The 285114-nt window shown below is 44.8% G+C and overlaps 11 protein-coding genes, 1 long non-coding RNA gene and 1 pseudogene across 34 annotated transcripts; 8 read left to right on the top strand and 5 right to left on the bottom strand.

Annotated features, from left to right (window-relative positions):
• Window positions 1–26123: 26123 nt before the first annotated feature.
• Ccl4 (C-C motif chemokine ligand 4) lies at window positions 26124–27959 on the bottom strand. The gene is made up of 3 exons (NM_053858.2): window positions 27809–27959; window positions 27178–27292; window positions 26124–26499 (listed from the first exon to the last, which is right to left on the bottom strand). Exons 1-3 carry the CDS (start codon window positions 27882–27884, stop codon window positions 26412–26414), a joined length of 279 nt encoding a protein of 92 aa, NP_446310.2. The 5' UTR covers window positions 27885–27959; the 3' UTR covers window positions 26124–26411.
• Window positions 27960–41406: 13447 nt separating this feature from the next.
• Ccl3 (C-C motif chemokine ligand 3) lies at window positions 41407–42957 on the top strand. Its single transcript, NM_013025.2, is given in 3 exon segments — window positions 41407–41551; window positions 42100–42211; window positions 42461–42957. Coding segments are annotated over 3 exon segments (279 nt in total). The 5' UTR covers window positions 41407–41475; the 3' UTR covers window positions 42552–42957.
• Window positions 42958–108487: 65530 nt separating this feature from the next.
• Ccl6 (C-C motif chemokine ligand 6) lies at window positions 108488–114164 on the top strand. Its single transcript, NM_001004202.3, has 4 exons — window positions 108488–108611; window positions 112259–112306; window positions 112605–112713; window positions 113056–114164. Exons 1-4 carry the CDS (start codon window positions 108536–108538, stop codon window positions 113168–113170), a joined length of 348 nt encoding a protein of 115 aa, NP_001004202.1. The 5' UTR covers window positions 108488–108535; the 3' UTR covers window positions 113171–114164.
• A 1795-nt stretch (window positions 114165–115959) lies between these two features.
• On the top strand, window positions 115960–116445 carry Rpl30-ps12 (ribosomal protein L30, pseudogene 12; annotated as a pseudogene).
• Window positions 116446–122979: 6534 nt separating this feature from the next.
• Ccl9 (C-C motif chemokine ligand 9) lies at window positions 122980–127867 on the top strand. Its single transcript, NM_001012357.1, has 4 exons — window positions 122980–123163; window positions 125994–126050; window positions 126480–126588; window positions 126929–127867. The coding sequence occupies exons 1-4, from the start codon at window positions 123088–123090 to the stop codon at window positions 127038–127040; spliced, it is 354 nt and encodes a 117-aa protein (NP_001012357.1). The 5' UTR covers window positions 122980–123087; the 3' UTR covers window positions 127041–127867.
• A 39107-nt stretch (window positions 127868–166974) lies between these two features.
• On the top strand, window positions 166975–171529 carry Ccl5 (C-C motif chemokine ligand 5). The gene is made up of 3 exons (NM_031116.4): window positions 166975–167110; window positions 168212–168323; window positions 171194–171529. Exons 1-3 carry the CDS (start codon window positions 167032–167034, stop codon window positions 171279–171281), a joined length of 279 nt encoding a protein of 92 aa, NP_112378.2. The 5' UTR covers window positions 166975–167031; the 3' UTR covers window positions 171282–171529.
• Window positions 171530–175510: 3981 nt separating this feature from the next.
• Window positions 175511–185981, top strand: Heatr9 (HEAT repeat containing 9). 5 transcript variants are annotated; one of them, NM_001430254.1, is given in 15 exon segments: window positions 175534–175705; window positions 176929–176978; window positions 178191–178375; window positions 178642–178753; window positions 178966–179022; window positions 179228–179284; window positions 179862–179919; window positions 180216–180346; window positions 181353–181493; window positions 182200–182289; window positions 182368–182487; window positions 183617–183690; window positions 184074–184125; window positions 184451–184537; window positions 184779–185981. In NM_001430254.1, coding segments are annotated over 15 exon segments (1659 nt in total). In that variant the 5' UTR covers window positions 175534–175617; the 3' UTR covers window positions 185136–185981.
• A 3414-nt stretch (window positions 185982–189395) lies between these two features.
• Taf15 (TATA-box binding protein associated factor 15) lies at window positions 189396–221426 on the bottom strand. 4 transcript variants are annotated; one of them, NM_001105824.2, is made up of 16 exons: window positions 221306–221426; window positions 214070–214109; window positions 211138–211189; window positions 210948–211032; window positions 210763–210865; window positions 209420–209610; window positions 208024–208144; window positions 198783–198817; window positions 198154–198186; window positions 196919–197028; window positions 194790–194919; window positions 193398–193490; window positions 191788–191869; window positions 191593–191681; window positions 190965–191472; window positions 189396–189720 (listed from the first exon to the last, which is right to left on the bottom strand). In NM_001105824.2, the coding sequence occupies exons 1-16, from the start codon at window positions 221310–221312 to the stop codon at window positions 189681–189683; spliced, it is 1719 nt and encodes a 572-aa protein (NP_001099294.2). In that variant the 5' UTR covers window positions 221313–221426; the 3' UTR covers window positions 189396–189680. The 4 variants fall into 4 exon arrangements, with proteins under 4 accessions (NP_001099294.2, XP_087426733.1, XP_087426732.1 ...); XM_087570607.1 differs by having other exon boundaries at window positions 189397–189720; window positions 220822–221400; XM_087570606.1 differs by having other exon boundaries at window positions 189397–189720; window positions 208123–208144; window positions 221306–221400.
• Window positions 221427–229478: 8052 nt separating this feature from the next.
• Window positions 229479–253210, top strand: Mmp28 (matrix metallopeptidase 28). Its single transcript, NM_001079888.2, has 8 exons — window positions 229479–229727; window positions 240825–240904; window positions 240992–241179; window positions 245603–245827; window positions 248093–248338; window positions 248753–248902; window positions 249204–249371; window positions 250191–253210. Exons 1-8 carry the CDS (start codon window positions 229617–229619, stop codon window positions 250598–250600), a joined length of 1578 nt encoding a protein of 525 aa, NP_001073357.1. The 5' UTR covers window positions 229479–229616; the 3' UTR covers window positions 250601–253210.
• On the bottom strand, window positions 241614–248208 carry LOC120095158 (uncharacterized). 3 transcript variants are annotated; one of them, XR_015631886.1, is made up of 7 exons: window positions 247960–248208; window positions 247460–247555; window positions 246720–246779; window positions 245775–245965; window positions 243224–243365; window positions 243071–243122; window positions 242221–242803 (listed from the first exon to the last, which is right to left on the bottom strand). It is a non-coding gene; the product is annotated as an uncharacterized LOC120095158 (long non-coding RNA). The 3 variants fall into 3 exon arrangements; XR_015631887.1 differs by lacking the exon at window positions 246720–246779 and having other exon boundaries at window positions 247960–248204; XR_015631888.1 differs by lacking the exons at window positions 246720–246779; window positions 247460–247555 and having other exon boundaries at window positions 241614–242803; window positions 247960–248201.
• On the bottom strand, window positions 251866–255416 carry Pgbdf (plakoglobin binding and degradation factor). The gene is made up of 3 exons (NM_001430278.1): window positions 255355–255416; window positions 252528–252843; window positions 251866–252448 (listed from the first exon to the last, which is right to left on the bottom strand). The coding sequence occupies exons 1-3, from the start codon at window positions 255365–255367 to the stop codon at window positions 252202–252204; spliced, it is 576 nt and encodes a 191-aa protein (NP_001417207.1). The 5' UTR covers window positions 255368–255416; the 3' UTR covers window positions 251866–252201.
• Window positions 255417–264437: 9021 nt separating this feature from the next.
• Gas2l2 (growth arrest-specific 2 like 2) lies at window positions 264438–271861 on the top strand. 4 transcript variants are annotated; one of them, XR_015630387.1, is made up of 6 exons: window positions 264438–265272; window positions 266114–266355; window positions 267164–267271; window positions 268257–268277; window positions 268915–269167; window positions 269842–271191. XR_015630387.1 is itself a non-coding variant. In XM_087570605.1 (6 exons), the coding sequence occupies exons 1-5, from the start codon at window positions 264888–264890 to the stop codon at window positions 268936–268938; spliced, it is 780 nt and encodes a 259-aa protein (XP_087426731.1). In that variant the 5' UTR covers window positions 264438–264887; the 3' UTR covers window positions 268939–268973; window positions 269842–271191. The 4 variants fall into 4 exon arrangements, 3 of the variants coding, with proteins under 3 accessions (XP_087426731.1, XP_087426730.1, NP_001099293.2); XM_087570605.1 differs by having other exon boundaries at window positions 268915–268973; XM_087570604.1 differs by having other exon boundaries at window positions 268257–268353; window positions 268915–268973.
• A 354-nt stretch (window positions 271862–272215) lies between these two features.
• On the bottom strand, window positions 272216–284497 carry Rasl10b (RAS-like, family 10, member B). Of its 11 annotated transcripts, none has more exons than XR_015630619.1 (6): window positions 284356–284497; window positions 280823–281179; window positions 280230–280325; window positions 276904–276982; window positions 275287–275411; window positions 272216–274677 (listed from the first exon to the last, which is right to left on the bottom strand). XR_015630619.1 is itself a non-coding variant. In XM_087572105.1 (5 exons), the coding sequence occupies exons 2-5, from the start codon at window positions 281036–281038 to the stop codon at window positions 274407–274409; spliced, it is 708 nt and encodes a 235-aa protein (XP_087428231.1). In that variant the 5' UTR covers window positions 281039–281179; window positions 284356–284497; the 3' UTR covers window positions 272216–274406. The 11 variants fall into 11 exon arrangements, 9 of the variants coding, with proteins under 9 accessions (XP_087428231.1, XP_087428236.1, XP_087428234.1 ...); XR_015630618.1 differs by lacking the exon at window positions 284356–284497 and adding an exon at window positions 283842–284040; XM_087572105.1 differs by lacking the exon at window positions 276904–276982.
• Between the last annotated feature and the right edge of the window lie 617 nt (window positions 284498–285114).

Here is a 285114-nt window from a genome sequence, read left to right as displayed (position 1 = left end):
AACAGATCTTTCACTTGCTTGATTAAATTCACACCAAGATATTTTATATTATTTGGGACTATTGTGAAGGGTGTCATTTCCTTAATTTCTTTCTCAGCCTGTTTATCCTTTGAGTAGAGGAAGGCTACTGATTTGTTTGAATTAATTTTATATCCTGACACTTTGCTGAAGATGTTTTTCAGGTTAAGTAGTTCTCTGGTGGAACTTTTGGGGTCACTCAAGTACACTATCATATCATCTGCAAATAGTGATATTTTGATTTCTTCCCTTACAATTTGTATCCCTTTGACCTCCTTTCACTGTCTGATTGCTCTGGCTAGGACTTCGAGTACTATATTGAATAAGTAGGTAGAGAGTGGGCAGCCTTGTTTAGTCCCTGATTTTAGTGGGATTGCTTCAAGTTTCTCTCCATTTAGTTTGATGTTAGCTACTGGTTTGCTGTCTATTGCTTTTACTATGTTTAGATATGGGCCTTGAATTCCTGATCTGTAAGTCAGGTCTTTATACAGAAGGCTGCATTTGTGAGAGCAGTGGAGGGATGTGTGTTCTAGGAGAACATGCACTGTCCTTTGTCCCTGAGCAGTCTGACTCTTGCTCTGCAGACTGTACACTCTCAGAGACAGAGCTGTAGCTGGACAGACTAAGAGCTGTGGGAATGTCCCAGACACCATGTGGCTGGCCCTGCAGTGACTTTTCCTTCTCAGGGTTTGAAGTTTTTTCTTTTTTTTTTTTCTTTTTTATTAACTTGAGTATTTCTTATTTACATTTCGAATGTTATTCCCTTTCCCGGTTTCCTGGCAAACATCCCCCTAGCCCCTCCCCCTCCCCTTCTTTATGGGTGTTCCCCTCCCCATCCTCCCCCAATTGCCACTCTCCCACCAACAATCACGTTCACTGGGGGTTAGCAGGACCAAGGGCTTCCCCTTCCACTGGTGATCTTACTAGGATATTCATTGCTACCTATGAGGTCAGAGTCCAGGGTCAATCCATGTATAGTCTTTAGGTAGGGGCTTAGTCCCTGGAAGCTCTGGTTGCTTGGCATTGCCCACAGGAACAGTTGAAGACCTGTAGATAGGAAAAACTACATGCCCGAAAGCAGAACACTTTGTCCCCATAACTGGCTGAAAGAAAACAGGAAAACAGGTCTACAGCACTGCTGACACACAGGCTTATAGGACAGTCTAGCCACTGTCAGAAATAGCAGAACAAAGTAACACTAGAGATAATCTGATGGCGAGAGCCAAGCTCAGGAACCCAAGCAACAGAAACCAAGATTACATGGCATCATCGGAGCCCAATTCTCCCACCAAAGCAAACACAGAATATCCAAACACACCAGAAAAGCAAGATCTAGATTCAAAATCATATTTGATCATGATGCTGGAGGACTTCAAGAAAGACATGAAGAACTCCCTTAGAGAAATGCAGGAAAACATAAATAAACAAATAGAGGCCTACAGAGAGGAATCACAAAAATCCCTGAAAGAATTCCAGGAAAACACAATCAAACAATTGAAGGAATTAAAAATGGAAATAGAAGCAATCAAGAAAGAACACATGAAAACAACCTCGGATATAGAAAACCAAAGGAAGAGACAAGGAGCCATAGATATAAGCATCAACAACAGAATACAAGAGATAGAAGAGAGAATCTCAGGAGCAGAAGATTCCATAGAAATCATCGACTGAACAGTCAAAGATAATATAAAGCAGAAAAAGCTACTGGTCCAAAACATACAGGAAATCCAGGACTCAATGAGAAGATCAAACCTAAGGATATTAGGTATAGAAGAGAGTGAAGACTCCCAGCTCAAAGGACCAGTAAATATCTTCAACAAAATCATAGAAGAAAACTTCCCTAACCTAAAGAAAGAGATACTCATAAGCATACAAGAAGCCTACAGAACTCCAAATAGATTGGACCAGAAAAGAAACTCCTTCCATCTCATAATAGTCAAAACACCAAATGCACAAAATAAAGAAAGACTATTAAAAGCAGTAAGGGAAAAATGTCAAGTAACATATAAAGGCAGACCTATCAGAATCACACCAGACTTTTCCCCAGAGACTATGAAAGCCAGAAGATCCTGGACAAATGTCATACAGACCCTAAGAGAAAACAAATGGCAGCCCAGGTTACTGTATCCTGCAAAACTCTCAATTAACATAGATGGAGAAACCAAGATATTCCATGACAAAACCAAATTTACACAATATCTTTCTATAAATCCAGTGCTACAAAGGATAATAAATGGTAAAGCCCAACATAAGGAGGCAAGCTACACCCTAGAAAAAGCAAGAAACTAATTGTCTTGGCAACAAAACATAGAGAAGAAAAGCACACAAACATAACCTCACATCCAAATATGAATATAACAGGAAGCAATAATCACTATTCCTTAATATCTCTCAACATCAGTGGTCTCAGCTCTGAGTTTGATTATTTCCTTCCTTCTACTCCTCTTGGGTGTATTTGCTTCTTTTTGCTCTAGAGCTTTTACGTGTGCTGTCAAGCTGGTGACATATGCTCTCTCCTGTTTCTTTCTGCAGGCACTCAGAGCTATGAGTTTTCCTCTTAGCACAGCTTTCATTGTGTCCCATAAGTTTGGGTATGTTGTACCTTCATTTTCATTAAATTCTAAGAAGTCTTTAATTTCTTTCTTTATTTCTTCCTTGACCAGGTTATCGTTGAGTAGAGCATTGTTCAACTTCCACGTATATGTGGGCCTTCTTCCCTTATTGTTATTGAAGACCAGCTTTAGGCCGTGGTGGTCTGATAGCACGCATGGGATTATTTCTATCTTTCTGTACCTGTTGAGGCCCGTTTTTTGACCAATTATATGGTCAATTTTGGAGAAAGTACCATGAGGTGGTGAGAAGAAGGTATATCCTTTTGTTTTAGGATAGAATGTTCTATAAATATCTGTTAAGTCCATTTGGTTCCTGACTTCTCTTAGTCTGTCTATGTCTCTGTTTAATTTCTGTTTCCATGATCTGTCCATTGTTGAGAGTGGGGTGTTGAAATCTCCTACTATTATTGTGTGAGGTGCAATGTGTGTTTTGAGCTTTAGTAAGGTTTCTTTTATGTATGTAGGTGCCCTTGTATTTGGGGCATAGATATTTAGGATTGAGAGTTCATCTTGGTGGATTTTTCCTTTGATGAATATGAAGTGTCCTTCCTTATCTTTTTTGATGACTTTTAATTGAAAATTGATTTTATTTGATATTAGAATGGCTACTCCAGCTTGCTTCTTCTGACCATTTGCTTGGAAAGTTGTTTTCCAGCCTTTCACTCTGAGGTAGTGTCTGTCTTTGTCTCTGAGGTGTGTTTCCTGTAGGCAGCAGAATGCAGGGTCCTCATTGCGTATCGAGTTTGTTAATCTATGTCTTTTTATTGGGGAGTTGAGACCATTGATGTTGAGAGATATTAAGGAATAGTGATTATTGCTTCCTGTTATATTCATATTTGGATGTGAGGTTATGTTTGTGTGCTTTTCTTCTCTATGTTTTGTTGCCAAGACAATTAGTTTCTTGCTTTTTCTAGGGTGTAGCTTGCCTCCTTATGTTGGTCTTTACCATTTATTATCCTTTGTAGCGCTGGATTTGTAGAAAGATATTGTGTAAATTTGGTTTTGTCATGGAATATCTTGGTTTCTCCATCTATGTTAATTGAGAGTTTTGCAGGATACAGTAACCTGGGCTGCCATTTGTTTTCTCTTAGGGTCTGTATGACATTTGTCCAGGATCTTCTGGCTTTCATAGTCTCTGGGGAAAAGTCTGGTGTGATTCTGATAGGTCTGCTTTTATATGTTACTTGACATTTTTCCCTTACTGCTTTTAATAGTCTTTCTTTATTTTGTGCATTTGGTGTTTTGACTATTATGAGATGGAAGGAGTTTCTTTTCTGGTCCAATCTATTTGGAGTTCTGTAGGCTTCTTGTATGCTTATGAGTATCTCTTTCTTTAGGTTAGGGAAGTTTTCTTCTATGATTTTATTGAAGATATTTACTGGTCCTTTGAGCTGGGAGTCTTCACTCTCTTCTATACCTAATATCCTTAGGTTTGATCTTCTCATTGAGTCCTGGATTTCCTGTATGTTTTGGACCAGTAGCTTTTTCTGCTTTACATTATCTTTGACAGTTGTGTCGATGATTTCTATGGAATCTTCTGCTCCTGAGATTCTCTCTCCTATCTCTTGTATTCTGTTGGTGATTCTTGTGTCTATGGCTCCTTGTCTCTTCCTTTGGTTTTCTATATCCGGGGTTGTTTCCATGTGTTCTTTCTTGATTGCTTCTATTTCCATTTTTAATTCCTTCAATTGTTTGATTGTGTTTTCCTGGAATTCTTTCAGGGATTTTTGTGATTCCTCTCTTTAGGCCTCTATTTGTTTATTTATGTTTTCCTGCATTTCTCTAAGGGAGTTCTTCATGTCTTTCTTGAAGTCCTCCAGCATCATGATCAAATATGATTTTGAATCTAGATCTTGCTTTTCTGGTGTGTTTGGATATTCAGTGTTTACTTTGGTGGGAGAACTGTGCTCCGATGATGCCATGTAGTCTTGGTTTCTGTTGCTTGGGTTCCTGCGCTTGCCTCTCGCCATCAGATTATCTCTAGTGTTACTTTGTTCTGCTATTTCTGACAGTAGCTAGACTGTCTTATAAGCCTGTGTGACAGGAGTGTTGTAGACCTGTTTTCCTGTTTTCTTTCAGCCAGTTATGGGAACAGAGTGTTCTGCTTTCAGGCATGTAGTTTTTCCTATCTACAGGTCTTCAGCTGTTCCTGTGGGCCTGTGTCCTGAGTTCACCAGGCAGGTCTCTTGGAGCAGAAAAGTTGGTCTTACCTGTGGTCCTGAGGCTCAAGTTTGCTCGTGGGGTGTTGCTTATGAGCTCTCCGCGGGGGCAGCAACCAGGAGGACCTGCGCCGCCCTTTCCGGGAGCCCCCGTGCACCAGAGTCCCATATGGCATTTGTTGTTTTCCTCTGGAGTCAGAGATGTGGGCAGAGTGTAGTCTCTTCTTGTTTCCCAGGCGTGTCTGCCTCTCTGAAGGTTTAACTCTCCCTCCCACGGGAATTGGGTGCGGAGAACTGTTTATCCAGTCGGTCCCTTCAGGTTCCAGCGGTGTCTCAGACTCAGGGGACCTGCTGTTCCTGTGCCCTTATCTACGGGAACCCAGAGGCCGTATACAGTTTCCTCTTGGGCCAGGGATGTGGGCAGGGGTGGGCAGTGTTGGTGGTCTCTTCTGCTCTGCAGTCTCAGGAGTGCCCACCTGTCCGGGCAGTGAGCTCTCTCTCCCATGGGGTTTGGGAGCAATGAGCTGGAGGCAGGGAGCGCGAGATTGGGACTCCCTGGATTTCCCTTTTATTTTTAGGATTACCCTGGGCTTGGGGAAGGGGCACTTTTGATTTTAAAGTTTCCCCTTACCTCTTTCTTCTGAAGCTGTTTGTTGTAGGCATCTCCTACTGTCTTCTGGTTTGGTGGGGGCTGCCATTAGGATCTTTGCCAAGTCTTGAATCTCTTCCTTCTGTTCTTTTATCTGCTTCTCTTCTGCAGTCTCTCTTCTATTAAATACTCTCTCTGTCACTATCACTAAGTTCCTTAGAGTCCTTTCTCCAAACCTCTCAATCCTCTGGAGCTTTTTATTAATATCTGGTTCTCATTAATAAAGCCTTCTAAGTGACTTCTGCCTTTTGTTTCTGTTGATTTGGTGTCTATGGTACTGTATTGTTAAAATGCCTCCATGGCCCTCTCTATAAAGCACTTTTACTGTCTAATATCATACATCCTGACATTCTGACCAAGTTTGTGAGCCATCTTGTGGCCACCATGAGACCTGCCATCAGATCCTGTCAGTAGACCAAGAGGTTCCTCTTAGATTCAAAGGTTTTAAAATCCCAATCTGGGTCAGTTAAGGGGGAGCAAATATCATTAGTTGTTTGGTTACTGGTGGACTCCCCTGTGGGGCCAGCAACCAGCCTTCTGGCCTCTTCTGTGATGAAGAGAACCTGTAGAATATGATTAATGTTGCCTGTCCATGTTAATACATCCATCAAAGTCAAAGTTACTTCATCAAATTCACACATCACAGTTACCATTCAGAGTCAAATTGTCAAAGTTATCGCATCAAAGTCACCTCAGTAAAGTCATCTAGGAACAAGAAACACAATCATAACATATAAAAACACAAATAAAACTTTTCTCTAAATCAGGCAGAAACAGTAAACATCCAGAAAATAGCACTCATGAAGAAGACCTCTCTATGACACCCTAAACACAAGTCCATCCTTTTCTACCAGGGAAAAATGAAAAAACCTGAGAGTGGTGACACACACAAGAAAAGAACCAGATTGGTGGGTGTCTCCGAGCTCCCCTAAGCTCACACCCACCCCAGACTGAGACTCATGATTTCTCCTGGTTCTGCTGTAGCCTCAGCTCCCAGATATGTCTATCCCTAAATGTAACCGGCCTTGGGTAAAAGATCAAGTCCTTGCTCCCAGACCAATGGACATGAATGCCTCAGTTCCCTAAGCCATGCCCTCACAAACAAAGGTTCCGAATGTCTCCTGGCCTCACCATTGGCTCAGCTCTCAGACATGTATGTCCTAATAGCAAATCAATCAAGGAACAAAGTCAAATCCTTGTGGCCAGAAAGAGGTGGTACCATTCAGAATCAGGAACCAGAGAAATGGACAACCAGAAACAAAAACCAACCCAAAACAGAAAAAACATACAGCAGACAGTAACAAGAACCAATTAGAAGGGATTGCTCCCACATAGATATCAGTTAGTACTACACAGATGTTTCTCAGACCTGGAAAATTTACCATGGCAACATAAGTCATTTATCTTTTACGCAAGTTTTCATTCTACACTGTAAACCTCACAGAAAGTTTCTAACATTCAAGCAAATTAGTTGCCACAGAAATCACAAGCTCTTGCACCACTCCACAAGTACTCCCCTGCTCAGAGCACATAGAAAACTTCTGACACTCAGAAAGATTCCTCAGCAGGGCTCAAACCTAGAAGAATGACCATGACAACACATGCCACCAGTTTGCACACAAATAAGTCATCTCAGCACGGCTGGTAGAATGCTCAGACAAATTTGCCCTGAGACAGGCAAGAAGCATGAAATTTACAACAGTGTTACAGACATAAAAACACAAATACTTGGGCTAGTTTGGCTGGCTTCAAGACCCTCCAGATCAGTCCTGCGTGTCATGGGGAACTTCCTGGCCAAGCCCCAAAATGTAGTGCCAGGGAAATGTTAGTAATCAAAAGAAAAACAAAAGAAAAACAAACAAACAAAAACAAAAAACAAAAAAATCAAGCCAACCAGACAGGAGCCAATTTGAGACAACTCACATCAGGGTCTTCAACTCAAAGGTGTCAGATGCCTCTGGAGCTGGAAGTATAGGGAGTTCTGAGCCACCTGATACAGATGCTTGGCACTGAGCTGAGGTTCTCTGGAATATTATTATGTCCTACAAATCACTGAGCCAGTTTCTGAGTCTTTTAAATCATGCTAAGAAGAACCCACACACCAAAAGTCCTGTCTGTGTTTCTTCAGTTAGATATCCAGAGCTGCAGGATGTTGTATTGTCATAGAATGGGGAATCCTGAGTTCTTCCTGTTCTTAGTATCCACCCTGTAACTGCAGCTCTAGCCTGCCTGCTCAGTTCTTTTTATTTGTTCAGAGAGTGGCCATAGAAACTGCCCCTATGTCCAAAACATTGTCTATGATACAGATGTGGAAGATGGAGATGAATTATTGGGAGGACCTTGTCTTCCATCCACTGGGATCCTGAGGTCTCAGTGTTCAGGGAGTCTAAAGGAATAGCTCTGCTAATTAAGAGCCAAAATTATGCACAACCCCCCATGTCTTCAACAAAAAGAATCTAAAGTATAGTTTATTTGGGGACATAACAACATTACAAAGCTGTCTTTTTAATTATAGATCTTCTTCTTCTTCTAAAGGTGCAATTCTAGAGCTAGGCAGTAGTCAAGCATGGGCTTTGTGGATTGAGAAGTCTTCTGGCATTGTCCATCAATCATGTTTATAAAGAGCAGGTCCATCTTCCACAGGGCTGTCAGCCATCTACAGTACAGATTTGATCATGACATTTACTCTGCTTAGAAACCTCTCTTTGTTCAGCCCTCACCCTCTGATGGTTAGCTCATTGCTGACTAAATGTAAGCTGCCTGTAGTGTCCCTCACCCAGACAAGAGGACTGTGTGCAATCAATAGCCATCTCCTAAGGAAGGCAGACATGTTTCCCACCATCTGATCCTGCCTTACTTGTCTTCGGGACTTTGTGTGTCCTACCTTAAGCTTCTCCTAGTTGATGGCAGCTGTGACATCTTCCTGGCCAAAGCTAGTCACCCCTGTTAGAACTTACTAGACACTGGTGCAGATCTCATGCTGAACTACAGGCTGTTTCTGTAGTCTAGTTACATTGACCACTGAATCTCCACTCTACCACATGCCTGCCTGGTGTATAAGGTATTCAATAAATCAATGCTCTCATTAACTTCATTCTCTTATCATTCCTGGGAACTTGTGTATTTCTGAGAGAATCAAACCTCTTTGGCTGAGTAGGAGAAGGATGAGATGACCAAGGCTACGGCCATACAACCCTAAATCATCCTGAGTTGTGGTCCCTTTAGTCATGGTAAGATTGTTTTTACACAGTAGAGGGCTATGGATCCTATATCACAATGTCCTGCTGCCATGCTCATGGACTCACTCAATGAACCTTTAAGCCCCTAATGAATCGTTTCTTCTGTAAGTTTCCTTAGACATGGTCTTATCACAGCAATAGAAAAGCAAAACCAGGAGTATACTAACTTTAAAGTGATGTGGACTAGGAACTACACACATGGCAATATGTCTGAAGGTGCAGCACTTCATTTCGTTGGGGCATGATTCATCTCCTGAGCATCATAAAACACTGTGTTGAACACTTTCTGGAGTATCTCTGGGACATGCTCCAGGTTTTTCAAATGCTAAAATATTCAAAGCTGTTTATGGAATATGAAGACATCAGAAAGACAAGAGTGAAAATTGAAGCTAGAGGTCTGAAGGTTCATCACCTGCAGGAGACTAGCTTATGCTCTATCCTTCTTTGTACCTCCGGGTCCTTCCCTTAGCTTCACCAGCTCCAGTCTTACTCTCAAGCTCAACTGTTGATTCTGGCCCTTGGGAGTGTGCTCTTCCCCTCTCTAGCCTGTACACTCTAAGTAGAATCTTCCACTAGCACAGCCTTTTCTATGCACCTTAGAACGTGCCGTGAAATCTGTAACAAGAGCCACACTCTCTCATCCCACCAGACTTATAGTTCATCTCTGAGCAAGTGCTCCCATAAGTTCCAAATGCAAGGCACATCTCCAAACTAGGGAGCTGCCCTGACCTCTAAGCCAGCTTCTCTCAGACTCCTTTCCAGTCTCTGTCTCTGAGAAAGTTAAGGAGTACAATGTGATCACTCTTATAGGTCAAAGTGAGTGAAGTTGATCCCAGTAGTTGGCACATGGTATACCCCTATACTTGCTCATTCCCATGTCCTAGTGGTTTTCCGGTCCTCTCCCCTTTCAGCTTGGATCCCCCAACATACTTTTGGGAGAAGACAGAGCACAGGCCATTGTCATCCCTGTTTTGATGAAAGCCACCAGAACTACGATGATGGCTGTCTTCATGTTGGCTCTGGCTGGGCTGAATTCACAAAACCATTTATACCTACAGTAAAGCTAGAAGCTGGGTGTGGGACAAGGCTGTCAATGGGGAATTCTCTCTCTCTCTCTCTCTCTCTCTCTCTCTCTCTCTCTCTCTCTCTCTCTCTCTCTCTTTAAATGTGTAAATATACAGACAGGGCTTTCAAGAAAATGCCTGACAGTCCACTGCCTCCTTTATCTGTTCCATAACTGACTGCTCTCTAATTGTTGTATGGTAGATTCAAATTATAATCATGAAAGAATCACAAACACATTTAACAACTGAGTTACTTGCTACATTACAGCTTGGCCCTAGAATGAATGATGTGCAAAGGAAATCTTCATTTATGTATACAGGCTCAGCGTGTCTGGGTGAAAGCTGACACAGAGACACTCAGTGAAGTGTATCAGGGCCTTTCTGTGTCTTCCTGGACATCTACATCTATATGAATATGTCCTGCTTTTTGGGAGAGGTTTCTACAGAGGTCCTTTGGAGCTCTATAGAAGGAATTCCTGAACAACTGTTTAATCTCTGCCTCTCTTCCATGCAGATGTAAGAAATAAAGTCATTCCTAGAGGAGACAGATACTCAAAGACTTCAAAGTGGCTAGGGCCAGTTAAAAGTCAAGAGGCAGGCTCCCGGTTGATGATGGGTGGTTGCCTTTGACCAATGCTCTCCTTTCTTTTAAAGATTTATTTATTTATTTTATTTATATCAGTACATTGCAGCTGTCTTCAGTCACACCAGAAGAGGACATCAGTGCCCATTACAGATAGTTGTGAGCCAGCATGTGGTTGCTAGGAATTGAACTCAGGACCTCTGGAAGAGCAGACAGTGCTCCTAACTGCTGAGCCATCCCTCCAGCACTAACCAATGCTTTCCTGTAAGTCAGGTCTTCATACAGAAGACTGCATATACAAGTCCTGGGGTAAAGGGAGCCTTAGAATATGCAGTGTTTCTTGTCCCCACAAGAGCCTGCCTCTTTTTTATACTTACTATAGATTGAGAGAGAGAGAGAGAGAGAGAGAGAGAGAGAGAGAGAAAGAGAGAGAGAGAGAGAGAGAGAGAGAGAGAGAGAGAGAGAGAGAGAGCTGTAGTTGGAGAGCTGGGGAAATGGCTCAGATGTAGTGTCGCTTGCTTTGGAAGTATCGTCTCCCTATATGGCTCCTCTATCAGAATTTTTTTGGTCCCACACATTGTTCCATGTGTTTCTAGTCCTTCAGATTTAGGAAACATTTCTTAGTGTTTATAACTTATAATGCACAATAAAAATGATGATGAAGACAGTTTATTTTGGACCCAGACACGTGAGGACGTTGTCACCACACTATAGATCTTCCTCTTCCCAGGATGCAATTCTAGGAGAAGGGAGTAGCCACACATGGGTCTGTGGATCCAGAAGAAATCCTGTGGGGCTGGAAATCAGTCATGCTTATAAAATTGAATCCAACTGCCACATGGCTCTAAGTCATCTGCTATAGACAGTTGATCATGATACATTCTCAGCTTAACAACCTTTAGTTGTTCAGTTTTTCTCTCTACTTGGCAGCTCATTGCTGACTGGATGTGCATTTACCTTCGAATCTGTCACGCAAACACCACGGAAATATGGAACAAGCAATTCCCCAACTCCCAAGGAGGGCCTAGACTTGTCCTATTAACTGTTTCTTACTCCCTTGTCTGGTTGACTAAGTGTGTCCTAAGTTAAGCTTCTGAGTGTTGAACTCTGCTCTGACTTCTTCCATGACAAAGGTAGTCACCACTGTTAGAACTTGCTAGAAACTAGTGCAGAGCTCATGTGACACACAGACTGTTTCTACAGTCTAGTTCCATTGATGTTTGAATCTCCATTGTTACACAAACCTACCTGACATATGAGATCTTCAATAAATGAATATTCCCATTAACTTCATTCCCCCTCCTAATAACATGTGTTTTATTGAGTCAAATACTTTTTCTGAGGGGGAGAAGAGTGTAATATTCAAGTTTATTACTCTGGAGATCTCAGTTGTGGTGGCCTGTGTCACTTTTTCACTCTGAAACTGTCTTTGCAGTCTAGAGGACACAGATCACATAACCTGGTGTCCTTCTTCCATTGTCTTCCATTTCCTTTCTGTTGCAAACCTCCAGCCTCTTGTGTGCAGCCAGTGAACACAGCAATATGGGACTGTCCAAAGAATGTCCCCTGGAAACTGACTAGGTCCCTTCCACATACACTGATGAATGTTGTAGTGTGGATGATAATTGCCCTTCTAGGCTTATATATTAGAATGATCTGTTCAGTTTTTGTAACATTGTGGAAATACATTGGGAAGTATGGATTTATTGGAGGAATTGTATCACAGGGGACAGGCTAGAAGCTTTCAGAGGCCCATATTTGTTCCAGTTATCTCACTCTCTTCCTCAGGATTGCTTCTCAAGATGCAAGCCTGCGGGCAAGGTTTCAGTGCCATGCCTACCTGCCTGTTGCCATGCTCCCCACCACAAGGGTCATGGATTCACTCTCTGAACCTTTGAGCCCCCACTAAACTTTATCTATCACTTGCCTTGGTCATTGTGTCCTATTACAATAATAGAAAAGTACAAGACAGTAATATACTCACTTTTAAAACAGGAGGCATGCATATATAACCCCGCCTACTAGGACAGCACTTCTTCATTTTGGGGCACGATTCATCTTCTGAGCACACTAATGCCAGCTGACATTGGTGACATCGTGGGACAAGCTCCAGGTTTTACTATTTCTGAAATATACAGTGGTGTTTATACAGCCTGAAGCAGTCAAAAAAACAAGGTTGAGAATAGATGCTAGAGATCTGAAGGCCCATCACCTGCAGGAGACCAGCTTACTCTATATCCTCCTTTGCACCCCAGGGCTCTTCCCTCTGCCTCACCAGCTCCAGTCTTGCTCTGAAGCCTGAATATTGATTTTATCTCTCCACAAACTATAAGCTCTCATTAGAAAAGAAGTTCCCCCAACACGGCCCCTTCGTTGTACCTTAGAACATGCCATAAAATCTCTAATGATAGCCACACTCTCTCATCCTACCAGACCCATGATTCTTCTTTGAACAAGTGCCTAAGAATCCCATATACAATTTACATGTCCAAACGAGGTCAGGTGTCCTCATATACATCACAGCTTTTATCACATGCATCTCTATCTCTATCTCTCTCTCTCTCTCTCTCTCTCTCTCTCTCTCTCTCACACACACACACACACACACACACTCCATCTCTATCTCTATCTCTATATCTTTATCTCTCTGTCTCTCTTTGTCTATCATCTATCTATCTATCTATCTATCTATCTATCTATCTATCTATCATCTATTTATCTCTCCTTTTCTCTTAAGAGGATAAGATATGCACAGTGATCACTCACTCCTATAGGACAAAGACAATGAGTTTAACCCAAGCAGTTGTCTCATGGGTTTCCTCTCTGGTACCTCAGTCCAAGCTTGTACTGGGATTTGAGGCTTCTCTGATTTCAGCATTGGTCCCCTTAACATACTCACTTTTAGAAGAAAACAGAGCGTAGGCCATATTCATGTTCGTGGTGATCAAAGCCATCAGAAGCAAGATTGTGGCTGTCTTCATGTTGGCTCTGGCTGGACTGAACACACAAAATTATTTATAGCCTCAGTACTGGTAGAAGTATGGGTGTGGCAGGAAGCAGTCAATGGGGAAATCTATGAAGACAAGAGCTTTCCAGATAGTGTCTGCCCATCACCTGGATCCTTTTTATGTTATGTAACTTTTTTCTATTCTTTGACATATGCAAAGGATTACCATGAAAGAGTTACAAACACATTTCAGTACTGTGTGACTTATTCCACCACGTCTTGGTCCTTGTATGAATGATGACTAAAGAAAATATTTACTTGGAATCTCCAAGCTGTAAAGAGTAGGCTGTGATGGTGGAAGTTACTTCCACAGGGCTGTCAGCCATCTACAGTACAGATTTGATCATGACATTTACTCTGCTTAGAAACCTCTCTTTGTTCAGCCCTCACTCTCTGATGGCTAGCTCATTGCTGATTGGATGTGGACATCTTGTAGTGTCACTTATCCAGACACAACAGCTGCCATGGGCAATCAGTTCCCATCTCCTAAGGAAGGTGAACTTTTCTCCCACTATCTGCCTCCCTTGTCATCTGGACTTTGTGTGTTCTAACTTAAGCTTTCTCAAGATGATTGCAGCTGTGACATCTTCCCGGGCAATGCTAGCTATTCACCCCTGTTAGAAGTTACTAGAAACTGGTGCAGAGCTCATGCTAACACTCAGGCTGTTTCTTTTTTTTTTTTTTAATTTAGAGAATACTTTATTAGTTTTTGTAATCAAACCCACGTAGATAAGACCTTACCTATTTAATACAGTGTGTTACCCCTGTACAAATGGAAAAAACTTAAGTTCAACATTTCTAGAACAATATGGCTGTTAATTTCTGTACAGTGCCAACTCAACACAGTAAACGGGGATACTTTTTTCGAAAGTTGACAGCACAGGTAAAGTTTCAAAAAATTCAAATTATATATCTGTATATATATATTTATATTTATATAAAAAGACCAATAATAGCAGTGTGTCATGCATCAACAGCAGCAACAGCTTTTCCAGGTTCTGCAGTCATCTGAACAAAACTGTAGAGACATCCAGCACACTCCATTAAAAAAAAAAAAAGTAAAAAAACAAAACCCGAGAAAACAGCACAGTTCTGTTACTCTTGTGGTACCTGGCACCATTTTTTTTTAAATTAGCTTCTCAATCATCATCTGGAAAGAAAACATTCTGAGCAACATCATTAAAAACAGCTCTGATAAAGCACGGTCACTACTACGTATCATAAAGCAGGTACAAGCTATTTTACATCCACAGAGGTATGATACAGTACTGTCCTACATCTATAATACTAGAGGATACAATTTAAAAGGCATTATTTGAGACTTGATTCTACTTTTCCAGCAGAGGGCCCAAAGGATGGTGTGACACAGCTTTGTAAAGAAACATACTCTAGACAGGATTTCCTTTCACTAGTGGCACAGTTCTAAGGATTCATTCTCTCCATGAATGTCAGCTAAAACCGTTATTAAAAAAATGAAATATCCCTAGAACAAAACCGTATAACCACCGGATTCACATGAAGATGACCTAGTGGAGACAAGCTGGACCTCACCTTACCAACAAGCTATCAATTCTGTTATGTTTAAACAGTGAGACCTCCAAGGAAGGAGATGCCAAGTAGTGCTTCAAAGCTTCGGACCACAATCAAACACAGCATCCTTTTCAACAGAAGCAGAAGCTCATCTGAATATGCTCATGGATGCTGACATCAACATTTAATCATCTCCTCACTCATCCAGGAAGAGGGGGAGATCAGTTACTACTGTACTTTATTGTGTTCAACCAAATCACCATGTTACAAAAATAGCAAGCTGCCATAATAAAAAATAAGGCTCCTCTATCCAGCACCAGATAGCATCATTTTACTTTCAAGCCTAGAAATTGCACACTTGTATATAAACCAATCGAAGATGAGGATTGAGAGTTCATCTTGGTGGATTTTTCCTTTGATGAATATGAAGTGTCCTTCCTTATCTTTTTTGATGACTTTTAATTGAAAATTGATTTTATTTGATATTAGAATGGCTACTCCAGCTTGCTTCTTCCGACCATTTGCTTGGAAAGTTGTTTTCCAGCCTTTCACTCTGAGGTAGTGTCTGTCTTTGTCTCTGAGGTGTGTTTCCTGTAGGCAGCAGAATGCAGGGTCCTCGTTGCGTATCCAGTTTGTTAATCTATGTCTTTTTATTGGGGACTTGAGGCCATTGATGTTGAGAGATATTAAGGAATAGTGATTATTGCTTCCTGTTATATTCATATTTGGATGTGAGGTTATGTTTGTGTGCTTTCATTCTCTTTGTTTTGTTGCCAAGACGATTAGTTTCTTGCTTCTTCTAGGGTATAGCTTGCCTCCTTATGTTGGGCTTTACCCTTTATTATCCTTTGTAGTGCTGGATTTGTAGAAAGATATTGTGTAAATTTGGTTTTGTCATGGAATATCTTGGTTTCTCCATCTATGTTAATTGAGAGTTTTGCAGGATACAGTAACCTGGGCTGGCATTTGTGTTCTCTTAGGGTCTGTATGACATCTGTCCAGGATCTTCTGGCCTTCATAGTTTCTGGCGAAAAGTCTGGTGTGATTCTGATAGGTCTGCCTTTATATGTTACTTGACCTTTTTCCCTTACTGCTTTTAATATTCTTTCTTTATTTTGTGTGTTTGGTGTTTTGACAATTATGTGACGGGAGGTGTTTCTTTTCTGGTCCAATCTATTTGGAGTTCTGTAGGCTTCTTGTATGCCTATGGGTATCTCTTTTTTTAGGTTAGGGAAGTTTTCTTCTATGATTTTGTTGAAGATATTTACTGGTCCTTTGAGCTGGGAGTCTTCACTCTCTTCTATACCTATTATCCTTAGGTTTGATCTTCTCATTGAGTCCTGGATTTCCTGTATGTTTTGGACCAGTAGCTTTTTCCGCTTTACATTATCTTTGACAGTTGAGTCAATGATTTCTATGGAATCTTCTGCTCCCGAGATTCTCTCTTCCATCTCTTGTATTCTGTTGGTGAAGCTTGTATCTACAGCTCCTTGTCTTTTCTTTTGATTTTCTATGTCCAGGGTTGTTTCCATGTGTTCTTTCTTGATTGCTTCTATTTCCATTTTTAATTCCTTCAACTGTTTGATTGTGTTTTCCTGGAATTCTTTCAGGGATTTTTGCGATTCCTCTCTGTAGGCTTCTACTTGTTCTCTAAGGGAGTTCTTTATGTCTTTCTTGAAGTCCTCCAGCATCATGATCAAATATGATTTTGAAACTAGATCTTGCTTTTCTGGTGTGTTTGGATATTCCGTGTTTGCTTTGGTGGGAGAATTGAGCTCCGATGATGCCATGTAGTCTTGGTTTCTGTTGCTTGGGTTCCTGCGCTTGCCTCTCGCCATCAGATTATCTCTAGTGTTACTTTGTTCTGCTATTTCTGACCGTGGCTGGACTGTCCTATAAGCCTGTGTGTCAGGAGTGCTGTAGACCTGTTTTCCTGTTTTCTTTCAGCCAGTTATGGGGACAGAGTGTTCTGCTTTCGGGCGTATAGTTTTTCCTCTCTACAGGTCTTCAGCTGTTCCTGTGGGCCTGTGTCTTGAGTTCACCAGGCAGGTTTCTTGCAGGGGAAAAGTTGGTCCTACCTGTGGTTCCAAGGCTCAAGTTTGCTCGTGGGGTACTGCCTAAGTCCTCTCTGAGGCGGCAGCAACCGGGAAGATCTGCGCCGTTCTTTCCGGGAGCCTCCGTGCACCAGGGTTCCAGATGACGTTTGGTGTTTTCCTCTGGCGTCTGGATGTGCACAGAGTGCAGTCTCTTCTGGTTTCCCAGGCGTGTCTGCCTCTCTGAAGGTTTAGCTCTCCCTCCCACGGGATTTGGGTGCAGAGAACTGTTTATCTGGTCTGTTTCCTTCAGGTTCCGGCGGTGTCTCAGGCGCAGGGATCCTGCCGCTCCTGGGCCCTCCCCTACGGGAACCCAGAGGCCTTATACAGTTGCCTCTTGGGCCAGGGATGTGGGCAGGGGTGGGCAGTGTTGATGGTCTCCTCCGCTCTGCAGCCTCAGGAGTGCCCACCTGATCAGGCGGTGAGGTCTCTCTCCCATGGGGTTTGGGAGCAGAGAGTCAGGCTGTTTCTTTAGTCTAGTTACATTGACCTTTGAATGTTCTTTCTTTTGCCTGCCTGCCCAACTTATAAGACATTCAATAAATGAATTTTCCCACTAACTTCATTGTCTTCACCCTCCCAAAAAGATGTGTTATCCTGGGAGAGTCAAACTTCTTTGGCTGAGGAGAAGAGTGAGATGTCCAAGGTCATGGTCCTATGGTCCTAAGTCATCCTGATTTGTGTTCCTTTTAATCGTGGTGAAATTGATTTTACACAGTAGAGGGAGGGCTACGCATCCTGTACCACAATGTCTTGTTGCCACACTCCCCAACATGATGGTCGTGGATGCGCTCACTGAACCTGTAGGTTCCCTCGGTGATGGTATTATCGCAACAACAGAAAAGCAAAACAGGCAGTATACTCACTTTAAAGTGAAGTGGACTCAGGATATGTGCACATGCAAATATGTCTGATGGTGCAGCACTTCATTTCCTTGGGGCGTGACTCATCTCCTGAACACTGTACTTTCAAACACTTCCTGGGGGCTGTTTGGAACACACTCCAGGTTTTTCTAATGCTGAAATATACAAGGATGTTTATGGAGCCTGAAGACGTCAGAGAGACAAGGTTGAGAATTGATGCTAGAGATCTGAAGGCCCATCACCTGCAGGAGACCAGCTTACTCTATATCCTCCTTTGCACCCCAGGGCTCTTCCCTCTGCCTCACTCGCTCCAGTCTTGCTTTCAAGTCTGCCTGTTGATTCTGGCCCTTGGGAGAGTGTTCTCCCCTTCTGCAGCCTATACAGTCTCAATAGAAAGAACCTTCCACCATCACGGCTCCTTCTTTACAACTTGAAGATGCCATAAAATCTCTAATGACAGTCACACCTCTCTCATCAAATCAGACCAACAGTTCATCTCTGAGCAAACGCTCCCATAAATCCCATATGCAAGACGCATCTCTAAACTAGGGGAGCTACCCTGATCTGTTATCACAGTTTCTGTCAGACACAGTTTCTGTCAAAGAGGCCTATAAATGCTTTGATTCAAGCAGTGTGCACATGGCTTTCCCCTATGCTAGCTCACACCCAGGTCCTACTAGGATTTGAGCTCTCTCTGCTTTCACCTTGGTCTCCTTAACACACTTACTTTTGAGATTAGATGGAGCCCAGGCCATATTCATCTTCATGTCAATCAAAGCTTCCAAAACTGAGACTGTGGCTTTCTTCATGTTGTCTCTGGCTGGGCTGAACTCACAAAGTCATTTATACCCTCCATAAATCTAGAAGTATGGGTGTAGGCGGAATCAGTCAATGGGGAAATCAATAAAATTAAGAGCTTTCCACAACGTGCATGTTTATAATCTGATTCCTTCGTTTGTTTGTTTCCTATCTGACTTCTCCCTAATTGACTTTTGTTGAATCCAGATGATAACAATGAAAGTGTCAAGAATGCAGTTTTCCATTGTGTTATTTGTTACATCACAGCTTGTCCCTTGTATGAATGAAGAGCAATGGAATTATTTCTTTCTGTATAGCTTAGTGTCTCAGAGTGAGCTGAAGCAGAGGCCTAGTGAGAAGTGTCAGGGACCGTCTGGGTTTCCTGGACATCTAGTTACATAAGGATGTAGCATGATTATGGGAGAGATTGTAGTTGTGTCCTATGGACCTCTAGAGATGAGAACCCTAAACATTGTAGAATCTGGGCCACTTTTATGTGCAGAGGGAGGCAATGAAGTCACTCCCGGAAGAGATGGATGGATACTCAAACTTCAAACTGGATAGGATCAGTTAAAAGTAAAGAGGCAGCCTCCCTGGTGCTAGGTGGTTGTCTTTGACCAAAGTTTTCTGTAAGCCAGGTCTTTGTACAGAAGGCTGCATATGTGAGCAGTGTTGAGGGGATGGGAGCTATAGGAGAACATGCAGTGTTCAACATGCAATGTCCTTTGTCCCCAAGCAGCGACCCTGTCTCTTTTGCTATTCTTACAGTAGACTCTCAGAGATAAAGTTGTAACTGCAGTCCAAGAGCAGTGAGAATGTCCTAGACATCATGTATCTAGATTTGCAGTGCTGGGATTCCAGGATTTTACTACTACCACTTTGCTTAGTGTAATGGAAGCAACTGGCTAGACAGTTCTGCTTTCCTTGGGAACCCTAGCCAAGCACATATTGCTTTATTCCCAACTAAATTGCTAAGTTTAACTCTCAGATCACATAATACACAACACACTGTAAATACATCTCCCTTTCTATATACACATATGTAAATAAATGCTTGTCTTATGAAAATAGCTGTAATATGTTCTGGCTGCAAAAAGATTCAAGAGGTTCCACAAGTCCAGAGAAGCAGAGAAACAGAGAAATATAAGTAGAATCTAGATTGATGAGTTAACTAACCAGGGTGTAGGGGAGAAGTTGGAAAAACTGGTGGCTCCAAGTGAGGCCTCCTCATGTCACCTGCTTGAAAGCTAAGCTGTAGAGTTGTTGAGTTTAACTGTAGAAGCAAAGAGCTGAACCAGGCCTGGATGAAGGACAAATAGATGGCAGGTCCAGATGGGTCAACAAGATGGGACACAGATGACAGTAGAGTTACCTTTATCCATAGAAGATACCGACACCAATCTGGAACTCCTTGGAGAGTCATCCGTTTTTGTCCTGTTGATCCTCGACACATATAACTAAGAGGTAAGATGAGAAGTTAGTTGTGGGGCCTTCACAGTGCCTTTTAGAGATTCCAAGTGATGAGTCATGCCATTTCCTTGGTCTGATGTTTCCAGTAGGCTTTCAGCCTGGCTTTTTTTGATACAATGCACGTCCATGTGCCCCATATAGTCTCATTTCACCCAAATAAATGTATAGCATGCCCCATTTCCTACACCTAAGAGTGAGTTGTTTGTTCACATGTGTGGTATAGACGGTATTAGACAGGTGCCACCATTCACACGCCCACCCAGGTTCAGAGTCATTCCTCATTCTAAAAATGGAATGAAAAGCTGCTTTTAGGAAAATAGAGTCACTCAGGGCAACCCAGTTTGTTGTACCAATCTGAGAACCAATCGTCTTACACAATATGGAGAATTTAGGATTGATCAACCAGCCTGTTCTCAAGACCTTCTGAAGAATCGGTTGTTTGTTGGGTAGCTGGTAAGAGCCTTTTATCTTACTCTTAGTATAGCCTTTGGTTATTGTTTTTTATCACTGGTAGATGGTGGCTTGTTTAACCCTTTCCTCGTCCCTCATGGTCATAGCTGGGACCATGCTTGTTCAAAAGGGCTTTGAGTGGGACAAGAGGGACAGAGCTCCAACATGACCTAGGAAGACATTGTGAAATACCTGGCACAGCATCAGGGCGAATACCCAGTGGCTCAAAGTGCCGAGATGCACCTAACAAGATGCCAGCAGAGGCAGAGTGTATGTGGGAGGCACAGGAGAAGGAAGGGAAGAAAGTAGGGCATCCGATTGTTCGCAACAGGAGAAAAGCACCAGGAGGATATTGTGCTTAACTCATCGGTCAAAGGAAAATTTCTACTGCCTGAAGAAGTGGAGATTGGGGAGCTGTGTTCAACTATGCAAGGAATGTTCCAGTTTCATGTATCCCCGCTGGGGAATAGAGGATGCACAAGCATCTCATGAAGCAGGCCAGTCTTGTGATGTTTACCAAGGTTGTTTCTAGCAACTCCTATTTAGGAAACTAAATAAAGAGAAGAAAGGGTTCTCAAAACTTATGTGTGAATTAAATTTTCTCACAGAGGCTTGTGGGAAGCTTCCTGCACTTCAGGAGGATACATGTGAGGAAGCAAAGCCAAGACCTGGGTGAGTGCTCGTTTCTTGTTGCTTATGTTGTCCTAGTTCCTGACATTTTCTGAAGGCTGACAAATGTCTGATTGCACTCCCAAGAGAGACAGTTGTCACTCTCCAGGAGGGAATGACATGCATGGGGGGATGGAGCTAGGAGGAACACTTAATTTTGGTGGGATATATTTTAATTCCTTTTGGGTTTTATATAATGTCAATTATTACCAATTATTTCCCAAGCTCTCTTTCAAGATCTATGAATAAATAAAGATGTTTTGAGACAAGTACAAGGGAAGGTAATCTACAACAACCACCCCAGCACCACAGAAAGTTCTTAGTGGACTGCTTTACAGGGGAAAGGTAAAAGACAGCCTTCTTTATGCAAGCACATGAAATGTATACTTCATCAGAACCACAGATAAAACATAATAGATTCTGGAAAGAAACACATGCCCAACACAGTAACTCAGCTAACCCTCAAAATTAACATGGGAGAAGGAAAAGAAATAGCAATAAGTCAGCAAAACAAAACATCATCTAGTATATCTATACGAAATGGAAAATCCCATTCTATAATTAACACTAAATGGCCTCAACTTGACACTAAAAAGATACAATTTTATGTGATCTCCAACAAACACATTTATTAAAAACTATGAAAACATACCAAAACTGACTATCAAAGGATGGAAATCAAAGTATCAAGCAAATAGAAAGCATCATAAGCAGCTTGCTTTTATCAAAGTAAACATCAAACCAAAACTAATTAGAAGAGATTTTTTTATAAAGGACACTCCACATTATTTAAAAGGATAATTCATCAAGGATGTATAACATCCATAAATTCAATGAAATATATTTTGGGGTCTTGAATTTCATAAAACGCACAGTAGACGACATATTGGGACACATAAGTCCTGACACAATAATGGTGGGGACTTCAGTATTCCGGTCTAAGAGAGGTATTCTGAGCTAAAACGATGAAAATCCAGAGCTAAAATACTCTGAGAGACCTGGAATGTATGTGATTTCTTTCACTCAGCAGAAATGGAATACAATTTTTCTTAGTAGCACATGGAAACTTTTCTAACATCGATTGCATCTCAAGAAAGAAGTTAAGTCTTAACAGCAACAAAATTGAGATAAATCTTTGTTTCCTATTAGGCAGGCCATGATGCAATAAAATAGAAATCAACAATAAGAGAAACTACAGAAACCATAAAAATATTTGAAGACTAAATAATACATTTTTAAATGAACAGTGAGTGGGTTATCGAAGACATCAGAGAAGAAAGGAAAATTTTCTAGAGACAAAAATGAAATCATATTCACTCAGAACTTAGACAAGAAACATGTTATAAAAGAATAATGGTAGGAGAAGAAGAAGTTAAACCATCCTATTTGCAATTGTCCAGAGTCTACTAGAAAGCTCCTTGGATCCAAAAGCCACAATAAAGTTGCAGGATGTGTGTGTGTGTGTGTGTGTGTGTGTGTGTGTGTGTGTGTGTGTGCATATGTGCATGTACACACACACACACACACACACAGAGGCAAGAAAGGATGTGGAGAGAAAGGAATCTTTATTCACTGTTGGTGGGGTTGTAAATTTCTGTTACAAACTAACAGAAATCAGTTTGAGATTTCTTAAAAAAATAAATAAATACAGAACTACCGTATGACCCAGATACCTTACCCCTGGGCATATATACCAGAGAATTCCATACCATACTATACGATAGGGATACCTGAACGCCTATGCTTATTGGAAAGAGAATGTGGGAGGAAGGCTCTGAAGGGAGGAGAGCAGTACTGGCTGGCACTCAGATGTTGCTCTGGAAGTCATAAGAAACTTCCCTTGCTCTGCCTCCTGCAAAACCAGAAGCCTGAAGAAAGTCCATGTGGAATGCTAAGCAAGTAGATAAGCTTTCTCATAGTAGACTAACAAAGGAGGGAGATCCCTGAGATTTTTCTGATGTAAGAGGTGGATTCTCACAGGGAAGGCTCCATGAAGTCCTTTGTTGTTCCTGGGTGAAGCGGTCCCGCCTCTGTGGAACTGAACTGTGTATACCTCCAGTTTACCCAGGGCAGGGCTGTAATGGGACCCCATGGGACAAGAACTAATAATTATGAAGGAGGAGATCCCAATTCCAGCCCTAACCTTGCTCTCTCAAGAACAATGCAGACACGAACAGGCCCTATCTACTCTAGGCCTCATCTGATAAATGAGATGATGGATCGATTCTTCTCCACCTAAGAATTCAAGATTTCCAGATGCCACAGGATTCTTAGAGCTGCAATTTCTGAGGCTCGTGCACCTTTGGGGGAAAACAGCCCTCATCTTCAACTGTTGAAACAGAGCCTTGTCTTGGGATACCCTCTCTGAGTCCACCTCTGTGAAGTATATTCATGATTCATTTATGGTGTCTGGTACCTGTGGAGGCCTGAAGAGAAAAAGGCATTGGAATTCACCAAAACAGATATTAGAGATGGCCATGGACTGCCATGTGCATTCTGGAAATCAAATCCATCTCCCCTACAAGAGCAGCAAACCTTCATTGCACAGTCATCTCCCCAACCTTTGACCCATGGGGCTCCCTTGCCATCCTCAGAGGCAGCAGCATGCCATTTTCTTCAGATATCACATTGCTGCATTCTTTTCTGTCATTCCAATTTTCTTTTGCCTCCGTTTCAGGATGCACAGCTCCATTCAGGGCCTGAGTAATCAAGGATAAACTCTTTATTCCAGGACCCTTAATTTAATCCTATCTGCCAAGTCCCATTTTCCACGTCTGGTGGTTTGAATACACTTGGCCCAGGGCAATGGCACTCTTAGGAGGTGTAACCTTGTTGGAGGAAGCGTGTCATTGTGGGAGGTGGGCTTTGAAACCCTCCTCCTAGCCATGTGGAAGCCAATCTTTTCCTGTTCGCCTTTGTAACAAGATGTAGAATTCTGAGTTCCTCCAGCGCCATGTCTGTCTGGATGCTTCCATGCTCCCCACCTTGATGATAATGGACTGAACCTCTGAACCTGTAAGCCAGATCAATTAAATGTTTCTTACAAAAGATGCCTTGGTCATGGTGTCTCTTCATAGCAATGAAACCCTAAGACACCATGTGTGGTGACAATGATTGGTTCTGGGAATTATGATGTGGTCACATCGGGAAGCCATTGTTCAGGGCTCTGTACCTTGCCTCAGTTCCAAGGACCATCCATTTCTCTCCAGTTCCATCCATTCAGAATGGAGTTTTCTATCTCTGAATCTATACTATAGATTTCCCGCTACCCTGGCTTCCCTGACCACCACTCTCAGGAAGGTGTCATGCACCAGAACCTTCCGTGATGAGAGGTAGGTTCTGCATGGGTTCTACACTAGTACTTTTTAATGAGGTAGCCATCAGCTCATGAGCATGGTGTGATGGACAAGCTGAATATAATTTTTGTTGCATTTTATTGAAATTTAAGTAGACACCTAGCCAGTGGCTAATGTATCAGACATCTCAGATACAGACAGAGGAAGCCAGAAGTCAAAAGTTGTTTGCTGCCATCCTGTCAGATCTGCTTTAGATCTGTTTCTAAGGAGTAGCTGATACTGGAGGGAGCTGTGCTTGTTGGTTCAGAGAAGAAGGTTTGGTTTCACTTTTCTACAAAAGACAAGGCTTGGCTTCCAAGGCCATCTTCTCCTTGTCTATATGACTCAGGGAGTCCTCCCTTTGGGAACCATACAAGTGTTTCACCAGGAAAGAAGCCCAGTACAGGGTACTGACCTGTGCGTTGGCATTGGCTGCAGTGCTGCTTCATAACACAATGAGTGGCCTTTGCCAAGTATTTTCCAGCTGTTAGCCTCTGTTTCTACAAAGCAAGAGTTAGACCATACAGCCTAAGGGTTCCTTTCCCAGCTTCAATACACTTCAAGTCTATGAAGCATCCATCAGACCTACCATTCATTCAATTCTACTGTTCTCTCTGACCTAGGTAAAGTAAGTTATGACTGGGAATTATTAAGTAGTTATGGTGTAAGCCATTGATATTTTAGAGCCAAACAGGACACTCTGGCTTCTGTCATCCATTTGCTGTATGGTTTAGATTGGTGACCCATGACTAATATGAACTTCGGAAAACTTTGTCCCCTTTCTGGCTGCACCACACCCCCTCCCCTCCACATTGTACTGTATCCCCTATTCACAGCCCCGCCCCCACCCAGAATGTTGGCCTGATAAACCTTAGGATCAACTTTGTCACTCTGGACTACTCTTTCACAAATGCTTCCCAAGCAGATCTATAAGCCTCAGAAAATCCCTTCTCACTGTGTCTCTGTCTCTTCATTTGTAAAACTGTGGGCACTGGTACCCACCTCATACAGAAGAGCTAGGGGAAAGACTAATGGAGCTGAAGGGAATTGCAACCCCATAGGAAGAACAATATCAACTAACCAGACCACCCAGAGCTCCCAGAGACTAAATCACAACCAAAAAGTATACATGGAGGGATCCATGGCTCCAGATACATATGTAGCAGAGGATGGCCCTATGTGGCATCAGTGGGAGGGGAGACCCTTGGTCCTGTGGAGGCTTGATGCTCCAGCATGGGGGGATGCTAGAGTGGTGTGGTGAGAATGGGTGAGTGGATAGAGGAGTACACTCATCGAGGCAAAGGGGAGGGGAGAGAAGAGGATGAGATAGGTGGGTTGTGGAGGGGTTACCAAGAAGGGGATATCACTTGAAATGTAAACAAATAAAATGATTGTTAAAAAAATAAAATAAGATAACATTCTCATTAGAAGTATGGCCAGAAGTTTTTTGAGAGCACAAAGCCAGGAGCACTTGTTAAGGTCTCAGCCTTTACTCAGTCTCGCTGCCTTTGCAAACTGTGGTTTATACCTAATAGCACCAGGTGGTTCCAACCCAAATGAGAATCAAGATAAAAATCACAACTATATCTTAAAGAAAGATTTATTACGAAATTGCATGAAATCAATTACACAGCCATATCCACAATAGCAGAGAAGCACAATGGTGGACCATCTCCATGGGAGACACATATCCCATAACTAAACATAAATAATGGAAATAATACCAAACAAAATAACAAAGTCTACACACAGGTTTAAATTAAGAAGGACAGGAAATCTGAATGTAAGGAGCAAGGTACTTCTCAATGAGAAGTGTCAGGGCTGAGGAGGCCTTTCCAGAAGTGGCTCTTCCTGTCTTGAGTCTGGAGCTGCTCAGTTCAACTCCAAGTCATTCACATACTCATTGACCCAGGGCTCGCTGGGGTCGGCACAGATTTGCCTGCCTTTTTTGGTCAGAAATCTGTAGAAGAAAAAGAGGATGGATGAGAACCCCATGGGACCTTAGAGGGCATCTACCACTGTCCCTTGCCTCAAGACATATGTCTATGCCTTTGAAATCAAGGCATAGAGACAAACAAATTTAAACCAGAGAGAAAGCTGATTCAATATCTGACTCCCAGCCCACCATTCTCCTCTATTAGCTGTTAGGACTAGTGACTGTCTGATAGACTCTATATCTGATAGCAGACTTGGGAATCTTGTTCTGCTTGATCACTGTATGGGTAGCCCCGGTAGATCATCCTTCCTGCGTGACCCTACATTAGACTCCCTGAAACTCTAACCCATGGCATAGCTGCAGCCTCAGGGGTTCCCTATATTAGAAAACAATGGGTTTGTTAATATGACTATGTCTCCCAATTTTTCAAATGGCCTTTCTACATGTTTTTCTAACATAGTTTAAGCAATCTATTTATATAATATGCATTGTCTTCTGTTTCTAGTGTCGTAGCCTGTGGTAACTTCCTCCCGAAAAGCCATCCTCACATGTTACTGACCATCCAGGAACTACCAGAACCTCCTGACCTCACTGTTTTTCACCAGAGCTTCAACCCTTAGAACAGAACCCTGTCAGTTATATAGCATTTTCACCTGAACCTGGCCAGTTTCCTGTCATTCCCTCACCCCAGTATGTACTTACACCACAGCTGGCTGGGAGCAAAGGCTGCTGGTCTCATAGTAATCCATCACAAAGTTCCGATGAATCTTCCGGGAGGTGTAAGAGAAGCAGCAGGAAGTGGGAGGGTCAGAGCCTACTGGAAGGAAAAGTAAGGCTAAGGTCAAAACTGTGCCAGGCACTGTTCCTTATAAGATCTTCGTTAAGCATTCCTATGGACTACTAGACCCCAAAACATGGTCCCTTGAATCCATGGCCATCCATTCAGAATGAGACTTCTACTCTAACAAGATAGTTCTCAAAGAAGAAGGGGGGGGGCGAATCTAGAAGATTAAAATTGGAACAAAACTCAGAACACTTCTCAATTGCTTCATATTAAAGGTGGGGAAATCAAGGCATAAAGACAAGCAAGTTTAAACAAGAGAGAAAGCTGATTCAATATCTGACTTCCAGCCCACCATTTCCCTCTATTGGCTGCTAATTCTTAAGGAGTTTAAGGATTAATGACTGTCTGATAGACTCCATATTTAACAACAGACTTGAGAATCTTCCAAGCTCCCTTTTGTTCCCCTGTCCAAACCCCACTTATTGGGCTGACCCCAACTGGAAGACTGGACTCAGTAGGGACTGGAAGCAGCTGGAAGAGTTGACTTACTTGGTGCTGACAGCACTGAATCGCAGAAGGCGGCCACAAGCAGGAGGAGAGAGAAGGCAGACACGTAGAGCTTCATGGTGTTGCTCGGGGAGAGGTTTGCACAGAGCTGGAACTGCAGGGCCCAGAGGCTTCAGAAGCTGGCTGAGTGTTGTGCTGATCTGAGTTGGGAACCCCTCTTTATAGGGACTCTGGGGCCTAAGACATGGGTTTGGGTTGCAGGAAGGAAAACGGAATCTCATGAGTAAAGATGATGTCATGGCATCAAGAAAGAAACTGAAGTTGGCCGAAAGTGAGGAGTTCCTGACAGACTGCCTTCCCCCAGCAGTGACATCATGGAAGAGACAGGGGGGAGATGTAGGGGAGAAGTGGGGTGCATGCTGGAGGGGGAAGTGGTACACCAAAGATAGTGACTGAGGTGGGGAAGGGGGGTTGTGAACCCGAGAGGAAGGATGCAATGTTTACACCTGCTAGCAAAGGCTTGTGGGTAAGAATTCACTGCATTTGGTGGCCGGCACCTCCAGGCAGTGAAGCCTTCACATCAATCTTTCCAGGGTGGCTGTGATTTCCAGAACAAATATAGAGTGTGACCACAAGAGAGAAGACACTGTTCACACACTCTCCAGACTCTCCCTCACACAAAAATGCCATCTGATCAACATCATTCAGAAGAGTTGGTTTGGTCTATTTAGAACGAGGAAGGGATAGACAAAAAATAGAGATTTCAGGACATTATATTGGAATGATAAGAAAAATAGAGAAAGAAACTAAGTTTGGAAGACCCAGTGAATGTTCTAGTGTAAGTAAGGATTGATACCTCGTGATAGTGTTTGCTGCAGACAGAACGTGTAGTCAACCTCAGCATATGGGTGTTTTCTAGCCAGTCCTTAGGAAATGCCTCATGTTCCTAGCTGCTGGGGGCCTGTGTAGAAGATGCAGTCTACCAAGGCTGGGGGTTTTGGGGGAGAGTCAAACTCAAAGTAAGGCAAACGAGGAGAATTGGATGGTGGACCCAAGGTCTCACTCACCTTTAGCTCATTTACTCTGACTCATCTACTTGCCCTAGACCTCACACTACAACATGCTCTTCTCAGAAACAGAAATAGGGAGCGGGGCCTCCTCAGTGCTCCCAAGTTAAAAGCTGGAGGGACAGAGCAGCACCCTGGGGTTCTTCACAGTCACTTAACAGAGCACAAGTTTGTCCTACCTCACTGGTCCTCTTGGACTTCTCCCAACATACAGACTTCACCCATCCCTCTGCTGTGCCTTCTGTCCTCAGCCTCATCGCCCAGGCCTTGTGCTCTGTGTTCCCTGCTGCACACAAGCTAGTCTTTCTGATGAGCCTCCTGGATTGGTGCAGCACCATGCTCATACATCAAGAATTTATCTTGTGCTCTTGGGTCCTCCTGGTCTTCATTTCCCATGGCATTTCAGTTCAGCCCAACTTCCTGTTCATCAGAGCAGAGACAGTGGAATAAAGCCTCAGCATTCCCTCAAGGAGATCTTAGCCTATTGGTGGCTTGGATGGTGATAGAAATGACTGTCCCATGAGGTGGAATAAGGTGACACATAAGAGATAGCAACAAGGCATCAGGGAGTCTGAGGATGAAGATTCTCCCTCATGAGTAGGTAGAAAGCTTCAAATAAGGTTGAAAATAACCAGGCTAAGGAGGAGCCTCTGCCTACATTAGCCTGTGTCTTTATCACCTTTTGATGAAGGGCTGCGGAGCCACTTGCTCTGGGGCACTGAGGATGGTAGATGTGAATGGATGTTGATCTGGGGGGGACGGGGAAGGAGTCTTATTGTAAAGAGCATCCATCCTCAGAGACGGTGAAGACTGTTCTAGAAGGTTAGAATTGGAGTGAATCTCAGACCATATCACATTGCCTTCGTATTACAGATGGAAAAACTGGAGCACGGAGAGGACCCTCTTAAACCTGTAGTGTGGGGCGGGGCCCATCAGCAGACTGACTTTAAGCTGGTCCTTTCTTCCGGTGGTTATTTACTCTCAGAAAGTGGGAACTCGAGTATTAGGACGGTCTACAGGGTACCAGAAGGTAGTAGATCCTTGGGAGAGATTAAAGATCTGTGGAGAGGTGTCCTTGTGGACAGCCTGGCCTCTCCCTGGAACAGTGTGAGAGTTAGGACTGTTAGGCGATCACTGAGTGTTGGGGGCCAAGAGTGAGCACATGCTTAGAACTAGGGTGTTAGTAGAGGGCAAAAGCTGAGATGGGGAAGCCAAGGTAGCTGAGACACAGAGCCATCTTGCTACGACAATGAACCAAGAAGCAGTATTGCCGGGGCAGTATCTCAGTCGCTTTGGGGAAAATGGGAGCAGACACTGAATTGTGGATGGAAGAGACAAGTAGATGGTTATGCAGAGTGAAGGTTCAAAATGGTGTCTGTAGCAGAGGACGCCAGCTAAAGCGACTGCCAGACTCTGGCCAGCAGACTGTAGTCACCAGTCACAGCCTGTTCCTCGGCTCTCCCGGGTAGAGGGCAGTGACTTCAGAGCATGTTAAAGTCCTGAGCGAAGCACCCAGACTCGCCAGTATCTGGAAACTTCCAGCATTTCTTACAAAGCCTCTTTCTTTGGTCGATGCTTGTACATGTATGTGTTTCTGCATGTGTACATGTATGTGTTTCTACATGTGTACATGTATGTGTTTCTGCCCTCTTTCCAGTCACCTGAGAGGAGGGGTAAGGGGAGAGAAGAGACACGGCAGGGTCGGGGAGGGGATGTCACAGGGCTAGGAGGAATTAAAGGTAGATAGGATTCATGTATACATGTGTCCAATTGTCGAAGAGTAAATAAGAGAAAAATCTGAGGTCTGAACTTTTAAAAGAAAATTACATTGGTTTGTTTTCCTTCTATCAAAAATATCTGAAGTTGCTGTAAAAATTTTAGAAACTATAGGAAGGCATGAATCTTCAGATCCTTAAGATTTAGGACAACTTAGAAGTCTCTGTCATTATGTGACAAGTTTAAGCTGTTAGTACTTGACATTTTTTCTCGAATCAGCCTGCATTTGCATTGCTAGTTAATATCTATCTATAAGGGGTGTTAAGGACTTAGTCATTCACTGAGACACACATTCAGGAATCTATAATATTCCACTGCCTAGAAGTACTAAGACTTGTATTTAAGGATTCTACTACTTAGGTAGCTCCATCCATTTGACTGTTTTGAACTTTTCTCTAAATTGAGCACTAAGACCTGAAGGTGATGATCTAGGCAGAGAGTGGACAAAAGTCAAAAGACCTGTGCTTTTATAAGTAAGATGCATTTATTGTGTCCTGTTTCACAGTAGGGCAACTAAAGACAACGATAATGGGCTGTGTATTTCAACAGAGCTAGAAGAAAAGATCCTGCATGCTTTCACCACCAAGAAATTACTCGATAGATAGACAGACCCTGATTTGAACATCAGTTATACACACTGAAATATTGCATGGTGACTGTAAACATGTAAAATCTGTGTTTCAATGTTAAATTATTTCTAATTTAAAAGACTGGAGACTTAGAAAAATGTAAATGATAGTAATTGTGGTTAGCACTTAACACAGCACTGAGATTAGCACTTAACACAGCACTTCGCACGAGCCAGTGATAGCCTGATTACTAATGCATTTCATCTTCTCTGTGGTAGGAATCATTCCTCGGAAGTAGGAATCATTGTTAGTCCCTGTTAGGCACGAAAGTGCTAAGCACAGAGAGCTGAATAAACAACAGAAAGACACATAGCTGATACATCACAGATTGGGAAATGAAACCAAGGGAGCCTGGCCCTAGGATTAGTTCATCAGAAAAGGAAACTCACTTAATTATAAACTCCTGCCAAAAGCTTAACGGCCACATTTTGTCAGTATACCGCAGTTCTCGGTTCAAGTGATTTTGAGCAATAGAATCCATGAACTTCTCTCTTTTTTTTTCCTCTTTTTTCTTTGGTCTTAGAAAGTGTGGTAATTTTAGTAGTAGTTTTCAGAGAGATGTGGGGGGAGCGGCAAATGGACATGTGTAAAGTGAAAGCAGAAGGGAGACAGTAGGGGAAGGTTGGGGACAGCAGGGAACAGGAGGGGAGCACAGGGAACAGGAATCAAGAAAAAAATAATCTACATTTTAAAGTGCCCTCCAGTATCCAAAAATACCGCACACCCTCCGGTAACCAATATTTAGCCACAGTTTAATCTTTACATAAAAATGACAAAATTATGTGATTGTTTTCATCTTTAGTAAGGGCTGGAGGTGAGATGCCTCAGTGATTAAGAGCACTGGCTGCTCTTCCAGAGGCCAAGGGTTCAATTCCCAGCACCCACATGGCAGCTCACAACTGTATAGGATCCAATTGCCTCTTCTGGTGTGAAGACAGGCATGCGAACAAACCACTCATATACACAATATAAATAAATATATAAATCTCTTTAAAAATAGTAAAATTTTATGTATACCAAAAACCAGACATTTTCTTTATTTGTCCTAAATATGGATGCCCATGGTATTTCACACTGCCCTATGCTTTGCAGAAAAGAGATGCTTTGCCCTGCCAAACTGGTGTTCATCTCAGACAGCTGCTACAATTCACAGAGGCATGGTCAGCAAGTCTGAAGAACAGGGTTCAAATCCAGGTAGGCAGGCAGAGGTCAGGTCACAGGGAAGTTTCCATGTCACTGGAAACAATAAGTGGAGTTGAGAAACACCCGAGGAAGAGGAGACTGGGGCTTTAGAGAGATCTCTTTGGCAAAGCTGGAAGGAAACCTTGCTTCTTATTTGCTGCATATGGCCCTGCTGAGTAGCCAGAGGGCCGACCTCAGCAGCGTTCATGGGTCATGAGCAACTGCAGAGCCCCTGTCTCTTTTTTTTTTTTAAAGATAAGTTATTTGACTTGCTTTTATTTTATTTTATATTGTTCTGTTTTGTTTCTAAAAGACGTTTTTATTTTTAATTGTGTGTGTGTGTGTGTGTGTGTGTGTGTGTGTGTGTGTGTGTGTGTGCTCGTAAAAGCCAGAGGCATCTGATACCTCTGGAACTAAAGTACATACAAGTGGTTGTGAGCTGCCCAGCATGGGTGCTGAGCATGGGTCTTCTGCAAAAGCCCTTTCTTAATGCTAAGTCATCTCTCCAGCAACTGCACTCCACCCTCCCACACCTCCACATGTTCCCACCACTGCCCACTCCCCCTGTCACGGCACCTCAGTTTTAATTTCCAGTACAGACTAGTGTCGGTGACTGAATTGATGTAGGAAGTTGTGGGAGTAGAGAGTGTGACTTCCTGCTTTCTGGTGTGGAAGCTTGAAAGTTTTCATGAGATAGATGATCCAGGATTCAGAGGGTAGATGGAGTCCATTATCGAGATATATAATATACAACCTGATCGACCATGGATGATCACATGCACACACACACACACACACACACACACACACACACACACACACATACACACACACCAGAGGAAATGGTGAGAACGCAGGCAGGAAATGAAAGGCTCACTGCAAGAGGAAGGGAGGGATGGCATCATTGAGTCCTTGTCTCCTGGATATGAGAAAGGGGCTTGTCTCCAGGATGCTGTTTCTGCCTTTGAGTGATGAGATCTGGCCTACTGCAACCTATAGAAGGCCAGAAGTAGACCTAACAAGAATGTTATCATCAGTTAGCCCACTCATGGGGCTGCTGATGTCAAACAAGAGCTGAGACTGGTACCCAGGGAAGTAGATCCTTGGTGGGAAGACTAAAAAGAAACCAATAGGCAGGGCCGGATGGTGGGAAGCGTTGGGGAGTGAGAGGAGGTGAGTGGGGCAGTCAGAGGCAATGACAAGGAAGATAAGTTGCCCCACCAGAATTCCCTGGATCCACAATGGGATACTCTCCTGGACTGTGGTGAGGCCTTGAGAAGGCTGGAGCGAACTAGAAATCTAGGACATAGATTAAGGCCCTCCACACCGAGGTTGTTCACTACGTTACTTTCTGTCCTGACTACCTAACTGATCTTGGTGTTTCCCCTGAAGATGAAGATCTTGCCTCTATGGTCTTCTTGCAATCCTTCTCCTCCCGCTAGTATTTCAGCTCTATGATGTGTTTTAATGCATACGATGTCTTTCTCAAATCATGATTTGTTCACTTGCCTCACTACATGCCAGGCCTTGTTGGAGATGCAGTGGAAAATAGCACGGATGGTGAAGTGTATTGCTAACCAGGTCTGTGTGTGACCCAAGCAAGCTGCTTTTCCTGGAAACATCCATCCGGCACCTCGAACATTTCTGACATCTTCTAACTCAACCCTTCCATGACCCATTCGATGTGTGTGTTAAGCACGTACTATGCTTATAAGCAAGTCATCTTTCCAACCGAGTGAAAATGGTGAAGGGCCATTTCCTGGTTTGGGGACTGATGCAGAAAGTCTTAAACTTCTATGGACACCAAGGATCTCATATCTCATCAATTACCTTCATTTAAAAGAATGAAATTCCACAAATTAGAGACTAGATCGGGAGACTCACCATGTTAGAGTCATCCTGTGTTAGGATTTGGTTATCTAGATGCCACCAACTAGGCGTGAGCTGAATTTGGTTAAAACAGACCAGACATCATTTAAATTTTAAAACAACACTTTACATAGATGAATGGAGACCCACTGCAGTGAAGGTCATAATTCTGGAAGTAGGAAGTATCCATTGCCAAGATAAGTGATGATACAGCAGTTTTCATTTCCCCTTCTACCTTCTCCAGCTCTTAGAATCCAGCCCTCAGAAACTGAATCATAGGTATAAAGGTGGCTTCCTAAGAAGTGAGATTGTGATGTAGGAAGGGGTTGGTGACTGGGAGACAGAAGCAGTAGATAGATAAAATGACACATGGTCTAATAAATTCCTGTTGAGATTGGGTACATTCTAGGTATTGTGGGATGACGGTGTATGGTTTTGCTTCTGTGACAGGGTCTCAAGTACCCAAGGCTAGCCTCAAATCCCTTATGTAGCTCAGGATGACCTTGAACTCCTGATTCTCCTGCCTCCATCTTGAGAGCACTGAGATTACAGACATGTCCCAACACTGGTTTTCCTGAGATGTAGTTTCCGACGAAACAAGTGATTGTGACACCTTTCTTTAGAATTGGTAGCAGATGGAAGGAAACATGGCTGCCCCAGTCCTGATGAAACCAACATCACCCTTGCCCTTGCCATTGCTTTGTGTCTCTTGCTACCAGCGTTAGCCATCATCAGGAGCAATGGAAACCGAGCCTGTATGCTTCAAAGTCTATAAGAGCTAGAGAACTGGGACACATGCTTCTAGAAGCAACAGTTCACATGGCGGTGTGAATAGGGGAAATTTCACAAGGCCCTGCCCCTAGATGAAAAGCTATAGAGAAGCATTGGCTGCTGAGAGAGGGGCAGTATGTTTTCTTTAGGGATGAACTCCCAATAGGCTATCCAAATTCAGGTGATCAGCTCTAAAGACAAGCATGAAAGAACAATGCTAAATAGACTGAATAGGTTGTAAATAATACACACACACACACACACACACACACACACACACACACACACATATATATATATATGTGTGTGTGTGTGTGTGTCAGAAACAATTGTAGATGAAGAAGCCATGAATTTGAGAGGGGGGTTGGGGGCATGGGAGAAGTTGGGGAGGTGGAGTAGTGAAAAGGATGTAGCTCAGTAAGTGGGGGCCAGCAGAGTGTCAGTCCCCATGAGGCAAGAAGAAAATCTGGTTCAGCAGGACTCAATAGCCCAAGTTGGTTTGAACCTCTAGAGTCTGACACTGGTCAGTCTATTTTACACATATTTAAGTGCAGCACAGTTTAAAGAAGAAGTTTCCTGGTCTAGCACAAACCCCAATTACGTTGAAACTCTTCTCAAAGCACACATCACTTCGTTCATGAACATGAGTTCGAGAGATAGGCTACATGTGTTACCTTAAGGGGTTAGGGGAGGATCTGGTGTGGTCTTGGTCATGCAGACAGTGTAGAGATTATTTGGGCTCTTTGCCACTTCTGGTCCTGGTGGTGGGAGCTTGGGGAAGCCCCTGGCCATACAGATGACACAAAGGTTGCCTAGACAATTAGCCACTTCCGGTCCTGCTTGTGGGAGCTTCCTATGGCCTTACAGATAGCACAGATCACCAGATATTAACTACCTCTAGTCACAGCCTTCTGGGTGGAAAAAAAGGTTATACATCTCTCCTACTGAAGAGACAGCCACTTGTATTTAACATTCCTGGTTTCTCAGAGCTTATCTGTGAGTACAAGGGCATCAGTGCTCCCAACAACAGTACTAGTGTATGAAAGTATCAAAAACCTAAGTTTAAAAAAATGCTACTGCATAACAATAAGAAATGTTTAAGGACACAAAAGAGAAAAGTATTTTAAGCATTAAACTTAGCCTCTAGTTAATAGTAATTAATTTCCACTCCTTTTTAGATGATTTTTTGGGGGGTTTTCAAGCAGGGTTTCTCTTTCTGTATATAGCCATGGTTATCCTGGAACTCTCTCTGTAGACCAGGTTGGCCTCACAGATTCACTTGCCTCTGCCTTCCCTGGAGCTAAGATTGAAGGCACGTGTCACCACCACCCAGTAAGATTTCTTTTTTTAAGATTTATTCATTTTTATTGGATGCATATGAGTATTTTGTCTGAGTGCATGTATATACATTGTGTGAGTGGCTTGTGCCCAAGAAAGTCGGAAAAGGGTATCGGATCGCCCGGAAGTGCAGTTACAGGTGGTTGTAACTATCATGTGAGTGTCAGCCGCGAGGCCCAGGACGCCTTAAAAAACAGCCAGTCTTCTTAACTTCTGAGTCATCTCTCAAGTTCCCGCTATTATGATAAATCTTGATACAAAATCTCAGAATCAGGGAAGTTCAATCTTAGCAAGTCTTTGATGTTACAAGCAGCACCTCAAATTGTTCTGGTAGTCTTTCATTTTTGGAGACAATGAGATATATCTCATTTCAAAATGCAAAATGCCTTAGCTAGCTTTCTTAGCAGGCAACATCATTTGCTACACATATACTGAGAAACTGAGAAACCTAAGGAGAGGTATGGAGACGTAAGTTTAGGCAAAAAAAAAACCAAATCAGGTCCCAAGGTGAGACATATCCAGGCAGCTGCAACTGCTGGGATTTACGGTCCTATGGCATTCTTTTCTGCCTAAAGGAGATAGCATTTCCTAGCAACCCTCCCTTTCCTGCATACTTTTCCCTCAGAAGATAGCAACACCTCCACGTAAACCGGAAGGGCGCTCATCACTCTTAGCAGCTATTAATTGATGGCCAGATATTCTCCAGATGACCAGGCCCGAGCCATTAGTGGTCTTAGTGCCGAAAATGGGCCAATCACTTCAAAAGTCAACTTGCCCATAAAACTCTTGTGCAATCATGTGATGCCAAGAAACCCCTGCTTGTGGTTTTCTTCGTTTTAGAACCCCTTCCCCTAGAAATCGTGATTGCTCACTTAACCTGCTGCATCATGGAAGGTTTACATCCTGAGTTCTAATAAACCTTGAGTTTATTAGAGCTTGAGTTGAGTCCTGGTGGCTTTTAGGGTTTCCCGACCTGGGCATAACAATACCTGACTACCTGACTTCAGTTCCTGAAGAGAGGAAACTGGTGAATGTTGTCCTCTGACCTTCACATGCATGCTATGTCTCAAGGCACACTCATGTGCACATGAACACATGTGTGCATGCACAACATGCAATGTAGTAATGATAATCATAATAAAAATTGAAAAATGAAAAAAATCATGACTCCGTAGACACTTGGAAGGGACAGCCTACCCAAGTGTGTCCTTGGTTTGCTGATGTCTGAAGCCCTTTTCTTGGATCTAACCTGTGAATGACTACTCCTGGGGAGATTTTAAAGCCTCTTTGGTTCAGCCCACCTCAACTTAGCTTTACCATAACTGTTCCCCAAAATTCTGTCATTCCATTGAACCCACAAAGTTATACCCTACCACTCTGTTCAATATATTGAGATATTGTGTGATCCTTTTTAACCCTTTTGAGATTATTATATAATTACATACATTTCCCTTTCCTTTTCTTTCCTTTACACTCTCTTAAACTCATGACCATTTTTCCTTTGTCATTACATATATATGCACGTGTGCATTGTGTGTGTGTGTGTGTGTGTGTGTGAGAGAGAGAGAGAGAGAGAGAGAGAGAGAGAGAGAGAAACAGAGACAGAGACAGAGACATTTAGTATTGGATAACCACTTGATGACCTCTTCAGCTCTCTTCCCTGAGGATGACTATTCCCCATGTCCCATTCCCAGCATTCCTTGGCTGCCAGTAGTTCTTTGTGTAGGTTGAGCTCCTCCTTCACTTTAGTTTCTGTGTTGGTTTTGTCCTTGTTCAGGTCATGCTCAGGCAGCCATGTTGCTGGTACTCTACTGGTGTAGCTTCTCTGGTATTTCTAGGAGGCAGCATCACAGCAGACTTCCTGTTTCCCCAGCTATTATAATCATTCTGTCCCCTCTTACCCAATGGTTCCTGAGTCCTGGGTGCAGTAATTATGTGGCTCCTCAACTCTGCAGTTAGATGAGTTGTGGATTTCTGTAATGTCTTTACTGAAAGAAGGTTCCTTGATGTTGTGCTTTAAGACCCTATCAAATTGCAGCCCTTCTACGAAGCCCTGAATCCCTCTGGAGAAGGTTATGCATCCCTCCTTCCTCTGATCTTTTCCTCCCATAGCACTTCCTGCCAAGTTCTATGGTCCCTAGTCACTTACTTCATTTATCCCTGCTAGAATATGGGATCTACAGATAAAAGCTTTAAAAAAAGAAAAAGAAGAAAGAAAGAAGAGAAGAGGAAAGGAAAGGAAAGGAAAAGAAAGGAAAGGAAAGAGAAGGGAAAGAAAGGGAAGGGAAGGGAAGGAAAGGGAAGGAAAGGAAAGGAAAGGAAAGGAAAGGAAAGGAAAGGAAAGGAAAGGAAAGGAAAGGACAGGAAAGGAAAGGATTCAACCATTTGTCAAAGCAAAGTATCAAGCAGTTGGGTAAAAAGAGTCTATCTACCAAAATCTTTTTTCAAGGGCTAGAAAGATGGTTCAGTGCTTGCTCTGAAAGCATGAGGCCCAGAGTCCAGATCCCCAGTGCCTGCCTAAATGCCAGTGGTCATGGTAGTCTGCTGCATGATTAAACACATTAGCAACAGGGTCCGAGTCATTGACAGTGCATCAGTATCCCATCAAGGAAGGAAAGAAAGGCACTTCCCCACTTGGTCATTGAACCAAGATTGAGTCCAGACCTGATTTCTCCACTTCATGCTCCCTGTGTCCTCTGTCCTGTCTTTGACATAAAACTGAATCTGTCTTTCTGAAGATCTGTCTCCATATCTGTATCTGTGTATGACTCTGTCTGTCTGTCCATCCGTCTGCCTGCCTGTCTGTGTCTGTGTGCCTCTGTCCCTTGTATGACTATTCTGTGACTAATTGTCAGTTGTATGACTGTCCCTAACACAGGTGTTGCTCTGTATTTACTGAAAACACACAGCACAGAAAACATCACCTGGGGAAGGAAAGGGACACATTATAGGAATCTTTAACAAGATTGGATTTAGTCACTGGCTCCAACTGGTGCCAACTGACCTGGACAACAAATTGTACTACAAGCCATCACTGCCTATCAGCCAATATCCATAAATTGGTGTTCATTTTAGAAGGGTGTTTTCAACCTCAGTATTTTCTACTTTCAGCAAATGGTACACATGCATTGTTCTGGTCCAGGGGTGTGCAAGAGTACATAATCTAAGACTGTAGCAATGCTTTCGCTTACATTGTAAACATTGATGACATGAGAAACCCAAGGCAAATACTGTTGGTTGTTACATTATTCTCTTAAAGGCAGGTTAAATAAGTAGGCTGGAGCTTTTAAAAAAAAAAAAGCAGGCTGAGTTGACAGTAGGATAGCAGTCTTAAGTCCTAAGTGATCTCAAGGTATATTATTAGTTCTGAATGTGAGATCCAGCAAAAGTTCCAGTCTCTTAGAATGGACGGGACATTTTTTCAATCATAATATTGTCTTACCACAGCCTGCTTGTTAACTCTTGTCTTGAAGGGCAAAGATTGGGGATAATATGACAGAGCGGCCATGTTCGTGAGCTCTGCATTTGATTAAGAGAACCCTGATACAATAAGTAACATGGAATATCGATGGAGGATGATTCCTGACATCAGTCTTGGGCCTCTACATACGCAAGCATTCGCATACACACAGACCACACGCGCGCGCGCACACACACACACACACACACACACACACACACGCATGCACACTCACAAGCACCTTCTTTCAGACATGATGCCACATGCTTATAATTCTAGCACTCCAGAGCCTGAGGCAGAAGGATCATAATTTTGGCTACCTAGTGAGACTTTGCCTCAGAAATTAAAAACATTAAAGGTAAAACATTTGATAACTGTTTACTTTTAAATGGTGATATTGAAAATGCTTTAAACTAAGTGAGTTCCTGAGTATGTGAGTGAACAGGAAGATAATATCTCACCAAATAAAAGAAGAAAATCTCAAAATATCAGAAAATTAATCACTCACAGGCCCATTACACAAGGTATTAATAATTCTTTAAAGCTTTTATTTTTAGTGATTTTTTAAAAACATAATCTAGTATTATTTATTTATAATGCCTGGGTTTGGTGAAAAAAAACTGTATATTTCCAAATATTTGTAGAATTCTTTACTTTGTAAAACTTGTACAATGTTTCTCAATGTCTTTATCACCAATGTTATGAATATATTTATGTCATTTTATTAATTTTAAGAGCTTCATAAATAAGCAGTCCAATGTATGTACTATATAATTTAATCTATAATTCTTTCATTAGTGAAAAGTTAAGTTTCTTTAGTTCTGAGTAATAATGACTCCGTACCAGCTGTCTCAATTTAAAGATGGCTTTAAATTTGGGTTGTTTCCACAAAACTCTTTTCTAGAAAGGCTTTTTCTAGCTTAATGGGCATAACTATATTTAGGCTTCTCACATATCAACACCCACACTGAAGTATTTTTATGATCCACAACTAATGTTCAACCTAGTGGCCTAGTCATTTCGTGGCTGATGATAGGACAGATGTCTTAAATGTGACTTCATGTTCCCATGGCTGGAGCTGGGTGGCTTTAACTCAGCCCCTCCTGGTGGTGGTAGAAGAGGTTGTTGTACCACCATCCACAGCTATTCTTCCATGTGGTCAGAAAAGCTGAAAAACAACAAGAGTTTCTATCCCATGGCAAGGAACGGGGTTGGAGTGTTTATTCACAGAAGGGTTCTCATGAGAAGGGATCAGCTAAGAATAGCCCTGGGTTGACATTGTCCTACCCCACCTCTCGCTCATAAGAGAAACTACTTCCTCACAAGAAGTAAGAACAGGTCACGAGTGGAGAGTTGTATCTCAGAGATGCTATTCTTGGATATCCTGAGCCCCTGTGGTTATCCGGGGACCCTGGGTTGTGTAATGTTCAACATGACACCATTGCTGTACTTAAAATTTTCCCTACACAGCCCCAGATTCCATTTCCTCATCGGCCAGGGCTACCTATAAGAGAAGCAGCATATGGCTTCAGACACCAGAAGGACACAAGAGGCAGCGAGTACCAGTCCCTTCTCTGCTCTGCTGACAAGCGCACCCTCTGTTACCTGCTCAGCACCATGAAGGTCTCCACCGCTGCCCTTGCTGTTCTTCTCTGCACCATGGCGCTCTGGAACGAAGTCTTCTCAGCGCCATGTGAGTCCACGCTGCTACAGGAGGTGTCCCATTCTCTGATCTAAGGCAGACCACAGCAGTCTTTTCTGTGGCTTCAGAGTTTACAAGAGAAAAGAAACTGGTCTTTCTCTTTGAGACTTTTATTTTCCTTTCTATGGGGTAGAAAGCTCTAACCTTTCGTAGGTACCCAGAACTTGAAATCACAGTGAGGTTAGTGCTGCCGTGTACTTACCAGTCAGTCCTAGGATTCCTACGGAAGTCTGCCTCTGGGATGCCTTATGTGATACCCTGGTGTCCTTTTTGCTGACTGGTATTAGGGAAAGCTGTGGGAATGACACAGGGCAGAAAACAGAGGAAGAGAAAGTCCACAGTGAAGATCCAGAGAGAACAGAGGACAGAAACAAAGATGGACATGGGGATATTTCTGGTCCCAAATGCCCAAATGCCTTCAGAGCCTCAGCCTTCCAACTCCCACCCCAAGAAGGCAGCCTTCCTCGACTCTTAAGTTGTAGTAGCTGTCCTGTCCTGCTCAAGGATGACTAGAATTTGTTCTGTCCCTTCCCCTGCAGATGGAGCTGACACCCCGACTGCCTGCTGCTTCTCCTATGGACGGCAAATTCCACGAAAATTCATTGCTGACTATTTTGAGACCAGCAGCCTTTGCTCCCAGCCGGGTGTCATGTAAGTTCTGTTCTCCTTCTTTCCTGATAACATTTCCTGTGGAACATTGTAAGAGAGGGTTTCTCAGTCACAGGGGCAGGGGTTGGGGGTTGGTATGTCACAAAAAGGGAAGCACAGGACGATCTAAAGGGGCCAGTGAGAGAGGCTCTGGAGAGCGACGATGAGGACGGGTGGGGTGGGGAAACAATAGAGGACATCAGACTCTCCCGTAGGATGTTTTAATTCTTTGACTCTCGTCTCTCCGTATAGTTTCCTGACCAAGAGAAACCGGCAGATCTGCGCTGACCCCAAAGAGACCTGGGTCCAAGAATACATCACTGAGCTGGAACTAAATGCCTGAGATTAGAGGCAGCAAGGAACCCCCAAACCTCCGTGGGCCCCGTGTAGAGCAGGGGCTTGAGCCCCAGAACATTCCTGCCACCTGCAAATCTCCCCCTCCTATAAGCTGTTTGCTGCCAAGTAGCCACATCCAGGGACTCTTCACTTGAATTTTTATTTAATTTAATCCTATTGATTTAATACTATTTAATTTTTTAATTTATTTTATTGTCACATTTGTGTTTGTAGCTATTTATTCTGAAAGACCTCAGGGCACATTCCTCAGCCCTCCTCCCCCCTCCCAGTTGCTCACACTGTGTTTGGTGACAATTATTCTAGGTAGACGTGATGACAAAGTCATGAACTGACAAATGTACAATGGATGCTTTGTCTATACCAGAGAAATAATAAATATGCTCTTTAACAAGTGACTGGTGTTGAGTTTTATTTTATTTTTCTGGAAAGTCAGAATTATTGGTTGAGAGGAATAACAGCAAAGACTAGGAAGCTGGTAAAATGGAAGCTGGGAGTGTGGTGGGAAGGGGTGGGGAGGTGAGAATGGGGAGACTTCCACGGAGTAACTCCACTTCATGCTGGAAGTGTGGATCTGGAACCCTAAAATGGTGGCTATTTTGCGAATCAACTCATAATGAGCCTTCTCTAGAAAAAGTCACCATTTAAATAGTTATCCCATTCAATGGAGTATTAGAATACCATAAATCAAACCTGTTTAGGAACGGTTTTGAAGATTATTCTAAACTCGGTATTGTTTTTATGCCTTGCCCATTTGATATTGGGTTTTGTTTTTGTTTTGAGATACAGTCTCACTATGTGGCCTTGTCTGGCCTGAAACTCAGAAGTCTGTGTGCCCTTGCCTCCTGAATGCTGAGATTAAAGGAGTATGCCACCATGCCATACATCCTCAGAAAGCTTATGCATCAAAGGATTGATCCCTCATGGATTATATGAAGTCATACTTTAATGGGTTTGGGAATTGGATAGGATTTCTGTGGTAGAAACATAGAAGAGAGACCTACTTTTTGTTTGCCACTAGCAAGCAGAGCAGCTTTTCTCCACATGCTTCTGCCATGATAAGGCCTCACCATGTGGGTGAAAGTGCCCTGGCTGATTTCAGAGACCATGAGCCAAAATAAACCTTTCTTCCTTTGAGTTGAGTTTCTCTGCCTAAACTGGAGGAGACTTCAGTCAACTTGCCAAAATGGCCACGGCTGTCATGGCCACTGTGGAAACTCCTGCTTAAACTCTGAGTGTCATTATGTAGGTGTCTTTGTTTTAGTCACCACTGTTTCAGATGCCCTAAGAGAGTTCCAGAAGTATCAGTTTGCCTCTAGTAAACCAATAGCTTCAGATGGCACACAGCCAGAGAGCCATGAAGCCAGCACAGCAGTCTGATGCACACACGGTCCAGCAAAGTTGAGCCGGATGCTGTCTTTGCCATTGTGCTGTCTTTTGTCTTGGGTTTCTAATCTCTATGTGTTGCATGTATGGGGGACTTTTTACATTATGACTCGTTTATGTCTTTCCCCCAGAGAATTTCTTCTACTCTCAAAGGAGTTAACTTATTATCTGGCCCTACTTGGGACTCTTCCTTGCCTGCCATAGAGATTGTGAAAAGCACAAAAAGTTGGACAGGCCCAGAGTTCCTTTGGCACACCTGCCCTTAAGCAAACTCAGAAATAATAGATTTGGCAACTGATCAGTTTACAGGCTTCCTCCTAAATGTATTCTACTGGACATTGTTCCCAGAAAATAAAACCTTAATAACAAAGATAGTTTGCCTAAAGCAAACTTTGATGATATATATGATATAAATATAGTATATAAAAGAAATATAAGAGTTTGTCAATCATATGGAGACTGAATCACATTAAGGTACAGTGAGGTCTTTTAACTAAACAGCAGAACGTGAATGAATAGAACAAGTCTGCAGCCTGGGAGAGCTTTGAAACTTAAGGCTAACTCACAAATTGTACTTCAACAACTGTGCAGGTTCAAGGCTTGGGAACTCTCCTAGACTGACTCAGATATTTTTCAATCCGTTTAATGTTTTACTTTCCTGAAGAATACAGTGTTATATGTCATAAATGTTTATGTAGTCTAAAATGATTTGAAATTGATAATACCTATTCTCTCTGTACTTATAATGAAGGGTCCTTTTTTAAAAATCTCATTTTGTCTCCACTCAGAAACTAGGTCATAAACCATTTGCTAACCATCCTAAGTGTAAGGTAATTTGCTTCCACAGACAATTTGCCTGTCTGGGTGTCTCTGAGGCTAGAAGCTGCAGTCTCTGGTTTAGCACCTCACAGTAAAACAGCCAGAGGTTAGGTAAAACAGCTTTTTTTCTATCCTCAGCAGGAATTGCCTAGCTCTAAGTTGAACCCAAGTTGAAGAAAAGGGGAGGGAGACCTGTCTTTGCTCTTTGTTCTCAGCACTTGTACTTTCAGAGCGTATGATCACATGGTAAAAAGTTCACTATGCGTTTACACATACATTCAGGCCATAAGTTGAATAAGAGGTTTATAATAGGGCATGTCTACATGCATATCCACTAGGAGTAATTATCTAGCTAAACATTCATCATTTGTTACTAGTTTACAGGTTCGTAGAGAGTTAAAAACCATAACTAAGTTGTTCTTGCCATTTTGTATAGATAAACCCAGTCAATATTTTATCTCCTGTCCTTGCACCTGTGGTATATATGTTTAGCTTCTTCTTTATGACCTTCAATTAATGTTTTTGATTACTCCTTGGAATATACTCTAGGTTTTAGAAGTCTGTTTTCTCAGAATCAATTAAGCAGTTCTGTTATATAAAAGGAGCTTGAATATCTTTATCTGGGTCGCCATCCCGAAGCAATGGTAACCCTAGGATGCTGTTTTTTTTCTGCAGAATAAACCCTCTTTGTTCTTGCATACTACTTGGGTCTGGGGTCTTCCTTCAGTGATTTTCAAACCCTAACAGTAACACTTGTCCAGGAACAAAATGACGTGATTTGTATTTCTTTTGAAATCATATGCTTGTCACTTTTATGGAATCTGCATGAACAAAGAAACATCCTGGTTGCTAATCAGTCAGAGATGCAAGATTCACCCACCCATGGTTTCTAACTCATTATTCCCCTCCCCCTGTTCCTTATCTCCTTGGCTAGGACCAATCTGAATGCTGGGGCTGAAGCACCAGGAACACTGCCTACAGCTATTCTGGATGCCTCTGATCATCTTTAAGATGTCCTCAGTACAAAGGAGGAGAAGCAAATGTTCATGACAGTCAGAGTGGACAGGCTCAGTACAACTCTACAAGGTGGGTAGTGGGGTGCAGTGGGGAGATTAAGTGATTAGCAGACAGGAGACTATCCACCTGTGTGGCTGGCTAAACAAACAGCCCTTTTCATGCTTTCTTTAGGTCAGTCTGTCCATTTGACCCAGAAGACAAGAAATTTTTTTCTGTGGAATAGGAACATTGGCAAAATGACTCACTCACCTTGTCATAGGCAATATGAGACATTTAAGTCTCTGGGTATCTTCTGTTTGCCCATAGTATAGGCCAAGCCCTAGCATCAGGCAACACAATAGAGCATTGTTTCTCAGTGGTTATCATACAACAATCCAGGCAGTCTTGTCACCGTGCCCATATATTTTCAGAGACCTGGGGGTGGGGTGAGAGGAGTCACTGTTAGGCTTTGAGAGACTCCATCTGTTATAATAAACTTAAACATTTAACATTACATTTAGAAGATTTCTGATAAGATTGAGAGCCAGTATCTTTTAAGTATATCTGAGTTAAACAACCTGTGTTTGTTTAATTATTTGTGGTAGAATGTATATAGTAAATAAGAAAGTTTATTGTAATTTAATGACAGTAGCAAAAATAAGGCTAAATGTATATGTAAGGCATTGATCTTTAACCTTTTTACTGTTGTAAATCTTTAAATTAATATTAAAATTATTATTTATCAGGGCAGAAAGGAATGAAAACCTTATCTTAATTGCAAACTATCTTTGGAGACCTTAAGTCAGGCTGTTCTAAAGGCAGTGAAATGGAGACCACTCATAACAGTGGGTAGTCATGGCACTGTCCTTAACCAAGTTGGTGCTGAAGCTACAGCCAGTCATGTGACCACCCTTAGCTAAGATGACTCTGAAGCAATAGCATAGGAGAACCTTATCTGCCCACAACAAAGATGGCAGACAGTCATAAGACTGCCCTGAACCAAGATGGCATTGAAGCTATAACTCCACCTGGAGGAATGTGTTATACCTTAGAATGCAGTGGTAGAAGTATGCTATATATCTTAGGGTGAAATAGTAGAAGTATGGCAGAGACAAACATAGATGAATCTAAGCGGCACAGTGTGAGGGGCACTCAGCACAGTTTGGTGGTGGGCAGCAGTTGCAGTATGAGGGGTGGGGTTGGAGAATGAGTAAACCTAGCCTATTTCCTGGCCCACGCCATGGAGCAGCAGTGTGAGGGCCTGTGGGCAGGCAAGCAGTGGGGTGAGAAGACAAGCACCTAGGTAGGGGTGAGAGCAACTCTGTCTGTCAGCAACTCTGCAGTGAGCTGAGGCTTGCCATTGCTGCAGCAGCTGCCCCAGAGTCAAGAGGATGGGGAACTCGGAGCAGAAGGCAAAGAAATAAAGCTGCGAGAGAATGGGTGGGGTGGGGGAAACCTACACAGAAATCTTTCCATTTTCTGGATCACTAAGGGGCCATTTAAGAGTTATTGTTTTGTGGATAATGGGGCCAAAATTAGCTTTTGAATTCGACTGGGAGGCATCCCAGTAGGGAGCCTGGGAGTAGTGGTAAAGACCTTCCCTTCTGGGTGACAGTAGAATTATTAATCTTACCACTTGTAGTGTTCTGAGGATAAATTAATAACAAGAATGAAGGAGTTATTAATCATACCACAGCATCCTGTGGATAAATTAATAACTAGAATGAAATGAGCAGCCAGGCTAGATTTACTAGATTGTCTTACAGTAATCTAGTGACTGAGCTGTGGGACCAGCACCCGAGCTGTGGGGTGCAGAGCCCAAGGGAGAACAGGTCTACATAGGCCCAACCTAGGATTTTTTTTCAACAGCACACGAGAAAGAAGCCTGGGAGGAAAACATCTTGAGGAGAGAGGGGGTGAGAGGGAGAGAGAGAGCTCACCCACCCAAGGTTAGAGGTTCAAAACAAGACTAAATTGGGTGGAGAGTTTTAGATTTTAGTGATCCAATGGCTGGAAAGTCCATGTGTGATGGCAAGTAAATATGAACTCCTGAAACCTAAAAGTTTGTAAATCCAAGTCACAGAGCCAATGTTGTGTTTCACAAAAAGAAAGAGCTAAGATATTTTGATATAAGCATGGTTTGGTGAGGTAGGAGAGGTGCTTTGGTGAGCCAATGCTGAGGCATCCCTTCCCCCTGAGGTATCAGCCATACGATGAGTATAGTGTAGAATAGGGTTTATTTAGGGAATGGGAAGGGGAGTTGAGAAGGGAGTAAAGGCAGAGAAAGACAGATAGACAGACAGAGAAGAGAAAAGAGAGGAGAGAAGAGGAGAGGAGAGGAGAGGAGAGGAGAGGCAGGCCAGAAACACATGGAGAGGAGTGGGAGGGTATGGGGAGAGAGGGAGAAAGGAATCAGGGAAAGAAGAGAGTCAGAGAGAGAAGGGGCAGAGAGAGTAAGAGAGAGAAGAGGGGTCAAACAGCCCCTTTTACAGTAATCTAGGCCTACCTGGCTGTTGCCAGGTAACTGTTAGGTATTACATAGAAGGGGAGAGAGCGTAGAAGGAATGCTAATGGTGAGCCCCCATAGGCCCAGGTCAGTTGGCACTGTAGGTCTTCTTGTGGTGTGTTTGACCCCTCCCAGATCCCTCAATCTTTCTCCCCACTCTCCCACAAGTCTTCCCTCAACTAGGGTAGTGGAGGAGGAGTGTGTGAGGGTGGGATTGGGAGTCATGGGAGGAGGGGGGCTTGCAATCGAGATGTAAAGTGAATGAATGAATAAATAAATAAACACACTTTTTATAGAGTAAAAAGTTTAACAACAAAACCCACTTAATGGCCTTTTTCTATCCAGGCCATTCTGTGCTCAGCCAGGTCATATTTTGGTAGAGTGTTCTTTGTTTCTCAAGGTGTTAGCTGTTTTAAGGAGGAAGCCAATCCAACCTAAATCAGAAGCTTGAGCTAATGGACCTCAACTGTCAGGTACAGAGTGGGTCATGGCCCAGGTCCCAGATACAGCTGCCCAACTAGAAGCACATCTCCCTCAGATGTGTTTCCAGAAAGACTGCCAGTCCCTACCACAGTTCCATGAGTCCTTCTCTTGTTTGTGCTCAGGGAAGAGTGTGTTGTTGTTGTTGTTGTTGTTGTTGTTGTTGTTGTTGTTTTGTTGTTGTTGAGGGAAAAAACCCTTTACATTCTTTTAAATTTGACTTCCTAACCAATTACTGGTGGTGGGTTTTGCTATTCTCTTAGGTTAATCAAGGTACCTATGTCTACATAATTGCATATTAATTTAAAGTTGCAGAAGGACAAGGAAGGCTAATATCCCAAAGGAAATACAGGCTTCTGTATTTGGGGAGGGATGTAGCATAGACTGAGGTGTGGGCTATTGTTGATTTTCTTTGGAGGCATATGAAGGGCATTCATAGTTTGTATTTGATGTGTTTTTCTTCCCCCTTGCTCTGTAGATTAGAAAAGTTCAGGCACCGGGGGGCCCTTTATCTTGGAGGTGTTGACTTGTGTACTTCCTGTTGCCCCATAAAGGACTATCTTCCAAATCTGACACTAAATAGACATTACTACTCTTTACTGTGTTGACGGAACCACCAGAAAAATGGAACTACACACCCACTCTGGAACCCATGCAGAGGGCAGAGCCGGTGTGTCACCAGCACCACCCAACTCCAGTAGCAGTCAGTGGGGCTTGGGGGAAGGGAGAGAACTTAAAACAATGAGTCACTGGTAAAGAGTGCCCATATTGAGGAACACAGGGGATCCTTTAGAAGTGAACACACAAATGGGACCCACCATCAGCTTTGGAGTCCCCTTTTCTAGGAACAGCATAAAAATAAAAAAGATCATGTAGGTCTTGCTTAAAATGAGCCAATTTGCATTTCGGGCTTTTCAAATGTATTTAATAATGTAAACATTTCTCATGTCATTACACCGTTTGTAAAGACTAAGAAATGTTTCTACATGCTAGGTGATTTAAGTTACACCCGATTTTAAACTGATGTAAATGTACTGGAGATCAAACACGCGTGTGCAGATGACCTCCCACACCCCACCCCCGCACTGGGGAGGAATTGGATTTTTCTGGGTAGGAAATAAATCCTTAGGTACAGAATTCATTGTTCAAAGGCTAAGAACATTTTCAGATTAGTTAGGCTTAGCCAGTTATGCTCAGCTCCCATAGCTGATAGGCCTTAATGGCATTTGACTAGTGTACTTTGGCTCCTGAAGACTCTCTCAGGAAGGATCAGGGTCTGAAAGGCTGGCTGTGCTCCTCACTCAGCCCTTTGCTGGTTCTGCTCTAATCCTCCAAGGAGGATTCTGGCGGCTGAGTGCCCAGGCCCCAACTCATGCCCTCACTCTGAGGCCCTGGGTGAAATCATCTGGGTTATGCTGTCCAAGAGTTGTGGTAGCTTTGTTTATTCACACCTGTGTGGCTAGAACGGCTGTGGAATAGGACAGAAGCATCTGCTCTGTAGGGGAAACCATGACGAGTGAGAAGGAGCCCTCGAAGTGTGATTCTAGGATGACACTGCCATTTCACCAACTCATACTGTGGAAACCACTTCCCTGTAAACAACCCGAGCTGAGAGAGCACCTGACCTATTCTTGCGGGTATGCAGAGCCCCGTGGTTACCCAAGACCCCTCTTGCATGTACCAGTCAACAGGACACAGCTGTGCTAAAATACTTCCTCTCCAATTACCCACCCCCCTCCGTCAGTTTCTCACAGCCCAGAGTCTACATACTAAGAGACCAAGATGTAGCTTGGCCTCACAAAGGATACTGGCAAGTGAGTGCCCTGTCCCACCTCATTCTGCCCACACTCTGAGACCCTCGCTCTTCTCCTCCCTCACCCCCATCTCTGTACCTGGACCTGCTCATGCGAGTCTCTCTTCTATCCAATCATGGTTCTATTCTCTAGCTTTTGTCAGGCGACATCACCAAATACTGCAGACAAAAGTAACCACGTGAAACAACTTCACAAGGGATTTTCAATATGCCTTAGGCTTTGGTGTGTGTGGTGGGGGGGGAGTTCCTTAGCTTCTTGTCTTTATATAGCTCAGAAGAAGGGTTGAGTCTTCTATTTGGGAAACGGGGGAACTGAAGATGTTTCATCCAGAGGTAGAATCCTACCACACTTGCTTCCCAGTGGCCATCCGAGTACTGAAGTTCCCTCAGTCTGTGTCACAGGTGATCCGAAGGGTTGGTCTCTTAGACTGACTGGAGTTCCTCAGTAGAGCTGAAACAAGAGACAGACTATTCACTTAGTGGCATTTCCTGCAGGGGGAGGTAGTGGCCAACGGTAAAGTAGAAGAGGAAATGGAAGGGGCAGGATGACTGAAGAGCAATCTCCAACTGCTTTCCAGTTCTCCCCAGGAGTAAGGACCCTTGGGCAGCACTCTCTCCCTCTACTTTCTTCTGATCGTCTCATTGGTTTAAAAAAATATGGAGGTGATTCACTTGTATCTATGAAAACTCCCTTGGGCTCAGCCTGAGCCTTCCCTCAGAATTGGCCCAGACCTCAAACATCTGTGGCCTTTTCTGTGAACAAACCCCCCTTCCCTCAGCTGGCCCCTACATGTCAGCAGGTGATTGTTATGAAAGAAAGAGGTGGTGTCAGGTAAAAATGGCTTTCCTGTCCATCTCTGGAAGAGGCAGGAAATGTAAACTCATCAGGAATGGATAGGAGACTCTGAAAAGGCCCACAGGGTGGCTGGGGGCACTCTTGGGGAGTCCTGACCTTTGAAAAAGCACAGGAAGGCCAGGCCAGAAGTCCTGTCATGTCCTGGGAGCAGCAGGGAATCATGGAGGAGCTGCCTCTGGCAGAGGAAGAGGAAGCTGACTTATGAGACCACCAGCACCACCACTGTCGCTATGGAAAGATCTAGGGACAGCAGGTTAAGGAGGCAGCCCTGAGAATTAGAGTGACCCTGAGCTTAGCTTCCCAAGTCAGATGGGGTGCAGAGAAGGATAAACCCAGAAATTCTTTGCCTATTCCCCAATCTACAAAGCTACGAAGTCAAAACTGATAGGTCTGTGCCAACTCTCCCTGGCACATGTGTCAACTGAGTACAACATAGAAAGAAATTCCTATTAATCTTAGAGAGAACAAAAAAAACAGTTACATCTATGGGCAGATTAGGAAACAGAGACCCAAGGATGGGCTTCTTACCAAAAAAGTACACTCAGGATACTTAATAATATTTATTTATTTAGTCAAATCAGTTAAAAAATTTACCAGTACATATTAATTGTACATAACTATGAACTTTTCAGGGACATTTTGTTTTGTTTTGTTTTGTTGTTGTTGTTGTTGTTGTTGTTGTTGTTTTTTCCATGTGGAAAGGTTTAATGAGAGAAGAGAAGAAGAGGAGAGGAATAGATGCTGGCCATGAGCACATGGAGGGAAGTGGGGAGGAGAATGGGGAGAGAAGAGACAAAAGGGAAGAGGGCAAGAGAGCAGAGGAGAGAAGAGAGGACATTTTTTATCTATGAAATATATTTTGACTATATGCATTCCTCTATAACCTTCCCTTCCCTGATAGTGACCCATCTACTTTCATTTCAGCTTTTTTCCTCCCAGTATGTTCTACATAAGAGAAAATAAAAGGCACTTGTTTTCCCCAGGATGGCTCTTTTCACTTAACGTGATCTCCAGTTCCATCCATTTTCCCACAAATGGTGTGACTTTGTTCTTTATGGAAGATTAATATTCTATTATATAGCCTCTGCCTCTGCCTCTGTCCGTCTCTGTCTCTGTCTCTCTCTGTCTCTCTCTCTCTCTCTCTCTCTCTCTCTCTGTCTCTCTCTCTCTCTCTCTCTCTCCTTTCTTCTGTTTTTTAAGACAGAGTTTCTGTGTAGTCCTGACTGTCTTAGAACTCGCCTTGTATACCAGGCTGACTTTGAAGTCAGAAATCTCCCTATCTCTGCCTCTTGAGTGCTGGGATTATTAAAGGTGTGCCCCACCACACCTGGCTAACTTATTATTACTATCATCATCGTCGTCGTCATCGTCATCGTCATTCATTAGCCTGTTGATGGACACATTGGCTAATTCCAAAACTTGGATTTTATGACTAGTGTCAACAATAAACCTGGGCTTATGGCTATCTCTACTGTATGTTGACTTTAATATCAATACTTTGGGCATATACCAAAAGCAATACAGCTAAATCATGCGGTAGCTTGTTTTTGTTTTTGAAGAGTCCCTATGTTGATTTCCATCATGGCTACACTCTACATTTCTGCCAACACTGGACAGGGTTCCTCGGCCTCTAGCTCCTGCATTTGTTGTTTTAGCCGTTCTGGCTGGGCTGAGCTAGAATCTCCATGTGGTCTTATTTTGTGGTTCACTGACAGCTACGGATTGAACATCTCTTCATGTATATGTTTGCCACTTGTGCTTGTTTTAAGAAGTGCCTCTTCCGTTTATTGGCCGGTTTACTGGTTGACTTACTTGAGGGTTTCATGTGTTAACTATTTTTACTTCCTTATTTATTCTAGATATTAATCTTTGTGACATGAAACAGCAGAGAGCAAAATACTCAGTCCATCCAGCCAGCTGCCGCTACAGCTGAGCAGCCCAGTTGCCGCAACAAACAAAAGATAACGTTATCAGCATCACTTAGCCGAAGCAATTGGGGAAACGCTCTGAGGAAGTTATACTGACGTTCCAAGTCCAGAGTTCTGGGCAGAGCAGGACCTTCTCTCTGGGATGAGCCTTTTTCTCTCAGTAGGTTTTTTGTTTTTTTTTTTTTTTTACATTATGGATTAAACAATAGTAATCCTGGTTAGAAACAGTTTACTTCTCAGCTGCTCTCAATGACACAATGTTTTTAATCTTGAGCTGCTTTGCTGTTCTCTCTCTTTCTGTTAGAGCATGAGGTAGGGTCAGCCCAGCCTCAGCCTAAAGGTCTTGAAGAACACTTGACATAACCATGCTTGGCTGTGACAGAGGAGGAGGCAACCCTGCCTCCAGGCCAGCTTCTCAATGAGCTTAAACAATACACAATTTGCTAATATATGAAGTGCATTACAAAGGGTTTCCTGTAGTCTAGACTAACCTGAAACTTACTATATAGTTTAGATCAGCCTTGAACTCCCAGTCTTCCAGTCTCCCCTCCCTAGGTGAACCATAGTTATGCACCACTATGCCTGGTTTTGTCTAACTGATTTTCCTAAAGCATTTCTTTGTGTTCTTAGCTGCTTGCTGAAGAGATTCCTGTAACTGTCTATTCTACCCCTCCCCTAGTCACAGAGTGGTTAACACCTACACTGTATGTAGGTGAGTAATTGGCCTTTTCTGTAAGACCTTGTTCCAAAGCTGTCAACCAACAAATATTTATAGTGTGTCCTTTACCATCTCCTCCTCAGATGTGTGAGGCAATAGCCCATTCTCTGAATGATCCACTCCTAAGACTGGTGACTCTGCGAAGTCAGCATCACTGGTAGGAAAAATGGTGGTGAGGAAAGAAAAAGGAACAGGAAACTCTGAAGGAAGAGTCACCAACAGGAAATGGCCAGAGTGCCTCTGGCTTCAGATTTCTGAAACAGATGAGACATCATTTTATGAAGCAGTGATTATCTTATAAAATATTATACACCTAGTATATGATGTTTCTGTGCTAAAGTCAATCTTTTTAAAAAGTTAAACTTATGTGTATGGGTGCTCTGTCTACATGTATGTGCACATATGTATAGTCCCCATGTGCATGCCTGGTACCTGTAGAGGCCAGAAGAATCAAACTCAAACCTCTGTAAGGGCGGGCTATCAGTGCTCTTTACTGAGCCATCTCTCCAGCCATGACAAGCTCAGTCTTCATCGTCATGAATTTATGTTTGTTTGTTTGTTTTGCCCTAAGTCCAGCTTCGTAAGAATACTGCAGCTTTGCTGACTGGTACATGCCTGTGAAGGTAGGAGTGTACTCATATTTAAGACTAGCTTGGATTATCTAGCAAGACCTTCTCTCAAAAAACAAAACAAAACAAAACAAAAAACAAAAAACAAAAAGCAAAAAACAAAAAACAAACAAACCAAAAACCAACCCAATTCATTCCATTCTTTAAATTCTAACAACTCTACGAAGGCAAAGTACAGAGTTGATGGAAAGGTAAGTGAGAAACTGAGACACATAAGTGGAGGCCTGGAAACATAAGTTTAGACAAAGAATCAGGTCCCAAGGTGAGATAGATGTGGTCAGCTGCGGCGCTGGAAACTGGGTCCCATGACATTCTTTTCTGCACTAAAAGAGATAGCGTTTCCTAGCAACCCTCCCTTTCCTGCATACTTTTCCCTCAGAAGACAGCAACACCTCCCTGTAAACCTGAGGGGTGCTCAGAAGGGCACTCTTCCGTGGCAGCTATTAATTGACCGACAGAGCTTTAGTGGCTTTGGCATCTAAAATGGGCCAATCACTTCAAAACCCAACCTGCCCAGAAACCTCTTACCCAATCATGTGATGCCAAGACTTAGAAGCCCAAGCTCGCGGTTTTTTGTTTAAGAACCCCTTCCCCAGACCTCGTGGTTGCTCTCCCAACCTGCTGCGACAAGGAAGGATTTCTTTGTCCTGAACTGTCCCGGGCTTGAGCTTATGCTGAGTAAACCCTCATGTAAATTACATGGGAGTCGAGTCCTGGTGGTCTTTGGGGTCTGGCGATCTGGGCATAAGTGCTGGCTAAGAAGTTAGTCCATGATCTAGGATTATGTAGTTAATAACATGACTACCACGTTCTGCTTATGTTGTTTGATTGGGACTTAGAGAATCACATAAATGTTCATTTAAAATACTAAATTTTAAACAGTAAAATTCCTTAGGTTTGGATCTAGGATTTTTTTTTATTTCCCTAAGTGCACAATATTATTTTCCTAGAATCCAAGTTCCACAGAAATCAATGGTTTACATTAAAAACAAGAAATTGGCCAATGTGTGGGTTACTCAGCTTTCCGTTACTGTGACAAAATACACAAGATAGTCAAGTCTTTTTTTTTTTTTGAGGGGATGGGGGTGGGTTCGAGACAGGGTTTCTCTGGCTATCCTGGAGTTCTCTCTGTGTAAACCAGGCTGACCTCCAACTCAGAGATCCTGCTGCCTCTGCTTCCCACGTGCTGTGCCACCACACCCACCTAAAACAATCAAGGAGGAAAGTTTTGCTTAGATTCATTGAGAGATTTCATTTCATGAGTTTTTGGTGCCATCCCTTTGGATCTGTGGCAGCTTGATACTTCATGGTGGGAACACATAATCAAAAAAATATATACTAACTGTTCATTTTATGTCCTCGGGAAGCAAGACAGAGACTGAGACTACAATCCCCGAGGGTATGATGTCAGTGGCCAAACTCCTCTCTACTAGGCACCACTTCCTAAAGTCCATCTCCTCCCCACAGGACACCAGGCTGGTGAGCAAGCCTTTAATACATGGGTATTTGGGGGAAACTCACTCGAACTATAGCAACAACTATAGCAATATGCAACAAGACTGCTTTTGTTGCAGCCAAGTTTTCTACGAGACCAATCACCCAGATCAGGGCTCACCAACTCTAATACCCAGAAGAAGTCCAGCATAGCATCTGTTTTGTGTGTAAAGCTTTGTTGACACAGGGTCATGTCCACTCATTCATTGCTATTTTTGACTGCTTCTTCACTCCTAAGGTAGAGACGAATAGCTGCAACAGAGACTGCATGGAATGCAAAGCTAAACACATTTACCAGAGAAGTTTAAGGGTGCATGGCCTATATTGTGGTTTTTAAGTTCAAGTAAATTAGGCAGAGCCAAGATCCTTTTTTTTTTTATATAAAATGCAAGAAGTGGAGCTGGAGAGATGGTTCAGTGGTTAAGAGCACCGACTGCTCTTCCAGAGGTCCTGAGTTCACCTTTTAGCAACCACATGATGGCTCACAACCATCTGTAGTGGGATCTGATGCCCTCTTCTGGCGTGTCTGAAGACAGCTACAGTGCACTCATATACATAAAATAAATAAATGATTCTTTTTTTTTAAAGTACAAGAAGGGAAAATTCAAGAATATTTCACAAAGCATTCATCTGTAGCAAGAATACTAAACTGGCATCCTGCAGTAATGAGGATAAAATCGGAGTAAGTGATTCTACTAGTATTTGGGTTCCCTGTGGTTGTCTCTTTCCTTGGGTAGCTTTTTAATGAGTAAACAGAAGCTACTCAGAACTGCAGGAGGCTGGGGCAGGACTGCTGAGTGACTTCCCAGAGACACACAAAACTAACATCTGCTAATTTCTGATACCATAAAAAGACCGAAGAATAACTCCTGGTGCTGTGTTAGTTACTTTTCTCATTGCTGTGAGAAAATGCTTGACAAAAGCAAGACGGGGGGGGGGGGGTGGGGGTTCATCTCGGCTTACAGTTTGAGGAGACACAATCCACCTCAGTAAGAAAGACATAGTGGCCAAGTGGGAGGTGAGTGATCACACGGCAGCTGTAGTCCAGAAGCAGAGACTGATACTGGTTCTCAGTTAAGCTTCTCTTTCCGGTGCAGTGCAGAATCCCCAACCATGAATGGTCACTCACATGGGAGGGGGATGAGGGAATCTCCCTGTTTCCAGTAACCTAGTGCCTCTCACATGGGTGCGGGGAAGGCAAGATCTTCCCTCTTCCCGTAACCTAAAGTAGGTAACAATCTGTGTCAACCACCATACAAATTCCTCTTGAAAGGCAGAATGAGTTTGTTGGGGGTTACTTATAAAGCAGTATAAGATCCCAAACGGCAGGATTTCCCTGAAATCACCAACCACCCTACCTACCAAGAAGGGCTATGACTGCAGCAGGATCTGTGCAGGCCTGGGTTCAGCGCTTTTAGCCAGGGTTAAAGCACAGCACTAGGCACAGGCAAAGCCAGACCCCAGTGGTTACGTGTCTCAGCATGAAGTCCTTGCTCTTACAAGGACTTTGCTGGTCTTAGCAAACACCATCTGGCTGCAGATAGCTTGGTTTGCTTCAGTCTAGTCAATAGGACAGCTGCAGGGAAGCCTGTTGAAGATGAAGTTTACTCTGGCTAATATTTAGAGGCTGGGGGGTTGTATCACTACAAGGAAACGCATATGACTAACTGTAGCCAAGCACCAAAGTGAAAGCCTAAGGGAAATGCTTCACTTCAGGACCGAGAGAGTTAAATCAGTGTGCCTTCAAGCCTTTCCCCTTGCAATGTCTACAGATGCAAACAGAGGCATCCTGAATGCCCTGGTCACCACTTGGAGAAGAGCTGCTTTGACTTGTGACTCATGAAAAGCACAGTGCTTGGACCCCTGGTATCAGCTTTGCCTGGGTGCTCACTAGAAACACAGAATCTTAAGCCAACCTATAGACTCAGGGGCTTCTGGGAAAATCCTGGAAATCTGCTGAAACAAGCCCTAGAGGGGATTCTCATGCAGATGAATTTTGAAAAGGAACAACATTGTGTACATAGGTCCTGTGATGTGTGTGTGTGTGTGTGTGTGTGTGTGTGTGACAAACATCTGCTGGGTTTTAACTTTATTTTTTAAGATTTACTTATTTATTTCATGTATGTGAGTATACTATTGTTGTCTTCAGACACAACAGAAGAGGGCATCGGATCTCATTACAGATGGCTGTGGTTGCTGGGATTTGAACTCAGGACCTCTGGAAGAACAGTCTGTGCTCTTAACCTCTGAGCCATCTCTCCAGCCCCCATACTTATCCTTAAAAAGTATTCATTCTGTATTTTCTTTCTTTTTTTTTTAGGAAACTTTTAAAGAATGTTTTAACATTTTAATTTACAAATATAAAGATTTTACAGTAAGTCAGACATTGTGTTCTGTGCATCTATTTAAGCTTATGATCAAACAAAATTTTCCCATCTCTCCTCCCCACCCACCCCTTCCCGCCTCCTCGCACTGACAATCCCCCACACCGGGGGTTCCAGCCTTGGCAGGACCAAGGGCTTCTCCTCCCATTGGTGCCCAACAAGGCCATCCTCTTGTCACCTAAGACTCACCACAGAGATAACCATGGAAAACATTCTCCCAGAAAACAAAGAGGTGAAAACAGAGGATGTAGTCAAGTTTCTAAGCCAGCTGCCAGCAGAGAATCCTCACTAGCTATCAGCAGGTTTGCTAGGCTGGCACTCATGGGCCAAGTATGAACACAGACCCCAGCACCTGACAGGCTCTCAGCAAATGTCAGCTGTCATTCAGTAATGGTTTGTGTATGAAGATGAGCTTAGGGGCACACATAGAATGCACTACTTTTACCAGTGGGCATTTCCCTAGAGCAGTGCTTCTCAACTTTCCTAATGGCTACCCTTTAATACAGTTCCTCATGTAGTGGTGACACCCCCAGCCATAAAATTATTTTTGTTACTACTTCATAACTATAATTTTGCTACTGTTATTAATCATAATGTAAATATCCATGTTTTCTGATGGCCTTAGGCAACCCTCAAAGGGGTCACAACCCGTAGGTTGAAAACTGCTGCCCTAGACCATATTAAGTATAAAATTGATTTTATAATCAATTATTTACAAAATACAATAATTTATAAGATACTAGTGGCAGTTTCAACTTCCCAGGAAGCCATCCCTGGGAAACATCCAGTATACTAGTGAAGTGCCCTGCCCATCCCTGTGGCTTCGGCCTCTCCTCTTGTGTCCCTGTCCTCTTGCAGTGTCCCTGTCAATCTGCGATTTTGACGCTTCCTGACACTTTATTGTGATGTCTTCAGTGTGCTAAATGCAACATAAGCCAAGCTATCCAGTAAGTACTTGATACATGTGATTCGGTTTCTCCCTCATCAATTCATAGAGGGTATTGGAGAAGAGCTGGGGTGGGGGAAGAGGAAGAGGAAGTCATGAGATAGCCACAATGCCTAACACCATTTAAAAAAATAAAAATACAGTGCAAAACCAAAATGGAATACATAAGCAAGATTTAAGTTAAAGAGAAACTCAGAATATGGCTGAGTTTTAGGGTGGGACCACAGAAGAGACAGCCTTAAGCAGAGACAAGCATTTCCTCCTCATTCAGCCCACAGATGTTACACTTCCGTACTACATCCAGAACCTCCAAGAGTTCAGTCCAAGGCCAGTGATGAATTGCTGGACCCAGTACTAGCTGGGGTCAGCTCAGACCTGCCAGCTTCTCTTGACCTGGAAGCTGCAGGAAATGGTGGAATGGTGGAACCTTGAGGACATCCCCAGGAGGCTCCTGTGACCCTGCATTCTTCTCTCCCTATATATATATCAGGGCCTGACCTTATGTACCCCCAAATTTTCTCCAATCTTAAGGCTCAAGTATCTACTTTAAGAGTCTATGAGGTCTTTGAAAAGCCAGCTTCGTAACAATACTCCCTGCCTTCACAGTGCCCAGGGATTGTGCAGGCCCTAGACCAAGTCTGAGCACCTAGGACTATAGAGAACCAGGTATTTGGAGCCTCTCTCAGCCCTACCAGCTTCCTGGCCACGTGATAACCATTCACAGCCTCTACGGGATCTTCCATGAGATCATTAAGAAGCAACAGGTAGTTGGACTATCTGCAGCAGGGTTGTCTCTGTGAGAGACATAATGGCAGTGCCTAAGGAGCTGTGCAGAAGATAAGTCAGGGTAGCCACTCTGTTCCCTGGCCCTGAGGAACAGGCAGAAGTACATGCAGAGGGCACTCACAGAGGACAAAGGAAAATGGCACATGTTTCCCCAGACATTTTTGCTAGATTTCTGTGTTTTCATTTCTTTGGGCGTTTCTTGGCTTTGATTTTTGAGACTCTACATCTCTCTACAGGGAATTTAATTTTCTGATCAAATTACTTCCACTTCTGCTTGAGAAATGCCATCAGGGACCCATCAGAAGTCAAGCTCTACCACACTGCTAGAACCTAGTAGGACCTACTATTTGTCAATGGTCTACTTCTTGTCAAAATCTGTTAGGCCTCCCTTTTCCCATCCAGAAACTAGGACTCTGTTCCTCCCAGAATAGAATATAATTACTAAAACCTTTCTTGAAGGGGAATCCTCTGGGAAGTAAACTAGAAGTCCCTGTGGAGTTCCCTATTTAGAGGGTGTCAGGCACATACTTCAGCACTGTGGTCCCAGCTGTACAGAGAAATGAAGGACAGACTCACAGGAGGCAAAGGAGTTGTAAGAAAAACGGGTTTCAGTAAAGAAGATACTCCTTAGATCTAAGACAGAGCTGCTCTTCAGAGGTACTCTAGGGCTTTGGAAGATGAAACACCAGGGAGACAGAGAAGGGACTTTTAACCATGTTACTGGTACCCACATTGAATGCACCAAGAGAGCCTTGAATCAACACAAGGTACAGACAGTGCTTGCTCACTGTGGAAATGGTTTCCACAGTGTGAGGAGGTGTGATGTTTTGTTACTGGGTAGCTAATGACTTCTCAGAACAGATCTGCATACCAAGCACTCTTCTCACAGAGCTGAGGCTTCTGTTAACCCCAGTTATCCCAACAGTACCATGTGTCATGGAGGCTGATGCCATGGAGTCTTGAAAAGCACAGCTCAAGCTAAGACCATGCCTTGCATGGAGATAGCAGAATTAGAGAAACCAGAGCTGCAGGAGAAGCAATATTGAGGGTGGCAAAGGGCATGGTATGTCGTGTCTGTTATCCTAGCACTTGGGACACTGAAGCAGGAGGATTGCCATGGCCAGCATGTGCTACCTAGTGAGTCTGAGGCCAGTCTGATATATGAGTATGTACATGTGCATGTATATATTGTGTATATGTATGATATATATGTGCATATGTATTGTATATATGTATACAGAGGGATTTTTCTCAAAAGATCTGTGTCCCAAATCTAATGCATATTCATAATTATAATCCAGTGTCAAAACTCTCATAAAAACTGTGACTGTTTTGATGAGTTAAACAACTATTCAAAAGCTGAGCTCATCACTTTTGTCATGTTTTAAGGTAGAGTCTTGCTCTGTAGCTCAGGCTAGCCTTAAAGTCGTTCTAACATGAAGTCCTCCTGGCTCTGCCTCTACAATGCTGGGATTAAGGTCCGAGTTCATTGTTCTCATCTCGTCTTCAGTCTGCACATCAATCTCTGATGTCCACTTTACTGGTTCATGAGGTTTTTTTCGTAGAAGCATTCAAGCTATGTGATGTCACAATCCTTCACATCCAGGGTGTGGTCGAAACGTTACTTATTCTGCCCACGCCACAATGCACCACTCGCATTACTCTCTGTGGGCAGAGAGGTGCTAGCCCAGCGTGGGTCAGAGTTTGGCTCTGTGGAAGGAAGTGTTCATCAGTAGATCCCACCTCTTCTCACCGCCAACAACATTTCCATGTAGTCAGCGTCAACAAGTGAGCAACTGAGCTAACTTTTCCTGTACAACCTCAGTCCATGATCCGAACCATACTGCAGATGTGCACTAAGTCATTTCCTCCAGTCATTCCTATCCCTTAGTTCCTCCTGGTCAATAGTTGACTAGGGAACAAGGCTGAAACCCCAGAATGGTGCAGGCAGAATTGAGCCCCCTACCTTGACTTTGCCCAGAACCCTCTGCTGGCCTGACTCCATGAAGGTCTCTACAGCTCTATTTTTTTGTTGTTATTGACAACCTCCTTACTACAGCCCTCAGCTGTACATTTACTTAAAACAGCTTCCTACTTGTTCTCTTAGAAACTTAGGTTTAAACTCCCCTTTCCCTTTTGTGCTGTGGACTTTTTGATAAACTTTGACCATTTTCCTTCCCATTTGCTACATCAGATCCCCTGGAGCTGGAATTAGAGAGGACGTGAGTCACCATGTCCATGCTGGGAATGGAAGCGAAGCAAGTGTTCTTAACCGCTCAGCCATCTCTCCAATGGCTTGATGTCAAAGTATTTTTTTAAGAAGTTCTTAGGGCAAAAGGGAAAAAATATTAGACAGAATGCTAGACCCACAGAAGGGTAATGAAGAGAAACAAAAATGATAAATATTTGGAAAAATAGGAAACAATGTGTTAACATCTTCCTCCTCCTCCTCCTCCTCCTCCTCTTTTTCTTCTTCCTTCTCCTACTCCTTCTCTTTCTCTTTTGGGACACAGCTTCAAGTGGCCCATATACTTTAAGTTCCATATATAGCTAAGGACAACCTTGAACCTCTGATCTTCCATCCTTTATCTCCAGTGTGAAGGGCTTACAGGTGTGTATCTCCATGACCAGTTTTGCCGGGTGCTGGGGATTGAACTCTGGGCTTCCTAGATACTAGGCAAGCACTTCACCAACTCAGCTACATTCTGGCCTTTTACTATGGTTAGATAACTTACTCCATAATAATATCAATCACTTAAGCAAAAGTAAATAGTTGTGAGACAAATGATGCTTAAAGAAGGGAAAGTGTACACAATGAAAGTGCAAACACAGCCTGGGGAACCAGTTGGTGAGTGTGCTAAGATGCTCACACCATTTATACAGTCCTGTAAGGTTGTGAAATAAGAGAAAAGGGGTAGTGAAAGATATCTGATTAACAAAACAAAAAAAAAAGAGGAAAGGAGAATAAGAACTATTTTAAGACATAAATATTTATGCTTCTCAAAATAATCATGATAAATACAAAAAACCAGAGCCTATCTGATGTCAGTTGCAAACACCATATAATTTTCAGATTTTTAAAAATCACTAGAAAGTTAGGCATCACAATATCGATACTGGTAAGCAGTGATCTTCCTTCTCCTCTTCCTCCTCCCCCTCCTCTTCTTTCTTAACAACTCTACGTAAAGGCTGGAGATAGCTCACACAGAATAATTGGCTAGGTGGCCTTAGGACCCAAGTTCAGATCCCCAGCACTAACTTTAAAAGCTGGACATGTTGTGCATGTCTCAGACCCTAGAGCTAGGGAATAGAAGTCAGGGCAGAGAGTGGGAAAGGGGACACAGATGGGGACTGGAGATAGGCATATCCAGAGGGCAAGAGCTATCCTGAGCTAACCAGCCTGGCTGAAAAGGTGAGCTTGGTTCAGTGACAGCAACAAGGCTGAAAGCGATAGATGACACCCAAGGTCTCTAGCTGCTTTTAAATGAATGAATGACAGCCAAAACGCTTGTTTTGTCCTAAGGAGAAAGTCCCCAAAGCCTACCGTTTAACTGAGAATACCGATGCTTTTTACTCATTACTGAATTCCCAATGGTCTCAGAATGAAGGCAGATACTGTGGCTTCGAGTAACCATGTATGAGAATTCGATAAGCTCAAATTGAAGACTTGTTTAATTGCATCTTTACTTAACATGTACAAACTTTTTTTCTTGTCATTAGCCACTGAACAGTACAGCACCAAGATTGTTCATCTACCATTTACATGGTATTAGGTATGATAAATAATGGAAACTTTATTACACAGGAGGAAAGTTGAGTACAGTGATTCACACTGGTAATTCACACCAGTACTTAGGAAACTAAGCCAAAGGATGGAGAGTTCAAGGCCAGCCTGAGCTACATTGCAAGACTCTATTCAAAAAGACAAAAAGTAAACATTGTGAGTACCCAAGGGGATATGCGTAGGTTATATGCAAATTCTGTGCCATTTTGTATAAGAAACTTGAGGTTCCCCAGACTCGTGTCTATCAGGGTCCTGGGACTGGTTCCCAGCACACTCTGATGAGTAACTGTGTACAAGCAAGTGGATTAATCAGTGAATGAAGATTTCCCATCGAAAGGTAAATGAGAACCAGGAAGAGAGTTTGATCTCCATTTTTCCTGTGTTCTTTCTGGGCACAGTATAAGTTGTAAAGAGCATAATACTCACAACTGAGAACAAAAGGTGGTGACAAAGGTGGTGTTTCGGCCACTGGTGCAGATAGAGCCATTTTTCAGTAGTTGAGACAACGCATGGTAAACAGTGCCAAACTCTGTGCACTCTTGGAAGGCAGGCAGGACATGGAGTACCGATGGCATGTTAAGCAGCAGGAAGGAATCAGCTTCCGAAGGGCGAGAATTAGACTACCATCCCTATTAGGAAACCCCTTTGTATCTTTGATAAAATCCAATGTCTCTTCATGATAAAAGTCCTGGAGAAACTGGGCATACAAGAGACATTTCTGAGTATAATAAAGGTGATTCCCAGCAAACCCACAGCCAACATCAACTTAAACAGAGAGGAACTCAAAGCAATCCCAGTAAAATCAGGAACAAGACAAGGATGTCCACTGTCTCCATACATAGTCACACATAGTATTTGAAGTGAAAACCTGTCACAAACCCTTCCATCTGCAATGATGACCTGCCTGCATGACATGCGGTATAATAGTGCCACACATGTTATGGGCGTAACCAACTGCCATCTGATTGGATCTAAGGACCACCCCATGAGATGAACCCCATGCCCAACGCTGTTGGGGTGGCCCAGAATCTAAGGCTAGATAGGTCATGGACCCAGGGAAAAGTCAAATACTATTATTCTGCTAAAGGAACTTAGCGATAAAATGACATCTAATGACATTCTGCTTTAACCATAGATCACCGTCTTGCTAAGCCATCATCAGAGAAGCTTCCTCCTGCACTAGACGGGAACAAAGAGAGGGGCCTTCAACTGGACAATGTGCAGAGAGTAAGAGACCTTTGAACGCTCAGTGCTAACTAAGATGTCTGCATCAAATTCCTCCCTTTGGGGTTCAGGGAATTATAGGAGGAAGTAGGAAGAGGGTAAGAGCCAAAGGAGATAGATGATAGCAAGGACTTGGTGTTTTCCAGACCCAACAGGACAGACACACATAGGAACTCAACAGGAATTGTGGTAGCATGCATAAGACCTGCACAGGTTCAAGCAAGAGTCCCAGCGCCCAGACTGGGAATTGTGTGCATTTCTCCTTCTAGTTTCTTTGTTCCTTATCCGTCTTTGTCTCTTTTACTTACCTGTTTTCTTAAGAGAGACAGAAGGTGTTGAGTTAAAAGGTGGAGGTGGATCTAGGAGGAGACGAGGGAGGGGAAACTATGATCAGAATATATTGTATGAAAATAATTTTCATAAAAGAATAAAAATTTTAAAAAGAAACCCCTTTGCTGGTACTCCCATGGCACTGGTGGAGGAAGCAGTTGTACACTGAACTGTGGACACTCTATGAGGGATGCTGCCTTCTCTAGAACCTTCCACACTCCCAGCTGGTGATGTCCAGGGGCACAGAGGGTCAGACAGATGAGATGATGAGGGAGGACCTTTGTAGGGATGATCCTTGCATTCTCAGGTAAATAAGTAAGATGTGGAGATAAGAAGATGTAGGGGTGTGGGCCCAGCAACAGGCACGTGTGTAGCGAAACAAGAGAGACCCTTTATAAGTAGACCACGATTACCTAATCCAAACACAAGAGCACCTCAGAAGAAGACGAAAAGGCCCTGAGTGTGTTGAAAGGTCATCACCATAATTATCACTTATCAAAAAGCTCTGTGTGGCTGGGTTTTTTATTTTCCTGGTACCAACAATGTACTAGAAATTCATGTTGATCCTCTTCTAAACACTGTCTCTATTCATCAGAACAACTCAGTACAGTAGATATTATTTGGTGCATTTCACAGGTATGAAAAACAAGATCAAGGAAAGATAATATCCTTACCCAGGCTTACCCAGTCATGAGCATTTGAAGCGTGAGAGTGAACGGAACATTATGGTATCAATTTCACCCTTACTATGGACTCTTGACCTTGAGCAAATATTTATAATACCATGCCTTGGTTTGTTTTGTGGATTAAGTGAGTCAGTGCTTGGCAACTCTTAGAACACAAAAAACAGCTTGTTTTCATTTCCCTTCATGTATGAAGAGTGTTTAGGTGGAGACAACTCTGTGTGTGTGTGTGTGTGTGTGTGTGTGTGTGTGTGTGTGTGTGTGTGTGTGTGTGTGTTTTTAGGATTAGCAAGAAGAGTGATCTCTTGCTGCCGTGTTTAATGGTTTTTATAGTTCAGGTGTTATAATTATCTTAAATATTTCTCCCAGAGGAATCTCATTCAGCTTGATAGTAGCTGAAGACGTTAGTAGTCAACCCCCACCCCCATCCTTTATTCTCAACAAGGGAATTCTCAAGTTGCTTATTTTCCAAAACACCCTCTACCTCATATCCACGCATCTGCTCTATCACTGATGTCTCTAGTCCAGCCAGCATCACCTCTCTCATCTGCACCCAGCCACAGCTTCCAACTACATGAGGATCTCTCTCCAGTTCTTTGTCTGGAGAGTAATCCTAGATGTAAACACTTCCATTGCATGCCATGGCTTCTAAGATTGAAGCAAATTATCTAATCTGCTCTCTAATGTCTAATGCACTGTGACCTTTGCCTTTCTCTCCGACTCCGCTACCCCATTCTCCCAATTCTCCAAGCAACCCAAATTTAGTTCCCACAAATTCACCAGCTTTCTCATCTGATCCTCTGATTTTTAATTTTTTTCCTTTCTTTTTTTTTTTTTTTATTAACTTGAGTATTTCTTATATACATTTCAAGTGTTATTCCCTTTCCTGGTATCCGGGCAAACATCCCCCTCCCCACTCCCCTTCCTTATGGGTGTTCCCCTCCCAACCCTCCCCCCATTGCCGCCCTCCCCCCAACAATCACGATCACTGGGGGTTCAGTCTTAGCAGGACCCAGGGCTTCCCCCTACACTGGTGATCTTACTAGGATATTCATTGCTACCTATGAGGTCAGAGTCCAGGGTCAGTCCATGTATAGTCTTTAGGTAGTGGCTTAGTCCCTGGAAGCTCTGGTTGCTTGACATTGTTGTACTTTTGGGGTCTCGAGCCCCTTCAAGCTCTTCCAGTTCTTTCTCTGATTCCTTCAACAGGGGTCCTATTCTCAGTTCAGTGGTTTGCTGCAGGCATTCGCCTCTGTATTTACTGTATTCTGGCTGTGTCTCTCAGGAGAGATCTACATCCGGCTCCTGTCGGTCTGCACTTCTTTGCTTCATCCATCTTGTCTAATTGGGTGGCTGTATATGTATGGGCCAGCTGTGGGGCAGGCTCTGAATGGGTGTTCCTTCAGTCTCTGTTTTAATCTTTGCCTCTCCCTTCCCTGCCAAGGGTATTCTTTTTCCTCATTTAAAGAAGGAGTGAAGCATTCACTTTTTGAACATCCGTCTTGAGTTTCATTTGTTCTAGGGATCTAGGGTAATTCAAGCCTTTGGGCTAATAGCCACTTATCAATGAGTGCATACCATGTATGTCTTTCTGTGATTGGGTTAGCTCACTCAGGATGATATTTTCCAGTTCCAACCATTTGCCTACGAATTTCATAAACTCGTTGTTTTTGATAGCTGAGTAATATTCCATTGTGTAGATGTACCACATTTTCTGTATCCATTCCTCTGTTGAAGGGCATCTAGGTTCTTTCCAGCTTCTGGCTATTATAAATAAGGCTGCGATGAACATAGTGGAGCACGTGTCTCTTTTATATGTTGAGGCATCTTTTGGGTATATGCCCAAGAGAGGTATAGCTGGATCCTCAGGCAGTTCAATGTCCAATTTTCTGAGGAACCTCCAGACTGATTTCCAGAATGGTTTTACCAGTCTGCAATCCCACCAACAATGGAGGAGTGTTCCTCTTTCTCCACATCCTCGCCAGCATCTGCTGTCACCTGAGTTTTTGTTCTTAGCCATTCTCACTGGTGTGAGGTGAAATCTCAGGGTTGTTTTGATTTGCATTTCCCTTATGACTAAAGATGTTGAACATTTCTTTAGGTGTTTCTCAGCCATTCGGCATTCCTCAGCTGTGAATTCTTTGTTTAGCTCTGAACCCCATTTTTTAATAGGGTTATTTGTTTCCCTGCGGTCTAACTTCTTGAGTTCTTTGTATATTTTGGATATAAGGCCTCTATCTGTTGTAGGATTGGTAAAGATCTTTTCCCAATCTGTTGGTTGCCGTTTTGTCCTAACCACAGTGTCCTTTGCCTTACAGAAGCTTTGCAGTTTTATGAGATCCCATTTGTCGATTCTTGATCTTAGAGCATAAGCCATTGGTGTTTTGTTCAGGAAATTTTTTCCAGTGCCTATGTGTTCCAGATGCTTCCCTAGTTTTTCTTCTATTAGTTTGAGTGTGTCTGGTTTGATATGGAGGTCCTTGATCCACTTGGACTTAAGCTTTGTACAGGGTGATAAGCATGGATCGATCTGCATTCTTCTACATGTGGCCCTCCAGTTGAACCAGCACCATTTGCTGAAAATGCTATCTTTTTTCCATTGGATGGTTTTGGCTCCTTTGTCAAAAATCAAGTGACCGTAGGTGTGTGGGTTCATTTCTGGGTCTTCAATTCTATTCCATTGGTCTATCTGTCTGTCTCTCTACCAATACCATGCAGTTTTTATCACTATTGCTCTGTAATACTGCTTGAGTTCAGGGATAGTGATTCCCCCTGAAGTCCTTTTATTGTTGAGGATAGCTTTAGCTATCCTGGGTTTTTTGTTATTCCAGATGAATTTGCAAATTGTTCTGTCTAACTCTTTGAAGAATTGGATTGGTATTTTGATGGGGATTGCATTGAATCTGTAGATTGCTTTTGGTAAAATGGCCATTTTTACTATATTAATCCTGCCAGTCCATGAGCATGGGAGATCTTTCCATCTTCTGAGGTCTTCTTCAATTTCTTTCCTCAGTGTCTTGAAGTTCTTATTGTACAGATCTTTTACTTGCTTGGTTAAAGTCACACCGAGGTACTTTATATTATTTGGGTCTATTATGAAGGGTGTTGTTTCCCTAATTTCTTTCTCGGCTTGTTTCTCTTTTGTATAGAGGAAGGCAACTGATTTATTTGAGTTAATTTTATACCCAGCCACTTTGCTGAAGTTGTTTATCAGGTTTAGTAGTTCTCTGGTGGAACGTTTGGGATCACTTAAATATACTATTATGTCATCTGCAAATAGTGATATTTTGACCTCTTCTTTTCCGATCTGTATCCCCTTGATCTCCTTTTGTTGTCTGATTGCTCTGGCTAGAACTTCAAGAACTATATTGAATAAGTAGGGAGAGAGGGGGCAGCCTTGTCTAGTCCCTGATTTTAGTGGGATTGCTTCAAGTTTCTCTCCATTTAGTTTAATGTTAGCAACTGGTTTGCTGTATATGGCTTTTACTATGTTTAGGTATGGGCCTTGAATTCCTATTCTTTCCAGGACTTTTATCATGAAGGGGTGTTGAATTTTGTCAAATGCTTTCTCAGCATCTAATGAAATGATCATGTGGTTTTGTTCTTTCAGTTTGTTTATATAATGGATCACGTTGATGGTTTTCCGTATATTAAACCATCCCTGCATGCCTGGGATGAAGCCTACTTGATCATGGTGGATGATTGTTTTGATGTGCTCTTGAATTCGGTTTGCTAGAATTTTATTGAGTATTTTTGCGTCGATATTCATAAGGGAAATTGGTCTGAAGTTCTCTTTCTTTGTTGTGTCTTTGTGTGGTTTAGGTATAAGAGTAATTGTGGCTTCGTAGAAGGAATTCGGTAGTGCTCCATCTGTTTCAATTTTGTGGAATAGTTTGGATAATATTGGTATGAGGTCTTCTATGAAGGTTTGATAGAATTCTGCACTAAACCCATCTGGACCTGGGCTCTTTTTGGTTGGGAGACCTTTAATGACTGCTTCTATTTCCTTAGGAGTTATGGGGTTGTTTAACTGGTTTATCTGTTCCTGATTTAACTTCGATACCTGGTATCTGTCTAGGAAATTGTCCATTTCCTGAAGATTTTCAAATTTTGTTGAATATAGGTTTTTATAGTAAGATCTGATGATTTTTTGAATTTCCTCTGAATCTGTAGTTATGTCTCCCTTTTCATTACTGATTTTGTTAATTTGGACGCACTCTCTGTGTCCTCTCGTTAGTCTGGCTAAGGGTTTATCTATCTTGTTGATTTTCTCAAAGAACCAACTTTTGGTTCTGTTGATTCTTTCTATGGTCCTTTTTGTTTCTACTTGGTTGATTTCAGCTCTGAGTTTGATTATTTCCTGCCTTCTACTCCTCCTGAGTGTATTTGCTTCTTTTTGTTCTAGAGCTTTTAGGTGTGCTGTCAAGCTGCTGACATATGCTCTTTCCTGTTTCTTTCTGCAGGCACTCAGCGCTATGAGTTTTCCTCTTAGCACAGCTTTCATTGTGTCTCATAAGTTTGGGTATGTTGTACCTTCATTTTCATTAAATTCTAAAAAGTTTTTAATTTCTTTCTTTATTTCTTCCTTGACCAGGTTATCATTGAGTAGAGCATTGTTCAATTTCCACGTATATGTGGGCATTCTTCCCTTATTGTTATTGAAGACCAGTTTTAGGCCGTGGTGGTCCGATAGCACGCATGGGATTATTTCTATCTTTCTGTACCTGTTGAGGCCCGTTTTTTGACCAATTATATGGTCAATTTTGGAGAAAGTACCATGAGGAGCTGAGAAGAAGGTATATCCTTTTGCTTTAGGATAGAATGTTCTATAAATATCCGTTAAGTCCATTTGGCTCATGACTTCTCTTAGTCTGTCTACATCTCTGTTTAATTTCTGTTTCCATGATCTGTCCATTGATGAGAGTGGGGTGTTGAAATCTCCCACTATTATTGTGTGAGGTGCAATGTGTGTTTTGAGCTTTAGTAAGGTTTCTTTTACGTATGTAGGTGCCCTTTTATTTGGGGCATAGATATTTAGGATTGAGAGTTCATCTTGGTGGATTTTTCCTTTGATGAATATGAAGTGTCCTTCCTTATCTTTTTTGATGACTTTTAGTTGGAAATTGATTTTATTTGATATTAGAATGGCTACTCCAGCTTGCTTCTTCTGACCATTTGCTTGGAAAGTTGTTTTCCAGCCTTTCACTCTGAGGTAGTGTCTGTCTTTGTCTCTGAGGTGTGTTTCCTGTAGGCAGCAGAATGCAGGGTCCTCGTTGCGTATCCAGTTTGTTAATCTATGTCTTTTTATTGGGGAGTTGAGGCCATTGATATTGAGAGATATTAAGGAATAGTGATTATTGCTTCCCTTTATATTCATATTTGGATGTGAGGTTATGTTTGTGTGCTTTCATTCTCTTTTTTTGTTGCCAAGACGATTAGTTTCTTGCTTCTTCTAGGGTATAGCTTGCCTCCTTATGTTGGGCTTTACCATTTATTATCCTTTGTAGTGCTGGATTTGTAGAAAGATATTGTGTAAATTTGGTTTTGTCATGGAATATCTTGGTTTCTCCATCTATGTTAATTGAGAGTTTTGCAGGATACAGTAACCTGGGCTGGCACTTGTGTTCTCTTAGGGTCTGTATGACATCAGTCCAGGATCTTCTGGCCTTCATAGTTTCTGGCGAGAAGTCTGGTGTGATTCTGATAGGTCTGCCTTTATATGTTACTTGACCTTTTTCCCTTACTGCTTTTAATATTCTTTCTTTATTTTGTGCGTTTGGTGTTTTGACAATTATGTGACGGGAGGTGTTTCTTTTCTGGTCCAATCTATTTGGAGTTCTGTAGGCTTCTTGTATGTCTATGGGTATCTCTTTTTTTAGGTTAGGGAAGTTTTCTTCTATGATTTTGTTGAAGATATTTACTGGTCCTTTGAGCTGGGAGTCTTCACTCTCTTCTATACCTATTATCCTTAGGTTTGATCTTCTCATTGAGTCCTGGATTTCCTGTATGTTTTGGACCAGTAGCTTTTTCCGCTTTACATTATCTTTGACAGTTGAGTCAATGATTTCTATGGAATCTTCTGCTCCTGAGATTCTCTCTTCCATCTCTTGTATTCTGTTGGTGAAGCTTGTATCTACAGCTCCTTGTCTCTTCTTTTGGTTTTCTATATCCAGGGTTGTTTCCATGTGTTCTTTCTTGATTGCTTCTATTTCCATTTTTAATTCCTTCAACTGTTTGATTGTGTTTTCCTGGAATTCTTTCAGGGATTTTTGTGTCTCCTCTCTATGGGCTTCTACTTGTTTATTTATGTTTTCCTGGAATTCTTTCAGGGATTTTTGCGATTCTTTCAGGCATTTTTGCGATTCCTCTCTGTAGGCTTCTACTTGTTCTCTAAGGGAGTTCTTCATGTCTTTCTTGAAGTCCTCCAGCATCATGATCAAATATGATTTTGAACATAGATCTTGCTTTTCTGGTGTGTTTGGATATTCCATGTTTGTTTTGATGGGAGAATTTGGCTCCGATGGTGCCATGTAGTCTTGGTTTCTGTTGCTTGGGTTCCTGCGCTTGCCTCTCGCCATCAGATTATCTCTAGTGTTACTTTGTTCTGCTATTTCTGACAGTGGCTAGACTGTCCTATATCCTGTGTGTCAGGAGTGCTGTAGACCTGTTTTCCTCTCTTTCAGTCAGTTATGGGGACAGAGTGTTCTGCTTTCGGGCGTGTAGTTTTTCCTCTCTACAGGTCTTCAGCTGTTCCTGTGGGCCTGTGTCTTGAGTTCACCAGGCAGCTTTCTTGCAGCAGAAAATTTGGTCTTACCTGTGGTCCCGAGGCTCAGGTTCGCTCGTGGGGTGCTGCCCACGGGCTCTCTGCAGCGGCAGCAACCAGGAAGACCTGTGCCGCCCCTTCCGGGAGCTTCAGTGCACCAGGGTTCTAGATGGTCTTTGGCTTTTTCCTCTGGCGTCCGAGATGTGTGTGCAGGGAGCAGTCTCTTCTGGTTTCCCAGGCTTGTCTGCCTCTCTGAAGGTTTAGCTCTCCCTCCCATGGGATTTGGGTGCAGAGAACTATTTATCCGGTCTGTTTCTTTCAGGTTCCGGCGGTGTCTCAGGCACAGGGGTCCTGCCGCTCCTGGGCCCTCCCCCACGGGAGCCCAGAGGCCTTATACAGTTTCCTCTTGGGCCAGGGATGTGGGCAGGGGTGAGCAGAGTTGGTGGTCTCTTCCGCTCTGCAGCCTCAGGAGTGCCCACCTGACCAGGCGGTTGGGTCTCTCTCTCACCGGGTCTGGGAGCAGAGAGCTCCTGATCCTCTGAATAAGCTATTTCCTGGTAAAGAGTAATCATTTCTGTCAGTTAACATAACAATTCACATATGGACATTTTTGAACATATTAAGATTGTTTTTAGGGGCTAGAGAGATGGCTCAGAGGTTAAGAGCACTGACTGCTCTTCCAGAGGTCCTGAGTTCAATTCCCAGCAACCACATGGTGGCTCACAACCATCTGTAATGAGAGCTGATGCCCTCTTCTGGTGTGTCTAAAGACGGCTACAGTGTATTCACATAAATAAAAATTCATTTAAAATGTTTTAAAAAGATTGTTTTTAAATTATGAGGTAAATAATATGCTGGCACAATTAGTTAAGAGGAGAATTTAGACCTAACTTTATACGTAGAAACCCACAGGAACCCACTAAAAATTACTATTACTAACATATGAATTCAGCGAGGTTACACGATTCAAGATCAATCTACAAAACCTGCAAAAATGGTGTTTCTATATAATACCAATGAACACTCCAACGTGAAACTGTTTCATTTGTAATAACATCAAAAAGAATAAAATATACATGCAAAACTTTAGGAAAAGAAATGTAGGAGGGAGAGTGAGAGAGGGTGACAGAGACAAGTTCAGAAAGCAGAGGTAAGAGGGTCTTGGGCCAGGCAGAGGGGAAACGGGACACGGGAAAGGATAACAGGAGAAGGAAGTGACCTAAACTGATTATGATGATGCATGTGTGAGGTGAAGTGGATTGCTGTATATGCTAATTCTAAAATTAACTGTAAAATGAAGTTCAAGATTTGTATACTGAAGACTAAAAAATCCTTCTAAAGAAATTAAAGAAAAGCTAAGTAAATATAAATAAGTAAATATATGGACTTGAGGACAATACTATTAAAATAGTGGTGTTCTAATTGTGCTACAAAAGCAACACAGTTATTATCAAATCCTAGCTTTTTTTTTCCCAGAAATTAACAGACTCAGCATAAAATTTGTGGGGCGCCAGACAGACCCAAGACTTTTTCTGAGGACAAACAAAGGTCCTTGCCCAGGAACAGACTTAGCAAGGCTGATTTGACACTGGAGCCAGTGCCTGGGAGGGATCAAAGTTACAGCTTCTGGGACCAGACTTCCCCCAACCCTGACTGTGGTTATCAGTCTTGGGCAGCTGTTTCTGAGGTACCTCTTGCTGTTTTTGCTGCCTAATGTCTGACTTAGCTCTTCCCCGTAAATAGTTTATAAGATGCTGAACTTCCTAGTAAACAAGTCATCAGTTTATGCAAGACCTGCTGGTTCCAGCTATTGCTTTCATGTTCTTTATTTCTCATTTTCTCTATTTCTCAATCCCTGGCCCCCACACTCAACACCTTCAGAGCCATTTGGGACCCTTATTCTTGCTGGTTCAGAACAAAATCCATACAGAAACAGGAAACCAAGAAGAAAAACAACAAAGTACCATAAAAAAGAAGAACAAAGCCAGAACACTCACCCTTCCTGATTTTGCAACTTACCACAAAGCTACAGGAATCAAGATGGTGTGGTGAGGGCATAAGGACCAAGATTTTAATCAATGGAACAGAATTAAGAGGAGCCCGGAAACCCTTACATTTATAGTACCTGGTCTTCTCTTTTCAAAGCAATATGCATATTTTAAACAAGTATGCAAGCCAGCCAGAGGTGTGGGGAAAGGAGGAGAGGCCTTTGAGCAGTCTTTGGTGGAACATTTGGATATTCATATGCAAAAACTAACTCAGTGGAGAATCCATACACTTGGTTTTTCTATTAATCAAGAAAGCTGAAATACGTTTGCACATAGTTGCAGAATTGTTCCCTCCAGACAAACCTTTCTACCTCACGGTGAGTTTCTACAATTCACAGGTTCCTAAAAGAATTCTAAGACAGTGGAAGGGACGAGTCTTCATAGAACAAGAAAAGACAAAGAGAAATCAGAGGACAGCCATTGGTCTTTTGAGGAAGGGTGGGGCTCAGTTCAAAGTCTTTCACTTTCTTTCTTTTTTTTTTTCTAACTGTCCTTTTGGAGGGCTCTCCCTACTCTGTCCCTAGCTTATTTCTACTCTGCAACTCTTAGCTTAAAGGCAGTTCCTAGGAGAGAGAGAGATGGGGGGGGGGGGGGATGACAGAGAGACAGAGAGACAGACAGAGAAACAGACAGAGACAGAGTGAAAGCAAGTGAGAGAGAGAGAGACAGAAAAACAGAGAGATAGAGATAGACAGAAGCAGACAGACAGATACAGAAAGAAACAGAAACAAACAGAGAAACAGAGAAACACAGAGAAATGGAGAAAGAGATCTTCCTTGCCCCAGAAATCCACATTAGGATTTTCTGTTATTCTCTTGTAACACATCCTGGGCTTTTCCTCCCAGCCACCCATCATAGATTCTTACCTGAGAGTCTTGTATAGCCATGTCTTAACCGCCTCACTGCCGTGAGAAATGTCTATCCATCTCATCCACCACTAGATTCCATTATTCTTGTTCTGGCCTCAATAACTATGTGTCAGTTTTAATCAACAATCTAATCCATTCACTAATCAATAACCCAATAGACAACTAATACTTCTTCAACACTAGATTCTGCATTGGAAGGAAAAATGAGTTTTATGTCTGGGTTTCATTTGTAAATTTTGCCTTAAAGTTTAATATCCAAGCAATAACTTGTATACTTTTCTCAAAGACTTCCCACTTGAGATGTTTTTATTTATTGTTAGCAAAGAAGAGAGTAAGATTGTTTCTAGTATTTTGACCAGCTCTTTTTCTGTAGGATTTAGATCTAGTTCTGTATATAAGAAAATTAAATAGCTATTGAAGCTGATATTTATTATTTTTTAAATTCATAGAAGCTTCACTACCCATAACCCCAAACTGAAAATAATGTCTTTCAATGAGTGAATATAGGCACTGTGATATTTATAAACAAACACATCTATAAACCAAAAGGAAAATTAGCGGTGAGAAGTATGAATCAGTCTGGCACGTTGGAAAGACGGATCAGGCATCCTGGACATCTTCTTGTGCTGACATGAACTTAAGGCTTGCAGAGAGGAAGAATTGGAGCAAGGGGTGAGAGCTGTGCCTAAGTCAGCAGTCTTAGGCAAACAGTGGTGGCTCAGGAAGTGTCACTCCTGCGTCACCCCAGGAGGCAGCTCTGTGCCCTGAGATGACCCTTCCTCTATTTCCATCATGAGATTGTTGCCCCACTGGGTACAACAGTCTTATCATGTGCTGCTGTGTCTGAGCCCACTGTTCCTGGAATTGTTTCAGGCAATGCCTTCTTTCCAGGGATCCAGCGAAGGATGTTGTAAACACCAACAATGAAATGATTTAGTCACACTTACCTGACCTCTTCAGTCTTAAGGCCGGTTGAGAAAGGATAGGTCTGTTCGGAGCTAACAACCTTATATCACTAGTGTGTAGACAGATACTCCTTAATTTATTACTAAAGTATTAATTTACAAATATAGTCATATAATTTAATTGTTATACAATTAATAATAATTGAATTATTAACACATCAGAATGCAAAATCTAGTGGGAATCTAATCTAAGGTTCTAGGACAGTAGAGCCAGATGCAAAATGGGACAGAGATTCCAAGATTTAGCCTGCTTTTAATTACCTAGCAGATAGCTGCAGGTCCAAGTGAAGAATCCAAGTTTTTCCCAGAAGAGCAGCCCTGACGTAAGCACTTAACAAGGATGCTCACAATGCTGAGTATTAGACTTAGTGATTCTATTACACTTAGTGATTATATAATACATAATAATATAATTAATTATAATAATACTTAAATGTATAGTGTGTAATATGTAAATATATAATATATGATACATATGATATGTGATACATATAACATAGTATATGGCATAATGTATGATATATACCATATTATATTATATATACAATATAATGTATGGTATATAATAAATAATATGTAGTGTATAAAATATAATTAATGTGTAATGTTTAATGTTTAATATGGACTCTATAATGTATAATATATAATAAATATATATTATTTCTAATTACCACAATTGCCCTATCAGAAGAGGGAAGGGAGGAAGAGAGAGAGAGAGAGAATCAATCACCTTTTCAGAAGTATGGAAACTCATTGGAAAGATTTACTAACCTTTATATAACCAAATGAATCAGTGATGTTAAGCCAGGGAGTTAACTTTACGGCCTCAGAATTGACACGTCATCTTCAACTCCCACCAAACCAGGCCACTGACAAGTTCCTTAACCCTCATGACTGTATGTTCCTCATCAAGCCTGCTAGAGTTTGAGGGAGCATGAAACACCACTACGTAGGAAATGTCTAACCAATGCAGGAAAAGCAAAACTCTACCTCTTCCTTCTGGGGATCCCAGCTGGCCTCGGAGTGCAGTGGGCACGAATACATTACTGGGAGGAGAGAGGTGTGTTTACTTAATGCATGTGCTCAGTGATGCAGGGATTGTGAGGAAATGAAGATCTGAGGAGGCCAATATGTCGTCAGTAACTTAGAGGCTGAGCCAGGCAAAGGATGGAAGTCACAAACTAATGAAGTAAAGGGTTGGCGTAGGCAGGTGGTTTGGAACGGAAAAGAGGCTCTGAAGATAAAGATTAAAATAACAAAGTGTGTGCAGAGGAGAGTATTTTTCACATGGGAATTTACCTGCTTTCGAGGACCAAAATGAAGGTCAGCATTTCTCTAAGTGCCTTTAATTCAAAATAATCTATATGCCAGGGCAACATAATTTCAGGTAACATATCCATAACTCCTTCATGACTTACAAAGCTTGACTGTCCCCTAAGAAGGGTGCTGTGCTTGGTTAAGTTTAAGAGGAGGCTGAAGCCGTGTGTGCAGAAAGGGCAGATTCGGAGGCTGCAGGTCAATTCTGGCTTTGCTGTTGTTTTGGCTTGGGTTTTATTTCATTTCTTTGGTTTTTTTGTTTTTGTTTTTGTTTTTGTTTTTTTTTTAGAAACCCATTTGTAATATGAAAGTAAGTCACCTCCAGTCATTTTGGGGGAGCAGGGTGGTATGTCTGAGTCCCTTGGGGGAATGGCTTAGCCTCCTTCTGCCTGCTTCCTCCCAACTATTTTTTTTCAAAAAGGACGTTACTAACTGCTGCTATACCTCTTAGACGGATTCCAGTTGGCTGATGCATCATTGTGGGATGACTCGTTTCACACTGAAACATGTTGGGATCTTTCTTTGGCTTTGCTCATCTTCAGGCTTACCTTTCCCCTCTCCAAAAGGAGAGCAAAGATACCCAGAATGACTAGGGTCAGCTTTCCTATGCCTCACTAACTCACCTTTGAGCCCACAGTCTAGAGACCAGGAAACTTCTTGCCACCTTTTGTTGAAACTGTCTTCATAGCAGAGTTAAGAGGATGAGCCATGATGTCTTGCTCACGGGGCAGGGGGAGCCTGGACAGGGCCATACTGTTTGGAAACCAAACTTCCTGAGATAGATGAATCCCCACTTTTCCTCAACAGCTCCTAGTGTACTGACTTCTGTTTGGCTCTGAAGCTTTGCTCTGGCGCTCTGTCTTCCCATTCTTGACTGTAGTCTTTGACTGCAGCATTAATCTACGGATATCTTATCTGAACATTGGAGAACCAGAGAACCATGAGAAAGCCGTATTGGACCTAATCAGGTCATTGGACTCCAGCAATTCAGACTGAAGCAGAGAACACTGGCATCTGAAGCCAGGAACAGCCAAGGGTTTCTGAAGTGACCCTACTGTGGGTTTGGAGTGGCCATGAACTAATACACAGCATGCTAGATGTTCATCATTCTGCTCTTTGCAGAAGTCTGAACCCAAACCTTGGACTCGTACTTCCGTATGTTTGCTTCTTGGGGTTCCTGTCTTCTCCACGGTTGCAAGTTTAACACTCCATGTGTGCTTTTCAGGGTATCTTTTAAACCCTGTCCTTTTCTAAAAACCCACCATCCACCTCCACCCACCTCAGCCTCCTGGGATACTTCTATCCATATTTACTTGGTCCCAATCCAGGTGTCTCCAGTCTACACGGGTACAGTTACCACCCTTCCCTCTTCCTGGGAAGGGAGGGAGCCAGGTCTTAAGTGTATAGATAATCAAGATGACCACAGATGGCCACTGGGACCTTAAACAACCTTAAATAGCCATAGCATGCAGCCTCATGGGAAAGGGCAGAGGAAGCCTCTGTAAGAAGGCCACAGCTTTCCTGAAGCCTGAAAGGTAAAGCCAGGCAGAGATCCAATAAAGGTGAAGGTCCTGGGGTTTACAGGATCCTGGGGTGCTCCTCAAATGACAAGAAGTCCAATGAGGCTTCAAAGTCAAGTGACGTCAGCCAAGGGCTATTGGCTGACTAGAGAAGGTCTGATGAAGGACCCAGAACATTTTTGCTTCAGGATGGAGAATGGGTTTGGGAGGAGTAAGAATAAAAGTAGGGAGAGCCATAGTCTAAGCAAAGGAAAGACGGCAGTAGCATGGCGGCAGTGAAAATGGACAGGACAACTGACTGCCCTCTTTAAGAGAACCAACTAGTTGATAGGTACAGGTGAACCGGAGAATGGAAGGTGTTGCTCACTTGACATCTGCCTCTTGTTACCTAATATGGCATCTTGTAAATCCTAACCTCAGAAGAAGTTAAACCAGCCCCAGTCCTGTACAACGTTCCTCTCTGTGTGCCCAGGATCCCCAGGGGCTGTGGACATTCTATAACAGGGACCTCCTCCCCTAAATCCTGCCCAGCTGCCAAAGAAAAAGTACAGACCATAAAATTCAGCCTCCAACCCCTTGGGTGCTTCTATCTGTGGCCTTGGGAAAAGCAGAAGCAATAATCTAGTCATGTCTTTTTTATTTATTTTTTTTTTATTAACTTGAGTATTTCTTATATACATTTCAAGTGTTATTCCCTTTCCCGGTTTCCGGACAAACATCACCCTCCCCCCTCCCCTTCCTTATGGGTGTTCCCCTCCCAAACCTCCCCCCATTGCCACCCTCCCCGCATAGTCTAGTTCACTGGGGGTTCAGTCTTAGCAGGACCCAGGGCTTCCCCTTCCACTGGTGCTCTTACTAGGATATTCATTGCTACCTATGGGGACAGAGTCCAGGGTCAGTCCATGTATAGTCTTTAGGTAGTGGCTTAGTCCCTGGAAGCTCTGGTTGCTTGACATTGTTGTACTTTTGGGGTCTCGAGCACCTTCAAGCTCTTCCAGTTCTTTCTCTGATTCCTTCAACGGGGGACCTATTCTCAGTTCAGTGGTTTGCTGCTGGCATTCGCCTCTGTATTTGCTATATTCTGGCTGTGTCTCTCAGGAGCGATCTACATCCGGCTCCTGTCGGTCTGCACTTCTTTGCTTCATCCATCTTGTCTAATTGGGTGGCTGTATATGTATGGGCCAGCTGTGGGGCAGGCTCTGAATGGGTGTTCCTTCAGTCTCTGTTTTAATCTTTGCCTCTCCCTTCCCTGCCAAGGGTATTCTTTTTCCTCATTTAAAGAAGGAGTGAAGCATTCACATTTTGATCATCCGTCTTGAGTTTCCTTTGTTCTAGGGATCTAGGGTAATTCAAGCATTTGGGCTAATAGCCACTTATCAATGAGTGCATACCATGTATGTCTTTCTGTGAGTGGGTTAGCTCACTCAGGATGATATTTTCCAGTTCCAACCATTTGCCTACGAATTTCATAAACTCGTTGTTTTTGATAGCTGAGTAATATTCCATTGTGTAGATGTACCACATTTTCTGTATCCATTCCTCTGTTGAAGGGCATCTGGGTTCTTTCCAGCTTCTGGCTATTATAAATAAGGCTGCGATGAACATAGTGGAGCACGTGTCTCTTTTATATGTTGAGGCATCTTTTGGGTATATGCCCAAGAGAGGTATGGCTGGATCCTCAGGCAGATCAATGTCCAATTTTCTGAGGAACCTCCAGACTGATTTCCAGAATGGTTTTACCAGTCTGCAATCCCACCAACAATGGAGGAGTGTTCCTCTTTCTCCACATCCTCGCCAGCATCTGCTGTCACCTGAGTTTTTGATCTTAGCCATTCTCACTGGTGTGAGGTGAAATCTCAGGGTTGTTTTGATTTGCATTTCCCTTATGACTAAAGATGTTGAACATTTCTTTAGGTGTTTCTCAGCCATTCGGCATTCCTCAGCTGTGAATTCTTTGTTTAGCTCTGAACCCCATTTTTTAATAGGGTTATTTGTTTCCCTGCAGTCTAACTTCTTGAGTTCTTTGTATATTTTGGATATAAGGCCTCTATCTGTTATAGGATTGGTAAAGATCTTTTCCCAATCTGTTGGTTGCCGTTTTGTCCTAACCACAGTGTCCTTTGCCTTACAGAAGCTTTGCAGTTTTATGAGATCCCATTTGTCGATTCTTGATCTTAGAGCATAAGCCATTGGTGTTTTGTTCAGGAAATTTTTTCCAGTGCCCATGTGTTCCAGATGCTTCCCTAGTTTTTCTTCTATTAGTTTGAGTGTGTCTGGTTTGATGTGGAGGTCCTTGATCCACTTGGACTTAAGCTTTGTACAGGGTGATAAGCATGGATCGATCTGCATTCTTCTACATGTGGCCCTCCAGTTGAACCAGCACCATTTGCTGAAAATGCTATCTTTTTTCCATTGGATGGTTTTGGCTCCTTTGTCAAAAATCAAGTGACCGTAGGTGTGTGGGTTCATTTCTGGGTCTTCAATTCTATTCCATTGGTCTATCTGTCTGTCTCTCTACCAATACCATGCAGTTTTTATCACTATTGCTCTGTAATACTGCTTGAGTTCAGGGATAGTGATTCCCCCTGAAGTCCTTTTATTGTTGAGGATAGCTTTAGCTATCCTGGGTTTTTTGTTATTCCAGATGAATTTGCAAATTGTTCTGTCTAACTCTTTGAAGAATTGGATTGGTATTTTGATGGGGATTGCATTGAATCTGTAGATTGCTTTTGGTAAAATGGCCATTTTTACTATATTAATCCTGCCAGTCCATGAGCATGGGAGATCTTTCCATCTTCTGAGGTCTTCTTCAATTTCTTTCCTCAGTGTCTTGAAGTTCTTATTGTACAGATCTTTTACTTGCTTGGTTAAAGTCACACCGAGGTACTTTATATTATTTGGGTCTATTATGAAGGGTGTTGTTTCCCTAATTTCTTTCTCGGCTTGTTTCTCTTTTGTATAGAGGAAGGCAACTGATTTATTTGAGTTAATTTTATACCCAGCCACTTTGCTGAAGTTGTTTATCAGGTTTAGTAGTTCTCTGGTGGAACGTTTGGGATCACTTAAATATACTATTATGTCATCTGCAAATAGTGATATTTTGACCTCTTCTTTTCCGATCTGTATCCCCTTGATCTCCTTTTGTTGTCTGATTGCTCTGGCTAGAACTTCAAGAACTATATTGAATAAGTAGGGAGAGAGGGGGCAGCCTTGTCTAGTCCCTGATTTTAGTGGGATTGCTTCAAGTTTCTCTCCATTTAGTTTAATGTTAGCAACTGGTTTGCTGTATATGGCTTTTACTATGTTTAGGTATGGGCCTTGAATTCCTATTCTTTCCAGGACTTTTATCATGAAGGGGTGTTGAATTTTGTCAAATGCTTTCTCAGCATCTAATGAAATGATCATGTGGTTTTGTTCTTTCAGTTTGTTTATATAATGGATCACGTTGATGGTTTTCCGTATATTAAACCATCCCTGCATGCCTGGGATGAAGCCTACTTGATCATGGTGGATGATTGTTTTGATGTGCTCTTGAATTCGGTTTGCTAGAATTTTATTGAGTATTTTTGCGTCGATATTCATAAGGGAAATTGGTCTGAAGTTCTCTTTCTTTGTTGTGTCTTTGTGTGGTTTAGGTATAAGAGTAATTGTGGCTTCGTAGAAGGAATTCGGTAGTGCTCCATCTGTTTCAATTTTGTGGAATAGTTTGGATAATATTGGTATGAGGTCTTCTATGAAGGTTTGATAGAATTCTGCACTAAACCCGTCTGGACCTGGGCTCTTTTTGGTTGGGAGACCTTTAATGACTGCTTCTATTTCCTTAGGAGTTATGGGGTTGTTTAACTGGTTTATCTGTTCCTGATTTAACTTCGATACCTGGTATCTGTCTAGGAAATTGTCCATTTCCTGAAGATTTTCAAGTTTTGTTGAATATAGGTTTTTATAGTAAGATCTGATGATTTTTTGGATTTCCTCTGAATCTGTAGTTATGTCTCCCTTTTCATTTCTGATTTTGTTAATTTGGACGCACTCTCTGTGTCCTCTCGTTAGTCTGGCTAAGGGTTTATCTATCTTGTTGATTTTCTCAAAGAACCAACTTTTGGTTCTGTTGATTCTTTCTATGGTCCTTTTTGTTTCTACTTGGTTGATTTCAGCTCTGAGTTTGATTATTTCTTGCCTTCTACTCCTCCTGGGTGTATTTGCTTCTTTTTGTTCTAGAGCTTTTAGGTGTGCTGTCAAGCTGCTGACATATGCTCTTTCCTGTTTCTTTCTGCAGGCACTCAGCGCTATGAGTTTTCCTCTTAGCACAGCTTTCATTGTGTCCCATAAGTTTGAGTATGTTGTACCTTCATTTTCATTAAATTCTAAAAAGTTTTTAATTTCTTTCTTTATTTCTTCCTTGACCAGGTTATCATTGAGTAGAGCATTGTTCAATTTCCACGTATGTGGGCATTCTTCCCTTATTGTTATTGAAGACCAGTTTTAGGCCGTGGTGGTCCGATAGCACGCATGGGATTATTTCTATCTTTCTGTACCTGTTGAGGCCCGTTTTTTGACCAATTATATGGTCAATTTTGGAGAAAGTACCATGAGGAGCTGAGAAGAAGGTATATCCTTTTGCTTTAGGATAGAATGTTCTATAAATATCCGTTAAGTCCATTTGGCTCATGACTTCTCTTAGTCTGTCTACATCTCTGTTTAATTTCTGTTTCCATGATCTGTCCATTGATGAGAGTGGGGTGTTGAAATCTCCCACTATTATTGTGTGAGGTGCAATGTGTGTTTTGAGCTTTAGTAAGGTTTCTTTTACATATGTAGGTGCCCTTGTATTTGGGGCATAGATATTTAGGATTGAGACTTCATCTTGGTGGATTTTTCCTTTGATGAATATGAAGTGTCCTTCCTTATCTTTTTTGATGACTTTTAGTTGAAAATTGATTTTATTTGATATTAGAATGGCTACTCCAGCTTGCTTCTTCTGACCATTTGCTTGGAAAATTGTTTTCCAGCCTTTCACTCTGAGGTAATGTCTGTCTTTGTCTCTGAGGTGTGTTTCCTGTAGGCAGCAGAATGCAGGGTCCTCGTTCCGTATCCAGTTTGTTAATCTATGTCTTTTTATTGGGGAGTTGAGGCCATTGATATTGAGAGATATTAAGGAATAGTGATTATTGCTTCCCGTTATATTCATATTTGGAAGTGAGGTTATGTTTGTGTGCTTTCATTCTCTTTGTTTTGTTGCCAAGACGATTAGTTTCTTGCTTCTAGGGTATAGCTTGCCTCCTTATGTTGGGCTTTACCCTTTATTATCCTTTGTAGTGCTGGACTTGTAGAAAGATATTGTGTAAATTTGGTTTTGTCATGGAATATCTTGGTTTCTCCATCTATGTTAATTGAGAGTTTTGCAGGATACAGTAACCTGGGCTGGCATTTGTGTTCTCTTAGGGTCTGTATGACATCTGTCCAGGATCTTCTGGCCTTCATAGTTTCTGGCGAAAAGTCTGGTGTGATTCTGATAGGTCTGCCTTTATATGTTACTTGACCTTTTTCCCTTACTGCTTTTAATATTCTTTCTTTATTTTGTGCGTTTGGTGTTTTGACAATTATGTGACGGGAGGTGTTTCTTTTCTGGTCCAATCTATTTGGAGTTCTGTAGGCTTCTTGTATGCCTATGGGTATCTCTTTTTTTAGGTTAGGGAAGTTTTCTTCTATGATTTTGTTGAAGATATTTACTGGTCCTTTGAGCTGGGAGTCTTCACTCTCTTCTATACCTATTATCCTTAGGTTTGATCTTCTCATTGAGTCCTGGATTTCCTGTATGTTTTGGACCAGTAGCTTTTTCCGCTTTACATTATCTTTGACAGTTGAGTCAATGATTTCTATGGAATCTTCTGCTCCCGAGATTCTCTCTTCCATCTCTTGAATTCTGTTGGTGAAGCTTGTATCTACAGCTCCTTGTCTTTTCTTTTGATTTTCTATGTCCAGGGTTGTTTCCATGTGTTCTTTCTTGATTGCTTCTATTTCCATTTTTAATTCCTTCAACTGTTTGATTGTGTTTTCCTGGAATTCTTTCAGGGATTTTTGCGATTCCTCTCTGTAGGCTTCTACTTGTTCTCTAAGGGAGTTCTTTATGTCTTTCTTGAAGTCCTCCAGCATCATGATCAAATATGATTTTGAAACTAGGTCTTGCTTTTCTGGTGTGTTTGGATATTCCGTGTTTGCTTTGGTGGGAGAATTGGGCTCCGATGATGCCATGTAGTCTTGGTTTCTGTTGCTTGGGTTCCTGTGCTTGCCTCTCGCCATCAGATTATCTCTAGTGTTACTTTGTTCTGCTATTTCTGACAGTGGCTAGACTGTCCTATAACCTGTGTGTCAGGAGTGCTGTAGACCTCTTTTCCTGTTTTCTTTCAGCCAGTTATGGGGACAGAGTGTTCTGCTTTCGGGCGTGTAGTTTTTCCTCTCTACAGGTCTTCAGCTGTTCCTGTGGGCCTGTGTCTTGAGTTCACCAGGCAGGTTTCTTGCAGGGGAAAAGTTGGTCCTACCTGTGGTTCCAAGGCTCAAGTTTGCTCGTGGGGTACTGCCTAAGTCCTCTCCGCTGTGGCAGCAACCGGGAAGATCTGCGCCGCTCTTTCCGGGAGCCTCCGTGCACCAGGGTTCCAGATGGCGTTTGGTGTTTTCCTCTGGCGCCTGGATGTGCACAGAGTGCAGTCTCTTCTGGTTTCCCAGGCGTGTCCGCCTCTCTGAAGGTTCAGCTCTCCCTCCCACGGGATTTGGGTGCAGAGAACTGTTTATCCGGTCTGTTTCCTTCAGGTTCCGGCAGTGTCTCAGGCGCAGGGGTCCTGCCGCTCCCGGGCCCTCCCCTACGGGAACCCAGAGGCCTTATACAGTTGCCTCTTGGGCCAGGGATGTGGGCAGGGGTGGGCAGTGTTGGTGGTCTCCTCCGCTCTGCAGCCTCAGGAGTGCCCACCTGATCAGGCCGTCTTTTTTAATTGTATCAGTTTATTTTATTTTTTTTTAATCGGGAGGGTGCTGATGTCAAAGGGTCAGGGAAGACAAATGCCAAAGCAAGGACAGGTTGGACGAACCAAGGACTCTGCTCTGCTCCTCTTTGGACTTCCGGGAGGCACAAATCCAAGAAGCTTGTTACAAATTTTGCAGGCAAAAGAAGGAACAGGAGAGAAAAGATTGGTAGAAAGTTGACAGGGATGACGCAGGCCTGGCTCTGCCTTAGACAAAGTACCCTGAGACCCTTAGAAGGGACACCTCTGACCAGCGCATGTCCAGAGTCATCCCTAGAGAAAGCTACCTCCCAGCCCATCTTTATACTTGTAGCAACAGTCTTGCGATGCTAGGAAGAGAGCCAGGTGACCGAAGACACATCTAGATCTTGTATGTGAATGTCTTGCTGACTCCTTAAGCAGGAAGAACCTTGAGAATAAATTATAGAGCTGGTGGAGTTTGGGTCTCCCACAATGTCTTTTATTTTTCTGAGGACTACTAATTTTTTTTGCTACTTCTCATGACTAAAACCCAAGGTAGACCCCATGATTTTTCTAGTTGCTCTCAACTAACACTGACCAGTTCTCACCATGTGCTACAATTTCTTGACTCAATACCTTTGCACACATGTTTTCTCTTCCTTGTATTTCCCTTTTCCTTGTTTTTCAACTTAGCTAAAATTGTCTATTTTGTATTATTAGGTGCTATTCTTTATATGAGCACATATTTGTTTACATGAACCATTTCACATTTGTTTCAGTGAGAAAAGGAATACTTTTTTAAAGATTCCAGATAATATACTTGGTCCTATACAGGATGACTAGCACATGTAAGCAAGCCTTCGGTGAATTATATAGAGCATGGATGGATGGATGGATGGATGGATGGATGGATGGATGGATGATGAAGGATGGATAGATGGATGGAGGGTGTGTGGATGGATGAATGATGGATGATGGATAGAAAATGGACTAGATCATGGGTGGACAGGAGAGAAATTCATTGTCATTCTAACAGGAAGATCTCATTGGGTTTTCCTTTTGCCTCAAATTCTTGCATGGTTTAGAATGGCACTGCTAGTAATTCACCTTTATTTAATTTTTTATTAATTAAATTACTTATTTTTTATTGTTTACATAATAAAAAGTTCATTATTTAAATAATAAAATGTAAATTTATTTAAATATTTTGTTTATGAATTTGTAGCAATGATTTTGATATTTAAACTTTTTGCATTTAATCATTTTGCATTTAATTATTATTGCTTATCTTGATTACCAAATTGGTTTAGCTGGTTCTGACTTACCCAGAGGGAGGACCTCATAATGACAAGTATTATTAAAACAATTGCTGCTGTATCAAGAACAAGATACGTTATCAGGACAATGACAGGCTTTAGAGAGAGGTAAATTTGTCTTTACCTGCTGGCCTCAGGGATTGATAAGGAGACAACAGGATCTAGGAACAGCAGGGAGTGTTGGGTACTTTCCGGGGGAGCAGGGTGTACAGACTTCTGAACACCTGTCAGGTGTACAAAGTGATAGGCAGGACGCTTTTAACTTGGGTGAAGCCTGCATAGAGAAGAGGGGAACTGGAACTAGTGAGAGGGAGGAAGACAGTAAAAGAGAGGAAGACTCTGAGTTGGGTGTGTCTGGGTCCTGGAGAGTAGGAAACAGTCCCGCTCAATAGAGACTCAGCCCAGGCAGTAGACAGCCAGGACTCTGTAAAGGACATGGGTATCTTAATGGAGTTCAACTTCTAATCTTCTCTAGCTCCTCAGCTCTATGATGCAAAGGGGCCAACACATAGATGCCTGAAATGGAAACTTCTAGTTTTTTTTTTTTTTTTTTGGAAAGTCAGTTATGCCACACGGTGTTTTGCTGGGGCACACCGGTGAAAGGATGTCTTGCTAAATCAGACACTCGAAAGAATGTTTTCCTGAAGCAGACACAAGTGAAAGGATGTTTTGCTCTAGCAAACATTCGAAAGGCCTCGAGATGAAGGAGTACAAATATGACCCCACAGACAGTGGGAGACGAGCACTGGTTTGCTTTGCTCCACCTGTCAGTCTTCCCTAACGACACACGTGTATTGACGACACACATGTATCGGTTCACCTTACATAGTATTGTTGAGCTCCTCTTGTGAACTGCCATTGAGAGAAACTCACCAAAGACCAGCTCGTGAGGTTCCTGTGGCTTCTTGCTTCTTCGGTGGCCTCGGGTCAGTTGGTGAGCCTTGCGGATTCTTCAGGATTGGACTGCAGCTCTTGTTTTGTGTTGGATGTTTGCTACAGGACAGAACTGCTGACAAAGAAGATTGAACTCACCCCCAAAGAACTTTGCTAAGCAGGTCCACTTCCCCCACATCTTAATAACTTTTCTCTTCCACCACCTCTAGCGGAAGAGGAGAGCTTAAAGGTTCATTAATGTAGGCTGCAAAAAAATGTATGCCTCCTCCATGGTGCCAGTTTCCATGACTACACGTTGATCTGAAGCAGGACCTGTGAAAAATGGAAGCATGGAGGCCCTTTTCAAAAATTATTAAGAATTTCAAGATGATGGTTAACAATAATGTGAAATGGCAGGACCTGTGTAGCTGCACAGGTCATGTGCACCAGTGTGCAACTCAAATTCCTGTGACGTCATCACAGCTGGAACCCCAGCTTAGGATGCAGCAAGGGGGAAACTGAGTTTCCTGCCTCTACCCCTTGCCTCTGTTGGACCTTGGGAATGGCCTTGCCCTGAATTTTACCCTACACACCTCACCTTTCTCTCTGCTCTTACTCAGGTTCCTGAATTCTGTTCTGTTCTGAGCTTTGCTCTGCCTTCCAACTGTCTAGATAGAATCCACGGAGGTCATGGGACTCCAGGCCTCAGAGTCAACTCAATATCAGAGCCTCGGAACTAACAGAAGAGTCAGAGCTCTGAGCAGGGCTTAGGGAAGAGTTCGGGAGTGGAGAATGGGGGCTCCTTGACTTTTAATATCATGTCATAAAGCCACCTTCAAAATATACTAAGGGGGAAAAGAGTTTATGGGTTCATACTCTGAGGACAACAGGGATTACATGGGGGTAGAGAGTTCAAGACAAGCACTCCACAGAACTCTAGGGTCTGCTTCATTTGTACATCTGTAGGTTGACCAAGACAGTTGCTGTCACCAAACCTCACTGTCTGAGGTGATGCCACTCTGTGTTTGTAACAATCAGAACAATTGCCCCCAAAGCATCTGCCACCTCAGAAAGTGGGTCTGGGCCACAGCAAAGAAGCAGCACTGTGACTGCCTGCAGACATTGGGAAAATAATTACTGCACGGGCAGAGTTTTCCTTGGAAAAAAGAACCACATCTCTCCAGAGTAAAGAGGGTATAAGAAGAAATAAACACATGTCCAACACTTCACAAAACAGCTCTTAAAGAGCTGTGATCAAAGAGAAACAAGCTGAGAAAGAAATTAGGGAAACGACACCCTTCATAATAGACCCAAATAACATAAAGTACCTCAGTGTGACTTTAACCAAGCAAGTAAAAGATCTGTACAATAAGAACTTCAAGACTCTGAAGAAAGAAATTGAAGAAGACCTCAGAAGATGGAAAGATCTCTCATGCTCATGGATTGGCAGGATTAATATAGTAAAAATGGCCATTTTACCAAAAGCGATCTACAGATTCAATGCAATCCCCATCAAAATACCAATCCATTTCTTCAGAGGGTTAGACAGAACAATTTGCAAATTCATCTGGAATAACAAAAAACCCAGGATAGCTAAAACTATCCTCAACAATAAAAGGACTTCAGGGGGAATCACTATCCCTGAACTCAAGCAGTATTACAGAGCAATAGTGATAAAAACTGCATGGTATTGGTACAGAAACAGACAGATAGACCAATGGAACAGAATTGAAGACCCAGAAATGAACCCACACACCTATGGGCACTTGATTTTTGACAAATGAGCCAAAACCATCCAATGGAAAAAAGATAGCATTTTCAGCAAATGGTGCTGGTTCAACTGGAGGGCAACATGTAGAAGAATGCAGATCAATCCATGCTTATCACCCTGTACAAAGCTTAAGTCCAAGTGGATCAAGGACCTCCACATCAAACCAGATACACTCAAACTAATAGAAGAAAAACTAGGGCAGCATCTCGAACACATGGGCACTGGAAAAAATTTCCTGAACAAAACACCAATGGCTTATACTCTAAGATCAAGAATCGACAAATGGGATCTCATAAAACTGCAAAGCTTCTGTAAGGCAAAGGACACTGTGGTTAGGACAAAATGGCAACCAACAGATTGGGAAAAGATCTTTACCAATCCTACAACAGATAGAGGCCTTATATCCAAAATATACAAAGAACTCAAGAAGTTAGACCGCTGGGAGACAAATAACCCTATTATAAAATGGGGCTCAGAGCTAAACAAAGAATTCACAGCTGAGGAATGCCGAATGGCTGAGAAACACCTAAAGAAATGTTCAACATCTTTAGTCATAAGGGAAATGCAAATCAAAACAACCCTGAGATTTCACCTCACACCAGTGAGAATGGCTAAGATCAAAAACTCAGGGGACAACAGATGCTGGCGAGGATGTGGAGAAAGAGGAACACTCCTCCATTGTTGGTGGGGTTGCATACTGGTACAACCATTCTGGAAATCAGTCTGGAGGTTCCTCAGAAATTTGGACATTGAACTGCCTGGGGATCCAGCTATGCCTCTCTTGGGCATATACCCAAAAGATGCCCCAACATATAAAAAAGACACGTGCTCCACTATGTTCATAGCAGCCTTATTTATAATAGCCAGAAGCTGGAAAGAACCCAGATGCCCTTCAACAGAGGAATGGATACAGAAAATGTGGTACATCTACACAATGGAATATTACTCAGCTATCAAAAACAATGCCTTTATGAAATTCATAGGCAAATGGTTGGAACTGGAAAATATCATCCTGAGTGAGCTAACCCAATCACAGAAAGACATACATGGTATGCACTCATTGATAAGTGGCTATTAGCCCAAATGCTTGAATTACCCTAGATGCCTAGAACAAATGAAACTCAAGACGGATGATCAAAATGTGAATGCTTCACTCCTTCTTTAAAAGGGGAACAAGAATACCCTTGGCAGGGAAGAGAGAGGCAAAGATTAAAACAGAGACAGAAGGAACACCCATTCAGAGCCTGCCCCACATGTGGCCCATACATATGCAGCCACCCAATTAGACAAGATGGATGAAGCAAAGAAGTGCAGGCCGACAGGAGCCGGATGTAGATCTCTCCTGAGAGACACAGCCAGAATACAGCAAATACAGAGGCGAATGCCAGCAGCAAACCAATGAACTGAGAACAGGACCCCCATTGAAGGAATCAGAGAAAGAACTGGAAGAGCTTGAAGGGGCTCGAGACCCCATGTGAACAACAATGCCAAGCAACCAGAGCTTCCAGGGACTAAGCCACTACCTAAAGACTATACATGGACTGACCCTGGACTCTGACCTCATAGGTAGCAGTGAATATCCTAGTAAGAGCACCAGTGGAAGGGGAAGCCCTGGGTCCTGCTAAGACTGAACCCCCAGTGAACATGATTGTTGGGGGGAGGGCGGCAATAGGGGGAGGATGGGGAGGGGAACACCCATAAAGAAGGGGAGGGGAAGGGGTTAGGAGGAATGTTGGCCCGGAAACCGGGAAAGGGAATAACACTCGAAATGTAAATAAGAATTACTCAAGTTAATAAAAAAAATAAGATAAAATAAAATTCAGCTATTCAATGGGGAAAAAGAGTTGCCATAGTCATGGTGCTTGTAAAAAAAAAAAAAAGAGCTGTGATCATGCTAAGTAGTGATTGCCTCCTAAATGTTTATAAATGGAGGTTCAAACACACACACACACACACACACACACACACACACACACACACACACCACACCACACACACCATACATATACCACATACAACACATGCACATACCTTACACCACACACACACACCACACACACCACACACACACACACACACACACACACACACACACACATGACATACACACACCACACACACATACACCATATACCACATATACCATACATATACCACATACAACACATGCACATACCTCACACCACACACACACACACATACACACCACACCACACACACCACACACCATACACACCCTACACACACACACACACCACACACACACACACCATACACACACACCACACACCACACACACACCACACACACACACACACACCACATGATATACACACACCACACACACACACACCACACCACACACACCATACATATACCACATACAACACATGCACATACCTCACACACACACACACCACACACCATACACACCCTACACACACACCACACACACACCATATACCACACACACCACACATATATCACATACACTCCATGCACATACCTCACACCATACACAAACACACACACACACACATACACACACACACACACACACACACACACACACACTCTACACACAGGTCATTTGGTCACAGAGGCTATCTAGCTCTGGAAGCAGAGGCTTCCTGCTTCCTCTTCATGTCTATTTGAACTGGAAGAAAGCATCCTTACTAACGGGTATGTGGTTCCCCCTATAGCAAGTTCTTAATGTAAAGCAGGAAGCAACTTCTTGAATGAAAAACTCCCTTTTGCCAACCTTCAGATAAGACAAATCCATCTTCCATGGCCACAAAAGATGATGATCAGTTCACTGTGGCTGGAAAACAAATCACCCTGAAGTCTGGTGGCTTAACACCAGTGAACATCTACTGTCCTTGGAATTCTGTGGATTCAGTGGCTAGTTCTCCCTGTCCGGGCCAGCTTAGCCATTAAAGGCCTTTGTCAGAGCCTTTTGGATTTGTTTTGCTTCTCTCTAAGGAAGGCCAGATTAACAGATAGCAAGAGAAACAGAAAGATGGCTTGGTTAGCTCCATGATTCATCTTCGTACTGAAGAAAGCTTTCCTTATGCCATAGTCAGCTCACTCACAATCATAAGCAGGGAAGAAATGGCACTGGATGATTTCTGTTCGCTAGGGTTTTCAGTAAGGACAAATGGGGAATGATGTGGCCCAAGGCTTCTCCTTACCAGCCACCCTATCTTCATAGGCCCTGGTCTCGTCTGTACAGGATCCAGGGCAAGAATCCAAAAGGAGGCTCCCATGTTCAATGAAACTAGCACATTATTTAAAAGCACAAAGGATTGCTTAATATCAAACATCCTGATTTATGAGTTTTGCTGCAGAAATTGGAATGCAGAAAAAAAGAGAATCGAGTGGAGAGCACGCCAGAGGGCAAGCCTCTAAAGTGCGAGGATAGATTGCATACCTGCCTTTTGGAGACTCGGGCATCTTCTTGGACAACCTTCCCATTCCAGGTTTTCAGCTCCTCCCTTCAGCCCAAAATATAGCAATGTGTTCTCACCACCCAGAAACCCTCCTGCCATCCATTAGGCGTTTCCTTTCATGGCCACGGTGCAAGAGATGTGGAAAAGTAGCTCCTTTTTCATCCCAGGAGTATATGTGTGAACACTAAGCCATGCTGTGACTGCCCTGAGTGCTAGGTTCTTTGTGCCCGCTGACATATTTGTTATGCATGGGCGGCAATTGGATATAAGAAGTTCCCCCCCAAAAGTTCATGTGTTGAAGCTTGGTCTCTAGCTACTGATGCACTGGGACAGGAGAGAAATAACCTTATCAGTCATTAAAGAATTCATAGATCAATGGCGATCAGGAGGATGGGCTTAAGTGGAAGGAGTGAGTCCTGAGGGCATGTCTTTGATATGGTTTGTTGATAGACAGATGTGAGAGGAGCTTTCCACCTGCTATCCACTATGAAGTGAGCAGCCCCCTCTGGGACACGCTCTAGCTCTGTCTCACCACAGACTCACAGGAATGAAGCCAGCTAAAGCCTATGAAACTGTGAGCCCAGGCAACTCCCCACCCCACCTTTAGGTTGCTTTTCTCAGAGACTTAGTTATAACATCTAGTGGTTTGTTTGTGATAGAAAGAGTGCCCTAAAGCATTGCTGGGACAGGGCTGAAACTGCAATCTCATGATATCTAACCACTGAGGGAGCGCCAAGAAAGGCATTGCTTATGGAGGCACTGAACGGAACATGAAAAAGAAACAGGAGGATCAACTTCAGTAGTGAGTCTGGACACCCCATGGCAATGGCCCCATGTAAAAGTAGACGGCAATGCTCTATTCTTATTAGGATTAGACAGAGTCATGGCATTGGCCGGGAACCATAAAATACAGGCATTTAAAAAGAACAAAGGACTAATTCTTCACTCTGTGAGGCTCTATCTGTTGGTAAGGAAGGGTTTTAAAACCAAGACTCTCATATGTGTCCACTGCACGGGGGTACAAAGCCTGTGTGCATGTGGTTCCTTTGTCATAGAGTGTGGTGATGGCGCAAGAGAGGAGAAGACTTTGTCTTAGGTCGGGACAACAATCTAAATGCAAAGGAACTTTTCTTGCCAAGATTTTTGACTTCACAGATGAAAGCATTGTTTAGGCAATAGTGTCACTATTTAATACAGATACTGCCTAATAGAAAGAGTTCTTCGTACGTCATCTCAGAGGATCCGGCGTGACTCACAGCCTACTCCACCCTTCACAGGCATCTTAGGGCTCTGTATAATCCCTGACTCATCCAAGGAGCCATGCCAACCTGAGTTGGCAACCCAAGGAACAGAAGCCTGTACCAGGAAGACCGAGTGCCAGCCAGCTCCTTTCCTTTACAGGGAGCTGTACTGGTGACAAGCATTCTGGGACTTAATGACAAGTCAGGGATACAGATATCCAATGTATGAGTCAACAAGAAAGGAATGAGTGGTGAAATTGAAAATAATAAAATAAAAAATAATTGTAAAATAAGAGCTAAAGAGATGGTTTGGCCCTTAAGAGCAGTTGTTGCTCTTGCAAGGGATCTGGGTTCCGTTCCCAGCACCCATTCACTGTCACACAAACATCTGTAACTCCCTAGGGGATCTAATGTCTTCTTCTGACCTCCACAAGCATCAGGTATACACAGCACACACACGCACACACACACACACACACACACACACACACACACACACACACACATCACTAATACACATAAAAAATCTATTTGTTTGTTGTTTTTCGAGACAGTATTTCTATGGGAAACAGCCAAAGAATTTTCTTTGTAGACCAGGCTGGCCTAGAATTCAGAGAGATCTGCCTGCCTCTGCCTTCAGAGTGCTGAGATTAAAGGCATGTGCCACCACTCCTGACTCATAAATAAAATTTTTTGAAAGAAAAATAATAGAAGAAAAACTCTAGACTGACTACAGGTCTGAGAAGGGAAGTGGGCTACTCAAGGTGGAGACATCTTCACTTGTGTGCTCTGACCCTTGCCCTATATTCCTATGCAATGTTCTAAGACTGTTTTCTGTGCAAGGTCACGTCATAGGATGTGGTAAGGGCCGTGTTGACAGGATATTTGGTATTTCTGTAAAGGCAGAAGTTGTGGGGTGTGCTAGGCAACATTATGAAACAATTGCAGTAAACAACTCACAGGAAAGATGTTCCTGCAGCATAGCTTCTAGGGTCTCAAAGACAAGCCGAGGTACAATTCCACCACCCAATAGAAACAAATGTGTTTCTATGGCTTACTTAGAAAACATGGGGAAGGGGTTACTGGCAGGAGTGTGGGGACCCCAAGAGAGCCACACTGGAAAGCCATCACCCAGCATGGATGACAGTTTTCCCACAATCCCACAGATGGATCTCCCTCTCTAGTCAACAGAGCTGCACACAAATGGTTGGAGCAGTATCTAGATACTCAGGTCCAATGGCCCTCCAGTCCACAGGCTCTATCATGATAAAGTCATGCAAGTAGGCATAGCTGATCTCACAAAGATGGCGGTAGTTAGGCTGGGAGGGTAGCACCTTGCCACATAGTGTTGGTAACTTAGTAATAATGCAAATTTCAGAGTGGGAGCTTGTAGTTGAGGATTCAGGACATGCTCTAAAGAAAGGCTGGCATACTATGTTATATCTCCAATCTCTAGCACACACAAGAGTGATGTAGATTAACCCTTCTCTTCCCAGTGGTCTATTTGCAGTTTTCTTGCTCATGGCATTAGACTCTACTGGATTAGTGTTCTTGGTTCCTGACCTGAATAGGAGGCAGTGGACAGACAAGGACACAATTTGGGTTCCCTGACCCTGGCAGAACTAATGCATCTAAGCTGATGGAGGCTTTGGGAAGGGTTAGACATAATTCAGATGGTAACACCCCAAAGGGAAACAGGATGGGTTGAAATCATGAATCACCTCCCATTGAGGCCAAGGCCAGTGCCTCAGTCATCAGTCTTCTTAGACTCCAATGACCCTCCTAGAGATGTCTTGCCTAAGTCTGTACTTTCTAACTCTTACTTCCTGTCCCAGGGCTTCTCCGAAACTGAGATATAGAACCTTCACAAACATACCCTACAGCCATGTGTGAATAAACCAGAAGTACGGAGAAATTAAGGTGGGGGCTCGGTTATCCTTCTCCATGAAACAGACTACCTGAAGCACAGCGGTGTTGAACAATGGCTTCTTCATGCTCATCCCTTTGGTGGGAAAGAAGTTCCCATGAGACACAGCAGGATGGACTTTGTCTCTGCTTCATGATTATTGGGTCCCTATTTAAGACAAATGACTGGCAACTGGATTCATCTAGACCAGTGCTGCCCAGTAAAAATGTAAGGCAAATCACACATGGAATTTTAAACTTTTATAGTAGTCTTATTGTTGCTGGTTTGGTTTGGTTTGGTTTGGTTTTGTTTCGTTTCGTTTAGACAAAGTCTCATGAATCCTGGACTGGGCTGGAACTTGCTGTATAGCAGAGGCTAGCCTTGAACTTTTGATCCTAACTCTACCTCCTGAGTGCTGGCATTACAGACACAGACCACCATGTCAGCTTTATGTGCTGCTGGATGACAAACCCAGGGCTTCCTACATGATAGGCAAGCATCCTACCAAATCATCAGCCACATCAGCTTTCTTGTTTTAAAAGTAAAAGGAAACAGATAAAATTTGTTTTAATAATATTGTATTTAATGTAATATATCCAAAATATTACCATTTCAGTATATGATCAAAGTACAAAATTATTAATTTTTTTTATTTTATGTGAGGTACTAAATCTTTGACATCTTCATGAATGTAGTTCATTCACGCTTTCAGGGAAATCTGATCTAGACGACACCATTCAAAGTGCTCAGTAGCCACATTAGGCTTATCATCGGAATGTCGGACCCACAGACCTAGAGTCTTCCTTACTCTTTTTTTTTTTTAATAAGGGCTGGGTTTTTTTTTGTTGTTGTTTGTTTGTTTGTTTGTTTTTTGGTTCTTTTTTTCGGAGCTGGGGACCGAACCCAGGGCCTTGCGCTTCCTAGGCAAGCGCTCTACCACTGAGCTAAATCCCCAATCCCCTTCCTTACTCTTAATTTTAGAACATAGGTTGAGATGACTTGAAGGCCATATTCATTTAGAACTACTGTCTACCAATCATGTGACTTATTCAAGCTAGGCAGCCTCCTTGCCTAGTAAGAATGCATCAAGATTGAGTGACAGAAGCTGATGTTCTAGGGCTTTCTATGAATGAGCCTCAGAGGCCATGTGACATACTCTGACCACTTAAACAGGTCATAAGTCTTCTCAATTTCAAGGGAAAAGACACAAACTCTATTGCCCAATAAGAGATATGACAAAGAATTTGTAGCCATGTGTAAACCTGAAAAAAAAATATTCTATTGGGCTGGAGAGATGACTCAGTGGTTAAGAGCACTGACTGCTCTTTCAGGGGTCCTGAGTTCAAATCCCAGCAACCACATGGTGACTCACAACCATCTGTAAAGAGATCTGATGCCCTCTTCTGGTGTGTCTGAAGACAGCTACAGTGTACCTTATATATTAAATAAATAAATCTTAAAATATATTTTAATTTATTTTTTCCATCTTTATTAAATTGGGTATTTCTTATTTACATTTCAAATGTTATTCCCTTTCCTGGTTTCTAGGCCAACATCCCCCTAGCCCTTCTCCCTCCCCTTCCATATGGGTGTTCCCCTCCCCATCCTCCCCCCATTACCATCCTCCCCACAAGAATCCAGTTCACTGGGGGGTCCAGCCTTGGCAGGACCAAGGGCTTCCCCTTCCACTGGTGCTCTTACTAGGCTATTCATTGCTACCTATGAGGTCAGAGTCCAGGGTCAGTCCATGTATAGTCTTTGGGAAGTGGCTTAGTCCCTGGAAGCTCTGGTTGGTTGCCATTTGTGTGTGTGTGTGTGTGTGTGTGTGTGTGTGTGTGTGTGTGTGTATGCATATATGAATGTAGGTGCCCATGGAGACCAGAGGCATCAGATTCCCTGGAGTTGGAGTCACAGGCAATTATGAACACCCCATACAGATGCTAGGAATCTAAGGAGACTTCCCACAAGACAGCAATGCTCTTTTCTCCTTCTCCCCAGTCCCTGGAGCTATTCTTTTAAAAGACCACATGAGCAAAACCCAGGTGATAAATGCTTTCCCTTCACTCTCCCAGGTGAAACTTCACAATCCTCTTTTTTTTTAAAGATTTATTTATTTATTATATATGAGTACACTGTAGCTATCTTCAGACACACCAGAAGAGGGTATCAGATCCCATTACAGATGGTTGTGAGCCACCATGTGGTTGCTGGGATTTGAACTCAGGATCTCTGGAAGAGCAGTCAGTGCTCTTAACCGCTGAGCCATCTCTCCAGCACCTCACAATCCTCTTTAAAAATCCAGTGAGGTGTGGTGCCCCATGAATATAATCCCAGCACTTGGGTGGCTGATATCCAGGAGGATAACAAGTTCAAGGCCAACCTGACACAAATCCCCCTAGCTGGTCCAGTCCTCCCTCCCTGCTCCCTAAAATACTTCCCATGTAAATTAAGTGCACCGAATAGTTATTGTACTCTGCTTTCAATGAAACCTAGAGTACAGAGAACTAGGAGTACCACAGTATGCCGTGTGGGAGAGGCAGGTGTTAAAGGCTTCAGAAGTAAAACCCATAGCATGTTAGGGAATGTTGAATATATATGGAAAATAGGTGACCGGGTAGGAGAACTGATATTTTAGATGGTTTGGTTAAGTAATGACTTACTAAAATAACGTTGAGACAAGCAATGCCTGAGGATATATTAGAGAAAACCAAGCGATGTATCCAGGGAAACCAGACTGGAGTCAGCCTGCATGTCCAGGACACAGCAAAGGCTGGGGAGAGTGACAGACAAGACAGGAACCACTAGGGACGTTAGCTTGTCCTAAGACCCGTGCTTTACAATGAAAGGGTTTTTTAATTATTTATTTATTTTTGTTTTGTGCACATGGGTGTTTTGACTGTGTGTATGTCTGTGTGAGGGTGTCACATCCCCTGGAACAGGACTTACAGACAGTTGTGAGCCGCCATGTTGGTGCTGGGAATTGAACCCGAGTCCTCTGAAAGAGCACCCTCTTAACTGCTGACCACTCTCTCCAGCCCTCCACAGTGATGGGGGCTTTGTTTTGTTTTGTGTGTAAAATCCACTGAAGGGTACTGAGTAGGATTCTTTTGATCCATGACTTTGACAGGATCGTCGTGGCCATACCGCTGATAATAAAGGAAGGAAAAGAGCTGGAGACAAGCTAGGGCGTTTTTGCAATAATCCTGATGACAGATAAGGGTGGCTTCTGCCAGGGAGAGGAAGAGGTAGTGCTGAGCAGTGTGACGTTATGATGCAATAAGAAATACTTACTTCAGGATATTTTTAGGGTATTAATCCACTATTCTCAGATTGTCAGCTCTCTGAGTTAGGCACCATTTTTAAAATATTTTTTTAAATTTATGTGTATGTATGTGGGGGGTGGTGTCTATGCCCATGCATGCAGTATCCATGGAGACCAGAAGAGGGAGTCAGAGCCCGTGGAACCTGGCAGGTGTGAACCACCCCATGTGGGTGCTGAGAACCAACTCCAGTCCTCAGCAAACCCAGCAGGTGATCTTAGCAGCTGGGTCTCCTCGTGAAGCCCATAAAGCACAGTTTTAAGGATTAAATTCCTGTCTCTACTCATTGGAATCTGTAAGTAACAGGAAGCAAGGCATTCTGGCATTCCAGTTAATCAGAAACAGGTTTTTCTTTCAAGAAGAAATAGACTTTCGATATGTTTTTAAGGGTTGTGTCAAAATGTGTTTATGAATCAGATGTGGAATATAAACAAATGGCGAAACTAAATATAATCACTATGGACAGCATGAGGAGAATCACACAGGCAGGCCGACAAATTAGTGAGTTTCCCCATAATGGGCTCCCTATGCATACTGGCTACTGGGAACTTGGAATCGGTCAAGTCATAAAGAAGTGAAAAGAACCACTCTGTTTAGAGGCCAAGTGAACCTCTGGAAAGGAGATCCTCCTTAAAATATTTTTTAAAGGTTTATTTATTTATTATGTATAAGTACACTGTAGCTGTCTTCAGATATACCAGAAGAGGTCATCGGATCCCATTACAGATGGTTGTAAGCCACCATGTGGTTGCTGGGATTTGAACTCAGGACCTCTGGAAGAGCAGTCAGTGCTCTTAACCACTGAGCCATCTCTCCAGCCCCTCCTTAAAGCATTTACTCTGCCTGTACCCGACCTGGTAGTTGAGGGACTCCAAACAGACTGTCGAGCCACCCTCTCAGAAGCTGTGGGAGTTGGGTCCAGAGTCTCAGCCTGAGTTCTCAAGTGTTGTTTCAGTCAGGAGGGGCTGCCCTTCTCGACTCTCATTAGGAAGAATTCCGGGAAGAGATGAAGCAGAGCAGGAGTTTATAAAGTAGAGGTTTTACAAAGTCAGTGGTATTTTATGAACTTTTTACTTCGTTTTGCTTTGTTTTGGCAATCTGTCTTATTGCTATTTTGCTTGGGTAGGTAGGGAGGTGGAGAGGAACTGGGAGGAACTGGAAGGGGGGGAACATGACCAAAAATATTGTATGGATATTTTTCAATAAAAAAAGTACGGAGAGAAAAAAGAAGTCTAACATTGATTTAAGCTCGGTTGTTAAAGGAAGATGGACATGCAGGGAAGGGATAGGACCACACTCAAGTGTGAGCGTGCACCTCTCCAGTGGGTCAGGCCTACGTGGCTTCAGTAGTGAGGCCTGGCTGTGGTGGCTTCTGAGGTTACCTATCAAAGCGTTGCTAAGGAACTCCTTTCCCACTAAATGGGATCGTGGCTCAGTTCCTGGGGCACATGGGGGTGGCATTACAGCCGATAAGGTAAAGCTGTGGGTCACAGGGGACGAAGGCACACTTTTATTGGAAATATCTCTATACAGAAGAAGTATTGCTTCTGTGTAAGCAGTCTTCCCAGCAAAGGTTAGCGGAGTTGAAATGTTTGCGTCTCTGCTGGCAAAAGTATCAACCATACTCCACAGTGAGGTACTCTCTCTTTTCCCTATCGCCTTAATTTTCCTTATCTATCCTGCCTCAGTTTCCTCTTGGGAGAATTTGAGCTTCTAAGCCTAAGGGTTGTTGACAAAGACCCATGCTCTTAATTTCTTCACTGCTAAACATCAGTGTGAACCCTGCCCATCAAGGGTTCAAAAGTCTCCGCTAGTCAGCGGCCAAGAGGGGCCGAGGTTAGCAGTGAAGGGTGCTCGGTGCTTTTCCAAAGGATGGAAGCTAGGCTCTCAGCACCCACAGGAGATGGCTCATAACCACCTTTAACTCCAGATCCAAGGGGCACAATGCTCTCTTTCCTGACCTCTGGGAGCTCCCACATGTACACACACACACACACACACACACACACACACACACACACACACACACAAATTTTCTTTAAAGTCTCAGTCACTGTGGTCTAAAGTGAAAGGGAGTACAAGAAGGACCTGGGCTTGCAGGTCTGGATTGCTTTTCTGTGGGAATCTGGAGAGAGGGTATTTATTACTGGGACATCGGGCTATCTAAACAGTATGCATTGTTATACCTGATCCTAAAGTTAACACTGAGAACAGCGGGGTCTTTGCATTATGAAGTCTGTAAACCATTTAAAACTTAAGGCAGAATATGACAGAAACAATTTGGGCATGTAAATCTTGGAGGACCGAGGACACATTGGCCCAGTTATCCGGTGCATATACACAGCCCTCTAATCGTGGCCAGAGAACAAAGCTTTGCTGGACTTTTCAGTCCTTCTTGGCTTGGGTGGGCCCATATCTAGACTGAAAGGGCACCAGCCAACGTCAGAAGACAGTTATATCCTTGACAGGGAAGCACGCAAGTGAAATCTGCTTGGAACCTTTTTCTTGGAATGCTCCAGTCTCTGTCCCAGGTTATGAAAAGGTGGTACTTTAGCTTAAACTCCTTGCTTCTTACAGAGAAAAAGCATAGATTCTTAGGGCACTTTTGGACTCTGGAATTTGAGGGGTTTTCCTCTCAACAACACAGATGAGTAGGACAATCAATGACTGTCTCTTGAGGGGCAGTGAGTCATGAAGTCTCTCAATGATTGTCAAGAGCACAAGGTTCTTGTTCTCCTGGGGGAATCTCACGAGCCATTTTTAGTAAGTTGGTCTCACTCCTCACTGAATGGCCTATTTCCTCTGCTTCTGTGTTTAAGGATTCAGGGTAGGAGGCTTCAGAACCCATGTGTGACCCCGAATTATTGTGTTGTTACAGTTTGTAAGCACCCCAGCTACCTTACAGAGTCATGTTGTTATCATCGTCGTCGTCGTCATCATCATCATCATCATCATCATCATCATCATCATCATCATGTGTGCATGTGTGCACTCCATGGCACATATGTGGAGGTCTGAAACATCTCTGTAGAGAAGGTCTTCTTCTTTCGCACGTGATCTTCAAGTTACACCTGGGTGGCTACTTGGGCCCTGACCTGCTACGTCACTTTGTCGGCCCTGCGTGGGACTCTTAGGAGTCAATGTTGGAGCTGACAATAACAGTGCCTGGGCTCTGGTGCATCTCCACCGTCTCTGGTTACTATGCAACGTCACAGTTTGCTTGGGGGTCCTGACTCATCGGTGGAGGAATACAACAAGGGCCCAGCATCGAAAAGAAAATTCACATTTTAAATTTTTTTAAAAAAAATTATGTGTGGGAAGAGAAGTGAGTGCAAGTGCCCCAGACTCCTGAGGAAGGTGTCCAACTTTTGAAACCAGAGTTACAGGCAATTGTGGGGAATCAAATTGAGGCCCACTATGGAGCCACCTCTCCGACTCCAGAAAAATGAATATTTTTATCTGCTAAGGGCCTGAGGCCCTTCAGTGATTGTCTGCAGTGGTTTAAAGAGGAATTCACTTTGGGCATTTTCAGAAGGTTCATCCTCTCTCTGGGAGTAGGAGATCCTCACGACAGTTGCTTGCTCAGCAGAGGGGCGGGAGGAGGGGAAGCCCTGGTGTTTTCTTAGACCCTTGCCAAAACCAGATCTCTTCCAGTGCTCAGGCTAACAACAGCTGTGGCAAGCATGGGCCCACTGGAGTCCTCTTGTCCTGCTGTTTCTCTGAGGGGCAGGTCCTTACTTGCCTGGGGAAATGTGCTGTTCCCCAGGGCTAAAGGCATCAACTGAACATGTTCCCATGACTATAACTGCTTCCCCTGGGCACTGTGAGCTGCAAAAAAAAGTTTTCTCTGTGGTCAAAAGCTTCAAATGACAATTTTAAAAGATGATTTGGGGTCCCATTGTCTGACTTCAGAGCAACTGACCAAATGTGACCCTGAATGTGACCTTTGAAGATTTTTTTTATTAAACGTTCTTCCCTTACAACTTACTTAAACTTACTTCCACATGTGCTTCCCCTTTCTGGTTTCGTGCACACTTCTAGCCATTTCGCTTTGGAGCAATCCTTTTATTTTAGGTCAAAGTTACCACCTAAACTCCTGTTCGTCTCTAAAGCATTTCCTTCTCCTTTGAGCTTCTTTACCAAACATGCATCTCTAAGCTATAACCTTCCAGACACTTGATTTTTTTTTCTTCTATCAGATTTAAGTTAATGAATTTGTTAGGAATCTCAATGCTACTGCCAGAGGTCCTTAGGAACTGCTTATGTCAAAAGGCACCAGTTTTTCGTTTGGGCCCAGAATGCAGCCCATGGCAAGACAAAGCTTTCCTTTTCTTCCCAGTATCTCACAGGCAAACATATTAACCACTGAAGGAAAACTGAAAGCACAAAGGGAATCCATTGTCCAAAGCCTTGGATTCCAGGAAGCGTAGCACGTAACAGACACTACTCCAGGTGAGAGCAACCGTCCATAAGCTAGGGCCGCACCCTGAAATGGGAACAATTATCCCCTGAGAGCCATCTGTCCCTCCAAGCAATAACGAGTTATTTTAACCACACTTGCAGGACCAGAAGAGAGGAAAATCAACAAGACCACACCTTGACTACCCAGATACAAATAACTTTGTGTCTGTTGTTTTTAAGCCCTTTCTACTTAAACCTAAAGTTCATGTCAGTTCCCAGATGAACATGAGGACATTGAACCTCTCTGTTAGTTCCCCTTTTCTGGCTTTCACCATTACTCATCCTTTTAGCTGGTGACTGGAGGACAACAATAGGTGAGGTTAAGCTGCTGCTGCTGCTGCCAAGGGCAGGACTCCTGTTCTCCAACTCTGGTCATACTAGGAGCTAAAAAGAATTTGAACAATCATTTTATCCTCCAAGACCATTTGGTGCCACGTAAGCAATCTAAAAACCTAGGTACACAGGATAGCTGTCCATAAAAAATAGACCAAAGGTTCCATAGCTTTCATTTATGTGTGTCATCTGTTAGGCCGCGGTGACGTCGGGATGTTGATGTGACTATTTCCTCCACGACACTAAACAATCCCTAGTCTAAAATGTGCACCTCAAAAGCAGCAGCCCCTCAATAATAAAAAATACAGAGTGCACCCGGCAGGGCTCATGTAGGCAGTGGTAGGGACTAAAATACGAAGCTTGTGCAGAACTTACTTAATTTTTCTTTCCTTTTCCTGTTCTGAATGCTGAGCCAGAGGGAGAGATAGCGCCTTTAAAGATAAATTTTCCTAAAATGTTATTTTGAGGCATATTCCTCCACTTCTTAACTTACACTGAGACTAAGCTATATTCCTTCTTTCTGTTTGCTCCTGTAAAAGGAAATGTCCTGGGATATCACACTGAGTTTCCAACCTGGACCAGACCCTAGTGCCCTGTCTCACAGTCATTAATGGACGACGGTGCAGGTGAATAATTTCTTCCCAGGTTTCCCTGGAGATCTTCTCTGGATATATAACTGTGTCTCAGTGCAAGTTTAGAGAGATGGCCTACACCCAAGGTGTGGGGTTTTAACCTCCTCCTGAGATGAGAAACATGGAGTCTAAATTTTGCTTATTGGCACATTGGCAAGCTCTAGATGCCTCAGAGCATCCTCTGGTGAGACTCTGGAATTAAAAAGGATCTGCACCTCCAGGAGAAGAAAGCTTTGGCTGTAAAAGCAAGCCAGCAAGCTCGCACGGGGGAAGAGAGCACAGAGTTCCCTGCACCTGAGGGGACAAGTCTCAAAACAAGCAGGCAAAAAAGGAACAGTTGGGAGAACCAATAGGAAGATGTTTAGACTCAAGAGTGGGACTAGAACCCGTCACACACAGAAACGGCTTTCCCTGGTGCATTTCAGATCCAGATCACACGGGATACAACACGAGGTTCGAGACTCTGGGTGTCATACCAGAGTCAGTTCACACCAACAGGGTCTCAGGCAGGCCTCCCAGAGGCGAAGACCATGTGAGACCATGGTGGAACACCCCTATAGTGGTAGCCTTCTGGACTATCATGATTGTACCATCTGACCCAAGAGAGGGATATAAACGGCTCTGAGGAGAGTCCTCTATTCAAGGCCAATGTCACTCATCAAACACTGTGCGGGTCTCAGCTCAGAAACAGAGAGAAAGGAAAGTGACCAGTAAGCCAAAGGGCAGAGGAGAGCAGCTAAATGGCCAACAAGGAAATTCACCAACATGGCTTGGGAGCAGGTCCATTTGTGACCACCAGAAAAGATGTCGATATCAGTAATCAGTAGGGCATGAGCTGGGCACAGCTCCATGCTGCCGCATGTACCTGCCTGGAGAGTTCTTTCCAGAGATCTTAGCACAGATGAAGCAGGGTGCTTGACCGTATAAAAGAAATTCAGGGCAGACAATTTGAAGCAGCATGAGAGGGTTTTAAGAATAAAGATGTATTTGCAATTAGTGTGTGTGTGTGTGTGTGTGTCTGTGTGTGTGTGTGTGTGTGTCTGTGTGTGTGTGTGTGTGTGTGTGTGTGTTGGTGGTGGTGGTGGTTATTCACCCACACACATGTGCATGTGCAAGGGCCAGAAACATCAGTCAGGTCGTTCTGCAGCTGGAGTTACAGGCAGGTGCAAGCTGCCCACTATGGGTGCTGAGAACCAAACTGGGGTCCTCTGCAGAAGCAGTTTGTGCACAACAGTCAAGCTGCCTCTCCAACCCTAGAGTTGGAATTTACTAGAAAGAGATTCTTTGTTAAACATAAAGTTATATATGAATGTGAATAGGGACACTTCGGAAATGGACATTACACACTCAGGTGTAGGCATGGACTTCCCAAGAGAGTCACAGTTAAGTTACAACAGCCACTGGGCTGGAGAGATGGCTCAGCGGTGAAGAACACTGACTGCTCTTCCTGAGGCCCTGAGTTCAAATCCCAGCAACCACATGGTGGCTCACAACCATCTGTAATGGGATCTGATGCCCTCCTCTGGTGTGTCTGAAGACAGCGACACTGTACTCACATGCATAAAATAAACACTTTTAGAAAAAGTTACAACAGCCACATATATAACTTTGGTAGCCTCTGGAAGTTATATCCCAAAGGGCTACTAAGAACTTTATTTTCTCATTTTTAGCAAATGAGATTAGAGGGTGGTTCTTGAGGTTCATTGAGGAGGATTGCAGCTCATATGAGATCGTCCTTGGTCATGAGGATCCCTCAAGGAAGTTGAGGGATGTTTTCACTATAATGAAATGTATAGTGTTATTTGTAAGATTCTCAGAAAATTACATGTTCACATCTGGGAAGGGAATTGGGCCATACCTCATTGCTATTTAATAAGTACATATGTAGCATAATCCATTGCTATATTAACATTCTTTTAAAAATATCTCTGTATACAAGGAATGTTGTCTCTATAGGGAATATTAATTATGCTGTAATTCTTGACCCTTAGCTTATAACGGGCTTCACATGTTCTGGGTGGAGCTTGCAAAAACCAGAAAATATTGCAAGTAACCATATCTTTCCATACTCTCTTCCAGGCTAGCTCCTAACCTAATTCCACCACTTACTAGTTATGTGGTCCAACGCAGGCCTTAATCATCAAGAAGACCTTTGAGTAGGGGGCACCTTTCTCTCTAACACCCCCTTCATTGTCCCTATTTTTCTAGCCCACCATGACCTCTGCACTCATTTCCTGTTGCATTCTTGACCCTTTACTTCCTGTTGCATTTTCAATCTTGTTCCCTCTTTTAGAACTAGCCTGTTGTGTATTATGTAGCCAGGAACAGCATTCTGAGCTCTACCCTGGGCACTTCCTGAACCTCCTAGCTTATAAATACCAGGGCAGGTCAGACAGTCAGGGAGGAGTGAGCAGAGATCCCCAGACCAGCTGGGCCTGTCCTTCAGGATGATGAGACATTCCAAGACTGCCATTTCATTCTTTATCCTTGTGGCCGTCCTTGGGTCCCAGGCTGGGCTCATACAAGGTGAGTTCACTGAGCTCTCTCACCCAGTGGGTAAGTCTGTGAGAAATGCAGAAGTGGAGCTAGGGAAGGAGACAACTGCCCTCCTGGAAATACTCTATCCTTGACATGGTGATGGAATTTCCTAAGAAACACCATCAGGTTATAGATCTGCCTGTCTGTAGCCTTTAGGCCCTGGAGGAAACTCGACGGAGAAGCTGGCTCCCATTTGGGGAACCAATTATGCTTGATAAGTTTCTTTAGCTGATACAGGGCTAAGATATGCTCTCAAAAGAACAGGAGTAAAATTTTAAGTAGGAGGGAAGCAGATTTGCAGGAGGCATGATGGTTGAAGTGTCAGATACCACCTCTAACAACGCCGTTATTTTGAAGAGGTGAGACAGGCAGGTGATCAATTCAACCCAAGACCGTTTAACTGTACTATTCTTTCACTTGACAAATGCATTAACTAGTGCTTCTTATGTGCTGGACAGCTACAGTTCTGTTTATCTCATGGCTGTTGGCACACCGATTCCTCCTAATAGCCCTGTAGGGTAGGTGTCATATTAAATAATGGGAAGTTGCCTTTTTTTTTGTATGAGAAAATAGTAAGCCATCACTGATTTTCTATATCTTCCTCTATTACCATGATTGCTGTCATTTTATAAGTGAAGAAACTGAATCAGAAGTCATAGCTTCAAGATTAAGGCTAGTAAGTAGTAGAGTTAGGGTAGGGGTGAGCCTGGAATGGAGTCTACAAAGACATGGTCTTTTGGGATCTTTTCTGGGTTTTGCAACCTCTGCCTGGAACACGTGAAGCATGTTACAATGTATCCACGTGAGTCCTTAATGTAAGTCATACTGGTTATACCGTCCCTTGGTGTCCTGGGACCCTAGACCCACCCATGTGGACATCAAAATCCACAGATGTCATCTGTGTGTTTTAACACATCTTCATCTGTGTGTTTTAACACATCTTCATCTGTGTGTTAAATATAACTTTACTAGATATTTGTAAGACTTCAAACAACTTAAATGTCAACAAATACTCACTGTATTGTTGTCCAGGGAACCACAGCAAAAAGTCTCTAGTGTTCCAGTTAAAGTTCAGAAAATGTTTCCTTGCTTGGCTGTGCATGTGGACACTCCAAAGATGGCAAACCCACTCTATAAAAGAAACCCACTAAGAACAATGGAAACAATTGCTGGATGAGTTATAGCTTAAGCCTTACTGCCAGAATCATTAATTTATGCTATGGTATGAGAAGCGAATGCCAGTATTTTAGTCAGATTTATTTTGTTTTCATGCATGCATGCGTCTGAGTGTGTGCATGCCCACCTGTGTGCAGATGCCTTTGGAGGACAGAAGAAGGTGTCAGATCCCCTGGAACCGGAGTTACAGGCAGTAGAAGTCACCTGACATGGGTGTTGAGAACTGGACTCTGACCCTCAGTAAAAGCAAAAAGTGCTTTAATTATTGAGCCATCTCTCCAGCCACTAAAAATCAACCGTTAAAGCTATATTTTCAGCTATGCTAACCTAACTACAAGTTGAAAAGGGGGAAATGAAGGAGGGATAAAGGAAAGGAGAAAGAAGGAGGGAGGGGGAAAGGAAAAGGAGGAGGGCAGGAAAAGAGAGGGGGAGAAATAGGGAGGGAAGGTTGTTTGAGTTGCATTTGCCTAGTTATCACAAGGCAGGTTTACAAGATTTTATCCAGAATCTTTGGCGCTATAATGAATTTTGCAGTGCATAAGTAGAGTTTTGATAAGTTAACACAACACATACCAATTTCACTTCCAAATATTGGCCCCAAAGATTCAAAACAGATACATGGAAAGACTTTCTTGCAATTATTTTCATTCCCACCACACAAAAGAAGAAGGCACTACATATCCATCAGTAGATGAGTGTGTAAGTAAAGTGTGACAGGCACACTTGGACAGAGGAATATTACTCACCGCTAAGAGGGAAGGCATTCTGGGGTGTGCAACAAAAGGGAAGAACACAGAGGAACCGGTATCGCCAGGGGAATATGCCAATCAGGAAGGGCAGATACTGCCTGGTTCCATTCCCATGTGTCACTTCAAAGGAGCGGACTTGTAAAGACAGAAAAGGCAAGGTGGTGCATGCCTGTAATTCCAGCTGCTGGGAAACTGAGGTGGGGATCCTGAGTTTGAGGTCAGTTTGAGCAACACAGTAACTTACGCCTTGTCTTTAAAAAAAAAAAAATCAAACCCAGGGAGTCAAGTGGTGCTCAGTAAGCTGACAGGGAGGAAGAGGAAAGGTAACATTCAGTGGGTTCTGGCTTTCAGTTTTTCAGGCTAGAGAGGTTCTGAGTGGATGAGGTGGTTGTTACACAGTACCTTGAATGTACTTGATACTATTAAACTGGACACTTAAAAATTACTTAAAGGAGGCTGGCAGGTTGATTTCTGCTTTGCAAGCTTAGCCACCTGAGTTAGATCCCCAGAACCTACATAAAGGTAGAAGAAAAGAACTACTTCCACAAGACTAAGCTGTCTTCCATTTGCGTGCACACATACACATACACACACACACACACACACACACACACACACACACACACACACACAAAAGCTTGTGCCTGTCTGCTATGCCGGATACGATCTAGAAAACATAGTAACAAAGTGACGTTCCTACAATATCTTTATACTGATGGGATGAACAGTTGTTAAAGCAACAGCAACAACAACAACTTCACTACACTATGAAGGACATCATACCACCAATTGGGTTGCTATGAAATTTGTTTCTAGAGTTGATGCAGAGTGTCATGGATTGTAGATGTGTAGACACAACTGGCCTATCACAAACTGTATTTCCAGTTAACTTACCTATGTTAAGTTTGCAGCTCGTTTTTAGTACTTGAGAGTCTACAGAATGTTTTTATTTCTCAAATATTTGCAAAGGGTCACAGGGTGGGGTAAATCTCACCATAAAAAGATACACTAGCCTGAAGCAGACCATCGACCCAGTGGATAACAGAGATCCAACAGCAGAGCCTCTTTCTCCAGCTGTCTCTTGATGGGAGAAGGGGAGCCCAGCATGTTGGTGCGCACAGTATTTTCAGCACTCCCAGTTCGATGCTGTAGAATTCAAGAGAGTTCAAGGCCACCCTGGACTTGAACAGGTGGAGTTTACCTTGTGTACTGACTAGTTTTGTGTGTCAACTTGACACAAGCTGGAGTTATCACAGAAAAGGAGCCTCAGTTGTGGAAAGGCCTTCATGAGACCCGGCTGTAAGGCATTTTCTCAACTTGTGGTCAAGGTGGGAGGACCCAGCCCACTGTGGGTGGTGCCGTCCCTGGGCTGGTGGTCTTGGGTGCTATAAGAAAGCAAGGTGAGCAAGCCAGGGGAAGTGAGACAGTACGACACATCCCTCCATGGCCTCTGCATCAACTCTTGCTTCCTGACCTCCTTGAGTTCCTGTCCTGACTTCCTTTGGTGATGAACAGCAGTGTGGAAGTGGAAGCTGAAAAAACCCTTTCCTCCCCAACTTGCTTCTTGGTCATGATGTTTGTGCAGGAATAGGAACCCTGACTAAAACACCTTGTTCACCAAAAACTGGGGGTGGAATATGTGGTGAACAGTGGAGCACCTAAAATGCTGCAACCATGACTTTATTTCCTCACCTTGTCTGTTTCTTCCAGATACGGTAAAAGAAGATCGTCCCTTTAATCCTACAATAATTCACCAAGGTAAACGACCAGATAGGACATGTTTAAAAGGGCTGGGTGGATATGGCATTATAGCTTCACCTTCCCCCATGGCAGGACAGGACTGAAGGGCCCTGAAGGTGCTGAACATCTCTGGAGAAAGTGGCATGTGGTTTGGGGACTCACCCCAGTGATGCCATCTCTAAATATACCTGGGTGGCCTGAGTGCACCTGCTAAGAGCAAAAGTATCCCCTGAGTTCTGACCTTTCTCGACCTCCATGGGACCCCTCCCCTGCAGCACTCTTAAGAGTAACAGCCTGGCTATTCCTCTTCCTACAGGCTTTCAAGACTCTTCAGACTGCTGCTTCTCCTATGCCTCACAGATCCCATGTTCAAGATTTATATATTATTTTCCAACCAGTGGTGGGTGCACCAAGCCAGGCATCATGTAAGTGTCAACCTCACTCATTGTGTGTTATGGGGAGTGGGAGCCTCCAGAAGCTTAGATGACCTGGTGGATAGACTTCCAGAAAAGGCCCCTCCTTGGATCTCACCAGGTGAGGGGGAGGATACTTCAGGGTGTAGGGAAGGAGACAGCAGTCACTCCAGGAGTCCTTAGTGAACCTCAAAGGTCTAGAGGGGGCCCCAGAGAGGGGATGATGGTGCTAAGCTACCTTCTGGAAAGAACAGACCATTGAGTGGGAAATCAGAGGGTCCAGAGACTAGGTTTCCCCTTCCCTCTTTACTAGAGAGCTCTGTTTGTAATCTTTCTTCTCCTTTTTCTCTTCAGCTTTGTCACCAGGAAGAGGAAGCGGGTCTGTGCCAACCCGAGTGATCAGAGAGTTCAGACGTGCATAAGCACCCTGAAGCTAGGCCCAAGATCTGGGAACAGTGCCATTGCTTGAGAAGGAGGGCGTACTGCCACCTGCATTCTTCTGTCTCCCCAGTGACCACCTAGGAAGCGCTAAGCATTTGTTTTTATAGATATTTAAAGCACGTATTCTTCTGTACAGGTTTAAAGCAGCACATGTAGTCCACAGTATTCACATGGATTCAGCCTGACATGATTAGAGCCATCTCGAGGTGTAACCATCATGAGTGTCTTTGGGTAACTGTTGGGTTTTCTTGCATAGTTCCTCAGCAGATTATAAATGGATAAACTACTAGTCTTTGGGACTTTGGAATGTGTCTGGTTTTGATGCAAGCTTAAGCCAGGTGTATCCAGCTGAGATGAAATCAATTTTTGCCCTAAGCCATACATATGTCCAACTTTGTGGGGACCCAGCTGTTCTTCCTGCCACCATAGAGCAGTAAGTGACCCCAATAAAGTGCACTCCATGTAGCTATGGGTCTGTCTCTCTTCAGATTCATAGGGCTGTGGGGCCAGTCTGAAATCGGGCTATTAGAATGAAAGTATCCCACTCACTCGCTCGCTCACCTTGAATACAGCAGGGAGAAAGGGATCATATAACTGAATATTCTAAATGATATAAATTTCTAATATATAATATTTCTAAATATAATTTCTAAATATTCTAATGATAGAAATTTTAAAAAAAAATTAAAACACAGTTTTTTCCGATATATTCCTCTGAGTTTGGTGCAAAATGGAAGAATGCCTGTTCCAGCAGGGCATCTTCTTCTCTACCTGACCTTCTCTGGGGAACCTGACCCCCAAACCCTCTACCAAAGGAAGTTCAGATAGCTGTCGACAAATTGTTCAACTTCCTTTTTCCAGCAATTACCTGGGATTCCCGGAATGGCTCTCCATGCAAATGAGGCATTCCCAATACTTTAAACTTCATCCAATAATTTACATTTTACCCCGAAAACTCCTACCCACACTCCAAGGTTCATGTATAGGCCTGGTTCACCCCAAATAAAGTGTGCATGCGCAAATTGTTTTGCTGAAGATCCTCTAAGAGAGCTGCTTCATTGACTACTGTCTAAAATCTTCAGAGAAGTCCTTCTCCCCCATCCATCCCCAACCTCCATACTCCCATCAGAACCAGGTTCCTGCAAACCCTACCCTTTTGGATTCTTCTTCATCCTTCCAGGCTGCTGTACAACTGGTGCCTGGACACTCTAAGGGAAGAAGCAGAATGCAGAACCACACTGGCGCCCAACCACAGCTGGCGCCCAACCACAGCTGGTGCCCAACCACAGCTGGTGCCCACGTGGATTCAACAGGATCTTCTGGCCAGAGCATTCTCTGGTGTTGGCATAAGGACCTTAAACCTCTGTGTGAAAGCCAACAGCCCATACAAGAGTTGGCAAAGACCTTCTTTCTAATTTTTTCTTAAAACAAAAATTTAAAACAGTAAACAGTAACACAGCGGCCAGTAAATAGCATTTAGGGTGGCCAGTAGAACTCTTAAGATCTTTGGGAAGGCTTAACATCTTTGGACCTCTGTGGAAACCCTAGAAGCCCAAAATGCTGCATTGAACAATGCGTATCTTTTTTTTTTTAATCATGGAGTATACTTCATTGCATAAAAAACACCCCCTTGGATTGGAAAAATACAGGCTCTATTAAGGTCTCCTACTAAAAACAATAAGACAAAACAGCTCTCCAAAAAGCCATGTGGGCTCTCAACCCCATCTGCTTCCCCTCCTGCTCAGCAGCCCTGAACTCTGAAGAGTTGTTAGAGGTGGTGGGAAAACAGCCATGCCACGTGGTGGCCTCCCCCACCCCTTTTTCCCTGGCCCATCAAGACAACACTCCACAGGATGCCTTTATAACCACCGGCGAATCACCACACCACCTCATGGCTTTTGCCACTTTCCGTATCTCTGCCAAAGTGGAGACAGAGCCCCTGCTTCTCTTTCCTTTGAGCCACGTAGCTACACTCTCCAAGAACCCACCAAGGAAATGGAGGAAGAGCCTCATAACCCCGTGCCCTCCTCTCTCCAGGCAAGAGGAGAGGGAGTGCCTGCTGATCTCTCAGCTGGCTCCGCCTTCTCTATTTGTGTCCCCACCAGGAGTTTGGAGCCCTGGACAAAGGCCTCACCTGGGCTGCAACCTCACAAAGTCAGATCACCGAGTTAAACGGTTTTTTCCATAGCCCAGCCTGCAAGGTCCTACTGCCACGCACTCCATTTGCTTTGGACTTGAGACAGAGTCGCCAGGCCCTCTGGCTCTTAGGTTCGGACTCCCAGTCCCACCAGCAGGGTGCCACCAGACACCTATGCCTATTTCCCTCTCCCTTTCTGCTTTCTAGAGTTGCAAACATCCTGACACCTGGGCTATGGTGCCGCACAGTCAGGGGCCAATGTACAACCAGGGAGACAGCGTGCGCGGCCAGAGCAGGCAGCTGGGGGGCTGTGAAGCAGGCGCCTCTCTTTGGCCAGGCATCGAAGCATCTAAACAGAAGGGACCTGCCAAATCTGGCTGATGGCACAGCCAGATGCAGACTACCAAGTTGAACCCTCTGGGAGGACTGCTTCCGAAAGCCAATGGAGACCCAGGAGATCTAAGTTGCAGAAATGAAGGGCAGAATTTTGCTGCTACAGTTTGAAGTGGCATAGCTTGGGACAATGTAGCCTGCCCAAAACAGAATGCTTCTGCTTCTTTGTTTGAATTCTGTTTAAATGCTTGTGTCCCCCCCCGCCCCCCCCCCCAGTAACAGGAATAACTAGAAGACTGTTCATGCTTTTAACCCAGAATTCTTCTCCAGGCCTCTACTATGACAAAAAGACGTGTGTCTATTTCCTTTAAAAATTCTTTTAAGATCTTGGCATCTGATCTTGGTTGGGGGTTGTCCCGCACCTAAGGCAAGAAGATGGTGGCTGCAAAGAAGACGAAAAAGTCTCTGGAGTCGATCAACTCTAGGCTCCAACTTGTTATGAAAAGTGGCAAGTAGATGCTGGGGCACAAACAGACTCTGAATATGATCAGACAAGGCAAAGTGATGTTAGTTATCCTCGCCAACAACTGCCCAGCTTTGAGGAAGTCTGAAATAGAATACTATGCCATGTTGGCTAAAACTGGTGTCCATCACTACAGTGGCAGTAGCATTGAATTGGGTACAGTGTGTGGAAAATACTACAGAGCATGCACACTGGCTATCATTGACCCAGGTGACCCTGATATTATTAGAAGCATGCCAGAACAGACTGGTGAGAAGTAAACAACAAAGTTCTCCTTTAATAAAACTTTGCCAGAGCCACTTCTAAAAAATACGGTGTCTGGGTTTCTTCTTATTGTTTGGCTTTCTTGAAACCACTGGCAAGACTTGGGTGAAAGTTATATTGCCTGGTTTCCATTTTGCTGGGGTTTTGTTAAAAGATTGTACACTGTTTATCATGCAAAATGTGTTTCTGAGTATATTTTGAATATTGAAATACACATTTGTGTAGATCTAAAAAAAAATTCTTTTAAACTTCAAAGAATCATCTAAGATCCCCTTATCACAAGTCAAATGGACTACATCAACAACTATTATTTACTCTCTAATTAATAAAAATAAGACTGCTTAAGCCAGTTTGTTCTTCCCAGACAAGCTGTTACCGCCTATTCCAGACACATAATTAACATGGCGTTTCCTTTCTCAGCTACCTTAAGCAGGTGACATAAATGACCCCTTCCCTTCCCTCTGCTTTCCTTACTGCAACCCAAGTGACTGCCTTCATCCAGGAGGCCTCCAGAGAGGGAGGTTTCAGACATTGGGAAGGCCACATTGAGTCCTCCAGTTGTGGTAGCACCACACTCACCAACCTTAAAACTCATTTTCAGCTTCCCATCGATGATCCCTGGGATGAACAATAGTGAATGGGAATTGTGGGTAAGCTCTACCCCCAGTGGATTTGCTAAGTGCCCCATAGCTGACCTGCACATCTCCTGCCAGCTTGTCTCTGCCTCCAAGTCAATATTTACCCATGTCAGCATTCTTCAAGGGAAAAGTCAAACTGGGAGGGAGGTTCAAACTACCCTTTCTTGGCCCGGGTACATCAAATACACAGCCGATCTCCTTCCCCTAACCACCCAACCCGACCCTCAATGTATCTCCTATGCTTCCCTCTCCTATAGTTGACTGTTTTCCATTAACATCCAACTTCATGAACCGCCATGGGTCCTTATCCACACAGAAGTCACAAAACATTCCCCCCTTTGACCTTCCCCTCCCCATTTGCCTCATAGGTTCTGCATCACCGTCACCACGCCAATATACTGATTCTTGCATTAAATCCCCTTCTCAAGGCTTCTGCCTGTGACAATCAATAGTTCTCCATGTTTACTATAAGCCTAAAGAACTCACCTTGCATCTGGGAGGAGACTGAAAAAAAGAGAGAGAGAGAGAGAGAGAGAGAGAGAGAGGATTCTTCATCCCCTGCTCATCAGACTGAGTTTCACAGTCTTGCTAGATTCCACAGAAGCAACTGGGGCAGCCCTCATCCAAACACCATCTGGCCAGTGACTTTTCAGGACAAGCTTGACCAGCTGGTGGCTCCCAGTATAGACAGTCCCTCCAATGATAGACAAACTCCCTAGAGTGGGTTGCTCTCTAAAACTGTAGAGCTCTGGAGTTGATGACTGTTAAACAGGAAGGGACTTGCATTGGGTCGGGGGAGAAATGCTGTTTCTATGTTAACAAATCTGGGCTGGTTGGTCAAAACATACAAATTCTCAAAGATCTCCATTGGGATCTCCGAGCATGCTATGCACCCAACAACACCCCAACCCCATGGTACTCAAGCCCTCTGTAAGGGTCCATGACTCGCTGAAGAATGACACCCTGGACTCAGATGGTATCTAAAAGCAAAGAGTGTTTTATTCTGCAGAAGTCCAGGTGTTGTATCCACATTGCGAAAACCCCAAAGAGACCACCAGGAACCACAACTCCGATGCAAGCACATGAGAGTCTTTATTCAAGCTCTTGAGCTTGGGCCACAAACCTTCCTAATGCCACAGGATAGGACAGTGTGCCCAGATCTAAGGGGGTGAAGTTTTTAAAGGAAAAAAATGCAAGCCGGGGCTGCTCAGCCTTGGCTTTGCATGATTGGGTAAGAGGTTTATGAGGAAGTTGACTTTTAAAGTGCTTGGTTTGTTTTAGGTGTCAAGGCCACAAACGCCTCTGGCCTGACCATCTAGTCATGAGCAATGTGTGGTTTTTCCAGGAACAGTGATATGAGACTCCCAAGGATCATTTGGGTGGGAGGGTTGCTAGAAAACAGTATCTCCTGAATGCAGAAAAGAATGCAGCAGGACTGGTGACTCCCAGCAGCTGCAGCTGGCAGGATATTTTTCACCCTGAGATCTGGTTCTTTGCCTAGGTGTATGTTTCTGGGCCTCCACTTAGGTCTCTCACAGCATGCTGGGGTCTCCCATTCCAAGATGGAGACACCCAAGTGAGTTCGCAGGCCCAATTTAAAGCATATTAGGGGAATTCCAGGGAGGGGTATGTGATCTCTATTGCTGGCTCTATCTCCAGGGACATTCCACAACCATTTCTGGGCAAGTCTGGAAACTGTTGCTGAGGAACTCTGGAAACTGCTGCTGACCTGTTGTCCTCGCAAGGCAGCTTCTGAGGCCTGGACTTGCCTAGACTTGCCCAGTTCTTGAAAACAGAAAGTTAGGCCTAGTCTCCTGAACTGCCAATTTAAAGCCTGTCATGGAGTCAGCCTGTTTCACACCTTGTAACATGGCTTCTTCCCCCTCCTTAGCCCTGTACTTGCCATGGGAGCCCTGCTCCTCCTGGCACCCTGCCTCACCCAATTTTTTTTCTTTTCTTTTTCTTTTTTTTTTGTTGTTGTGTTTTTTAATATTTATTTATTATATATAAGCACACTGTAGCTATCTTCAGACACACCAGAAGGGGGCATCGGATCTCATTACAGATGGTTGTGAGCCACCATGTGGTTGCTGAGATTTTAACTCAGGACCTCTGGACAGGCAGTCAGTGTTCTTAACCACTGAGCCATCTATTCAGTCCCCACCCAATTTTTAAAATGGGAGCTAAGTAGCATTTCAAAAATCACTTCCAGTAGGGTTCTGGTGCAATATCAAACAGTTCCCAGCGTAGAGGCTGAGGACTACTATAACACCTCTCCATTATAAATAAAACAGAGAGAGAGATTGAGAAACCCTGCTATTTAAGATCAAAGTCCATGTCCATGTCCATGTCCATGTCCATGTCCATGTCCATGTCCATGTCCATGTCCATGTCCATGTCCAGATAGCTCCTCTGAGCTTGGTACAAGATGGAGAATTCTCTTTTCCAGCGGGGCATCCTCTTCTCTGCCTGACCTTATTTGGGGAGCCCAATCCCAAGACTCTTTACCTGAGGAAAGGCAACATAGCCCTTGCCAAACCAACAAGTTCAATTTCCTCCCCAACCCCTCCCTATAAGAACCTGACCAGCCAGTATCTGGGATTCCTGCAATGCCTCTCCACACAAATGAGGCGTTCCCAGTCCTTTAAGTTCCAGCCAGTGATTTGCATTTAGCCTGAAATCTCCTTCCCACTTTCCAAGATTCATAAATAGCCCTGGTCCACCCTGAATAAAGTGTATGTACATGAGCTGTTTTACTGAAGATCACCTATGAGAGCTGTTTCATTGAGTACTGTCTAAAGAGAGCTATGACACTAAAATCCTCGGGGACTGTCCCTCCCAACCCTCTCCCAGCACTCCCACCTGGGCTGGGATCCTGCAGACCCTCCTGTCCCAGGTCTCACTTCTTACTTCCAGCTTTAGCGTGTAACAGCGTCTGGACTCTCTGAGGGAGGAAGCAGGACCTGGAACGGCAACCTGGTGGGAAAGGGGCAGAAAATAAAACACCCTGTGTGAGAATTAACTGCTGAATGGTGCCTAAGAGTGTTGTTCCCCAGTGGGAGGAGGGTAGCAGCTTCCATCCCCTGGGCAAGCCTGCTCCTCTCAGAATGCTCAAATCCAGGTGTAGGCTTGCTGAGACAGTCATTCGTCATTTGCATGGGTCAGTGGTGGAAAGAGATATATCATTTGTTTACATACCTGAGTAGGAAGGCAGCAGCCAAGTGCCATCTTGAGGTAAGGTCTATTATTTGAACCGAGCCATGCTGGGGGCCTGAGATGGGAGAAGTCTTACCAGTTGGGGAGCCATAATTTGGCTTGGCCACAGCCTCTAGGTAAGGGAAGTTAATGAGTTGTTGAGAGCTGGAGAGATGACTATGGGCAAAGTAAAGGTCCAAGTCCCAAGAGGTCACCTCAGGCTGAGAGCTCTACCCTCAGTGACCAGAAACAGACAGATCCCTCAACTGAAAACAATCCAGGGTTTGATAGTGTTGAGCCTAAAGCAGGCAGATGGATCAAACCCTAGAGCCAGCTATTGAACACTGCCACAGGGCCCAAGAACTCTGAGGATCCAAGTATGTGCAAGACACCTATGTACTGACACAAAAGCAGCATGGGGGAGGAACGGATTTATTTTTAGCTTACAATCCAAGTTACAGTCCATTATAGCAGGGACGTCGCTGGCAGGAGTCTGCACATCCTCAGTCAAGAACAGAGAAACAAATGCATGCATGTTTCATTCCTTGCTTGTTTAATTCTCAGCTAGCTTCCTCTACTTTTACACAGTCCAGGGTCCAGCCCTGAAATGGGGCCATCACTTTCTAGATGGATCTTCCCACTTTAATGAACAATCAAGACAATCTCCCCTACACATGCCCACAGACCAACCTGTTTAAGACTCTCTTCCCCAGTGATTCTAGGTCATATCAAGTTGCCAGTTAAACTAACCCGAGGTGGCATTCCCCCAGCAGGGTGATTCATACTCAAGAGGTCTTGAAAGTATGGAAATAGGTCCTCCGCTTAAACCATCTCAGTGCTGTGGTTTCCTCCCACATTCCCAACATACTTGGAAAACACCCTCCAGAAAAAGCATAAAGCACCCAGTGTCACAATCTGGCAAGTCTCGGGAGGATGGGAGAATCTGCCCAGACCATAGAAGGAAACCTATGAGGCCTGCAGAACCTCTGTCATGTGACGAATGGGAACTGCAAAAGAGAAGACCTTACAGACGGACGTCACACTCCTGTCCAATACAGATTTAACACCAGCATAAACCACAGGAAATACATGAATCTACACCTCGACTGGCCCATCTCCATGCATGAAGGGAACATCCCAAGAGAGCATAGACATCTGAATTAAATAAGGAGCTTGATACATGAGATGAAAGAGGAAGTCAGTAAGGGTATAGAACCAACGGGGGTGAGGGTGGGAGGAACCATAACAAACCACTGGAAATCCAAAATATAATTAAGTCGAATTAAAGGTTCTGCTGCAGAAAGTCTTGCCAGCAGAATCAGTCAAGAGAGGGGCAGCATATCTGAGGTTGAAGACAAGGTACAAGGAGTAGAACATGTCAAGGACAAAGATGAATTAATGAAAAGGTATGAGTTGGACTTTCAGGCTATTTGGGACACGGGAAGAAGAAAAAAATCTAAGAATCACAGGTGGTGTAAAAGGGTGGAGAATTCCTTTCCAAGTGCGTAGAAAACGTTCCCAGTGAAATCATAGCAAAAAGTTTCCCTAAATCAGGCAAACAGCTAATCAGATAGAGACGGCACTTAGAACACCAAATAGACAAGACCCGAAAAGAACTTCCTCTTGTCATATTATAATCAAAATTATACTACTAAATATTCAAAACAGTGAAAGTGTGTGAAAAGCATCAAGAGAGAACCACTGAGCCACATGTCAGGAAATGTCCATCAGAATAGCAGACGAGCTTAGAATGATGTCCTTCAAGTCGTGGAAGTTATCAACCTCCAGCCCAGACAGTATTGCCAATTCAAGGAGAAAGGCAATCTTCCTATGATAGAAACAGGCTAATGAATCTCAGGAAGGCTGAACCTGGGTCCCTTGCAGAAGCAACTAGTGCTGTAAATCAGTGAGCTATCTCTCCAGCCCTCTCTTCTTATTCTATTTGACCACATCAGAATAAAAGCGCAAATCAACGGCAAACATTCACAAACTCATGGAGATTGGATAACTCAGTATGTAGACCAGGCTAGCCTCAAACTAACAGACACACACAGATACCTGCCTCTGCCTCCCAAGTGCTAAAATTAAGGTGAACACCATCCCATCCAGCCTTAGATGTTTCTTCTGACGGATGGTCTAAAGAGATTTTTTTCCTCTGAAGCTAAAGTATATCAAAAATATCTAAAGAGGCCGGAGAGTTGGCTCGGTGGCTAAAAACAAATGCTGGGTTCAGTTCTCAGCACCAACATGATGGCTCACAACCATTCATAACTACAGTAGCAGGGAATTTAACACCCTCTTCTGACCTCCACAGCCCACTGCATGTATGTGGTAGACATACATACATGCAGGCAAAGCATGAATATAAGATAAATCTTTTAAAATTAAAGAAAAATCGTTAAAGAAGGAGTAAATAATAATTTTATATATCTCTAGTAAGACATAGACGTTTACTTTTCTCTGTATCTGTTGGTCAACTGGAAATGGGCATAAGCCAGGGTCCTCCAAGCTAACCCTCATCAGGAGTCTAGAAGAATTCCCCCATTCCCACTCTGTGGTCAGAACTGAAGGAGCGAATGAATTTTATAGGAGGAGAAATTCTTCTGGAAATATTTATTCTCTCTGAATCGATTGAAAGTTTGGAAAGCCCCAAGTCACCTTTGCCCTCCACTTCCCAGGGTACACTGAACCCTGTTCCCTCTCTTAGAACTAGCATGTTGGGTGTCATGTAGCTAAAGAAGGGCATTATGAGCTGTAACACGGGGACTTCCTGATCCTCTTACATTTATAAATAGCAAGACAGAGCCCGAAACAGCAAACAGTCTGAAGGCCAGCTGAGTGGGCCCACCAGGAGGATGAAGCCCTTTCATACTGCCCTCTCCTTCCTCATTTTTGCAGCTACTCTTGGAATCCAGGCCCAGATCGTACATGGTGAGTCCTGTGGTAACTGCAAGGCTGGGGGAGGTATTTAATAATCTCCATCCTAGACAGACCTGCCTCTGTCTATAGCCTCTGGATCAGTGGTTCTTAACCACCCGTTGCCACCCTTTTGGGAGTCGAATGACCTTTTCACAGAGCTTTCCTAGGACATATCAGAAAACACAGGTATTTACTTTATGATTCATAACAGTAGCAAAATTAGAGTTATGAAGTAGCAATGAAGTAATTTTATGGTTGGGGATCACCACGACAGGAGGAACTATATTAAAAGGTCACAGCATTAGGCAGGGTGAGAAGCACTGGTCTGGATCCTGGCACACAGATGGCTTTGTTTCCATTTGGAGACGTAATTTTTTTTCCTTTTTCATAGCCAGAGTTATTTGATAACTTTTCCTAGCTAATCTTAGCTAGTTTTTTTAGTTAAATCAAAATAACTATAATTAAATCATAAATTTGTAGAAATATACACAAGACTCTGTGATGCTAGAGTTATTAGATGTCAGTTAGTATAAAACCATCATTTAAAAAAAAAAGAAAGCGCTTACCTAGGAAGCGCAAGGCCCTGGGTTCGGTCCCCAGCTCCGAAAAAAAGAACCAAAAAAAAAAAGAAAAGAAAAGAAAAAAAAGAAAAGAAGAAAACATTGGGACCAGTCAGGCCAATGGCTCACCTGAGGTCACTGTCTCATTTGAAGCTATGAGATTTTAGTTTATGGAGGTGACCAGAGCTCAACACAGAGAGACCCTGTGAAATAAAAGAATGTATTCCTCAACTTTTCTAAGGAGAAGACATACATCACGCCCCACAGAGACAAGGAGAATACTGGAGTTGGGTCAGGAGGCATAAGTCATAGAAATAGAGAAACTGTGTCAGATTCTTTATTGGAAATACTGGAAAGGGGGCAGGGCACAGTGCAGGGTTCAGTTAAAACGTCCTTCCTAGACTGAAGAAGTCTAGCAGACTTTGTATCTACGGGCAGTCTTTAAGGCTCTAGCTTTAAGATGAGTTAGGGCAAGGAAAATACCAGCATGGTGTTTGAGATAGAGGCAGCGGTTGGGCACTGGGTTCAGCAAGAGTTGGTTTGAATCCTTGGTTAGGAAGCAGGCAACCCGTCCCTGAGGTCAAGATTTTAAGTATGTCAGAATACCATAAGACGCAGAAAACAAAATATCGTTCGCAGAGTTAGCGGCTGCTTGATGCTATAGCTGATTCCTTCCTCCTCTGGCATCCCTGGGGAGTCAGACAAATGGAAATTCATTCTTGTGGAAAAAAAGGAGTTAGAAGACAAGCAATTTTACACGGTCTCGTATGTATTAGTGCCGTGCTCATTTTGCAAACCAGAGAACTCAAACAGAGAAGCCTTCAATAACTTAAGACTACGTGAGTAGTAACGGGTAAAACTGAGAGGCAGATTAGTCATGATGCCATAGTGCCGGGGAAATGTTAGTGATTCCTCCCCACCCCACCCCCAAAACAAAAAACAAAAAAATAAAAAACAGACAGGAGCTGATCTGATGTAACTCACAGCAGGGTCTTTATTCTATTCCAGCTAGCTCGGGCCCCACCAATGTACCGCTGTCATGCAGGACGGTTTGCGGGGAGCCCGGAATGTCTGTGGGGCAAGGCTTTATAGTAAGCAGCAAGCAGGAAGTACATGTGCAAGCGTCTAATTGGAAAACCACTGCGCCCTTTAACATAATTGGCTGGTGCTAGGAGCCATATCATAAACTTAACTTCTGTACCCCTCTGCATTGGTGGTCGTTAGGCAGGGAGTGGGCTTGTATCCTGGGGGTGCAGGATAGTAGGGGGAATAGCCTGGAGACAGTGGTCTTGTTGAGGGTGTAACCTGGAGACGCTGGTTATGTTGGTGATTAGCCTAGAGACTGGAGCTAGGCTCAGGTTTTGTTGGGAGGCAACTTGGAGACTAATGCTAGGTACCAGCCTATTAGTTTACCTGAGTTCAAACTTACGTCAGGTTCTCTAAAGTGGAGTCTGATTTTAAAAGATTTGGCATCTCAATGTGTTTAAGAACAGGCGATGCTATTTAAGATTTACTTTGGAAACCACCCACATCACTTCAAGCATGTTAAAAAAAATAGTCATACTACACATAATTCATATGCAACTGTTGAAGACATGATATGAGAGGTTAGCAGTCTTGTCTTAGCAATCCTTTAGCAACAATCTTTGGGCTTAGATACATTTGGGGATGCAGGATTATTGCGGATTTTAAGAAGTGACACATTGCTGGGTGTCACTGAACATCCCTGATGGCTTTCTTCAGTGTGTCCTTTAATCAGATATGTATATAAACCTAGACTATCAGGAACCTCATTTCACGTCAAGGGGCTTTGTGTCACCAAAGGAGTTTGTGCTTCAGAATCAGAAGAGTTTTGTTTCATTTTGTTTTGTTAAGATCCCCAAAAAAATCTCATGTCACCAAAGGGGAGAAATGGGTCTTAGACTCCAAGTGTGTGATGGCAATCCCACAGTGGAGTCTGTCTCAGCCTTGGCAAGAATGGGGGCTAGGGGCTGGAAAGATGGCTCGGTGGTTAACACCACTGGCTGCTCTTCCAGAGGTCCTGAGTTCAAATCCCAGCAACCACATGGTGGCTCACAACCATCTGTAATGGGATCCGGTGCCCTCTTCTGGTGTGTCTGAAGAGAGTGACAGTGTATTGACGTATATTAAATAAATAAATAAATAAATAAATAAATAAATAAATAAATAAATAAATCTTAAAAATAATAATAATGGGGGATAGGATAGTGAGTGGAGATGCTGAGACGCTGATGCTGACCTCTGCCCCCTGTTTCTTCCAGCGACAGAGACAAGAGAAGTCCTGAAGGCAGAGCAAGGACATCAGCTTTTTAGCCTGGGTAAATATCTCATTACAGCGATGTTGAGAAGCACCAGATGGTTGCAGGTTACCACCAGAGCAGCACCCTCCCTGGTGACAGAACAGAAAAAGGTCATGAGGGTGGTTGAGGATGCTATCCAGAAATTCCAGGAAGATCAGGACGGGTCATTAGTATTCCCCCAAGATACGCCTTTTCTATGCACCAAGTCTGCCAACTGGGGGCAGAAGTCGCCTATAGGTGACTGTGCATGGCTCCCCTATGGACATGCTCCCAGCCCTATTGTGGGCCACCTTAGGCCGACTCAAGGGTGTGGAAAGAGATGGCAATGCATGCAGGGTGCCTCCCCTGAGTCCCGGAGCCTTCTCACCTCCCATGGGACCACTAACCCCCCTCGGCACTCTTGAGACCAATGACCTGGCCCTTGAGTGACCTTTTGTCTTCTTACAGGCTTTCAAGACTCTTCAGACTGCTGCTTATCCTATACCTCACGGGTCCATTGTTCAAGATATAAAAATTATTTTCCAACCAGTGGTGGGTGCACCAAGCCGGCCATCATGTAAGTGTCAAACTCACTCATTGTGTGTTATGAGGAGTGGGAGCCTCCAGAAGCTTAGATGACCTGGTGGATAGACTTCCAGAAAAGGCCCCTCCTTGGATCTCACCAGGTGACGGGGAGGATACTTCAGGGTGTAGGGAAGGAGACAGCAGTCACTCCATGAGTCCTTAGAGAACCTCAAAGGTCTAGAGGGGGCCCCAGAGAGGGGATGATGGTGCTAAGCTACCTTCTGGAAAGAACAGACAGTTGAGTGGAAAATCAGAGGGTCCAGAGACTAGGGTTCCCCTTCCCTCTTTCCTAGAGAGCTCTGTTTGTAATCTTTCTTCTCCTTTCTCTTCAGCTTTGTCAGCAAGAAGGGGACCTTGGTCTGTGCCAACCCCAGTGATCTGAGAGTTCAGAAGTGCATTAAAAGATTGGAGCAAAACTCACAACCACAGATCTACAAACAATAACATTTGTTTGAGGAGAAGCGTGTAAACTGCCAGCTACTTTCTTTGGTCTTCCCCAATGACGACCTATAAGAGGCTCGAAACATTCATTTTTATAGGTGTATATAAACATTTATTTTTCTGTTCCACTTTAAAGCAGCACACCTAGCCTCGTCACAGAGGGGAAACTTGTCTGTGCCAACCTCAGGCATCTGAAAACTCTAAAATGCCTGGAAGGTCTGAAGCTGACCTCAATGACTATGCATAATATTTGATTGAGATAAAAAGGCAAGGGCTGGAGAGATGGCTCAGTGGTTAAGCACCTGCTGCTCTTCCAGAGGTCCTGGGTTCAATTCCTACTTAGATGACAGCTCAAACCATCTGTAATTCCAATTCCAGGGAGAACCGATGTCCTATTCTGTCCTTTAACTAGTAGTATTTACAGTATTTTTTTTTTGGTTCTTTTTTTCGGAGCTGGGGACCGAACCCAGGGCCTTGTGCTTCCTAGGCAAGCGCTCTACCACTGAGCTAAATCCCCAACTCCTACAGTATTTTTTATAAATTCAGTTTGACATGACCATCTCGAGCTGTAACCATCCCAATTGCCTCAGAATAAGTCAAGTTCTTCTACTTAGTTTCCCAGCAGATTATAAGTGGATAAACTGTGAGAGTGGCCCTTAGGGCTTTGGGACATGTCTAGTTCTGATAGTCACTTATGACAACCTGGATACATTCAACTAGGATGAAATCCATTCTGCCTTAGCCCATTAATATGCCTGTGAGGACCCAGCTGATCTTCCCACCACCCCTCCCCTCCAGTAAGCCACTAATAAAGTGCGTCCATGAAGCCACAGGTCTGTCTGCCTCTTTTTTTCTTCAGTTTCATAGGACCATGGGCTGAAATTGGGCTGTTAGGGAGAAAAGTGCCCCACTTTCATGTACCTTTGAATATTTTCTTCAAAACAAAAGACATCATGGTACAATTTTTAATTTTCCAAAAGCATAGCTCATTCCAATGTAGACTTCATAGCAAGGATGTATTTTACCCACTAGAGAGGGAACCATTAAACTCATCTACAAGTCTTTGGAGGTCCTCCCTGTTTGACGGGATCCTCGATTCTATTTGGTTTGATCAGCTTGTTTTTACATTGGTTTCATGCCGTTCCTGTTACATAGCTCTGTAAACAATAACCCCTTCAGCTGAGTCTCTATCATTCAGGGATGTTTGGGTTATCTAAGATATTTTGTGTTTCCATATGAATTTTAAGATTGTTATTTTTAAAATCTGTGAAGCATTGCATTGGAATTTTGGTGGGGATTGCAATGAGTCTGCAGATTATTTTTGATAGACTGGCCATTGTGACAATATTAAAGCAGACCAAGAGCATGGGTGGTCTTTCCATCTTCTAGACTCTTCTTCAATTTCTTTTCTTTGTTTTAAAGTTTTCATTGTAAAGGCCTTTTGCTCTATTGGTTAGGTTTATTCCAAGATATTTTTTGTGGCTATTGCAAATGGGATTTTCCTCCTGATTTCTTTCTCAGTGTGTTTGTCATTTGCTTATAGGAAGACTATTGATTTTTTGTATGTACAGGTTGTGTCCTGCCACTTTGCTGAAAGTGTTTATCAGTTCTAAGAGTTTTTTTTAGTGTAGCCTTTGGAGTCTTTTATATATAGAAAAAAATTATATCATCTGCCAAAGAATATAGTTTGACTTTTTCCTTTCCTGTTTAAATTCATTTTGCCTCCTTCTCTTGCCTAACTGCTGTAGCCAAAACTTCAAGCACTTTACTGAAAAGAAGTATAGAGAGAAAGTATCCATGTCTCTTTCCTGATTTTTAGCAGAAATGCTTTCAGTTTATCTCCACTTAGCATGATATTGGCTACAGGCTTGTTGTATATTTCCTTCATTACACTGAGATGTTTTCCTTGGATTTCTCTTGTCTTCAGGGCTTTAATAATGAAGAGCTGTTGGATTACGTCACAGGCACTTTCTGATCCTAGTTTGTGATTTCTCAGATTGAGTCCATTTATCAGTCGATCATCACGTTTGTTGATTTATATATGTTGAACATCCCCGCAAGTCTGGGATGAAGCTCTTTAGGGTTTCAGAAAACAAATTTCTCTTAGTTTTCATTTGCTTAAATCACACTGTTATAGTTTGATGCCTGCTTGATCCATCAAAAATCTCATATAGATTTTGATCTCCCCACAATTTTTTTCTACTAACCAACAGAGAATCCTGGGGTGTTTTTTTAAAATATTATTCCATGTTTCCAGTCTTACCATTGACTTCATGATAACTACTTCATTCTAGAAAAAGTTCTTCCAAGATCTCCTAACTTTCTATTCAAGTCAGAGAAATTATGCCCAGACCTGCTAAAACCAAACCTGCCATACTGGAATGGCTCCTTATCACATGCCAGCATTCATTCCCCGTGATAGGCAGCCCACAGCTTCTCTCTTCCTTGAGCTCATATTTAATTTTGCTAGAGTCTACCCTTGAACTTCCTCCTTCTGCACAAGACAACAAAAGCAAACTCTCTCCCTTGCCCCTGTGGGATGCAAGCCAAGAACATTCAACTCCCTGTCTGGCCCTGTTTAGACTCCCTTCTGGAGCTTCAAGCCCAGTACCAGGGTCACAGGCAAGTACAAAAAGAAAGGGCTTACTCTGAGACACTAATGGTGGCACCAGCTTCCAGATCAGGTAGCCTACACCCCCAGGATCAGCACCACCAATCCCAGTGCCTAGTTGCAGGAACAAGGATTATAAAGGGCATGAATTTTGTTAAGAACATATTTGTTATGCATAGATATTTGTGCCTTCTTCCAATTTCTTTAACATCAATTAAAAGACTATCAGTTGGTATTAAAATTCAGATACTAGGGTTGGGGATTTAGCTCAGTGGTAGAGTGCTTGTCTAGCAAGCGCAAGGCCCTGGGTTCAGTCCCCAGCTCTGAAAAAAAAGAAAAAAAAGATACTAAAAGGATCTTTCCCAAGGTGCATGACCTATTCTAAATTCACAATGCCTTTGTGATTGTACGAGGGATAGTTACATCATATTAAGCGTATTTATGACCTGGCTACCTTTCATTTGGACATGAGATATGATTTGGGTCGAGTTGATAACGGGTGGATCGTTATGAGTAGTCCTGGCTGTCAACCTGACTACATCTGGAATGAACTACAATCCAGAATGGAGGGCACACCTGTGATCCAGATCTTGAGGCTGGAAGACACAGGCTTCTGACCCAGATCTCAACATGGGATGACACACACTTTTGATTCAGATTTTGAGGCATAGTGGCCATGAAAAGCTTAGGCCCAGGAAAGGTAGTATACATCTTTAATCGCAGGAGACTAAGTCAAGCAGATCTCTGAGTTCAATGCCAGCCTCAGACATAGTAAGTTTCAAATCCAGACATGGTCGTATACACCTTAATCTGGGCCATACCTACTGCTGGAGGCCTACATATGGAGAATGGAAGCAGGAAGACTCACTCTTCTTTGCCTGCTTGCACTTGCCTGCTAGGACATCTGTCAGAGCCTACTTCTTTAGGATTCCAGATTATACAGACGCCCAGCTGAACCCACTGGCCTCATGGAACTGAGCAACTACTAGACTCTTGGACTTCCCATTCGCAGCTGACCACTGTTGGGTTAGTTGGACTGAGACTAAGTCATTCCAATAAATTCCCTTAGTATATGGAGACAAACAGTAAATTCTGTGACTCTAGAGAACCCTGACTAAGACAGCTGGAGGCAAATCACTCATGGTCCATGTTTCACTCACTATAATCCTGTTTACAGAAGGCTTTGACTCCGCTGTCTGAAGTGTTTTCAACTCTATTCCTTCTTTTAAAAATATTATTTAGGGCAGGAGTTCTGTTCCAGTAATGCATAAAGCCCTTGGTTTGGTCCCCAACATTGATTTGTTGATTGATATATGCACACACTGCACTTGTACTACATATATACCACACATACATACATACCACACCACACACACACACACACACACACACACACACACACACACCACACACACTTCACCACACATAAATACATACACACCATACATACTGCGTATAACACCACACATACACCACCCATACTCTCACACCCCACACTGTGACACCACACCACATACACATATACACATCACACATACACCACACACACACACAGCACACAGAAATGGGACATCCTGCTGTTCTGTGTGAACAACAAGGAGTAGATTTTCTTTCACTAATTATCCAAGTTGGGGAGGGGAAATGAAACAACTTCATAACTACAATGGCCCTCTAAACATCAGGATAATGGCCACTAGATGGAGAGTCTGCAGAAGTAGAACCTGTCCTGCATCCAAATTAGTGTGTGGACATGAACAAATCACCATTCCTTTCTGAGCTCCCTGGCTTCATTCAATGAATGGCCAGTTTAATACACAGCACACAAGCTACACCAGAACATAAATCACACATCAGTTACAGAGTTTCTACCCCAGTGAGGACTTCACCCTAGGTATTGCAAACAGAACTTTAGGCTATCAACATTCATTGAAAACAGCTGCCCATCCCTATTAGGTATTCTCTAAGGTTCCAAATAAAGTTTCTCTATGACAAAGTCAGAATCCAGGAAAAGACCCTAAAGGTATCTATTCCCTAAGCTCTGAAAGGGCTAACTAAAGACATGACTACTGAGCACCCAAGCCAGCCAGGACAGGTCTGGTCTGGTCTGGTCTTTTCTTTTCTTTTCTCTTCTTTCTTTCATTCATTCTTTCTTTCTTTCTTTTCCTTTCCTTTTTCATTCTTTTTTCTTTTCTTTCTTTTCGTTTGAGAACTTACCTGGAGGCTCCTGTGTTTCTTTAAAACTCATGGACATCAAACTGCCTGACTTTGAACCCCAGTTTCACTTACAAACTATCAAAGCAAAGGCTTTGCTTCTGAGCCTCAGTTTCCCCAGGCTGCCTTTGTAAAGATAAAATGGGCTGGTGTTTATAAACCATTTGGAGCAGCAGCTAGAACGCACCACAGCAGTTCTAGAAGGAATCCTTTACTGAGTATCATAGCATTTCTTCACTCCATGATGTGGCTGGGAGCCAAAGGTTCTACTTCAGGGTTTAAATAAGGATTTCCTGGGCTTGCTGGACTTGATCTGACTTGGGGGAGTCCAGACTCATGGTCACTAGATCACCAAATGAACAGATCCCAAATCATCAAGCTGCATATTTATCTGAATCTTCCCCATCTGTGTACACACAAAAGTTGTGCTGTATTTGTTCTACTCTGATTTGAGTCTCCTGCTAGGCCAACCAGGCCCGGCCTGAAAGAAGGAATGTGTCTGGCCCATAGCTGGTGCTCAAGACATAGAAAGCTGATGGATGAGTGTGGGTGGGAGGCAGGAATGGAGAGGAGGTCTGTGCTCCAGAACAGGCTGAAAAGAAGAGTTGGGTGTGTTTGGAATCTGTATGCCAAGCGTAGGGACCATGACCATGTTAGACAGCAAGTTGGGGTTCTGAACAGATCCAGCCTCCTACAATCCTCTGGCCTACAAAAGCACCTCTATAGGGAGCTGAGGGACAACACCTACTGTGTCCCTTTCCACCCATGCTGCTGCTGCTGCAGGCTAGCCCAAAGCCCTGATACACAGACCAAGGCAACCTTGAATTGTGACTTAACTCTCTTATCTGGTGCCTTCTGGACCTCCCCCAAGGCTTACACAGAGTCTCCAGGACTCCAAGTTCATAGGCTAGGTCAAACGATGAAAACCTTGCCCAGTTCCCAGAAGCCTACAAGAGCAAGGAGTTCTCTTTGTCCCTGGCACTGAAGTGGGCCCCCACATCCCTTCAGGACTCCATCATGGTGCCTATGGCATGACTGTGATGCTTAATGCTTCTCCCAAGAAAGTGCTCGCCTGAGAAGAAAGCTCTCATCTGAAAGATAATTCATTTCTTCACCTTTCAACCAAACTTATTCCATCTTTTGCAAGTTGTATCTACAAGCACCTTCCTCTGGTCCTGACTTAAACAGGCAAGGTTTTGTGAAGTAAGGCAAGGGTCACAGTGGGACCAGAATACTAAAGATACAGCCAGGCTTCCTCAGACCCTCTCACCACTAGTAAACAGAGGCTAAGGGAAAGTCCAACCTATGCAAACCCTGTCATAACAGAGCATTAACTGCCTCTACCACTAACTGCCCTGAGACTCCTGGGACTAAGTGCTTCTTGGGGCAGCAAATGTTAAACCTGAAAATCCATAATTGCCCAATTAAAGCAAGCTGTGTTTTGGGATGCACTGGGACTGGCCAACTGACTGTCTCGCCCTAAGTTGGTATTTGAGAGAGCAACCTCTGTCAGCCTCTTGAGGTCCTTCCTCTGGGAGAGACAATAGTGTTAGCAGGGATGAGTCAGCTGTTACATTGTTACAGAACGCAATGAAGGACGGTAAGAATGCACATCATGTGAATGGGGCGGCAAGTGAAGGCAGAAAACATGTTTTGTAGTTAACATTGGATCCTAGAAACAGGAACTTGTTCTTAATTACAAACAGAAATCTTAACTTACAAGGACATGAAACAAACAGGCTTATTCTTTAACTACAAACAGAACCCTTAACCTGCAAGGAATTTGGTCTAGTTTTGGTCTCCCGTTAACTTGCAATGCGTATTGGTCCTCAGGCTCTCACACAAGCCCTCCACGGGTCTGCACAGTCCCAATTCGACCGCTGCTTCCCACTGATCACCTCCTGAAACACCTCCCTGCGCCTCTGAACCTCACAGTCCAACCGCAGCAAAGTTGCTGCATCTTCCTCCTCGTCTCTGGATGCTGCCTTTGACTTGGGACTGGACCCTGGAACAGTAAAGAGCAAAACTGCTGTGGAGATCATCGGCAGGACTTAGGAGCAAAATGCAAGCTCTGGACCTCATAAGCTAGTTGCTAGATGCATGGTGTTAGATGGTGTCCTCTGTGGGCACGACTGGCTCTCCAGTCCTTCATCCACCAAAACACAGACGGGGGTACCAAAAAACCCCACCAATACAGCTGCATAGCTGTGTACTTGCAGGCCCCAGGAGACATTAACTAGCTGCAGCTAAAATTGCTCCAGTAGCTGGAGCTAAGGCTGAACAGTTAACAGTGTTTTCTGCTCTTCTAGAGGACTTGAGTTTGGGATGACAGCACCTGCACTGGGAGGATCCCAAAGCCCTGAATGCTCTCGTCTGGCCTCTGTGGGCGCCTGCATGCACATGTGCACTTACACACACACACACACACACACACACACACACACACACACAAACACACACACACAAACACACACACACACACACACACACACACACATACATGCACGCACACACACGGCCACCAGACCCTGCCCTTGTCTCATCTTCACTCACTCTCTCTCTCTAACCCTGCTTTATACCCTCCCCCAAAGGTCAATCACTGGGGGTAAACTGAGGCCCTCCAGTCCCCCATCCACCTCAACAGAGATGTTGGTAACAGGGAAAACTAATGGTTCTGATCTATGCACAGCCTCTCAATCTCCTCCTCCTGGGGCCCTTGGCAACTTGCTTGCCTCCTCTAAGTGCCTGTGGCCTCCATGGGTTGTCATGGTACCACACTACTGAATGGGAAGGAACATTCAAGGAAGCTGACAGAACATCAAAACGTTCTTGTTACAGAGGCCTCCCTTCACCGTCTGACATGATTTCAGTCCTATGGCCCTCAACTGTGCACCAGCCCTGAACTCCACCACTTTTCTCTTTCATCCATCACAGCATAGCATCAGCTTTCTACAACCAGCAGAGTGAGGCACATGTCCCCGGCAGCCAGAGATGAGCAGGGAGAATGAGTAGCTGGCAGGGGTGGTATCAAAGGCACTGTCAGGTCACATTAGTCCTGGAGCCCCTTCATGCCCAGGCACTGCCCTGAGTTTCTCCTTGTAAGCTCATCTGGGCTTGGTCTAAAGCGGAGATTCTAAAGGTGTGTGATTCAAGTCACACGCCAAGTCCCATCTCCTTATAGCAATGGTTCTCAACCTTGCTAGTGCTGCGACCTTTTAATGCAGTCCCTTCTGGCGTGGTGACCTCCAGCCAGAAATGATTATTTATTGTTGTTTTGTTTTCATTGTATATTTTAAGTATTTACATTTCAAATATTATCCCCTTTCCCAGTTCCCCGTCTCCCACGCGCCCACCCCCTGCCTCTATGAAGGTGCTCCCCCTCCCACCCACCCACTCCCACCTCACCACCCTGGCATTACCCTACACTGGGGTATCAAGCCTTCACAGGACCAAGGGCTTCTCCTCCTATTGATGCTAAACAATGCCCTCCTCTGCTACATGTGCAGATGGAGTCATGGGTCCCTCCATGGGTACTCTTTGGTTGGTGGTTTAATCCCTGGGAGCTCTGGGTGCTCTGGTTGGTTAATGTTGTTGTTCTTCCTATGGGGTTGCAAACCCCTTCAACTCCTTCAGTCCTTTCTCTAGCTCCTCCATTGTGGTCCCCATGCTCAGTCCGATGGTTAAAAGCATCCTCATCTGTATCAGTAAGGCTCTAGCAGAGCCTCTCAGGAGACATCCATATCAGACTCCCGTCAGCAAGCACCCATGGCATCTGCAATAGTGACTGGGTTTGGTGTCTGAATGTAGGATGGACCCCCAGGTGGGGCAGTGTCTGGATGGAATTTCCCTCAGTCTCTGCTCCCCTCTTTGACCTTGTATTTCCTGCGTTCTCCTGTGTTTCTTTAAGGGAGTTACTTATGTCCTTCTTAAAGTCCTCTACCATCATCATGAAATGTAATTTTTAAATCCAAATCTTGCTTTTCTGGTGTGTTGGAGTATCCAGGACTTGCTGTGGTGGGAGAACTGGGTTCTGATGATGCCAAGCAGTCTTGGTTTCTGTTGTTTAGGTTCTTGTGCTTGCCTCTCGCCATCTGGTTCTCTCTGGAGTTGGTCTTGCTGTCTCTGACTGGAGCTTGTCCCTCCTGTGGGCCTGTGAGCCTGTGATCTTAGGGGTGACAGCACTCCTGGGAGACTGTTCTCTCTGGGCAGGATTTGGGTCTGAAGGGCTATGGGACAGCCTTAGCTCTGGGAGCAGATAGAGACCAGAAGCCATAAATCATTTTTATGCTACTTCATAATTGTAATTTTGCTACTGTTATAAATCAAAATGTAAATATCTATGCTTTCTGATGGTTTAGGCAACCCCTGTAAAAGGATCATTCAACATCCCAAAGGGGTTGCAACCCACAGGTTGAGAACCACTGTCTTAGAATATCTTTAGGTCAGAATGGATCACTTGGGAGGGAACTGAAGTAAATGTTAAGAAAAATCATTGTGAATGCAGACAATGCCGGGGAGGGAGGAGACGAAAGCTATCCCTGGCTCTTAGCCTAGGGATGAGGTGTCTGAACCTAGCTTCCTCTCAGTGCTGGCATAGATTGCTAGAGCTATTGGACAACCAAACTGAGTCCCAAAGGAGTGATCAGGCATGCTGTCTGAGGATCTGTGACTCCCTTTTCCATCCACCCTTTCCCCCACCTAAGACTAAATGAAGACTGAGGAAAATGAGAAAGAAGTTGAACCATTGTGACGCTGTGGAGAAAGAGATGGATTTAGAACCTATGGAGAATAGCATTGGCCACTTGCTACCCCTTGTCTCTGTCATCACTGAAGACATTTATACACACACAGTGCTAGGTGGCCATAGTCATTGCTTTTCCCTTTAAGGTTGCCGTAGGCATAGACTCGGCTCCACCGGTGTAAACACAGAGAGGAACAGAGGTCAAGCGCACTGTGCAGTGTATCCACACACTCTCAGGATGACCCCGGCTTTGTAAATCTTGCTTTGATAATCAGAGCCTCGAGGACCACCAAGGAGAACTACATGTAGCCACTTACGCAGCAACTGTGTGTGTGTCGTGGTTGGGAAGAAGCAATGGTGGCCTTTTGGGAAGTCAGCCATCTTCAGAGAAGTGGGTTCAGGCTCCAAGGAAAAGAAAATGGCCTGACAAAAGCCTGGTCAGTCCAGTGGAGCTCTTGGCATAGTCACCAGCCACTTCAAAGAGATTTGTGTTCTGAATGGGGGTGCAGGGATGGCCCCCAGCCTGACTTCCTAGCTAGCACCCTCAGCTAGTTTGTAGCTAGGGAGCGTTAACAGCAGCAACCAGCTGAGGCCAGCCATCACCGTGCTTTTCTCAATTATACTGATCATGGTTGAGTGAGTTTTTCTGTATGTCAGGCATCTTCTCGAATATTCTCATCATGATTCTAGGATAGAAATACCTTCTTACACCCATTTAAGGGTTGAGGAAGCTAAAGCCTAGAGAAGGTAAGAAGTTACTCATGATTAAAATCCTTTATTTAGCTGGGCGTTGGTGGCATATGCCTCTAATCCCAGCACTGGGGAGGCAGAGTCAGGAAGATCTTTGAGTTCGAGGCCAGCCTGGTGTACAGAGTGAGTTGCAGAACAGCCAGGGCTACACAAAGAGACCATGTCCTTAAAAAACCAAATAAAATAAAATAATGCAAAATGACGAAAGCTGATCTGAACTCTGGATCTCCAGTTCTCCTCCTCCTCTGACTCCTCCTGCCTGCGCCCACCCCCTCACATTCTCCCAGACCTCAGGCTGCTGCCATAGCTTGTCTGGCATGTGACCCATCCTCCCCTACACCCCACTTTTATCTCTTCTTACTCCTTCCTTCCTTGTGTTCTGGCTACCCCAACTGCTCAGTCCTCACTAGACAGGCTAAGCTCCCCCATCACCACCTTCAGGCCTCCCCTAACTGTGTTCTTCCAGATCCTGCAAGCCCTTTGTCAAGATGGTTCTTCCTCTGGGAACCATCTTAGGCCCCACCACCTGTTCTGGGACTCCCTGTTCGACTCCAACACCGGGTTAGATGCCCTCATTCTGTTCCCATGGCAACTTGTGCCCATCTGTACTTCAGTGGACCTCGTGCAATTGTACTGTTAACTTCTCACTTTATCTCTCCTCTAATTGGTCTATAATATCAGAATGTAGAGTCAGGGGGAACAGTCCAAGGGAGAACAATCATCCTGAGCAAGCTCTGTAAGAGACATGGGTGGATATGCTTGTGCTTTCCTCTGTTGTCAGAATTTGTTAAATAACAAGCTACATCCATCTCATTGGCTGCAATTTGCAGCCTCCTCATGTTTTAACCCCATGGAGCCTGGCATGTAACATGAGCTCAGTTCCTACTTGCTTAATCCAGTCACCAGGAAACAGAAGTGAGCCAACTCCTCCCGGCTCCTTGGCAAATGTGTCTGAGTCGCTTGCTGCAGTCAGCTCAGAGGCTAAAGGGGCCACATGCACATCCCTGCACATATGCCCTGCAGTCTTCCCAGTATCCATCGCGCAACCACCAGTGCCGGTACTGGACATTTTCATCACCACAGGAGTGGGATGTGGTTGATGGAAGAGGGGTGTGAGCACCGTGGTCTCCGATTCTGCTTCCTGACTCAACTCCCAACGATTCCGTCAGGAAAGCCCGAGTCTGTGAACCCTCTACCTGCAGCACTGTAAGAAAGCGCTGCTGAAGACACTGGTGGGAAGGTACAAAGAGTCCCTCAAGTGCCACCTGCCAGAGACCATGTACACATTTCCATTCTGTGGAGATGGGAGGGGAAACGGGAGCAGGAATGGGAAGCAGAGGGAAAAAATCTCCATCCTAGAACTGTCTAGGCTGTGGCTAAGGTTTGGGCTTTGGCTCTCAGGGACCTGGGCTCACCCTTGTTTCTGCCGCATAGCATTGTGCTACCCAACAAATCACTGCCATTGTAAAATCGAAGCCTGACTGTCCAGTCTAAGGGTCTGTGAGAAGGCATGGTCAATTCTAGAGGCCACAGAGGACTTTGGGACTCGTTCAGGAAAGCCAGAGGAAGGTTCTAGAAAACATGAGCTATGTGAGTTGCAGGAGCTTGCCAACTGTAGACCCCATCCTATTCCATAACCATGACAGTCAAGCTCGGCCTCCACAGCTGTCACCAAGAAGAATGGAGTCGCCTGCGCCTACCCAGGTGAGGAATGGGTCCAAGAGTGCATCCAGGATCCCAACATACCTGTGATGCCTCCCGAGAATTTATCAGAAGAGTGGCCAGGCCCAGCTCCTCAGTTCTTGATGATCGGCTCCTGTGGAAGCATACATTTTGAGGAGGAAGGAAGAAGCCTGTGAGGCATGGCCATGAGACGTCACAGCCAGGGGCAGAAGAGCAGGCTGCTGGCCAAAATAAAGAGCTGTACTTTGAGTTGTCTCAGTCCTGAGGGGAAATGTCAAAGTTAGGGGAAGTAGATAGACCCCCTTTCTGTCTGTGTCTCTGTGTCTTTGTCTCTGTGTGTGTGTCTCTCTGTCTGTGTCTGTCTGTCTCTCTATCAGACAGGATTTTGCTATGTGTATTTCATAGGCTGGCCTTGAAGTCTCTATGTAACCCATGTTGGACCCAGACAAGGCAATCCTTTTACCTTGGCCTCCCAAAAGCTTGGATCACAGGTGTGTGCCCTCATACCTAGCTAAAACATATTCTTTTTATCCTTCTTTTCCAGTGTGTATGGGGGAGGGGCAAAAATGGAGAATCATCCTCACCACTCTCCTACTTTATTCACTGAAGCAAGGTCTCTCAATCAAACCCGGAGATTCTGATATGCTAGCCAGGTTATTCTTGAGATCCCCTGTCTCCACCTACTGAGACTGGAATTAGAGGTGAGTCACCACACCCACCAGCCATTAATGCGGGTCCTAGGGATCCAAACACCTGTACACATGCCTGAGTAGCAAGCACTTTAACCACTGGGCCATCCATCTCCACACCTCCTAAGACGTATTCTTGATGCTGAGAAAGGCACCTTTCTCTTCCCTCACCTGCTGCTGTGAACTCAGTTCCTTGTCTACCATATGTTCCGGTCCACAGACAGACAGACAGACAGACAGCCCATCTCTGGCCTCTGTATCTTTACCCATTAAAAGCTTCACAGAACTCTTGAATTTTCTATCCATCATATAATTCTCCTGAATCTGTTTTCTCCCAATAGTATTTGTTGCTTGTTTGATCTTAGATTTCTTTATTTAATGTGTATGAGAGTTTTGCTTGCATGTATATGTGTGTGTGAGAGGAGGTGGGAGGAGCACCTCGATTCTCCTGAATCTGGAGTGTGGAGGGTTGTGAGCCACCATGCAGGTGCTGAGAACTGAACCTGGGTCCTCTGTAAGAACAGTAAGTACTCCTAACCACTGAGCCATCTCTCCAGCCTTCATTATTCTTGTCTTTAAAAATATATAACCTTTCCTTGAGCAGGCTAGGGTGAGGTTGCTCCCATCAGCCGTTTTTACCATCGTGAAGTCTTGCTCGGACCTCCTTGTTCAGTCTTCCTTGGGGTGGAAGGCACACAGGGAACACCAGACTCAAAGAGGAGGCACAGACCCACATTCCACCCAATGCAGGGCAGGAAAAGTTCAGTAGGTCGGGTTGAGGACACACACTTTCATCTTGCAGTGGGTGTCCTTAGCTGCTGATTTGACGCCTAACATTCGTATAACACAAGAGAAACCAAGTACCTCGTCACACGGCTTCTTACCCCCTTCAACACTAAGAGGTAGGTCCATTTTGTAGATGAGGAAACCGAAGTCTTAGAAGGACTTAGTATTTATTGAAAGCCTCATAGAAAGTTGTAGAACTGGGATTTGAATCTGAATTTGGTTATGTGAGTTTGAAGCCAGTGATTTTAACCGATTTATATTTATTTACTATTTTATGTGTATGGGTGTTTTGCCTTCATCTAGTAGATAGTAAGTGCTTGCCAAACTGGCCTCGTTATTCCAGTGTGACTTTCTTGTGAGGCACAGATCCTAGGTCAGTGAACAGGTCCCGTTCCTTGTCAACTCGATAGAATCTAGAATCATCTATCATCTGGGAGATGGGCCTCTGACCATACCTGTGGAATTTTCTTTAACTGCTTTAATCGATGTGTTCATCATCATCATCATCATCATCATCATCGCTTTAGTTGATGTGACTTTTTATTCTCTCCAGAGCACATATTTATTAGCAATGGCTTTAAGCTCTCATCTGAAAAGTGGAGCTGAAGCACGGCAGAGATGCTGTAACCCACATAAGGTCTGGGGTGAGCATTATAAGCAAATAGAAACACTGCCTTTCTCTTAAAAACTAAAACGAGATCCCCTGGGTGAAACAAACCCTGTCAAGAAAACACATTTGTGACCACACGTAAGACAAGAAACTCCCTCCCAGGATGTGGTATAGACAAGGGCAGGGACTTCCAAAGAAGGGTCCCTGAGTAGAGCGAGAAGAAGAAGCCATCAGCCCCTGGGACCTGAGGGGAAGGAATGAGAAGACCAAGGAAGAAACTGGAGGCTGTGGAGTGACCAGCAAGGACACCCTGCTCCCTGGGTCTCTCAGAGGTCCCACAGGGGAAGGTCACAGGGGAGATAACTCTCATCCTGCATCAAATGATCTGAGACACAGCTTGCACCCAGAGCCAGGAGTTAGAAACTGAGAACTATGACGTCAGTCCTTAAAGACTGACAGACGTTGTGTGGAAGTTCTGGGTTCTAGAACTGGAAAAATGAATCGCAAACGGGTCCCAAAAGCGAGGGATGTGATTGGGTAACTTCATAACAAGGGCCTTCCTGAGGAGATGACCTTAACCTAAGGGCTAAGTGAGTTGAGGGTTGTACCTGTGAGAAAACCAGAGGAAGAAGAGACTGGAGACAGAGCAAAGGCCCTGGGGCAGGAATATTAGCTTGGTGAGGTGAGTAGGGCATGGTGGGAAGCAGCAGCCTGAGCACAGAGGCTGAGCAAAGGCAGGCATGGTGGAGCTTGAGAGTGAGAGGAAAGAGTAACCTATCTCCCGCATGATGGAGAGCTATCATCAAAGCCGTACCAAAGGTATATCACCTGACATACATGCCTAAAGCGGCACTGACCATCATGCAGAGATGGGTTGATGAGGACCCTGGAGACCAGTTAGGAGACTCCTGCAGCAATCCAGGCTACAGATGGTGATGGCTTGAACCAAAGAGGGAGAGATGACGTAGAAGAGTGTGAGCACATTAGAGAAATGGTTGAGCGGCACAACTGGAAGTGCGCACTGAGAAAGACTTGGCCTTAAGCACCTAGGTGGGTATTGGTATAATTTATAGAAATGAGGGGGAAGCCATCTAGGGGTGGGCTTAAGAACTTGTCCCAACTAGACAGTGTTAATTTCAAAATGGCTTCCTGATGACCACATTGGTATGTTGAGTAGAGAATGAACTATGTGATTCTGCAGGGCCAGGAAAGGGCAAGCTGGAATAAGAGAGTTTGGAGCCCTGGGGTCAGTGAAGAAGGATGTATCATGATTACAAGACCCGGGAGCATCTGACCATGCTGTGGTAGCGAGTGGGGTCAGCACAAGGGTAGAGTGGTCGGGAGACAAGAGTATCAGGAGAGAATGCTGATCTGGAAGCCAAGGGAGAGGTGGTGGCTGGCACAAAACCTTGGAATCTTATGGGCATTGCCATGACATATAGAAGAGAGATGTGGTCATGGGAAGTGACTCGAAGCCCACCGTGACCTGGATGAGTGAAGACTCAGTGGCAGTGTTGACAGAAGCCCAACCAAAGGGAAGGGAAGTGGGGCTGTGGAAGCTGGACCAGCATTAGAAACAACACTAAGATGTTTTTCTAAAATGAAGCAAAACTTCAGGCAGGAGGCAGAAGCCCATGTGGGTTCAAGGGAGGATGTTGGTTTTGGTTTGGGTTTTTGAGATAGACCATTGTTGCACAGCCCAGTGGTCCTCCTGCCTCAGCCTTCAGGGTGTTAGCATTGCAGGCTCGAGGGATTTTAAAGGTGTGAGAATGTAGAGTATGAATGTATATTGATGTGCAAAGTGCCAGATCTAAAATGGAGCAGGTTTGTGAAGAACAGAATTGGTTCACATATGTGAAGCTCCTCAGGACAGGTGCCATACTCACAGACGCCCTTCCCACCAAAGGCAGCTTAGCCAGCAGCACTCCCTGGTAAGGGGAGGCAGTGGCAAGGGGTGCTTTGAGGTTCCCACACTGCCTATGACAACTGCGAGAAGTTGGTGGGAAAAGATTAATACCATGAACCGCACACACCCTGTGCTCTGAACACACACTCAGAACTCGACACTTCCTGACTACCATAGGAGTCTTTGCCTCTGGAACCTAAGCATGGGGCTTCTCTTGAGCACCACAGAGCACAGGGAATTTGAGTGGCAATTTTCCCAGTTCTCCTAAGGGTAGAGCACAGCCTGTCCCCATTCTTAGTCTCACAAGAGAAGTAAGTATTCAATGCATGGCTCAAGGCAGCTGAACCCAGATGCCCAACTCCCTTAGTTGGGACAAGCCATTTCTTTTCATTCTGACAGCTTTCTAGTCAGGGCCCTTGGTATCTGGCAGGCCTCAGGAAACATCTATCACGAGATTTACACAAAGCCTGGGGGTTGGAACATGGCAGTCATTGTCATAGAGGCCTTTATGCTGCAAGCCAGGGGTCAGGGTCTAGACATATTACCACAAACATTTTAAGTTATGTCCTGGTGGATGGGAAGGATTTGGAGCTAACTTAGGACCAACAATCCTAGGGGAAACTGGTCTGACTTAATCCTGGAAATATAGGTAGGTAGTGCCACCTAGTGGTTAAAAGCCACATGATTGGTTTCTTTTCCGCAGATGTGTTACAGAGCACAAGTGTGCAGATGTCCACTTACTAAGGAACCTGCATCTTCTCTCCTGTCTCTCTCCTTGTTGGGGACCTGAGGGTTTTGGTCTAGACTGAGGACATGGAGATCGAACCTTGCTCTCATAAAGTTTACCCTGGCATGCACAGAGAGACTATAGGAATCAACTTCCATGAAACTGAGACAGATTGGGTGCTGGTGAAGATCACAAGGAATGGCTTTGTATCATCTGATAGGACACACCCTCCAAGAAGCATAATGTTAGTAGGACTATTCAGGGTTGGATTCACCAATCTCCCTGGATTAGATTTCTGGCCCAGAGACCCGATCACCTACAATGCCTAACTATGATTCCACAGGAAAAGGCAATGAACCTGAAGAATAGTTTGGAAAATATGACTGAGAACTTGGAATACATAAGCAGTGAGACTTTGGAGGGGCATTGGAAGTCAAAGTGAGCAGCAGACATTGCGGTAAAACCTGTGTGCATGTGCATATGTGTGTGTGGGTGGGTGGGTGTGTGCGTGTGCGTGTGCGTGTGTGTGTTTTGTTGACCTACTTTTAATTTTAACGACAGCAATTTAAGTCTTGTTTCCTATTTCGTTATGCTTTTATTTTAACATGAGGGAAAAATAACACTAAAGACCTTTCCATAACCCACATGAGAATCTACTACTGTAGAATCTTCCTAAATCTATACATATATAAAAGGAGCTTATGTGGAGATAACGTAAAATAGGAGAAATAATACCCCATCTAGGCATCGCATGCAACCAAATTAAAAACCCCAGTGCTAGGAATGGGTTACATCTTTGAGAAGTTTGGCATAGGGGTCCCGTAGACTCCCCCAAACATTACAAGCTTGGTTATCCTTTACAATAGTAAGGCCCCATGACTGAGGAGATCACATACTTACAGCATAGAACATGGAGAAGTCGGATTGGTACTCATGGATGCTTCCCCTCTTCTGGCTAGCATCCATAATGCTGAAAGGTGCTGTCCATGCTACCGGAGGAGAAAAGTGATCATTAGTCTCACCCAGCTACTGACGCTGTGAGCTCTAATAACGACCTGCCTGGGAGATATGCTGACGGGGGCAATAACAGTAACTGGATTCCAGGCCCATTCCACAGAATGGAACCCATACCTGAGGCTGTTAAAGAGGCTAAGAACCGGAGACAAGATAGGTCATGGACTTATGGGAAAACCTATTACTACTACTCTGCCACATGAACATAGATATAAAATGAGTCCTAATGATATAGTGCTATAGCCATCACCCAATTCATCAGAGAAGCTTCTTGAGGTAGATGGTAATTAAAACAGAGATTCACATCTAGACAGCATGCAAACAGTGAAAGGATCAGAGCGGGCACAGGAACACCAAGACCAAGTCTGGGCACAGAGGAGATTTACCTCAGAGGGAAAAAGAGCAATGAATAACAGGCAAAGACATGAGATAGAGAATAAGGGAGAAGGGGAAAGGAACAAAAGAGTATTCGCCCCAGAAGGCCAAATGACTGCCTCTGGAGAGAGAGGAGACTGATGTAGCACATAGGCAAATGGCAATTTATAAAGGGAAAAGGGGAAACTCCTAGTTAGGATGACTCCCTAGGTGTGGTGGTTTGAATATGCTTGGCCTAGGGAGTGGCAGTATTAGGTGGTGTGGACTTGTTGGGGAAGGTGTGGTGTTGGAGAAAGCGTGCCACTGAGGGGGTGGTCCTCCTAGCCACGTGGGAGCCAGTCTTCTACTTGCCTTCTCAACAAGATGTAGAGCTCTCAGTTCCTCCAGCACCACGCCTGCCTGGATGCTGCCATGCTTCCTGCCACGATGATGATGGATGGAACCTCTGAAAGTGTAAGCCAGCCCCAATTAAATGATTTCTTTTATAAGAGTGGCTTTAGTCGTGGTGTCTCTTTACAGCAGCAAAACCCTAACTAAGACAGTAGGTTTTGATTGGACATGTTAATTAGGTGAGCCAAAAGGGGCCTTTGATTGCTGAACTTCTCGATACTTTGATAGCTTTGGACCTTGATGGTCAGCCACAGGAGGAGGAAGTGGTCAAATAAGGGAACAGACCTTGGTGGCTAGCTGTAGGAGTGCACGGGGAGAAGGGTAAAAGGTGAAGCCTGTCGGCAGCATGTTTGCCATGCTCGGGCCTGCTAGAGCCTTTCAGGCAGTAAGACTTCAGAGTGCTCAGCCCTAAGTAGGATATCTTCATCACGATGCTCCCCTCAAGGCTCAGGGACCTATGGGAAAGAGGAGCAGAGAGATTGTAAGAGTCAGAGGTGGTAGATGGCTCTAAGAAACAGCATCTTCCCGACACAGCACAGTAGATGCACATATGAACTCACGAGGCCTGCACAGAGAAGGGGAAGTGGGCACAAAGCCCCAGCCCAGCCAAGAAACTACTCATAACTGACAACTGCTGGGAGAGGGTAGGTCAGTCTTCTTCAGAGGAGTAACCCCAGGTACATTAACCACACTCCAGGGCTCGCCCCAAGCTCGGGAGCATTTGGCCAATGTAAAACAGACTCCATGGGAGATGGGGCCAAGAGCTGAGAGGAGTTGGGGGAGGGAAAAGAATATGATCAAAATATATCAAACGGAATTCTCAAAAAATAAAAACATTTTAAAAATAGAATTTAAAAAGTTGTTTTATGCGTATGACTGCTTTGCTGTTAATCCAACCAGGAGAGAGCAAGACCATTACAATCATTTTAAGCCAAATTTGAATCAAGTTTTAATTAAATATTTGCCAAGATGATGGACTCTAGCCAGGTCGATTCCTGGGTTCCCAGAAAATGGCAACAAGTCACGTTTTGCAAAGGCTTGAAAAGACAAAACCATAAGGCCATAGTATTTCCCATGAGGTCCATCAGGGGCAAGCATATATCCTGACATACTTCCTGCCTTTGAACCTCCTGCCTACATCCGGCCAGGAGCAAGTGTTCATCCGGATAAACTTCCTGTCCACGCATCTCCCACCTACATGCGATCAAGCACATCCGGGGCAGCTGAGTCCAATGTGTTTAGGGAGTGAAAACATAGTTTGTTATTCCCCATAGACAATAACCCCCAGTATCCCAGAAAAGTATCTGTCCATGGGCATACTGGAGTACAGGTTAAGTATGGCCCTTACATTGCTTGCATGTATGTTTGCGGACTACAGAGGCCAGAAAAGAACGTTCCCTAAAACTGGAGTTACAGATGCTTGTGAGCTGCGTATGAGCTGTGAGCTGCCATGGGAGTGCTGGGAATCAAACCCAGGTTCTCTGGAAGAGCTCTGAACCACTTATCCATCTCTCCGGCCCCAAGCAAAAATAATCTAAAGATGGAACTGCAAAGGAAACCTTATCTCAGTTTAAAAGAAAAACAATCAGGCTGGAGAGATGGCTCAGAGGTTAAGAGCACTGACTGCTCTTCCAGAGGTCTTGAGTTCAATTCCCAGCAACCACATGGTGGCTCACAACCATCTGTAATGGGATCTGATGCCCCTTCTGGTGTGTCTGAAGACAGAGACAGTGCACTCATATACATAAAAGAAATAAATAAATCTTAAGATGAAAAGATGGGCTGGAGAGATGGCTCAGAGGTTAAGAGCACTGTCTGCTCTTCCAGAGGTCCTGAGTTCAATTCCCAGCAACCACATGGTGGCTCACAACCACCTGTAATGGGATCAGATGCCCTCCTCTGGTGTGTCTGAAGACAGCAACTCAGCTATAATAAATAAATACATCATTTAAAAAGGAAAAGAAAAAATATTCTAAGGAAATACTCGTATCCCTCAGTGCTAGTTTTTGTCTACTTGACATAAACTAGCAGCACCTGGGAAGAAGGACCCTCGGTTAAGGAGGTTGGTTTATGGGCATGTCTGTAGGGCATTTTCTTGATTGCTAATCGATGTGCAAAGGCCCATCTCACTGTGGGCAGCACCATCCCTAAGCAGGTGGACCTGGGCTATAAAAGTTTAGCTGAGCAAGCCGGAGAGAACAAAGCAGTAAGCAGCATTCCTCTGTCCCTCCGTCCCTGTCCCTCTGTCCCTGTCCCTCCATTGGTTTCTGCTTCAAGCTGCTGCCTGAGCTCCTGGTAAGAATGCAAACTAAAATAAAACTTTTCCTCCCCACATTGCTTTTGCTCAAGGTACTTATTCATGGCAACAAAGAAATTTTCAAAGAATACTCTCCCTTTGCCTATCAGATTACTGAAATAATGAACCTGAAAAACTAGTATTTTCCAGTTCTTCTGGTCAGCAGGGAGAGAGAAATCTGAAGGTTGGTACCATCAGAGGAGGAATATTTCTCCCAGGAAGAGATTTCATACAATTCTGACAACTTAGGAGGCCACCTTGCAAGTCAGACCAGAGCCAATGATGGACCAGTGATAGGCCAGACCACACCTTGACCAGACTGCTTGTTTACAATACCTGTTGCCCACTAGTCAAGTCTAAACCACATGGCAACACCCCAAAGAAGGACTGTTACTGCTCTCCTTATCTGACCTTTTCCCTGGGTGATACACCAAGTAAAGCTCTTTTCTCTGCTTTCACTATGACCTCTCTCTCCTCTCTCTCTCTCTCTCTCTCTCTCTCTCTCTCTCTCTCTCTCTCTCTCTCTCTCTCTCTCTCTCTCTCTCTGTTTCTGCCTTGGTCTTTCTCTTTCTGTTTTGTTTTCAATACATTCTGACCACAGTTTCTCTTCTCTCCACTCCTCCTTTCCTCCCTAACTCCACCTCCCCTCTCCCCCAGATCCACTCCTCTTCCATTTCTCTTTAGAAAAGAGCAGGCCCAGAATATCTGCTGAGCAAGGCATAAAAAAGATACAGTAAGACTAGGCTCAACCTCTCATATAAAGGCTGAGTGAGACAACTCAGTAGGAGGAAAAGGTCCCAAGAATAGATAAGAGTGTCAGAGAGACCCCACTCCCACTGTTAGTGTCCCACAAAAACACTGAGCAAACAGACATATCACATATGTAGAGGACCTAGTGCAGAAGACCCATGCAGGCTCTGTGATCGCTGCTTCCGTCTCTGTGAGCTCCCATGAACCCATCTTAGTTGAATGACTTGCCTCTTTTGTCTTGAGAGCTTGTTGGGGTAGCCAGGACCCAGGTTTTGACCTTAAAATCTCAAGTAATGTGACATCAATTGAAGCTGCCATTGAGGATAGATACAGTTCATTAAAACCTTAGTAGGAACTCTGTGGTATTTCTGGACAATGATCCAAAGGAAGGGACTTGGAGCCACAGTCACCACTAGAGAATAGAGGGGAACCACAGAAAGGGGAAAAGTCAACAGAGGGGAAATCCCAAATTCTTTGTACAAATTTAGTCCAAGCTTCTGACTTGAACCAAACAAACTTTTGGTTAGACTAAAAGCATTCAGCAGCTTAAGAACTAAACCAAGATCTTAATAGCTGTCCATGACAGTTTGAAATTTTAACCTAAGCTTGTGGTCTGGTGAAACAAAGACAGATAACTCATCAGAGCAGTACAGTATGGTGGAATCTGTGGTCACCACGATGCTCATAGTGTCCAAGATACGATCCAAAATGAACCGACAGGAAATGAGATCCAACCTCAAGCAACAGAGATAATGGCATCACCAGGGAAGAATGTTAAAGCTGCTACTGTAAGAAACAAAAACCCAGCCAGTGAGATGGCCCAGTGTTTGAGGCATTTGCCCCCAAACCTAGCAACCTAAGTTGGATCCCTAGAGCCCACATGGTGGAAGGACAGAATCAACTTCTAAAAATTGTCCCGAGGCTGGGGATTTAGCTCAGTGGTAGAGCGCTTACCTAGGAAGCACAAGGCCCTGGGTTTGGTCCCCAGCTCCGAAAAAAAGAACCAAAAAAATAAAAAAAATAAAAATAAATAAAATAAATAAAAATTGTCCCCTGACCTTCACATGCTGTGATATACAACTGGAACAGTCTAGCACAAATTAGCTTGAGGGATTAAAAAAAATATAGATTGGGCTTTAATGCATTGCTCATCCAGGCAACCAAATGCAGCCTGCCCTGCCCCCTTTAGGCTCTGCCTACCCCCTCCCCCCGCCACCAATCAGGCTCCAGTATCAATGATCACTCAGTGTTTCAGGTGGGGTTACACACAGAAGTCAAAAAACCCAGCATAGGCGAGGATAGAAGCCAGAGAGCTATGTGCTGCTTTTGCACGCATCTCCCACAGGGCAGTGATGTACAGCCCAACAGCGTGTATCACGCTAATCTCAGTTCAAATCCCAGCCCCATCACTTGGGACATAAAGACCAGCAACTGCGAACCCTCAGTGTACAAAAGGATTCATTTCACTGATCGCAGGACAAGGAAGGACCCTTTTGTAAGAGGAATTCACATCTAGACAAGAGAAACGCTATACAAAGGGGACACATCTCTATAGAAGAAAACCTAATCAACAGAGAAGCAGCAACTTAAAGCTGCATTTTAATTTACAATTCTCAGGTCAACTCCATCACTGAGGGAAGTCAGGGCAGGACCTGGAGGCAGAAGATGATGCAATGGCCATGGAGGGGTGCTGGTACTAGCTTGCTCTTGACGGCTTGCTCAGCCTGATTTCTTTCTTTCTTTTTTAAAAGTATTTGACTTATCTATTTATTTATTATTTTCTGCATATGGGTGTTTTGTCTGCATGTCTGTCTGTGTACTATGTGCTTGCGTGGTGCCTGGGAACTGGAGTTACAGATGGTCATGAGATGAGCCCTGAGATTTAAGCCTGGATTCTCTGGAAGACCAGCCACTTACCACTGACCTATCTCTCTAGCCCCTCAGCTGTTTTCTTATAACAATTCATGACCACCTGCACAGTGGTGGGATACCTGGGGATGGTCTCTCTTACATCAATTATTAATCAAGACAGTACTCTGACAGACTTGCCTACAGCCCATCTATGGAGGTGTTTTCTCAATCAATGATCCTTCTTCTCAGATAACTATCATGTGCCAAGTTGAGATAAAACTAACCAGCGCACTCATGCACTGCAAAGCTTGCAGCCCAGAGTCCTACAGCAAAAGATGAATTAACAAAACAAAAGCGAGGCTGGAGAGATGGTGCAGCATTTAAGAACACTGGATATTCTTCTGGAGGACCAGGGTCCAATTCCCAGTACCTACGTGGTTCAGAGACATACACGGAGGCAAGATATCTACACATAAAATAGTAACAGAATATGACAACGATGGTGTGTTTTAGAACAAGGCAAAAGCATTCAAATATATTTAACATAACTGTTATATGACCCAGGAGCCTTCAGAATTAAAAACTAGGGAGATTTGTGTCTTCATAGACAGCATGCTGAAGTATCAGTGAGGGATAAAAGCCCATGTTGTAATAAGTCACAAACTAGGCAAGGACAGACTTAAGGCTGTGTGTACTGATTCTTCTTGACCTCTGGGTCTGGGCAAAGCTCCTCTGGAATGAGGATCTGCCTGGTGAGTTACGGGTTTCTTTTGCATTAGAGAAGAAGGCAGGAGAAAGGTCAGAGACTCATCTTCCGGTTACTGTGGTTTCCTCAGTTTCCTGAAACTGCCTCTCTCTCTCTCTCTCTCTCTCTCTCTCTCTCTCTCTCTCTCTCTCTCTCTCTGTGTGTGTGTGTGTGTGTGTGTGTGTGTGTGTGTGTGTGTGTGTGTGTGCTGAGGTGTCACATTTTTGGAATCTCATGTAGTTACAGTCAAAGTCATATTCTCTCTCTCTCCCTCTCTCTCTCTCTCTCCCCCCTTCTCACTCCCCCACCTCTCTTTCCTCTCCTTTTCTTTCTTTCAACCTCTCTCTCTCTCTCTCTCTTTCTCTCTCTCTCTCTCTCTCTCTCTCTCTCTCTCTCTCTCTCTCTCTCTCTCTCTCTCTCTGTGTGTGTGTGTGTGTGTGTGTGTGTGTACATTTCCAGAGAGCAATATGTATTCTGAATGCAGCAGCTCTGTCCCATGGGATGACCATTGGTCGAGGGAAGAAAGTGTCCCTGGTGCGTGGGCAACCCCTTTTTCTGTTCTCTGGTTGGCCATGAAGTGAACTGCTCTTCTCTGTCACATGTCCCTGCTGCCATGCTCTATGCTCTGCCCAGGTATATGGGGCCATGGGACCATGAACAGAAGCCTCTCAAACCATGAGACAGAAATAAAACTTTCCTGCCCTGAGTCATTTCCGTCACAGTGACAAGAAAGAGAATACAAGTGTCCCCAAGAATTTCTGGACAAACGATCCTTGACAGCAGGGAGACCAGAAAGTCAATGTCTGGGGCTCAGGATCCCAAAGGCCAGTGTCAGGAATGTCTTTGGGATGGAGATGGGACAGTGGCTAAAATCCACCGTCCTGAGGACCAGAGTCTGAATCTCAGCACCCATGTAACAAGCTGTATGTCCCACAAACACCTATGACCCAGCTCCAAGAGAGGCAGAGAGTGTGGGCGGGGCTCGCTGTTTGCAGGGCTTCCAGCCCCGCTGAGATACAAATCCTAGATTCAGAACTACTCTAGGGTCTTTCTGCTTCCCCCTTTCATCTCATGGATGGTTCTGCGGCATTTGGAGTGGGTCTTCCTCAGACAGCCCTGAAAATGCATACACACAGGAGTATGGCTCCTCCATCTCCAGGTGATTCCAAATTCAGTCTCATTGACAACTAGGTTAGTTGTCTAATTGTTAGCAAATTACCATTTGTCTGAACGATAGCTTGGCCTTGTCAGTCAATCCCAAGAGGTCACCCTCAAACCTGCCTCAAAAGTATAGGAGATGCTGGTGTGTGCTGGTGCACCCCCTTAACCTCAGCCCTTGGGAGGCAGAGACAGGAATGTTTCTGTGAGTTCAAGGCTAACCTGGTCTCCATAGCACATAGCTTCAGCCAGGACAGTGAATGATGACTAGAGAAACCCTTTCTCAAAACAAACAAAACAAAAACAAACAAAAGGTAGGAGGGCTGGGAGGAGAATGGTGCCAATGGACATTAAACACCCTTTCCTGGCCTCTGCTATGCGCGTGCACACACTCACTCACACGTGTAAATGTTTCTTGTAAGAGGGAGAAGACCAGAATCCCTGCCTGGGACGATGGTATATTCACCTGATAAACAGAGTACAGATGTGAAAGGAGAGAGTCAGACTTAGGACTCAGGGCAAGGGGGAATGCAGAGATGGCTCAGTGTTGAAGAGAAAATACTGCTTTTCCAGAGGATCCAAGTTCCGCTCCTAGCACCCCCCTCCATGGCTCTCAACCACCTATAACTCCTGGATGTACGTCTATGCGTGCCAAGTGCTGTGGAGGTGTCAGAAGAGGGTGAAAGATCCTCTGGGACTGGAGTGGGGCACTAGATCTTGGCACTACTTCTGAGATTTTCATGGAACTCCCTAGGAAGAAACAGCTGGCTGCATTTTAATTTATTATGAAAAGTTACTTGTGACAGACCCTGGTTCTAGCCTCATCTGGAGGTTGAGGAAGATGAAGAGGGAGCTCAGCCATCCCAGCTCTTAAGAAGAGGACCGTGTTTTTTGTTAAATAAACAGTAAATGGGAGAAAAGGATTCCTAAGGCATGTGCTGGGTGTGGGGAAGAAACAAAACTCCCCTGTGTGCGATGTGGGCAAGAAGTTACCAGCAAGGAAGACAGAAAGGGCCAACGACCAGACAGCAATACAGGAGGCTGAGCATTGGAAAGAAATTCCAAGTGATGACCACACCAGAAGAAAGACCGGGGATGCCCATCTGCTGCTTCATTCCGGTTAATGACGTCCTTCCTGACCATTCAGGGAAGTGAGATCTGGGCCTGTACATCGGCTGGGGAAGGCTGAGTTAGAATGAAAACCTTAACCTGAGCTCTTGTCCCTTTCACCAACCTTTGCACAAAGTAAGTCCATCTTTAGGGGGTAAAATTAGGCAGCATACAGAAAAAAAACCACCAATGAATAGAAGATTGTCAAAGATGTTCAGAGGGGGGAGATTAACACTAATGCTTTCTCCAGGAGACAAAAGTTATTCAATAAAAATCTTAGTGCTAGGAATGGGATCAGGGAGGTTCTGTGGACGGTTAAGACAACCCAGGAAATACTATTGGCTGTCCACTCTAACTATATGGCAAGACCTAGTGCCAAAAACACTATAAAGTTTGGTTGTGGTACATAGAGAAATCAATAAGGAGCTAGCCTGAAAACTTCCTCCCTGCTAGCATTCATAGAGTAAGGATGCAATGCATTTCTATCCGTTGCAGGAGAAAAGACCCCAACAGTCTTATCCAGCACTGGACACTGAATGCTACAACAGTGACCAGGCCAGGCAAGATGTGCCCAATGGTGCAATGGTGGCATGGCGTTAGAAGTGTAACCAACAGGTTTCTGGGTGGATCTGGGGCTTGCTCCACAGAGAAGAGGGTATGTATGCTTCATACTGTAAACCCTGTCAATCAAACTCCTATGGCAGGGTTGGAGAAATGAGTCAATGGTTAAAGACACTTGTTTTTGAAGAGGACCTAGCTTTGATTCCTAGCACCCACAAGACAACACACAACCATCCAATTCAGGGGTCTTTTATGACCTTTCTGACTTCCTTGGATAACCATACATGCTTGTGGTGCACAGACATACATGCAAGCAGAACACCGATACACATAACCAAATAAATCTAAATTTTTTTCTAAAGCCTATCACTAGGGAGATCACAGACTGTAGTAGGAACTCTGCTGCTTTGGTGAATGTTCACGTTGTCAAACTGCCTTCTACGTATTTATGTTTAGACCTATAGACTAGTACAAGTACCTTAGGGGTTTGTTGCTGTGAAGAGACACCAGGACCACAGCAACTCTAATAAAGGAAAATATTTAACTGAGGTTGGCTTACAGTTTAGAGGTTCAGTCCATTATCGTCACGTCGGAAAGCACAGCAGCACACAGACCAACATGGTGCCGGAGAGGTAGCTGAGAGTTCTACCTGTGGATAGCCAGGCAGCAAGAAGAGCAGGGCCTGGATTAGCATCTGAAACCTCAAAGCCGGCCACCAGTGACACACTCCAACAAGGCCACGCCTCCTGTATCACTCCCTATGCGCCTCTGTGGACCGTTTTCATTCAAACCACCACAACTGCTCTCAACCTTGGTCATAGAAGTTTTTCTTGCAGTGGACGAGAGTTAAAACAGAGACTCATAACTGGCCAGACAGCTGAGAATACATGGCTATGGAGTGCTCAGCCCTAAATGGAACATCTAGGTCAGTCCCTGGCAAGTCCCTCTGAGAGCCTCGTGGAAGAGGAAGGTGGAAGGAATGTAGGAACTGGAGGATGGGGAGGGCCATTGTGAAGTGCTGTCTTCTGTATATGACGCAGCTGCACTCATGAACTCATAGCGCAAGGCCAAGTAAAGATGGCGGTGTCTGTATGTCTTCCTCGAGGAATCTGGTCCTGCCCATTAGGAGGGAGCTGTGAAGGCACAGAGAGGCTGATGCACCAGCTCTGAGGGCTCTGTTAGGCTCCACTGCTCTGGAACACAGCATCTCTTCAGTGGTGAAGGTCTTAGGGGGCAGCGGGGCAGTGGGGTGCTCCCTGTCAGGGACTAGCTCAGGTTACCTAGCCCATATGCAGATAAACACAAGACACGGTGTTCGTGGGGATGACTGTGGGAAAGGGCTTACTAGAAAATAGACTCTTCCATCCACTTTATTCTCTGGTAGAAAATTATATTTCTCTATTTTATCTCTTCTGCTACTCAAGGACACTCTGGGTCCATGAGGCAGGCAGAAAGCAGAGCTGAGTCTTGCTATGTAGCCTGAAGGACTAGGCACCCTGTCGGGAAGGACCAAAAAAGATCAAAGACTTTTTCAGAATTATTAAAGAAAGCAGGTTCCCTTCAAACCCAGATGAGGTCCTGGTTTCAGCCAGGGGTACAGGTGCTGCATACAGATTCAAGCTGACAGGGAGGCCCAGATAGGAAGGGCTGCAGGGACCACCCAGACTGAGCCATGTCGTTTCTCAAGGGAAACCTCGGACTACCAAGAAGCCAGGAGACAGACCCACAACCTTGTTTACCAGGGGTAGAACGGTCCAACAAGAACCTGTGGACACAGACAGTCCTATGCGTCCCCATATACCGGGACACAGTGCAGAAAGGCCAATATAGGTGTCCCACCAGAGCCTCAAAATACCAGGGGAAATATACGCCCAATTAAGTTCCGGGAGTAAATGTTCATCTCCTGTCTGTGTAAGTGTGCACACTTAGATTCTTGCTGACTATGCACTTCTGGAGCCTTTGCGTTTTTCTTTCTTTTTTAAGATTTATTTCATGGGTATGAGTGTTTCACCTGCATGTGTGTCTGAGCACCATACGTGTGCCTGATGCTCATGGAGGTCAGAAGAAGACACTGAATCCCCTGGAGTTATGGATGACTGAGCCACCGTGTGGGTGCTGGAATCGAACTCAGTTCCTTTGCAAGACTAACAAGTGCTCTTAACTGCTGAGACAGCTCTTTAGCCCCAGCCCTAGTACTTCTTATAATGTGTATCATTTCCTTTGAATCTCTGAGATTGTGTGTGCTTTCTTGCCCAATTGTCGTTTGGTGCTGTCCTCATTGTTACCCTGGGACCATGGAGAGGCCCACGAGGACGGCAGATGCCAGCTGAGGTGTTTCCACCCTGGCTTCCCCCTGGCCTGCTGCTCTTCTTGCTGCTGCTGCTGCTGTGACAGGACTGACTGGATGCCCACCTGACTCTTCTTGTGTCTCACTGCTCTACAGTTCCTGTCAGCCTCAGCATCAGAGAAAGGGGGCTTTTCCCCTCCAGCCAGCCAGGTTCCAGGACCCAGCAGGTCTGGCTGAGTCTTGTCTCTGGATGACTTGTAATGACAGGAACATTCCTGTGACAATCCTTAGCCAAGTCTCTGTGCCCTCTTCCCCTCTTCTAGACTGTGGTTCTTCCTGCCACTTTCTGTCCCAAGCAGCCCTGTCCCTGCCCAGCTCTCAGTCAGGCAGTCGGGAAACAGAAACTAACACGGGGTTGCTGAGTCAGCAGCTGTGCCAAGCCCTGGTTGTCTCCCTAGTGACATGGGGAAGATAACACCACCGGTAGGTGATGACTGTGAGGACTGAAAGGGAAACGCTCATATGACGCCTTACCTGGTCCAGGGGAGAGTAGGTGAGGTCTGGGGTGAGGGGCTGAGTTGGGGAGGAGCCACTGAGTGCCACACCACCTTAGAGAGTCTCTGTTGAGAACAGTTGGGTTTCTTTTTGGGTCTGGGAGTGAAGTTCCATGGGAATTCTCCCTCTGACATTACGGATACTACAGAACACAAGTGCCTTTGTTTACTAAACACCTACTATGTGCCAGGCATCATATCAAACGACCATTTCTCTTCCCAGGCACCAAGGAAGAACCATTCCATTTTACGGATGAGGGACCGTCTAGCAAGAACTAGGCATTTTCTTGAGTTTTAGAGGCTTCAGAAGCAGAGGCCAGAATCAGAACCTAGGTTCATGCAACTCTGGGGACCCTCTCCCCTATGTAACACCCTCCTTCCCTGACTATTGCACTTTGATGGAAGGCACAGGCTAGGTTGTTATATTTTAAGCATGAATCTAAAAGCCCCCTTCTCTGATGCAGTAAAGGCTGAAGTGAGGGAGCTGGGGTAGGAAGGAGCCCTGCATAAGTCAGGCCACCTCAGAGAGCCTTTGCTGAGAGCAGCGGGTCACGCTGTTCAGAGGATTCAGTCAGCTCTGAGGCCTGAGTGAAGCTTTGTGTTGAAGCTCTTCCTTTAACCTCTTAAAACTGGCCAGACATTCAGGCACTCACATGGTATGAGGTTCTTTTGTTTGTTTGTTTAGGGAGCTTGAAGGGGACAAAGGGGGTGTTCTCTTTTTTTACTGCGGTTTTGGAGACAGATTTTTTTTCAGTGTGTGGTTCAACTCATGATCCTCCTATACAACCTGAGTGCTGGGTTTATAAGTTTGCACCAACAGTCTCAGATGATGTAAATTCTAAAGGTACAAAATGACATGTACAGGAAGGGCGTCTCCTACCTGTGGTCCATGAGCCCTCCTTTACTAGATTCTTAGTCGGCTGCAAACAGGAGTCCATGCATTTACAATAATAGGGTGACTTTCTTTCTTTCGCTCCCCGTCCCTCCCCGACTTCTCAGTTTGTATGTGGGGGTGGAGGTGGGGGACATGTGTGCTTAAACGTGTGTAGAGGCCAAAAGTCAACCTAGGTGTCTTTCCTTGGTTACTGTCCCCCTTGTTTTCTGAGGCAAGGTCTTTTCATCAGCCTGGAGCTTGCCGACCTGGCCAGGCTGAGTGGTCAGTGAGTCCAGGAATCCACCCATCTTTGCCTCCCCGGCACATGGACAAACACATGCCATCACACACAGCTCTGGGAACTGAGCTCCAGTCCTCAGATCTACATGGCAAGTGCTTTACCATTGAGCTACCTTCCCCTCTTGCTTCTTAAACTTACAGTAGCCTACAAACGGATGTATATGGGATCTGTCATACCACCACAGGTGAGTGGCCAGAACTATTTCATCAGTCCTTCACCGTAGACAATTAAACTCCCTCCACTCTTTCTTAACACAGACCATATTATCTTATAGAGTAGTTGTAGACGTGTGAACACAACTATGAGATAAATCCCCCACAAGCAGGGTTCCTAGCACTTAATACAACACGATCTTTCCAAATTTTTAGCAGATTGTACCAAATTCCACAGATGTAGCAATGTATAGCTCACCACCAATGAATACAGCCAAGGGAGTGATTTTTCCTATGGGAGGAAATGATGGTTAATTGGATGAGATTAGCTTTGTAGGGCCAGGGAGGCTTGCACTTTGCCCAGAAATCTATCCCTGATCCTGGATAGGTGAATAGGTGATTCTCTCTCTTTCCCTTTCTCTCCCTCCCTCCCTGACTTCTTACTTTGTGTGTGTGTGTGTGTGTGTGTGTGTGTGTGTGTGTGTGTGTGTGTGTGTGTGTGTGTGTGATGAACCAGAACCATCAGTAGGCTGTTCTCAATGATCTAGCCGCCCATTTCACAGATGAGAGAACTTGAGTTTGGAGAGGTGAGTTTACCTTACTCGAGGTCCTGGTCTAGAATCCTCCAAGTTCAAGGTTAATTCTATAGAATCTATGCTTCCCCTCCTGACCTCAGACAGTGCCTTCCATGCTGTCCTGACACAGACTGCTGTGGGGAGCTGCTCTAGCCTCAAAACGAGACTGCCTTTGCTGCAGAAGCTGTCTGTCTCAGAGCAAGATCACTGGTGTGTGAGCAGGTGTTATCTTGTCAGAAAGTTAACCATAACGAGCCCTAGCTGCAAAGCATGAATGTCATTTGGGATCAATGATGAAACTGAGTCATTTCAGACGTAGGACAAGGCTGTGGTTAACCATTAATTGTGATAGGCTCCAGCTACAATTATTCCAAGACACTGTAACACTGCATAAGTGCTCTTGTAGAACCACCCCCAAACCCCACCCCATCCCCACCATTATAAAAGCAGCTAGGCACAGAGGTGAATGTGAATGTCTTTAATCCCAACACTCAGGAGGCAGAGGCAGGTGGATCTCTGTGAGTTTGAGACTAGCCTGGTCTACAGAGCAAGTTCCAGGGCAGCCAGGACTACAATGTGAGACCGAATTTTTTAATTAAAATAAAAATAGTCCCTAAAAAAAGAATTCCTCTGTGCCAGTTGCTTCCCTCTTTTGCTTCGCCTGATGTGTTTGCACGGCATGTACAGTCTAACAAACTCTACTTTTGTCCCCTCCTGACTTGATGAATTGATTCACAGCTACTTCATCACGGGCTTGTCAATGTCAGCTCCTGTGTTGGCTTGGCTATGGCTTGAAGAACCCAGCCCCTCCCTAATATGAGTCAAAATAGTTGAAGACTCCCACAAGGTTCAGAGTTCAAACCACTGAGTCCGTTCTAATTCACAAGAAGCCAAACCCAGACCCACACCTACATCCTTACCCAGCTGCCATTCCCAGCCCACCCAAGGCCCCTGGAGCTTCATTCATCCACTTTTCTGAGGTGGGTACTGAACACTCTGTGCCACCTACCAAAGGATCTGAAATGCTTCACAAATCCTCTCCAGCGTCACTGGTGGGTGCTGGGCAGTGATCGTGTGGGGGAAGTCAGCAACACAGGCTGCTCAGGTAACTATGGTGACTCAAGTTCTCCTTTGGGCACTTGGAAAGTGACCACACATTAACCCATTTCACCTCCACACCAGTGCCATAAGGCAGACAAGGAAGAGATTCTGATGTTCTTTCTTCCCATTTTCCAGATGAGAAAGTAAGGTGCCCTTTGTCCACTGTATGACAAACCTTAGCTTCATTCTTCCCTGTGATAAGCAACCTCCCAGTGGCACGAAATGTTCACGCATCTCTTAGTGTCCCAGACCTAGAATGTAGTGCCCTTGTGTCTAGCAGCGTGAGTTTCAGACAGCCCCTCGAAGTGCACAGATACATGTGTACACATTCCTTTCCCCGAGTCCTCATGTTTTAGCTCTGTTGATGAATCCCTCATGAGGAGATCCTTAGATCTAGGGGTAGTGTTGCCCCTAGGCAAGTGGTCCTGAGTAGCCTAAGAAAAACAAATCAAATGAAACCTGAGGAGGCCATGAGGAGCATAGGCCAGTAAGTGGCATTTCTCCGTGGTCTTGGTTTTGGTTCCTGCCCTAAATTCCCTTCGTGATGGATCGTAAGATGTAAGATGAAATTAACCATCTCCTCCCCAACTCACTTCATTTGTGGTGTCTGTCACAGCAACAGAGAGCACTTCCTGCATCTCAGTGCTTGGCTGCAGAGCCTGACCGGGCACTCAGTAAACACACACTGTTTGCCAGAGGAAACAGATGAATAGACTGATGTAAGGGGATGGCCACAGGCGGCGAGTGGCTGTGGTGCTGGTTCGTTCATCTGTTTTGCTTTCCTATACAGCACACATGCTGTGGTCTCGGTGTCACCCTGACACCCTTTCCTAGAATCCTCCCTCCTCTCACAGTATTTGTTCTCAGTGGCCCTACAGACCAGATGCCTTCTCCCAGCAAGCAAATGACCCAACTAGTAGGCCATACGTCCTCTCCTAAACTTGGGAGCCCTTAGTGTTACAAGAACAGAGTGTATCCAGTTACACAGTGGCATTCTGACATGTGTCCTGTGCTAAGCCTATGTGCTTAGGTCTCCTATGTGCTGACCATCCTGTGAGCCACTGTACATCACTCCCGATCCATTAGATGCCAAGTCAACAAATGTACTTTATCTGTTTATGGACGATGCGTGTTAGGAGACAGGAGATGTGGAGGTGGGTAGCTGAAGTATGGATAGGCAGAGGCTGGGAAGAACCAAGTGACTGGGGAGAACAGTGGGTAAATGGAGGACCATGGAACTACCTAAGGAAGGAGCTTGTGATCCAAGTGATAGAGTGAGTCCTGGACCCCAAGAGATGAAGGGGGAGAAAGACTCCCCTTTCAGCCTTACCCACAGGGGAAGTGCTGTGAGCTGAGTTTAGGGGAAATGAGCTCCCAATTCCAAATCCCTTCGATGTACTAAAAATCACCTATTTTATCTTGTAAATGAGAAGGAAGGGGCCTCAAGGCAGTACTGTTATACCTCTACTTCCTTGAAGAAACCAAGATTCACAAGAGGTTTGCCAAAATCTCACAGCTTCTCACAGCTAGGTTTAACACCCACTGGACAAGAATCTATGCCTGCTACGTCCGGGTCCCTTGTTCTCTTCACATCCAAAAGTTGACTTTAAGAGGAATGACTAAAGTGCAGAATTTCCAAACGTCAACCTAACAAAATTCCCCAGGGGGACTTCCCTACCCACTCTGGCATCCCTAACACTCTAGACCTGGGAGGATCTGAGGGTAGAAGGCTCTGTGGGCTTCAGGGATAAGGGGTAGGCGGTAGGAGAGGTAGCATAGAAAACAAGGGATCGGAGACCTCCATCTCTGAGACTGGAAAGAAGTAGTAAGGAACCAAGGGATTTTCTGGGGCCAGATCAAAAGAGGGACAGAATCCAGAGACTTCTGTCACTTCCTTTATAAGCCTGTCTGTCAAACTGTCTAAAAGCGGTCTGTGCACTGGCCTGTGGAGGTGCCAGGAGGAAGAAGAGTAGAGGTTGGCAGAGACCTCAGGGCTAGTTTGAGTCAGACTGGTTTCTTCCTAGGTAGAATGATCTCTCAAGGGTCTAGCCTGACACTGGGGGCTGACGGGATATCACTGTCCACTTAGCCACTTCTCTGTGCCTCCAAAGGTCAGCTCTCCATTGGGAAAGAGAGAACAGTAAAGACAAATGCTGGAGCTTGGACATTTGGGGGCTGGTTCCTAAGAATCTACTTAAAGCCAGAAATAGGCCATTTTCTGATTGCCCCCATTTGGTCATTCTGGGAGTCCTAGAACTGGATGTTCTCAACCCAGTTACCATGAGAGAAACGGAGGAGTAGATTTAACAATCTGTCCAAAGGCACAAAGACAGCAAGTTTTCCTTGCTCCATCAGCAAGGACTCAGAACTGGGGGAGCCATGCTCTGGTAATAAGCTTTCCTACAGAATAAAGGATATGAAACAAAAACAACAAATGAACACACAAAACAAAATGAAATATATATAAAAAAAAAAGGAATCCTCAAACCAATGTGAAGAAGTAAAGAAAAATGCATTCCTCTCCTAGAAGAGAGGAGTCTAAAAATTATGTCAACAAACAATTAGAGATCACATGCTTCCCCTAGGCCTCCCACTCGGACCACCTTGTGGGGGCTCCCATGTGACCCAAGTACAGTTCCCATCACAAGCACACCACATGCGGTCTCCAGCTGCAGAAAGCAAGTGGGTGTGCCGAGCCACTGTCCCGTGTGGTGAAGGTGAGAAGAGCTGGAGGTCAGGCAGCAAGCCTCTGGTCTGAATGCAGTTGCAACTATTATGAGAGCAGGCATTAGAGACACGGGGGATGACAGTAGTGCTGTCATCACTGGGACGCCTTGTCCAACAGGGCCTCTGCAAGCACATGGTGTGAGCCAGCCACTTGCTGTCCCAGATGTAAGGATGGGGAAAGGGATCCAATCAAGAAACATATTCCAACTTGCATGTGGAGAAAGCTAGAGCCATGGAAGGAAATGACTTTACTTCTTTTCCTGGGAGCCCAGATGCCTAGAGACTGTGGATTTTCCCTGCTTCAGACACTGACAGGAGAGGCTAGAGAGAAAGCTGACCCACACAGTCATGGGGAAACCCCATGTCTGACTAAAACCCTGGAATCCATGTGAAATGGGGTTTCGGTTTCTTTGGCTGCAACCAGCTTCATAACGTCAGACTGACTGGGCTGAGAGCCAGCTCGGCTTTGGAAAAGAGTCAATGAGAGAAGGAAAAGAAAACAAAGGCTAAGCCAGGAGGGGACAGGGTAGCATGCGGCTGGAAGGACGTGGGTCTGCGCGAGAGGCTTATGTGAGCACGCAGCACAGGTGTCAGGGTTGACGAGAGCCGGTGAGGAGTCAGAAGCGCACCAAAGCCGCCATGTTTGTGAACTCCCTATACACAAAATGACAAGTGTGCTGTTCCGTTCTCTAAAAACCAGTCAGAAGATTCCACAGCCTCATCATCTCTTCAATGGCTAGATTAACCAACTCGGAGTCTGTGCAGTTTCTCAATCTACAGAGGAAGTGATTTAGGATCGAAGGAAATAAGCAAGTTGCCTGAAATCACTAATCAGCCACAGAAGCAGACTGGGAGACACGATGCTGCACGGCCTCGAGAACGCCTGCAGTCTTAAAAGAAGCAAGGGGATGATATGCCATTGTGAGGGGCAGGGAGGTGGGGGCATGGAGAGACGTTGGCCAAAGGGTACGCAAAGCTGCAGCAAGCCAGGATGAACAAACAAGTCTGCAGACCTAAAACAGCGTAGGGACAGCAGTTAGTCACAGCGTGCCTGGTACCGGAAGTTTACTGAGAGATTTCAGATGCTCATACCACATAAATACAAAGTGGGGGCTATGTGTGAAGACATTTGTGTTCATCTGGTTTGTTGTAACTATGTCAGAATTTCACCATATACCATAAATGTACACTGTTTTATTTTTTAAACAAATAGGATATGAATAATAGATCCAGCTTTTCAACTCCAGGGAGCCCAGGTCCCTAGTCAATATGTCACAAGGAATGATTAAGACTAACGCACCGTTGAGTTAGTCTCTATCCTATTCGAAACATTTGCTGAAAAGCAGAGAGGAATCCAAAGGACAAACAGAAGACACACAGGATAAGCGACCGAGAAACTGCAGATTCTGAGTTGGTTAATCTGGCCATTGAGGATATGATGAAAGCTGTGAGGGGTTGGTTTTTTTTTACTAGCTTTTAGAGAACTGAACAGGCATTCTTGTCATCTGTGCTCAGGGCTGGAGAGATGGCTCAGCGGCTGCTCTTACAGGGTACTCAGGTTCGAGTCCCAGCACCCACACTGGGCAGCTCACACTCCAGGAGCTCTAACTCCCTCTTCCAGCCTCCAAGAGCTGGAACACACATGGTATGCTTACTGACAAGCAGGTGCACGTGCATACACATAAAATAATTAAAATAAATAAATGAATTTGTAAAAGATAATGTGCTCACGGATTTAAAAGACAAGACCGTAATGACTGCACCACAGAAAATGAGGATGTAAGTTGAAGGCCAACCTGGGTTACAGAGTGAACCAGTCTCAACCGGAAAGAGAAGAGATAAGGCCAGTAAAAGGCAAAAGGCGGTTCCTTAAGGAGTATATATTTACTTGTGTGTTGTCTGTCTACCTTCTCCCACTTCGTCCCAGAGCCTTCAAAGAGTTGCTGGATTTCTCTAGAAATAATGAAGAGTGGTAAGTCAGTGAGGTCTACCATTCCAAGTCACAGCTATAAGTTACACACTTCACCTCTCCAAACTTGAACCAACCCCATCAAAGGCTCAAACTCAGATCCTCCTGCCCCAGCCTCCCAAGTGGATGTAGTAGATCTGTAGATGTACATGGTGGGTGTGGTAGAATACGTTTGTAAATCCCAGTATTCAGGGGCACAGGCAAGAGGAGTTCGGCGAGTTCAAACCCAGCATGGTCCATATAACAAGTTCAGTCCAGCCATGGTCACATACAAAGAACCCAGTGATTCCAACATGGGGTTACTTTCCGATGTTCAGTTCTGTCTTAAACTCTTATCTACAAACAAACAAATTTCAGTCCCTATCCCCTGGCTATGTTGTCACTGATTTTCAATTGAAGATGCATCCCAACCTTTGGAGTGGAGTGAGGCCCCCCACCCATCTCTCCTTTGGATCTCTGACCCTGTGGTTCAAGGAGTCCCTATTCTTTAATATCCAGTTATACTAAATAGACAGTGGACCAAAATGAGACACAGGGCAGCTGGCTTCTGTTCCCAATTCTTTCATTCATCTGCAATGTGCTCTCTTAGCAAGTTAATCCTCCCTGGACCCTAGCTTCTCCATCTGCAGCAGAGGGAAAACATTCCAATGTCATGCCTGGATAGGGAAAAAAAATAAGAAAAATCTCCCAATGTCCCTTACAGTTTCTGCCTTCCTTAGCCTTTGTGCACAAGACTGTAGAGATGAGTCGGTAGATGAACGGGGACATCATGGTCATGATGAAAACAGAAGCCTCCAGCATCCAGCTCAGATGCACTGTCCTAGTCATAGGGTGGGAAGTCCCACCCCTTCAGAACCTATATTTGTAAAGGATTCCCCCTCAATAAATCCTATTGTAAGTAACACTTGAGATCAGACTGTGCCCCATTCTAACTTGGTATTGTGTAAAACGATAGCTTTACAAGTTGTGCCTTTCCCTGACAGACTCCACTGTACAAGCAGATTTTGACTACATTCTGAATGCAAACAGAGATGGGATGATTGTACCTTGGTGGGCACCTCTGTCTGGCACCACCTATAGGCACAGATGATTAATAACTTATACCTAAGCGTATACAAGGATGATACCCCATAAATTTATCAAAAAAAAAAAAAAAAACCTTCGGACCATAGGAGCATGTAAGTATGTTAAAGTCATTTAAAAGCAAACATCTCGCCTGGACTCCGTAAAGAAAACAGCTAACTTCACATGGTATCAGCCTCCACCAGCCGTCGTCTGGCCACGTGGGGTGTGTGTCAAAGGACTGACAGCAGACAATTGCAGACTGTCCCAGGAGCTAGAGCTCAAATCCATTCTCACTGTGGCATGGCCTGCTGGAACTTCCATCCGCCTGGACCCGCCATCTGTTTGCTTTCCCATTGTCCATCTTGACCCAGCCCTCTCGTTCACCTCCACAGCATCCATGTCCTAACATTTTGCTCGTAGACTCTGAGGCTCAGCTCTGACCTGCAGCCCTGGAGCAGTAGGCACTCCTGTAAGAATAAGGTGAAGACTGATAGAACACTAGGCATCCTCCTGTGGCCTCCATTCACACACACACACACACACACACACACACACACACACACACACACACACACTTTTTTAATCTTTATTCCCACAAAGACTCATTGTAGCCCTATCAGCTCCCTCTGCTCCTAGACAGAAAGACAGACAGACAGACGATAAATAAATGAGATGGACATACAGGATAGAGTTCTTTTGTTCCTATCTTAATTACTAATGTTAACTCTCAGGTCACACATCACACATTAAGTGTGCCTATATCTACCAAGCTATCTGGAGGATCAGAATCACCTGGCAAATTGCTTTCAACAAGTCCCCTGTACCTTGCTAATGTACTGTTATCAATGACACAAGTGTGTTCTATGTTCCTGATATTGTGTGCTCATGACAAATACTCTTCCATGGGGAAAACAGGAAGACCAAAATCAAGTCTGGGCTAGAACTTGAGAAGTTGCCAAAGGAAGACCAATGGCTTGACCTTAACCTAACTGACCCCTACTTGCCTTAAGGCAACAGCTCCCTGCTACCTGGGGAGGGCCTGCTTGGGATAGCAGATCTGAGGATGAAGGGAAGGACAAGATTCTACCCCCCATTACTATGTTTGGCCAAAGAGGGAGTGGATAAGTCATCCTGGACTGGAGGGTAGTTAGAGGCAGAGTCATATTTCCAAAGTGATTTCAGTTTTCTTTTCCTTTTTTTTTTAATATGTGTGTGTGTGTGTGTGTGTGTGTGTGTGTGTGTTTTCATTTTCTGACAGCAGCCAGGGTTTGATCTCTTTTGTGGAAACTCCCCCAGTCCTAGGAAGGGGGGGCACTTCCTCTGCTGCCCTGGCTCCCTATAAAAGGTCTGCCTGAGCAGTCGAGCACCCCTGCAGATGATTCTGAGACAACGCATGCATCTTCCACAGTCTCTGCTTCAGGTACCATGAAGATCTCCACAGCTGCATCCCTCACCGTCATCCTCGTTGCAGCCGCCCTCTGCACCCCCGCACCTGCCTCCCCATGTAAGTCCAGGGTTCTGACCCCACAGCCCCCACTCTGCCTCGGTGCCACCCCATCCTGCCACCCCAGACTGTCCTTTCTTTCCAATGCTACTGTGTCTGCTGCCTGTAGATCCTGATGTATCATTGACACATCCTGCCAGCACTGCTAGATGCCTTCTGTCTGTATGATGGCAGGACCCTCAGGAACTCTTCTGTCTTCAGACTGTACTACGACCTCTGCAGGCACTCTTTGGTGTAAGCCGCTGCCGGGCAAATCGGAGGGCTGACCTTGGAAACTGACTTACTTGTATCTGTCACCAGCATGGTTTCTAAGAAATGTGTGATACTGTTTTAGGTGGGAAAGTCTCTCATTTCATAGTGAGAAAAGAAACAGGGCTTGCAAAAAAATTAATAATAATTAAAAGTGAACTAAGTGCCTACTGTGGGCCAGGCACTGTGCAGATTACTTTAATGTACCATCTTGTTTAATACAACTAAGTCTTGCGGTGGTTGCTTTTGTGTTGCAGTTGGGAAACAGAGGCCCAAGGACACTGAGATTCTTGTCCAAGGGTGCACACTGCTAGAGTGTGTGGGAATTGGTATTCCAGAAGCCCCCTCTGACTGGGAAGATGAGCGCCACAGCTCTGCTGTGGGATGTCAACTGAGCAGCTCAGTGGCATCTTGAATTAACTGACCACCGAGAGCTTCTCTGTTCGGAGCCCTTCACTACAGGCCAGCCAGGGCTCAGGACGCTGTGTGCACTTCCAGGCCCCATTAGGATGGTGACTAAGTTAAGGAGCCTCAGCTTGGATATTTCCTGTAACTCATCCTATCCCTCAAAGACAGCAAGCTTTGAATCTACTAGGGGAGCTCTGAAAGCAGCCCAGAGGAGAGGTATTTCAGCAGGGGGTTATGGTACAGGGGACCAAGCTTGGCTCACAGACCAGACACAGTTTGGCAGAACCTTTCAGGCTTCTGTTGAACTCTCACCATGGCAACTGTGTCCTCTGAGCCATTTCTGCCGAGGTAGACAACAGCAGACACTGCTTTCAAGATAAATCATGTGAAGAGCCCAGCATAGCTGGCGATGAGTTAAAGGGTTTCCTTTCTTTCATCTCCCAGATGGCTCGGACACCACTCCCTGCTGCTTTGCCTACCTCTCCCTCGCACTGCCCCGTGCCCACGTGAAGGAGTATTTTTACACCAGCAGCAAGTGCTCCAACCTTGCAGTCGTGTGAGTCTCGGACCCATGGGTTCCTTTTTGGGATATAGAAGCTATCCCACACCCCAGCCATGATCCTTCTTGGGGGGATGCTCCCTCTCACTCCCACTCACCCTCTAGGCTCCTCTAATAGCTATGGCCCCTCATCTCCAGCTCAGAGTCTCCAACTGCAACATTAAAGGACTAGAATGGCAGCCTTCAAGCAGTGGTTCCCAGCCTGTGGGTCGGGACCCCTTTGGCAACTCTCTAGCTCCAAAAATATTTACAACATAATGCATAGCCGTAAGGACACTACAATATGAAGTAGTAACAAAATAATTTTATGGCTGGAGGTCAGCACGACATAAGACATTGTATCAAAGGGTCACAGCATGAGCAAGGTTGAGAACCATGGCCTTAGGGGATCCTGCCCATAGTGACAGACACAGTTCCTAGGACAACCACCTTTGCTGATGCAGCTTTTATTGGAGCACAGGCTGAACATCTGATCCATTACTCCTCTCCAATTAGGAGTCCAACACTTTCACTCCTTACACCCAATGCAGCTCAGCGGATCCTCTGAGGAACTAAGAAGGATGGGTCAAGGTCAGCGCCCACGTAAACGAAATCTAAAAACCTATCCATTTAAGAAGTTATAATGAGGCTCCGCTTTAAATATGCAAATGGATAGATTTGGGGAAATATAATAATCCCTACCACACAGAGAGTCTTACTGGCATGTTGTGTCTCTATGTGCTGTCTCTAAGTTGTACATAGCCCTGGCCGGTATGCACAAGGCTATCCACATAATGAAACAGCTTCAGAGGCATTTGCTGCCTTACTCAAAGTTGCACTGTAAGTGAGGGACGCCGTCTGTCTCCGGGGCTCCTTCTTCCTGTTATAAAACAAAGTCACTGGTGACAATAAGCTTAAGAAGTATAAGATGATAATGATTTGCAGAATGAAAATGGATTGTTGGAGAAATGGCTCAGTGGTTAAGAGTATTTATTGCTCTTGAAACGGATCTAAGTTCAATTCCCAGCATCCACATTTATCGGTACCTCCAGTTCCAGGGGGATCCAATAGACCCTTCTGACCTCCTCGGGCACATGTGTGGTGCACAAATACATGCAGATGAATGTTCATCCACATAAATGTGAAAGAAGAAATCACAAAGTTTCCAGCAAAAGGTTAAAGAGTTTTAATCCAAAGACTTTTTGTAACCCTGGCAAAGATGAACTTCAGTCCTGGTGAATCACTGAAAATATATTACTATTTAGTATTACTAAATTAGCACCTTTTATGAGCCGGCCGAGATGAATAAAACTCTCATCCTAGGCTATGGAGATTTCATCTAGTAAGAGTGATAAGTTGGACATAGAATGACTAACTACAGCACCCTATAAAACTTTACTAAAGGAGAGAAGAGGGTGTGTCTAGCTTCAGGGGTGAGGTAGTTGATTCAGAGGTGATAATTGTAAAAAGACGGTGTTTGTGGAGAGATTAGGCGTAGAGACCTGTGTGTGATGTGAGGTGTATTGAGAACACACTCATGGTGTTTGGTTTGTAGGGATATGTGTAGGAAAGCCTTGAGTGTCAGGAAACTAAAGCAGACTATAGAGCTGGCAAGAGCAAAATGACCAGGTACAGGCAGAGCCATGGAAGAAGGGGTCTGGAGAAGAGGCTGTTGAAGTCACCCATGTGTGTAGTATTATCCTGTTATAAAACAAAGTCAGTAGTATTGTCAGTACCTGGAGGCAAGAAGAAACAAGAGGATGAATCAGTCAGAGTAAGGGACATGTGGTCAGGAGCAAGGAGAGAAGAGATACAGACGATGCTGAGGTTTCCATTCAGGAAACCTCAGAGGAGAGGTGCACAGGTGTGCAGGGCAAACTATGGAAAGAGGAAGGAACCAAGCAAGTTCCAGCAAGACAATCCATGGAGATGCCAGATGGAGTGCAAGCAGAGGCTCAGGACAGAGTCCAGGAACCATCAATAAAAAGGAGCTGGGCCATGTTGTCTTGGCCATTCTAACTGGTCTGCCGAGTTAGAATCCAGGTTATGTCATTTGGTAAACTGGGGCCCCTCAGCCCCTCTGAGGTAGTTCCAAAAGAGGATAATTAAGGTGCTTCTTTCACGAGGTCACAGGGAAAAAAAATACTTAGACCATCCCCTGGGTATAAAGAAGTCATTATCTAAGAGAGAGAGAGAGAGCACATGAGTGGCATATGATAGGAATGGATGAGATTCATTCACTCATTCATTGCATCAACTCTCTGCAGGCCCGGGACCAGAGACTGGAAAAATCAGAAGGTGAAGGAGGCAGTGTCTTTGAGGAGACAGGTGAAGGGGAAGTCAGATGGACAGAGGGCCCCACAAATGCAGGAAGGAAGGGAAGACTTAGCAAAGGAGATATGCCCTTTGGTATCACATACTATGTCAAGGAGGAGGAAATGGAGCCTGGGTGAGCTTGAGAGCTGGGGTTGGTATCCTAGACTTTTGACTCCCTGGCTACATGCTCAGAGTGCCAAGAGTAGAGACTAGGCAGTCTTAGAGTTCCCTCTTAATTTCCTTAACTCAACTGATTTAAGTAAATCAATACTCGACTTCTTTAAATTCATCACTTAGCATAAGGCCTGGAGCAAAGAAAAGGGGGCCAAGAAAAGGCCAGTGCTTGGCTCACTCAATGCTGGGTTCCAAACCTGTGTATACTTGTAGGGAATTAACATAAATAGAGCTCTGCATGTAGCTCGGTGCCTTTAGTTCCAAAGAAGAATTATCCTCTAAAAGGAAGAAGGCAGCAAGGAGCTACAAAAATGCCCTACCCAGCTCCCATAACCTTTATGCTTTTCCATCCCCGTACACCAAAGGCTGCCCGGTTTTAACCTTTCTCTCTCCTGCAGCTTTGTCACTCGAAGGAACCGCCAAGTGTGTGCCAACCCAGAGAAGAAGTGGGTTCAAGAATACATCAACTATTTGGAGATGAGCTAGAATAGAGGGTCTCTCCATTCTGATCCTGTATAGCTTTCCTGTCATTGCTTGCTCTAGTCCTAACCAGCTGGGGATGCCACTGAGCAACCCCCTACTCCCACTCATTCCTGGGAGGGCATAGATGCTATCATACCATAGAGATTATAACTGTGTCCTCTCCTATGGCCTGGGAGGTGTGCTCTTCACAGGCTCTGTACAGCAAATGTAAGAAATCAGCATTTCATTAAAATGTCTGATGCAAAGACAAAGCTGGCTCCTAGTTTGACTTCTTCCTAAGAAACCCTCTTCCCCACAAGTATTAAGCGTGCAGATATCCAGGCACATATCTGGAATCAACACCATATTTAGAAGATCTGGCCTGTGTAGTTAGCATAGACAGGCAACACTGGTAAGTAACCAGGGGTTTACCCGCTAGGGTTGAAGTCTAAGCACCATGATGTAAGTCTACCTGTAAGTCTCCAAGGGTTTATCTGGATCCCTGCCACAACACCTCCTTGCTTTCTCGGGCTTTAACTGACCCTTCTACCTTAGCCTGTCCTATACCTTATCTCCAGTGGGTTCCTTTAACACTATTATTGCTCTTAGAACAGGACTTAAGGACAACTTCAGAAGCTGTCTTACTGTTTTACTGCTGTGAACGGACACCACGACCAAGGCAAGTCTTATAAGGACAACATTTAATTGGGGCTGGATTACAGGTTCAGAGGTTCAGTCCATTATCATCAAGGCAGGAAGCATGGCAGCATCCAGGCTGGTATGGTGCAGGCAGAGCCGAGAGTTCAACATCTTCATCTGATGACTTGCAGGCTGCTAGGGTGAGGGTCTTAAGCTCTTGCCCACAGTGACACACCTACTCCAACAAGGCCACACCTCCTAATAGTGCCCCTGCCTAGGTCAAGCATATACAAACCATCACAGAGGCCTATAACTGTATCAACTGCACCAGCACCTTTGAAGAGGGGGTGATCCACCTTTCTGCCACCTATGTGTGCCTTCAGATGAACATTATAAAGACCAGTCATAGCTGTAGGTAATAATAGTTGAATGAAATGTGCTAAGCACTGACTCAGTCCCTCACATTCAAAACCTTCTTTCATCTTCTAACCTTGGGATGGGTACTAATATTAGCTCTACTTTTTTTTTTTTAATTTTTTTTTCAGAGCTGGGGACCGAACCCAGGGCCTTGCGCTTGCTAGGCAAGTGCTCTACCACTGAGCTAAATCCCCAACCCCAGCTCTACTTACAGTCTGAAATGCTTTCCTTTTTAAATTCTGTGTGTAAGAGAGAGACAAACAAGACACACACACACAACACACACACACACACACACACACACATACACACACATACACACACACACACACTCATGAAGACATTCAGACATATTGTCATGGCACAAATGTGGAGGTTGGAGGAGAGTGTTCCCTCTTCTCCTTCTTTCTCATGGGGATCGAGCTCAGGTAAGGAGGCTTGCACAGAAAACCTTTACTCACTGAGCCATCTCACCAGCCCAAAGGTCAGGAAAACTCAAGGTAAGTTGGAATTTATTCATCCAAAGCCCCACAGCAAAAGTAAAACAAGTTTAAAGTTAAGTTTTAAAACCCGCTAAATCTAATACAAAGCTTGTGTTTTGCCATCTTCAATCTGCAGATTTTTAAACATAAAATTTTTCAAACCAATTTTTAAAACCCTCCCCTTTCCTCTGGTATATATATATATTTTTTTTTCTGAGCCATTTGAAACTGCGTGTACAATACCACTACACCCCTAAGAGTTTTAGTATTGCCTACTAGTGACAAGGACATTCTACACAACCACAAAGTGAGAAACAGGAAACAGGGACATTATAACAATTGTCAAATATACAGTCACATCCCCACTGGCCCAATAATGCCCTCTATGAATGTTTTTTTATTAAGAATCTGATTCAATAGACACACTGAATTAAGTGGAATGTCTTTTGGTGTTATTAAAAAACAAAACAAAAGGGCTGGAGAGATGGCTCAGTGGTTAAGAGCACTGATTGTTCTTCCAGAGGACCTGAGTTCAAATCCCAGCAACCACATGGTGGCTCACAACCATCTGTAATGGGATCTGATGCCCTCTTCTGGTGTGTCTGAAGAGAGGGATAGTGTACTCATAAAATAAATAAATCTTTAAAAACAAAACAAAACAAAACAAAAAGCAAGCAAACAGTATCTCTTTGTGTAGTCGGGCTGTCCCAGAACTGGCTATGTAGCCGAGGGTGGCCTGGAACTCTAAGGAATCTGAGTGCTGGGATTAAAGGCGTGCACTACCACACCTGGCCTTTAGTGTTAGCACACTTTTTGGCTTTTGTTCTCTCTCTCTCTCTCTCTCTCTCTCTCTCTCTCTCTCTCTCTCTCTCTGTGTGTGTGTGTGTGTGTGTGTGTGTGTGTGTGTGTGTGTGTGTGTGTGTGTGTGGTGGTGGTGGGGGCTTCCTATGTAGCCCTAAGTTGCCTAACTCCCTATGTAGACTAGGGTCTCCTGGACCCTAACCCCTCCATCTTCAGTGCTGAGCCTACACGGCTGACCCACCATGCCCAGCCATTTGTTTTGTTTATTGAAGCAGGATCTCAGGACACAGCCCAGGCTGGCCTTGAGCTTTCAGGATGAGATTACAAGTGTTTGCCACATCGCCTGGCTTAACAACGTCATCTTTTTTCATCCTTAAGGGCATCGAAATTGTTTAATTATATTCTGTAGAGTATTTATCATTTAGATTTAGTTATTTCCTTACAGTTGGGCTCAGATTAAGTAACTGTGGTAGGAATTCCACTTGAGAATGTTATCTTCCTCCACGCAGCACATGAGCGCTCTTGTGTCAGTTTATTTATATAAAATGTGATTAAATGATGATCAAGCCAATGATCCATACTTTTTTTTAGATGTTTTATTCTTCTTTATGTATATTAGTGTTTTGAAAGCTTACATGTATGTGCACCAGTGTGGTTCCTGCTGGATTCCGTGTAACTCGGTAATAGATCGTGGTCAACCACTATGTGGGGGCTGGGAACAGAACTCACGTCTTCTGCAAGAGCAACAAGTACCCTTGGCCAGTAAGCCACATCTGTAGCCCCAACGATTCATATTTTCTTGGTCTGTAATGTGATGGTTAATCTTCGGTCACCAAGACTGAATGGATCTGAATGAATTAAACCACTGGCCGGCCATACCTGGAAGAGATTCCCCTTTATCTTTTTTTAAAGATGAATTAAAGAATCATATATTTATTTTATTTGTATGAATGTTCGCCTGCGCACATGTGTGCCACATGTGTTCTTGGTGCACAGAGGTCAAAAGAGGGCACTAGACCCTCGGAACTGAAGTCACACACTATTGTAAATTGCCAAGTAGGTGCTGGGAACCAAAGTCAAGTCTTCCCTGCCGATCTTAACTGCTGTGCTACCCCTCCAGCCCCTTGATAATCTTATTAGCAGTAGGAAGATCTATCTATAATGTGGGCAACAGCATCTCAGGGGCCAGGCTCTGGACAGGATGGGGAGAGTGTGTTCTGTGCTGTCACTGTGACTGGCCAGGCTGTTGACACTTCTCTGCCACAGTGGATTGTAACCACTGTGAAATAAAATAACACTTCAACCCTTAAGTTGCCTTTGTGAGAGCATTTTAATCATAGCATCAGAAAACAAAACAAGGCACATAGTAGGTTTCTTACTGTACACTGACATGTCAGTACCGTGCTAGGTACTTGGGTGAAGTAAGAAAGGGATTACATCACTTAGTCAGGTGGGGAGGGGAGCTTGGGAAAGGAAAGCCTTCAGAAATGGCATAACATTGGTATGAATCTGAAAGATCTGAGTGACAGTTTGACAGGCAGGAAGGGAGGGAAAAGGGTACAAGGTAGGAGGAACAGCATATGCAAACAGAAGAGATCTGAAGGGCATCCGGCCAGAGCGGAAGGATGTGCATAAAAGAGGCCTTCCTGTCCCTGTCATTTTCCTGATGACCAATTCTGTGAACAACTCCTGCACTTAACGTGGGTTGACTCGAATTTGATGGTTCATAAACACTCTGTACCTCACCAAAGCCACTGAAGTTGAGCAGACATGACTTGGCTATTCTGCTGAAGGAAATGAAGCTCAGTGAGCAGCTCTGTCAGGAGGCCAACAGGAGCCAGCACTGGGACTCAACAATGGAAATGGGTGTTCTGTTCACCATGGAAACCTGATTGCCCAGCACTCACATGCCTCCCTGGCCTCACTTATACCAGAGATCCTCCTCAATTTCTGCTATCTTTGCTTCACATCCCTGAACTTTTTTGGCTGTCCTGGGTCTCCTCTGGCCTACACTAAAGAGCATGGGCCATGAAAAACAGGTTAATTTCTCTCAATTCCCCAAGCCAATGTTCAACTACCCATGGCTGGACTATCGAAACAGGAACAAAAGTAAGGATGGGGTGGAAAGGAATGGAGCCAGGGGTGGGGGCCTGGTAAAGTAAAACTAGCTAACCAGAGCCAATCTCAGACGAGGCCCTGGGTTTAACAAATCCATGGGAAAGGCCAGAGTAGGCCTTTGGACAGTTGATGTCTTCCCCCAACCCTCACAGTAAGTCTCTTTCCAAAGGAGGACTTACTAGACTTTCTCAAGTTGGGGTACCTGTGTGTCCCCCGCTTCTCCCACACCTGTGTCTTGCCCTCTACACCAATTTCACACCTCTGTTTCTTTGCATAACATCTCCCCTAAGCCCACTGCTCTTATTCCTGACTTACCTGATTAATATACTCCCACCCCCAAAACGAGACAGAGTTTCTCTGTGCAACACCAGCTGTCCTAGAACTCACTCTGTAAACTAGGCTGGCCTTGAACTTAGATATCAGGTTGCCTCTGCCTCCCTAGTGCTGGTATCAAAGTTGTGGGCCACCACTACCCTGCTAACTCTTGCTTAAATGCAAGACTTGGTCTGTATCTTCCCCTCTAGGACATAAATATCTGAATCCCAGCCCTGAAGGTACCTCTTCTCAGCTATACCGCTTTTGTGTATTCCCACATTAGTTTCCCTTTGTAAGTCACTACAGACCTGAATTTTTCTCAAATGCTAAACCAGTAGCTCTCAAAATGTCCCAGAGTGATCAGATCCACCCAAACCCTAGAGAATCAGATACTAAGGGAATGAGTCCTAGAAATCTGGGCTTTAACAAGCTCTCCCAGCGAGCCTAATGCACACTCACATTTGAAAAAGAGAGAGACCAACAGTTGTCACCCTTAACCGGATACTGGACTCTCCGGGGGAGCTTCCCAAAATGCCTAGGCTTTATTAACGCAAATCTGACTCAATTTGTCTGATACAGGGCCTAGGCATGTTCAGATATCATTCCAGTAGTCCTGATATGTGACCAGGAATGAGAACAATACTAGACCTGTGTTCCTTAGACTTCAACTACATGGGAGGCACCTGGGAATCTGGTTGGCATGATGTTCCTGACAGCATTTCTGAGAGGTTCCAGGCAGGAAGACTACCTGAAGGACAAGGGTTATGCCTCATTTACCACCCTAGTTCCTGGGGAAATACTTGGTGTAGAACAAATGAATGCCTCAACAAGGTGTTAGAGCCACACATTTAACTACTGTCGGACTGGTACCACAAAGATATCTTTGCTCCTCTTGCCAGAATTCAGAAAAGCCATGGCTCCTGTTCACCTGCCCTTGTCCTGTTACAAGGTAAGTGATTTTTTTGCTACCCTAGGAGCTGTGTCAAAGTAGGAAAAGCACCAAACTCCCTCCCAATTCAAGCTAGCTCACAGAACCCTGACATTCACCTGTGGGCCCGCCATTAATGCTGTGTGATATCAGACAAGTTACTTTCCCTCTCTGAGTGAGCCTCCAAAGTCTCCTCACTATAGGTCAACACTACCTGCCTCCTTGTGTAGAGTTCCTAATGAGACAAAGTCGGTTAGGCCTGGACTATGAAGAGTGTCTGCTAAAAGGAGTTATTTTTGTTATCACAGCAATCTTTACTTGGGGTTGCCGGATAAAACACAGAGTGACCAATTAAATTTAAATATCCCATAAATAGTGCATGTGATTTTTTTTAAGATATAAAGTCTTAAATATCTTATGCAGAAGCTGACATCTTTTGGAGTTTCTTATTCGTGTTTTGCTAAACCTAGAAACCCTACTTCAATGAGTCAGCACTGCACGACTGAAGTCCCAATAGTCACTGGGGAAACCAGCAAGATCTTATCAGCCTGAGCTGAAAGACACTGGCAAACACCTATTGTTCCCTGTTGAAAAAAAAGGATGTGTTGTAAAAATAGAAAGATTTCAGAGGTGACTGAACCCAGGCCAGATCCACAGAAAACAAGAACCCTCTGCTACCGTCAGAACTTAGCAAGCAGTGAAGGCTCGGCATCTGACATGCACAGGGCCCTTAGCCACATACACACTGAAGTAGCCACACAGCTAAGAGAGCGTCTGAAGGAAGCCTGCTTTCTCAAGTAGCCTGTGAAGTTCAGGGAGGCAGAGAACTACGCAACATACTGCAGGTGCTACTGTCTGTAGTAGCCTCTTCCTTTGCTTTACATCTCCCCCTGGACTGGCCTTCTCCCTACCCACTTGATTTTTCAAAGGCTTTGAGATTCTCAAGTAACCGAATTGTGAATTCAGATCTTTTCAAAATCTGGAATGCTTGTGAGCTTCACAACTTCTCTGAGAGAGGAACAGAATAAGGATCAGTTAGACCCATTTTACAGAGGAAGACTGAGGCATTTGTAGAGCAAGTCATAGAATGGGAGACATGGTAGCTGTTTCCAGCCCAGACAAGAGGCTCGTGTTTACTTTTCCTCCCTCCACTACCCCTTCTCTGGGAGCACTGCAGTAATGATCTAGGGGGAGGAGCCCTCTGCCTGCTCTGCCACTTGCTCTCTCCACCAGTTGCCAAAGGAAGCATTTCCCCCAAGTCCAGAGTGCTGGAGGGAGCATCCAAGCAGGCCAAATGCCACGCCTTGCCTCCACCTCAAAAAACACCCCGATCTCATCACACACTGGAGCACCCTCTATGACCAACGCAAAGAGCGGGAGTCAAAAAAGATGTTATGGAGAAGAAGAAACCTTACAAGGTGTCCTTTGCCCATCTCCACACTCTTTGCGCCTTCCCAACTCCTCCAGGAAGAGCGGGAAAGAATCAGGACGGGTTGGGCCGGGAGTGGGACATCTCAGGTGCTAGAGGGGACCCTGTGATTCTGGATGGGCGACCCCATCAAGTGGGTATCACAGGCTCCTCGATGGGTCTCAGTCTTTCTCTGGTCTCACTGCTGAGGCTCTGTGGCAGAGAGAGAGGAGGGAGGAAGGGGACTAATGGCTGTCTGTGCCCTTTCTCGCACAGTTCCCAACTATCAAACCTACATGTCTCTATCAGCAAGTTGACTTTAAAGCCTAAGGTGGAACGCAGTTTGTTAGATGCCACCAAAGACCCCCTGAAGTGGCAAAGACTAAAGGTTAGGATCGTGGTGGGATGAGGAATGTGGACACTCCCTTCCTGAGAATACCTTGAACTTGTTGCCTTGGGTTCAGACTACTTACCTGTCAACCCTGGTCCTTCCCTGAAAAGAACAGAAGGGAAATTGGGGATCAGTTGACTGGACTCTATGGTTACTCAAGTTCTATGGGGTTTTTTCTTCCATTCAACTGGACCACCTTGGATGAGCAGGAACTTACCAACAGCTTGAACTCTCCACAAGAGGATGAGCAGTGCTATGCAGCCTATGTGAGGAGCATGGGCATGGGGGGAGGGGGTCAATTGGAGGGGCAACTTCAGGGGGCAATACTGAGATGGAAAAGGGAAACAAGCTAGAGGTGGCTGGTAGGGGGCAGGGGCAGCCCAGGTTTAAAAATCTAACTATCTACAGAATAGGATAACTCTTGAGCTGGTGTCCAGGTCTCTTTCCTCTCCTTCATTCTTCTTCCTGCAGGCTTTAGGGAACCTGGGCGTCAACAAGAAGTTTGTCATGGAATCACTGCAGCAGGCGGTGAGTCTGGGGTCTGCATGGAGTCCAGGGAATGAGAAAAGAGGGTCTGAAGTATGTTGAGTGTAGGAGCATGGGCACAGGACAAGGCCTTCCTTCTTTTTTCTTGTATTTATGTGTTTATGTTGTTGTTATTGTTGTTTTGAAACATTTTTTTATTATGTGGTCCAGGTTTTAAATTCATGGAAAATCCTTCTGCCTGTTGACCCCACGTGTTGAAATTATAGACATGAGTCACGAAACCCAGCCTGAGCCCAATCATTACAGTCATACCTACAGTCTTACAGAACTCTCAGAGGAGTTAACAGTATCTCACAAATAGAAACTCTGAGAATCCAAGTGCTGGCCTAAGGCTACGTACGTGACTACAATACTACACAGAGCTATGCACAGAAGCCTGACTCTCTGGCTTGGTGGTGTTCCCATTGCACCATCCTGCCTGTGTACTCTGTGTGAGCATAAACAAGTCACATTCTAGCTCTCTGACTTCTTTTTTGTAGAAGTTATACTAAAACGATCCCAAAAGTTTCGACAATCGATCACATTAGGGTATGTTTTCACTATTTCCTTCTTAAATCAGGCTCGAACTGGTTCAGCAAAAGTGAAGGCCGAGATCTATAAAGCCCTAGCCATCCTAGGTATGTTCTCACCCTCTGTAGGGAGTTGGGGAGGTACAAAAGTAAAGCCACTTTGTTCTACAGGGTCTGGGAACTACCCTAGGCACTGCTGGGCAAAGGGAAGGTAGGATGAAAAGGAAAATAGAGTGGAGGGACGGAGAAGGCTCTAGAAGTTACATTCATGCTCAGGCAGCTCCCTGATTTAGTGGGAGGATGGGACGTCCCGTCTTAAGAGCAAAGTGGTGTTCAACAGGTCCTTACAGAGAGGAACAGTCCTTGAGGCCCTGCCCTAATCTGAACACATTCTCCTTGTCCAGGTTGCTTGGATAAGTCTGTGGTCAAGGCTCTCATCAAACAGTTGATGGAACAAAAGGAAAGTCAAAGGTTGGAGACCCTGGTGGTGCTACGAGTAGCGCTGAACGCCTGGGCTGCTGTGCCTAAGAGCAAGGTGATTGGGAGGAGAATCCATCGCTAGGGCAAAGAAGCTCAAGGCCACTGGTAATGTAGCTGGAAGTCGAGTGTGGAAGAAGGTCCCCTAACTCTCAGACTTAACAGCAGACACTGTCCTTGGGGAGTTCCCTCTAAAGCTGAATGAAAGTACAGTGTTGTACCAGGCACTGCTGATTCTTTAGGATATGTCAATAAACCAAACAGGCAAACTGTCTTTGATGCGGGGAGGGGGACTCACAAAACAACAATTTAATTACAAAAGTATATAGAATGTTAGAGGTCACAAGTGTGAGGGAGCACCAAGATCACTGAGTAGGGAGGAGGATGGGTTGTAATCTAGACATGGTAGACAGGGAAGATCCAGTGTGAACAATATATTTGAACAAAGACACGAAGATAGATACCTGAAAGTGCTCCAGGCAGAAAGCCTGGTCAGCACAAAGGCAGAAACATGGTCGGCATGGCCAAAGACCAGCAAGAAAAGACAGTTGTTGAAGTGGAACAGAATAAGAAAAGCAACAGGAAATGAAGGTCTAGTCAAAAAAGCTAACAGACTAGATCATATGTGGCTTGGTGGGCTTCTTAGGTACTTGGGCTCTTAATTCTATGTAAGAAACTTCAAGAGCTCTTAAATTGTAATTTTCATTTCAAAACGTTCACTCTAAAGAGGTATGACTTAGAGGGTAGGTGACAGCAGAAAGTAAGGTGGGTCGTATGATGGCATCAGGCCTACTTTAGAGAGGAGGGTCGGAAGAAATATTCTAGAAAACATGAAGCCTGCGCCAGCTATGACAGCACCACCCTGGCATCCCAGCTCTTGTGAGACTGAGGCAAGACGATCCCGAGTTTGAGATCAACTACAAAATGAGATCCTATTTCAAAAAAAAAAAAAAAAAAAAAAAAAGGCTAGCTGAAGACACAGTGCCTCCTGCCACTCATTTCACCTGTTTCCCTGTAAGAGGCCAAAATTCGGAAATGAGGAAAAGCTGGTGCCTTTGCTGCAGACTCTGATAGACAAGTCACTGAATGAAGAAGAATCCTTAGAGGCAGCCCTGTGCTTGGGTTTCCTGAGGCCCAGCAACAGCATGGTCCAACAGTTCTTGATACAATGTCTGTGCCAAGGGTCCATGCCCCAGAGGATGAAGGTATGAGAGGCAGAAGCCGGGATCTGTGGGATGGGATGTAGTCGGCAGTGGTCAGTGTTGACTTGGTATGAGAGGCAGAAGCCGGGATCTATGGGATGGGATGTAGTCAGCAGTGGTCAGCGTTGACTTGGTATGAGAGGCAGAAGCCAGGATTTGTGGGATGGGATGTAGTCGGCAGTGGTCAGCGTTGACTTGGTATGAGAGGCAGAAGCCGGGATCTATGGGATGTAGTCGGCAGTGGTCAGCGTTGACTTGGTATGAGAGGCAGAAGCCGGGATCTATGGGATGGGATGTAGTCAGCAGTGGTCAGCGTTGACTTGGTATGAGAGGCAGAAGCCAGGATCTGTGGGATGGGATGTAGTCGGCAGTTGGCAGCGTTGACTTGGGCTAGAGTACGCTCCTACCATCACATCCCAAAGAAAGCAAGCTTCATCTGTGCAGAGCAGAGTTCTCCTGTGTTTATGAGTATATGGACACACAACTAGAGGGGATATGGACAGATACATGTGCACGTGTACATATATTTGGTACACTGTTCATCTGTTTATGTGTGCACACATCCACTTGTGCTCTCATTCAAAAGGCCAAGAGGCAGAAGGAAGCACCCCGTTTCCCAGTGAGTTTTAGGCCTAGCCCTTGAGTCTGCTTAGCCATCAACACCCCTCTGGGTACACCAATATTCCATGCTCCTCCTCACCCTTCACAGGCACTGAGGATGCTGGTCAAGATGATGAACGTTCACTCAGCTGCTGTCACCAGGGCCATTCTGGATCAGCTACACTCTAACGTCATTGACGTAAGCTCTAGGCTACCTTCCTTAGCACTAGAGGAGGGGAAAACACACTCTTTCACACCTCCCTGTCCCTTCCCTTAGGATCGCTTGGAAGCCACCCAGATGCTCAAGACCATTGGGTTGGAGAAGATCCAGGCACAGGGGCTGGAGGAACTCACATTTGACCTGCTCAAGAAGAAAATGCACAATGAACCCTTCCAAGTAAGATCCTAGTTCCCAGCCCCCAAATCGTTCTCATCTTCATTCTCTTGAGGTAGGGATTCCCAACAAACCCTGCTCCCTAGTATGACACTGGTTTTACCCTTCCCTCTCATACAGACGACTCTTTCAATCTACCTGTCTTTGGCTAAGCAGTTCCTCAGCACAAAACGCCACCCAAACCGCTCCTTGCTACTCATTGCTTCCCCTTCCTTCCTATTAAAATGCTATTGCTAGTCCAAGCCCAGTGTGGGAGTACATGCTTGTAATCCCAGCACTAGCAAGGTAGAATCAGATGATCAGAATTCAAAGTCAGTCTCAGGAACAAGTCTGAGGAACCTGTGGGCAACAGGAGATGTGATGGGTAGGGACAGTCCGAACAGCACGTCCTATTGGGAGCTGGGACTCATTCTGCCTTTCTCCACATCCCCTTGCACTTGACTTTACAGAACTGCAGCCTTCCCATATTGTTCTAAAATGCAGGTTGTCTCATCTCTTTTTAACGCTTCTCAGAGGTTTTCAGTGCCTTCGGGCTGACTTACTTTGTGTCCCATCTCAAGCCCTGTTTACCTCTTCAGTGTTTTCCCTCCAGTGCTAAGGACCAACCCAGACCCTGGTGGAGAGTAGGCCCATGCTCTGCCACTGAACTCTACAAGTGCCGGCCTTGGTTCTTTGAAGACTCGCTGTAGCCCGGCTGGCCTCAAACTCACAATCATCCTCTCTCTGTCTCCCAAGTACCAGGATTACAGATGTGCACCACCCTGCCCAGAACCTGTCCAGCTTTACTTCTCATAGCTATACCAGCTGCAATTAGGGTGGCCATATCCTGATGTTCCCGTAAAACTACTGAGTACATTTGAAAAGCCCCAGTCCGACAACCTCAGTAAATGAACTGTTCCTTTCATCCTTCCACTCCTCCTTCAACTATGAGCTGGGTCATTCCTTCCTCCAGGAAAACATCCCAGAACCCAAGACTGAATAAGGAAAGCCTGCACACCTTCCCAGTGCTGTAACTGCCTTTGCTCAAATGCTCCACCTGTGGGGCTGTAACAAACCCCGAGTGTTTATTAAGGGTGTGAGGAGCACTGCCGTGGTGCACCCTGCACTCCCTCTCTGTTGTTGCACTCTGCAGGTAATGAGGCAGGCGGTGTCTGAAACAGTGGATGTGCTCAAGATGAAGCCTTTAATAATGAAACTAATGGAGGAGTGAGTTGAACTAGAATGGGCTAGAAGGCAACAGTGGGGTTGGCTGAGATCCTTGTCTGTGGGGCAGGTCATTCTGACTCTGGGTTTATCTGTGGTGGAGTGGGGGTTGTTTGTTGTTTTTCAAAACCACTCAGGGTTGCTATAAAATGTCACTAAAACCCCAAAGGAACTTTCAGAAGGCATCAAGTTCTAGCGATAATCAAACCCTGACCCATCATCTCAGTGTTTCAGGGCAAACTATAGTATCTGTCCCTGCCAACTTCTCTGACTTAAGAAACCAGAGAGGGAAATGAAATTAACAGTAGTCCGTCATGCCGGACTCACTCTGGGCTGAGATGTAGCCAGCCTCCCTCCCACTGAACAACATATTCCCTTCTACACAGGCAACTGATGAGCCCAGATGTCACTGAGCGCCAAGAAGCAATCATCTCTTTGGTAAGCTGGACTGTTTTTCTGACTCAATTCCTTGAGATGTCTGAATGGCAAGTAAACGACCTGTAGTTTGGGAAGGTTATTTACTTTAGAATTCTAGTCCTATTGAAAGTCCAAACCTTGGGATAAGTAGGATATGTGACAGATGGGTATGAAAGATGCTATTAGATATTACAAAAAGGTCTCTGATAAATATTGGGAACTAGACCCCCAAATGGCAAGGAAAGAAGCCTAGGTCATAGGGTCATCTCAAAGGGAGGATGGGAGAGGCTGGGGATTTTACCTTCCTGGGGCTGGCAACTTAGGCAGTTACTCATTCTCTGTCCAGGGTGCCCTGGGGTTCCGCAACGAACAGGTGTTCCATTTGCTGCTGGACATGCTAGATGCAGATGAGACCAAGACCGTGAAGAAGAGCGTAAGACATTCCTGTCCTGTCTCCCTCCCAGCCCCCTCTTCTCCTCCATATTCCTCCTATTCATCTTACTATTTGTTCAGAGTCAACAATAGGGAATTGGGGCAAAAGTCCTAAGACACTGTCCCTTGGCTTGATTCCTTGGAGCCATAGTTACCACTCCAGAACTTTTCTTTTCCCAGTTACTTCCTTTCCCAGCCTGAGCACAAAATGAGCCGGCACCATGATCCTTGTTTTTATGCAGATACAAGAAACACTACTTATTTGGGCCTCAAGAAATCCATGGATCCGAAACAAGCTGACCAACAAAGTTTTCTTTGTGTACGACGTACCGAAGACTGTGAAGGTAGAGCCTACGAGGTTCCAGAAGGAGCCAGAGAGCCTAGACAACTTGTGTATCACAGACTTTCGACGGGTTAAGCTGAGCACTTTGTCTATAGCCAAGTCCTGCAACAAGCTAGGGGGAAAGCTAGAGGCACCTGCTTTCTCATTCTATTTCTCCAAACCAAAAAAGGAGATGCCAAAGGCCACAGGGCCTTGGGAACCAAAAATCAGGCAACAACTCCGGAACTTGGTGTTGTCTCAAAATAGGTTTGTTTAGGGGGTCTGATTCCAACTCTTTCCTTCAGGATGGTTTCCTGAGGAGACAATTCATTTTTCTCCTTTATGAATGAATACTTGTCACTTTACCTTGTTTCCGAATCCCCACTGTTGTTCACTCCCCTGAGGCTGCACACTGGAACAGATTCCTTCCCATGGTTAGTTGTTCTTTCTATGCAGTTATATTTCCTTTCATCAAAGCAAAGCAGGAAGGGTAGAGCCAAAGGTTCTCTCTCTGTGACTAGCTTTCCTCCTGTTTTAGCTTCATTCTGCTGCTGTGACAAATACCATTATTAGAAACAACTTAGGAGAGGGAAGGATTTATTTGGCTTTTACTTACAGGTCACAGTACCATTACTGAGGGAAGTCAATGCATGAATTTGAAGGCAGGAGCCTGGAGGCATGAACTTTGTAGGATCACTATTTGGTGGCTTATGCTCAGCTAGCTTCCTTATGTATCCACGGGATACCACCCACAGTGGACTGGGCCCTACTATATCAATTTGCAATCCAGACAATCTCCCATAGACATGCCCACAGGCCAATCAGAGCTAGACAATGCCATAATTAAAGTTTCCTCTTCCCAGGAGACTCTAGATTGTATCAAGTTGACAATAAACCAACCAAACAAACAAACAAACAAATAATAAGACACATCCCTAAATCAAGTCCCTTACTAGTGCCCAGAATCTAGGAACAAAATAGAGATCTGGTCCTGCCAAGACTGGGCAGTTTGCTTCTTAGGTAATTTCCGTACTTTGTCCCCTACTTCATTTATCTCTCTAAATTGGTAATAATAATAATAATAATAATAATAATAATAATAATAATAAATTCCAATCATTTAGTCATTTGTTTGAGTACATATATCTGTATGCACATGAATCCATACACCACAGTACAACTGGGGAAAGTCCATTCCCTCCATACACTCTGTGTTCCAGGCATCTTACTCAGGTTATCAGGCTTGGAGAAGAAAAAAAAAGTATGCCTGTATCTACTGTATGTAGGTTCAGTCTTGCTGGCCTTTTAAAAAGATCTTTTTGAGACAGTGTCTAGCTTTGTTTCCTAGACTAGTATGGTTACTAAACTTTAGTCAGAGCAAATCAAACTTTCTGCTGCCTACCTACATCAGCCATTCACTTGGAAAGACCCCATTAACTTTGTAAAATTGTCTTAGTTTTTCTCTTATTTCTAGTGGCATCTGAACTTCCCTCTGTCAACAAAGCCTACTAACCCATCTCAACAAGCTACTAAAGGCTGCCAGTGTTATGCATACCCATAATCCCAGCATCTGGGAGGCTTGCAAGAGAACAGTGTGTCAGCCTGGGCCATATACTGAGGGCTTTCTTATTTTTATTTTAAAATTTAACCACAGGTCCTCTGTAAGAGCAACAAGGTTCCTACCTATGATCCACCTCCATAGCTCTATACAGTGAATTTAATGCTAGCCTGAACTATACACAAGGGGGGAGGGAAGGAACGGGCAAGAAAGGAAGGGAGGAAGAAGGAGGAGGACGAAGAAATGAAGCCAAGGGTAGAGTAGCTGGCTGGGGTGTAGGACCTTTGGAGAAACACTGATTTTCCTAAGTGCAGTATACTGGTGACAATGGAAAGAATAAATCACTTTAAGAGCTTATCAAGTGATTAAGGCAAGATTTCAGACATGCACAGATGAAGAAGTGGGGCTTATAGATCCCCTTTGCTATTAGAGGGAGCAACAGATATCCCATTTCAAAGATTTCTTATAGAGGGGTGCGTTCCATTTTGAACCAGTTCTAATAGACCTTGATGGTTGGGTGGGCATCTTGGGACTCTAAGAGGTAAAGTCAAGGCTCTGACTCACTGCTGATAGATCAGATGGTAGTAGGTTCGGTAAGAAGCCAGCCACTTCAATTCAGTGCTGTCAAGTCTTCTGCTGAGGATTGATGCAATTAGGATTGAGATGCTGCCAACCCAGAGACTGGTAGATGTCTCTGAAGACACCATGGATATGGACCAAAAGGGGATGGAGATCTGGGCAGGGTTTTACAAATTGAAAGCTTAAACAATAGTTAAAAGCAATGTTTCTGCCTGTAGGCTATTGAAACCCAGGGAAATATGAATAGCATTGCGCATTCTCCCAAAACGGCAACGGCCAAGGAAAGAACATCTCTGCTGTCTTTGACGCCCTGCTACACTGTCAGGGGAGATCGATCCTAAGTGCTGCTTATATTCTAGAAGAGGGAAACCATGCTCTCTAGAATTACCCTACTTTGGTTTGCACTCAGAATTCAATTCTCTACCAAAACGTTTTTACTAAGGCAGTAGTTCCCAACGAGGGGCAATTTTCCCCTAAGGGAGTCTGGCAGTTGTCAGGGCTTGGTGTGCAGAAGGGCTATTAGCTTCCAGTGAGCAGGTATCAGGGATGCATAGGACAACCTCCTGTAACATAAATCAATCAATCCACCCAAGGGTAGTAGCAAACACCTTTAGACCCTACACTCAGGAGGCAGAGACAGAAGGATCTTTTAAGTTTTGAGGCCAACCTGGTCTACATAACAAATTCCAGACCATTAAAACTACATAGTGAAACTGTCTCAGAAAAAAGGAACAAGACCCAACATGTGTTGGGAGGTATGCCTAGAAACTCAGCACTTCCAAAGCTGAGGAAGGAGTTCCAGGCTAATGTGGGCTACATAACAAGACCCTGTCTAAACAACTGGGGGGGGGGGGGTGTAACCCAAAATGTTCATTTATTTTTCACTTTTTATATGTGAACACCAATGTGTGTGGCTATCTGTGGGGACCAGAAGAGCTCATCAGACACCTTGAAGCTGGAGTTAGAGGTGGCTGTAAACCACCTGGATGAGGGTACTAGGAAATCAACTTGGGTTCTCTGGAAGAGCTGATCTTTCCAGCCCCTAATATCATCTTTAGAGAGGATCTCATACTGTATGTAGGCGAAGCTGGCTCTTAGCTTATGATCCTCCTGCCTCAGCCTCTTAAGTGCTTTGATTAGATGTTACCACTGTAGCAGCTTTTCCCTTTTTACTCTTCCCAGGACATTAACTCAGACAAAACCCATGTTCTTTCTCATATTTAGGTGCTAGCTCACAATGTTTGCACTGTATATAAGTGGGGTACTGGTGTAGGCTGTGAAGCTAAAAGGAGACCACAAGAAGGGGTCTTTCGGTCTTTTCTTTTCCTTTCTTTGATTCTCACTGGCCAAACAGGTCATTCCCGGGTCTCAGGATCTTCTTCTATTAATCTTACAAATATGTCTAAGTTACCTTAAACTCTTCTCTCCCTACAGTCTTCCCTAAACTAGTTACACTGGGTGCTTTGTAAAATGCCCAAGCTTCATTCCAATTTTTGGAATAGAGCTTAGGACATTTTTTCAAAAATTTCTAGCTTTTACATATAGCTAGCCATTGATCTGGGTAACTTAATAAATGTATCTAGTCTCAACTCCCACTTACTGATTGATAATTTGCAAAAATACTAATGAAGATGTTATCAAAGGTGTAAACCAGGAAAAACAAGGAAAATGGTAGACGCATAATCTCGTGCAGTACTGAGAAAGGAGTAGACCATATGAGCATCTGAGAGCACTACACAGAGATGTGCAATAACACTGAAGCAGAAGCCTATTTGGTATGACCAAGAATTATGGGGCCAAAGGCTGAAACAGTACTATACCTTGTATCTTTACATTCTTTAGCTGTACAGGGAGACTTGTGAACAGGCTACTGCAACTGTCCTAATAGAGACAAATGTAGCTTGTTCTCAGAACTATCAAGAGTATAGACGGTATATAGGTATATTTTGAAGGCAGAATCAAAAAGGTCTGCATAGGTACACAACATAAGCTGGAAATCAAACTCTTAAGTTCTAACCTGTCTGGGTTGGTTAAAGACTTCAGGTTAGGAAGACTAAGAAGCAACTGATTTGGGAGATCAAATGTTACATTCAGTACATGTTAAGTTTTATGCAGCTATTTTCCATCTAAGTGGAAAGGTTAAGGATTTAGGAGTAGGTAGAAATAGAAATCTGATAGCATGGCAGTATAATGCGTCTAAACAGACATCCCTGAAACTGACTCCATATACCCCACCAGGCTCTCAGCCATCCTTGAAACTACTATTCTGAACAGAGCAGGAGCTCAATAAAGGACAGCTGGAAGTAACATTGACATTTACCTAGGAAATATTAATTTTCTAATTCTGTAGGGTTAGTTAGCTGTAACTGAGTCCTAAGTGTGACAGATAATATACTCAATGTCCACAAAAAACAAGCAGCTTTTATTGCAGTATTACAAAACACTTTCCATTTTGGCAATATTTTACAACGCATTTAGCTTTAAGGGTTGGGAAAGAGAAGGTGGGAAACTAAAAGGGAAAATTTTAATGGACATTTCTAAAGGAAAACTGTCCCCAGCCCTCCCACCCAAATAAAAACCCAAATGTCAATTTCACTACTCAAGAGGCCATGAGGAAAGCAGCAGGCACACTCTGACAATTCCCCATGGATCATGTCAGAGACAAGGGAGTATTGGAAACAGTCATCAGTACGGTCGGTTGCGCTGATCATTTCTGTAGTCATTTCTAGGGATGAGAAAAATAAAGAACCAAAGTTAAGTTCTAGGATTTTACTAAGGGAACATGGTGCATTTCCTCAAGAGTGCTGGTGACCTGTACCAGCTAGATATTTTCTATAAAAGGTGACAATAACCTTATTTCCTATATCCCAAGAAACAGTCTTTTGGGACAGAGTCTCTACATAGCCCCAGCCGTCCTGGAACTCACTATGTGAACCAGGCAAGCTTTAAACTCAAAAAAGTATTCTTAATACATTTAATTCATCAGCTTCAAGACTTACAAAGTTTCTTAGACGCGTTGCTATCCATCACTCTAGTAACTTTCCACCTAGACCAAGGACTATAAGAACACTGTACACACTTGGAAGTACTATGCAGGTCTAGTGTCCAGACGGAAGCTTGGCACAGCAGAATATACAAATTTCTTAAAATTTACATTCATGTATAAATTCTGTACCTTACTTACTATGTATATCTCAGAAAAGTTACTGTTATAGAGGAACCAGAACTAAAGTTGTATAGACACTACTGCATGGTACTTGCAACACAAGGTTAGTATACGGTGATGAAGCTATAACCGATACCAAACAATTATACATTGTTTTCTATGGGCAAACCACTGTTACAATCTCATCATTCTACATAACAGTTAGTATTTGCCCCATTGTTCAGAGAGACTATTAATGCTTAAAAGGGTTATAGAACTGGACTAAGGTCTCATCAAGATGTGGAACAGAAGCCAGGTGGTTAGACACGATAATATGTAAATACGCTAATTCTCACTAGCTTTCACTACCTCCAGGAAATAGAACTTGTATAAGGAATAAATGCAGGATTTGAAAATCCTTCAAGAACTTGAAATTTAAACATTATCAAGTTATCTCTCAATCCCAATTTTCTTTAGCCATGAGAAAAGTAACAAATATAAGCATTTAGTAATTTGCAAAAGAAAAGAAAAACTTGGAATTATTAATCAGGGAACTAAACAAATTTAATGGGATTAAAAAAATGTCAAAAATGGTTGCCTAAGAAACAGTGGGGCCGGGGCTGAAGAGAAGGCTCAAACGGTTAAGTGCACTGACTGCTCTTCCAGGTCCCGAGTTCAACTCCCAGCAACCACAGCCATCTGTAATGGGATCTAATGTACTCTCCTGGTATGTCTGTAGACAGCTACAGTATATTCATATAAATAAATCTTAAAAAAAAAAAATCAATGAGGCAAAAAGGTTCACAAGTACATGGAATACTCACCTTCCTCCCATTTTGCCTCCATAGCCACCTCGGTCTCCTCCATAGCCACCTCTGTCGCCTCCATAACCCCCACCTCGGTCTCCTCCGTAGCCACCACTTCGGTCTCCACCATAGCCTCCACTGCCACCACCACGGTCTCCTCCATAGGCCCCCCGGCTGCGGTCTCCTCCGTATCCTCCTCGATCTCCTCCATATCCTCCTCGATCTCCTCCATAGCCACCTCTGTCTCCTCCATAGCCACCTCTGTCTCCTCCATAGCTGCCCCCTCGGTCTCCACCATAACCACCTCTGTCTCCTCCATAGCCACCTCCTCTATCCCCACCATAGCCACCTCCACTCCTGTCTCCACCATAACCACCCCCACTTCTGTCTGCACCATAGCTACCACCACTCCTATCTCCACCATAACCACCCCCACTCCTGTCTGCACCATAGCCACCTCGGTCTCCACCTCTGCCCCCACGACCTCTGAAGCCCCTTTCTCCACCGTAGCCTCTCCCCCGGAAATCTGCAAGGTAAAAACACAAACCAGTAAGGCTAGCATTAATAATGCAAAGCCTCCCAAAGGTAGAAAACAAGCACCTTATGGGTGCAATGAAAGGTCTAACAAGATAAAGAGCTGGCCTACCTCCCCCTGAGGGACGAGAGTCCTCTGGTCTTGGCTCATTGCACTGATTACAGGAATTCCTTCGAGCAAAATTCATATTCCCACATGACCTGAAGGAGGGAAATGAAATGTTCTAAAGTCTCTGATAAACCCAGGGTCCTTCCTTATACCCTCCAACTATATCTCTTCACCCACCAAAGTCAAGAACATACTTACGGATTGGGGCAAACCCAGTCCCCATTTTTGGGGTCTCCACCTCGCCCCTGAAAACCTCCACGGCCTCTATATCCTCCACGACCTAGCAGGAAGGAGAGGAATAAAGTAGAAGTAGAAAACCAGTAGTAGACACTAACAATATTTAAGAAGAGACCAGATGAAAGAAATTAAGTACCCATTAATACCTAGACAAACTCCTTCCAAATTAATTCCTGTTACAAAAAGACTTATCATTCTTATTGACTTCACTTAAGAAATAGAGCAAACATTAATAGACCTCATGTGCATTACAATATTAGTCTGTTTCTTATCATATTCGACAGTTTGAGAAGATCAGTTATAAAGATAAAGTCTAAGTAGTAAGATAAATTCCAAACTTGAGGAAATGGACCAAATTTTTTAAAAGATCAAGAAGCTGCACTGGAGATCTTAAAAATTGGGTCAACTCTGGCAGCGAGACAACTCAGCAGGCATAGGACTTGTTCTAAGCCTCACAAACTAACTTTGATTCTGTCATCCACCCAGTTGAAATAGCAATTAACTCAGCAAAGCTGTGCTCTGAACTCCACATTACACAACGGCATGCATGTGCTCACACAAATAAATGCTTTTAAAAAGTTAGACCAACTACCTAACTAGGTCTCATTTGAGCAATTTTACCACTCCTTTACCACTGCTGTAAGAGCACTGGTAAAAAAAAAGCCATGTCTAACCTTTCCTACCACTTTCTTAGCTACTGCAATATCCTCATTTTAAGATGAAATACAGGACAGTTGGAGAGGTGTCTCAGTGGTTAAAAGCACAAGCTGCTCTTGCAGAAGACAAGGTTGAATTCCCAGCATGCATTTGGTGGCTTTACAAGCATCTGTAACTCCAGTTCTAGAGGATCCAAGAGCCCCTTCAGGCATCCTTGGGCACCAGGCATTCACATAGTACATATATGCAAGCAAAACACTCATGCACATGAAAGAGAAAGAGGGAGAGAAAGGGAAAGGGGAAGAGGGGGAGAGGGGGAGAGAGAGAGAGAGGGGGAGAGAAAAGTTAGGTAAGTAAATAAACCTAGGGGGGAAAGGGTAGGTAGTAGCTAGTGATGGCACACACCATTAATCCCAGGAACACCACCCCAACATGTATGTGTGTGTGTGTGTGTGTGTGTGTGTGTGTGTGTGTGTGTGTGTGTGTGTGTGTGTGTGTGTGTAGTGAGGTGGGGATGGTAATCTCTTGAGTTGAGGCCACACTAATCTATAAAGCAAGTTCCAGGACAACCAGGACTACACAGAGAAACTCTGTCATGAAAAACCAAAAACTAAAATAAGATTTGTGGGGCTGGAGAGATGGCTTAGCAGTTAAGAGCACTGGCTGTTTTAGAGGTCCTGTGGTTCCCAGCAACCACAGTATAACAGGACATGTATAGTGGGATCTGATGCTCTCTTCTGGTATGCAGGTGTATATGCAGAATACTCATACATAAAATACGTAAAAATATTTTTAAGTTGCAAGCAATTATATCTAAGCAAGGACAGAACACAGACTTATATTCAAACTCTGTATAGCATTTGGGCCATTTTCTTTCTTTACATAGTGCTGGGGAATCAATGTAAATATCCTACCTCGCCGTCCACCTCCACTTCCACCGCCTCTCATGAATTCAGGCCTTCTCGTGGCAAATGACACTTTAATGATGTTTCCATGGAATTCTTTTCCTAAGAAGAAAAAGCAGTTCTGAGGCTGAGCAAGGTGGTGCACACATACAACCTTAACACTCAAAAGGCTGAGAGGCAAGAGGATCACTGAGATTTTGAGGCCCCAGCTTCAGCTAGACACTAAAACCTTTTCACCAACATCTAAAAAGAAGGGAAGGGAAGACAGTTTTAAATAAATGCTACAATGCCACTCCATACTTCCCAACAAAACAGATACTGTCTTGGCTAATTTTACTTTCAGAAAAAAAATGAAAGTATCCCCATAGACATTTAAACATACTAGTGCTTTTCAAACAGTCAAATAGTGCTAAAATATAACCCATAATCTACACAACAAAACAGACTTCCCATGGGGAGATAGTTATTTCTTACTAAGTTTAAAAACAACAAAAAATATCTAATATTCTTAATAAGTATATATAAAAGTTTGTTTTCTTGTCTTGAGGACTGAACCCAAGGCATAATGCAAGTACTCTATGATGGAGCTATATTCCTAATTCCTGTCTAATACTTTATATGAATGCCTAATTTGCAGAACTGTCAACTGTATTACCATTTATTTCTTAAAGGGAATTAGTGTATGTACATGTGCATACACAATACACATGCATATATATGTGTGTGTGTGTGTGTGTGTGTGTGTGTATTTATATCTTCACACATATGTTTATACATACAGATGGGCTTCCCAGTGTGTTTATAGTTTAGAATAAACAAAATGGGAGGGGTAAACAAGACTGAGGTTCAGAGTTAGTTGTAAAATTGTCCCCAACAGGACCATGCTTGAATACTTGGTCCTCATCAAGTAGCACGTTTTTGGAAGGTTGCAGCATGTTTTAGACAAGATGCCTAGCTGGCAGATGTCAAACAAGCCAATTTTCTATACCTGTATCAGGGTTAGAATTATGTGCAAGTAAGAGTAAAGAAACACAAACAAAGATACTTCATCTCTTATCTACAAGTACATAAAGCACAAGCTTGTTGTAGTCTTGATCACTATTAAACAGGAAAATAACCACTATCTCTCAGAATATGTTTTGCCTTCCAGGCTAGAAAATATTTCTTCAAAGTTACAAATGGGAGCTAGAGAGATATTCAGCAGTTAGGAGCACTGGCTGCTTGCTTCTCTAGGAGTCCCAGGACCCATATGACAGCTCACAACCACCTATGCCTCCATTTCCAGATGTGATATCCTCTTCTGGCTTCCAAAGGCACCAGCTTCACAAACCATGCACAGACATACATGCAGGCAAAACACCCAAACCCATACATCATTTTAAATATAGGAATGGAGCATACCATCAAACCAATCAATGGCTGCCTTAGCTGATGGAGGGTCATCAAATGACACTGTTGCTTCTCCTTTTGGCTTTCCTGTGTCTTTGTCTGTGTAAAGATTTATCATTGGTTTTCCAGTCTTTTTGTTAGTCTAAAAAAAGAAAGATCAAATTGTTGTTGCATTTCAGGAATAAATAACGATGTATCATTTAGGTAAAGATTTTTTTCAAAAATTTATTATTTTCAATTATTTGCATATATATGTATGTATGTATATGGTATGCACATGAGTGCAAGTCCCCTCAGAAATCAGAACCATCAGATTCCCTGTAGTTGGACCTTCGGGCAGATGGTAAGCATTCCAACATGGGTACTGAAAACTGAACTCAGATCCTCTGGAACAGTAAGTACATGGTCTTCACAGTGGGGCCACCTATCCAGGCAGGTAGAGATTTTTAAAAAGGGATCCATACATCCATATTACAAAATAGTATATATATTTAATGTAAAAACGGAGTTAGCTATAGGTGTGGACATTGAAAATATTCCTTCCATCCTGCAGTAAGAGAAAAACAAACTATAAAAACCTTGCCAGGAGCCAGCAGTAATGGCATGTGCCTTTATTCCCAGTTCTCTGGAGGCAGAGGCAAGGAAGGTCCATCTTAAATACTTTAAGGTCAGCTTGGTCTACATAGTGAATTCCAGGATAGCCAGAGCTTTTAAAAAAAAAAATCTGGGGTTGGGGATTTAGCTCAGTGGTAGAGCGCTTACCTAGCAAGCGCAAGGCCCTGGGTTCGGTCCCCAGCTCCGAAAAAAAGAAAAAAAAAAAATCTAAGAGATAGTATATTTGAGGGTCTGGATTCTACTTTTAGGACCACCAAAAACAGTGACAATGACCAAAAAACCAAAAGTCCTAAAAAATGGCATGCTGTCTATGTGTACTTGTTTAAACCCATAAAAACCAAGTATAGATAATGTTAAAAAAAATTACATATTCTGTAAAACATTTAAAGGCTAGCAATAAAATCAATGCATTATTATTAAGATATTCATTGGACCTTGGCTGGGATGAGGGTAGAAGACAGTTCTACTTTATTAAAAAATATGTGGCCAGCCATGATGTCTTGTCCCTCTAATCCTAGCACTCAGGAGGCTAAGGCAGCACAATTTTGAGTTTCAGGCTAACTCAGGCACAATGGGAGCCCCTATCTCAAAACAAAGAAAAGCTCTGAACTTGTGTAGGTTCATATATAAATTTAAAAAAAAAAGAAAAGAAAAAAAAGCAAAAGCAAACAAACAAAAAAACCCTAGGAATTCCCAAATAAGAAAAAAATAAGATATTTCACACATACCAAAACAAGGACCAGTGAATGCAATAACATCAACCAACCATTATTTCCTTAACCCTGCTGTTCTACAGGCTACTTTCCAGTTAAAGATAAGAAGTACATGCGTGAGATTAAGTGAACAACAACAGAATAATCACAAGATAATAAACTGATGCAGTACAGACATTAAGCATAAAAAGTTGTTAGTAATAACTTCTGTTTACATATAATTGCATTTCAGAACCCAAAAATAAAGCTTAAGCACAAGAACAAAGACGACATGAGTAAAAAATAAAACCTTCATGCACAGTGAACTCAGTATGCTCCTTAGTTTTTTTGTAAACTTGACTCTAGTTGAAATCACCTTGAAAGAGGAACAGCAATTGAGAAAATGCTTCCACCAGACTGACTGACCAACTGATATGGGAGGGCTCAGCCCACTGGAGACATTGCCACCTCTGAGAGGTGATCCTGCATAGTCTAAGAAAACATGCTGAGCAAACCATAGGGAGCAAGCAAGTAAAGTGCTCCTCACGGTCTCTACTTCATTCAGTTCCTGCCCTGACTTCCCTCAATGATGGATTATGATAAGCCAAATGAAATAATCCCTTTCCTCCTCAAGTTTCTTTTGGCCAGAATATTCTATAACAGCAACAGAAAGCTAAATAAAACACTTAGCAAAGGCCTACAGACTTTGGGAAGCACATGCATTAAAGGATTTAGATAATGCTTACTAGAGTATACAGACTTACAATGTAATGTATGTAACTTAATTAGAATATTAACACTTATGAAATCTTCAATGTGACACTTTTAACTTACCTTGATAATTCCTATTTGCTTAAAGAACTCTCCCACTTGATCTGTAGACACACCCTCCCCAAGTCCTTGCACAAAGATTGTGTTGTTATCTGAATTATCAGACTCTGAATCTACGGGGGAAAAGTTATGGTCAATTTCATATACATATTCCTTAAATTACTACATCCTGTTCAGTAATCAAAAACAATTTATTGACTAGTATTGGACTGCTTCTAAGTGCCAAATATATGGACCAATATTAAATCTTATATAAACATGCAAATATTTACAGTTGTTATATGAAAGATCAATTCTTACAACAAAACTAAGGTAAAATGCAGGTTACACTCTGAAATACATATAGACCAATTAAGGGAGATGTTAAAAATATCACTCTTCAGATCCAGGACTAAAACTCATGAAGAGATGAAGAAAGTTAATTAGCATACCTTTCTCTGAAGAATTTTCAATTATATATATTCATACGACTTACTAATCAATACTTTTAAAAGGCTTTCTAGTATACAATTCCCCCAAATTGGACACTTGACTCTCAAGCCAGCCAGCCAAGCATATCTGCTGGTTTCCCATTCACTGCAAAAAGCCTTGAATATATCAGAAGGTAAGAGCACCTTGTACACACACCTTACCTTACACGCACACTTTTGGATTAGTACAACAAAGTAAGAAAGCTGTATAAAAATTCAGTCCATCAAGGGATAATTCAGAAATTGCCATCCATATAGAATACTTTGGCATCTTAATAAAAACAAAAGTTCTGATTTCAATATATATTAAATATTTTTACTCAAATAGATTTTAACCTCTAAATCCTAACTTTCAAAAGGCTCCAAAAGCAAGTCTATAGCCTTTAATTCATCTAAAAATGAAAAGCCACATAAAATTAGTGACTTCTACCCAGAGAAAGACAATTTCCCTTGTTCATGAACAACTTTCTTATGCCCACTAAAACTACCAATCCAATGAAAGATTTAAACAGCTATTTTTACCTCTACATTGCTAACAAACTTCTTTTAAGCTAGACTGTATTAACACTTATTAGCAGTAAAAATTTGAATGTTTCTTCAAACAAGAAAAAGTGTAATATAGAAAATCACAAACAGCAATTTCTCTAGTAAGCTGTCTATCAGATCACTGAATTGTTATTTTAAATCAAATTCCCCAGATCAGGCAGCACAATTAAATTAAATTAAACCTCCCTCCAGTATTCACCCCTCCAAATACATAATTCTTACCAGCATCTGGTCTGGGTCCATAATCCCTGTGACCTATGGAAGAAGAAAAGGAAAGGTTGTCTAAGACAACTTATTTGAAATTAAAAAGGAAACAGTAATAACCAAAGCATGTAAAGTCAGTACTTCAAATCCTTAAAAGTCAACCATCACAGGTTTAAAAGTAACTACATAAATGTTTACTATTTAAAGTTTAGGAAATCAAGACGAATGCCAACACTTCTTTAGCCTTGTCCAAGATAGCACCCACTTTTGTCATTATTCTACCATCACTTTTGTCAAGCACTGTTGTAAGGCTGATTGGAAACCCCTAATAATTTAAAAACACCATGTCAACTACCTTTATAGAAAAAAAAACCTATTGTCAAAAACCCAGTGAAGTCCTCATTCATTGGTCACAAACTCTTTCATGCAAATGCACTGTGTAGAAAACGCATTGGACTATTTGAGATCAGATTTGGCTTTTAATATCTACTTTGATATAAGAGTGTATACAGAGAGTACTTTGTAATGCACACAACACACGAGCCTCAACAGAGTAACAAGGGCTTAGACTGCATCTGCGGAATATTGGTGGCTTTTAGATTTATATAGCATTTCCACTGAAACATTTTGGGATACTCAGCACTTACCACCAAAATTTTTGAAGCCACCGCGGTCACCACCACTGCAGAGGAAAAATTGAAGAAATGATTTCTTCCTTAAGTCTCTAATGTGCTGAGCCCTGGGCTCAATCTACACTTAACTGTCACAAGTAGAGTGCCTAGGAAAATAGTAGCACCACTAACTTTCCAGTAAATCCATTTCAGAGTTCAATGATTCAATCTAAGTGCTTTCCCAAGGATTTATTCCACGAACTGTCTTTTCACATTTATTATAATACATCTAATATACTTTTTATGTAAAAAAAAAAAAAAAATCAGCTTCCCAACCCCAAGCCTAAAGATTACTACTCAAACCACAACTTAAAGCTGCAGGCACAGCATGAAAAATGTGAAATTAGAGTATTAGGAGTACTTTTTAAATACAAGAAAGAAAAAGCTAAAAGACCAGAGGAATAAAAAGCAAAGTTAGACTTTGATAGCAGAACAGGAAAGGTAAAAACTTGAGAACAGATTCTGCTGTGATATTAAATTATGGATTTTATTAATTTTAAAGGAATAAATTTAAACAAAAATCAGTCTGAATAAAAAGTCTTAAAACTTTAAACTTAAGAAGATTGATAAAAAGTGAGGACTAGAAAAAGCTAAACTCAAAACTGCTCCTCTCCATGATCCACTGGAATATGAGATCTTTTCCTACCATAACTGAGGTTCAAGCTGCCAAATGGTCTCAATATGAAACCGGCAAAATATGTTAAAGATGCAAAGTCACAGAATGACTTTATTTGGCAAATTTACGCTATCAGTCAAGTCAGTGGTCCTTGTACACATGGTTTTAAGTAACAAATCTAATAAGCAACTCATACTAATAACGTAATTAAAACAAAAAACCAACCAACAACAACAAAAAAAATCCAACAAATTCTATTCATCCCATAAAAGCCTGTCTCTTGAGTGAAATACATAAACCTTCTATAACACAAGTGCTAATAAGAAACCCACAGTTTTCAGATAATATGAGTTGCTGCTCATCTATTATGATCCTAGAAACTAACCTAATTTATTATCTGCTTACAAAAATGGCTTTTCTGAATTGTCCAATGAAAACTAAATGAGAAAGCTTTCTCTTTATTACTCTGACATAAAAACATTTTGCTTTAGAATTAACTTAGGTTCAGACACTTGTTTTAATTTGCTTTTAAATTTAAGTGCCAGAAAACCCTTTTTTCTAGCAGGAGACTAAGGCTCATTCAAGGCTATGTAGACAATACTAAACTGAAGTCCTTCATAGACACAGTTTTGCATTTAAGATTACTGTTTTAGCACAGTACCTAAACCTTCCCTACACATTAACTTGCATGTATGTTACTGCTACCTCCTTAAGAAAGAGAAGCTAGTCATTTCCATTTTGGTTTTAGTTTCTTGAGACAAGGTCTTAATGATGGTCCTGAATTTGCTATGTAGATAAAGATGAATTTGAGTTCTTGAACCTTTTGTGTTGAGGTTTGGTCTGTTGCTGTGTAATATACTACTAAATTTTGTATCCCAAGGCCATTGTCTCAAGACAAATATATTCTCATGTATACCAGCTTTTGTGTACGAATCTTGTTCCCTAAAACTACTGGTCGAATAAAGATGCCTACAGCCTGTAGCTGGGCAGAAGAGAGGTAGGCTTCAGTTCCTGGGCTTGGGGTCTGAGGCAGAGTCCACTGGAGTGAGCAAGAAGAAGGCAGAAAGCACCATAGGGTAGATAGAACTTGAGGGTTGATTTATCTGCCTAGCTCTAATGCTTTAAGGCTTATTATAAATATAAAGGTTGGGTTTTTGTTTTGCTTTGTTTTTTCTGTTTTGTCTTTTATTTGGGAACTAAATGATTAAGGCGGGGTAGAAACCCCCAAATAATATTTACCAAAACACTTTCACTTTCTCCTCTAAGTCCATTTGCCATGAACAAGCAGAGGCTAAACTGTTGAAAATAAAATGTTCCTTCTTTTTCAGTACTGGGGACTGAACATAAGTTCTCATGCTTGCTTAAGTAAGCGGTCTACTATTAAGCTATTCTCCAAGCCCCTTGAAAATTATATGAGGCCAAGGTTCCTTCAAAGATGAACCTCAGAACCCCAGTGACAGACAAGAATTAATGAAAATATCAAGCCCACATTTCTTTAAAAAAATTGTTCTTGTATATGTTGCATGCATGCGTGGGCTACTCCTGTTTGTGGAGGCCAGATGTCTACCAGAAGTCTTCTATTTTCCACCTTATCTTTTAATTTCTTTTTTTTTTTTTTTTGGTTCTTTTTTTCGGAGCTGGGGACCGAACCCAGGGCCTTGTGCTTCCTAGGTAAGCGCTCTACCACTGAGCTAAATCCCCAGCCCCATCTTTTAATTTCTTGAGCTCCACTGAATTTAAAGCTCATGAATCAGCTAAACTGCCTGGCTACTGAGCCCCTAGAATCTTCAAGTCTTCTCTTCCCAGCACTGGGATTATAGGCATGTGTCATCATGCCCATTTTAGCAAGTTAAAATGTTTAAGACTTGAAGAAAGACTTTTTACAAGGAAACTACAAGCTATGTGTTCATAAGATACATCCTAATTGTTTTGTTTTCAACGGAACAGCTGATCTGGTCCACAATGAAAGAAAAATATACCATGTTATTACACATCAGGGAGCCTCTTTCATTTCCACTCTCCAAACTATACAACTTTGAATGATTTGGTGGTAGTGGTTATTTTTTTCCCCCCCCGGAGCTGGGGACCGAACCCAGGGCCTTGCGTTTGCTAGGCAGGCACTCTACCACTGAGCCAAATCCCCAACCCCAGTAGTGGTTATTTTTGTCTCTCTAACAGAGCCCTAGCTGTCCTTGAACTCACTATGTAGACTAAGCAGGCCTCAAAGTCAGAGATCCACCTGCCTCAATCTCCCAAGTGCCGGGATTAAAAGCATGTACTACTGTGTGACCTGGCTGAACAATTAAAAAAGAAAAAGGATAAAGATGGTTCAATGGTTATCTTTTAAGGGCACTTACTGCTCTTCCAGAAGATTCAAGTTCAGTTCCCCAGAACCCATGTTCAGTGGTTGCAATATAACTGCCTATAACTCTAGCTCCAAAGGATTCAATACCCTCTTCTGTCTGTGGGCACCAACATGTGGCAAATATTTACACAAAATAAAGTACACATAAAGAAATTTTTTTTAAAGATGCATCCTCTAAAAGAATATATAAGAACATTAAGGTTGAGTTTCCTTCTTTACAAAATTCAGTTCTATATCCTTTCTATTCAAAGGGTAAGCACAAGTATAAACATAGCCTAAGAGCTCCTCAGAAAAGCAGGCTCTCAGTCTCCATAGAATGGTAATAAGAGTCCCAGGTAATTTATTATATATAGTTAAGTCTAAGAAATTCTGATCTTAATGTTTCACCTGTACATTCAAATGGCATTCAATCATTCTCACTCCTTAAGTAAGCTTTGTATTAATTATATTACAATTTCTTTACTAGGAAATTTACTGTATTAGCTACAGGAGTAAGGGAGATATTCTTGTGGTTAATGTTTCTTCCAAGCTTGCAGTTAAGTCAAAGTCATTTCTTCTACATATTAAGGCCTCGTTAGCAAATTAAGACAGAAGGATATTTCAACAGCTGCATCAAAATGTTTCAAATTAGGCTGGAGAGATGACTCAGCAATTAAGAGCACTGTCTGCTCTTCTACAGATCCTGCGTTCAATCCCCAGCAACCACATGGTGGCTTACAACCATCTGTTATAGGCATCCACAGTGACAGTATACCCACATACATGAAATAAATAATAAGTCTTAAAAATGTTCAACCCCACAAATAGAAGCAAAGAAGTACACATAAAGAACTCCCCAAGAACATTTAAGGTAAAGTAACAGGGATAGTTAAGACACATAGGTATCTTCAATTTAATTGGCTAAGTATCCCTACATACGTATAGAAACTTAAAAGTTATAGAAACAAAAAATACGGGGCTTCCAAATTCAAAACCATAATGAAAAGAGGACTCTAGGGTAGACTGTGGAGGTTTTATCATCATATACTTTAGAAAAGACACATTCAATAAAAAGGAACATTTGGGGGCTGGAAAGATAACTCAGTGGTAAGAGCACTGGCTGCTTTTCCAGAGAACTCATATTCAATTTTCAATAGCTCACAGCCTAGAACTGCGGTCTTAGTAGATCCAACATTCTCTTCTAGCCTTCATGGGCAATGCACACATGTAGTATATAAACATACATGCAGGAAAAGTAAATATCCATAGTTATAAAGTTAAAAACATTGTTTAATTAAACATACTATTCCTTCCAGTTTTTGTTTAAGGGGCGTGTGCATTTTTGTTTGGAGACAGTCTCTCATTTTATTTAACTGGGCCAGCCTGGTACAAGGGACCCCAAGCTGGCCTCAAACTCTTGGCAATTCTCCCAAGTGCTGGGATTAATAACAAACACAAGGCACTACATTAAGCTTTCAACTGATAAACAAACAAAAGAATCCATCGACTACATCTACACTGAAGGACTAAATTCCTAGGAAGCCACACGATGATACAATCATACTACCATACTACCACCTTATATGGTGCACCCAGAACCAGCGCAATGCTGCTCAACTCTCCAGCCTTCAGCTCAAGCTCTAATTCTCCTGCTTTACTTCCCAGGTAGCTGAGCTTACTTAAACATGAATCAGGCTGCAGGAATCTTTTATCCTGGTACTCGGAGAAAAAAGGGCATAGCTAAAAAGCAGTAAGAGATTACCTCAAAACCTTGCTCTGTGCTTGAGTTTTTATACTAATAAATCCAGAACAAACATTTTGAGAGTGAGAGGAAAAAAACCAATAAAGTTATGTGAATGATTCAATCAATTTGAACATCATTTTCAATAGTCTGGTGTACTTCCCTCCACGTTGTATATGTATATGACAAAAAGGTTTTCAGAATCAAGATTTATCAATCGATTAACTTCAGGAAGGCAAGAGTCTCTCCAGAGCTACAATATCCAATATACAATATCCAATATATATCTGCATGAGTATTTAAAATGTAAGTAGATAAAATTGATAGCTCTAAATGTCAAAAATGAACTAATTTCTAGTTTTAGCATCACAGCTTACCTATTACATAAACTATTTTAGATGTACTGGGTTAAAGTATATTAATAAGATTGTTCTCACTGGGGGCTGGGGATTTAGCTCAGTGGTAGAGCGCTTACCTAGGAAGCGCAAGGCCCTGGGTTCGGTCCCCAGCTCCGAAAAAAAGAACCAAAAAAAAAAAAAAAAAAAAAAAAGATTGTTCTCACTGCTGTTATTTCTATTTTCTCTTTCTTTTGCAGTCCTAAGAATTGAATCCAAGAGACTAGCACAAAGTGAGCTATAGCCCTGGGCTGTTTTCTTTTCAATGTGGCTACTTGAAATTTTAAAACTATACACATAGATCAAATTTATGACCCACATTGTTTTTCTATGAAGTAGTGCTAGTCTACACTACAACTAGAACATATATTCAACTCTGTCATATCCAGGTATTAGGGATAGAATCTAACTTTTGTTGTTGTTTTGATTTTGAGACAGGGCTTCTCTATGTAGCCCTGGCTTTCCTGGAATTCACATTGTAGATCAGGCTAGCCTTGAACTCATAACGACCCTCTTGCCTCTGCCTCCAGAGTGCTGCAGTTAAAGGTGTGCCACCATTGCCTGGCTAGAACCCACTGTTTTAACCATGCTAAAACATGGTTATCACTTTACCATAACTTTACATACCTCTGATTCAGAACATACACACCTTTTGTTTGAGATAGAGTCTCTGTATGTAGTTCCAGCTGTCATGGAACTCAAGAGATGCACCTGCCTCTGCCTCCCAGAGGCTGGGATTAAAGGCAGACACTACCACCACATCTGGCTATACAGATACATGTTTTTAAGAGAGCTAATTAAATTCTCTTACAAAAGGGAGAAAATACTCAGTTGAAGAATTTTGGAATTCACAATGAAGAGCTTGAATCACTTAACTCTATCATATACAAACAATGAAATAAGATATTCTGCACTAGAGTAATCAATGCTAAAACTAAAAGGCATTGAGACTTTTTTTTTTTTCTTTTTTTTTTTTTTAGGAGCTGAGGACCGAACCTAGGGCCTTGTGCTTGCCCACTGAGCTAAATCCCCAACCCCTGCATTGAGACATTTTTATCTTAGCTTCTAGCCCAGTAAGATGTCAAAGTCAGGACAGTAAGAAACTCAGTATTCTTTGCAACAATTGTTTTTCAATGAAAAGTCCATTTCTTGTAGTTCCTATGAACTTAACATATATCTCTCCAAATTAAGTCAATGGTTTCCTTTTTGGTATTAAGTCTTCCTCCAGCCAACCAGTCACAGAATAAAAACAACCCATTCTTTACCACATACCCAAACCTCACCCTCAAACTATGACCCTCTGTAAGTGATAAATCTACTTAATGCCAGGTACTTCAAACCTATGTGTCCCTCTTAGCCTTTACACCCCACAGTTAAAGTTTTAACCTACTGAGTGAGATGATTAGAAACACAAATAGGGGTGCTGAAGACTAAAATTTCTGTGTATTTTGGTATTTAAGCACAAAACCATGTGTGTTTAAAAGAAAAAAAAGAGAGATCTTGAAACTGGGCATTTATAGTCAAATTCACAATGCTATACCCTAATGAATAAGCTAAAAGGCACATCTTAAAGATGTTATAGTATTGGGCTGGAGGGATGGATCAGTGGTTAAGAACAATGACTGTTCTTCCAAAGGTCCTAAGTTCAATTCCCAACAATCAATGATGACTCACAACCATCTGTAATGGGATCTGATGATTTCTTCTGATGCTCTCTGAAGAGAGTGACAGTGTACTCACACACATAAACTAAACATAAACATACAGATCTTTTTAAAAAATGTTGTAGTACATGAAAATTTTTAGTTTTTATTTGCCGCCCCCTTTCCCTGGAGAGAGAGTAGTCCGGGAACTCTTATATAGACCAAGCTTGGTCTTAAACTCACAGATCTGCCTGCCTCTGGAGTGCTGGCATTAAAGGCATGCACCATCACACCCAGCAGAGATCTAACCAGTATTCATAAAGTTTTACAAAGACAGACAGGTTTGTTTACATTCGTTTATGCCTACTTTGGTGGTCCAAGGGCAAGGTTGAAGCCTAAAACATTTATCATCTTGCCTTTCACCAAAAGAAAAATCAAACCTTGACATCTCAATACAGAAAGTAAGTAGCCACCAAGATTTCTAAACAGGCTTTATGTGAACAATTAATATACTGGGAAACAAGGAAGTAGTTAAGACTAAAATCTCTTATTCTCTCTCACTTTACCACCATTTAAACATCAGCATCATTTTGACCTAATAAATACCAGACTTCTGCAAAAACTCTTTGTATAAGGAGTTTCTATGCATAAAGAAATTTAAAAATAAAAACTTAGTTTATCAACTAGTATTTGAGCTACAAATTAAACTCAAGATATATTGCCAAGGAAGCTATGTTGCTTTTTTGTGGGGGGTGGGGGAAGGGAACCCAGGTGGTTTCCATCATTAGGGAAGAATCAGCAACACGCTTTCGATCCCGTGGTTCTAAGATGGTGCTCACAAACTAATATGTTATTTATTGACTCCCTACCCATTTACCTTCCTAAAAAGTGGGATTCCATTATTCAGTCAGTCACAGGTTTTTTGTTTTGTTTTTCAAGACAGGGTTTCTCTGTGTAACAACCCTGGCTGTCCTGGACTTGTTTTGTAGACCAGGCTGGCCTTGAACTCCCAGAGATCCATTTGCCTCTGCCTCCTGAGTGCTAGGAGTAAAGGTGTTCACCACCACACCTAGCAACAGTCAGTTTTAATACGTAATCTATTAATAGGATTCCAGGTAGCCAGTTATCTAAAAAAAACTTCATTTGAAAGTTAAGTATCAGGGGCTGGAGAGATGGCTCAGTGGTTAAGAGCATTGACTGCTCTCTCAGAGGTCCTGAGTTCAATTCCCAGCAACCACATGGTGGCTCACAACCATCTGTTATGGGATCTGATGCCCTTTTCTGGTGTGCATGAAGACAGCTACAGTGTACTCATATATATAAAATAAATAAACAAATCTTTTGTTATCTCAGGAGTTTTAGGCTGGGGAGCCGCTGGGTAAAAAGTAAGTACCACTTCACTTTACTGGTGGCAGAATTTGATAATCAAGACAAATACAGTATCTTGGTAAAGTAAATAACTACCAATCACAAAACTCCTGATAACTAATGAAGATAAGTATGTATCATTTATCTTAGTAAAATGAGTACCAATCAAAAAATTAATGTCAACTTTTTAAAAAGCCTTTAAACTCTCGTATAAAATTTTTCAAAATTATCAAACTTTGGCATTTCCATAACATCAAAGCATTTAGAATATTAAAACAGATATAAGCAAATATGGGGAGCAATTAAAGTGGCTGTATTAGTTGTTTCTCCTCTCACAGAACTGAACTGCTACTGTTATGTCATTAAATAGCAGTAGCAGGCCACCAATACTTTCAATTCTTAGTAAACAATTATTTTAAAGCCTGTGTACAAATCTACAATCTATAAATCTCAGGACATAGACCAATTGGTTTTCATTCCATTTTCAAGACCAATGCACTAACTTTAAAGATGTATTTTAAAATTATGCTAAATCAGCTTTTATAACTTATATCATAAGTAAATGAAACCAACATCAATAATTTAAAAATAGCAACAAGAAATTAAAAGTCTCACATACCACAGCTACAACTAAAGTGTTATGTGATATATTATTTCAAAACTTATGTTTAAGGAAAGACATATATTAAAGCTTTCTTACATGTCTATCCCACCTTTCTATTCTGCTACGATCTAATACTTTCCCCACCCAAGGGAACTCTTTGTCTTTCATACAGATTAATTTACCTTTTTATTGGTTAAGACACTAAACACTTTGGTTTCCAAAGGTTTGAGTCTAGCTCCAGCAGGAAAACCAATCAAGTAATTTAATTTAATCATAACAAAGGTAGGGAGTTTTAATGGTGTTTAAATTAACATACACCATATAAAATAGTATCAATATAGCCTCTTATAAAATGATTTATGACATATAAAAGCCTGAAAAAAAGGTTTACTTTCTGTTCTTCTCTCTACAATGTAATCTCTAAAGCCCCTGTACTTAAATGCCAGAATACAATAAGGAAAACACTAAGAAAGAGAAAATGAAGGCATCTGTATCTCAATACTTACCTTGATCCTGTCATAGGACCTCTTCCATCCTTGTCATATCCCCCACGCCCTCTACCTCCTCCCTGTGACCCGCCATATCCTCTATTATCTTCTCCATACCTACTCATATCACGACGGTCATCTACAAAAAGAAAAGCGTAACACACAAAAATATTGTCACTTCAATTTCTTTGTTGTTGTTACAACAATGTCTCCCTACATTAGGCTGATCTCCAGTTCCTTAGCTTAAGTAGCAATTTTCCTGTCCAGGAATTATGATGTAAGTCCCCATACCAGGCAACTATTTTCACTTATGATTAAATGTTTCAAACAATATAATTGTTCATGGCTCCTTTTGACACATAGAATGTCCTTCAGGGAAAGGAAGAAATAAATCAAATGCAAGCTATCACATAACATTCTGGAATTCAATGTGCTTAAGAATTACATCTACATCAAATTCCATTTCGCTACAAAATCAGACAGCAAATAAAATTACTTAAGCTAACTAGACTTCTAGTTCTATTTCCCTCACTTCAAAGACATTATATGTAAGCTAAGCCCAGACCAGGCCTGCAAAACCACAGCCACCACATACTTTCCAAACTGAGAAAACAGATATCCAGAGACTATTTTGCTAATTCACTCTATAATCAATATGGCTAGGAATATCGCTCAGTGATGAATTGTTTACCTAACACACATATATATAGAGATCCAGGAATTCAACTCCTAGCACCACCAAAATAGTTTTTTTCAGCAAAAATGTTTCATGACCACTTACTAGGAGCCAAGTCCTATGTAGACAACAAAAGAATTGGGGGGAAAAAAAATAAGACTAAAACAAAAACAAAACAAACAAAAATCCTCCCAAAAACTTCCGCTTGAATCACTGACTTTGCTGGTGTGGTCTGAGTCCTATGTATCAATAATGTATATAAAGTGCTATGGAACAAGAAAAATTAATGGCTGTTTCTTCTTATAAGAGATTAGAGAAGACTAAAGTTTCCTAAATCAAGTAAGTATACCATCACCAAAAGAACTGACAGCAAGAGCACTGTCAACTGCTCAGTTTAAGAGACAGTATCAGTTTAAGAGAAATGTAATCAGCAACCAAAAAAGTCATGCAACCTCTGACAATCTCCAAAAAGTTAAAAAGAAAAATCTAGTAATAGTTTCTATGGCCATGAGAAATCTATTTCCAGTCATGCCAAATTTCTTTCTTTTTTTTTTTTTTTTTCCTCCGGAGCTGGAGACCGAACCCAGGGCCTTGTGCTTCCTAGGTAAGCGCTCTACCACTGAGCTAAATCCCCAGCCCCTGCCAAATTTCTATCACCAAGTAAAATTCTGAGTGTCTACATCCGTACTCAATGAACAATTCTGTGAAGGAATGATGGAAAAGAGGCCATTATCTTACCTTGTGTGTGGTGGCTATAGTTTTCCCTTTGTGGATGGTAAGACTGCTGGTTTTGATTATAGGAATCATGCTGCTGATAATTGGACTGCTCATCATATGAGCCTTGGTGCTGATCATAACCTGACTGCTGGTCATAAGAATCTTGCTGACCATAGTCTGACTGGCCATATGAAGGTGCTCTTCCACCTTGACTGAACAGAAATCAAGAACATGAGAACTTACGGAATTATGTTTGCGGAAGCAAGTTAAAGGACACTAATACAGGGCTGGAGAGATGGCTCAGGAGTTAAGAGAACAAATCCCAGCACCAACCTGTCAGAGATCACAACTGTCTGCAACTCTAAGATTTAATACTCTCACAGACACACATACAGGCAAAACACCAATGCACTTAAAAAAGTAAAAAATAAAAAGGACACTATACAGCTAAATCTCAGCAGTGTCTACTACTATTTCTCATGGTAATTATTTGGTTCTTTTATCTATAAAAATTTATCAATGGAATGCCTTCCAAAGACAATTTCACTATCACTAAAAAGATACCAAAGGGGAAAAAGGAAGTTGTTATACTTGAGAAAAACAACAATAAAAACAGAAACAAAAACCTTTAGATACTATTAACGAAGTAACTAGTTTTTACTTCTCTGAGTTAAAAGAAAATGTAGGATATGTATGATTCTTCTGCAAACTCGGTCATTCAGTGATGAGTTCTCTTACCAGTTACACTTACAGGATCTATGTCACTTCCTTTCAACATCATGTCTTTTTTATTTGTAGCCAAGCATGGTGGCTGTTCTTTTGGTACTGGGAAGACATGAACATCCTGACCTTAAGGCCAACCTAAGCTATGAAGACTCTGGCCTCAAAAAAGGGAGCTTAGGTGGAGTTGCCCCATTCTCAACAGTCATATCTAATTCTACAGAATACCACAGCAATCTATTTCAACTCCCAATTCAAAAACACCACAAAACTATTGTTTGAACACTAACTCAAGAAGCATTTCTTCACTAGGTGATGGTGATATATGCCTTTAATCTCAACAGAGGGATCAGGAGGCAGAGACTGACAGATCCCTTAGTTAGTTAAAGGCCAGACTGGTATAGAGAGTAAGTTCTATTACAGCCAAGGCTACACAGAGAAATACTGTCTTTTTGAAAAACACATTAAAAAAAAATTCAAACCAAATCAAACCAAATATATATTTAAGGTACTGCATCAAGTAGCTCAAAAGCAATTTGAAGAATTTGGGCACCCGAAGTCCTAGATTCTACTACCAGCACCACAAGTAGAAATAAAAAGGCAGACATGCCCAACATAATTTCAATAATTCACTGTTCACTTACCCTCCTGATGATTCCGTGTTTTGTTGTCCCTGGTTATTATATGACTGCTGGCCATAGGAACTCTGCTTTTGATTCTCATAACTACCATAGGACTGTGAATAACCTAAAAATTAAGTAAGAATACTATTTAGTGAAGGCTCTGATTTCTGACTCTCTAAAATAGTAATTTAACAAACCAGTCCAACCTGATTGATTTTGTCCATAACCGGAGTAACCACCATAGTTTTGTCCATATGAAGAATCAGTCGTTTGCCCATAGCCAGAATAGCTCTGAAATTCAGGTAAATACTCAAACTGTATTACTTACTAGATTAAAATAATTATTTATAAACGTTATTATTTATTAAATAAAAGACAACTGATTTTTTAACCTACTTGTTGTGTCTGTCCATAGCCTTGACTGCCTTGATTTCCATAGGAAGAATAACTGTAAAAGAAAATTGCAATACTTGAAAGAAATATGCTTTTAAAACTTAAATACAAAACTTTGTTTTCAACACATCATACTATTTCTCCTCATCTGAATTGTTTTTTGGGTGTTAATTCCTTTATTTCCTAAGGTAAAACAATTTTAGGTTATACTTAACAAATGAGTTAAAAATCAAAAACTGCTTACATTTAAATAATTCTGCCTCTTAAGACTTTAAATTCATAACAACTAAAGATATATATGAAGTCATTCCCAGACTTGTTGAAAATCAATATCTAAAGTGTTGCTGTGAAAATTTCACCAAGAGCTGCAAAAGTAAAAAAATTATGCTCTGGGATAAGTAACAAAACAGAGAAAGGCATTGAACAGTATCATTCCACAGACAGGTTTTTATTTAGTATCAGGTTCACAGATATCTAATACTCAAAGCATATACAGTTGTTTGCACAATGTATAAAACGTAAACAATGTTTGTACAAATAACCATTCTATCAACCATATAGTGGCCCAGGCCTTTAATTCCAGCACTCACAAAACAGAATCAAGCAGATATCTATGACTTTAAGGCTAGTCTGGTCTACAAAACAAGTTCCAAGTTCCCAAAGCTACATAGTAAGATCCTGTCTCAAAACAAAAACCAAACATGTCTAAGAAAGTGTTATTTCCAAAAACGGCATGGATAGACCCAAAGTAATTATCTGAAGGAGAAAAAGATAATTTGTTTGTCTTTCCAGGCAGGGTTTCTCTCTGTATACCCTTGGCTGTCCTCACTTTGTAGACTAAACTGGCATCCCACTCAGATTCACTTGAGTACTGGGGTTTAAAGGCATGTGCTAGTACATCTGGTTTAATAGACCCTTTCAATACTAACCAATTAGCTATTATCTCAACAGATTAATTTCTTTGTACTACCTGTTTCAATAGAATGTTTTTAACTTCCTTCCCAGGCACAATATGGAACAAAGTCCAGTTTAAATGTCTCAGTAAATAGATGCATATATATATCATCTAATTACCAATATCAAAGTACCAATATCAAATGAAATTGCATTGTATCATAACTAACATGTAGTTTGATAAATGAGTCGTCTGATTGAATGTTACCTTCCCAAAATTTAATTTTTTTTAAATTACATCATGCAAGTACTAACAAGTCAAAAAGGAAAAAAAAACAAAACAAAACAAAACAAAACCAACTCTCTGAATATATGGCTCTTTAATAGCCCCCCAAATATCTTCAAAATAAAATCTTTTAGTTTAGAGCTAACAAATGTTAAAATTCCTCAACTATTTTTTTTCAGAATCTAACTTTTAAATATACAACCAATAAATACTTGCCAAGTACCTACTAAGAGGTACTATCTTATAAGAATAAAATCACATCGATTTTGTTTTTGATATGCTTTTTAACTTGGAGGCTTAATTTTGAGATTCCAAAAAGAGCTGCAGTGTTGAAAGTTGTTACTTCTGGTAAGCAAGAACAGCCTACCATGATTTGGACATAAAAACAAACTTCATTGTGAGCCTATTAGGGCCTTAAGAGCTGCTAAACACTGTACTATATATAGTGCTTTAACAATTTCTCTCTAGCTCTGCATCTTCCCAAGGGTGCTTTCTGGCTCGCTCACGTTCCACTGGAACTGGAGGCCGACTGACAGAGGATGGCAGGGTTCAGCTGTCCTCACTGTTAAGTAAACGGTTTAATTTTAAAAAAGAAAAGAAAGAAAATCTGTTCTAAGGGCTGGAGAGGTGGCTCGGTGGTTAAGAGCACTTCCTGGTCTATTAAATGTCCTGAGTTTGATTTCCAGCATTCCTATTCTGGCTCACAACCATCTCTAACACCAGTGCCAAAAGATCCAACACCGTCTTCTGGCTCTGTGGGCACTGCATTTTCATAACACGGCATACAAAGCACAGGTTACCCATACACATAAAATAAAGCATTAAGGGCTGGAGAGATGGCTCAGCGGTTAAGAGCACCCGACTGCTCTTCCAGAGGTCATGAGTTCAATTCCCAGCAACCACATGGTGGCTCACAACCATCTGTAAAGAGATACGATGCCCTCTTCTGGTGTATCTGAAGACAGCTACAGTGTACTTATATATAATAAATAAATAAATCTTTAAAAAATAAATAAATAAATAAATAAAGCATTAAAAATCACATTAGCATGCTGTATATCATCAAAAGTAAAATATTTTTTCTAAGAACTTGTTTGATGCTAATTTTAAGAAATTCTGTAGGCAAAAGGATGGCTCAGAGGTTAAGAGCACTGCCTGCTCTTCCAGAGGTCCTGAGTTCAATTCCCAGCACCCAGGCAAATCATAACCAACTGTAACGCCAGCTCCAGAGGATCTAACACCTCTGACCTCCACAGGCACTGGTACTCATGTATTCATCCTCACATGCAGACATACATATTATTTTAAAATAACAAAAAAACTTTTTTAAACTCTTAAAGGAAAATCTTAGTTTCTCAAAGAAATTGCTCGAGAAAAAAAAATGTTTAAATACCTAGGATTTTTGTCTTTATCTTCAAGATGTATTTATTAATCAAACTATTTTAAAAAGGAAAAAAAGAAGAAATGTTGCATGACACCTATTTATAAAGGCAAGCTCTTTAACTGTTAACAAGTTATAATTAGTTACTCCTACCCCTTTTTAAAAGAGATAGGGATTTTTTATGCAGCTCAGGCTGGCCTCAAATTTGTAACAATCCTACCTCAAGCTCCTAAATGCTGAGATTACAAGCCTGAACTACTACATCTAGCCTTATTATCTTAATATATCCAAATAAATAACAAATTTCAGAGAAAACTGTATTTTCCCTCAGTTTTAGCCTTTCATGATATTATGAAAACATAGGTATACTTTACCTTTGCTGCTCACCCCCAGACTGACTGTAACTTCCAGAATCTAAAACACATAAAAAGAATTTTAAATTACACTTTCCCCAAGACTAACTTTAGTTCACACAAATGAATATACAGCTAGAAACTGCCAAAAGTTACATTAAGAAAAACCAGGACTTATGGCACACAACTTCAATTCCAGCAATGGCAGACAGATTTCTGAGTTCAAGGTCAGCATAATTTATAGTGAGTTCTAGGCCGCCTGAGCTGCAGTGAGGCCCTGTCTCAAAATAAAAAAAGTAAACACACACGCAAAACAAAAACAGAAACCTAGAAAATAATCTGTGTATGGGGAAATCCACACGGTATTTTCCTAAAAAACAGTTAACTACTTTTTTTTTAAAGTAACAATACTGTTAAAAAAAAAAAAAACCACTGTTCCACAAGATGTGATAGTGGTCACAAGGGATAAATATGAAATCAGTAAAAATTCATACTTTAAAAGCAAACAAAACAAACAAAAAAACTTAACCGGGAGTGGTGGTATCTTCTTAACTTGGCAAACTGAGGCAAAAGGATTGCCACAAGCTCAAGACCAGCCTAGGGTAAGTATATAGACTTCCAGAGCAGGCTGGATAAACTACAGTGAGATTTGCTTCAAAGGAAAATACAACTCACACCCCTCAAAAGTTCAAGCTACATATGTATATTTTTTATTTTACATTAATAAAAACAAATAAAAAGTATGTTTAAACTAACCAGGGCCAGAAAAGGAAGACGCATGCATTCTGATATGATAAATCTACAGAATCACACTTACTTATCTCTACCGTATTACCATATACGCTGTTCTATATTGGGATTACTGTAGCTGTCATCTCCAGAGACTTGCTAAGAAAAGCTAATTTCACTAAGTTTTCAAGTAATTAGCCAATTAATGACATTAAATCAGCAACCATATCTGCCTAATAAACATATCAAGTAAGTGTAAAAGGGAAGAGGGCTCTATTTCTGTAACTGGTTAGAAGTTACAGCCAGCAACCAAAGGAAAATAGGAGAGAAAACAAACAAACAAACAACTCCACCTAGCCCATAAGGAGAATAGATGCACCTATCAAACAGCAAAGGAAAGTCACCCGAGTCAGAGTCAGAGAGATTGGGGGAAGGAAGGCAACGACGTGAGAACACACGCATTCCTTCCTCTACTGACCTCTAATACCTCAATGTTTCCTTTTGGTTCAGACAAAACCATTTAACTATATAGCACTTAGATCTTATGACCCGCTCTTAAAGTCTTCTAATGTTTATGTCCTTAACTTTAGCCTAAGTATTTAGTCCTCTGAAACTATAAATCTGACTTCAGCTGAATTAAAACTTCGAAATATATAAGCATAGTTACCAGAAAATATATCTCTAATAAAAATGCAGATTTTTTTATTCAGTTAAAAAAATGGGTTTATAAAGTCCATTTAGGGAAACTGAAATAGGTCCTTGTCAAAATTACCTGACACTTGGGCCTTGTGCCTGGACATGGTCATTATTTAGAAGTGCTTCTAAATTACCAAAGTGCACCAATGTACTGGCTATTTATGTCAGCTTGACACCAGCTAGTTATCTGAAGGAGGAAACCTCAACTGAGTAAAGGCCTCCCTAAGATCTAGCTATAGGGCATTTTCTTAATTGACAACAGAAAGGGTTGGGCCCAGCCCACTGTGGGGCTGGCTGAGCAAGCCATGAGGAAGGAAAAAGCCAGAAAGCATCACTTATCCATGTCCTCTGCATCCTGTCTCCAGAAGTTACCTGCCCTGTTGAGTTCCTGTCATGACTTCCTTCAATGAGAAGATATGGAAATATAAGCCAAATGATCCTTCCCCAAGTTGCTTTGTTGACAGTATTTAAACACAGCAACACTAACCCTAAGACAAGACAGTGGGGTATTGCTGTGACAGGCTTGACTGTCTTTTTTGGAGTGGAAGGACTTTGGAATTTTAGACTAGAAAAGCCAGAGTGTTAAGAGCTCACTGAGCTTTTCTTTTTCTGCAGGAGCTTGGAAAATAATATCCTGAAAGTTAACACACAGAAACTATGTTCTAAAAGTGGTCTAAGTTTTATCTTGTGTTGGCAGCCAAACTTGTTATTATGTAAGTCTCCAGGTGATACTGGTCTTGAAGGCATGAAGGGGTCATGGAGAATGATGGAGGATTTGGCACTGCGAGGCCACTGGTGAAGGTGAAACCTCTGTAGCAGTGAGAGCCCCAGGAATGAAGGGGTCATGAAGGGAAGCCAAGGCTTGGCACCATGAAGAGACCAGGAGAGGATATAGGTGAAGGTGCAGCCTAGTGCAGTGAGGCCCCAGAATTTGAAATGCCAGTACCAACAGATGCCCACAAGAACAAGCAGCAGCAGCGAAGCAGAGTCAGCTGGAGCCTAGAAGACAAGCTGTGTGTGTTGCCAAGGGCAGAGCCAAAGAATTGACCCAAGCCTTTCGTAGGAGTCAGAAAGATCATGAGTAGACACCAAAAACACTGGATCCTGAATTCTTTCAGTTGGAGTTCAGTTTTGTTGTGCTCAGACTGTAACTGTGCTTTGGTTCTTTGTCTTGAAGAAAGTGGTTGACATACTTTTCATTTTACAGGAGCTCAGTTAAGAGACTAGTTTTTTAAAAGGTATTTTAGGTTTTAAAAGAGACTTTTTAGGTAGACTTTTAAAGATACTGAATGTTAAATGTTTGAATATGTAAAAACTGTGGGACATTTAAAAGTTTGTAAAATGTTTTATATTGTGATGCTGATGTTAATGTGTGATCTTAGGAATAAACAAAAAAAGGTTGTGGCTTAACAGTGTTTTGCGTATTAAACTGACAAGGGGTTATTTGTCCTAGATAGTTTTATGTCAACTTGACACTTGATTCATCAGAAAGGAACCTCAATGAAGAAAAATGCCTCCCTAAGATTCAGCTGCAGAACATTTTCTTAATCAGTGATGGATGGAGGAGAGTCCAGCTCAGCTCACTATGGATGGTATCATCCCTGGGTTGGTGATCCTAGGTTCTGCAAGAAAGCAGGAGGATGTGAAAAAAAAAAAGAAAGCAAGCAGACTGGGCAAGCCAGTAAGCTTTCATAGCCCCTGCATTAGCACCTCTTCATAGCCTCTGCATTAGCTCCTGTCTCCAGGTTCCTTTGTTGTTTGAGTTCCTGTCCTGACTTTTTTTATGATGACCATTAATAGAAGTGTAGGCCAAACAAACCCTTTCCTCCCCATGTTGCTTTAGTCATGGTGTTTCATCACAGCAACAGTGGCCCTAAGATCCGAGCACTGGAATGTTAGACATGAGTCACAAATCCTGGCTAATGAAACTCCTTTAATCATACACACTAGCTACAAGCACATGACTCCATTTCAGGTGACGTTTGCCTGGTTACTTTCCCTCTTACCTGCAGCTTGTGTTTAATATATATTATTTCTGAACAGCATTTATCTAGGTACTTTAATGTTATGAATGCCTTTGTGCTTTTAGTGGGCTGTTTCTGTTTTTCCTTGTACCTAACATCTTAAATTAGAATTTTCTATCTACTGTAGTTTTTCTTTCCCTTTTAACTCTTTTCCTACTATTACATTTTCCTTATCCACAATTTTACTATTACTTACATTTTACTTCTGTGACCTTTTAACTAAATTTTTCATCTTTCCTGGCAAAATTCAAAATTATCAACCTCCATTAAAACATACTTTATTATCTTTATTATTTGTCAACCAAAACCTTCCCCTTTATTTTCCTTGCAAATTTTTACTCTTCTTCCTTTCTATACATTAATTCTTTTAGCAAAGACCTGTATGACTGTGTGAGTTCATTTGGTATCAAGTTCATTATTTCCTGTCTAAACTCATTATTTATTCTCTTAAAACCTTTTTATGTTTTTATTTGTCACACATGTAAAAGTATGCATACATGCATGCAAGACAGAAGGTGTACGATGTGCGGAAACTGGAGATTCCAGGTAGATGTGGGTGCTAGTAACCAACTCTGGTTCTCTGTGCCAAGAGCCCTAACCATAGCTCCAGGGCCCCTCCTAAAATTGTTTCCTACGGGTTATTATTTTATAGTCTGTAATTTCATAGATTACTTAATATTATTCTTAGGCATCATGTTTAAACTAATGCTTGATTAAAAATTTCAACTCACTGAGGCTTCGTGAATACCTTTAATCCCAGCACTTATGAGGCAGGTGTTTCTGTGAATTCCATCTAGAGCTGATGAGACCCTGCCTCAAAAATAAGAACAATTTAACTTTTCTAGATTTTTTTTTTTTAAAGACAGGAGTTTCCTACTTAGCTCATGCTGGTTTAAAACTAGAGATCTTCCCAACAGCACCCTAAGCACCGGTGACAGGTGTGTACAACCATATCCACCAAATTTCAGTTTCTTCTCTAACCTCCTGAGTTTTATATGACAGACTGCAACTACAGCTACAATTCTGCTAAGTTTCCTATTTCACTTTCCACTTTTGGAAATTATATCTGGAGGAAGGGAAGGGTGAGACGGCTCATCAGGTAAAGATTATCTGACATAACTTAACAACCTGAGTCTAGTCTCTGGTACCTACATGGTAAAAGACACCACCTAAGCTTGTCCTAACTATCACAGGCAAGCTACATCACACATTATCCCACATGCTAATGCAATTTTTAAAAATTATAATTTGTTCCCTTTTTCAAATCTATGTGGCCTTTCCACATAATACATTGGTCTTAAGGTTGATTCACTTTTTTTTAGGTTTTTAATCTTCAACCTAAGAACATTTTCTTTATTCCTGTTTGTCATGTGACTCGGTTTGACAGCTGCCTAGTTCAATATTTACCATAAACTCACCTTTTGAAAGGTTTGGATTCTCTCAGACCCTTTGTGACTATGTTTTTGAAAATCCCTCCGTAAGTTTTTCATTTATTTCCAACCAGGAACCCAAAGATGCTAATTAGTCCAGATTTTTTTAATTTTTATATACTATTTTGAGGTTTCCTAAAGGCTAAATGAATACTAAAAGCAAAAGGTTCCAGGTTACAAACTTTAAGATTCTACTCAGGGTCTAAGCTTCCTGATTACTACATACAATAGGATTTTTCCCCTTTGTTCATCCCTTCACTGAAAGACAGTCCCTCAAATCTATAAAGAATTTGTAAAACCAAGATTTATAAAGGTTCCAGTTTTCATTATCTGGCTAACAGTTCAAGGATTCATCACCTGTCCTTAGATAATAAAACAACTATGGAAGACCTATATTCTTTATACATTGTGCTGTGCATACCACATTTCTACATTTTACCATGAGTCTTAGTCTTCCCTAATTTTTGTCTTTTTTTTTTTTGAGGTGTGTATAGATTTGTTTGACCTGTTCTAATTGCCAAAATGAAAAATAACTTGACTTATTTTATATATAACTAACATCTTTACTTGTGATTTTAATTAAAAGCTCTGGTAATTTACTTTTGCAAATAATACTTGAATGTCAGACTGACAATAATTTTGACTTATTACCTAAGTGCTATGTATATATCTCTTTTTCCCCTGATGCAGGGAATTAAATGTTTAGGTTTTGTGCTCCAAATGCTTGTATTTTCATAGGTTTCTAAGTCTGCCACAGCAAACATCTAGATAAGTTAAGTCGGTTAAATTTCTAAGTGTAGTCTGGAATGTTTAAAGGATGAAGCTTATTAATGATACTAGATGCTTACAGGGGGGATTTATTCTGTTACGTTTATTAATTTAAACACGCATTAAACAAGTCATTTACAAAAAAGTCAAGGTATTTCATACACATCACAAAACATGTTAAGTTGTATATACCAGTAAGAAAAAAATTCTAACTTAAACCTCTAAATTTAAATCTTTCATTGAAACTACCCAGTCCTATAAAAATGTCATTGTCTTATATGAGTAATTACAATAAAAAAAAAACAACCCAACAGTTTGGACCAAGTACAGCAAGCTTGTAACTCCACTCTGAAAGCTGTTAAAGGATGATAAATTCAAAGCCAGCCTAGAACACACAAGAAGACCCTGTCCAAACAACCCCAGTTTTTACTGAGCACTGCTTACACTGAATCTTGGTAATTTCTATATGAGGACAAATCTTCCAGGTACAGTGGTGTACACCTTTAGTCCCAGCCCTTGGGTGGCAGGGGTTAGGTGGATCTGTGAGTTTGAGGCCAGCCTGGGCTCCAATAGCAAGTTCCAGTCAAGCCAACGATACCTAGTCAGATCCTTTCTCCGATAAATAAGTAAAAAACTACCAAAGGCATTATGTCATCTCAGCCATATGGCTTTAAGCAATGTTTTCCTCAGAAGTAAAGTACAAATTCTCATGTAATGTAATTGTAAATATAATGTAAATGTCCTGTAAATGTGGCCCAAATAAAGGATCTTGTGTGATCAACTGGAACTGTTAGAATTAAGAGGACTTTTAAGTTCTGGTTTAACAAGATCCAGACTGCCTGTCCTCACACATCCGTGGCCGCTACAGAAATTACTTCGGGGAAGACGCTGTCCTTGGTCTCGAAGTCTTAAGGGAAATGACAAGAAGACCCATAGTGCTGTCAATAACTGTCAAGGCTTATTTCTAAGTTCAGGAGATTAACAAGTGGAGGAGGGAGTACAAAGGTGAAGCCGAATAAACAAACACCCCCAACCCCAATGGTTACAGCAGAGGGAATGACCGTAAGCGCAATTTCGCGGAAGGCAACGTGCTTCGAAAAGGGCTCCCAGAGCGTAAGACCCCCACCTGATGAATGGGTGAGTCAGGAAGGCCCAGCTCCACTTCTCGGATGGGAAAACAGAGGGACGAGGCGGCGAGACGACCCGGCCGGAGGCCTCGCTGAGAGATCTGAGGCGGAGCGGAGGACCCGAAGCCCCAGTCCTCTGGCAGATGCTCAGATCTCGGCTCCCCCCGCCCTTACGATGGCGTAGACGGGCCTCCGCCCCCCCAACTCACACACACCCTCCCCGGGGTGCTGCTCGTCTCCCCAGGTTCCAAGGGCAGGATCAAAAGAGCACCAGAGCGCTCCCGCCGTGATTTGTAGCCGGGGAGCGTTGGGAGCGTGCGTGCCTCCAGTCCAACATGGCGGCGACGCGACCGCCCCCCCCCCAACCCGAGCCTCCCTCAGGCCGGAGACTTTCCCTCGCGGCCCTCCGGTGGGCGGGAAGACGGCCCGAACCCGCCAGACCCCTTCTCGCCGCTGCCGCTGCTCGCTGATGGAGTCACCTACCCGACATGACTAACAGCCGCGGCGCGGAGCCCCCCACGGCCCGCGGAGAACAAGGAAAACGAAAAGCCAGGCGGCGCGGCTGCTGAAGCTGCTCTGAGGGCGGCGCGGCGGGCTGAGGCCGACTGCGGGGCCTCGGCAGCCAATCAGCGCGTGGTGGGCGATACCACGGCGCCGAAGCCTGAGGGGAGATCCCACGCCGCTCCAGCCCGCCGAGCCTTAGTGTCCTCCCAGATCTCCCCTCCGCGACCGTACCATTATTGAGAGCGAATTGAGAGAGGAAAGTACCAATGCTCTCGTGGGGCTAGGGGAGGAAACCGGACCAGCTCGCTCCGCCCCATTTACAACCCTAGTTCTAGTTTTATTGGGTCTGGTAGAATTTGAAGCTATGAACGAAAGAGGAGGCGCCTCTTTTATAGATAAGAACTTAATTGCCTGGAAAAATCCTTTTTTCCTCTAAAATCGGGAATGGTGTGGTCGGCCTCGCTCAGGCTCTTGCTGCAGAACTTGAACCACTTGGGGGCGTTCCGCGTCTGGGCAGCGAGCGGAACGAAAGTCGTGACGAGCTCTGTACCTGATCACCTCCGGGCTTGTTTTAACCGCCTTGTCCGGTAAAATATCAAGGTGAGACCAGAACAAAAATGTGACTTCAGTCTAAATCACGCGCATGCCTGGCTCCAAGAATAAGGCGACGCAGAAATCAATCTAATAACAACTAACTCTTAAATTGTCAGCGTCTTACATCATCTTTAATTCCTCACAACAGACTGATGAAATAGCCCCCCCCCCCCTTTGCGGATACAGCCGAATAGCCTAAGGCTAATAAAGGGCAAAGGTGGAATTTTGAAGCCTGGCAACCAGATCCCGTTGCTGATGGGTTTTACCGTAAAGATGTACAGTAAGCTCAGTTGGGAAAAGGACTTGAAAAACTTGAGAATCAGCAAGGACATTTTCTCCGAGTGAGTGACACCTGAACCAAGGCCTGGGTGATGAGTTAATCTAGTTGAAGTGGGCAAAAGATCTGTCCAGACTAGTTGTAGAACAAGTAACTTGATATGTTTGGAGTGTAGCCTCCAGGGAAGAAAAGTAGAACATGCCAGAATAGTAGTAGCTGAGGCCTCATAGTTTGAACTTTGTCCTGAAGGCGGTGACTCCCGCTAGAGAACTTCAGAAGGGAGAGGAGATTAGATATGTATTTTCCAGCTGCAGAATGAAGAACAGGTTTTGAGATTTGAGGTGCCTAAATGTGGGGGAGAGGAGCACGACTGAAAATTTTGCTTAGTGATTCAAGCCTGCCCTAACATGCTTTCGTCCCTGGGTTCAGTTCCCAGCACTGATTATTTTTTAAACCAATCGAGATGACACACCCCTAATAATCCCAGTACTAAGGAAACAGAATCAAGAGGACCAAGCTGGTATACATAGTGAGTTCCAGGACACACAGGATTACGAAGAGCCTTTTTTATTTTGTCTCAAAACAATATATATATATACTATATATAGTATATATATATATATATAGTGTATATATATATATATATATATATATATGTCAGGGAGACCACTTGAGTGATCACACTGTGTGAGCATCACACAATGATGCTAATGAGAGAGATCGCAGTGCACTGGATTCATAAAGTAGCTGTGGAGATAGGTGCAGAAATCACAGACACTTAGGAGGCAATAAAAGCCTGTGCAAGGAATGGCCAGATAGAAGTGTTGTGCACTGCGATAGTGACCAAGAGGAAAAGATTGCAATGGAGCAAAGAAAGGGGTAAGTTCACAATTGATACCTTCAGGCCAGAAAAGGGCATGAGGTCATTTCTCTTCATTGTGACCTCAACTGTATAGGCAGAGGATCTAGAAACCTTTAGATGGATCCAAAAGGCAAGACTAAAGAAGAAAAAGTTCTTTCATTACTATGAGCCATAGAACTTTAGCATCTGTATCAAGGAAAGCAACCCAGAGAAGAACTTATGCAATAGTAGGAAGTCCCTGAAACCGAGCAGATTCACCAGTCCTTTCTTCCCTAAGAGTATATGAACAATGAAGACTCCTGAGAGTTGGTCTCAGACAAGTCCAGCAGCCTGGAAAAAGCTCTAACTGAGCCATAAGAAAAAGACACACATGTTAAAGTAGGCTTTGGTGATGCAGCTGCCTTTGAGTCATTTCTGTTCCTATTAGTCATAACCCCACCTCGATATTCCCGTAAGTAATCCCAATAGAACTCATTGGTTTACCAAGATGGACTTTGGTGTATTCATGCATTGGTCTGTCACACAGTTCCTCAATATATACATATGTACCTGCACATAAATACACATACCAAACGTGCACACAAACAAAAAACCCAGAGTTTGTCAGCAGAAACCTCATAGGAAATCAGATAAGAGAAGAAACATAAGAAGAAATGGAAGTCATTGCTCAGGGAGTTAGAAGGGCTTCAAGTTCAATTGGTGACTTGGACTCTAGCACTTGCTTCTGGAAGGCAGTCAGCTCTGATCCCTGGCTCCATAAACCACCCTTCCCTTTGTCCTTCTGGTTCGTGGCTGGTACAGTCCTGTTACCTCGGACAATTTATGAGTTGCCTCCACTGCCTGGTCAGCCCCCAACTCTTCCACTAATGATGCAAACCTTGCAAGGACCTTGTAAGGACTAGGTTTACATAGAATGAGAGGAAAGGCTGTCTATAAGAGAAGGGAGCTATTTGAACAGAGGTATGACCTGTTCCACCAGGATTTCTCTGGCTGCTGATTTGAAAAAACAGTGGACTGCAGGACTCACAAGGAGTTGCCAAGCAAAGTAATTGCTCAAAGCATCGGTCAAACCCAGGCCACAGTGAGATCCTGTGGCTTTCAACTCTTTCCAATTTTTTAGTTTGTTATATGGATATGTGGCATATTTCTCTCTGAACTACAGAGCCCATCCCAATACTTAAAACAGTAGTCATAAAAAGAATTAAGCTTATTTATTCTTATTTGATGTGTTTCGCCCACATGTATGCATGTGCAGCACATACATGCCTGATGCCTGCAGAGGTCAGTAGAGAGCATTGGATCCCCTGGATCTGGGGACTTAGAGATGATTGGGAAGAGTGTGGGTACTGAGAACTGAAACCAGGTCCTGTAGAAGTGCAGCAAGTACTCTTAATCACTAGTCCATCCATCTCTCCAGCCCCAACAGCATGCTTTTTTTTTTTTAAAGAAAGAAGATGGGGGTGGGGGGAACCTGTGTGTAATGAATGCATAAACAAGAATTCCACCACACAGAAATGACCTGCCTTTCTGGCTTGTGTACAACTCAAACTTGAAGAGCTTATCTAGAACCGTCCTATGTCTCCCATGGGGCACAAGTGAGTGTCTCGTGAGTGTTTGCTGAAAGGATGGCAGCCGCTCCACGCCGAGTGCCACAGGCAGCTTGTAGCTGTTTTCAGCACTCCACCCCTTCCAAGGGAGATGTTCCCGGGGCCGGCCTTCCTAGAGAGCAGGCCTCCCAGCTGCAGCAAGAGATTCCTTATAAATGACCAGGTTACCCAGTCCTCCCGCCATGGCAGGCGTTTCCTGTTTGGGGTGGAAAGGAACCAGACACTTTCCTGTTAGCAGGTCTCTTAAGCAAAGCAACAGATGCTGGGCAACTCACAGCCCAGTCTTGCCAGCCAGATGCCTGGTGGGCAGACAGCCTTTATGTGGAAGGGAAGTGGGGCACTGTGCCAGATTGGCCCAGGTTTTATTGTGTTCCTCGAATGTCCCCAGGGTCCTGGTGTGAGTAAAAAAGTAAAAAAGTAAAAAAAAAAAAAAAAAAAAAGAAGAGGCTGCTCGTTTTTGCTAAGCTGTGGTGATGAGGATAAGGCTGCGGGGTTGCTCAGAGCTGAGCACTGCTGAGTGAGTTAAGGACTGTGATTGTTCTGCAGTGTGTCCTCTGGAACATGAGCCGGCCCAGGTGTGGAAACTGCACAGTACATGGGTGAACATTTCTGTCTGTGAAACCCATAGTCAGGACTTGACCGGATTCAGGTTACTTAATATCTTACTCACTTCTCATCACATGTCAGGGGCATGGAAAAAAAAAAAAAGACAAGAATTCTCTTTGTCCTACTTGAGAAACAGCAGACTGGTCACACAAATTGAAAAAGCCAGCATTCAAACCCAGGACTGTCTCAATCCAAATGTCTTGCTTTTCCCAATCAGAGACAGTCAGAGGCAGAGAGCCAAGAAGGTATAGGCAGGTGCACTTGTGGAGGTGCCCCAAGCTGAAAAGACCATGTCTGCTGTGCTGGATCTGGGTGACTTCCCTCTGTGATAGGCAGAGGTGATTGCTAGGAAGTGGGGAATTGCATCACTAAAAGCTCAAAGGCCACTGCCCGAGAGGAGTTGGACATCTCCACAAAAGCCTTCACCACCCCAGGGAAAGCCTCTCCAGCTCATTCTACCTTCTCTCCTGTTCTTACTCCTCAGATTTCCCCTATTCTTGGGTTTCCTTGAGACTGGCCCTTCTGTAAATACCATTCTCTGGGAGCCCAGAGTTTTTCCTGATAGAATCTACTTTGTGTTCTGCATACTTCCTGGGGAGGAGGAAAGGGCAAAGACAAAGCTGATTGTTCCAGTTATACAGGGAGAAACTGAGGCCTAGAGGGTCCTTGTTCCAGTTTATATGTCTTGCCTGACTCAGGAACCTGCTGTGATCTTCTGCCAGAACAGGAGGAATGGCTGCTGACAGCCACTCCCCCTGGCATACAGTATGCCCAGGCCTGGCACGAGTTCCAGGGTTCTGTCCACTCTGGGATGATTAGAAGGCTCCAAGGAACTAAGCCAAACCCCATTTCTGCAGGAGGAAGGGAGGGGAAGCAGCTCTCTTTGAAGAAGACATGTGGTGAACGCTGCCAGCACTGCTGGGTCAAAATCAGGAACCACTCAGCAAAGATGGGGTAGAAGGAAGACAAAAACAAGACCATTAGAAAACTCAGAGCTGATTTCCTCTTAGCCACTGGCATTTAGTATCTAGTGTTTTGTTAAGTCCGCAGTAAGGCTCAGGAATCTGAAGGTTTCCGGAAGGAGGAAGAGCTGTTCTGGAGACTGGACCTGGGGTTTTATGCTTGCTGGGAAAACAGTCAACCTCTGAGACGTAGCCCAGCCCAAGGATCAGAATGCTTAGTAAGTGCTTCTGTGAAGAACCTAAGAACCACGTTTCATGCAGAATCCTGCCTGCATTACTAGAGCTGTGATGTTGAGCAAATGATGGAATTCCCAAGCCTCGGGTGCCTCGTCCTTTAAAAAGAGAATGCAGAGAATTGTAGTTTTCTCATAAGGGTGTTACAGGGTCTTTCCATCTGGAACTGGCTCTGTGGACCAGCCTGCTCTTGAACTCACAGAGGCTGCTTGCTTCAGCCTCCCAAGTGCTGGAATCAAAGGCATGTGCCACCACATCTGGCTTCCCCCACCCCTTAAAGATATATTTTAAGGGCTGGAGAGATGGCTACACAGTTAAAAGCACTAGTTTCTCTGCAGAGGACTGGGTTTGGTTCCCAACACCTACCTGGCAGCTGACAAATGTAACTCCAGTTCTAGGTGACCTGATGCTCTCTTCTGCCTTCCAAGGACATTGCACACATGTGGTGTACATACATACATACGTATATGCATGCATGCATACATGCATGCACACATACATACATATATACACATACAATTTTTAAAGTAAATCTTTATCTTAAAATATTTAATTTTTAGTTGTGTGTGTACGGGTGTGAGGGTGTGCACATGGATGCTGATGCCCTCAGATATCAGAAGAGTGCATCAGATCTCCTGGAGCTTCAGTTACAAGCAGCTGTGAGCTCTCCAATGTGGGTGCTAGAACTTGAACTATTGTCCTTTGCAAGAGCAACCAGTGCTCTTAACCACTGAGCCATCACTCTAGTGTCTGATATGTGTGGGTTTTGGGAGTTTATTGTTGGGGGTTTTCTCCTAATAGCATAGCCAAGGAGACAAGGTAAAGTGAATCGAGGTAGCCCCTAAACTCAGCAGTGGTACTAGTGTGAAAGGTCCATGGATGGGGTCAACCAGGGATCCGTAGAAATCCAAGCCTGCAGTCTTCCGGATGCTTGGTTGTCTAGAGACCCACGCCTCCCTCTTCCCCTTATTAGTGTAGCCAAAATGGACTCGCTGGGATGTACCAGAGAAGACGGAGAGAATCTAACTGGAGAAAGAATTGGCGAGCGCAGACTGCACTTCAGTTTTGGAGTCTCCTCTCAGATAGGAGTCCCTTACTGATACTTGCCCAAAGCTCTCTGAGCCAAAGAAGTGGTTTTGAGCCTGTTAGAATCCACGAGCCAAGGCTACCGTATGCTGTTGTCATACCCACAATTCATATACATAACCTACAGTTGTCAGTGAGGCTATAAGATGCCAAGCTGAACTTCATCTAGATTAATCACTTTTAGTATGCCTGTCCCACATACCCCATGGCATCCACCTATGCTAGACAACCGTTACTGTGACACCGAAGTTTAGCTGAGGATTGTACTTTCATTTGCTCTCTCTGGCAACTCCCTCCCCCTCTCCTTCAGAATCTCTTCTGTGGGCCCCCAAAGCTTATCCACATTTTGTTTTGTTCCGAGCTGAGAATTTACATTGTAGGCCATGTAGGTAGAGTGAAAACTCTCAGAGGGCAAGGCTCAAGTCCCAAGCATCGCTTCTGACCACGCTCGCCTCTCCTCCGCCCCCGCAGCAGAGTTAGGCAAACCCATCCGCAACTCTGCTCCCAGCCACCTCTTGGCTCAGGGATTGTCTGCCCAAGGGAAGGGTGGCTTTTTCTCATTGGTCTTACCGAGGAGTGCTTGCCTCTAATCAATCTCCCCAGAGATGGGTGTCCCCTTTTCATTGGTTAGTTGGAAGGCATGGGGGAAGCGGGTGGGTGCTGTTTCCAGGTAGTGCCATAGGGAACGCCTGTTTATAAGATGGGGATGCGTAGACAAAGAATTTTTTTTCCAATTCCTCAACCCCAGTTATGTCTTTCTAATAGCACAAGACTTTGAGGGCAGTTGAGGCCCTCAGCCTTGGGGTTACAACACTTGGGGTTATTACTTTTTTTGTTTAGCGTTTAATAGAGTTCAGATTATTTTTTACAACCCTCATCGAATCCCAGAAAGATGAAGTCGGAGGGTCCTGGGTCCATTTGCACTTTACATATGAGTGGACTGAGATAGTAACCTGCACTCACTCTCAGAGCTAGACACCTTTGCTCAGTATGTGTGTAGCAAAGGCTGTCAGAGAAATCTTTCCACTCGGTTCTTACACGCTGTATAGGCTATAAAGAGTCTTTTGGAAAAAAAAAAAAAAAAAAGGGCTGGAGAGATGGCTCAGCGGTTAAGAGCACCCGACTGCTCTTCCAGAGGTCATGAGTTCAATTCCCAGCAACCACATGGTGGCTCACAACCATCTGTAAAGAGATCCGATGCCCTCTTCTGGTGTATCTGAAGACAGCTATAGTGTACTTATATATAATAAATAAATAAATCTTAAAAAAAAATAGTCTTTTGCTATGTATGCCCTATATTTTCATGCTATTCTGGGAACTAAATGCCATATACTCTCCTTCTACTGATGAAGAAAGTGACACTTGAAGTAGATGATCCTTTTCCACAGGTGGCACCACGGCGCCCTTCTGTTCTGACTGATGCCAGGCACCATGCATACTTACTAATGTATGCGAGGCATAATCTCATTGAATCTTCCCCCGAACCCCAAGATCTATGTATGTATTATCCCCATTTCCCAGTGAGAAGAGGTTCAGAAAAGGGGTCAAGACTAGGTGTCTGGGCTGCAACTCAGAGCATTTCCAAAGGAGCCAATGTCAAACTCAAGCCCCGGCTCCCTGACCCCAGTCCTGGCTTCTCCTTCCACCGCCAAGTGCCTCACCCCTCACCTGACTGATATAGGCCTCAAATAGGCCAGAACCCCTCTTTACTAAAATCTTGATAACTGAAGGACTAGGAGTCCTTTTGGAGAGACTATAGGACCAAGCCCAGAGTTGCAGTGGGAGCCGGGCGAGGCTACACTGCGGGCGGAAGAGGCTAGGGCTGGCAGCCCGGCTGGTGGGTGGGGCGGCGGCGGCCGGCACTCCCGCCCCTCTCCGCCCCCTCGGTCCTCCGGCTGACTGACAGGCAGGCAGGCATCGCGGGTGGGGGATTACTACCGGCAGCGGCGAAGCCGGGCGCTGGAGAGCCTGGGGACCTGGTGGGTCCGCACGCGGGTCGCGACGAACTGGCATCGATGGGAGTCGGGCACAGCTGACCACCACCGCCCAGCCGCTCGCTACGATGGTGACTGGCTTGAGCCTCCTGCTGCGCGTCCTGCCGCTACTGCTGTGGGGCTGCCAGGACGCACAGCCCACCCCGCGCGGACACCCGGAGCTACACCAGGAGGCAGAGGTACGGGGTGTGCCTGGCAGAGAGGAGGACATCACCGGCGCGCGGTCCCCTCCGGGCGACCAGCTGTGTCCCTTTGCCCTGACAGTTTACAAAGAAAGATGGGACAGGGTCACTCCCTAAGCCAGAGCTGTTAGGACCACACAGGCCTGCAATCCCTCATTGACTAGCAGGGTTAGGACACAGCTACCAGACAGGATAGGCAGGCTAGAGCCGGGAGAGAATCCCACCTTCACTGCTAAGCTGGGGTAACTAACTGCTCACCCATCAAATGCTCCCACACGTTGGGTGCAGTGCAGAGGGTACTGCTGACTGACCAGAGTGACTGTGGCCTCCTGGCGAGAGCTTTCCTGCTTATCGAAAGCAAGTCTTTTAAACTACTCGAAATTAGTTTAATCTGTCTCACAGGGACAGTCTGCAGAGGCGAGGATCAGGGAGTTTTAGGTAGTGTTTTTGGACCAAAAGTGAGAAAAAGAGAAGCGACAGAGGTAAACCTCAAAAGATTTCTCATTTCGCTTTCCTCAGTTCTGCTTGGTGAAGGTAGCAGAGCGGAACCTTTGTGAGGTGAAGTGGGATTGGTGTAAGGGATGTGTTTTTTCACTTTGTGATTGTTCTAGCAACAATTTCTCGAGCACACACACACATATGCATGCATGCATGCACGCCCACCGAGAAGCATCTGTTTCTTTTCTCAAGAATAGAACCTAGGTCTCCACTAATTGTAAGAAGAGGTGGGAATAAGCTTTCAACATTTGCATCCAGCTTCTGTGCCTGGGCTTGCTCCCCTGCCCTGCTTCCTCCGTTTTCACTTGCTCCCATCACTGCTGGGAATATCTGGAAATGACCTTGTCTTAACAGGTAATCCTCTCTTCCACTCATTCAGCTCTTCCCTTCGTAATAGAGGAGGCAACTCTCCCCTTTCACATATAAGGATCCGCTTGTCTCTTTGGATTTACTCTTACAGCATCAAGAGTCATAAGGTCCCAGGAGAAGGCTTCTGCCTACAAAGCCAAGTCTTGCTATGAGTCCCACCCCTCCTCCCCTTAGGCAACCCCTGGCAGAGGAACAGAGACAGTATCTCTGCTGCCCATGCCTGTGGTGGCCCCAGATGGAGAGAATTTCATCCTGGGGTATGCTTGGGAAACTTAATATCTAGCAGATTGAGTCCCTTTAGATCCATTTAACGTAAGTTGGGGGAAGGAGATTTTAAGCTCTGGGCATAAAAAAATGTTTTAAAAGTTTACATGCTCTGGAAATGTAGAGTGTGCATCTGTGTGTGTGTGTGTGCAAGAAGACGGTTGTGTGTGTGAGAGAGTCTGTGTTTCTGTGCATGGTTAGAAAGTCTATTGCTTACATGGGCTTCCGGACCTGCATGTACACCAGGGTAAGTCACTTAACCAGTAGGCACCTAGAATGCCTGTTTCACAAGATTGCTGGCTGTATGGTTTCATTGAAATTATGGATCTTAAACACTCAGCCCAGTACCTGGTACATAGAAAGAATTTTGTACAAAGAAGCTGCTCCCGGTGTTGTTGATGTTAGAATTGTCTGCATTGTTATCTTAGAGCACCTCGCTTCAGCTTTGGAAATCCTGGCCAGGAGTCTGGCTCTCCAACAACAACACTGAACAAAAGTTGTGAGACAACGCTTTCCCTTTCCAGCACGGACCAACGGGCAGCAGAGGGCTGTGGCTCCTAATAGTGTTGCAGTAACTATGGCTGTGACAAATTATGTCTCATAAAAATTAGGCACCATGACACACACCTATAATCCCAGCATTTGGGAGGTCTAAGCAGGAGGACCAGAAATTCAAGGTCATCCTTGGCTACACAGTGAATTCGAAGCCAGTCCGGGATACATGAAGTCTTGTATCAAAAAATACAAAACAGGGGGCTGGAGAGATGACTCAGTAGTTAAGAGCACTGACTGCTCTTCCTGAGGTCCTGAGTTCAATTCCCAGCAACCACATGGTGGCTCACAATCATCTGTAATGGGATCCGATGTCTTCTTCTGATGTGCATGAAGACAGCTACCGTGTACACATAAAATAAACCTTTAAAAAGATAATACAAAAACAAAACAAAAAACCAGAACAACCCTCCAAGATTTGATGAAATCAAATTGGAAGCAATCCTTTATTAAGTTCACAGATTCTATAGATCAAATTTTCAGATAAGGCACACCAGGGTAGCTTCTCCCCAACTCCAAAATGTCCGCGGATATTGTCTCACACCCTGGCTTTCAACTAGAGTACTGGGTCTCTGAGGAAAGTACAGCCCTCACAGAATGGGAGCTCTGAGGGTGAGCCCACCATGTCCCCAGTTCTTGACTTGGACACAGTTCCATGACTGCAGTGCAGGGAAGTAGACCAAAGGCACAGCCCAGAGTCCAGCTGAACTGAGGTGGCAAAATCCAAAGTTTAGAGCCATTGAAGCAGCTGGAGTGATCAAAGGAGTGTGTCACCAGGAAGGGAACTGGGGGTGCTGTAAGTCTGTTTCGGGATTCACTGTAGACCTTGGCCTACAGACATCCCTGGCGTGTGCAAACTGAGACAATGTGCGGATTACCAGAGGACAACTGATAGATGACTGGAGACCCAAAACTAAGATTTGGAAATTGAGCAGGTCTGGAAGATGTTAGAGGTCCAGCCCAGACAAAATAGGCAAAAGTTGAATTCCCCAGGCATCCATGGGAGGCATGCTTGAGTGCTGAAGATGGTCTAGTGAGACTAAAGCTTAGAAATGGGTGGACATAGGATGCCTTGTCCCTTACTGGAATTTCCTTAATAGACAACTGACTAATTAACCCAGTACACTGGACTCTGTAACACCACATGCAAGATGTTCAACAATAGAACAAGAAACGATGAGGGGGCAGGGTAGGAAAGGAAGTTATGCTGTCGTGCAGTAATAGATTACTGAATTGGAAGTGTCTGGTGTGAGGTAGAAAACGGAATGTGTCAAGTGGGAAGTGTTACACTGTAATAGTAACTGAAGTAACTAAAATAGGTTGAGGATGTATCGAGGCTGGTTAAGGAAGTAATACACAGGCCAGGACAGAACCAAGCCTCGCAAAGGTCTGCCTCTACATAGTTACATATTTTGAACATTCTGTATAAATGAAATCATATAAGATGTGGTGGGATCTTTTTTCCTTTTGGAGGTGGGAATTGGGGGCTTTTTTATTTTATTTATTTTTTAAATAAATTTTATTTGAATACATTTTATTTTTGTTTATTTATTTATTATTTATTTTTTGTTATATTATTTTTTAACACAAAGTCTCACTCTTGAGCTCCAGGCTACCTTCAGATTCACTGCGAAGGTTGGCCAAACTGCGGACTTGTGGTGACCCTTCTGCCTTAGTCTCCCCCAAAGCTGGGACTACAGGCGTAAGCCAAGATTCCCTGCCTAAAATGTCGTATTTGTGGGGAGTTGGAGAGTTTGAACATTTCTAGCCCAACAGAGAGCAGAACAAAGCCAGCTATGGTGGCACACACATTTAATCCCAGCACTCAGGAGGCAGAGGCAGGGGGATCTCTGAGTTCATGGCCAGCCTGGTCTACAGAGAAAGTCCAGGGCAGTCAGGGCTACACAGAGAAACTCTGTCTCAAAAAAGACCAAACCCAAAACAAAACAAAGAACAGAATAAATATAGGTTAAAAACAACAACCATTGCCCTTATGGTGGCAATTAACTTATTCCCAGCACTCAGGAGGCAGAGGCATGCTTCTCTCTCTGAGTTCAAGGCTACATGCAAGTTCAGGGACTGCCAAAGCTACAAGAGACCTCCCCCCCCCAAAAAAAGCCTCAAAAGATTAAATAAATAAATAAATAAATAAATAAATAAATAAATAAAATAATAACCAAACCAGCTGGGGTTTTAAGCAGGGGTAAAGTGCTTATCTAGCATGTGGAAGGGCCTGGGTTTTACCTCCAGCACAGACACACCAGGCTGGATCACCTGCCTGTGCGGCCATATCTGTGCCTATGGTTTTTCTTTAACTTGGAGTTTTTGTTTTGTTTTTATTGAGACGGGGTTTTTGCTTTGTGGCCCAGGCTGGCCTAAAGCTTGTGGTTCTCCTGCTTTAGCCTCCCCAGTGCTGGGATTGTAGGTCATGTCCACCTGAATGTTGGTCACCTCTGTGTCTGTTTCCCTGTGTGCACACAGCGTGATAAAGTTAAAGGCTTTCCAGAGTGGGCCTTGCCTGGGAGGAGATTTACTGCTTTCCAAACGTTATGAACAAGTTCATTGTTGTCCACTTAGGAAAAACTGGAGCTGTGCACAATACTCCTAAGCAGGAAGGGCCCCCAGTGCTGAGTTGCAAGACTGAGTTAATGAATGACATCACCACCCTGGTCCCCATTCCCAGCCAGGTTCTGTCTATGTTGGGCGACAAACTGTCCCAAGGGATCTGTCTACCCTTAGCTTTGTTTGGATTCTTTTCATAACAATCAGACTACTAAGTGGTCCCATGACCTGCCTTCCACTCAGTGACCTCCCCATATCTGCACAGCAACCCCCAGTGTGCAGCACAAGAAGCTGGACTGTTTATTTCTCTGGAGACTTTCTTAGGCTTCTGTAGAGTATTGACGCCAAGATGGAGTGCCTTTCTCATACCCCAGAGCCATTCGTTTGACTTTGGTGAGTCAGAAACTAGAAGCCTGGGTGTGGAAGCCATTCCCCAGAGCTCAGCATAGTGACTCATGAATAAAGGGTAAATAGAAACACAAGAAGAGGTCCCAAAGGATCACAGAGGACCACAGGTCGGTAGAAAAGCATTTACCAACCCAGTCTGAGAACAACAACAAAAAAGAAGTCTAAAAGCTGTGGAATGAAAGCAGGACCCCAGAGAGGAGAGTCTGTTGAGCCCCTTAAACTCAGCCATGGCTAGGGCATTCTCTGGCACCCTGAATTTAGCCCTGCAAACCTAGTAAGAACCATGTCCACAAAAAAGGGAATTCTGCATTAAAAAGGGTGTAATCCCAACCCTTTGGTGGCGTAGGCAAAAGGATCCATAGTTCAAGGCCTGCATAGCTACAGAATCAGTCTTGGTCCCTAAAGAAAAAGATAGAATAAGATTGAATCTTGATGGAGATTAGCCAGCCAATAATTTCAATAAGAAAATAAGTCAATAAGAAAGAAAGAGAGAGAGAGAGAGAGAGAGAGAGAGAGAGAGAGAGAGAGAGAGAGAGAGAAAGGACACTTCAGGTGCTATCTAGGCTACACCTGACAGAACCTTGTGAATGGCAGGACTACTGGGTCAAGAAGAGGAGGCAGACAGATGGGAGGGAAAAGCCTAGGACCAATCCACAGGAGAAGGCTGGGCTGATCACACACACACACACACACACACACACACACACACACACACACACACACACACACACACACAGAAGGTCAGGAGCCAGGGAAGCAGAGTATTCTTGAAACAGACGTCGGCATTTTTGAAGAACACAGTCCAGTGCCCTTGGGAACCTGTGGCTCGTCAAACTATCTGTTAGGGTGTGCCTAGGAGATTGTCCTGGACTCCCGTCTGACAACAATGGAGTCCACTGTCCAAGCAGCTTCTCCTGTCTGCCCGACTTCCTGCCGAAGAAAACCCCAGCTTCGCCTCTGGTATATCTGGGAGCCACTCCTCCCGGCCCAGGTTGGGAGAGCTGCTTACCCCATCCCTCCACACCTCCACATAAAAGCTGCAGAGTCACTAATGCAGAATCAACAAAACCCCTCGGCTGGTTCTCAGGGGGTCTGGATTCAATTATTGGTTCTACCCCTCCTTAGGTAGTCACTTCAACATGTCTGCTCTCCTGACTGTCCTTTAACATGGGAATAACCTGCACTTGCTATCTTCCTGCAAGGTTGCCACAAGATTCAAAGGGGGCATAGCATCTAGAAAGCTCCACAGATTTGAGGAACTGCTCATGCTCCTGGTTACCAGAGACCCTCTTTATATACATCAAGGCAGGACACTAGCTCTTGATGGAGCTGTGTCCTTGCATCCTAACTCGGCTAATAGCTAGAGGCACACCTGAGAAATAAGTAAAACCCACCGTGTGCCTGTGTGGAAACAGAAGCCATGAAGTAGAATATGACATGGAGCCCAGTGTGTCGGTCCACATTTATGGTTCCAGCACTTAGGAGATGCAGGAAAATTACTGCAAATTCAAGGCCATCCAGCACCTCGAGAAACAATGCCCCCCACCCCCAAAAAAAGGAAAAAGAAAAAAGGGAAGAAAATGACAAGAGAAAGAAAAGGAAGAAAGGTAGATTGCCTAGCACATGGGTAAAACAATATGGTTTCTGCATGAATCTGTCATTTTGCAATTTTTAAATGCTTTGCATGGGGTGGCACCTGTGTGTGCATGTATATGCGTTTGTGTGCTCTCCTGTGTGTACGTGTGTGTTCATGTGCATGTTCGCATGTGTGTGCATGCACATGCGTTCATGCCATTGTGATACTATGCACCCATGGGAGTCAAAGGAGAGCTTGCAGGAGTCGATTCTCTCTCTCCACTACGTGGGTCCGGAGGATCAGACTCAGGTTGTCAGGCACTCTGGTGAGTGTCTTGCCAGCCTCTTTGCTTTATTTTTCCTTCTGAAATTAATGCAGAGGGTATTTAAGAGGCTGATGATTGGAGTGGACTGGCAAGGGTCCCTTCTGCCAATAAAGCCCTGTGACCACAGAAGTTAAAATGCCATTCTTAGTGGGACGACGTCCCTGAAGCTTTCCCATAGCAACTCACTCAAATTTGGGGCACTGTGGTGAGAGGGGAGTCAGGCAGTGGTCTCCCACCTGATGTCTACTGGGACAGAGTGGTTAGGCAGTTCTGTCAGAGGATACACACTGGTCGTTTATCTGCAATGACAGCTAGGACTGGGACAGATCTAGGACTCTAATCCAGTCCTGCGTTTATAACCAGAATCTGAGGTCCAGGGAATAACAAGGCCTGGGGACACAGCAGCAGCAGCAGGGACTCACCGACTCTCAGTCCAGTGACTCAGTTCTTGACTCTGCCTTATTTCATGCTCAGAAACGGCCAGAATTTCCCCTCCCCAAATAGGCTGAGCTAGACACACACCCTCTCGTGACAAGTAGGAACCCATACTGGAGATCCTCTAGAGTGGCAGGCAGACCCACCCTGAGTGAGCACACTCATTTTACCCAGGCACCACAGCCACTCCCAGGGACATTCAGAAATGACTCCCCAGGAAAGTAGCACCATCCTTACTTAAGGTGGGCCAGGCATGTTGGCACACGTTTTTAGGCTAAAACAGGGTGAATCACCTAAAGGGCAAGGCCCTCGGCTTCCTTTCCCTTTAGATCTAGCCTTGGGCTCTGTAGGACAGAAAACAGGCCAGCAGAGACCAGGGAAGAGACAGACAGTTGCTTGAACTTCAAGGTAGGGAGGAGCTGCCTGGCACCACCTTCAGAGAGTGGGGGAAGGAATAACCCTGGATAGAGCTCAGAGTCCCTAAGACACATAAGCCAAGCCTCAGAAAATGGAAGCCAGGAGAAGAGATGCTAACCCCAAAGGGGCAAGAATGAGGCCCCATGTTCATCCACCAGTCTGGATCTTGTGAGATTCTTTTTTTCCCCACTGTCAACCTACTCACCCTACTGCCGATCTTTCTCCTATGTAAGGTTGGGCATTTCTCTAATCTTGGCAAAGAGACTAAAACACAGAAAAATAGCAAAGAGGGTTAGGACAGTTCCAGGGGCAAGAGTCTACCCATTTATCTCCTCTCTCCCCTACTGCCCAGAGTACTAACAGTAACAAGGAGCCCCCTCCCGTATGTCATTTTCAATGTCTAAATACATATTGTTATGCATAAGCATGGAAGTCCATAAATCTAGATGACCTCCAGTATAATATTTGAGTGCTGTTATGGAAATAGAAAATGTCAAATTCTTAAAATGCCTTTTTCTCATTCTCTGGTGCCTTGGCTTGGCTGGTGTCCTGGGTGTGTGTTCTTTCTCCTTAATGGGAATTCAGCTCTGCAAAGCTACTGCAGAGGCCAGCATTTCCCCCTCTAACGACCCCTGAACCGCCTCTGCCCCAGCTTGTTGCCAGAGTACTAAGCAATGCAGCCCAGCCAGGAAACAGGGGCCCCAACCACACAACTTCCCCTCCTCCCCTCTGTCCCAGAACTTCAGCCAACTCCCTGATAAAGTCTGGGCGGGTCTGTGGGAAAAGAAACAAGGGAGTGCCAGCCAGGTCGACCTGTGGCCTGGTCTCCTGAAAGTCACTGGTCCAGCTAAAAGGCTTCCTGATAAATTCCTCTTTCTAGCCATACCAAAGGAAAGGGAAGGGGTAAAGAGGAGAGCCTGAACCTGACTGAAGTGAGGCGAATGCCAGTAGCAGTCCCCGAACAGAGCACAGAGGTACAGGTGGGCTGCATTCCAGGCCTGCCTTAATTTCCCTGCTAAAGAGAACTAGAGAAATCGGCACTTGCTGGACATTTACAGAGTGTCGGGCGCTCTGCCAGATGTGCATTGCTTCTTTTTATTATTATTATTATTATTATTATTATTATTATTATTATTATTATTATTATTTAAGATAGCATCGTACAGTGTGGCCCAGGGTGGCTTTGAACTCACTATGCCAACCTGGTCTCGAGCCAAAGACTCTGGCTTCCTCTTCCTGGGTATTGGGAATCACAGGCATGTACTACTGCACTCCGTGTGTGTTGTCTGTAGTCCTGAGGATCCTGTGGTGGTCATATTGTTTTCACATTGCAGGAAAACAAACAAACAAAACCTGAAGCTCAAAGAAATAACGTCCTGTCGCCTAGTAGAGTCGAGGTTAGAAACATTCTTTAAATGGCGTACATTACAAAGGGAAAGAAGACAACAAGAGAGCTGAGACACTACTGAACCATCAGGGAAACGGCAAGGCTGGGCTGGGAAGTGATCTGCTGTCCATAACGGAGGGCTCCTTATGCAATATTGTCCAATGGAAGTCTGACAAAGATGGATGGGAATATTTTGCACCTTTTTTGTTGTTTTTTTAAAATTATTTATTTACTATTTACTTCTTTATCTATCTTTTTTTTTTCTTGTTTTTTGTTTGTTTTTTGAGACAGGATTTCTCTGTGTAGCCCAGGCTGTCCTGGAACACACTCTGTAGATCAGGCTGGCCTCAAAATCAGAGACCTGCCCACCTCTGCCTCCCGAGGTCTGGGATTAAAGTTGTGCGCCAGTACCACTGCCTGGTTTGTTTCTAAAAAATACTTCTTTTATGTGTACGCGCATGCCTGTTCACCATGTGGCTGCAGGAGCCCACAGAGGTCAGAAGGTGTCGGGTCCCATGGAACTAGAGTTATAGGTGTTTGTGGGCCACTGTGTGGGCACTGGGAGCAGACCCTGACTCCTCTGCAAGAACAATATGTCCTCTTGACGCTGAGCCATCTCTCCGGCCCCTGCTTTGTTGTTTGGGACAGGGTTTAATTCAGCCCATGTTAACCTCAAACTTGCTGTGTAGCTGTTTCTTCCCTTGCTGGGCTCACGGTACCACACTGAGATGGAAAATACAAATTAGATGGACGTGAACTCCATGAAGGGGAGGCCTGCCAGTCCTTTGAGAGTCTGGCCTCTTTTCCAGATGTGTGTGTGTGACTTAAGGCAGCAGCTTTGACTGGAACTACTTTGAGTTGGTAAATATAGCAAAGAAAGGTGAGGGTCAAGAAGGAAGAAAACAGAAAATTATTTCTGTGTAGATAAGCCAACAGAGAAGACATTGGGGATGGTCATGGTGGCACATTCCTTTAATCCCAGCACCCAGGAGGCAGAGACAGCCAGAATTGTGTGAGTTCAAAGCCAGCCTGGTCTACTTAAGTTCTAGGTCAGCCAGAGCTAAATAGTGAGACCCTGTCTCAGAGTCCAGCAGCTAAAGGGCTGGTTCTACTCAGCTGGTAGAATGCTTGCTTAGCATGAACAACAGCCTATACTCAATCCTCCTCAGTGCCACAAAGACCAACCACAGTGGTGTGTGTCTGTAATCCCAGCACTTAGGAGAGAAAGGTAGGAAATGAGGCCATTTATCTTCATTCAAGGTCATTCTTACCTACATGGGGAGCTCAGGGCCAGCCTGGGATAAATTAAACCCAAGAAGGGAGAAAATGAGAGTGAGGGGGCAGAAGGGACTTTCCCCCCCATATCCAAGGTGTGGTTTAGAGGACTTTATCAATGTCTGGGCAAGCAGGAAGCCAAGTGCATCAGCTCCCCAGAAGTTAAATCTGGTGATGGGTGAGGTAATGAGTCACCCTCTTCATTCAATTGGCACCAAGAACTTGGTCACTGGGAGACTGTCTTCCGAGCATGTGAAGGCACGCAGGCAATAAAAGACCGGGGGACTATGGGACACTCTCTGATTGTTTGCTTCCCCAGAGGCTCTGAAAGAAGTTGTTGCAGATTTCTAATTCAATATATACTTCTCTAGAAAGTCATATTTTTATATCAGGTAAAAAATGTGGTGTAAGCAAGCATATTTGATGTCAAAGGGCTTTAACATCCTTGCCCTTTTGGAGAAGAAAATTAAAAAGCTGAAATCCGAGGGATAACTTTATGCAAGACCAAGCAGGGTGAAGCCAGGACCCGATTAACTCCTAGAGCGCTTAGATGCATGTGGGTGCTACGTATGTGCATGGCAGGTACACCAGCTGCTCAGTGAGGGGTGCCTTCCCTGTGACGGAAGCCATGTTAGGTGCTTTTGTGACAAGTTCTCATGAAAGAATAAGTTCTCAATAACAACTACTCTGTAGGTAAGAAACTTGCAACTTAGAGAAGTAACTTGAGGATTTGAATTCAAACCCAGACCAGTCCATCCCTGTCTGGCACGCCCTACTAGATTTCCAACAATGCCAGGAGATTATACGAAAGCTGGACGTTCAGAGAGGTTGAGTTTACCTTTGACCCTCCAGCTAGTCTACGATGGCCTTCTGACCTTAATCCCAGAACTTTCTCTGCTGTCGTTTACAAATGTTCTTGGGACAGGGGAGGGAAACTGGTCTGGATGTTATGTGCCTCAGAGCCTGGTCCAAGAGGAGGCAAGGATGCTGCATGGTGAGAAGAGCTAATGGTTCTCTCTCCCCCAGGCATTCCTGGAGAAGTATGGATACCTCAGTGAGCAGGGTTCCAAAGTTCCAGCCTCCACTCAGTTCAGTGACGCCATCCGGTATGATGGAGGGATGTGGGGGGTGCAAGATATGAGCTCCCCGCCAGACCCTCCTCTGCAATCCTCTCTCTCAATCCCTTCTGACAGAGAGTTCCAGTGGGTATCCCAGCTGCCCATCAGCGGTGTGCTGGACCGGGCCACACTGCGTCAGATGACACGCCCACGCTGTGGGGTCGCAGATACCGACAGTCACGAAACTTGGACAGAGAGGATCCGTGCCCTGCTTGCTGGACACCGCGCCAAAATGAGGCGTAAGAAACGCTTTGCAAAGCCAGGTGAGTGCATTGAAATCCAACTAGGTGGGGATTTCCCAGTGTCCAGAAGAGACCTTGGCCAAAAAATTGGCTGAGCTGAGACACAACTCTGGGAGAAGCCTCTCTTCCCTAGGGGCGGATTAGTTGACTCAAGCATCCTAATCATGAATACAGATATTTAACCCTAAATTATATCTGCATTGATGAACTTTCATTGCACACATTCTCCAGATTAAACCTCATCATGGCCACTCAATTCTCTGATGTTTTCTATGCAAGGTAGTTAAGCTGTTGTCAGTGGTTTTCCTCATATCTCGTTGCTGTTATCTTCAGGAAAGTCTGTTCCTTTTCATAACACTTATCAAGATGTGATCCGCTGAGTTTTATTTTGTTCATAGCATTTAAAAAAAAACAGTTTTATTTAACTGGAATTAACACGCCATGCAATTTACCCATTTAAGACATCCAGTTCGATAGGCTTTATTTTATTTGTAGAATTGTCCAACCATTACCACAAGCTAATCCCTCCTTCCAGAACGTTTTCATTATCCTCTGAAGACATGCCATGCCCATTAGCCATTAGCTCCCCATTGTGCCCTGGCAACCACTAACCTGCTTTCTGTCTCGGGGGTCTGCCTTTGTGAACATTTCACCACAGCCTATTGTGTACTCTCCCAGTTTCTCCTGTTTGGAACTGTCCTTGTCTTCTCTTTCCCTCCTGTCTCCTCCCTTCCTGCTACTTCCTTTCCGGAGGGGGATTTGAACCCAGAGCCATATGTGATGCCTCTGACCTATGTCACAGTCCTTCTCTCCTCTCCTTCCTCCTTGCTTTTCTCCTTCTTTCCTGCCTTTCCTTTTCCCTCTCCCTCCTGATCCTCTTTTTTCCTCCCCTCCCTCCCCCTCCTCTCTTTCTTTTTCCTTCTCTTCTTCCTCCCCATCTCCCAATCAAATATTCGAGGGTCAAATGCTACCCATTTAAGATTTATGAAGATTTGGTTTTTCTGTCTATTTTCCACAAATAATAAGTTTTACTGTGTGGGATTTTAGTATTGTGGTGGTTGCTTTTTTTTTTTTTTTTTTAATTTATTTATTATGTATACAGCCTTCCACCTGCATGTACACGTGCAGGCCAGAAGAGGGCACCAGATCTCATTACAGATGGTTGTGAGCCACCATGTGGTTCCTGGGAATTGAACTCATGACCTCTGGAAGAGCAATCAGTGCTCTTAACCGCTGAGCCATCTCTCCAGCCCCTGATGGTTGCTTTGACTGGATCAGTTTTTCTTTGATCGATTTTTTTTTTTTGTGACTTTCAAGGTTGCTCACAAGATGAGTATTTTCCGTTAGGTTTTCAAGTTTGATTGCACTGTGTGCACTTTGGACTGTGCCCACTTTTAACTGTGCTGGTTTTGCCAACTATCCTCACTGCACACAAAATATGTGTTCTTGTCTTTCTTATCTTCATAAGGAGCTTTAGGGTGGCTGTTTCCAGGCATGCACTATTCCATTGCTGGTGCATCTGCATGTTCATCCACCCCGGCTGTCCTGTTCTGAATGACCTTAGTCATCCACAGTCAGCTCTGGGGTCATGGCACTGGGGTAACGATATCCTTGGCGTCAGCATGCTGCACATCCCATTGTGTTCCTGAACAATAGGATGAAAAAGTAAAAGAAATAATAGGGAGGCTCACGGCAGGCCAGAGCAGAGAGGACACGGGAGCTTGGGGCTCAAATATCAGTTGTCACGATCCCTCCTCCTCCCTCACCCAAGGGTCGGACCTTCTTAGTTTGCAAAGGAGAGCCATCCCGGACTGTCAAGTGCACGATGGCCCATGGGCATGAGTGGGAAGCGAGCAGCCCAGAAACACTTGAACCTGAGTTCTGAGGATGCTTCTTTCTGGCTGCATCTTACCTTCTCCTGCGCCCAAGGTTGGATCTAACTGAGTAGCCGGCAGGTTGAGTACCTGAGTGCCAGAGAGATGCAGGTCGCCTAGTTAAGTCTGAACTCAGACGAACAATGAGGAGCTGTCTTTATATTTTCATGTTGGGATTTTCCCGGGCATACCGATTCATATGTGCTGCATCCGGAACTTCAGGCCAAGTACCTGCTCCTCTCTGTGCATGCAGGGCTGGTTCCTAGCTCATAAAGTTGGGAAGTCTACCTTTCCTTCACAGACTTGGCGGGTTGAGGAATGGGTTGGAGGTTCCTCAGAGGTGGAAAAGGACACCAAAGTAAATGGGCATTTTCTAAGCCCCCCGCCGCATTTCAGGCAGTTTCCTGGTGCCATTCCAAAAGGTAAGCCTTATTTAGCACCACTGTACGGAGGGGGAAACTGAGGCTTGGAGAGATTCCAGCAACTCCTGTGTGAGCTTACATGTGCAGGACTACAGTTTCAGACTATAACCATTCCAATCCTCAGTTGCCTGCTGGGAGTCAGGACTCCACCCATCCCTGCCCTCCTCAGCCCTTCCCTGGTCCTTTTGGAACCCTGAAGAGAGGCATAGCAGGCAGTACCATATGCTGAGGGTCTGGGGTTATCCTGAAAAGCAGTCCTGCCCAGGCAGGGCCTCAAACAAGCAGCATCTCGGCGGGGGCGGTGGGCAAGGTCAAAGAGGACAGGGTTTTGGTCTAGTGGTGACCCTACCCGAACACAGGCAGTTCCTTCCTTCCTGGTCCCTCCCAAGGAAAACACTCTTTCCCCCCCTCCCCCAATTCCTGTTCCTATTCATTCTCCCTACCCTTCCCCCACCGCACTTCACAGAGGATTCTTTTCTGGAGACCTATCTCCTTCATTGGCCATTAAATGGCCACCACCCTCCCTCTTTCCTGCCTGGTTCAGGGGGATGACCACAGAAGGAGCCACCTGGCACCATTTGCCAGGGGGTTAAAGGTTTGATTCGGTGATGGTGATCGGGAAGAGTCTGAGAATCACAACAGGATGTAAGAGAGCCTCCTTTAAGTGAGGACTTAAAGCTAGCAGTAGAGTATTCTTGTAAAGAATGAACCTGCCCTGGGTGGACACCTTTGTACTCCCATCCTTGCCTCCCTCCCTCCCTCCCTCCCTCCCTCCCTCCCTCCCTCTCTCCCTCCCTCCCTCAAAATAATCCCCTCTTCAGTCCCTAAAGACTGGTCACTGGCTGAGAGGCAGTGGTTGGGTGTCTGTCAGGCCAAACAGGCTCGAGGAGAAGCATTGCCTTGAATAGAGTGGGGCACACCCCACCCCCACTTCCATGGGTAGAGAGACCCAGAAGGAACCTCCCTTCCATCTGGGGAAATCTCAGTCCTTGTTGCACTTTGACTGGACCAAGTGTTTAGGCAGATTTATAGGACTGGCACTTCTGCAGAGAGGACTGCTTGCTTATCTGTGTGGTACAGTAGGAGTCCTGGGCTGGGAGCCCGAGGGGGCCAGGCAGGGGGAGGTCCCAGCTCAGTTCCTCTCCCACTCTGCAGCTGTGGGCAGGTGCCTTCCCCTGGGGTCACCTCCCCCTGGGGATCACAGGCATCCAAGTCTGGGCCCCAGGAATCTGGTCTGAAAGCTATGATGCTTCCATTTGGGATTTCAGACTCTGACAGATAGGGCCCAGAGGCCATCCCTGACAAACCCAGAAGCCAGACTTTCTGGCTACTCTGCTGCTGGCTGTAAAGCAAACAGCAGATGGGTCCAATGGAATGAATGACCTAGGGCTGCGGCAGAGGCCAGAGTCCCAGCCCTCAAGGAGGATCTGAGGTTTGAGCCAAAGGGAAAGCAAGCTTAAGAAAGAGATGGAAAACTTACTTTGGGCCTGTGACAAAACACACCCTTTGTTCTTATTTGTCTTCAACTCGGAGCTCTCCAGAGTCCCCAAGGAAATGGGGAGGAGGTCAAGGGGTTAAGAAAAGACCTTGAATATATGGGTTTTTTAGTTGTTGGCCAGCTGCAGGCCCTAGGTTCTGGCAAGTGAGGAGTGGAGTCTCTGGGAGGTGGCAGGAGACTGGGAGGGTGGATGGAGAGCCTGAGGCAGGCACAGCTGTGACCTCAGTGACCCCCCCCCCCACTGTCTCTGCATCCGGACACTGAGGTTGGGCCTCAGAGTGATTGTCAATCAGCAAGAGACATGTAGCTTCCTCAGATTCAGCCTCTGCTGTGGAAAAGAACAAAACCCAAGACCAGGGGTTCAGACCGATCCTTGAAGGGGGTCTTTTCCTGGAAGAAGGTCTGTAACAGCAGATCTCCCAGGCCAATAAATTGCTGACCCTCCAGGGAAAGGGTAGTCTGGCCAAGGAGAGAGCTCCCTTCAGCACTGACATATCTTCTCTCCTATCAAATGGGAGGCTGCTCAAGGCAAGGGCTGAGTGTTCCCTGTCAGATCAAGGGCTCCCTGGGGGCAGGGCCAACCCAGCCTGCTGGGCTTGTGGGACCAGCCTCAGCAGCACCATGACTCACATGGCCTTTCTGGGTGGCAGGTCACAAATGGTACAAGCAGCATCTTTCCTACCGCCTGGTGAACTGGCCCAAGAGCCTGCCTGAGCCAGCTGTGCGAGGGGCTGTCCGTGCCGCCTTCCAGCTATGGAGTAATGTGTCAGCGCTGGAGTTCTGGGAGGCCCCAGCCACAGGCCCTGCTGACATCCGCCTCACCTTCTTCCAAGGAGACCACAATGATGGGCTGGCCAACGCCTTCGATGGCCCAGGTGCTGTCACAAAGCCTTCTTCCACAAGAAAGAGGGGTGCCTGCCTAGGAAAGGCAGCCTGGAGGTGGTAGTGGAATTCCTTTTCTTGAAAGCACAGCCAAACCAAGTTCTCCTCCAAAGGACCCTCTATCACTTCATCTGTAAAATGGGAACAACAGGCCTTGCCCAAGTTGTACCACATGGACAGCCAGATAAGGTTTGGTGTGGAAAGCACTTTGCTTTGATCATTTCTTTTTTTTTTTTTTTCTTTTTTTCGGAGCTGGGGACCGAACCCAGGGCCTTGCGCTTGCTAGGCAAGCGCTCTACCACTGAGCTAAATCCCCAACCCCGGAAAGCACTTTGCTAACTCTAGACTATGCTGGGTTCTTGGAGAATGTTCAGGGATCCTATTTATTCCTGCTTCTAGACAGCCCTGTGCTTCCGTTGTTCTCCAGAGTAGATTTTCCTACGATATCCTGAGGCCTACATCAGCCCCTTCCTCCCCTGATAACCAGGAGCCTTTACCCCACATTCACAGAAGTGCTTCAGAGACCATAGCCACAGCCACTCCCATTTGTCCCCAGCCTGAAGACTTCATCTGCAGTGTGAGCCATTCCTCCATTGCTGCTCAGCACTGGCCGTTACAATCTGACTGTGCGCTATTTGTGCCCCTGAGTAAGCTGAGCAGGCTGAGCAGTGCTGGAGTTGGCTGACTTCCTCCCACCCTTGTCAGTCCCTGCTGACCTAGGCTCCTAGAAGGCAGTCCCGGAAGGACTCTTAATGAACTCCTAGGCTAACATTGACCCAGTACTGTTTGCTAACCTCTGTCAGAATCACCTGCCTCAGTGGAAAGTGTATATGAGGGGCAGGACCTAGAAGCTACATCTAGTTATTTCTGTGGGGACCTATTTACCTGCGACAATCGCTGAGGTGCTTACTCCTAGGATGAGCAGGGAGAGAGACCTGAGGAGCCCTGGCAGGGGGAAGACACATGTTTACACAAAACTATATACATCAGCCAGGAGTGGTGGCACACACCTGTAACCCAGGGACTCCGGTGGCTGTGAAACTGGAGAGATGGTTCAGTGCTGCACAAGTATGAGGACCTGGATTCAGATTCTCAGCACACATGGAACCCCAGCACTGGGGGATGGAGATAGGAAAATCTTGGGAGCTCACTGGCTATCCACTCTAGCCAAAATGTCAAGCTTCAGGCTCAGTGAGAGTCCCTGTCTTGAAATAATGATTATAACAACGATGCTATAGAGGAGGGGGCTGGAGAGATGGCTCAGTGCTTAAGACCACGAGTGATTCCTCTGAAGAACCCACTTTTGGTTCTCACCATCCACAGTGGCTCACAATTATAACACCAGTTCCAGACAATCCTCCACCCTCTCTTGGCATCTGAGGGCAACAGGCAAACCAGAGCCACATAAAGATCAAAGGATTTCTTAAAAGGGGTGGGGGGGTGTTTTTAAGTTAGAAAAGTGACTGAGAAAAGACATCCCAGCATCAACCTCTGGCCTGCATAGGAGAGCACACATGCAACATACATGACACACACACACACACGGTTTAATGGGTGGCGGCGGTGGTATGACTCATGCATATGGGTGAAAGTGCTTGCCCTTGCTGCCAAGGCTGCAGACTTACATTCCTAAGTTTGATCCCTGGGATCCACATGGTAGAAGATAAGAATTGAGTCCCTCAAGTTGTCCTCTGATCCACACATGGCACGTTTGACACATACTTAAAACAACAAAAAAGCAGAGTCTCTAATGTAGCCCCTGCTGGCCTTGAACTCCACCAATGTTAAATTTGCAGACTCCTGAACAGAACACACCAAGTGCCCAGGTCAGGAAGTCTCAGAAAGCCTTACCATCCTCTTCTAGGGGTACTCAATAATACCCAATATTATTAATTCCTAGACTAGGCATTGTCCTAAGAACCAAGTGTGACAAACGTTCATTCCTATAAGGAAGAAGTTCATCATCATACCCATTTTCAGATCAGGAAGCTTATCAGCGAGGTTAAGCTGTATGCCCAACATTACACAGCTAGTAAAAAGTAAATCGAGTATTGGAACCCAGGCATTTTGGCCTCTAGTTGAATCTACTCTCTTTTAAGAGTCCACTGTTTAGTCATCTGCTCACCTGCCGGCACTCCTGCATCCATCAGACTCTACAAAGAGGGAAATTAGTAGACCACACCCCCAACGTGGGAGCCAATGCCTGCGGGAGGGAGTTCCGGGTCTTGGCTCGCTTTGACTCTCCACATTATTCTCAGGGGGCGCCCTGGCGCACGCCTTCCTGCCCCGCCGAGGCGAAGCGCATTTCGACCAAGACGAGCGTTGGTCTCTGAGTCGCCGCCGTGGGCGCAACCTGTTCGTGGTGCTGGCTCACGAGATCGGCCACACGCTCGGTCTCACGCACTCGCCCGCGCCACGTGCGCTCATGGCGCCCTACTACAAGAAGCTGGGCCGTGACGCCTTGCTCAGCTGGGACGATGTGCTGGCGGTGCAGAACCTGTACGGTGAGATTCCAGCTTCTGAGGTCTTCGAACTCTGGCTTCTCGAATAGGATAACCCCACCCCTCGTCAGTTCCTTGCTCGGTCCTTCCTTATCCTAAAGCCCCCAAGGCTTCCTTGAAATCTGAATACTCTCGGTCAGTTCCAAGCAATCCCTAAGAGCAAACCTCTGCCCTTAGCTCAAAACCCTTCGGTCTCCCACTCTCACGCTATCTCAGTAGGTCACTCGTTCCTGGACTGTTGAGTGAGAGATTTCTGGGATAGTGAGTTCTTGGATAAAACCAGCAACCAGGGCTGCTGCACATGCCACTCACTCTTTCCTTTAGCCCATCTCAGATCATAGGCAGAGCAGAAGGAAGGGTCTTGAGCCCTCCATATGCTCCTATCCATGCCCTCTCTCTCTCTTCTTGGATCTTAAGGAAAGCCCCTAGGACGCTCAGTAGCCACCCAACTCCCTGGAAAGATATTCACTGACTTTGAAGCCTGGGACCCCCACAACTCTCAGAGCAGACGCCCGGAAACCAGAGGACCTAAATACTGCCACTCTTCCTTTGATGCCATCACTGTAGGTAAGATGGTCCCAGCCATGCCTGGTGTCTTTCTTTCGTCCTCCACATCTCCAGGGGTCCAGAGCTGAATTACAAGGTGTGGGGAATGGAGATATGTTGAATATAAAAATCCGGAGTCGCATGCTTTCCTCAGGGAAGGGCAAGCTCAGGCCCAGCGGAGAACTCCCGCTTCCCTCAGCCGCCTTCTCCGCTCCCTGCATTCTACCTTCAGCTTGTCTGGGAACCAGGTTTAGGGCAGCCCCTCCCCTCAAGATCATCAGGAGACCAGTAGCCTTTCCTCACATCTCTTGTCTCGGGACAGATGGGCAATGGCGACTGTACGTCTTCAAAGGGAGCCACTTCTGGGAAGTCACAGCTGATGGCAATGTTTCAGAGCCTCATCCACTACAGAAAAGATGGCCGGGACTGCCCTCTAGTATTGAGGCTGCTGCAGTGTCTCTGGAAGATGGAGACTTCTTCTTCTTCAAAGGTACCAGCCCTAAGTCAGCTGAGATTGGGACGTGGTGGGTGGGTGTCCTGCCTGAGGAAAAGGAGGGGGAGGGTCCCCAACAATGAGTCCCTGGTGAACTCGCTACCTCAAACGGAACCTGTGGCCCAGAAAGACTCCTTTCAAAGATGGAGTTGGGAGCAGCAAATGTCCAGGATGTCCCGCATGGGGACTGTAGGGGGAGGACTGCTCTCCAGTCTGAAGTCAGCAGAAAGTCTGGCAGCGTCTCCCCCCCCCCCCCCCGGCATCCTGGCAGTGTGGGGTTGACATGTCACTTAGCTTTTGGGACTTGTATTTCTTGGATAGGGAAAGTAATACTCAGATGTGATGAGAAAGCCGGATAACATGTAACGACTGAAGGGTGGACTGGACATGTGCTAATACTGTTCTCAGCGGCGTCCATTCAACCAATGCTGAGTTCCTGTGTCCTAGGAACAGGGAAAGAGAAGGACCGGGGACACAGCGGTCCACAAAGCAAAGATCTTTGCCCTCGGGGAATTATTAGTAGTTGGGGATGTGAAGAAAAGTTCAAGCTTCCCAGTCTTCCATCCCACATCCAATCCTGTTTCCACCTCCATTCCCATCCTCAGCACCCTCCTACCCTCCATAGTCTAGAACTGGGTTCATTCGCATCCTCTGCTCTCTGCTGACACCTGCTGGGCAAAGTCTAAACTACAACTGGCTTAAGGATACAAACCGCCTAGGGCGCCGACTAAAAAGAGTAGGGACCAGGGTGACAGAGATGGGGTGGAGGGCCAATGAGTGAGCGCCTCCAGCTCACTCTGACTCAATGTCCCACAGGGAATCGCTGTTGGAGGTTCCAAGGCACGAAGTCCGTGTTCGCACAGCTCTGCCGGGCAGGTGGTCTGCCCCGACACCCAGACGCAGCTCTCTTCTTCCCGCCTCTGCGCCGCCTAGTCCTCTTCAAGGGTTCCCGCTACTACGTGCTGGCTCGAGGAGGGATGCAAGTGGAGCCCTACTATCCCCGCAGTCTGAGGGACTGGGCTGGGGTCCCTGAGGAGGTCAGCGGCGCCTTGCCAAGGCCGGACGGTTCCATTATCTTCTTTAGAGATGACCACTATTGGCACTTGGATCAAGCCAAACTGCGGGTGACCAGCTCTGGCCGCTGGGCCACCGAGCTGTCCTGGATGGGCTGTTGGAATGCCAACTCAGGAGGTGCCCTGTTCCAAAGGCTCCCCGTCACTGAATGAACTGTGGTTGCTGCCACCTGAGGGGTGGGACCTGTCTAGGAAGGCCCTCGGCCTCTCAAGAACCACCTGGGCAGTAAGGACTCCAAGCAGGAATCAGTCTGCATTTGTTCCCCGTGGTGGAAGGAGAATTATGGTTCCCATAGCCTTTACTGTCAAGGACCCCTTTCCTTCCAACTTGTGTGTGTATGGGGGGGGGGCAGATTCTGTTCTGGTGAAGATGCCGTGAAGTGCCCAGGAAGATCAAACCTCAGCTGAGGCTGGAGACTATCTTCAGGACCCTCCCTTTCAGTGGGCTCAGTTCTTGGGAAATCACGGGTTATTTCTTCAGAGACTTCACCCCACCTCCTACCTTCAGTCAGCTGGGATGTAGTGAAGCCTCAAGGACCCCGGCTGTCAGAGGCTGTCAGTTGGATCAGAAGGCAGAGCAGAAGGGACAGCTCCTCCTGGGCATGACTTTTTGTCTGGGCTAATGAAACACCACCTGCAGCTGGTCAGCCTAGAGGTGTAGTAGCCTCCCGTGGACAGACTTGTCCACCCTTCTCAATAGAAGCACATGGTTACTGGGTGCTGGAGACACAGGGCCATGCACTTACATACAACTCAGGGACAGCCAGCTGTGTATGGTCATCATGGAGAGACAGGGTGAACCTCTCTTCAAAACGCCCCATTTGCCTCCAAGATGGACATCAGGAAGATGAAAGAGGGCCCTCGGCGTTGAGCAGACCGCCATGGCACTCTGCAGGTTGGGTGAGGCCTGTTTGCTTGAAATGGCCCCATTCTCCAGGCCACACACGCAGCAGCATTCCGAAGCTCATGTCTGGCCAAGAATAGCTGGGATTCCTGGACAAGGAACGAGCTCCCTGCCTTCCCCTTTTTCTTAGCCTGTCTCAGTATTAATTTTAGCATCTGGATCTCCAGCCCTCTCTCCTCCCTCTCCACCTACCAGTGCCTGTTCACGCGCACGCATGCGCGCGCGCGCACAGAAACACACACACACACACACACACACACACAGTGACCACCAACAGTCAGCTCTCAGGGAGAGGAGAATTGGGCAAGGGAGCAGCCCACAGTTCCCCAGAGGCATTGCTGGCCGTGTGCCCTCCTTTCTTCTCTGTGCAGTGGACAGAATGGCCTTTGACTGCCCTTGGATGCAAGTGCTTTGTACTGCCCTGTCCCAAGAAAAACATGGAGGAACCTCCCTGCTAGCCTACTGCTGTCTGGGCTGTACCCAGCGGGAGAAAAAAGGAGTCCATCTTTATCACTCCATTCCACCTCAAGCGACTCTGATTGGAGACTTTAATGCCGAGTTAAGAGGGAAAGAGGCAATTTATTAAGAGGGCTGAGGGAACCCCAAGACTATTTTTCTCCAGGCCATGCCTGGAGAGAGGCCAGAGAACCTAAAAATGACACAGGTAAGGCTGTGTTGGAGACGTGAGGGTCAGGAAAGCCGTGGGTGCTGGGTACTGTCTGGGAAGGAGTGCCTAGTTTCTGCTACAGTTCCGCAAGACAACAGGTGGAACAGTGAACCGACAGTGGATCTTCTCACCAGGAGGAGGCGCTAAGGATGGCAGCTTGAAGGGACAGTTCTGTGGAACTCATTAGAGATAGAAGAGTTTGGAGCATTGCGGGCGCAGAGGCTGGGAGTATATGAGCTCAGAGCTGCCGGCGGCCTCCGCCGTACCCAGGTCAGGGTGCTCAAAAATACAGTGCTCCACGTAGGCCGGGTGGCTGTGCAGGGTCTTGCATTTCTTGCAGAAAAGGATCTCACAGCGCGCACAGCCTCCGTGGCGCGGTGGCCGCCGCCGCGTCTCCAACACGCACGGTTCCTCCGGGGCACCCCGCTTCCTGCGGGCCGGGGACATGAGTGCTCAGAGCCCGGCAGCCCTCCTCCCTAAGGCTCGGCCCCAGGTCCTTTTTGTCTCACCTGTCCGCGGGGGCCGCCAGGCTACCTAGCAGAGCGAACGGGCTGAGCCAGCCCCAGAAGCTGCTGTCCGAGCGTCGCAGCAGCGCCACCTGCTGGCTGCTGGACTCCTGGCGCAGCGGACTGTAGGACACCGAGCGGGCCTCGCGCTCATCCGCGTCTCGGGTGTCCTCCTCCGGCTCTCCAGTTGTCGCGCTCTCTGGGTCCGACTTCTCCTCCACCGACGACGACGAGGACGACGACGAAGAATCGTCCTCCAGTTCCTCCTCCCTGGCCTCAGGATCCTCAACCTCCTTCCTCCACAAAGGAGTCTTCACGCCTGTAGACGGGGACCGCATCAGTGCAGCCCGCTGCCCTGGCTGCTTGCCTGAGGGAGATGCCCCCGGGCTGCTACCTGCTAAAGGGCATCGGAGTCCCAGACTCCCGGACTGTGGCCGAGTTCCCACCCTCTTGAGCTTCCTTGCTAAGAATTCCAAGCAAGACACCTCGCTTCCATCAAGTTCCATTTTTCCGTCTCTGAAGCGGGAAAAGTAGCATCTACCTCAAGAGTGTCTGTGAGACTGACTTTAGATACTATCTGGGTAAAACAGTTTCCTGCTGGCGTTAGGCAAGCAATCAACGAACATATATTGCCAACCCGGAAGGAGGAGGGTTACACAACATTAATAAACCAATTGTCATTTCAATAGGTGGTCGTTTATGGGTTGGTTTTTTTAACGATTTATTATTATTATTATTATTATTATTATTATTATTATTATTATTGATACAATCTAACCATGCTCTAGCTGAAGAGGAAACTCACTATACAGACCAGGCTGGCCTGGAACTCACAAAGATCCTCCTGCCTCTGCCGCCTGAGTCTGTTTCTAAATGTGACTTTCCCTGGCGTCAGGAGGCCCAGTATCACTGGAGGTGGGGTGGACAGGCATAGCTGACTAAACCAGAAACAGGTCTCAGACTTGATCAATTACAAGTGGGTTTCAGCCATGCCGCCCCTCTAGCTGATTAACACTTTCGTTGTGTTCACAACTCACACTTCCAGTAGTAGATAAAGGCCTGAAGCAAGTTCCTTAGCTGACACAGAAAACAAGCAGGCCTTCTCTGAGAGGTATCCATCATTCCCTCAACAGATACTCATCTAGCACACAGGCAGTCCTGGAACAGCTAGATTTATAGTGCAAAGAAGGGAGCACGGGGGTGGAGGGCTTGGGTTGTGCCCTGGAAAGATCCAGGACAATTTCCATAGACCCATCCATTTCCCAAATTAAGAATTGAGCAGAATAATTGTAATGGACAAGAAGGCTTGTGTGTGGGATTGGGGATTTAGCTCAGTGGTAGAGCGCTGGCCTAGCAAGTGCAAGGCCCTGGGAAAAAAAAAAAAAGAAGAAGCAAGAAGGCTCCTCTGTGTGTGTGTGTGTGTGTGTGTGTGTGTGTGTGTGTGTGTGTGTGTGTGTGTGTGTGTGTGTTGGGCACTGTGATGGTTAATATTAGCAAGTTGACAGGATCAAAAAACACCTAAGAGTTTTAGTAAGGGAGTTTATAGATTGGTTTAAGTGACATGGGAAGACCCACCATGAATATGAATGACACCATCCCATGGGCTAGAGTCTGGGGCTGAGTACAAAGGAGAAAGCAAGGTGCCTTGTCTCCTGAGTGAAGATGCAGTCTGACCTCTCGCATTGCCACCGGAATTTTGCTATCACAACAGATTGTACCCTCAACTGTGAACCAGAATAACCATTTCCTTCTTTAGGCTGCTTCTGTCAGGGGTTTGTCACAGTAAGGAGAGAAAAGCAACTGATGACTAGGCACCATGTGTTCAACTCGCCTTTTCACGGTGCCGCTTTATCCCAGCACCTTTCACGGGGGTGAGGGGGTGGGCTGGGGAGGGCTCTCTAAATGTGACCAAGAATATCTGAAACTGCCAGTTTCGGGCCTTGCCACAAGAGGAGAGGCAGGGGAACAGATGGAGACCAGCCTGGTCTACATAGTGAAGGCCAGGCCTAACAGCTGGAAAGAGGTGCTGGGAGACATTTTGGGAAGTGGTGGAATGGGGAATAGGGTTGGAAAGAGAGGTTAGGTCTGATTGTCAGTAATGGGAAGCCGTGCACGCTCTGATGGCGAGGCATGCGCAGTGCATGTTCCCATGGTGAAGCATGCGCAGACTGTATTGTAGCGTGTTCCCTCCAACGGGATACCGGGCTCTAAAAATCACTGCAAAAGAAATAGGTGGTGGTTCCTGCTGATGATCTCAACACACACACACACACACACACACACACACACACACACACACACAAAGGCTACAGCAGGAGGATTGCTGAGAGCTCAGACCAGCATCCTGTGCTATGTGATAGATTCCAGGCCAGCCTGGGCTACAATCTGAGTCCTGTCTAAACCCCCTTCACTCTAATTTTGTTTTTGTTTTAGGGAGTGAGATTTTCTTAAGTAATTGTTTGTTTATTTGTAGCTCTGGCTGTTCTGTAATTCATTATGTAGACCAGGCTGGTCTCAAACTCACAGAGATCCACCTGCCTCTACCTCCTGAGTGCCACTCTGCCCACCCTGCCTACCCCTCTCTGAAAAAGATCCTTAACATCCAGGCCAGAGGAGACAGAGAGAGGTCTGAATAGGAACAAGCAAAGATAAGAGAGCTGTTGGACAATGGCAAGAATATTTGGGAGGAGAAAGTCAAGGGCTTGTAGAAACATGGATGGGTAACTGGGGAATGGTTTGATTTTTCTAACATCACCATGGTGATGGGCTAGTTACTCAAGATGGGTCAAGTGGTTCTGTCTTGGTCCACACCCTTTCTAGCCCCACTCACCGTGTTTATCCATCTTTCCCAATGCTTGTCCTGCCTGTTCCCTCTGGTCAGGAACTGGGATGTGGGGGATGCCCAGTGCCTATAGAACTCCATATGGTTTCTAGGGCATCTGTTAGATCACAGGGGGGTAGTTCTAGAATCTCAGCTGCCTAAGGCTCTACTTAGGGACCGATATCTTTTCTCTAATCTCCAGACTCAAACAAAACCCACATGTCCCCTACCTTACCCCAAGGAGGATTCCAGTGGGGAATAGGTTTGGCCCCGGTAGACTGAGTTCAAATCCCACCTCTACCACATAAATATAAAGCCTATCAGACCTTCAGCGGCAATCATTTTACAGGAACAGTTATTCAGTTAGGCCATTTGCCAGGGATGACACTTAGGGGTCATATCCTTGAGTCATTCTCTAAGCCCCAATATTCCTTGACAGACACACCTAAGTCAACAAACCCAGCCCGGGACTTAGGAAACTGAGACCCAAATTCCCAAGGCCCAGTTCATCTCAACTACCTCTCCAGGTCCGACCTACCCACCAGCTTTGTCCTTTACTTTTCTTAGGGTGATTTGGGGGTTTATGGAATTTCAATGTGTGTCGGAGGCTGAAGAGCTGGTTCAGCAGCTAAAAGCACTTATCATTTTTGCAGAGGACCCTGTTAGGTTCCCAGTGCCAATATGGTGGCTCACAACTATCTACCACTCCAGTTCCAGAGGATTCGGTACCACCTTCTGGCCTCTGCAGGCACCAGGCACACACATGGTGCATGGACATACGTGCAGGCAAAACATGTATACATAAGATAAAGACATCTTTTTTTTAAAAAGTTGGAGTGTCGTAAAAATAATGCTAGCCTAAGACCACATCAGGACTTGTTCTCACAGGAATAAAACCAGCTTTCAGTGAAAGCACGTGAATACACAATTTTACCAGAATATAGGCAGAACACCTCCTACACTACCTCTGGATACACTACATGCTACCCAGAAGCCCCCTGGAGAGGGGACCCCCAATGAGAATGTGTGAAAACTTGAAATGACGTGTTTTCCATACAAAGGGTTCAGTATCAGGAAAGAATGAGTTGCCTTTACTAGCAAGCCTGAGCTCTACTGTTCATAGAGCATGCCCAGGGAACAAGGGAAAGCCTCATACCAAACAGAGATGCATGACTGTGAGCCCAGTATTTGGGAATCCGAGATAGGGTGATTGTGAGTTTGAGACCAGCCTGGGCTATAAATGAGATCCTGGAGAGAGAGAGAGAGAGAGAGAGAGAGAGAGAGAGAGACAGAGAGACAGAGAGACAGAGAGACAGAGAGAGACAGAGAGAGAGAGACAGAGAGAGAGAGACAGAGAGAGAGAAGAAGAAGAAGAAGAAGAAGAAGAAGAAGAAGAAGAAGAAGAAGAAGAAGAAGAGGAAGAAGAGGAAGAAGAGGAAGAAGAGGAAGAAGAGGAGGAGGAGGAGGAGGAGAGAGGAGAGAAGGGAAGGAGGGAGGGAGGGAAGGAGGGAGGGAGAGGAGGATAAATTGGCAATACGGATAGCTTTAAATCATCCATTAGGGCCATATATCCATATACGCCTCTGTTAGGACCCTCCGGGAAAATCCTAGCTTGTGTAAAGAAAGGGAGCAGGACTTTGGAAAGTTGAACATAGGTCAGCTAAAGTGTATGTGGCTGATCAAAGATTAAAATGGCTAACTAGCCATGGCCCCAACTTCATACCACTTATTCACCCAATAAACCAAAAGGTAGGGAATGCAGGACTGGTTCAATGTCCTGGTGACATTATTCATGGCCACGGGCATCATCAGACTCTCTGGCTTGTGCTGAGTACTCTGTCACTGAAGCCACAGGCTGGTGTGGGTCCCAGAGACTCTCTTTTTCCTCCCTTTTCTTGCCTAACCTCCGCTTAGCTGGCCAGCCCCTGGCCTCCATCCTTCTGTTCCCCAGGGCATGCATTTCCTTAGAACCAGACCATGCTGAATTTTGGAAACTGCCAATTCCCTCCACAGTCCCCAGGAGCTGGCCTGCCTTTCCCAAGCCTTCAAGAACCCACTGAGCAAAAGCTGAGGCATCATCTCTCCATCCTTCCCACACTAGTGGCCCTAGGAAACAGCCCACGCTCCCTGTTCCACAGGCCAGGTCTGTGATTTCAACACAGCCAGAGGTCTCTGTTCCTGGAGTTGAGCTACACTAAAGTCACCCGCCAGCTCTCCCTGATAGTAGGTGTGATCCAAATGCTGGAGAGAAGAGCATGTGTCTTCTAGGGGAGATCAGGGAGGAGACTTAGGGACAGACCAGTCTCCTGGGCTTGAAGGATGCTTGTGCACATCAATAGGGGGCTTAGCCATAAGCAACAGAAAACAGGTCTGGCTAAAGCAAGTAGGAGAGATTTCTCTGGTTATGGAGAAGTTCACAGAACCACTGATTAGTTGGGAAGAAGGAGATTTTTGGTCCTGGCACCATAGCTAAATTTCTACCACAGAACACCAATTGTGAAGCATTCGGGAATTCAGGTGTAACATGTCACCGCAGCTGCCCTAAGAATGGATTCATCACTGCTTCTGGGTACTCTGGAGTTATTCCATGAATCCAATGGATTCCAACCAAGGTCACAGGCTAACCAAAAGGGACTGGGGCCCGTCAAACTCCCAAAGACAGAACCAGATGCCTTCTGGGCAGGGAAAGCATCAGAAAAGCATGTAGCCTTCTGACCCAGGCTGTAAAACTCATGGTTCTTCCCAGTCACCTCTACGTAGGCAGGATAAACACTACTTTGTCTACTAGTGGACTTGCGGTTTCCAAAGTCATTTTGCCTGTAAGTGACAGCAGACCAACTCACACTAACAAGACAAGAGGGTGACTGTGTCCTTCCTTTGTCACAGATGGCACAGATGATGGCTCTGTGTCTAAATCCCCTTAATTTCTGTTCATCAACATGTTCTCTGACCTACGAAGAATATGAGCACAGAATTTCTCATGTCTTTCTTTTTTAAATAGAAATTTTATCTATTTTTATCTTATATGTGTGAGTGTTTTACCTACATGAACGTATGTGTACCATATGCATGCCTGGTGCCCATGGAGGCCAGAAGAGGGCGTTAGATCCCTAGCATTAGAATTTTGGGTGATAACTAAGGAAGCATCTGGAACACATGGGCACTGGAAAAAATTTCCTGAACAAAACACCAATGGCTTATGCTCTAAGATCAAGAATCAACAAATGGGATCTCATAAAACTGCAAAGCTTCTGTAAGGCAAAGGACACTGTGGTTAGGACAAAACGGCAACCAACAGATTGGGAAAAGATCTTTACCAATCCTACAACAGATAGAGGCCTTATATCCAAAATATACAAAGAACTCAAGAAGTTAGACCGCAGGGAGACAAATAACCCTATTAAAAATGGGGTTCAGAGCTAAACAAAGAATTCACAGCTGAGGAATGCCGAATGGCTGAGAAACACCTAAAATGTTCAACATCTTTAGTCATAAGGGAAATGCAAATCAAAACACCCCTGAGATTTCACCTCACACCAGTGAGAATGGCTAAGAACAAAAACTCAGATGACAGCAGATGCTGGCGAGGATGCAGAGAAAGAGGAACACTCCTCCATTGTTGGTGGGATTGCAGACTGGTACAACCATTCTGGAAGTCAGTCTGGAGGTTCCTCAGAAAATTGGACATTGAACTGCCTGAGGATCCAGCTATATCTTTCTTGGGCATATACCCAAAAGATGCCCCAACATATAAAAAAGACACGTGCTCCACTATGTTCTTCGCAGCCTTATTTATAATAGCCAGAAGCTGGAAAGAACCCAGATGCCCTTCAACAGAGGAATGGATACAGAAAATGTGGTACATCTACACAATGGAATATTACTCAGCTATCAAAAACAATGACTTTATGAAATTCGTAGGCAAATGGTTGGAACTGGAAAATATCATCCTAAGTGAGGTAACCCAATCACAGAAAAACACACATGGTATGCACTCATTGATAAGTGGCTATTAGCCCAAATGCTTGAATTACCTTAGATGCCTAGAACACATGAAACTCAAGACGGATGATCAAAATGTGAATGCTTCACTCCTTCTTTAAAAGGGGAATAAGAATACCCGTGGCAGGGAATAGAGAGGCAAAGATTAAAACAGAGACTGAAGTAACACCCATTCAGAGCCTGCCCCACATGTGGCCCACACATATACAGCCATTCAATTAGACAAGATAGATGAAGCAAAGAAGTGCAGGCCGACAGGAGCTGGATGTAGATCGCTCCTGAGAGACACAGCCAGAATACAGCAAATACAGAGGCAAATGCCAGCAGCAAACCACTGAACTGAGAATAGGACCCCCGTTGAAGGGATCAGAGAAAGAACTGGAAGAGCTTGAAGGGGCTCGAGACCCCATAGGTACAACAATGCCAAGCAACCAGAGCTTCCAGGGACTAAGCCACTACCTAAAGACTATACATGGACTGACCGTGGACTCTGACCTCATAGGTAGCAATGAATATCCTAGTAAGAGCACCAGTGGAAGGGGAAGCCCTGGGTCCTGCTAAGACTGAACCCCCAGTGAACTAGATTGTTGGGGGGAGGGCGGCAATGAGGGGAGGATGGGGAGGGGAACACCCATAAAGAAGGGGAAGGGGAGGGATTAGGGGGATGTTTGCCCGGAAACCGGGAAAGGGAATAACACTCGAAATGTATATAAGAAATACTCAAGTTAATAATAAAAAAAAAAGAATTATGGGTGATTGTAGGCCAATATGGGGGTGCTAGGAACTGAACCTAGGTCCTCTACAAGAGCAGCAAGTGCCCTTAACCACTCAACCACCTTTCCGGCCCTCTCATTTCTTTAATAAGACCTAACTCAAATTTTATTCACAACATTAAGTCTTCCATTTAGAACACAAGTCTACCCAATTCCCTCCCAGACTTAAGTTTAATAGAGACTAAATCTCTATTAAAGTTCTCCGCTGTTTCATGTGTAGGTTTAAACCCCTGAGGTTGGGTCAGCAAGAAGGCTCGTGGCTTAGAGTGTAAGAAAACTTTTGACCAAGCCTGGGGACCTGAGTTGGATCCCTTGGGCCCACATGGTGGAGGAGTAGAACTGACCCCTGCAAGTTGCCCTCTGATTTCCGCATGCACGCTGTATGTGCACATACATATGGGTGCATGTTAGAGGAAACGTTGTATTTAACTGAAACAGACTACAGATTTTTAAAATTTTAGCTTAGATAACTTAAGGCTTGGCAGGTTAGATCCTGTATGTACACATAGTCTGATTGTATATGAATGTTGCCTTACATGCTAATTGAGTCATAAAAATTAAAATAAAAAACAAAGGGCAATCTGTAACACAGATGGTATATGGCACCAAAAGCCAAAAGATTTGCTGCCTGACTCTTTACACAAACCACAAAGCCAAGACTTATAAAGATTTTGTTTGTGGGACTACTGTATGGTTGGGACTATAATTTGTCTCTGTCTCCACTTTCCCCTTCTTCCTTTTAGTGAAGAACCACCTCTGAACACTGACTGACAGGACTCATGGCCACCAGCTAGTTTCAGCCTCCCTTGCAGCTGTGTGGGGCCAAATGCCTAAACCTTGGCGCAGCTCATGTGAAGAAAAGTTACGTATATACCTTACACGTCACATCCTTAAAGGAAGCTGTCAGAGCCCACGCACTCTCTGCATCTTCTCCACAAGTCTGGGGAAGACAGAGCCCTGGGAAGCCGGGATGGATTCTGTAAGTGGTAGTAGTAACTGGAGGGAGCCACAGACAGAAAAGCCATCCTTTTACCTACTTTGAGGTGTGTGTGTTTGTGTGTGTGTGTGTGTGTGTGTGTGTGTGTGTGTGTGTGTGTGTGTGTGTATGTGTTACTTCCTTCTGAACAAGTCACTGTTTTAGGCGGTCTTTTCGTTTTTTATCTGGCTGACAGATGGGCAGGAAGACAAGTGGTTGGCATTAGACAACAAAAATAAGAACTCCAGTACCCTAAGGTTCCCTGTCCCCAAAGGTCTTGTGTACCCCAAAGTCCTCTGTCCCTTTATCTTTATGTTTGTTTGCCAGTCCTTCCCTTAGCTCTCTATGTATACAGGGAACATGGCTTCACAACTGCATCCCTAAAACCATAACATCCAATTGGGAGAAGCCCGTCTTGTAGCACCAATTCAGAAGCCACAGAGAAGGGCGCTGGGAAGATGTCTCAGCAGTTAAGAGCACTGGCTGCTCTTCCAGAGGACCTGAGTTCAATTCCCAACAACCGCATGGTGACTCGCACACTCTGTCACTCCAGTTCAAGGGGATCCAATGCCCTCTTCAGCCTCAAGAGCACTAGGCATGCACGTGGTACACAGACACGCATGCAAACATAACATTGACAGACATTAAATAAATAAAAGTACATTTTAAAAGCTTTTTTAAAAAAAATCACAGGTAGGGCTCTGTGTGGATGGTGCTGGGTCACATGATCATTTAGATGAGAAGCTCCCTAGGTGAAGAAAGGGAAGATTTTTGCCATTCAGAAGACATAGGGCAATAGTGGAGATGTTCTAAGATGTTGTAACAGTCTGAGGTACATACTATGGGCATATTGGTGGGGAGAGGACCTTCTGACAAATGTCCCACAGTGCTCAGGACAGTCCTCTACAATAAAGAACTAACTAGTCAGGGCCTCAGAGTGTCAAGGCTGGACACCCTGTTTTAGATCAATTCTATGAACTCTGCAGGGGCAACATGGCCTGTGGCTCCCTGTCATCACCTGGTCTAAGCCGCCACTGCCCTCCTTAGATGGTGCTGGTATTCCAAAGTTCACTTATTCCTGTGGCACTGCAGTCCCTCCACACAGCTGCCCAAGTAAGGGCGTGTCCCTACCCTCAACTCCATAGTACACTCACCATTTCACTCAGAGAAAAGGCATCTTGGCATCCCCCTGCCAGGCTCTGGCTGACTTGGGGCCTCATTTCTTCTTGCCTCATGTCTGTTCTCTTTACTGTTTTTTTTTTCAGGTTTTACTCATTTAATGTGCTTGCTGCTATACCATACTCTGTTTACTATATGCATTCATGGCCTGTTGTCCAGGGAGGCCCGTCGAGGGTGTTGGATCCCCTGCAGCTAGAGTTACAGACAGCTGTGAGCTACATGTGGGTGCTGGGAATCAAACCCAGATCCTCTGGAAGAGCAGCCAGAGAGCTCTTAACCACTAAGACATCCCTCCAGCCCTTCTCCTGCTCATCCTTCTAAGAAAGATTTGTTTATTTTTATTTCATCTCTATGAGTGTTTGCCCACATATGTGTATGTGTACCATGTGCGAGCCTGGTGCTAGCAGAGGCCAGAAGAGGGTGCCTAATCCCCTGGAACCGCAGTTACCAATTATCTGTGAGCAGCCATGTGCATGCTGGGACCTGAACTCAAGTCTGCTGCAAGAGCAGCCAGTGTTGTTCACTGCCGAGCAGACTGTCCATCCCTCCTCACTTTTGTTCTTAAACGTGTGTGTGTGTGTGTGTGTGTGTGTGTGTGTGTGTGTGTGTACGTCTGTGCGCCATGGGTGTGCAGGTGCCCATGGAGGACAGAAGAGGGCATCAGATCCTCTGGGGCAGGCGTTACAGATAGTTATTATATGGGTCCCGGGAAGCAGCGATCCCTCTTAAGTGCTGCGGAACTATCTCTCCAGCTACCTCCTGTTGCTATTCTTTCTTTTTTTAGCACTGCTATTCTTGGAACATACCAAGCATGCTCCTGCCTCCAAGCCTCGGCACTGGTGGCTTTTCTTCCTCATGCAGGCTCATGTCCTCATTCTCTCAGGTCTCAGTTCAGGTGACACCTTGTCATCAAGGCTTTCCTGTATGAATGGCATTACCTCCTCTAAAGCCACCACTCTCTTCTCCTGTATCCCCTCCTGGTATTTATCACTGCCTGATTGACTACCCATCTATTCAGTTGTTACTTGTTTTGTCTTTTGATTTTTTTTTTTGAGACGGGGTCTTACCATGTATGCCAATCTGGACTTGAGTTTGCTATGTAGGCTGGCCTCGAACTCTCAACCCTCCTGCCTCAGCTTCCCAGCTGCTGAAATTATGGGGATGTGCCTGCACTCTGAACCAGACTTCTTTGTTCATCTACCACCCACCTCCCAGTCACATATATGTAACATACATGTAGCCTGCATGAGTTCAGGCAGTGACGTTTTTGTTTGTTGCTCTATCTAAGCTCTGTGATGGTGTCTGGTACATGGTAGAGGCTTAAGAACTCTGTTAGCCAGGGGATGGTGGGGTGTTGTCTCTAATTTCATCGCTTTAGAGACAGAGGTGGTTGGATCTCTGAGTTGGAGGCCTTCTACAGAGTGAGTTCCAGGGCAGCCAGGGCTACACAGAGAAACACTGTCCCAAAAAACTAACTAACTAACTACATACATACATACATACATACATACATACATACATACATACATACATACATGGACAAAACAGAGAAGAAAGAGGAGGAGGAAGAGGAGGGAGGGACGGAGCGAGAGCGAGAGAGAGAGAGAGAATGCATTGCTGTGACCATGGGAGGAGATTGTTCTAGAAGAATCACATGGATGGAACAAATTCTCCAGAGCGGATGGGAGTCATGGCGTTCAGACAGAGCTGCTGGGAGAGCTTTGGGAGTGCTGGGGCTCACCCAGGCTGTGTCTGTGTATTCTGGTGTTTACACACACACACACACACACACACACACACACACACACACACACAATTCCCTTGTTCCTCACAGCACCCTAGGATAGTCATTGTCCTTCCCATTGGACAGTTGACAAACTAAGGCACAGAGAGACCAGGGCCTGCGTGCCACCTCCAAAGGGATTTAGGGCAAAGCTCCCATCTTAAGGCTCTATTTCTGTGTCTCTGCTCATTCACTTCCAGTGCTCACCCATCCTTAAGCCCCAGACCCTGAACTTCTCCCTCAACTACCCCAAAGCCCCCAGGAGTCAACTGTGACAGAGACCCAGTCCCATCTTCTCTGGCTGGCCCCCTGTGCTCAGGCCAACGGGCACTTGGCTGCTGGAAGGAAGGGTTAACAAGGAGTGTTTGTAGCAGCTGCTGTCTCCAAGGAGAGGAAGGAAAGCAGAGCAGCAGGCTGCGGCCGACATGCTTGTCTTCCCGGCTCCCTGGGCTCCCTGGCGGATGACCATGGCAGCAGATGACCTGTCCAGCCCTGGGAAGAGAGGACTACCCTCAACTTCCACCAGTCCCCGAAGCTCTGAACTCTGAATGGACTAAGCAGCTGAGAGTGAGGTCGGTTGCTGCTGCAAGCTACCAAAGTTCAGGCAGGGACTGAGGAATGTGGGCAGTGGGGGCTGGGCCTCGCCCAGAGACTGAAGCCCCAGCAAGCAAGCCGCAGAGTCAGACACGCTGGGATCTTAGAGGGTTGAAGGGGACCCATTGAATCAAGGAGAACTGCGCCAGGACCTTGACCTAGCAGGTAGCAGAAGTAAAGTGCCAACAGTGTGGGACAGGAGGCTCCTACTTGCTCCCATACTTGAGTCCCAATCATGTCTCAGCATGTGGGACACGGGAGGAAACCCAGGACCCCAGGACCTCCTGTGCGCAGCATCCGACCCTTCAAGTCCAGCGAGCAGTACCTGGAGGTCATGAAGGAAGACCTGGCTGAGTGGCTTCGGGATCTGTACGGGCTGGACATTGACGCAGCCAACTTCCTGCGGGTGCTGGAGACTGGCCTGGTGTTGTGCCGGCATGCCAACACCGTCACGGAGGCTGCTCTGGCTTTCCTGGCTGAGGCACCTGAGAGAGTTCAAAAGATTCCCATGCCCCAGGTTGGCGTTTTCTGCAATGGGGCTGCTCAGCCGGGTACGTTCCAGGCCAGGGACAACATCTCCAACTTTATCCAGTGGTGTCGCAAGGAGATGGGGATCCAAGGTAATGCAACCACCTCAGACCTTTATGCTGTAGGGGCACGCATCACTTGGAGACTTAAGCTAAGTTAGACCTGGGGGTCAGGAGTTGAAGTATTCTAGATTTTCCATGCAGTGGTTTTCCTTTAGTGCATCAGTTTCTCCATTTCACAGTAAATCCTTAGTAAGTCACACTGATGACCAATAGACATTCACCAACGATTAAATCCACGAGGATATATGCATTGCCTCTTCTGTTTCCAGTGCATGATGGGTACCTAGGCGAGTAGGGTCCAAATGCCCGGGAATGCATGCTCTAGGAAGGCAGACAGGTAAATTCAGAAATTACATCCCAGGGTGATGCGTGTTTCAAAGATATATATCTCCCAGAATGGGAATGGGAAGGTGGTCAGTCTGATGACATAGTAGTGGACTCCAGCAAGGGCAACAAGAGGGAGGAGATTTGGGCTAAGGAGAGCAGTCCTGGACTGAGCCTTTTAGGGTAAGGCAGCCAAAGTCTATAGTCAAGTTAGCCTTGTTATCTAGAGCTGAATTTAGGGTGTCCGGAGGATGGGGAAGAAGAGGAGAAACTACTTCCCGCTAGGATCTTCTTGTTGGCTAAGTGGACCGCAGGAGAGCCAGATAGGAAGAGCTCTCCTTTTGCCCTGGGATCAGCCAGGTTCCAAATACCAGCTTCTGCAGTTAGCCTGGCTGCCTCGTGTGGACTCCTTCTAAGAGCTTCCTCCACCTGTGATGCTGAGACTGGAGCCATCCTCCTGTATCCACTACCCCTCCCTGCCTTGGGATGGGTTCCAGAGGGAGACTTAAGTCACTCGTGCCCCCTTCTCTCCTTTGTCCCACACCAGAGGTGCTGATGTTCGAGACAGAGGACCTGGTACTACGCAAGAACGTCAAGAGCGTGGTATTATGTCTACTGGAGCTGGGTCGCCGCGCTTGGCGCTTTGGGGTGGCAGCGCCCTCCCTGGTGTATCTGGAAGAGGAAATTGAGGAGGAGCTGCGGCGCGACCTGGACCTGCCCTCCCCGGACCCGCCACCACCCGTACCCCCTGCCCGCAGGCCTTGCCACTTCCACAACCTGGACCAGATGGTGAGGTGCCCGGCTACGCCCTCAGGCCGCGCATGTGCCCTGCCTTCCTCTTTCCCAGTCTCCACTGCCCTGCTCCACACTGAGCCCCACCCCTAACCACATGTGACATCAGCTATTGCTGCCTTTGCACCAGCCTGGCACTGCACCTCTCATTTAGCCCTGAGGACTGGGTGTCAAGAACGTGGTGTCCTCGCTACCAGCTATCGCCCGCCATGTGGCTTTGAGCAAATCATTTAACCTTTCTGAACTTCTCTTCACCAGCATCTAGTGTAAGGAGACACAGTGCCTATTTTCTGTGAGACTTAAGTAACCCAACATAAAGTCCATGGGACAAAGAGTGGGGTCGCACCATGGAGGAGCTCCCTGAGGCTATCCCTATTCCCGTCACTTCGGAAAGTGGAGCTCTCAGAGGCTTCCCCCCTTTTTTCATTTTTTCTTCCCCCCATCTCCCCATTTCTTCTCTTCTGCTTTGCTCTGCTCTTTCCTTCCCTTTGCTGTGTGGCCAAAGGTGGTCTCAAACTCATGAGCCCAAGCAATCCTTCGGGACGGTTTCTTACCTGAAGGCCTGTGATGGATGTTCTACAATGGCCAGATAGCACAGCTCAATATATCCCACCATCAGCAGGGGAAGTGGACACCAGGGGGCTGCCCCAGGTGTTTTAAAAAGCCTTCCCCTTCCTACTTGCCTCTCAGTCCCCAGCCCTGACCTCAGCCCCAGCCTGGTGGTACTTAGCTTGACCCAGTATAAGAGTAGCCTTAGGTACTCAGGCAGAGAAGAGACCTGAGCCTCTGCCACCACTGCCCACAGGTGCAGAGCCTTGTGAGCCACTGCACATGCCCAGTGCAATTCTCCATGGTCAAGATATCTGATGGCAAGTACAGAGTGGGGGACTCCAACACTCTCATCTTCATCCGGGTAAGTCTGACTTAGGTGGGGGGACATCCAGGGTCAGTGAATTGGGATTTATTTTCATAGAACCTTGACTAAGCCTGGGGGTGAGGGCAGGAAGTCACCCACCATGCACCCCAAGTCACCGGGCCGTGAGGCTTTCCCTTATCTTGGAAATTTCCAGAAGATCCAGTCAAAGTTGACAAGCTTATCATATGCTCCCCTCAGTAGAGCTGGTATCATCATCCTCCAGCATCTCCATCAGAGCCGAGTCTACAGGGTGCCCCCAGGCAGAAATACAGTATAAGGGGGTACCCTCATTTTCCTACTCCATAGGATAGGTCAGAGTAAGGGACCCAAGAACCTGGGCTTTTGTGTTCCGTGTGCAGCCCCAGCCATGTGGATCCCAAAGTACCCCCCTCTAGCAGCATTGAAGATCTGGGGTAGGCTTCTCGATAGCCCTTCCCCGTGTCTGGCTTCATCTCCGGGAGATGCTCTATGCTTAGGAATGTGGACAGCAGTTGAGCGTGGCCAAGCCCCTTCCTTGGGGGCATAGAGCACACCTTGGAGCAGAGCCAACAACAACCTGAGACCTTGTGGCAATAAGTAGTCTTGTGATGTGGACATGGGCCAGGGATTGTGGCTCCACTTTTGAACTGTGGGAATTAAAGTTTGGAAAGTCTATAGGACCTGTGCCATTTCAGAGTTGAGCAGGATTCCTACTGTCTTTGACACACATCACGGGCATAATAGATCCATAGCAATTGCAAGCAGAGGCAGGCGCAAAGCCCTGTATGGCAACAAGAGTGTCCTGGGACCTGGCGAGTATTCCAAATGCCTGTGTGATCCCTTGTCCAGTTGTGGCTGTGCTGCTTCCTGTTTAGCAGTTTGGCCCCCACCCTTGACAAGTGATGTCTGATGCGGGTCTCCCAATCACACACGTGTGTAAGGGAGCATACAGGAATAGGGAAAACCCTCCACTCAGCTCTCAACCTCACTTTTGTCCCCTCAGATCCTCCGGAGCCACGTGATGGTACGTGTTGGGGGTGGCTGGGACACGCTGGGTCATTATCTGGATAAACATGACCCCTGCCGGTGCACATCCCTCTGTGAGTTCCCCAGAAGTTTTTCCCTACGGGGCTGATTAGACATAGCTCCTAGTTGAGAGGCCACTTGTGGGAGGGTAAATAGGCCTGATCTTCAGGGCCCGCTGTACCGGGATCTGTGGGTGAGGACCGAAAGGCAGTCATGGCTCAATACTAAGAGTAGCCACAAGGTGGCGCGCAAGGCATGCAGAAACGTTGGCCAAGGTACACGTCAGTAGAGTTCAGATTTGGCCTTGGGTCCACACAGTGGGGCTGAAGTCTGTCTCAGGAGGTTTTCAGTCCTTCTCTAATCTGCATCAGTACCTCAAGTCACCCTGAATAAGCATACAATTTAAATAAAAGTTGCAGGTCGGCAATGCCACATAGCTTTCAGTAAATCCTGATGTTGGGCTCCCTGACCAGACTGTGTCCCCTGAGTCCCTTTATAGAAACTGGGACTACCACAATAGGCTCTGGTACCTCTACGGGGGAATAAGGAGAATTTGACAGGGTGGAACAATGAGTTTCATAAACAGGACTTGAACTCTTTTTTTCTTCTTCTTTCTCTGGGGCCTATTGTGGTAGCCCACAAACCAGGCAGCTTCCTGAAGCCTCCAGGACCACCGGTGCAGCATGAAGTGAAGGTACAGGATGGGCCTTCACAGCCCCAGCCTCTGATGACCATCAGCCGCTCACAGAGCCCACTGCCTCCAGTGGACTGGAAGACATACACCTCTTCCAGCCGAAAACTGAGGCCTCCCACTCCCTCTTCTTCTGGACCCCGTAGTGAATTCCCAGCGAGGGCCAGAACCCCTAGAGAGATGGCTCCATTCCTGAGGTACAAGAGAGGGATGTAGAAGTGCCCCCCATAAGACTATTCTCAGTGGTTCATCTCCCAAGATAAAGGGAACAATATTTTACCCTAACAAAAAAGTCTCATAAGTCAGATATGATAGCAAATGCCTAGAGTCCTAGCATTCAGGCAGCCAAGGCAGGAGGATTGTGAATTTGGGCCCTTCCAAGGCCACTTCAGGAGGCCATATCACAAAAACCACATAACCCATAGGAACAATGCTCCCCTAGTATGCACAAGGCCCTGGACTCTACACCCCAGGGATGCAGAACAAGACAAGGCTTCAGGTGTTTGCAATCAAAACAGCATCCGGGACTTAAAGGTCATCTAGTTGGTCCAAATACTTAGCCATCTTGTAGAGAAGGAGGCTGAGGCCATGCTCAGTGTTCTTCCACTTTGTGATAGGGCTAAGATTGAAACCTGCCCTGAATATGGGAAGATTATCAGTCTTCTGGTCTAGAATTTTCCCTTGAAAGGTCTGAAGTTCCTTTCTATATGTTGCATAGGGAGCAAGGGTGCCCAGGCTGCTAGAATGCCTGCACAGGGCTCTTGGTCAGTCCCAGGGAGAACACTAGTTCTTTAAGCCCCCTATAGTGTTCCCATGGGAAATGCCTCTGATTGTCCTGAGTCCTTTTCAAGCCTGTTTTTCTTCTTTTCAGGTCCCAAGAAAAACCAACTCTGTCTCAGAGGATGTCATCACCTGGTCCCCAACTATCATCTCCTTGTAGGGGACCAGACCTACAGAGTACCCTATCAGAAAGGAGAGTAAATAGAAGCCCAGGTGAACTGCCCAGAGGAAGGACACCCACGTCTTGGGTTCCCAAGGAAGCAGACAGTCAAGGAGCACACACCAAGGCTCCCATACCCCAGAGGCTCCAAATCCCTGAGACCACCAGTAAAAAGACACCAGCAAGAGGACCATCTCCCCCACCTCGTTCCTCCAGCCTAGCCAGTCCTCACACTATCTGGCTCCCCGACCAGGGAGCCTCCCCAGAGATTAGTGAACCCATGTCTGCTCAATCTTCATCCCCTGGCAAAGGGCTCACCAAGATCCCTATTCGGCTGTCCCCTGCCCGACCCCCAACTCCAGGAAGAGGCTCTTTGGGTACTGAAGGTGGAGGCTCCATGCAGAGAGGTTCCCTCTCATCGAGGGCCCTTGCAGGGAATCTGGATAGATCTACACATGGGCATCATTCTGTGGACGTAAGCAAGGACCACCAGAAAGTCATACAGATTTCTTCAGGGACTGAAGATCCCAGGAGCTTGGGTACACAGGAACGGAAAGAGAGATACACCTCTCTGCCCCTGGGCAGGACCAGAGAGCCAGCCCTCTATGATAACCTTAAAGAGGAGCTTGTGGCCAACATGAAACTGCTGGAGGTGGGGGCTGCCTGCACTCAGGGTACAAGGTCTCAAGCCATCCCTCGAAGTGGGGTCTATGTCCCCAGCCTGGGTGGGATGTGGCCTGAGCCTAGGGGTCCTTATGATAAAGTCATCCAGGAACTGGTTCAGGGTCCTCCACGCCTCCTAAAAGTGGATCTGAAAGCCTGGAAGGTAGGATCTGAATGCCTCCCTAGGCCAATTGTGAACCCAGGAAGCCCCAAAGAGGAGCAAGTTTCCAGAGAGAGGGGAACAAGGAGAAAGGCACGCCCAAGTGCCCAGGGTACCACGGTGAAGACCACGTCACCTGCAAGAGGGCAGGACTGCTCAACCTTGCCTGTATCTGCCAACCTGAAAGCTCCCACACATTCATGTTCAGACCCCAGTTCTGATAAAGCCAAGGTATGTCTGGGCAAGGGCAAAAGAACTCTCCGGAAACCCCAGAAGGTCCCATCCATTTACAAGCTGAAGCTGAGACCCCGAATCCGGCCCCGTAGAGACCACAGGCCCGAAAAGAGACCTTCCAGGATTCCCAAGCCACTGGTTTACCCCTTCCTTGGTCCAGCCAGGACAGCTCCTGGAAGCAGGCTCTTAAAAGCTACATTAGGTGGCACAGGAGGGGATGTGAATGGAGTAGGTAAAAAGGAGGAAGAGAAAAAGAAAGAAACCAGCATCTCATTGGAGAGCAGCATCCAGCCTTCAGAGAGCCGGGAGCCTATGCAGCTTGATGGAACCCCACTTCCACCGGAGGAGGAATCTTGGGTCTGAAGAGCCTCAAATCAGGACGAGCACAGCAAAAACACATGCAGTGCAGCAGTGTGTGTGTGAGAAAGTACAGTCCCTCACTCAGCACAGTGTCTCGGCCAGGAATAGGTCCTAAGACCCCATCAGTTGTGCAAAAGGGCAGCCCATACCTCTCATTGCAAGCCAGTATCAAGCCAGGGGTGATAGAGCCCATCTTATCATTGCCACCAAGAACAGCTCCTCAGCCTCTGAGCATTTCCACAGCCGTCAGTTATTAGACATATGTGCGTCTCAGCTTTTGGGATCTTTCCCCCAAGACTGCAGAAGAGTAGAGAGGTGCAAATCCAAACATGGTCTCTGCTGGAGGCGATGGGGACAAAGTGGGGTGAGCTGTCAGCAAGCGAAGCTTCCTTATCAGTTCGGTGCTCAGGACCTTGGACAGCGACAGGGCAGCTCCGCACAGGTTCCCGAAAGCTGGCTGGTCGGCAGCCTTGGACTTGGACAATCTTTGAAGATTTGCCTCTGGTTCTGAGAACAGGGATGGCTCAGGATGACAGTGAACTGGTTAATGGCATCCATCATACCTCTGTGTCTAAGAATCTATGGTTCTGAGGCCCCAAATTTGACCCTGACTGGGATGTAGAAGAAGTTAGGACTGAGCCTTGTAAGCAAGCATCTGTGAAGGGAGGCGATGGTCCCCTCTGTGTGGTTGTGATCTGTGATTAGCTGGAGAGGGAAAGGAGTCACATCCAGAACCTTTTCTCTTTGGTCTTTTGGTTGGTCCCAAGCTTTCGGATGGGGGGGCACCACTCTTTACACACACACACACACACACACACACACACACACACACACACACACTGCAGGGACCCGCTTCTCCCTCCATGAGCAACAGAGCTGACACTGAAGTAGAGAAACGAGGGAAAACACTCCCTGATTTTTAATCTGACTTCCAATAACAGCTCGGTGGGTGTCACACACACTCCAGACCCTGTGTGGGAAACCCTGGTTGGGGAGGGGAAGGACAGAGACTCAGAATGGGGGTGGAGGGACCTGAAATCCAAGACCTGGGGTGAAGAGGAAAGGGTGAGGGGGCTACATTCCAATGACTCCCCAGTGGAGGCAAGCCAGAGGTCTGGATCCCCCATCCTCACCTCGAGTGCCCCAGAGTTGGGGGGTGATCGGGCACATGGGAGGCTGCCATCTTTACCCCACACCCCGAGGAACCAGTGGTGGGGCTGCAGGAGAGGAAAGTGGGCACCCCTTCTCCTTACCCTCCCAGCCACTCTGAAGTGTGGGGAAGGGGAGCCACTGCCTCTGTTTCAGAGGGAGGCTCAGAGAGGGCAAATCGCTAGCCCAAAATTGTGCAGGACAGCAAGGACTAGAACCCAGAACGCTGGGCTGCCCCAGAGTGAGGGCTGCTGTTGTTGTACTGCCGTGCCCCACTAGGTAGAGGGAGTGCGATTCAGTGGGGAAGCAGAAGAGAGAATCATAAATTCCCTCCCACACGGGGACACCATAAATTCCCCATCCCACCCCTGCCCCCAGATTCCTCCCCATCACCTCTCTGGGTACCTGATTTCCTGGTCTGTGCACTGCAGCCTTGACAAAGGCTATGTACCCCTGTGTACAGGCGTCCTGTGGACCCCTCTTGACAAAGGGTCCTTATCATGCTCCCAACTGGACCAGGGCTGAGGCTGAGGGTTCAGCCTCAGGAACTTTCTTTGGCCAGGGCAGGGGACATGGAACCACTTCTTCCTCCCTCCCTCCAAGTCCCCGAGCAATCCCTCAGGCCACTCCTGGAATCTCCATTAGTATTATTTCTAAATCGGTACAAAACTGACAGTGATCAGCTCCGGTGACGAGAGGTAGAAACCCGGCCAGGCAGCCGGGGAAAATGGGGTGGGTGAGGAATTAGGGCATAGGGCCAATCTGGTGTTGGGATAAGGGGTCAGATCCTGAGGGCCTCCACGCATGGGTAGGGATACATGCCTATCTCACCCGGGCACAACTCCCTCGTTCGGCTCTGCCCCAATACAGACTGATCAAGACAACCTGAGACCTGATGGAGGCAGAGTCTTGGGCAGTTGGACTGAGGTGGGACTGCGACACAGAATCATCGCTAGCATAACGTGACCCCCTCCCGGGCACCATCTTCCCCACCCCCCATCCTCCACAAACTCCATATCCCTCAATGTAGCAGCCCATCCTAGTGCAGGAGGTAACAGGCAAGTGGGACCTAGGCATTATGGAGAGAAACTGATCCTTTGAGGAATATCCTCTCCACACTGTCAAACAAAACAAAAAAGAATTTTAGCCCGGGAGCAATCTGGCTTTAGGGTCAAGAGGGGCGAGGGGCACCCGGCAGGGACCATTGAGTTAAGGCTGGAAGGTAGGTGGTTGCGTCTCTGGGGGCTGCTGGGCAGGGAGGTCTCCCTGGATGAGGGAGAGCTCAGCCTTCTTTCCCTGACAGCTGTCGGACCTCAGCCCTTGGACCCCTTGGCTTTGGTCCTCAGGACACTTGCATCTCTCTGCCCTGTGCCGGTGGCGCTGCCGGGGAGAAGGCCTGGCATCAAAAACCTGCCAGGATCCGCGACAAGGGGATGGAGGAAATGAGAGCCCTGTGAGCGGAGCTGGGGAGCAGGGAGAAACACTAGAGGGTAGGTAGGACAAAAGAGGACTGACAGACACTTGAGAGGACAGACATTGGAAGGGGGGAAGTAGGGTAAAGACAGACACACTGTGGGGAAGATGGGCAGGGGCCCGGCCAAGACAGCACCTCCTCACCCCACCCTCCATTTCACACGCTCCTTGGCCTACAGGTTGTGGCCCCTCCTGGGGCCGGGCACTACACTACAGCACTGAAGGTGGCTGACCCAAGGAGACCCAGGTGGGAGGGGAGGACGAGGAGTAGCGGGGAGGCTCCCTCTCGCCCTCTGATTCTCGTGGGGGAGGTGCGTGGCTGTAGGGGTGCTTCAGGCCCGGAGTCCAGAGTTCTTCTCCGGGGGTTCCCTGCTCTGGCCCTGGTGTCCCGCGGGAGGCTGGCCCCGCCCCTCCCTCCCTTTCGCTGGGACAGTGCTGCTGCTGGGCGCACGCGGCGTCACATGATGGCGCAGCGGTTGCGGCGCAGCGCGCCCTGAAAGCGCAGGGCAGCGTGCACGTGTTTGCAGCGGGCGCAGCCCACACTCTTGAGCAGCTCGCTGAAGAGCAGCAGGATGTGCCAGTTGTACTTGGCCGAGCACTCCACGTAGCCGCACTTCCAGGTCTTGCGCACCAAGTGCGACACGTTCCAGCGTGGAATCACGCGTCCGCGTTGCAGGTCGCGCTTGTTGCCCACGATGATGATGGGTGTCTCCGAGGTGCCGATCACCCTGCGGGTTGAGGCAGAAATTTGGGGGCGCTGCCAGTCTCGCAACCACTGGGCTCCGCGCCAGCGTGTGCTCTTATCCAGGTGCAGCCCTAACCCCTTGAGGAAGGTTACATCTTTAAAGAACACATCCAAAAAGTTGATACTGCCTATTTTACAGACAAGAAAACTGGGGCTTATATGTCAAAACTGATCCGTGGCCATGCATTCCCAACCCCTGCTCTTCACTGTTAGTGTTGCCAACGTAGTAAGTCGGGGTCCCAAAATGAGTCAATAAAAGTGGGGTATGTGACCCACACCTGTAATTACAGCACTCGGGAGGCCTGAGGCAGGGACATTTTGAGTTCAAAACTAGCCTGGTTACATAGTGAAATCCTGTCAAGAAAAAAGAAAGAAAGAAAGAAAGAAAGAAAGAAAGAAAGAAAGAAAGAAAGAAGGAAGGAAAAGAGAAGAAAAAAAGAAAGGGGGTGGAGACTCATGGGAATCAGAAAACAATACTTTTCACCTGTGTCCCTTCCTCCACCGCCCCCGTCTGTGTACTGCCCCCCACCTTGGAGACAGGCTAGCATTAAGGCGTCCGCTGAAGTAGCAATAGATTGTCACAGCTCCTCACCTCGTCTCCAGGATCTGCTGACGGATAGTCTTGACGTACTCAAAGCTGTCAAAGCAGCAGATGTCATAGACCAGGATGTAGGCGTGGACGCTTCGGAGTCCCCTGCAGCAGGCATCTGCCCACTCCTGCAACACCCCCGGCCAGTCAGAGCAGCCATGAGGCCTCCCAGCCTCCAGCCACCCTGTCAAACGGACCCCAAACCAGTCCTTTCTATCCCCCACCCCCACCTCCAGAAGGCCAGGCCCTAGGAACACAGGTACTCAGAACTGTAACTTCCCCTCCCCTGTCAGGATAGAGCAAGCCACAAGCTGGCTGACTTTCTGGCCCACCACACTATCTTGTGTGGATCTGGAGGTTGGATCTGTCTGATCCATCCATCCAGGCCTTTGTTCAAAGTGCACTTATAAATTCCCCTGAGAGCACAGCCCTGACCTAGTGGTTGTACCTACTGTAATAATATCTTCCGAGGCTTAGCCGAAGCTCTGATTTACCACTTTTCCTGCAAGCAGGGGACTATGCCCGCTATTTCCTGTATCTGAGGCCATGAATTATAGTCTGGTTACAACTATCCTATTTCCGGTTTCTCACACCTGCAGTGAACATCCAAGAGGGTCGAGACCCGGTTATTTTCACTTTATACATTCCCTCCTTCTGTTTCTTGTTTAGTGAGTCTTTAGCTTGTACAATTGCAACTGCGCTGGCAAGCTCTCTCCATGGTGCTGAACCCACAGCCTACGCAAGCCCAAACAAGGTTAGTCCTATCCTTAACACAGCCCTCAGGTTGCTGTCTGAAGGCTAGCATGAAAAAAGATCGAAACTGGATGCATAAGGGGGTCGGGTAGGGGAGAGACACGGGACTCTTGATCCTCCTGCCCCTGCCTTTTCAAATGCTGAGGTCACGAGCCTGCATCACCAGGCCTGGCTTGACTATTTGAGTATTTTAAAATATTTTCGTCTGAGAGAATTTCTCATGGAGGGGCTCGGGGAGCTGAAGTGCAAGATGAGTAGGCCCATGGAAAGGCTAAATGTGTTAACGAGAAGGTTCCCTGAGAGATTAATTAGCTAGTTAGTCTGCCAGCAGATGTAATTGCAAAAGTCTGTTCGGGAAGTCAGTGTGCAGAAAGGAGGTCCCCGAAGCTTTGGGGTAGAGACCTTGGGAGGCAAAGGAAAGCAGGGCCTCTTCTCATGAGGCCCAGAGACGAGACTGTGGAGGGGAGGGAAGGGGTGTGTGTAGCGAAGTCATAAAGTACGCCCTGGCATGCCTGAGGCCTGGGGTTGCACCTCCACTACACACAAAAGGAAGACCAGAAGGACGCAGAGACATGTCTCCAGACCCAGACAGCTTGCATGTGGTCGAGGTAAGAGTTTCAGCTGAAGTGGAAGGGGCAGACTTGGGTGGCAGCTGTGGACTGTGGAGTTGGAAGTGGCGCCTCCAACTCAAAGGCTCGGGAGATGCTGCAGTGGGTGCCCCTGGAGAGATGATGTGGCATCTTTGCGCTGAGGTTTTAATTTCTGGTGCAGAGGCAGGATACAGAGGACAGATTTAAGAATGCAGAAAATGACAAATCTGCTTCCTCCAAGACCAGAGAACACCGTGTTCAGCAGGACACCCATTACCTTGGCATAGGGGTGGGGAGGGCAGGAGCCTGCATGCCTCCGAAAGTCTCCTCTTGCCCCATAAGAGGAATGGCTATCTCTAGAAAAAAAGAGAGAGCATAGGTTCCATGCTGTAAGCTCTCTTCTGGGATGCCAGAGAACAGCTGCCCCCCTCCTCCAACACACTGCCTCCTCAAGGGGACCCCAGAATGCTTCCCACTCATTCCTCTCAGGAGGCTCCTAAAAGAGAGCCCAGGATTGGCTAGGCTGTCCCTCCACTCCTTAACTGAAGAGAAGAATGGAAAAACCTCAGCCTTCCTGCCAGCGTGTTCCACAAAGGGTTCTTCTTTTTTCTTTTTAAAGATTTATTTTATGTAGATGAGTGCACTGTAGCTGTCTTCAGACACACCAGAAGAGGGCATCAGATCTCATTACAGATGGTTGTGAGCCACCATGTTGCTGGGAATTGAACTCAGGACCTCTGGAAGAGCAGTCTCAACTGCTGAGCCATCCCTCCGGCCCTCCACATAGGATTCTAATTTGTTCCCCTAGAGGTCATATTTGGACTGTACAGGGGATGGACTGAACATACAGCCCAGAGGTAAGGAATGTGCTTCATGCACAAAGCCCTGGGCTCAGCCCCTAACTGACAAAGGGGAGGAGAAATAGAAATTGAGTACAGCTCCAGGGTTTCAGTCCCCTGGCCTCAGCCATGTACTCTTGGGCATCTCCTTCGGCAGGTTGCACGTGCCCTCCAGCTTCAGCTTTCTGCTTTGGAGGAGAAGGCGCTGTGGATGGTAACAGTTTTAGACTGAAGCATGCATTGCTTTATTTCTAGAAAGCGATCATCAAGATTCTTAAGGTTTATATTTGATCGTAAAGTTTTTGACGTCCTTCTTAGGACTTCTATACAAAAAATCCTTTAACCATGCTCCAGGAGTGAAATCTTTGAGATTATAGCACCAAATATAAGGACCCATTAAGAAGCAAAAAGGTGTTGTGGTGCACACCTTTAATCCCAGCACGTGGGAGGCAGAGGCAGGAAGACTTGGAGGCCAGCTTGGTCTACAGAGTGAACTCCAGGACATCAGGAGCTATGTATGTAGAGAGACACTGTCTCAAAAAGCCGAAGAGAAGAGGAGGGAGAGAAGGAGGAAGAGGAGGAGTTACACAAGCATGATACTACATGTCTATGATCCTAACACTTGGGAAGTGGAGGCTGGAGGTTCAGGGGTTCAGGGTCATCCTTGGCTATAGAAAAAGTTTTTGGTCAGATTGAGCTAAATGAGACACTGACTCAAAAATAACCCCTCCCCCCCCAATAATAAGAACCCAAAACAGGTATTAGTAGTTCTCAGAAGAAAAAAACAAAAACAAAACAAAAACAAAAACAAAAGCCCCAAAAGACTAGAAACACTAAAGAAAGCCTTAAACAGGGCTGGAGAGATAGCTCAGTGGTTAAGAGCACTGACTGCTCTTCCAGAGGTCCTGAGTTCAATTCCCAGCAACCACACGGTGGCTCACAACCATCTGTAATGGGATCTGGTGCCCTCTTCTGACACACAGATATATATGCAGAACACTGTCTATATAATAAATATATCTTTAAAAAAAGAAAGCCTTAAACATACAGAAAAAATGCACAACTTTGCTTACAGTCAGGAATGCAAATCACAGACCGCACCGAGAACATCCTTTCTCATATTCTAGGACAGTGGTTCTCAACCTTCCTAATGCCGCAGCCCCTTGGTACAGTTCCTCATGCTGTGGTGACTCTCGACCATTAAATTATCTTATTGAGAACAGCTGTTCTGGTGCCAAAAATGGTGAAGTTTTATAAGACACTCAACTTTTAGAGAAGGGTCTCTGGAGATCCCTTTCAAATCCCATCCATCCTAGTAACTGATCCTGTAAATATAGAAATTTATGTGCAAACTGACTTATGCAAAGGCTGATTATTCATTTGGCACTGATCAGACTGGTATAAGATTGGAAACCAAGGTTGGGGATTTAGCTCAGTGGTAGAGCACTTGCCTAGCAAGCTCAAGGCCCTGGGTTCAGTCCTTAGCTCCGAAAAAAGAAAAAAAAAAAGATTGGAAACCAACCAGTTGTCCAATAAGGAGGAAACCTCTTTGCAGTGGAGTTCTGAGTAGCCACCGGAATCATGATGTCCTCCAGATTGGGACAAGAAATAGTAGCTTTAGTTATAGTTCTAAGCGTAGTGGCACACACGTTTAATCCCGCACTTGGGAGACAGAAGCAGATGGATCTCTTTGAGCCTGGTCTACATAGTGAGTTCCAGGATATCCAGGGCTACAGAGAAAGACCCTGTCTCAAAAACAAAACAGAACAACCACCACCACCCCGCCCCACCACAAAACCCAAACCAGCAAAACCCAAACGGTAAGTTGAAGAAGCAATGGCCAGGCTTGGAGATGCATGCCTGCTATCCTGGCTACTCTGAAGACTATGCGAGAGGATTTCAAGTTCAAGGCCAGCCTGGGCAACAGAGCAAGATTTTTGTCTCTTAATAAAAACAAGGTAGAAGCCTGGGCATGTGGCTGAGTGGTGGCATGATGACTTAGTGAGTGGAGACCCTGAGTTCTATCCTAGGCATCAAAACAACCAAAGCAAGACACAGAAGACACAGAACATTGCGGGAGGGTAGGGGAATGGGAGGGTTATTTTTATGTAAAAAGGGGGAGGTAGAATGAGAAAGCGTCGTCTTACTTGAGTGTCAATGAACAATCAGAGACACTGGCTAGGGAGAGTAAACAGAGGATAAAGGAGCAGAGACCAGACAAACTGCTCTAGGCCACAGTTCAGGCGTTGCAACTGCATCTGACCCACTCTAGAATTGTAAGGATAAATAAGCAACAGACCGTCAAGAAAGTAACCTGGGCTTGGAGCGGGGTTTTGGCAACGTTCCCACATGGGAAGCAGAAGGGTCTGGCCTAGTCCTCGCTGCCCTGACCTCTCAGGTCCTCTGTGGAACACATGCTTACACGCTTGGGTCAGGCTCACATTCTTACAACAGGATAGATGGGGGGGCCCCCTCTGTGAGGATTGCTCAGATTCTGCTGAGCTCCTGCAGGCCCCAGCCTGAGATCTCTGAATTTTCTGTTACAACTAGCCAGGTTCTTTGCACAGTGAGGCCAGAGGACTCTGAAGTGAGCAAACAACATCTGGGAGCTCAGCTTCCCCTGAAGTCAACTTTCTCTCAAGCCAAAGGCAGAGAGAGATGCAGAGGCTCCGGTTCTAAAAGCTGGGAGGATACAGGTAATGGGGACATTTATATTTAACCACAAGGGGATTAGAAGCAGTCCCGAGGCTGGGGAAAAGGGTACCTGGGAGGATAGGCCCTTGGGTAAGAGATCTGGTTGGGGTCTCCAGAGCTGCTGAGAACATTCCTTCTCAGGTCTCAGTCTGTCCTGCTGTCCCTTCTACAGAAGACAATGAGATCATGAGGCAGGCAGAGCTGAGTATGAACAGGATGTTAGTGTTGCTAACCGCTCCTCTTCTCCTGCCCCTACTTTGCTGAGACATCACCTTCCATGACCCCATCCTCCCGAGTGGGTTAGACACTTCCAATCAGCGCTTCTTCAGCTCCCTCCTCTGCTTCAAAGGCAACATTCATTACATTGTATAACTGCCTGTTGATGTTAGTCTTTTCTCACCAGACTATGAGCTCCTTGAAAGCAAATCTCCATATCTGATTTTGCTGACCATCCGATCCTGGTGCCCAGTGTAGGGCCTGGTGCACATTAAACACTCATCAGACATCTTCTGGATTCACTAGCACACAAATGAGCACCTTCTTGGGATGGCTTTAAGGAAGGAGGCCCAGGGTGTAGTGTAGAGCTCCTGACAGTGGGGCCAGAGCTGGGAAAGCAGAGTGTAGTCTCCCCTTCTCCAGTGCCGGTTGCTCAAGGGAGCTTACCTGCAGTGTGTTGACAGGGAAGGCGCTGATGGGTGGGAAGTCCAGGATCTGCAGGTCGTGCACATGGCCATTCATGACCACAGCAGGCAGGTAGAGGCGGCGGGCGGTGGTGGGCACACAGACCTCGCTGAACTCGTTGTATAAGAACTGGCGCACGATGGCACTCTTGCCCACACCTCGCGCCCCCAGCACGGCCACCCGGTAGGTGGAGACCATGCCTCCCGCCCCACTCCGCCACCGCGTCCTTGCCTGGGGCTCCTCCGGGCTGCATATTCCAGGGGCTGGGGGCTCAGCCACCGTCAGGACCAACCATTGCTCCCTCTGCTTGCCTCTGGCCCTCTGTGGCCACCACCTAGACTGGGGGGACAAGAAGTGGGGTGGGGGGGAAGGCTCAGTGCTCTGGCTTATCCCTGGACCTGTGCTGAACCTTCCCACCACTGCGTCTTTGCTTAAGCTACCATTGCCACTTGGGAAAGCTTTCCTTTTCTAGACCCCTATCTCGATCCGTCCCCAAGTTCTTCGCCTTTCTTATCCACTCTTTTTGCAACCCTTCATTCTTCACTGGGTCGGATTCCCCTCGACCAAAGTGTACTTCACTGCACAGCCTAGAGAGAGGGCTAGACTTGGATTTAAATTCCAGTCCCAGCCCCAAGCCTGGGACAAACATCAGCTCCTCTCCAGCTCATCTCAAAGAACAAACGCATTTTAGCAGAGGTCCTCTTGGCATCCTCAGGGGAGGAAACTCCTCTTTGTGCAGAACTGCTCTCACATTCTGGACATCTTAATTTCAAGACTCTCAGGAGATCAGTGCCCACAGCAGCCTCCAGTTACCAAGATGACCTAAAATGCCCCCGGCATTTCCCAAAGTCCCACTGAACTAGATGACTGCATTGACGCTAGAGAGTCATACATTAGAGCACTGGCTGCTGGCCTGCCTACACAGTTATCCTTGGTCAATACAGTTCCCCTAAGGGAGAAGTATTTCTATTTGCACTTCAGAGAAGCTCCGTGTGCTCCAAACCACACAGCTAGGAACCTCAGCTACTTTCTATGGGTTGTGGTGCTTACCACGTTTAAGCTTAGTGGTTCTAAACAGTGGCAAGCTAAAAGCCGGCTCTGAGTCTTTGACTTCCCTCGGAGCTCATAGGGCCTGGTGCCGCACAGCTGCTGCTGCCCAGGAAGGGGCAGGACTCTGGAGATGGACTCGTTACCGGTTTTGCTTGCTCAGTTCCTGTGGCTTTTAGAGCTCGAACACAAACCCCAGCTTTGATGATTTGTAGCTCTAGGTCTGTGGGTAAAACATCTGCTTTGGAGTCATGCTCTGCACATGTGTAGAGCAGAGCCAGTAGCCCTCAAGACAAGCTCAGTAAATCTCTTAGCTGGAAGGCGAAAACTTGGGTTGAATGATGACCTCCCCTTAGTTAAGTGGGTGCAGAGTGGGTTTACTGGGCTCTGATGGTTTTCGTCATGTCATGTTCTCTCTCTCTCTCTCTCTCTCTCTCTCTCTCTCTCGTGTGTGTGTGTGTGTGTGTGTGTGTGTGTGTGTGTGTGTGTGTGTTCTGGTAGAAGCATGTTCTTTTCATATATGCATGGTTCATAGCTGAATGTCCCTCAGGCTGTCCTGGTTCACAACACTCAATCTATGATTATATATGTGTGCACAATGGTAAATAAAGGACGGGGCTTAGAGCAAGAACCACTAAGGTTTGATTCCCAGTTCTGTCATTTACCTAAAGCATGACCTTGGCCAAGAAACTTCATGGGTATTGTGAGGTTGTCCAGAAAGCCTACTGTCTGGCACAGAGTGGGTCTTACAATGTACAGTGGCTACTGGTCATCTAAGGTTCTCCCAGACACTCACTTGAACCTCCTGGGTAATCTAGGAATGGGTCACTACCTACAGATGCATGGGCTCATGAACTTGTAGTGTGTGTACCTGGGCACCCATATACACGTGTATAATGCCTTTCGATTTATTGAAGAACAAAATCTATCACCAACAAATCAAGACCCAGAGACTTAAGAGAGGAAGATGCCTTAGCTAAGCCTGGGACTCTAACCTCTTTTGTGCCTCAGGCAAGTCCCTTCCCCAACAGGTGCTCCTCTGAGCCTGCTCCCTACTGAGACAAAACTAACCCTCCCACGCGGATATCCCTTCAGGTCCTTAGGCCTCTGGGGCATCCCTGGATGTTGCCAGCTTGGCAAAGAGACTCAGCTGGGTTAATTACATAACAGCACAAGCAGGTGGGAATGGGGGAGTTCTGGGCAGTTCGAGAGGGCAAAGAGCAAGAAAGAAGAACACAGACTCACTCTGGGTGTGGCGAGGTTTCGGGATGTACCCTACCTGCGGGTTCTCAAGCCCCCAAACCAACTCTTTCTGAGTAGTAGAAGAAACAAAACCAGGTACAGTCTGGGAGTCAAGAAGTGGGTACAAGAACAAACCTCCTGTGCACTGGCCAGCCTCTGGAACTATGGGGCCTAAGTGTGGCCCTGTCCCCAACTCAGAGGGGACAGATGTCCCTTCGGTTCTTCCCAGGCACATGCCCTGGGTCTAAGCGGTTTACTAAGCCCACATGCCTGGTTATGTGGGGGTGAAAGGTCTGTCCCAGGAAGCAGGGCCCAGGCCCCCTGAGCTTCCCCAGGGCCTGCATTCTGCAGTGAGTCTGCAGACAGCTCCCGGCAAGAGACAGGGGTCACACACTCGGGCCACTGTCTCTTTCTAGTCCCTTCCCGGCCTGGACACCTTGGGTTTCTACCTCACACTGAGGAGGTGGGGGTTTTGAGGATCCTAAAGGCCGGGTCGTACATCCTCGGGTGGTGTGTCCCTACCACGTCCGCATGGGGGTGGGGGCGCCGGTGGATTCCGGGCTCCCAATGACCCGATCCGTGGCAGGCGTGGGGGCTGCAGGAGCCCCGCTGGCTGCGGACCCCAGCTCCACTCCCACGGCCGCTTGCCCGCCACCCCCTCCCAGGCTGCCCCTCACCCCGCGGTGGCCCCGCTCCTCCTCCTCCCGCTTACCCGGGGCCGTCCCGGCTGCCTGCCCCCTGCCCTGGCCGGCGCGGCCGCGCTCCCCCCGGGCTCCGGCGCTGCCTTGGGCTCCCCCGCCCGGGGGGAGAATGAGGGGCGCCGCCCGCGGCCCGGGCGCGGCGGGCTGGGGCGCGGGGGGCCGCAGCACCGAGGGTCGCTCAGCTGCTCGCCCTGCGGAGCGCGCCGCCCCACTCGCGCCGGCGGATGGGGGGGGAGGCGGGCGCGGGGGGTTCCGCTGGGTCCCCGAGCCCGACGGATTCACTGGGGCGCCGCGGGACCGGCTCCCCAATCCCTAATCTCAACCTTCATTCCTCCCGCTACGCCCCCTGGCCCCCGCGACTCTCCCCTGGGAGAATGAAACTCGAGCCTGGACGAGTTGGGGGCGGGGACGAGAAAGGCCCCGGAGCCTCTGCCTTCATTGCAACTCCCTTCCCTCACAGCCTCGCACCCTGCCCTCGGCAGGGCTCATCCCCTCCTCCCCACGCTCTGTCCTTCTGACCCTTACCGATGTAGTCAGTCAGCGACTGGCAGATGCCCAGCGTGTGTCCTGCCCTGGGTGCTGGCATCCAGATCCTTGCTCTTCCACCCCTGAAGGACGGAGTAGAGGGTGGTCACTCTCACCCTTCACTGCGGCAGGGAACAGCAGCAGGCCAGGCTAGCGCCAAGCAAAGCTGGTCCCCTGCCAAAGCATGACCTCCACTCCTCTAAGGTGGCGGATCCCTCTCCTCTGTGAGATCCCAGCATTTGCCGGGCTTGAGGGCGCATTTCCTCTTTTATTTACTCGAAAATAGTCCTCACCAACATATTTTTATCAGTAGGTAACATACCAATGTGGTAAGAGCCTTGCCTAAATCCTCAAGTTAAATCTCCAGAACATTCCACAAAGGAGGTTGTTTCTCCCATTTTACAGATGAGATCACTGAGGCTGAGAATGGATGAGTAACTCCTCTTACTTAAATGCAAAATGGAATACAAAGGCAGTGTCACTAGCAGGGCAGTTACGGTTCAGAAAAGCTCAACAGAGGGCTCACATAGTCCAGTGGACAGGCCAAAGATAAATCCCTGTGTGAAGTCAAAAGGTGCCTTAGAGGGCAAATTAAGTGGAGCACTTTAGAGAGGTCAGCTGAGGCTAGGAGGTCTTGAGAGTCCAGAGACCTGACAGACTGCTTCAGGCTGGAAGAATGGAGTCAGAAGAGGCTGAGAAAGGTTAAGACCTTCTTTTTTTTTTTTTTTCCGGAGCTGGGGACTGAACCCAGGGCCTTGC

The sequence above is a fragment of the Rattus norvegicus genome, chromosome 10 (assembly GCF_021556685.1).
Source record: "Rattus norvegicus strain SHRSP/BbbUtx chromosome 10, alternate assembly SHRSP_T2T, whole genome shotgun sequence".
NCBI classification, from domain to species: Eukaryota; Metazoa; Chordata; class Mammalia; order Rodentia; family Muridae; genus Rattus; species Rattus norvegicus.
Note: the sequence above shows the minus strand (reverse complement) of the source record. Positions and strands in the feature narration are given on the sequence as shown.

What these genes read in the sequence shown, in the direction of transcription:
- Ccl4 (NM_053858.2), bottom strand. Translation starts at nt 27,884, where the DNA reads ATGAAGCTCTACGTGTCTGCCTTCTCTCTCCTCCTGCTTGTGGCCGCC. An exon ending in TTCAGTGCTGTCAGCACCAA is followed by an intron (nt 27,293 to 27,808) that starts GTAAGTCAACTC and finishes TTTTCCTTCCAG; the next exon opens with TAGGCTCTGACCCTCCCACT. An exon ending in TGCTCCCAGCCAGCTGTGGT is followed by an intron (nt 26,500 to 27,177) that starts GTAAGTACATAC and finishes TTTCTTCTACAG; the next exon opens with ATTTCTGACCAAAAAAGGCA.
- Ccl6 (NM_001004202.3), top strand. Translation starts at nt 108,536, where the DNA reads ATGAGACATTCCAAGACTGCCATTTCATTCTTTATCCTTGTGGCCGTC. An exon ending in TCCTACAATAATTCACCAAG is followed by an intron (nt 112,307 to 112,604) that starts GTAAACGACCAG and finishes CTCTTCCTACAG; the next exon opens with GCTTTCAAGACTCTTCAGAC. An exon ending in TGCACCAAGCCAGGCATCAT is followed by an intron (nt 112,714 to 113,055) that starts GTAAGTGTCAAC and finishes TTTTCTCTTCAG; the next exon opens with CTTTGTCACCAGGAAGAGGA.
- Ccl9 (NM_001012357.1), top strand. Translation starts at nt 123,088, where the DNA reads ATGAAGCCCTTTCATACTGCCCTCTCCTTCCTCATTTTTGCAGCTACT. An exon ending in CCAGGCCCAGATCGTACATG is followed by an intron (nt 123,164 to 125,993) that starts GTGAGTCCTGTG and finishes TGTTTCTTCCAG; the next exon opens with CGACAGAGACAAGAGAAGTC. An exon ending in TGCACCAAGCCGGCCATCAT is followed by an intron (nt 126,589 to 126,928) that starts GTAAGTGTCAAA and finishes CTTTCTCTTCAG; the next exon opens with CTTTGTCAGCAAGAAGGGGA.
- Ccl5 (NM_031116.4), top strand. Translation starts at nt 167,032, where the DNA reads ATGAAGATCTCCACAGCTGCATCCCTCACCGTCATCCTCGTTGCAGCC. An exon ending in CCCCGCACCTGCCTCCCCAT is followed by an intron (nt 167,111 to 168,211) that starts GTAAGTCCAGGG and finishes TTCATCTCCCAG; the next exon opens with ATGGCTCGGACACCACTCCC. An exon ending in TGCTCCAACCTTGCAGTCGT is followed by an intron (nt 168,324 to 171,193) that starts GTGAGTCTCGGA and finishes TCTCTCCTGCAG; the next exon opens with CTTTGTCACTCGAAGGAACC.
- Heatr9 (XM_087573703.1), top strand. Translation starts at nt 175,625, where the DNA reads ATGAAAAACAGGTTAATTTCTCTCAATTCCCCAAGCCAATGTTCAACT. An exon ending in AGCAGTGCTATGCAGCCTAT is followed by an intron (nt 179,023 to 179,227) that starts GTGAGGAGCATG and finishes TTCTTCCTGCAG; the next exon opens with GCTTTAGGGAACCTGGGCGT. An exon ending in TGCACAATGAACCCTTCCAA is followed by an intron (nt 182,488 to 183,616) that starts GTAAGATCCTAG and finishes TGCACTCTGCAG; the next exon opens with GTAATGAGGCAGGCGGTGTC.
- Taf15 (NM_001105824.2), bottom strand. An exon ending in CTATAGCCACCACACACAAG is followed by an intron (nt 208,145 to 209,419) that starts GTAAGATAATGG and finishes TTCTTTTTGTAG; the next exon opens with ATGACCGTCGTGATATGAGT. An exon ending in GGTCCTATGACAGGATCAAG is followed by an intron (nt 198,818 to 208,023) that starts GTAAGTATTGAG and finishes TTTCCTCTGCAG; the next exon opens with TGGTGGTGACCGCGGTGGCT.
- Mmp28 (NM_001079888.2), top strand. Translation starts at nt 229,617, where the DNA reads ATGGTGACTGGCTTGAGCCTCCTGCTGCGCGTCCTGCCGCTACTGCTG. An exon ending in AGCTACACCAGGAGGCAGAG is followed by an intron (nt 229,728 to 240,824) that starts GTACGGGGTGTG and finishes TCTCTCCCCCAG; the next exon opens with GCATTCCTGGAGAAGTATGG. An exon ending in AGACTTCTTCTTCTTCAAAG is followed by an intron (nt 249,372 to 250,190) that starts GTACCAGCCCTA and finishes AATGTCCCACAG; the next exon opens with GGAATCGCTGTTGGAGGTTC.
- Pgbdf (NM_001430278.1), bottom strand. An exon ending in CTGGCGGCCCCCGCGGACAG is followed by an intron (nt 252,449 to 252,527) that starts GTGAGACAAAAA and finishes CCCGGCCCGCAG; the next exon opens with GAAGCGGGGTGCCCCGGAGG.
- Gas2l2 (NM_001105823.2), top strand. Translation starts at nt 264,888, where the DNA reads ATGTCTCAGCATGTGGGACACGGGAGGAAACCCAGGACCCCAGGACCT. An exon ending in CAAGGAGATGGGGATCCAAG is followed by an intron (nt 265,273 to 266,113) that starts GTAATGCAACCA and finishes GTCCCACACCAG; the next exon opens with AGGTGCTGATGTTCGAGACA. An exon ending in ACACTCTCATCTTCATCCGG is followed by an intron (nt 267,272 to 268,256) that starts GTAAGTCTGACT and finishes TTGTCCCCTCAG; the next exon opens with ATCCTCCGGAGCCACGTGAT.
- Rasl10b (XM_087572105.1), bottom strand. Translation starts at nt 281,038, where the DNA reads ATGGTCTCCACCTACCGGGTGGCCGTGCTGGGGGCGCGAGGTGTGGGC. An exon ending in TCCCTGTCAACACACTGCAG is followed by an intron (nt 280,326 to 280,822) that starts GTAAGCTCCCTT and finishes TGTCTTCTGTAG; the next exon opens with AAGGGACAGCAGGACAGACT. An exon ending in CCAAGGGCCTATCCTCCCAG is followed by an intron (nt 275,412 to 280,229) that starts GTACCCTTTTCC and finishes GGGGTGTTGCAG; the next exon opens with GAGTGGGCAGATGCCTGCTG.